This window comes from Nomascus leucogenys, chromosome 24 (assembly GCF_006542625.1).
Source record: "Nomascus leucogenys isolate Asia chromosome 24, Asia_NLE_v1, whole genome shotgun sequence".
NCBI lineage: Eukaryota > Metazoa > Chordata > Mammalia > Primates > Hylobatidae > Nomascus > Nomascus leucogenys.
The window spans coordinates 24,265,166-24,552,237 of NC_044404.1; the positions used below are offsets into that span (position 1 = coordinate 24,265,166).

A 287,072-nucleotide genomic window follows, 5' to 3' on the forward strand; every position below is an offset into this window, starting at 1 on the left:
TTAATGTATTTATTTATTTATTTATTTATTTATTTATTTATTTTGAGACAGGGTCTCGCTGTGTTGCCGAGGTTGGAGTGCAGTGGTGTGATCACAGCTCATTGCAGCCTCTACCTCCTAGGCCTAAGCAATCCTCCCACCTCAGCCTTCTGAGTAGCTGGAGCCACAGGCATGCACCACTATGTCCAGCTAATTTTTTTATTTTTGTAAAAACAGGGTCTCACTATATAGCCCAGGCCGGTTTCCAACTCCTGAGCTCAAGCGATCCTCTCACCTCGGCCTCCCAAAGTGTTGAAATTAACAGGCATGAGCCACTGCACACAGCCTTGGGAGCCATTTTAAACAGCAAAATCACCAACAAAAAGCACAAAAAGTGAAAAGTGCAGAATTAAACAGAGCATGATAGGACATTTGTTGATTGTATGACAGCTGAAACAAGAGGGCACGGCCTCGCTTTGTAGCATCGGGCAGCCCAAAGTTTTTGCTGCTCCACACATGTGTGTGAAAGACAGTGAACGCCCTGTGAATATTGACTTTGGAGTTGCAAATATATGTTAGCAAGCAAGCAAATTCACAAATATGGAAGGTGCAAAGGATGAGGATCGACTGGCGATACTTTTAAAGTTCAACTTTGCATTCTGCGAGCTCCCTGGTGCCACGCCAGGCCTCTGGCCAGCTGTATGACCTTGGGTGTCCATATCTGAACTAGATTTCATCTCCTTTGCAGAGTCGTTGTGAGAATTAAATGAAATGATGTCTGTAAAACACCTAGCACGGTGCCCGACACACAGTAGGTGCTAAAAACCGGCCACTATGAGATGGCTCATGCCTGTAATCCCAGTGCTTTGGGAGGCCAAGGTGGGAGGATCACTTGAGGCTGGAAATTCAAGAGCAACCTAAGCAACATAGCAATATCCCCTCTCTAGAAAAAAAAAGTTTTAAACATTAGCTGGGTGTGATGGTGTATGTCTGTAGTTCCAGCTACTTGGGAAGCTGAGGCAGGAGGATCACTTGAGCTTGGGAGCTGGAGGCTGCAGTGAGTCATGATCATACCGGTGACACAGTGAGACCTTGTCTCATAAAAACAGAAAACAAAAATGTGCATTGTTACTATTATCATCATTGGCCCAGGATCCTTTGTTCTATACACAGGGTGATTTTAACCAAGGTTTGGGGAAGGCCTGTCTGCACCAGAACTCCGGGCTGGCATCATTTTCATAAATTATTTGTCCCATTCAGCTCCTCTCTGGCTACTCAGAAAATAATCTGAATGTTGAAACTTGTAAGCAATAAAATGATTTCATGACACAGGCCAAATCAGGACTTTTCCGCTTTGCAATGACAGCCTTCCCCTCTCCTCTGCTGTGGCCCTGGCTCTCCACTCTCCCCTTGGGCTTCCCATGGGACTGCTTAGCATGGATCCCACTGGGTTATGATTAACAGTCAAGAGTCCCGGGAGCAAGGCCAGGATGGCAACTCACCCAGGGCAGGAAGCAGCTTACACATCAGTATTCCCCATACTCAGCACAGGGCCTGGCACAGATCAGTGCCCTGTGAAGGGCTATGAGTTGAAAAAATAGTGACCTAGAGTGTACTGAGTGTCTCACCCAAACTTCCCTGACACGGAATAGAAAGTGATGAACAGAGTTAGCACTCAATATGTATTTGTGGGCTGGGCACGGTGATTCATGCTTGTAATCCCAGCACTTTGGGAGGCTGAGGCGGGTGGATCGCTCGAGGTCAGGAGTTCAAGACCAGCCAGGCCAGCATGATGAAACTCTACTGAAAAAAACAAAAATTAGCCAAGCATGGTGGTAGGTGCCTGTAATCCCAGCTACTGGGGAGGCTGAGGCATGAGAATCTCTTGAACCCATGAGGTGGAGGTTGCAGTGAGCCAAGATTGTGCACTGCACTCCACCCTGGGTGACAGAGCAAGACTCCATCTCAAAAAAAAAAAAAAAAAAAAAAAGTATTTGTGGAAGCAGGGAGGAAGGGAGGAAAAGGAAGGAAAGAACAGTCATGCCTGACCTACCAACTGGATGACCAAACTATGAAAGAGCCAAGAAACGAATGAAATGGAATTCCTCTCGTAGCTCTCCTTCTCTGGAGAACTCTCCTTCTCATCATTGGAAAAGGAGATAAATTAAGTGAATTGGTCTTTTAAATAATAAGCACTAGCATAATAGGAGTATTTACCATGTGACCGGCTGTGTTCTGTTCATTTTGAGTGTATTAACTAATTTAATTCTCACACCAATTCTAGGAGATGTGTTACTGTGCCCATTTTACAGATGAGCAGACCGAGGTTCCAAGAAGCCAAGTAACAAGCTCAAGGTCGCATGGCTGCTTAGTGGAGCAGCTGGCTCCAGAGGCTGCCCTCTGGGCTGCGATTGCTTTGGTCCCTCTGAGGTGTTTCAGGAGGTGGACCCCCCCACGGGTAGTGATGACACGGGGCTGGTATTGCGCCCTGCTCGTCCTGTTGTTCAGATCCTCGGGTGTGGACTCCTTTGCTTGCCTCTTGCCCGTTTCTCCACAGTCTAGCTCTAACAGACATTTTCAGTTTGATCTCCTTTTACTTCCTTTCCCGTACCCGATGCTGCACCCAACCCAGCTACTCCCTGTTCCCTGCTCACACCCTATGCATTCCTGTGTCTAGGCTTTTCCTGCTGCTGTTCCTTCCTTGGCCTGGAATGTGTTCTCCCACCCCCGATTCTCACAATCATCCCCACCTCTCCAAGTCCAATTTTGGTGCCACTTTGCCTGTGAAGCCCTCCCTGGCCGTCCCTGTTTAAAATGCATTATGCATTGCCCTGCTCTGGGCTTCAATAACTAACTCTTGATCATCTCCAGCCCCCTACATCCCACTGGAAGAAACTCTCATTGACCAGCAGCTGGGCTGAATTTCTTCACCCCTCCCCACCCCAGATGTTGAGATTTGGGAGAGCAAGGAGCTCTGTCTAGCTCATATCCTTGTCCCCGCTGCACAGCATAGGACCCGGCATAAGTACACTAACAGTAAAAGCATGGTTAAAAGTGACCTACTCCGTGTTCAGCCACTAGCTGATGATGACGTGCTGGTGTCCCACACCTTCCATTCCAGGGTTCCTTCAGGTTCCCTCAATACACTTTCCACTACACCTCTGTGCCTTGGCCATGCTGTTCCTTCCACCTGGAATGCTCTCTCTACCTCGGCTGCTCAGAGAATCCAGAGTCTTTCCAAGTTCAGTTCAACGTCCCTTCCTCTAGAAAGCCTTCTCCCTCCTTTGCCCCAGAGCTAAATCACTTCTTCTTTTGCGTTGTCTCCACACTTCCCACCTGCCTGGGGGGTTGCTAAGCTGTACTGCAATGAGTTTTCCTGTCTGTCTGTCCCAGCTGCCTCTTTGAGGCTGAGGACATGACAGACCACCTCTACGTCCCCAGGACCAAATACAGCGATTTTAAAGCATTTTTAGTTGTGGAACTCTCTCTTCAAAAGCAAAGTCTATAGGTATCTCAAAATAAAACAGATACAAGAAAGCAGTTCTTGGCAGAATGGGGAAGGGGACTGGGGGCAGCCCCGCCTGTGTGAGCATCTCAGACCCACCAGGGACGCTGTCTCAGAGCTCCGGGGCCTCACAACACAGTGTGAAAACCCTGACTCAGCACGACACCTGGAATAAGGTCGCTGCTCAACAAATTCTTTTTAAATGATTTGAAGGCCAAACACTTTCAGGACCCAAAAAACAAATTTCTTAGAGTGGAATTTCAGACACCTTGCCTGGAAGAAGAGACGCACTGGGGCTTCGGCTCAGGAGTCAGGGGTTCAAGTCTCAGCCCCGTTGCTCCCTGGCGGGACAGGGACCTCACCTCTCTGGACTTAATTTTTTTCATACATAAAATGAGAAGAAAAGTAACACTTACAGGTGTAAGGGCTACTGATTGTGGTTATTTCTAGGCATTGGGGGTCTCTGCCCCTCTCTTTTCCTTTTTTTTTTTTTTGAGACAGAGTCTCGCTCTTTCGCCCAGCCTGGACTGCAATGGCACTATCTCGGCTCACTGCAAGCTCCACCTCCCGGGTTCACGCCATTCTCCTGCCTCAGCCTCCCGAGTAGCTGGGACTACAGGCGCCCGCCACTGCACCCAGCTAATTTTTTGTATTTTTAGTAGAGACAAGGTTTCACTGTGTTAGCCAGGATGGTCTCGATCTCCTGACCTCGTGATCCACCCGCCTTGCCCTCCCAAAGTGCTGGGATTACAGGCGTGAGCCACCGCACCTGGCCTCTTTTCCTTAAATCACATCACTCAAGTTCCACTGAAAAAAGACCCACTAGCTGGGCACAGTGGCTCATGCCTGTAATCCCAGCACTTTGGGAGGCTGAGGCGGGCAGATCATGAGATCAGGAGTTCGAGACCAGCCTGGCCAACATAATGAAACGCTGTCTCTACTGAAAATACAAAAAAATTAGTCCAGCATGGTGGTGCGCACCTGCAGTCCCAGCTACTCGGGAGGCTGAGGCAGGAGAATCGCTTGAACCCCAGAGGCAGAGATTGCAGTGAGCCAAGACTGCGCCACTGCACTCCAGCTAGAGCGACAGAGTGAGACTTCATCTCGAAAAAAAAAAAAAAAAAAAAAGACCCACTGCAGTCAGAGCATAGGCCAGTCTGGTATAACAATTTGAGCATGGGTCTTGGTGCCAGATACTGGCTCTGGTCTCTGAGCCTAAGTTTGCTCATCTGCCAAATGGGGACAATAACAGTAGCTCGTGGGGTAGAGAAGGCTTGTAATGTAGACGTTAAGTGTGTGCACAGGTCCAGTTGCCCTGCTTTGAGACCTGGCTCCCTCATTTTCTAGCCCTGTGACCTTGAGCAGATTACTTAACTCTATGTGCCTTGGTTTCTCCAGCTGTAAAAAGGGAGTAATAATAGTACTCCCCTCATAGGAATGGATAAAGTCATAGACATGAAATGCTTACAACAGTGCCTGGCACACAGTAACTGCTACATACATGTACCCAACTGATACCATCCCATGGGGCTTTTGTGAGGATTAAATTAGAATATAAATAAAACGTGTCCAGCCTAGGGCCTGGTATATGGTAAGAACTCAATTCAGAGGAGCTGTTATTTAATATGACTTTGGCTCAAATTCAGCATGTTACATATGAGCTCCTAGGGTGGGGGCAGGAAAAAATACCTGGGCAGAAATTCTAGGCCTTGCAATCTCACTCTGCAATCTCCTGTGAAAGGGGCCGCAGCAGCTTCTCCATTTGGGTGGGTGCGCCATGGTGCAGTTCTGGGCGTGTCCTGCTGCCTGACTCAGAGACAAGTGCCCTCTCCCACCTGTCCCCCACCCATCTCCCACAGCACCCTGTGCCTGCCCATCCATGTGGTGATTAGGCCTGACCCCGAAAGCAGCAAGATTCTATCACTGCCCCAGGGCCAGGGGTGGCAGGAGGGGTTATAATTATGGGTTTCATCGAAATTGTGGAAATGGCAAGTGCTGCTTTCTGCGGCTCCTCTAAGGGCCCTCCTGGGGCCCTCCCCAAACCCTCCCACCTGGGTACCCCCAGAAGCCGGCACTCCCAGTCCGTGGCAACCTATAGTTACTGACAACTTATTACAAGTGTGCTAAGCGTTTTATGTGAAGAATCTCATTTAATCCTCACAAACAGTATTATTTCCCCCATCTTACAGGTGAGGCTCAGGAAGGCAAAGTGACTCACCCTAAAGTATGTGGCCAAGACAGTCTCCAAGGACTTTCTGGCTCTTTGGCCCATGATCTTAACCTCTACCTGAGTTTGCATCAAATATGGCACCAAAATCTGGTTGTAGTCATACAGTTAGGGAACTGGGCCCCGAGTTTGGCCGTGGGTCTTATCCTGTGCGATCTGGGCAATCACGTCGCCTCTCTGAGCCTAGGTTTCCTCTTGAGTTTAGCGTGAGGGCCAGAAAAGGAAACGTGTGTAAGTGTCTATTAATGCCTGGGAGGGATAAGGCTCCATAAGGGTCAGCTACCATATTCTTTTGCTGTTGTTGGTACTGTTAGGCTTTATTGGTGGAGTGATGAAATCACCGTCTACACAGACACAAACATCAGGGCATTGGGAAACCTCTTCATACTAGATGTGCCACAGGTGAGATTTGATCATACATTCTCCAATTTCTTCCAGATCCTGAGTCATGAAAAGGTGGGCTGAGTCATGCCTGGGGCTTCCATTTTGCTTATACTGAGCCATCACATTGTGAAATCTTTAGTAAGTAGCAGGAGCTTTAATGGAAAGCAAATTAAACTCATCCCCCTGTTTGTTGGGGGTGTGGAAGCCCATCACTGAACCTCTCTGTTGCTTGGTTTCTCTAGCTGAATGTGTCAGTCTTTTGCCGGGAAGCTCATAGTGATCATAACATCAAGCCTGGAGCTCTTGGAAGGAAAGGGTTTGAGAAGTCCTAGGTCTTCCTCCTGCCTTTCCTTTTTCTTTTCAATAATGTGTTTTCTTCAGCCTGGGGTATGTGACCGGGAGTGGAAGATGCCCAGTAGGGGGAGGGAAAGGGAGGGATGTTGTTTACCTATCTGGGAGCACATCGCCAAGACAAAGCTTGGAGTTCTAATATTCTCCCGTGCGTGACCCACTTCCCTCTGTGGCCTAGAGCAAGTATCGCCCTGATTTGCAGGTGACTCTGCAATAATCACCTCCCTCAAACTTCCTCACCTCTCCCAGCAAGGCAGGAAGGAAACACCACGCCTGGCCTTGGGCAATCCCAGGGACCAGCCAGGATTCCATTAACCCCAGAAGTGAACCCTGGGTTCCATTGGTCAGGCCGCACCTCCCAACTGCATTGGGCTTCCTTGGGTAATTTATGAGCTTCTCCACTTTGGCTGTTATTATGTGCCTCTTGTTAATGAGCAGGCTTAGGGCATTCAGGATTTCCTTAATCAGTGTTTCCTCCTTCTCGAGTATTCTGTCTTTGGACTTTTATAGGTTGTTAACAGCCTTGCACAGTCTGACACTGTACCAGGCAATCGGGTTTCTTTACTGGAAAGGAGAAGGGGGAGGCTGAGGGACGGATGGAAGCTACTTCAGGTCAAGGGGGGGTTCTTGCTCACCACAGGACATAAGCTCACCATTTTCTGTCCCAAGGGGACAAACATGACACATGTGGCTACATGGGACAGAGGAGATTTTGTATCTGCATTCCTTTTAAAATGGAGAGACCTGGAAATTGGCCTCCAAAGACAGCAAAGTAATGTTTCATTCACTGCTCTTGGGGGCTTCCTATTTTCTGAGGTAAATGTGTGCAGTTGCTTTCCCGGAAGGCATTTTTTCCTCAGCCTCAAGGCCTCTCCAGCTGAGGTGGCTGAGGGAAGGCCTGGAGTGAGGGGGTGAAGTCATGGTTGACAACAACACCCTTCTTTTCATTCCTCAGCACTTGACACACTGGCACGCTGAATAAAACAGGTGGCAGGCATGGTGGGACCAAAGTGCTGATTCAGCCATGCCACTTGCCTTTCATCTTGGGCTTGGACTGTTGAACAGACGTGTGTAACAAGAAGAGGTGGAGGAGTTTATCTCCTTAATAAGCCACCCTGAAGTCACTGTGCGGAATCATGTTCATCTCTCAGGTCGCTGCGGGGGAATCATTTCTAGTTACAGAGTATTCATAATTTGCCCAGTGGGCTTAAGAACTATTCACACAGTCATTAATAACAACAAAATCTATTGATACATTTTTTGGAAAAAAGCAAGCTTAGGCCGGGCGTGGTGGCTCACGCCTGTAATCCCAGCACTTTGGAAGGCCGAGCCGGGTGAATCATGAGGTCAGGAGTTCGAGATCAGCCTAGCCAATGTGGTAAAACCCCGTCTCTACTAGAAATACAAAAAATTAGCTGGGCGTGGTGGCGGGTGCCTGTAATCCCAGCTACTCAGGAGGCTGAGGCAGGAGAATCGCTTGAACCCACAAGGCGGAGGTTGCAGTGAGCTGAGATTGCGCCACTGCACTCCAGCCTGGGCGACAGTGCGAGACTCCCATCTCAAAAAAAAGAAAAAAGCAAGCTTATAAAACATAGTATCTTGTCTGCGATTCTATTTTTGTGAAAAAAATCTACTATGGAAAGAATAGGTTGGAAGGTTTTAAAATATCAGCATTGAATGGTGGAGTAATGTTTTTAAATTTTTAGTTATTTATTGCCTTTGGTAATTCTGAAAATTTTCTCCCACAAACATATATTACATTTGAAATAAATAATAAAAGTAAACCCCCAGATAGTTCTGGTAAATCCAACCCCAGCTTAGCTTAAAATTGTCTCCCAGATTCAGACAAAAATATCTCAAGGTCAGTGGCTAATTTCTGCTTTTATGCCTTCTTCAATTCAGCCCTACCACCCCGAAAGCCCAGGGAATTGAAGCTAAAGAGAAATCATTAGGCTGGGTGCGGTGGCTCACGCCTGTAATCCCAGCACTTTAGGAGGCCAAGGTGGGTGGATCACCTGAGGTCAGGAGTTTGAGACCAGCATGGCAAACATGGTGAAACTCCGTCTCTACTAAATATATAAAAATTAGCCGGGGCGTGGTGGTGGGCGCCTGTAACCCCAGCTACTCTGGAGGCTGAGGCAGGAGAGTCACTTGAACCCCAGAGGCGGAGGTTGCAGTGAATGAGATCGTGCCACTGCACTCCAGCCTGGGCGACAGGGCGAGACTCCGTTTCAAAGCAAAAAAGAGAAATCATTGTTCATCATTTGTATTTGACTCTGTGGCCCTTTTTTCCCTCTAGACCTAGCTTCTCCTGTAATAAGAGCTGTCACAGAAGGGCACGGGGCCGGAGTGGCTGTCTTTCCACAGCCATAAAATGTTTGTTTTCCCCTTGCCTTGCGTTACCCTGAGAGGCTGGGATTAGCAACACTGTACAGTTCTCAGAGCAGGGCTGTTTATCAAAATGTGCTGTTTAAACCCAGGTTAAGGCAACCAGGATTTTGAATATGGAACCAGCCCTATGTCCCAGCCTTTCTGGTCTGTATCTGCTCCTCAGCAGGAGCCAGGAACAAGCAGGACCCTGGGGGAAGCCTCTCTTTATGAGGCTTCTGCTACTAAATCTCTTCAGCTTCCTCAGCTGGAAGCCTGAAGCTAAGCCTAGACAGTCTTGGCATCACCTCACCTTGAGCAAGGGGAGGAGTTTATTTAACAACAACAAAAAAAAGCTCTAGAAGATCAGGAGGATGACAACGGGTCATTTGGGAGTAAAACACTTTTTAGTGATGAAGTCTGAAAAGGGATTTTGAAACCCCAGACAGTAGTTGCTTATGTGACTGGAGAAACAGCCCTCAGGCCACCAGGGTCATTGCTCCTGGGGATGTCTTCTGAGCCTCCCTTCCGCTCCTGGTTGCAAAACACAGTGGTCTGTGCAAGGGCCCTCCAAGCTGCCGCCTGTGCGCCTGGTCCTGCAGCCCTGCTGCTGCTTCGGGGGAGATTATGTCCACCCTAAGGAAGGCTTGGGTGAGGAGGAGGGCTAGTCAAGTGGGGCATCTTCCTCTCCTTTGGAAAAGGATGACAGAGGAGACCTGCCCTTAGCTCACTGTTAACAGAAGAGGACCTTAGGAGAGGCTTCTCAGTTCTCCTGGTGAAAGCTGTCAGGCTTGGCACTTGGAGAAGGAAAGCAGGAGGAGGAGGAGGAGGAGGGGAGAGCAGCTGGAGGAAGAGAAGGAGGAGGAGGAGGGGGAGAGCAGCTGGAGGAAGAGAAGGAGGAGGAGGAGGAGAAAGAGGAAGAAGAAGAAGAGAGGGCAGCCATGTGCTTTTGTACCACTGAACTTGCCCCTGGTGAGGCAGGTGAGAGCCCAGCACCCCAGCAGTCTGGGACCAGGGCAGAAGCTGCATCGTCCAGAAGGGACCATGGCTTGTTTGTTCCTGGAATAGGGCAGCGCATAGCTGGTGCTCAATAAATATTTCAATGAACACCCAGCCTCTGGTGGGCAGTCAGCAAATGAACGAGTCTTGGATAGCAGCAGTTAAGAACTACTAAGTTAACTCCTAGTTAAGACTAGAGTTGGTGGATCTGAGTTCACATTTCAGCTCTGCCACTAAGAGCTGTGTGGCCTTGAGCAAAGGGGAACGGAATACCCACTACACAGAGTGGTTAAGGGGACTAAGAAAGTTTGCAGTTGGCCAGGTGCGGTGGCTCACGCCTGTAATCCCAGCACTTTGGGAGACCGAGGCGGGCGGATCACGAGGTCAAGAGATGGAGACCATCCTGGCCAACATGGTGAAACCCCATCTTACTAAAAATACAAAAATTAGCTGGGCATGGTGGCCTGTGCCTGTAGTCCCAGGCTGAGGTAGGAGAATCGCTTGAACCTGGGAGGCAGAGGTTGTGGTGAGCCGAGACCACTGCACTCCAGCCTGGTAACAGAGTGAGAGTCTGCCAAAAAAAAAAAAAAGGAAAGAAAGAAAGAAGAGAGAAAGAAAGAGAGAGAAAGAAAGAGAGGGAGAGAAAGAAGAAAGAAAAAGAAAAAGAAAGAAAGAGAAAAAGAAAAGAAAGAAAGAAGGAAAGAAGGAAAGAAGGAAAGAAGGAAAGAAAGAAAGAAAGAAAGAAAGAAAGAAAGAAAGAAAGAAAGAAAGAAAGAGAAAAAAAGAAAGATCACAGTGCAGAGTGGGAGCCTGGTAAACAGTGGATAGTCAAGAAATGAATGAAAGCTTCAAACAATAACTGGGCAGCGTGAGAGACCTCTGAGGGTGATGGAACGATTCTGTATGTTGATCGTGGTAGAGGGGACGCAAATCCATACCTCTGCCAAAATCCATAGAACTCTATGCCATAAAGAGTGAATTGTACTTTTAAACTTTTAAAAGACTGGTTGTCTCAAAGATTCCTTCTGGTTTTGACATTGTATGGATTTCTTCACCTATAAGATAGAGTTGCTGCTGGAAAGAAATGATGTAATTGATGTGATTCTGCATTATGGTGGAAAGAAAAAGGGTCTGTATGATATAGTTTCATTTGTTCACTCTAGCATCCTCTTATCAGCCTGCTTTTGGTTCCTTCAGGACTTACCCAGGGAGTGGTCGAGGAGGGCCACTCAGGACCACATTTGGTGTCCAGGGGCAGCGAGCTCTCAGAGGTACAACATCCTTTATGGTAGCCCCTGGTCCCACATGGCTATTATGACTTGAAATGTGGCTGCCTTAATGAGAGAAGTGAACTTTTAATTTTATAATCTTAATTAACTTACATTTAAATTTAGAAACCTAATCAGTGTAAAAGATTTTCCTATTAAATATAACTCTATTGTTTTGGTAGGACTACATCTTAATTTTATTTATTTTATTGTTAATTTTTTTTCCTGAGATGTAATTCACATACTATAAAATTCACCATTTGATTATTCATTTTTTAAATTGAGACAGGGTCTGGCTCTGTCACCCAGGCTACAGTGCAGCAGCACCTTCACAGCTGACTGCAGCTTCAAACTCCCCAGCTCAAGGGGTCCTCCCACCTCAGCCTCCTGAGGAGCTGGGACCACAGGTGTGAGCCACCATGCCTGGCTAATTTTTAAAAAAACTTTTAGTAAGACAAGATATCACTATGTTGCCCAGGCTGGTCTCGAACTCCTGGGCTCAAGCAATCCTCCTGCCTTAGCCTCCCAAAGTGTTGCAATAATAAGTGTGAACCACCAGGCCCGGCTTTTTTTTTTTTTTTTTTTTTTTTTAAATAATTCACCATTTTAAAGTGTTACAACTCAGTGGTTTTAGTATATTCACAAGGTTATGCAACTATCACCACTGTCTAATTCCAGAACATTTTATCACCCCTCCCCCACAAATAAAACCCATACCTGTCAACCGTCACTCTGAATTCCTCCCTAACCCCTAGCCTCAGGCAAACACTAGTCCACTGTCTGTCTCTATGGTTCTGCCTATTCTGGGCATTTTATATAGATGCAGTCACTTAATATGTGTCTTCTGTGTTGGTTCTTTTCAGTTAGTGTATGTTTTTGAGGTTCAACCATGATGTACTTTACTCCTTTTATGGCTGAATAATATTCCATTGTATGAATGTACCATGTTTTGTTTATTCATTCATCAGCTGATGGACATTTGGGTGTTTCCATTTTTTTTGGCTACTAGCCCTTGAAAATATAGCATTCAAATGAGATGTGTTGTAAAGGTAAATCAGACTTGCAGAAAAAAGAAAATACCTCATTCATAATTTATTTATATTCAATACATTTTGAAATTTTTTTTGTTGTTGTTGGTTTTTTTGTTTGTTTTTTTGAGATGGAGTTTCACTCTTGTTGCCCAGGCTGGAGTGCAACGGTGCAATCTCGGCTCACCACAACCTCCGCCTCCTGGGTTCAAGCAATTCTTCTGCCTCAGCCTCCCAAGTAGCTGGGATTACAGGCATGTGCCACCATGCCCGGCTAATTTTGTATTTTTAGTAGAGACGGGGTTTCTCTATGAGGTCTCGAACTCCCGACCTCAGGTGATCTGCCCACCTCGGCCTCCCAAAGTGCTGGGATTACAGGTGTGAGACACCATGCCCAGCCCAAAATAATTTTTCGATATAGGGTTCAGTAAAATATACCACTGAAAAAAACAAGCCTAGAAACAAAGCAGAGGAGGTACAACTGTGGGGGAGGGAGGGCAGGGACCTTCCTCCCCGGGTCTCTTTGTTCAACTCCCTGCACCCAATGGTGGGCTTGGAATGAGGGGCGAGGGAGGGCCTGGGAGGAGCAGCCACTTTTGGAGTCACTGTGCCTTGGCACTTAGGGGAGCTGCGGAAAGCACAAGTCCAGGCAGGAGATGGTAGATTTCCCCCTGGGAGGGCACTCAGGGCTGGATTAATTGGACAAAAGGAGTAACCGGAGTGGCCAATGACAACACTGCCTTCTCCTGGCACCTGGCCTGCGCCAGGAGTTGCTCAAGGCGCTTTTTGCTCAAGTACCTGCAAGCTCCTTGCTCCTCTCCTCTGCTGGGGAGCAAAGGCAGCAACGTGAGAGGCTACATTGTCTCTGGGAAGCAGGGGCTGGAGCCCAGGCCCTGCTCTGTCACTATTTTGTTGTGTCCTTGGGCAAGTTCTTTCTGCTCTCTGGGTCTTGATTTCCTCATGGGTCAGATGAGAGGACTGGATTAGATAATCTATAGGGTGTTTTCCAGCTTTAACATTTTAGAGTTTTGAAAATAGTCCTGAGTCAGACAGACGTGGGATCAAAGCCTGGCTTTATCCTTACCAGCTGTGTAACTTCTCTGTGCCTTGTTTCTCTATGTTTAAAATTGAGTAAATAATAAATAGTGACTTCACAGGGTTACTGTAAGGTTTAAATAAGGTAACTGTTGCCAACACTTGGTGCTTACTATTACCAAACACTGTCCTAAGTGCTTTGTACAGATGACCTTATTTAATCCTCCCAGCAAACCCAAGTTCCTATAGTGAGAATGTGACAGAGAGGATTTTGGACCCAAGTAGTCCAGCTCCAGAACCTGGTTCCTCCTCCACCATGCTAACCTGCTTTCAGTACAGGTAGGAGGCTGTGTCCTCAATAAATCCTGGAGGGAGAGGGAGGCAGAATTCTATGATTGTTAAAATACTTCTGATGGAAATCCTAGTATGTTCCCCATCAAACAGATGGGGAACCAAACTCAACAGGATGAAGTGATGAGCTCTGGATCGCTGCCAAAATGGTGACAGAGCAAAACCCAGATATTCTGGCTCAGAGTTCCCCCAAGTATTTGGAACCGGAGTGGATCTCAAGTTACACATGCAAATCTGTTTGCAGATAAGCAGCCCCAACCCAGGCTGATCTCAGAAGGTATCACTTAGCTGATTAATATCTGAATATCAGGGCTGCGTTTCTGGAAATGCCTTTGCCCTCCTCAGTGCATACTCTCTGAATTTCATCCAGGTACAATTCTTAGTTGTTAAGTGTTGCGCTTAATAAGAATTGGCTGTCTAGGATGCTTTTAAAACCACTCTTGGCTGCTTCTAAGATTCAGCTCAAATATTTCTTGTCTACTGTGGGCAGAGCATGTACTAGGTACTGGAAATACGCAGAGATGAAGGAACTACTTCCCACCCTGCCCTCTGGGAGTTCTCAGTTGAATCAGGCAGATAGAAGAAATTCCCTTGCTCAAGAATAATTGTTTAAAGATGGACAAAAATGATAAAACTCAGTGTTGGTGACTGTGCAGGGAAACAGTCACTCTTATTCCCTGCTGGTGGGAAAGGAACATGGTCAATCTTTCTAGAGGGCAGTTCGATAACAGTTATCCAAAGTCATAAAACTGTGCCTACCCTTATAACCCTGCAATTCTACTTCTTGAAATTGGCCCCGAGGAAATAATTATGGCTGGACACAAAGGTTTAGCCATAATGATGTTTGTGCTGCGTTGTTTATGATAATGAAATACTGGATACACCCTTGTACGTCAATGGGGGACTGGTAAATTAGGCATGGGTCTTCCACACCAAGGTCACCAGGGAATATTTAATGCTACAGAGGTTCACATTGTTATCCAGTGGGGAGAAAAGGCAGGATACGAAAATGCCATCAAATAGTGTGGCAGCATTTTTTCAGTAAGAACAAGTCTTTTCCAAAAATTAGCTGGGTGTGGTGGTGGGTGCCTGTAATCCCAGCTACTTGGGAGGCTGAGGCATGAGAATTGCTTGACCCCAGGAGGCAGAGGTTGCAGCGAGCCGAGATTGTGCCACTGCACTCCAGCCTGGCGACGGAGCGAGACTCCATCTGAAAAAGACAACAAAGAATATGTATTTTCTACAGTAAGAGCTAACATTTGTAGAGTCATTTTTAGGCATTATTTCAACCCTGTAACAGACACTCTTTTTAAAAAAATTGTTTAATAAACTCTTAACTATCATAGGTGCTCTTTAAAATAATTTTTTTTGGGGAGAGGCCAAGGCAGGCGGATCACCTGAGGTCAGGAGTTCAAGACCAGCCTGGCCAACATGGTGAAACCCCGTCTGTCTACAGATATAAAAATTAGCCGGTGTGGTGGTCGGTGCCTGTAATCCAGCTACTCAGGAGGCTTAGGCAGGATAATTGCTTGAACCTGGGAGGCGGAGGCTGCAGTGAGCCGAGATTGCACGACTGCACTCCAGCCTAAGTAACAGAGACTCCGTCTCCAAATAAATAAATAAATATCCAGGCGCGGTGGCTCACGCCTGTAATCCCAGCACTTTGGGAGGCTGAGGTAGGCCGATCACCTGAGGTCAGGAGTTCGAGACCAGCCTGACCAACATGGTGAAACCCCATCTCTACTAAAATACAAAAATTAGCCGGGCATAGTGGCGGGCGCTTGTAATCTCAGCTACTTTGGGAGGCTGAGGCGGGAGAATCGCTTGAAACCAGGAGGCGGAGGTTGCAGTGAGCTGAGATCACGCCACTGCACTCCTGCCTGGGCAACAAGAGTGAGACTCTCAAAAAAATAAAGACGTCTCAAAAAAAATAGAGACGTCTCAAAAAAATAAATAAAAATAAAAAAATAATTATTTTTTAGAGACAGGTCTCACTGTTGCCCAGGCTGGAGTGCAGTGGCTGTTTGGAGGTGTGACCACAGCGCGCTACACCCTTGAACTCCTAGGATCAAGTGTTTCTCCTGCCTCAGCCTCTCAAGTAGCTGAGACCACCGGTGTGGACCCAGCCTCATAGGTGCTCTTTTTATTCTCATTTTACAATTGAGAAAGTTGAGGCTCTGAGAGTGTAAGAGACTAGCCCATATGTTCTAGCTGGGATTGAAGTTTGGCTCTGAGAGCCTGTGCAGTTAACTCGGATATAATTGCTTTCCTGTAGGCAAAGAAAACCACATAGGAGAATAATGGTGGTTCTCTTGGGATGGTGAATTATGAATATTTAATTTTTTCTTCATTATAATTATCTGCATTTTCATTGCTTTTTTTCCTCTCAGTGAGCATTGGTTGCTTTTGTAATTAGAAGAAAAAAAGTTATTTTATTTCAAATAACATTGGCCTGTTGAACTCACAAATCACAAAAATGAAAAGCTTGAAATCTAAGAGGGTTTATCCTTGGCAAGTCCTCTACCTGCCCGAGGGTTGTTTCAGTTGGAGGACAGGAAACCCTGATGTCTGGTCTTCAGAACTCTAATGGAGGACCCTCATCCCCAGCCAGCCCTTCAGGCCAAATCCCAAAGGGCGAGTTTCCAACTGGCAGGTTCCCATCTTCCCATCAGCCCTGAATTCCACGGCCTGGTTTTTGCTAGCAATTCAAGGGTGAGCATCCCGATCTCAGTGGCCCCATTCATCATGTTGGAAGCCTTCCCACCACCTCATTTCAGAATGAGTAAGGCAAGGAGAAGCCCAAAGCAGGTGGCAAAGATTATTTAAAAACAAAGATTTTTTTTTTTTCCTCCAAATTAGCTAGGGATCCCTAGAGTCACTACCCACCAGGGAATTAACCCCATTTTGTATTCACAGGGCTGACTGGCTATTGTGATAGCTGTTCATTATGAAACTGTCCATCACAACTGCTCTTAGAGAACTACCTGCTGGGCTTCTACCACCTGAGGAAAGGAAGGGGTGGGTAGAAGGCCAAAATACTGTTGTGGGGGGTGTGGAGGTGTAGGGGAGGACACGGAGGAGGGATACAGGTAGTTGTAATCATAGTAAAAGCAGCAAAGTGTTAATAAACTACAACAAATGTTTCCTGAGTACTTACACATGCTGGGGGGTTTATATGCATTATTTCATTGAATCTTCCCTTAAAACCCCATGAGGTGGGCACTGTCATTACACCGATTTTGCAAGTGGGAGAGCAGTCAGGCTGAGTGAGGCTAAATAACTGTCCAAGGTTATACAGCTGCTAAATGGAGCAGTTAGGATTATAAACTCAAGTCCTCCTCTTGCTAACCACCCACCTGGGGCCCTGCAGAGCCCCCGGAGAGCCTCTTCTCAGGGCATGCTTCATATACACACTTCACACACATTTTCAATTTCAGGACTTGCTGTTTTCAAGTCTCTTGGCCAGAAAGATCTCACGAGGTTTCTTTTGTTTTGTTTCTCCTAGATTTAGGTGATGCCACTTTGGAGGTACTCAAGCTTGATGGCTTTGAGATCTGCCTGTCCTGGGTTTGTATCCTATTTCTAGCACTATATGTTGTTGTATCTCGGGCCTCAGTATTATCAATGTAAAATAGAGACTGACAATTAAACATATATGTTCTTAATCACACAGTAACCATAAAGTTTGGAAACACACTTATTTTGCCTGTATTTTAATGTAATTGAGCTATGCCATTCACATTTGTTATGCATATTTTCCTCTTTTCAGATACAGAGTAGCTCATGAGATAGATCTGAGTTCGTGGGAGATATATATATACATTATATATTTTATATTATAAAATTAAATATGTGTGTAAAGAACTTAGCATGCAGCCTGGCACATAATAGGTGCTTAATACATGATAGCTGCTGTTGTTTGTTGGTTTGGGGCCTTAACTCAACCTCATAAATGTTTGTTGAGTGTCTGTGTGAAGGCCCTAGAGGCAAGCTCTTACGTGGTGGGGAAGGCAAACAGACATATATGTAAATTATTCTCAAAGAAGGCAGTCTATGTTAAGTGAAGTGCTGCCAGTATAGACAAAGTGCATTGAGAGAATAATGGACAAAGCAGTGAATTCTTGCCAGGGAGATCTGGGTGGTAAGATTTTTAAAATTAAATTGACAATACAGAGAAATGCAGATCTTCAGCGTACAATTCAATGAATTTTGGCAAATGTATTCACCCATGAAACTACCACTGGAATGAAGATCAAGAACATTTTCATACCCCCGAAACCCCTTCTAATCAATCCTCACTCCCCAAAGGCAACCACAGTTCTGTTTTTTCCCCACAATAGTTTTGCCTGTTCTTAACCTTCATATAAATGGAATCATTCAGAATGTCCCCTTCTTGTGTCTGGCTTCTTTCATTTAACATGGGTGATAAAGTTTGAGCTGAGCCTGAGGGCACTGCTAGGATTGAATAAGCAACCATGGAGGCAGGGGAGAAAAGGTGAGGTATAGGGAATAGCTTGAGAAAGAAAAGGAGACGGATAAAGTGAATTGGGGACTGGTGTGACTAGAGTAAGGGGTACTCAATGGGGAAGAGAAAGAAGGATGGAAAGCTAGGTTGGAACTTTGTTTTGCAGAGTTTTCAATGCCAGGACAAAGGCATATAGACTTTATCCTGAAGGCCACAGGGAGCCAGCCAGGGAACGGAAGAGTGGACTGGTGAGATGGGGTTTTGAGAAGACATATATGTGGCCACAGCAGGTAGATACAGTGAAGTTCAGGAAGTCTGGAGGCCTGGAGACCAGTTATTTGATTGTTTATTAATTCATCCATTCATTCACAATGTCTGCCAACTTTGTGATCAATAGCCTGCTCATTCATTCAGTCACCCAAAAAGTATTTATCTGGTACTGAACTCTAGATTTTGGGTTTCTGGCCATTATATCTCTGGCTTTATCCGTTGACTAGGAAACAAGTTTGATAAATCCTTTTTTAAAAAATTGAAATGGAATCTTACTATGTTGCCCAGGCTGGGGATTCCTGGGTTCAAGCAATCCTCCCTCCTTGGCCTGCCAAAGTGCTAGACGTGGGTCACTGTGCCCAGCCTCTGCTGGTTGTATCAAATTGTCTCTTCACCCTGAAAGTCTGGGAAATCCTTGATTTTTTTTCTAGTAATGGGCTCATCAAATCCTGCTAAGAAAATCGTCATTCCCATCAGGTATGTCTTTCCTAAAAACCCAATTGGGCAGACATCACCTTAGATTATTTTGTATGTGAAATAGTAAATAAATAGCCCAGAGAAGCAGGAAGCGTTTAAATAAATGCAGGCAAGGTCAACTCTATGCCTTCTTGGAGGGCTGGGGACAGTGTTTCCCAAAGTGTGTTCCACAGTGGATCACTGGTTCTACAGGTTGTTATAGGAGTCAGTGGGGATGGAGGAGATGAAATCATGGCCATCTTAGTTTGGGAAATACTGGGTTAAAAAACAAACTAAGCAGGTTTCCTGACTGCAGGACTTTTCAGAGGCTTGATGACTATGCCTTGTTCATTTCTAAGAAGAGGTGTGAAGCTTTTCCCAAATGTTTTGATCCTGGAATCTTTTCTGCCTGGAACATCTCAGGCATTCTTGTATTTCTCAGAATGCATTTGTGAGATTCCCCGACATGACTTGAGAGGAATCAGAAGCAGTTCAGATCGAGGAGAGTTATGGAGCAAAATGCCCATAAGGTTGGGCGAGAGTAGGGAAGAGCCTGGACCTGTGAAGAAGAGGGAGCTTCCTTCCACAAGGAGGCACAGGAAAAGGAGAAGGAAGTGGGCTTGAGCCCTGCCTCGCAGTTGCATGGAAGTAGGAAGAGGAAAGAAATTTCCCAGTGGGAAAAGGAACTGGTGCAGGACTGAACTGGGACTGTGGAAGGACATCTGTATTGCAGAATTTCTATGGAGGAAACTTTATCTCCAAAGTGGCTGCAGCTGGAGCCTGTATTTGCTGAGCAAGAGAAAAAGGAGGAAAAAGTACATGGCTACTGGCCATGGGATGTGAAAAGGACAGGGAAGTAGGGTGCTCCTTCGTGATCCCCAGCCCTAGAACTGGCCTCTTTCCCACAGGCAGATGAGTGAAGAGCGCTGAGCTCTGTCCTCTCGTTGTATGGCACACTCATCTCCCTCACTGTGCTTCAGTTCCCCCCACCGCCAAAGGATGAGAAGGCAGGCCTTCCAGAAAAAGGGTCTGAGCCTTCCAAGGAAGGCAGGCAGATCTGTGCCTCTTCATAGCTGGGCAGAGCTTCACCAACAGGCTTCAGACAGGTTTGCACACAAAGTCACGGCGGTAGCTGAGGTTCTGAAGTAACAGGGGATCTGGGTTCAAATACCAACTCCACCATTTACCTTGAGCCAGTCACTTTACCTCTCTGGGCTTTTCATGTTTGTTTTTCTCACCTCAAACACTTGGGCACCAGGAGCTTAGTACAAGGTACTTATGTTTGTTAGTAACATCACTAAACTCCTCTAAAGGCCATTGTCTCTGTAAAGGGAAATTTGTTATATTAAGATGGTTAAGAGACTTCGTACTGTAAGGGGCAAAAACTGGAAGAGCGAGTTGAAACTGATTGTTTTTTATTTTCTGTAAATCCCGCCCATGTCATCCCCCTCAGGGTTCAAGCAGGGCTTAAGAATAACTCGGTAGAGACTCTTGTGGGTAAGGGGGATGCTGAATGCTTCCTCCGTTCCCAGCATTGGTCTCCCGCTGGGTGTGACTCAGACTGCATAGTGGGCCAGGAGAAGGGGGTGGGGGTGTCAGAGGTCACCAGGCCCCAAAAAAGAAAATGTTCTACTTCCCAGGTGGGGCCTGTTTAACAACAGATCAGGACATCCCCAGGCTCTAGGGACAACATCCCTCCCTTACCATAAACTAATCCATTCTGGTCAAGTGGAGGATGATTCTTGCCCAAGGCACCAAAAGGCAGAATCCCCCAGGTCTGATGTTTGGGGTTAGCTGGTTTTCTCAGTCCTGCTCCCTTTGTGATGCAGGCTTCGCTTTTTAGCCTTACACCTTCCCTGAGGCCTCCTTGTGGCTCCAGAAAGCTTTCTGAGGTCTTGCAAACAGTTCATTCACCCTATCTGGTCAAGAAGGTTCTGCCTAGAAGCTGCAGGATGGGGTGGCTTTTGAAGATGGTGTCAAGGCCTGGGGGTTTAGGAAATGTTATCTTGGCTGATAAAGGCATCTGCTACTAATTATTTTTTCCTTTGTTTTCTTTTTTTTGTCACCTTCAAAGTCACAGATCTTGGATGGTTGGAAAGAACCTAAGTGACCTTCAAACTCAAACCATTCATTTCACAGTTGGAGAAACTGGCTCAGGGAAGGAAGACAACTTGCCTGAGGTCACACAGCCAGCAAGCAGCAGAGCTGAAACTCAGACCTTGATCTCTTGCCCCTCGGTCCTGTGCTGTCTCTCCTGCTGCATAATATTGGTAACAGCTATAGAGCACTTACTGTGTGCCAGGCACTATATTAAGTGCTTTACATGTATTTAATCCTTACAACCATCCAATGAAATAAATACGACTATTAATCCCATTTATAGATAAGGAAACAGACTCAGAGAAACAAGTTATGAAGCTTAGGGTCACAGCTAACAAAAAGCTGAGCCAGGTTTCAAACCCAGATCAGTCTTAAAACCCGGAGCTTGTAATCACTAACGCTAATCTAAGGTATAAGTCTTCTCTTTGAGGGGCTTAACTTTCAACATCCCCAAACCACCTCACACGTTTCAGGGAATCCACAAGGACTGGAGAGAGAAAGAGGGTGAAACAAAATGCTCCCAAACTGGTCCCATTCAGATGGGGCTGTCCCAAGTTGTCACTTTAGTCTAAGAGCAGCCAAATGAAATACTGTGACCCTATGTTGGGTCATCAGTCAATTCAGAGGCTCCTGGTAGTTTTGAAATACGGCCAAACAGGCAAAGCCATGGACTAGAGAATCAAGTCACTGTCACCTGCCTATCAAGACTCATCTTCTTAGCGGTTTCTCCGGCGCCCATCAGTGGGTAATACTGAGGATGTCTGCACATGACCCAGGAGGTGCAAATGACTGAGCTCATTGTGAAAGGAGACAGGGCTGTGGGTGAAGTATGCATATTCATAGAGTACTCGCAAGGCATGAATCAGATTTCTTAGGAGCCTGGGCAGAGAGCAGCAGTCATGCTCTCATCCTCTGAGGCAGGGGAACCTGATGACTAACCCCCATCATCAGGCACATTTGCCTTGGGCTGAGTGCCCCGGGTGGCAGAAGCAAAGAAAGAGACAAGACAAGGAACTATTTCACTGGAGTGGCAAGAGATGCCCATCCCTAATGATAAAAGACAATGGCTGACACTTATCAGGTCTTAACCATACACCAGAGTGGTGCTGAATGTTTTGCAATGTGTTACCTTATTTGCAAAAACCTCACAACGGTGAAATTATGCCTATTTTACAGATGAAGAAACTGAGACTCAGAGAGCTCAAAGGACTTGCCCAAGGTCACACAAGTAGTGAATGGTTGAGCCAGGATACAGACTCACGCAGACTGGCTCTAAAATCCAAGCTAGGTATGCTCCACCTTCTGTGTATGTGTGTGTGAGGGCAGGCAGTCGGCAGTAGAGACTTCTGCATCACCTGAAGGGTGAAATTAGAGAAGTCTAATGGACTCCTCCAACACAAGAGATTTTGTGAAATTTGACAACAAAACAATGTTTCCAAACATCTAGTTGCAAGCAGAGGAAAGGTTTTCGAGAAGAAGGGTTTCATCAAGGTTCCCCCACTGGGCTTGTGTACAGGAATATACCTTATTCATTTCTCTCCCCAGACTGTGGCATAGCTGCTTGAACTGAGCACGTCCTCACCAAGTTACCTGAATGACTGTTTGCTGAAGCGACATAATGTAGCAGTTCAGCTTTGGAGCCGACCAGTCTGGGTTCAGATCCCAGCTTGGGTCCTCTGGCGCTGCATGACCTGATCAAGTTTCTTAGCTTCTTTAAGTCTCAGCTCCCGCATCTATAAAATAGAGGTGGGCACTTGTAAGGATCGCGTGAAACAGGACAGGTAAAGTGTACAGACCCAGACAGAGAGTTAAGTGCTCAAAAAATGAGAGCTGCTATTATAATTGGTGATGATTAAATAACTCTCCATACTCACTGAATGAATGGATAAATGAATAATGCATGTGCCTAGGCAATGTGGCAGCCTGTCCGGAGCACTGGCTGAAAGGGTGAGCAGGGGCAAGTGAGGGGTGGGGAGATTGACGGTGACTTCTGAGCGGTTACCTTCCTGAGAGAAGAGCCAGAGGGGCCTGATCTTGGTGTAAGATATGGTTCTTAGGCCCCTGTAGGCCACAGTTTCTAAGTCCTTCCTCTTCTCCACCGCTGGACCATAGGGCCCCAAACTGATGGCCTTGAAAAATTCCCCAGCAGGCCAGCAGTGGATTCAGAAAACCCCTCATCTGAATGTTCAAGGCCCAAGGTTGAGCATTTAACCTCTGACCACATGGCCTCTGCCTTCCTAGGGGGGATACAGGGCCCAGAAAGGCCTCAGCAAAACCCTCCCTCTCCCCACCCTCTCCAGTGAGATCAGATCTAAATAAACACCAATGGCAGCCTTTGAAGGAACACTCCTAAGAAACAGGACGGGTTAGGACCTTATGGGTTAGTTGTGCCTATCTGAATAAGCAGAGCAGGTCCCACCCTGCCCTGCCCCACCTCACCCCACCCCACCCTAACCTAGGAAGGCAGCACTGACCCTGGCCACCTACTCATTCCATTCAGCACTGGGGCACCAAGACCCTCTGTCCAAGCCAGACCTTGGCCAATTTTCCTCTGCAGCATTTCAAGGAAATCCTCATCTTAACCCTCCAGGCCCCAATTTGACCCCTGCAGAGAGGAGGAAATACGTGGGGGTAAATACGTTTTTTCTCTGTGATGCTGTCTTTTATTTGGAAGTGGGCAGTGTCTTGTTTAATGGCCTCTTTTAAGACAGACTCAGTAATAGTGGTTGGGCTGCTGGGGCCTGAGGCACAGGTGAGGGCTCACCTGGGGCCAAGGCAGCTGGGTTCTGTTCTTCCCAGCAGGCCCTCTCCTTCCAGGACTGAGGCTGCGTTCTCCCTGGCTCCCCTCTCCCTGGCTGCCTCCTGTTCTGGGTGGTTCCTGACAACAGAGGAAGAATCTCAAGACAGCACTCTGGCTGCTTCTTCCTTCTCTGCCTGAGCAGAGGATAAGCCTTCTCTGATTTGTTACTTTTAAATTAAGTTTCTTTTTCTTATTAACAGAAGAAATAATGTCCACAGAAACAAAAATAAAGCATAAATCACCACTGACTCCAATATCCGTAATACTCCCTGGGGTGAATTATTGTTTTCTCTATTCATATAAGTGGATTTTAAAAATAGGAATGGACTAATTTACTAAAAGTAAACGGAAGACTTAAAAGTAAGGAATCAGAGCCGGATTCAAGACTTAGCTCAGAAACTCCCTGAAAATAACCTTAGTAAGTTTCACTCCTGCGCCTCACTTTCCTCATTTGCAAAATAAAGATAATAGTACTTACATCATAAGGTGGTTGTGAGAATAATATGAGGTCAAACACTGAGCCTAACGCCTGGAACATCATAAAGACACATAATTGCTAACAACTGTACTGAAAGCACAGTAAGTAACTTCCATGGTACACAGGAAGCCTCCATAGCATCCTTTTAAACGGTAGCGGGGCATGCAGCTACATTCAGGTATCTTAATTTACTTCACTGAATCTCTTGTGAAGGGTATTTTTATTAATTCTAATTTTTCAGGATTATAAACAACGCTCTGATGCATATCCTTGTAGGTAACTCTGCACACAAAGATTATTTGCTTAGACAAAATTCCTATGAGTGAAATTGCTAGATCAAAGGATGAGCTAAACTCGAAAGCCAAAGCTTAGACTGGCTCACTCTCCTTCCAGCAAGGAACATGCTTGTTTTCCCTTGCCAATACTGTGATTAGCATTTTCTTTCATCTTTATCAACTGGATAAATGAAAAAAAAAAAAATAACTGCTTGCTTGCTTTCAGAGACTTTTATTTCTAAGGAGAGCTTCCAGGGTGACTTCAGACTCCATGATTCCTCATGTCCAAGGAAGCTCCAGGAAGGAATGTAGGTGGTCTTATTGGAAGAACTGTGATAACCAGCTAAAGTACAGAATGTAAAAGGGCCTGAGAGCTGCCCGTTCCATGTCCTGCTGCTCTGCAGGCACAACTTCCAGGTCCATCCATGCCTTCAAAGAAGGGCCATATTCTCATGGCCAGGCGCAGTGGCTCATGCCTGTAATCCCAGCACTTTGGGAGGCCAACGCGGGCGGATCACCTGAAGTCCGGAGTTCGAGACCAGCCTGATCAACATGGAGAAACCCCGTCTCTATTAAAAATACAAAATTAGTTGGATGTGGTAGCACATGCCTGTAATCCCAGCTACTAGGGAGGCTGAGGCAGGAGAATCGCTTGAACCCAGGAGGCGGAGGTTGTGGTGAGCCGAGATCGCACCATTGCACTCCAGCCTGGGCAACAAGAGCAAAATTCTGTCTCAAAAAACAAATAAAAAAGGGCCATATTATCTATGTAGGGTATGTGGCCTATCCCTCTGCTTAAGAACATTATAATGAAGCTTTTACTTTAAATGTTAAACGTTCAAATGAAATGCTGCGGAATATTTTAATGAGCTTTGAGTGAGTGCCCAGGACAGCACTTCTGTGACCCCTTAGGACCCATAATGGTATCTAGGGTGATGCTTTGTCCGAAAGTCAAGGGTCAATCCAAAGTTCTTCACTTAACCGGGGGCACTCTCTCTCAACCTCCGTCTAACAAATGGGGCCAACCATGCACTCTTGTCCCCTCCTCCTGGGATAGCTGTATGGATCAGAGGAGACAAAGCACATGAAAACACTTTGAAAAGAGCTCTGCATCTAGCAGAGACTGTATTTAAGGGAGGTTGAAGGCTGAATGCTGTGAACTTAGCTGTGCACTGGGGCTGGAAATGGGAAGTGGCTGAGGCCTTTTTTCTAAGCTGGGTGCTCCCTATAACACCAGCTACCTTTTATTGGGTACCTATTTGCCATAGGTTTTACGTCAATATCTCATTTAATTCCCAGGCTGACCCCACTGAAGCATAATGGGAAATTACTTACAGACCTGAAGTCATGGGTGCAAAGAGAAGGCACTGGTGCATGAAAATAACAGGGAGTAGAGGAATTCAAACTTTGGAGGTCTTCCCTTGGGTGGTGGTGGGTGGGGTGGGGGGTAGAAGGCAATACCTAATTTGCCCAGAATGTCAGTAATGTGTGAGATTATATTCACTCATCCGTTTTTCATTTATTCAACAAACATTTATTGAACACCTATTATGTTGAGACACAGGACAAGGGCTATGTGAGATTTATTTTTCCTTGTATGGTTTCTGCCCTCCAGAAGTTTACAAATCCTATCTGCCTTGCAGATACTATCAACCAACCTATCTACTTTCTTCCCTCCCTGCCTCCCTCCCTCCCATCTCCCTTCTATCTATCCCTCCTAGACCTTGTTCCAGACAGGGACTAGGAAGCTTGAAAGGACTATTTCCACAACTTTGGGATCAGGCCAACTTCAGTTTGATTTCATCTCTATCACTAAGGGGAGAGCCAGGTGACCTTAGATGTTATATCGCCTCTCTGGGGCTGTTACCATCTTCTGTAAAACAGGGATACTTATGGCGGCTACTTCACAGGCCTCTTGAATTACATGATATATATATCAAGCACTAGAACAGTGCCTGACACATACTATGGACACTGTTATCTAATCCTCATAGCAGTCACTTCACTGAGGACAAACTGAGGCTGAAGGAAGTGAAGTTGCTTGTCCAAGGCCTCAGGCAGTCACCCTCAGAGCTGACATTCTTTAGTAACTTGGCCAACCATGTGACCCCATTTTACAGGTAGGAATGGAATAGAGCATCTACAGCTAGCATTATGGCGTTAAGTGCTCAATAAATGATAGTAATTTTAATTGCAAAATCAAAATGAGATCAGATAGCTGAGCTCGCTGCTGAGAGCCTGCAAGCTGGACAGCCCCCTTGCAAGCCAGACAGCCCCCTGTCTCCATTCCTGTGCCTCCCAGGGTATCACTGGGCAAGGACTCAGTCTTCACTCTCTTCATCCCTGCCCTTGCCCCAGGAAAGATGGGGACACAATGGCCATTTGTCAATGGGAAATTATTTTGGTTTAATGACATTTAAACTGGGGCTTTGTACAGAATTTCTAATTTCAAAAGCAGTGCAAGTTCAATGTAGCCCATTTGGGGGAAGACAGGGAAAAGAGTGAAATCCTGGTATTTCAGTGCCCACAGAGAAGCACTGTTGACATGTGGGTATATGTTCTTTCAATATTCGAATATAGGTCAACAGATTTGCATTAAGAGTTCTGGATAATTAGAAAGCATTCAAGTGTTAGACAAGGACGGCGGTCAGCAGCGTCCTCATGTTCAGCAGCGCATGTCCCATCTGGTAAACGGTGCCGTTGTTCAGTACACAACTTTCACAGACACACAGAGGAGCCCTGGCTCTCAGTGATCACTTACAGTGGCCCTGACTTTTACTCCTCCCCAACATGCCAAGGAGAAGTGTCATACTCTTTAGCAACAGTGGCTTCTGGACAGGCATGATCGTCCAGGAGGGGAGGGATGAAGGACTGTGCAGTCCTCCAAGAGGGCAGATCATAACGTCTGGAAAAAGAACATCAGTAATCTAGAAAAGCAAATCAAGATGATTTTGGTAGGGAACTCCCCCCTTATAGTGATTCACTAATCTGTTCTTATAGAGAGGGAAATTGAGACTCTGAGAGGAGAGAATTTACTCAGTCACACAATAAGTGGGCAGAGGTCAGACAGAACTTGAGCCCAGGGCACTCCCTAACTTAGTCCAGTCCTGCAAGAATGGAATCAGGAAGATGTGGGTTCAAATCTCAGTTCTTTAACTTATTAGCTTTTGAGTTTTTTTTTTTTTTTTTTTTTTTGAAAGAAAAGAACAATCACCCAGGCTGAGTGCAGTGGCGTGATCCTGATTCACTGCAACCTCCGCCTCCCAGGTTCGAGCAACCCTCCTGCCTCAGCCTCCCAAGTAGCTGGGTTTACAGGTGTATGCCACCATGCCCAGCTAATTTTTGTTTTTTTTAGTAGAGACAGGGTTTCACCATGTTGGCCAGGCTGGTCTCGAACTCCTGATCTCAGGTGATCTGCCTGCCTTGGCCTCCCAAAGTGCTGGTATTATTGCCATGAGCCACCACACCCAGCTAACTTTTGACTTCCAACAAATCATTTAACCTCTGAGTCTCAGTTTCTTCACTTGTGAAATAAGGTTAATACCTTCCTCATTAGATTTAAATGAGAATTAAGGGAAAAAAAGGCTTTTCTAACAAGTATTGAGTGCTAGATGCCAGGTACAGATACTGCACTTCACATGCATTATCTCATTTAATCCTCACAATAACCCCATAAGGGAGGAATACAATTATTATATACACTTTACAGGTGAGAAAACTGAGGCTCAAAGAGCTGTAGCCACTTGCCCCACATCATGTAGCTAGTAAGTGGTTGGGCTGAGATTTGAAAGGAGGCCTATGAGTCTCAGAACAATACTATCTTATCACATAGGTAAGTCTTAGCACAGTGCTTGCAAAATACAAACGCTAACTAAACAGCAGCCCTCATTATTTACTGTCGTTATTGTGGATATAATTATTATGTTACATGTAATTGGCTGGTCTCTGTCTATGTTTTTTTAAACTTTGTTTTTTTTTTTTTGGAATAGCTGTTCTGTTTTAAATCTCCTCTGCAGAGGAACCAACAGCTCTGCTGATCCATGAAGGGGAAGTAGGTGCCAGCCTTGCTTAGCCCCACAGGAGCAGGAAGGGGGCAGCAGCAAAGCATGGGGAGTGTCTCTTTAAAGGCCTGGCATCTCTGGGTTGTTGGGATGAAGGCCTGGAACAGCACTTGTACCTCCTGCCTGGGAGGTATAACTCCTATTGAGGGGTCTGGTGGCCTTGCAAACTGGCTCATGGCATTCCTGCCTACCTAACCCAGACCACCAGTCCTCCTATCCCATCCAGGACACTTCTGTAGCCTTCCTGTGTGTGGAGACATAGAAACCCTCTGCCCTGTGATTTGGGTCTCTGCTGATCTCTGAAGATGGGTGCGGGTGATGAAAGAGGCAAAACCTAGAGGCAGAGGGAGAGGACCCATTTTTAAAAGCCCAGCGAGCACAGACACGCCACCTGGAATCCCAGCCTCCCCTGAGCCCAGTCAGCATGAGTCACCCTACAGCCCTTCACCTGTGGGTTGCAACACGGTTGACAGAAACTCCACAGCCTTCCATGAGGTGGGCAGACAGGTACATACAGAGGAGTGTGCCATCCTTTGGACTGCAATAAGCTTTGCAGTTACAGTTGGCACCAAATAGCGCTTCAGCCACCAATAACCTCTGTGAAGTGGTTGGGCACCCAGGCTCTGCTCAAGGATTAAATCCCAGCTCTAGCTCTACCACTGCCTAGCTCTGCAGCTTGAGTAGTTTACTTCAGTATTCTGTACCTCAGTTTCCTCATCTATAAAATGGGGGTATCAAAAATGTCTATCTCCCAGGGTTGCTGTAAGGATTAGGTGAGACAATGCATGCAAAGGCTTAGCACCATGCCCGGTGCCTGCGGTCTATGAAGCACCTACTGGGTGCCAGACACTGGAGATTCCACAGTGAGAGACACAAAGTCTTTGCTCTTACAGAGTTTACATTCCAGAGGAAGAGGAGAAAGACAATAAACAATTAGAAAAATATCATAGGTCATATTACATTATATCATAAGTCATAAGGGCTCTGCAGAGAACAAAAAGTAGTGTGATCCAGAGTGATTGAATGTCTACTTTATTAACAAGGGTGACTAAAGAGGGCTGCTCTGAGGAGGTGGCTTTATTAGCTATTATTTACTATTATTAGGGTCCCCTGGGCTTCCCCCAACACAGCCTCCAGGGAGAAACCAACCTCAGAGTTCTCAAACCCAGTACCCCATCTCCAGAGCCCTGACCCCACCCCAAGAGGGCTCCTTTGAATTCTGACTTTACCCTGAAAAACCTCCATAAATTGGCAGGGGTAGGTGAAACCTCACTTGCTGTTCCCAGAGAAGAGAGAGAGGAGTGGGCCAAGTTGAGGTTCCCAGGAAGATAGAGCAAAGAGATAATTTGCCAAAAGGGGAAGGGTGGGGGAGGGGAGAACAGAAAGAGAGAGAGGGAAAAAACGATGCCAAGATCTCTGGCTTAGATTTAATTTTAAACTAATCCTGGAAGAAGCTCTTTAAAAAGCTCTAACATTTTCCTGTTTGTGTTTGTGGATATTCTGGGGTTTACCAAGCTTGTTCTTTATAGAAGACAGCTCACAGCAATTACTTCACAATTACTTCATCTGACAGGCATTGAATTTCTCCCAAGTTCCCAATACAGAACGAAGCACTTGGAGCCCATGAAATGACCGGCTGGCTGAGGCTTCGAAGGCGACTTCAACTTTTCTATCCCTTCTGTGCTGACTAGAGGTATGTGGCTTGCCCACACCCCCTTCATACCCAATAAAAGCCTGTTCTCCTTTACTCCCCCACCCCCTGCCACCAACACACACACCCCAGATTGTAAACTCCTCTAGAACAGTAACCCCTGTTTTTTCTGGCCTCCGTTTCTCCAGAACCCAGAGTAGGGTCTGGCACACAACGGGTGCTCAAGGAATGTCTATTGAATTGAGGCCACTGACTTCAGCCAAGGGGCAGCCAGACTTGGAGTGAGATGACTGCAGATTGGATCTGGGCTGGGACCTCGCTAGTTGTGCCCTTGGGCAAGGCACTTTGCCTCTCTGGCCTCTATTTCCTCCCTCATCTGTGAAATGTGTGTTGAAGAGGAAGGGGGAAGTGATAATAAATCGACCACAGCCAGTTACTCTAAGAACCAAAAGAAGTCACTTGAGTAACTGTAAAAGATTATTCATAAATATTATCTTAAAGGGGAAACTGAAAAAAAAGGGAACTTATACAAAGATCTACCTGGGAAAAGTTGTTCTCTCCTTTGAGAATTTCCCAGTGGTACAGAAGGAGGGGGCAAAGAAATTTGGGGGTGGGGATGTTTCTGGGTATCTGGGACAATGACTAGAAACAGGAATCAAGTTTTCCTTTAAGCCAAGTTATCTGTTTGTCCCTGTACTTTTCCTCTAGTTATCTTGCTTCTTTCCAACATTTTTTTCTCCATCCCTCCACCCTCATCTCCGCCCCCCACCCCCTCACCAAGGAAGGAATTGGCCAGCTACACCCAGCCAGTCCCCCATAGCTCCGCCCTCCTCGGCAGGCTAAGAGTTAACAGCTGCACCTGTTGAGGTATACCTCCAGTCGCCGGCACCTGTACCTGTAGCCAATCAGCGCCAGCGCTGCTGGGAACCTACCTGTCAGCAAAATCTCGACACCCAAACCTCAACATAAATCAAACACTTTCCTGGGCAGAGAATGTCTGTGTCAGGCAAGAATTAGAGACAAGCGGTCAGCAGAGCCTCAGCGCTGATCGTTGGAGCCTGGGAGCAGGAAGATGTCGAATGAACTTGAGTGAGTAAACATCGGTGGATACCTGCCGCTCTCAGAGCGTGGAGGCTGGATGGGGTTTCCTGGAGGGGGAAGAGCGGGGAGGCCGGCACCGGGATTCACAGAGCAATTTGTAAGGGTAAATGAATGGGCTGACGATCTTACTTTGGCGTGTCAAGGCAAGCCCCAGTCTCAAGCTGGAGGTGAGTGTTTCCCTGGGAAAATAGTTTTTCTCATTCTCTTTGCTGAGCAGTTTCGAGCCAGGCAGGGAACCACAAGACTGAAACTGAAGGTTTCTGGCACCACTTTTTGATCCTCTGAAGGGGCCTTGGAAATCAGACAACCCCAATCCCATCGAGGCTTTCTATCTTCTTGCCAAAAGGAACTTATTCGAGGTAGTTCTAAGAGCTGTCTTAGGCAGAGAGTTGGGTTTCTCTAAAGGGACTTGTTTGCTGGGTTGGAACAGTCCCAAGTGGGAAGGTTACAGTGTGGTGGTTAAGCATGTGTACTCTTTGTAGTGGGCTTGACCTAAGTTCAAATCCAGGCTCTGTCCCTGGGTGATCTCAGACAAGATATTCAATTTTTCTGGGCTTCATTTTCCTCATCTGGAAAACGGGTACAGGAATGCTTTGTAGAATTCTTGAAAGAGTTAAGTGTGATAAATGCTGTAAAATGCTTAGCATAAAATGCTTAGCATATCACACTACGGTCTAAAGATGCGTTCAGTAAAATGTGGTTCATCTTATTCAGAGGCAGTTCTAAGGCTGGGGAAGATGAGAAGTGATTTTCGATAGGTCACCTCTGTTGGCTGGCAGGATGCATGTGCCTTCCTGCCCACATCTGAGATTTAAGATCCTGACTGACTGACGCTGATCTTCACCATGGTGTCCTTCTTGGGGTCCAGACCTTAGAGAAGGTAGGATGAGGCTGGGATCTGGGCTGCTTTAGATTGGGTTCAGGGAGCTGGCAGAAGCCAGAACCCTTCAAACACAGGCTCTCCTTTTCCTGCCACCCTCAGAGGTGAGCGGGCAGAGGCAAGGATTGTACCTTCTTTTTTCTAACTGCTCCTCAACAGACTTTTAAGAACTTGAAGATCTGTGGGCAGAGAGTGCTAGGTCGTGATTGCAGACAGGATTCTATGTTCTAGCTATAGCCCTTCAGTTCTTCATGTTCACAGCACAATCACTTGGGTTAACAGGCACGTTTCTTTTGAATTAATTTCCCGGGGTTGACAGTGTATTGACAATTGGACCACAATGAGAATAAGAGCAGGAGCACTGGTACTGACACCTGGGTTCAAGTCCCAGCTCCAGCACTTACAGCTGTGTGATGTTCAGCAAGTCACTTAATCCTCACCTGTAAATTGTGGCCAACAGTAGTATCCACCTCATGGGGTTGTTAGAGGATTTGACAATTTTAGAATAGTGATTGCTTTTAAGGCTGGTGGAGAACACGCTAGTAACGCCATTGTTATTTCATGCAGAACTAATCAATCAATGAGCATTCCCAAACCTCTTGCTATTTTTCCATACTTTGAACACACAAAAAAATCTTGAGATGTGTCTCCATCCCACTTAAGTTTGCTGGCTAAAACTGCGGAGGCTACAGACAGAATCTATTCACTGCTGCACGTTAGGGTGTATGTGTTCTGAAGCTGGGTTACCTGAACAGAAAGGTTTCTTGCTTTTCTCCTCCCTAATGGTTTGGATTTGAAGTCAGATCCGCTGACAGTTGAGGCTTCTCAGTTTGGGGTGGGGTGAGGGAAGCCAGTTGCCTGCTGAGTAATTGCAGGCTGACTCCAAGCCACCATTTGAGATTACAATGGCAGAGCCTGGGGGCTCAGCTGCCCCTAACTGATAAGGGTAGGACACCCAGCGCTTGGCTTGCAAGTTCTGAGCTGCTGTTGTTTCTGCGGCCTCGGCATTCTCCTAAAAAGTGCCAAGTTAAGAGGACTGGCCATAGCTTACAGCTTGGGCCCTCATGGAATGGCCAACTCTGGCCAGGCCTTGATATAGTGGAAAAAGTGGGACTTGCCCGTCACTCTAAATTCTGCCACTTACCAACAGCAGGATCCTGGTGAATTTGTTTGTCCTCCCTGACCCTCAGTCTGCTCATCTGTCTGTAACACCTACCTGGCAGGAACAACTGTGGGCTCCCAAATGTGGACCAGGAGCTCCATCTGCACCCGCCCGCCCGGTGGCCAGGCCCCGGGTGTAAGGCGGCACTTCGAAGGCTGGTCCCTGAGAAGCATGGAGGCCCCGGCGGTGTAGTTAGAAACTAGCTGGAGGTGGCTGGCGGGTGCTGAGCGCCAGGCCTTTCATGTGGTCGCAGCGCTCTGGGTGCCTGGAGCCCGCAGCCCTGGGCAGCCCCGGGCTACCGCAGGGCGCAAGGGATCCTGGGCTGCGGCCGAGGGCGCCGGAAGTCGCCGCCGACCGCCCGGGTATCGCGGGAAAACAGCCGGCGCCCGCCAGCTGCCCGGCGTCGGGTTTTCCTGAAGGTGCGTCGGGGCCCCAGGGGAGCTGGAGCCGCGGGCGACCTCGCCGGTGACCTCTTGTTCCCCGCTGGAGCACCGGCCATCCCCTGGCGCTCCAGGCAGGCCCCGTTGACAGCCCAGTAAAGGAGAGTTTCGCCGCAAAGGGGCTTGGCACACAGTAGGTCTAAGGCACCGAGGCAGGAGCGTCCCCCACGGCCTCGCTCCGTGCTCTTTGGGCCCCACCGCTGCCGCCTGGAGTCTCCCCCCAGCCTCGCAGAGACGCGACTCGGTTGGGGGAAGGGGACCAGAACCGTCGCAGTCCTGACCGCGGCCGCCGCCGCCGGTCTATCTGATCTCCAGGAGCGCCGGCTCCAGACTGCCTGGAGCGCTGAAAGAGTTAATCAGGAACCACTCCCCGCTGTGGTTTTGTGGTCGAAACCATGATTGCCAGGAGCAAATTTTTGTCGTGCACGAGGTGTGTTATTAAAAGTCGGAGCTACGCTGCTGCTGAATGAAAAGTTAAAAGCCCTCTTTGAGTTCGGGCTATAAAACTGGCGGACTGGGCCGAGAGGCTTGAGCCAACCCTAACGGCGGCGGCCCGGGCTGCGCGGGGGTCCTGCGGCTCAGCCGGCTGCTGGGAGCGGGCAGGCCGCGCAGTCCCAGCAGTGAGTGGCCGCAGCCAGGCGGCCGGCAGAGCTCCCACTGAACCACCGGAGGAGTGAAGAGGGGCAACGGGGCTGAAACCCAAATGGGATCATCCAGCTTTCTCATTTTAGAACCAAAACGACACCCAACATTTATGGAGCGCTGACTCCGCATCCGACATTGTGTCGAGTGCTTGGTAAATACACGCTCTTCTTTAAACCCTCCCAACAAACTAATGCGGGATGGGAGTGTAAATGCAGTTTTGCCTAAGAGGGGACCCAGACTTGGTTCAGACTTGCCCGAGGTCTCACGGAAGTACTGGGATCTTAACCGGGCCTTAGCCGAGCAGCCATAGGCCACCCCGCTTCCTCTGAAAAGAAGACGGAGGAGATATGCCAAACTGTTAAGAGTGGTTATTTCTGAGCAGAAGAATGTGGATGAATTCCATTCTTCCTATTTTTCTGTAGGTTCCATATTTTATATGTTTGTTGTATTTTACAAACCTGTGTTACCTTCGGAATCGTTAAGGGGACGAGAGGGAGTCATTATTTTGAAAGAGAACACCTAGAACAGTGTTCTCAAACTGTGGTCCGTGGACCATCATCATCATCATCACCTGGGAACTAGTTAAAAATGCAAATTCTCAGTCCCACCCTAGACCTACTGAATCAGAAACTGGGGGTACGGCTGAGCGTTATGTGTTTTCACAGGCCCTCCAGGTAATTCTGATGCGTGTCCAAGTTGTAAAACTGTTGACCTAGAAGACCAGGCAGAGGACTGGGAAGCAGGAGGTTCCCAAATCCACTACTGACCTGCAGTGTAGTTGCTGAGTCAGCAGGCTGAGAGCTTAGTTCCAAGATCACACCTGTGTTTTAAGCCCAGCTCTGCCACCTACAGATTGGGTGACTTGGATGAGCTCCTTAACCTAAGTGTCAGTTTTTGCCCATGTAAAATGATAAAAATACCCACCTCACAAGGCATGTGTGAGAATAAAAAGGCACAAGGCCTGACTCCTAAATAATGGAGTTCCTTCCTTTCCCTCTCTTGTCTTCCCTCCCCTCTCTGGAACTCAGCTTTCCTATCTAAAATGCAGCAAATAATCCTGGCTGGCTGCCTACCTCTCTCTATTCCTTTTGCCTCCTAAAAAGGTTAGAACAACTGACCTAGTGAAAGTCTTGAAGGGACATTATCTCACTGTTATTTGGTGTTATTTCGCTAGGCTTTTCCAGGAGGTCAGCAAGAACTGGGAACTTTCAGGGGCAGGGACTGAAAGGGGACAGAACAGTGTAGCCACATGAATGGCAGTGGCCTTCACCTTTTTTGTCCTCAGCACCCAGTACGTGGCCATTTACAGAGTAATCCTCAGTGAATGTTTGTTGAGTGAATCAGTGAGTGAATAAATGAAGGGATGTGGCACCCCCGGGTTTAGACGTGGATTTCAACTTCTTTCACACCTCAGTTGAGCAATAGATGGGGGGGAGAAAAGGAAAATTAGACAAGACACCAAGAGGAGAATATAGCATGAAAGAAAAATTCCCATACAGGGAAGAATTTTTAAAAGAGAAGAAAGTGAGTTTCTGCTATAATTAGGAAAGGGCATCTAGATAATTTACATGCAACTAAAGGTGTCTGCTGCAGCCTGACCACCGTCAGCTTGCCCACCTGGGTCCTGACGATGAAGCTGGTAGTGCGTGTTCCTCTTAAGTGGAAATCTCCAAGCATCAGGATGATTATGCCAGCTAGGAAGAGATATCCCGATTCATAGGCTGGAGAAAGGCTGTGAATTGTGCAGTTTGCTGGGGGCTACCCCACAAAGCATTAGTAATAATAATAAAAGTACATTATTCTGTGCTGGCACTATGCTGATCGCTTTACCTGCATTACCTCATTGCATCTTCCAACAGTAATACTTCACAAAGTTGTAAAAGACAAAGACAATGACTAGAAGTTGTCAGCCAGCACCTGGTACCTGGTAATCCCTCAATGAACGGTAGCTCTCATCATAATTCTGTGACTTTAGCATTCTCATTGCCTCACATTTTGCAGGTAAGAAAACAGGCACAGAGATGTCAGGTTGCTTGCTTAAAGTCACCCAGTAAGTAGCAGAGCTGGACCTGGAACCCAGGTCTGCAAAGCTCTGGGCCCACTCCCGTAACGATGAGTTCATACTGCCTCATTCAAACTGGAGTCATTACAGAGCCATGCCCTACACTCTGCCATTTCCCCACTGAGGCCCCCAAATGAGCCCCCAGCCCATGTGACAAGGCACATTTCACAATCTGTACACCCAGAAAACCAGATGGGCCACTGGCAGGCACGAGAACCCTGGGGCGCCCTTGTCGTGCCCAGGGAACATCATGTGTGGGGCTGACTGAAAAATGATTCCTCTGTGAGCAGTTGTGTCAGGGCCTCCCTGTGGGTGATTAGAGAGTGATTGATCACTGTTAATGAGGTTGGGTGTCTCATGGCAGGATTTAGCAAGTCATTGGGAGTATCTGGGTGTCAACACCCAGCTCAGGCGGCCCCTGGAACTCTTCCTCCTCTGGCTGAAGGGAAGTGGGGTCTAGCCTGCTGGATCTGTCCTGTGCCACACACCTTCTTTGGTGGAGCTTGAGACCACCTGCTTTGGTGTTGGGTTTTCTTCCCACTTCTGGAAAGTTGAGTGAGTACTTTCTTTTCTGTAGCTTAACTACTGAGTCCCATCCTGCCGTATGCTGCATGTCCTTAGGCAGGTGCCTCTCTGGAACTAGATCTCTGAGGTCTGTCTGCATCCTAAATTGCTAGGATTCTAACAGAAGGAAATGATACCAAAAGTTCTCAACTGATGGCTGAGACAGCATTTCCTTGGTCTTACTGGGGGTTTTAAGTAGCTCACCCAGAAAGCAGTGGGCATTTTGAGTCAGAAGAGACTTGTTGGGATGAAACCCCACTTTACCACTCTAGACTTTCACCATCCTGGTGCCCAGAATGAGGCATGTTGGAGCCATGAAGGCTGAGGCTGGCTGGGCATGGAGCAGCTGGCACCACACCCCTGTGGTGCTGAGTGCCAGTGAACTGGGGAAAGGTCCCATCCCCTCCTCCCAGAGCACTGGCCCCGGCAATTTGCACTTCCTCACAGACTGGACGGGAGGCCTCAGAAGTGAGGCCTATCAGGTAGAGCCCTGAGCTCGTCTCTCTTGATCTTGTTGCCAACTCTCTCCTAAGTGGAGGAGAAGCCAGACGGGGAGACTGAGGAGGCCGCTCTGTGAAGGTTCTGGATGCTAGGAGCCAGAGACCTCAGTTCTAGGCCTGATGCCTTGAGGTACAAGCTGGGTGGCCTTAGGCAAGCCGGTGGCCCTCTCTATGGCTCAGTTTTTCCTCAAATGAGGACAGTCATAACTTCCCTCCCTACCTGACAGGGGTGTTGCAGGATCAGAGATGATGACAGATGTATGAGAAGCACATTGAAAAATATAACACTATGCAAATGTGAGGGATTATCAAATCTTGGATTTCCTCCTTAGTGGGCTGGCTTTCCTTAAAACAAGGTGGCATATGCAAAGCACCTGGCTCACACCTGGCACACAGTAGGCGGACAAGCTCTGGGAGCTGTCCCGGGCTGATGCCTTTGATCTTGCCTTGCCTTTGATCTGGAAGGTCCAAGGTCCTCCCAACTCATCTCCATTCTCCCTCTTCCCCTCCACCCCTCTTCTTAACCAACATTCATCACTCCCTTGGGTTCAGGCAGGTCAGAAGTCCTCTTGTTTCTTTTTCTTCTTAGCTCTCTTCACCTATCTAATGTTAACTGTTTGTTTTTGTGGTCATGTATGTCTTGCTGCCACTAAAATGCAACCTCCGTGTCAGCAGGGATGACCTTGTTATCTTTTTCTCCCAGGATAGATTCTGGCACATAGCAGTTACTTGATAAATATTTGTTGAAAATGAGGGATGGATGGTTACATGGATGGATGCCACCCAGGTTTTATTGCTTTTTAAATCTCTCCTACATCCCTTCTTGGAAAGTAGTGGTTTTTTCCTTCTTGGAAAAGTGCTAGCCATGGAGTTCCCAGGCCAGACCCTAGGAGTCCTGGCTTCACTCATCCAGTACCCTGCAACAGGTCACCTAACATCTCTATGTATATTTCCTGGTCCGTAAAGTAGGGATAATAACACATTATGTATGTTGGGAGGCTCTATGAGATAATGGAAGTTGGGCAAGGTGTTATTACACTATCTCTTTTGTTTCTTTTGAACAGAACCCCATTCACAGACAGGAGGCTTGTGGGGGGATGATAATTTCAGAACCTCAGGCAGAGTAGCCCCTTTACTCCCATTTGGAGGTTCTGGGATGATGATGGTGATGATGGCTTTTATTAACTGAGCGATTATTCTCTGGCAGGCTCTAGGCTAAACACATTTCTTACCTTAATGTACTTAATTCTCCGAACAACCCATAAGACGAACCCTACTCTAAAGTAACCACCCCTAGTGACTCTCCATTATCTTACTATGTTAATTTCCTTCACAGCACTTATTACTAACTAAAAATAACTAATTTACCTGCTTGTTTATGGTATGTCTTCCCCAATTAGATTGTAAGTTCCATGGGGGCAGAACCTTATCTGTCTCATTTTAGTTGATTCCCAGTGCCCAGAAGAGTCCCTGACTGGCACACTGGCACTTAGAAGACACTCAATAGACCCATTTAACAGATGAGGAAATAGAAGGGCTAAGTGCCTTACCCAAGGACAGGTAGTTAACAAATCCATACACTGTGACCCTGGTGCTGCCTCCTTCTATGGTGCTGCAGGTTCTGGTGTGCTGTGTCTGGTAGAGATCTGATGGCATGCTGTCCATGGTGGGTCTTCCCTCCTCCCTCATTGCCTTTTCACTTTCTGATAGTTTAGTTCAGTCTTGGACAGGGACACCAACAGAGAGTTTGTGGAGGCCCCAGGGAAGCTGACCTCTTAGGTTGGGAGTCCCCTGGTTTCCCTTCTTTCTTCTGGCTCTATCACCCATGAGTAGGACTCACTCCTTCTTAGAACTCTTTTAACATTGATCCAATATCAGCTCCTGGGACAACTATTTTCTCCCCCCTCTCTCACCTACTGGCTCCTCAATCCTCATTTGTAATATTTAAGAGAGTAGAGAGCCAAAAGTTGTTGGATTTTAGGATTCAACACACAAGTCAATACTAACCTTATCCATTAAGACTTTCTAGAAGCCAAATGCTTAGTTCTAGAACATGAGGTTATTGGTGCTAGGAGCAGGCATGGGAACCAGGACACTGGGACTCCCAGCCCCTGACCAGAAACTCTTCCAGTCATCATCTTGCCACCTTCCTCCTGCCTTGTGTGGGTGGGAAATTCCTTTCTGCCTTGCAGCAGAGAATTAGTTCAATGTATTTTGAGAAGGGAAATTTCCAGAATAGGAAAGGCATCTAGAAAAGAGACTAGCACAGGGGTTGACTGCTGTACTGTGTAGTCTGACAGCTCCAAGTTCAAGCTGAGCCTCCATCACTTACTGGCTGAGTGACCTTGAGCAGGTGATGTCACCTATTTGAGTCTCAATTTCCCCTTCTATAAAAGGAGATGATAATTCCTGTCTCTCAGGGCTGTTGTGTGGAGTAGATGAGATGACACACAAAAACAGATGGCACTATGTTTGCCAGTGGTAAGTGTTTAAAGTACAGAAGCTGCTGTTTATCAAGGAATCAGAGTTTGGGATCCCAACAGGATAGACTGGAGACCTTATAGGCCAGGAGACCCACCCAGGTGAATAGCAGACATTGTCTGTTCTTTTGTTTCGGTGTCACTTTATTGTTGTCTTCTAAAATTTATCTTTTTTAACGGGTAAGATAACTCACAGCATCAAAGCTGATAATGGTCAACCCCTAGAGTCAGCAGATTGGGGCACCAGGCCCAGACCTGCCACTGACTTGCAGAGTAACCATGTCTTCTACCACTTCGCAACCCCTTGATGTCTTGCCGCAAGCTGACCTGGAACACAGTGATGGCTTGCATGAATTACATACTTGTTTTGTGCCAGGCACAGTTTTAAGCATTTTTCTTATGCTGATGCATTATCCTCATGATGTTATGTGGTGGGTGCTTTTATTAGACTTGTTTACAAATGAGGAACAGTGCTAAGCACTGGTGGTCCCTGTTGACCCAGGGGGTGGGATCAATCAGGCATTTCCCTGCTTTTCCCATGCCTTGTTGGGAGTTTCCATTAGCTCAGGGCTGGGCAGACAGTGAGGGTGGCCACCCTGGACTTGCTCAGTAAATTCCTCTAAACCCCAGGCCCAGGAGGCAATGAGGAGGGGCCTCTTCTCACCTCTCCTTGAGGCCCCTTGATTTATAGCAACAGAAACTCAGGGTGTGCCTCCCGCTCTCCGCACCCCTAGAACAGGAAAGTTTCTGTCATTTCTCTTTCCTGCGTGACAGCTCCCCCTCCCTTCCTCTCAGAGCCCAACTCCTCACACCTTGGGGTCCGGTGGGATGGGAGACACTGTCCTGGATGAAGCTGCTGGGAGAGCTGCTGCCTCCTGTGTGCCGAGGTATGGCCTGGCCTGCTGTTCCCACTGCAGTCTGAGGATATGGGCCGAGTGGCCTGGCAGCAGGAGGGTACTTCGTGCACCTGATTACAGGGGTCTCTGCCCACCCACTAGTCTGCCACTGTGCCACAGTTTTACCACAAACACATTTTTCTGCTGTGATAAAGATTGCACCCCTGCATCAACGGAAAAGCAGTGTGGCTGAGTGGCAAGTGTGTGCCTTTGTGCTCAGTAAGGCTGAGTTGATATCCTGGTTGTCTCATGGACCAGCTGGATGATCTTGGACATTTTCTCATTCTCTGCAAGACTCAGGTTCCTTCATCTTAACAGACGAAGCAAATGATCCTTACCTTGTAGTGTCCTTGTAAGAAGCACGGCCTAATGAACAGAACATTCATATGCATTATAGTAAATGGCAGCTGGCATTGTTCTTAGGTCCCTAACATGGGAGATTCTGCCTGGCTCATGTAGAAAGGGAGGCACTGGGAAACCAGGAGACCAGCCAGTGCCCACTTCATCTCTGGGGCTCTCTCTTCATAGCCTGGACCACCCCGTCTTCATACACTCTTTGCTCTAAATTGAACACAACCAGAACTTTTCTGCTTCTATGCCTTTGTTTGTGGTTAAGAGCATGTGCAGTAACCAGTGATTCTTCAAAATGTGGTCCCCAGACTACCAGAATCAGCAGCACCAGGGAAATCGCTAGAAATGCACATTCTCAGCCACCCAGAGCCAGTGAATCAGACACTCCAGGGGTGGGGCCCAACAATCTGTGTGTTTTTAAATTAATTTTAAAATAATGGATATATAATAATTGCACATATTTATAGAGTACAGTGTGAGATTTCAATGCACCTTTACATTGTATAATGACCAAATCAGGATAATTGCCATATTTATCACATTAAATATTAAATATCATTTCTTTGGGATGATAACATTAAAAATCTACTCTTCTAGATATCCTGAAGTATACACTACATTGTTCTTTGCTGTAGTCACCCTGCTGTGAAAGCGATCTGTGTTTTAACAAGCCTTCCAAGTCATTCTCATGCAGCTAAAGTTTGAGAACATTATTCTGTACCATTGCATCACCCTGAAGGAGCTTGAATCCCCTCTGGGCCACTCACTCACTGGGACCTTGGACAACTCTCAACTTATCTGAGCTTTAGTTTCCTCCACTGTATAATAGGAATAATAATAGTATCTGCCTTGCAGGGTTGTTTCAAGTAACATGGTAATTTATGAAATGTGCTTAGTTAGTGCCTAATGCATGGTCAGTGTTCAGTAAAGAGTAGCTATTATTTTTCCATTCTCATTATTTTTCTGTTAGGTCCCTGCTCCTTCCCCACATTGCTGAGTGAAATAATCCCCAGTGCTGAGTTTCCCCAACTAAAATGTCTGCCTGCTCCAGAAAGCCTTTCCTGATCTCTTTCCTTTGAGCCCTTGTGGCTTGTCTCTTGAGTGAGATAATACCTTGTATTTGTCCAAGCTTCTCAGCACCAGTACCCGGGTCCTGCGTGCCTCTGTGTGCCCTGCAGCCTTCAACTCCAGCTCCTGGCTTCTGAGCAACTGCTCAAAACTCTACAATAAAATTGGTCTGAAATGTCATTTCCCAGACCAGGTTCTGCCTAAGGGCTTCCTCACCCCGGCTCTCTCTGTCACAGACCACGCTTTCTCCCAGACTTGAAATGATCTACAGCCTTCTGTGCCTTTCACAGTCTTGAGGACAACTTCTTCAGTAGAACTCATGATGGGTTATCTGGAAATTTTATTCTTATCACATTGCAGCTTGTCATTGGCATTTCCCATTCATTCCACGAATTCTCTTTGAATAAGTACCCACTATGAAAGTATTTCATTGAATCCACTCTGTAGTCTTGAAGATAAGGATGACGGCCTTCATGCTGTGCAACAGGGAACTAAGGCCCAGGTCAACAGCTTCTACATGGCAACATTTGGAATTGATCCAGCTCCAGAGTTTGTGTCCATTCTGCTGCCCCACACTGCCTAATGGTGGCAGAAGAGGCAGTTTCATGTTTTCAAAGCTAATAACTCTGAATTCCTGGGCGTTGGCCTGTGGCTGCCCATTCATGGAGCTTCCTCTGGGATAGCCTAAATTTGACCCTCCTTACTTGCATTCAGTTTCAGGTCTGTGCGGCTGCTAAAGAACGACCCAGTCAACTTGCAGAAATTCTCTTACACTAGCGAGGATGAGGCCTGGAAGACATACCTAGAAAACCCGTTGACAGCTGCCACAAAGGCCATGATGAGAGTCAATGGAGATGATGACAGCGTTGCGGCCTTGAGCTTCCTCTATGATTACTACATGGTACGTCTGCCCCCTCTGGACATGCCCCCTTTTGACTGAATGGGTGTCTTCACTTCAGGCCTCATGGCTCAGCAGCCCACCATGACCACCCCAGCCCCTCATCTCTGGGCCTTTGCACAATGCTGTTCCCTCTGCCTGGCACCCTCCCTTTCCCATGGCTAACCCCTACTCTCAGCTTTGGGTCTCAGCTTAAATGTCACTTCACTCATTCACTGGAGGGGAGGCTTTCTTGTCTGGGTGCCCTCAGCAACCACCATCGTCATCTTTGCTGCCATCAAGAATGCCTAGAAGCTTGCTGTTTACACATTTATTTCTTCCATCTTCTGCACGAGACTGAGCTCCTAGAGGATCATTACTGAGTCTTCAGCACACCATACAGCCTGCCACACAGTCCGTGACACATGCTGACCAAGTGGACAGTGCCTGACCCACTCCTTGCCTGGTCCAAGCACATTCTATGATAGCAACACTCTCATACGCCACCATCTTCTTTCTGCCCCTGTCCCTTGGATCTTACGTTTCCCTGTCATCCCAACCCACCTGGTACAGCCCCACCACCTGGAGCATACCTCCTGCTTTTTAACCCATTCCCTTCCTTCGGGGCCCTTCCCAAGGCCCACTTCTCTTAGAAGCCATCTGCCACCTCATCTCCCTCTCCCGAGGGTCTTAGTGTCTTTCCTACTCCAGCTGCCATTATGTCTTTTACTGTTCTCTAACAACTTCCAGGGTCTTGGCCTTGTTTCTGGGAGGCTGTCAGCTCCTGAGAATAGGAATTAGGCCCTCCCATATCTGTTAAGTAGGGGTTGGACCAGTCAGGAATCACGAGGGTATAACACATGGCACAACCCCCCTCCCACCTCCAGTCCATGTGCCAGACATTGCTAATGGATTGTAGCCTGCGTTCTCATGAAAGGTACAGGAGGCTGCAGAATCTTTGTCAATGTAGTAATCCAGGTGGGCCCTACCCATCTGTCTGAATTGTCACAAGACAGCAAACTGACTTGCTGTCCCTGGGCTGGGTAACTGCTCCAGGAAACTTTCCTAGATTGGGGGATGGCGGCACACAGCTAGCCAATTATTGAGAAACTTGAAGATTTAAAGCTACCTTGTACATAAGACCTCAAACTTACTAGCCCAAGAAGTATTTTATCCACTCTACCTCAAGAATAAAGGCAAATTCTTTGTGTGAACTCAGAGGCCAAGTGGGTTCCAGATAGGAGAAGGCCCAAAACTATCCCCTGGCTTTGGTTCTCCTTCTGGAGTGGTCTGGTTACCCTACCTCCCTCTTCCCCAGCACACTGGTAGCATCCAGAGAGTGTTTGGCCCAGGTCGATGGAAGAGGAGTTTGAATGGCTGCCTCGGCTTGGGGCCATGGTGGGAGCCAGAATTCTAGATCTAGGTTCAAACGGCAGCCTGGGATTTATAGGTTGAGAATGGACCATAAAATACAATCCAACTCCTTGTCCCCTTGGCAAGAAGCCATTCCAGGGCCAGGATGGCAGAAGAGAGGCTCTGAAGGTGACACTGATAATACTGGTTTTAGCGAAGTACAGTGTCTCAGTGAGATACACCTGCCCTGGCCTCCCCATTCCAGAGCACCCTGGATTCGGAACAGCCCCCTGGACAGTGATGACATGGTCTGATGGTGTGGAAGGAGCACCAAGTCGGGAATTTGAGACCTAGTCCTGCCACAAATGTGGCTTTGGGTAATATAGCGCTAAAGGCAACTGCTTACCATTTCTTCTTGAATGTCCACCACTGTGTCAGGCACCTTCCTTCATACTCTCATGGGGTGTGATTAAGAGTACGGGCTTTGGCCGGGCGCGGTGGCTCAAGCCTATAATCCCAGCACTTTGGGAGGCCGAGGCGGGCGGATCACGAGGTCAGGAGATCGAGACCATCCTGGCTAACACGGTGAAACCCCGTCTCTACTAAAAATACAAAAAATTAGCTGGGCGTGGTGGTGGGCGCCTGTAGTCCCAGCTACTCGGGGGGCTGAGGCAGGAGAATGGCGTGAACCCGGGAGGTGGAGCTTGCAGTGAGCCGAGATCACGCCACTGCACTCCAGCCTGGGGGACAGAGAAAGACTCCGTCTCAAAAAAAAAAAAAAAAAAAAAAAAAGAGTATGGGCTTTGGAGGCTATGCTGGGTTGGGGTCCTGGTTCTAGCTATATCAGCCTTAGAGACAAATGAATTAGAATGTTCTAAGACATAACAATATTATAATTATACTCGTGAAAGGTCACGTTTATATAGTGCTCTCCATGTGATAGGTGCTATTCTGAGTGTTCAAAGTGACCTCTGAGGTTGGTATTATATTATAATCTCTGTACAGATGAGGATATGAGGAACGGAGAGGTTAAGGGACTTGTGTAAGGTCAAACAGCTAGTATGTGGTAGGTCTAGGAACTGAACCCAAGAAATCTGGATTCAGAGTCTATGCTCGTAAGTACTAAGACAATAGAATCTCTCTGGGCCCCCATTTCCTCATCCATATGATACTAGTAGACATCTCAGAGTGATTGTGAGGATTAAGAGATGAGAAGGCACTTAGTGCAAGGCCCATACGAAGTACTCTATTAAAAAAGCATTTTTTATTGACAAATATTCATAATCCCTTTTAAGTAGGTATTATAACCACTCACTTGACATATGAAGAAACTGAGTCTCAGAGAGGCGTAGTCATTTATCCAAAGTCACAGTGCACTTTCAGGTGGCATTTCTAGGACTTATGCCAGGCCTGCCTGACTCCAAATTTCATGCTCCTTAACTATCAAGCTTGAGGTTCTTCTTCCCACTCCCTGACTTGGGGCTCAGACTAATCATAGCTAGAGCTCCAGCCAGTGGGAAGGACTGGAGGGTTTTCTAGCGAGCAAGTGTATTAGTCTGTTCTCACGCTGCTAATAAAGACATACCTGGGACTGGGTAATTTTTAAAGGAAAGAGGTTTAATTGACTCACAGTTCAGCATGGCCAGGGAGGCCTCAGGAAACTTACAATCATGGAGGAAGGGGAAGCAAACACATCCTTCTTCATGTGGCGGCAGCGAGGAAAAGTCCCGAGCGAAAGGGAGAAAGCCTTCTTATAAAATCAGCAGATACGACGAGAACTCACTATCACGAGAACAGCAGCATGGGAGTAACTGCCCCCATCATTCAATTACCTCCCACTCCCATGGGATTATGGGAACGCCAATTCAAGATGAGAGTTGGGTGGGGACACAGCTGAACCATATCACCAATTACTCCCCTGCCTGGCCAAAGCTGCAGAAGGGGGTTGAGGCTCCTACCAGCAGAAGCTTAGCCATGCATAAATCCTTCCTGTCTCTCCTCTCAGGGTCCCAAGGAGAAGCGGATATTGTCCTCCAGCACTGGGGGCAGGAATGACCAAGGAAAGAGGTGAGGCTTGCCAACACCCTCTGCCTCTTTGCCCTTCCCCACCTCCACCGGGGGCCTCTTCCACACAGGTTTGACTTATCCATTAGGCACAGGAGGCACGGTGCTGAGGGCCCACAACACATTTTGGGATCCATGATACTGTTTTCATTTCTTTTAAAATTAAAAGAAAAAAAATCAATATAATCCAGCTTGGATTATATTTGTCTTTATACCAATGTACTTACTAAAGATATTTTTAAATATTTTGGAAGGCGCCAGTGAAGGCAGAGCCTAGGGCTCTTGAAAGTCCTAATGAAACTCAGCTTGAAAACACACACACACACACACACACACACACACACACACACACACACACACGCACCCCAGATGCCTATAGGCCATGTGGGCTGGAGTTTACTGAAAACAAACTTCAAAGCCTTAGTAGTAGAAAAGCCCTGGGGGCAGCTTTTCTTTCTCAGCTTCAAAACCCTCTCCCCTGCAGCCCCACAGCCTCTGGGGAAGGGAGACCTGTGTTGGGGGAGGGTGACCTGTGTTGGGGGAGGGACATCTGGGTTCCCATACTTCTTCCCCTGGCATTAGTGCCCCAGGGCATTGACGTTCCTTTCCTTTAGAAAGCTGCCCAGGCCATGCTTAAGACTAGATAGGCACTGGAAAGACCTTGCCCCTCTTTCTCCACTTTCTCCTTCCTGGCCAATCAGGTGACTTCTCACAAATGACCCTGTAGGGCCTCTGCTGGGAAGCCTTTTGAAAAACTCAAACAGGCATTGCAGCTCATCTCATAACCCAGCCTGGGCCTGCAGCTGGCTCAGGGCCAGTCCCCTCCACTGCCAGGAACAGTGGGTTTGGGTACATGGGGACCTTTCTCAAAACTAATTTTTTTTTTTTTTTTTTTTGAGACGGAATCTTGCTCTGTCACCCAGGCTGGAGTGCAGTGGCGCGGTCTTGGCTCTGCAAGCTCCGCCTCCCGGGTTCACGTCATTCTCCTGCCTCAGCCTCCCGAGCAGCTGGGACTACAGGCACCCGCCACCTCGCCCGCCTAATATTTTGTATTTTTAGTAGAGACGGGGTTTCACCATATTAGCCAGGATGGTCTTGATCTCCTGACCTCGTGATCTGCCCGCCTTGGCCTCCCTAAGAGCTGGGATTACAGGCGTGAGCCACCGTGCCCTGCCACTCAAAACTAATTTTTAAAAATATCACTAGGTCTTCTGATTACAAAAGCAACACCAGTCTCTTGTAAAAGATTCAAACTCTTCAGAAATGTATAAAGTAAAAAAAAATTCCTATAATCCTGTACCCCTCTCCCGCTTAACAGTTTGGGGTACATCCTTCCAGACCTTTTTCTAAACATTTGTTAACTGTACTCACAGATACATGTTTCTCCCACCCTCCCCACTTTGTACACACCCCACTAGGGTTGACGTAATACAGTTGTTTTGAAGTAGGGATGTTTTGACACTGAGACATTTGACTTTTGCTAAAAATAAATGATTAAACTTTCAGGGTTTTTTTTTTTTTTAATAAGTACTGTAGTGGATAAACCAGATGTTGCTCCCTTAACCCTGAGCCTGTACTTGGTTCCATTCTCAGCACCTCCCTGCTCATCCGTGTGGCCAGTTGGGCTGCTACAGTGTCTTATTTTGTGCATGTTGGATGGGCCTAAACTTTACACTGGATCAAAGGCCAGCATGTCAGTTGCCTTCCACTCTAGCCAAAGACCCCCTCTACCCCCAGAGAGAAGTACACTCAGCCCCTTTTCTTTCTCCCCAGGTACTACCATGGCATGGAATATGAGACGGACCTCACCCCCCTTGAAAGCCCCACACACCTCATGAAATTCCTGACAGAGAACGTGTCTGGAACCCCAGAGTACCCAGATTTGCTCAAGAAGAATAACCTGATGAGCTTGGAGGGGGCCTTGCCCACCCCTGGCAAGGCAGCTCCCCTCCCTGCAGGCCCCAGCAAGCTGGAGGCCAGCTCTGTGGACAGCTACCTGTTGCCCACCAGTGATATGTATGATAATGGCTCCCTCAATTCCTTGTTTGAGAGCATTCATGGGGTGCCGCCCACACAGCGCTGGCAGCCAGACAGCACCTTCAAAGAAGACCCACAGGAGGTGAGGGCCCATCCCCGCTCCCATATAGCATGGATATGTGTGTGCATGTACAGAAGGAGAGAAGATAGTGAACAGATCAGGGCTTTGGAATCCATGGGGGAAAGCATCCTAGAGCTTAGACGGGATTGCCATGTACTATTGTCCAAGTTGTACACTGTGTAATGCACAGCCCTGGGCTGAGGCTTCCCAGAGTGAATGTGATCATTTATTCTCTTGGGGCTGTGTTTCTCTGCAGTCGATGCTCTTCCCAGATATCCTGAAAACCTCCCCGGAACCCCCATGTCCAGAGGACTACCCCAGCCTCAAAAGGTAACTTGGTCTCCCTGGACCCTCAGACACCTGGGCAGTGGGCAGGAGGCTGCAGACAGAGCCCCACACTGTCCCCAGAGCATAGCAGGCACAATCAATTAATGAGAAGTGGGGGATGAAGGCAGATAGATAGAGGGAGACAGAATGATTCCCACATCCTGTCCCTGGGCTGTGATAGGGAGCTCAGAACTTGCACCTTATCAGAAAACTGAGGTTCTTTTATCCTTAGTTTTCCCTGGTTTCATCACCCCTCAGGGTTCTCTCTAATTTTCACTGGGCCCTCATTATTCAGCAGGACTGTGGCTCAACAAAGCCATTAAATAGAACCCCCAAATTGAGGAAACTGGATCCCAAGGAAGTAAAGTTATTTTCCAAGGTCAAACAGCAAGTCTGTAACATAGCCTCAGGCTTCCTGCCCCACTGCCCTCTAGGAGACTTCCTGCCTGGGAGCCCAGCCTCACTGTCCTCTCCCTCCTCCCTGCAGTGACTTTGAATACACCCTGGGCTCCCCCAAAGCCATCCACATCAAGTCAGGCGAGTCACCCATGGCCTACCTCAACAAAGGCCAGTTCTACCCCGTCACCCTGCGGACCCCAGCAGGTGGCAAAGGCCTTGCCTTGTCCTCCAACAAAGTCAAGGTGCGTTGGCCTGGAGCAGCTTCGGAAGGGGCGGAATGGGGCAAGACATACCTCCTCCTTGGGCTAGCCACGGACCCTGGGGAAAGGCTGTTTGATAATAGCCCATTGCCACAGGGTTGGGGAAACTGAGGCAAAAGGGCAGGCCACTGGACCCAGGCTCTAGGAAGAGGCCGGGAGTGACCGTGACCAACTGTGCTTGCAGAGTGTGGTGATGGTTGTCTTCGGCAATGAGAAGGTCCCAGTAGAGCAGCTGCGCTTCTGGAAGCACTGGCATTCCCGGCAACCCACTGCCAAGCAGCGGGTCATTGACGTGGGTGAGAGCCTTCTCAAGCCTCCATTCCAGCTCCTCTCTCTCTCCCCACCCCCGCACCAATCAAGCCTTTTTCTTGCTTACCCCTGTTTCCCTACCCGGCTCTGACCTCTGTCTCCAGGTCAAACACTGTGGGATTTGCAAGGATTTGCATCTGTTGACTAGAAGCTGTGGCGTCTTTTCTGTATTGCTTTGGGATAAACAGGGCCCTGGGGACCCTAGCAGTGTGAGATAAATAGGCCCCTGAGATGCTGGCCTGTTTGTCTCCATCAGGAGGCTGATGAAGACACAAATGCACAAGATAAGGTACAGGCGGCAGGTTCGGAAGGCCTGAGGCACAGCACAGGACTTTCAGCTTTTAGGAGCTGGGAGGAGGAAAGGCTCTCTGTGGGTGCCACCTGGTCCCCATCCTTAGCCCTGAAACAAGTGGGAGGCACAGCCCGCCCTCCTCAACTCTTCAGCTTCTGGCTCCCTTACTCCCTTCCTGGCTATGTGACCTATGTCACCTCACCTTCCTGAGCCTCAGTTTGTTCAACTCTCAAATGGGCTGAGGCCAGCTGCCTTGCCTGCTTGCAGTGCTGATTTCAGCTTTGGAGCTATGTGCCCTGGGGAACACGATACACATAGGGAACTGTTTAATGACTTGTCCGCGAGGCTGGATAGCAGAGTAGTGAGGAGCATGGGTTCAGGAGCCAGACGGATCTGAGCTCCAGCCCCTACTCTGCCTTTTATTAGCCGAGTGACCTTAGCCAAGTAACCAAACCTCTCTGAGCTTCGTTTTCCTGATATATAAACTGAATACTCAAAGCATAGTTGTGAGGATGAACTGAGGGCTTAGCATATTGTAAGTGTTGAAGAAATGGTACTTGCTAGTCCTACTACTTTTGCTATTGCTCTTACTCCCCCTATTACTGTTGTTATTACCGTACTGCTGCTGCTGCTTCATCTGGGAGAAGTCCCAAATCACAGCCCTGGTGAAAAGTATAACCTCCACCCCCAACATGACGAGCCTATTTGGCAAAGCTTGGGATTCCCTCTGGGGCTTTGGGCAGATCTGCTTCTCAGGCTGGACCTGTTTTCCCATCTGTAATCCAGGGCACAGGAATCCCTTTTCCTCCCTGGATTGAAGTGTGGTTCTTGGGGGAGAGAATGCATGCCCCTGCCAAGAGTGAGGCCCAGTTTTTTGTTTTTGTTTTTTTTTTTTTTTTTGAGACGGAGTCTCGCTCTGTAGCCCAGGCTAGAGTGCAGTGGCGCGATCTCGGCTCACTGCAACCTCCGCCTCCCAGGTTTACTTATGCCATTCTCCTGCCTCAGCCTCCCGAGTAGCTGAGACTACAGGCACCTGCCACCATGCCTGGCTAATTTTTTGTATTTTTAGTAGAAACAGGTTTCACCGTGTTAGCCAGGATGGTCTCCATCTCCTGACCTTGTGATCCGCCCGCCTCGGCATCCCAAAGTGCTGGGATTACAGGCGTGAGCCACCGCGCCCAGCCGAGTGAGGGCCGGTTTTTAATGCCTCCCTCCTCAAGTGGCCCCAGATCCCTTCCTTCCTGATTCTCCTTCTGGTCTCCTGTGGTTTCAGCTGACTGCAAAGAAAACTTCAACACTGTGGAGCACATTGAGGAGGTGGCCTATAATGCGCTGTCCTTTGTGTGGAACGTGAATGAAGAGGCCAAGGTCAGTGCTGAGGGCAGTGGCTGGGATGGGACTGGGCTGCCCGGAAGTCCCTATTCTGGGGTAGAGGCTTTCTTGCACCTAGGATAGTGGCATTTGCTCCGATGAGGACACCCATGGAGGAGGCAGGATGCAGTGTGGTGTGGAAGCTTGGGCTTTGGGGCCAGGCAGGCTGGCTCCGCATCCCACCCTTCCACCTATTGGTCCAAAGTGTGACTTTGGACCAGTGCCTTAGTCCCTCTGAGCCTCAGTTGTTTTGACTATAAAATAGGAGTGGCATCATAGCACCAACTGGTAGGTTGTAGTGAGGAGCAGGTGAGATAAGTAAAAGGTAGAGCACACACCTGGCCCAAAAGTGGCAACTGTTGATATTACTCCAGTCCGCCCATTTACTAGATGGGAAAACTGAGCCTTTTGCATGGTCACACAGCAAGCCACTGGGGGCACCCAGGTTTCCTGACTTCTTGGCCAGCACAGAATGTCACATGCAGGAGAAATGCGAAGGAGTCTGGTGAATGAGGGCTCAAATCCCAGTTATCTCACTTCTCTGAGCCTGTAAAAATGAGAACAGTAACCTGCCTGCTAGGATCGGAGTGCAGATCCCACAAGACGATGCATGTCTACAAACCAGAGAGGCCTGAGAGATGGAGCCTCTGGTGACGTTTTCATGCCAGTAGTTAAGCCGTTAAGATTCTTCCAGCCTTAGTGCTTGAGCCCAGCCGTGGGCTTGTCGTGTGCTCATGGGCCTCGCTGTGTCTTGGTTTGCTGTTTAGAGAACCGGCATGGTGGAGAGGCACTAGTGTGGGAGTCGGGAGCTGAGCACCTTCGGCCTGTCCCTTCCCCTCCCTGGACCAGGCTTACCTCACTCAGCAGGGTCAGGTCCAGCTCATCTCAGGGGCATTTCTGGCCTGGAGAGGCTGGGGAGCTAACCCCTGCCTCCCCACCTGCCTCCAGGGATGGCCAGGCTGCCTGGAGAAGATGGATGTGTAGGAGCTCATAAGACACAAAGGGAGCACAAAGGCAGGGATTATTATTATTCAGACAGGCACCGGGCTGGAGGAGGAGCTGGGGCCTCGGGTTCAGGGAGTGGGGAGTTTCGTGGGAAGGGAGAGATGGGTTTCGGTGGGGATTTTCTCACAGCCTCTTAAGCCCCCAGGCTTGGGTCTTTCTCAGGTGCGAGCTGGGCGGGGGCTGCATGAGGGCAGAGCTGGCTGAGGGGGAGGTATGTCTGGCATATGCCTGGGGGCCTGCTCCGAACAGCCAGGGAAAGAAGGGGGTCTGCTCAGACACACACCCCCACATCCTGTTTGGGTCAGGGTCATTTCCAAAGGAAATGTTCCAAAGACCAGGGGCCAGCCTGCTGTGGGGGGACCGGGGTTCCCACGGAGCCCCAGAGAAGGACAATCACCAGGTGACCTTGCCAGGGTTTGCCCAGCTGAGACTGACCCCAGGCGACCATTAGTTGGGCGTAGGCTTTGGGATGAGACTTCCAGCTGTCCCTCATGGCAACGGTTACAACATATCAAGCCTACACCCCCCACAGCCACACAAGATAGGTTTCATTATCCTCATTCTGCAGACAAGGAAACCGAGGCTCAGTGAGGGGAAAGGATTTGTCCGAAGCCATACATGGCTAGTGAGCGGCAAAGCCCAGCTTCCCGCGGCAGGTGTGGGCGGCCCCACCTCCAGGCTCACTTTGTTATGCCCCATGTCTGACTCCCTAGGGGAACGGCAACAATTATAGCCCTGCTCAAAGCGTCTATTTCCCTGGCTGTAAGATGGGGTGACTAGGACGCTCCCTTGCTGTATGTGGGGTGGGATCAAATCAGCTGAAAGAACCTCTCACTAGAGGGTCCTGCTACGGCTGGAGTGGGTGGTTGGGGTGGAGAGGGGCTGTGTCTCTGGGCCAGCAGGAAAGTGGTCTCCTTGTGCTGGGGACAGGGGAGTCAGCCCTTTTCCACCTCCTTGTCCTGAGTTGCAGAAAAATGAGGCTCTGGATCTTAAGCTCCTATAGGACTCTTGACATCCCCCCCAGTCTCCACCTCTTGGGCTGCCCTTGGCAGTCTAGCGGAAACTGTACCAACAGCGGCGAAGAGCCTGGGCTGTGAGTCTGGGTTCAAACCCCTGCTGCACCACACACTGCCCGTGTCACCTCGGGAAAGTTGCCTCACCTCCCTGAGCATCAGCTTCCCTATCTGTGAAAGAGGAGTGCTGATGTTTGCCTTCTAGGGGCCCAGTGAGGCTTGAGCATGAGCAGCGGGCACACAGAAGGCTAGAAATACAGGTTCACTGTGGGACGGTGGGGCTGGCCACCTGGGCAGGCCACTTACCCAGCGGCCCCCTCTGTCTCCAGGTGTTCATCGGCGTAAACTGTCTGAGCACAGACTTTTCCTCACAAAAGGGGGTGAAGGGTGTCCCCCTGAACCTGCAGATTGACACCTATGACTGTGGCTTGGGCACTGAGCGCCTGGTACACCGCGCTGTCTGCCAGATCAAGATCTTCTGTGACAAGGTGGCTGGACTGGGCAGACCCTATACTGGGTCCCGGGGAGGTAGAAGGGCCAAGCCCTGACCCGTGCACCCTCCTAGCCTCTCTGGGTTGTCTGTCTCTCTCTGTTTTTCTGTCCCTTCTCCTCCTTCCTCTCTCCTCCTCCACCCCCACTCCTCTATCTCTCTGTCTCTCTGAGTTTCTTCTTTTCTGTCTTCTGTCTGTCTGCCTCTCTCATGGCCTGTACTGACCTCAGGCAAACAGGGCCAGGCCCCACTGGCCAGGCTGGGCCAGGTAAGTGCTGGTACCTTCCCATTTCCTGGTCTTGTTCTGGAAAAAAGAAGGACCAGAAGCCTGGCCCATATTTAAGATGCAAAGCAGCAGTTGTGAAAGTAGCTAGCCCCTCCCAGGCCCTTGGTGACCCCCTCTCCTTCTCGCCTGCAGGGAGCTGAGAGGAAGATGCGTGATGACGAGCGGAAGCAGTTCCGGAGGAAGGTCAAGTGCCCTGACTCCAGCAACAGTGGTCAGTGGGGATCCAAGGCCTGGGTGGGCTGGGCTGGTGTGAAGGGAAGAAGGAGACTAGAGGTGGGAGGGACCTGAGTGGAGGGACCTCGGGGCACATGGGCTTCCTTCTCCCATCAGGCGTCAAGGGCTGCCTGCTGTCAGGCTTCAGGGGCAATGAGACGACCTACCTTCGGCCAGAGACCGACCTGGAGACGCCACCTGTGCTGTTCATCCCCAGTGTGCACTTCTCCAGCCTGCAGCGCTCTGGAGGGGTGAGGCCAGGGCTGGGGTCTCCGGGAGGAGCCAAGAGAGGGTCCTGGCTCCTGGGTGGGGCCTGCCTAAGCACAGACCAGTGGGGAGCAGCCTGCCACTCAGCCAGTTTCAAGACCTTTATTGAATCACAGGGGTTTAAACATGTATACATGGTCCTATAGCTTCAGTGACCTATTGTATTGAAGAGAAGAATGTTATGAAAAAACAGATTTCGTAACCATTAAAACGTTCATGCTTAGGGCACACAAAGAGGAGGCTTCTGATATCTGACTCCGAATTTGATTGTGGCCCCATGGAATTCTCACAGCAGCACTCGGTGCTCACTGTGTGCCAGGTGCGGCCCTGGGCACTTCCCAGGCATCACCGTCCTTACCCTTCTCTATAGCCCTGGGAAGTCAATAATAATGTCTCCCTGGATCTGTGGGGTAGAAATGGAGGCACAGAGAAGTTAAGAAACCTCCTGAGATTGCACAGCTAGTAAGTGGCAGAGCCAGGATCTGGACTGAGGCACCTGTTCAGAATCCACACCTTTCCCCACTAGCTGCTCCGCCTCTCAAGCAGCTGGGACTGAGCGCCTGGCAGCCAGGAGTGGGTTGGGCTCCCTGTTACAGCTGTCCTCCAAGAGACTGCACCTACCCCTTTATCGAGGCACGGTCCCACAACAATTCAATGGCAGGGTCAAGACCCCACAGCCTGTCTCCTAGTGCGCTTCCATACTGGAGAGTCTGAGCACTTCCTTCCTTTAAGGGTACAGCTGTGCACCGTTTCTTCAGGAATATTTACACAAATGGACCTCGGTGTACAAGGCATGTTTAGTGTATTGACTTAGGACAATGAGGTGTAGACAGTGGCGCTGAGAAGAGCGGCCAGTGCTGACAGAGCTTGGCACAGGCACAGAGCACTGTCTGTGTCCCTCTCTCTGCCACCTTGGGAGCAGCACTGTGGCCCCGCAGCACAGGCGGCTATGTGAACCTGTTCTCTCTTGGCTCTCTTCACTCTCACCAACTAGAGGCCCTCAGTAAGGAGATGACCACTCAGGGTGAAGGCCCCTGTGGCTAGGTTGACAGTCAACCTGTGGGGGTTGAGGGCGGGCCAGTCTCCGCACCTGAGCCTGGGAGAGGGGGAGCCCAGGGCAATAGCCAACAGAGAGCCTGAGTTTGAACCCCAACACTGCCTCCTGCCACGCATGCCATCTCGACAGGCTCTCTGCTCTCTCCAGGCCTCGGCTTCTTACCTCACAAGACTGGGTGATGCCTGCCCCAGACTGTACAGTGCCAGGCACACTGTAGGGTCCAAGAAGAGGGCCTCTGGCCAGGCTTAGTGGCACACGCCTGTAATCCCAGCTACTTGGGAGGCTGAGGCCGCAGGATTGCTTCAGCCCAGGAGGTCGAGGCTGCAGTGAGCTGTGATGGTGGGACTGCACTTCAGCCTGGGGGACTCTTCCCTGCCAGCCAAAAAAAAAAAAAAAAAAAAAAAGCCTCTTCCCCTTGCTCCCTTGGCCCTCAGCTCCAACTGCCTAGTTACTGGCCGCAGGACCATCTGCCATTCCCAGCCCTTCCGGGCATGCAGGGGCCCAGGTGGGGCTCAGTGCGACTCTGCTCTGACAACATGGCTTTAGCACCTCCTGTGTGTTCATTGAGTCCCTGACCCCATCCAGCTCAGGCTGGGTGATTCCTTTCCACTCAACATCTCAGGTCACTTAAGGGCACTTGTCTGAGCAGAATGGGCTAGAAAGACATTGTAACAGTATTCTCCCCACCTCCCACCAAAACTATTCCTCCCAGAGAGCCTCCAGCAGCCGGCGCCCCTCTCAATTTCCTGCGTGTGATGGAAAATGTCTTTTTTGCTTCATTGCAGGCCGCCCCCTCGGCAGGACCCAGCAGCTCCAACAGGTATAGAGAGCAGCAACCACACGCCTCCCTCCACACCTGTGCCCCCTCCACACCTGTGCCCCCTCCACACCTGTGCCCCCTCCACACCTGTGCCCCCGCCACACCTGTGCCCCCGCCACACCTGTGCCCCCTCCACACCTGTGCCCCTGCCACACCTGTGCCCCCTCCACACCTGTGCCCCCTCCACACCTGTGCCCCCTCCACACCTGTGCGCCCGCCACACCTGTGATCCCTCCACACCTGTGATCCCTCCACACCTGTGCCCCCTCCACACCTGTGCCCCCTCCACACCTGTGCCCCCTCCACACCTGTGCCCCCGCCACACCTGTGCCCCCACACCTGTGCCCCCGCCACACCTGTGCCCCCTCCACACCTGTGACCCCTCCACACCTGTGCCCCCTCACCTGTGCCCCCCCACCTGTGCCCCTCCACACCTGTGCCCCTCCACACCTGTGATCCCTCCACACCTGTGCCCCCTCCACACCTGTGCCCCCTCCACACCTGTGATCCCTCCACACCTGTGATCCCTCCACACCTGTGATCCCTCCACACCTGTGCCCCCTCCACACCTGTGATCCCTCCACACCTGTGCCCCCTCCACACCTGTGATCCCTCCACACCTGTGACCCCTCCACACCTGTGACCCCTCCACACCTGTGCCCCCTCCACACCTGTGATCCCTCCACACCTGTGCCCCCTCCACACCTGTGCCCTATGTACCATGCCCACTGTACCATGCCCATTGCCCCCAGCCTGCTTTTCTCCCTGTTCCTTGCAAGCTAGGGCATGGGGCCAGAGGAGGAAGCCACCAGCTTCTGTCCCCAGCCCCCAAGCTAGATCCACGCTCCTTTCTCACTGAAACTGCCTGGGTTTTTATGGGTTTGTTTTATGTGAAAAATTGGCGAATCTCTGGCGAGACACCTGCTTGTAAAAAGAGAAAGGAAAAGAGTCTGTGGTGGTGCAGATTCAGAGAGAAGAGGGAAGCTGTGCTAGAGGCTTAGGGGATGAAAACCCTCCATCTCCTTCCCCAACACACACCCACTGGGGGGCCTAGCTGGGGCCGGCACCCCTTGACACTTTGGCCTAGGAAGGGCCTTCGTGTCCTTCCCTCTGTCAGCCACAGCCTTAGTGCCCTGAGCAGTCCCTTCACCTCTCTGAGCCTCAGCCTACACATTTGTCAGATGAGGAAAACAGCCTCGAGAGGGTGAGGAGGGTGGTGTGGATATGGAATCTTCGTAAGTGGGAAAGCACTTTATGAAGATCATTTGCTGTTATGATCAGTTTCTTCCCTATGAACAAATGTACTTTTCACATGGTGCTTTCACCCCAAATTATGTCACTTGTCACCTCACAATAGCCTCAGAGTTAGGCAAGCAGGGTTACTGCCCCACTTTATGGATGAGGAAACTGAGGCTCAGAGAAGTGAAGTGCCTTATAGTCACACAGCTGTTAAAGTCACAGCAGCAGGACTGGAACCCAAGCCTGTCTTACTCCAAAGCCCACAGTCCTTCCACCCCCCACTGCCTCACATCTGACCTGACTTCTTTTAAAAACGAACGATGATGATGACGATGAGTCCACATTTATTGAGGCCCTCCTGTGAGTCACAGTGTACTAAGCGCAGTGAGCATGGTCTCCTGTGGCCTCACACCACTCTATGAAGTATTGCTGTCATTGCTTTCTCATCATCCCATTTTATACATGGGGTCACTGATGGGCTAAGGGGGTCACTGATGGGCTAAGGGACTCGCCCAGGTCACACAGCTAGTGCGTGGCAGGGCTGGGATTCCAACCCAGGCAGTCCAACTCCAGACCTGCTGCTTTACCCCCACTGTCCCTCTGCTTTGCGTCCACCCTTGTGTTTTCTTCCCCATTTCTAGGACCCCTGGAGGCCCAGCAGGGTCCTTCAGCCTCTAGGGGTCCCCGAGTTCCTCACGAGCTCCCCCACTGCCATCCCCACAGGCTGCCTCTGAAGCGCACCTGCTCACCCTTCGTTGAGGAGTTTGAGCCTCTGCCCTCCAAGCAGGCCAAGGAAGACGACCTTCAGAGAGGTGACCTCCCGCCCTCCTCATTTACTCACCGAGCCCACCCCAGCTCCCACCTCCCTCATGGGCTTTCCCAAAGCCTCCGTGGGGGGGCACGAGGCGCTGCCTTACCCCTTGGAGCTAGGTTTAGGTCAAGACTGGGGGGCGGGGGTAAGGAGGGCACCTCAGGCCACTTGGAGAGACCACCACAGGACTGGTGGCTTCTGTCTCCTGACCTGGTGTGGATGTGGGCATCTTGGGCAGCTGGCATAGTCAACAGGCTCGTTACTCTGGGCAAGTCCCCTTCTCCCACTTTTTCTAATGGGGAGTGGGAGAAGGGTGGGGTTTTGATGTCTGGCTTTCTTGCTTTGACCCTCTAAATCTGTGACTTCCTCGGGGTGGGGAACAAGCCCAAACCTCTGGGGGCTGTAGCTGACCATCAGGAAGAAACCAACTGGCAGCTAAGCTCAAAAGCTTCCAGCAGCCATGAATTGAGCTTTGCGTGGCACCTCGTGTTTCCAGACACCGCCATCAATTCCCACAATGACTCTACGCAACAGCGGACAGAGCCTCCATTTTACATACAAATAAAATGAGGCTCCGTGATGTTAAAATCACGTTTGCAAGGTCACCTGGCTGGCAGGTAGTAGAGCAGGGGTTCAGACACCCCCACATCAGCACAGCTTAAGAAGGTGCATGGGAATCTGCAGAGCCGGCCGAAGGGCCTCCCAGCTGGGCACAGACCCTCAGCAGAAGTCAATCGTTGAGTAACGTTTTCAGATTCCCCAGCCCCTGAGATGATCCTGTTCACATTATCTTCCTTGCACTCAAGCTGCCCCTTGCTTTTCAGTTCTGCTGTATGTGCGGAGGGAGACTGAGGAGGTGTTTGACGCGCTCATGTTGAAGACCCCAGACCTGAAGGGGCTCAGGAATGCGGTAAGCTGCCTGTGGACCCCGCCCACCATGGCAGACCCCCTCTAGGCTCCTGTCCCCACAGGAGTTCTGATTTCCCACAGGAGGGAACCTTGGCATGCCGGTGGCCTACCCGTCCCACCCTGTTCAGGGGGCCTGAGGGGCCCTGCCGGTGGGGGTGTGCCTCTGCGATGTTATCTCCCAGCCAGAACCCTGACTCCACCCTGGGAGTCACACACACCATAAATCCTCCTTAATCTGATGGCTGCTGTCTGACGGGCCAGGGTTTTTTGTTGGCTTTGCAAACCTGTTTCTGTTTTAATGGGAATGGAACCCAAAAAGGCCAGGCCCCAGAGACTCTCTCTTTTTCTTTCCCAGGGGGCCTCATTCCACCTGCCTGTGGTTGGCTGGGGGCCACTGGCTGGGGTAGCTGAAGGCAATGTCTGTGCAAGGAGACCTTCCCCAGACCCCCAAACCACCACAGAGTGGGCGAAACAGCCCAGTCCTGAATAAAACCCATAGCCAGCTTTGTGGCGCCACCAAAAACTCAGCAGACACAGCCTCCACCAGGGTCAGCTGTGGCTGAAGGTGGAACCACTTGGAAAAGCCAGATGGTGTCAAGATTTCAGGCTGGTGGAGTGAAAATGGCATCAAATAGTAACACTAGCTGACCTTTATTGAAGGCCCACTATGTGCCAGACAGTTGGTCAGACATGCCGCCTGTGCTGGCTTATCATGTGCCCTTAACACCCCTGAAAAGTGGGTACTATTCGTATCTCCTCATTTCCCGCAAGGACACAGCCTCCAAGAGGTCAGGTGACTTGCCAGGGTTACTCAGCTCCAGGTGACAGAGCCGGGATGCCAGCCCAGGCTCTCCTCACACTACTTGGCTGCTTGTTCTCTTTACGCATTGTCAGCCCTGCTTGGCATCAGCCCCAGGAAGTTGGGCTCACATAAGACCATTAATGTCACCTAAATATAGACTCAGAGGCTTTGGGTTGGATAATACCTTAAAGGGTCAGCTCCCCACCTAGTGCCTGCGCTCCCTCTCTCCAGCAGCACTTCCAAGCTGGTGCCCACTGTTGACCTGTGTACTTCCAGGAATGCACAGTTTACTACCTATGGGGCAGCCCATGGTGTCTTTGTCCAATTTGTCTAATTTATGGTGAGAGAGTTCCTGAGTTCTTCCTTGGATTGACTTGAGATCTTCTTCCTGGTAGCTTTCAGTCACATCATCTTAAAAGAAATAGTCGTCTAAGAACTCTTCTTGCCAGGAGGAATCTCTGTTGGGGTAGAGAATAACTGAGAAGCTGAACCTGATCCTTTTTCTATAATGCCCAGAGAGGATGACCTCCACCAGAAGCCCAGGACCTGAGGTTTCATACATATCATATCAGCTTCTAGGCAGCTAGTACTAATCAACACCGACGTCTTACAGAGCTGTTACCTGGGACAGGCACTGGGCTGAGCCCTTTACACAATTATCTCAGTTCGTGTGCAGAACCACACTGTGTGTACTTCCTATTACGATGCCCATTTTACAAGTGAGGAAACTGAGGCTCAGAGAAGTAAGAGTGACCTGTTCAAAGTTCTGCACGTCCAGGTGGTGCAGCTGGGACCAGACTGGATCTGCCTGCCCCAGAGGAAACTTCAGAAGCTCTGGGGAGACAGGCCAATGCTGGCTGTGTGATCTCAGGCTGGTCACTCAACAAGCCTCTGACCCACAGTCTCCTCATGTAGGGAAATAAGTTCCAACATTTTTGGATGTGATGGAGTCAGTTAACCTGGGGTCTAGGCCTTGGGCACGTGGCTTATCCTGTTTGAGCTCCGCATGCTCACCCATCAGATGGGCTTAATAATTCCGGCCTAAAAGGGGGAGATGTCTGGGGCTTCCCCTGTCACAGCAGGGCAAGAAGCATCCTCATTGCTCTGCTTCTAAAAACAACAACACTGACCGCTTATTCAGGTCTCAGTACACGCCAGGAGCTGTCTTCAGTGTTTAATGTGGATCAATCCACTTGATTCTTCCAGCAAGCCTCTGAGGTGGGCACAGTTCCTGTCTCCACAGGTAGCTTGCACAAGGCCAGCCAGCTGGTACATGGGTGCACCCTCAGCACTAGGACAGTTTCAATGTCTCATGGGCGAGTTCTGGGAAATGGTAGATGCTCTTCAGGATATTTTTCAGCCACTAAAAATGCTGCTTGACAAGTGTTTGTTGTGATATAGGAAGGCTTATACTAGGATGATAAGTAAAAAGATATAAAAAACCATGTGGAACCTAAAAACATTTATACACACAACCGTACACATGACCAAAAGATGGGAAGACACACACCCAGATGTTACTGGTGTCTATCTCTGAGAAACAGGATTATAGATGATTGTAATTTTCTTCTTCATATTTGTCCACAATATGCATATGTTTTACTTTTGTAATCAGGAAGTAAAAAAAGCGATGGCATAAAAAACTTGTATAAATCTAGCGTGGGAAGCAGGCAATGAATCACCTGTCTTTTCCTTCCAGATCTCTGAGAAGTATGGGTTCCCTGAAGAGAACATTTACAAAGTCTACAAGAAATGCAAGCGAGGGTGAGTGCTTAGTTCACCCTCCCCAGCTGGTTGCTCAGTGCTGAGCAATGTTTGTACTTGGCCTTTGTGGAGGGGCTGAGGGGATGTGGAGTTGGGGTGGAGAGCTCCCCAGCCAGGCCAAGGCCACTGGTCACCTCTCCATCTGCAGAGACCAGACATGGGTCACAACTGGGAAGGATGGGAGTGGGAGACAAGTGGAAGGGTCTTTACATATAACCTCTTGGGTGGGGTGGAGGGAGAAGTGGAGGGTCATGTGTCAGAAGACCCAGGTTCAAGGCCACTGGGAAACCAAGCCATTTGATTATAATGATGATAGTGGCCACCATCCACTTGAGCACTCACTATGTGTCAGATACTAGGCTAAGCACACCCTACATGACCCTCACAGCCATACTAAGAGGCAAATACCACAGTCCTCATTTGACAGATAAGGAAACTGAGGCTCAGAGGTAATAAGCAGTGTGCAGGGGCAGGAGAAGTGGATCAAAGGCATGAGGCAGGCAGGCCTAACAAAGTTGCTACTGACAGAGCCATAGGCAGGAAGGGAGTGTCTGGCGATGAGTCTGGAAAAGGAGTTGTGATTGGGAGTCATTTGGAGGGAATCCAGCCAGGGATGCTCCACAGGCCTCCTCCACCTTTGCTAGACAGACTAGGCCAGGAATAAAGCTGTACCCTCCAGGGGGCAGGCAGTGCCTGGCTGCCTACCATGGGCTCCTGGGGATCACAGTACCTTTGTTGTCTGCTCAGAAGATCCCTTGGGAAAGGGAGGTAGGGTCACATGGTAACTGTCCTCCAGACGTGGGTCCCCTGGTCAGAGCCAGTGAGCCTGGCCTCTGCAGCCCTTCCTGAGTAGGTGACTTCACCAGCCTGGCATAGGGCCCCCAGACAGTGAGGAATTGTCACTGCTGTTGCCAGCCCAGAGGCCCCAGAACCAGAGCCCTGGGAAATGCACTCCCAGCCCCTCCGCCTACAGCTCCAATCTGATCCTCTTGCTGTGGATAGTTTAACTCCAGCGACATTTGCTAGTAGCCCCTTGGAGGTGCTCAGCCGCTTGCCCCGTGGCTATTGCGAGTGGATCTTCCTTTTTAGAACTTTGCAAAGCGAGGCAGGTTTTGTACTCAAGCTGAGTCCCCATCTCATCAGGCCTAGGGGCCTGGCCGCCTTCCTCACAGGCCCAGCCCTGCCTGCCTTCCTCCTCCTTGGTTCCTTCCTAGCCTTCCATAGAAGGCTGAGGGTGGGGGAAGGTGTCCATCCCTGCAGCCCCTGGGAAGGGTTTTTTTGGCTTTAGTTGCATGCATGTCTAGAGTTTTTTGTGTGTCTTTTCTTCCAAGTTTTGGTTTCCAACTGAGTCTCACATGCTCTGTAGAGTGAAATCCACTTCACGGCAAAGGGCAGGCTCTGCTTTGCCCAGACAAGCCCAGCCCCACTCTCCCTTCAGCGCCAGTGCCCATGGCCCCTGGCTCCAGCCCCACCTGTGGCAGGCCTCTCTTACCAATCCCACTCCAGGCCAGGCTGTGTGATTGCATGGGGGGTGGGAGGGTGGGGTGTGCGTACAAGGATGTTCCCCAGCCCCACTGGCTGAGTTGCCAGAGGCTTCCCCTTAAGCCCCAGCCAGCTATTGAAATCATAATTCTAAAACCTTCCATTTATGGGGCACTTCCTACATGCCAGGCACTGGGCTGTATCACTCCCAAGCATCATCTCATCGACCCTTTGAGCTGGGTATGATTATCTCTGTTTGTACATATGGGGAAACTGAGGTCTGCAGTAGTTACAAGGTCATGAGTTAGGAACTGGCAGAAGCATCCCGGACTTCTAAAGCCTGTACAGACATCCACTCTGTTATCCTGCCTCCTGCTTGTTCCTCTAACCACTAAGCAATGTGAAAATAAAGGATGCAGCCAGGCTGGCCAGCTTATTTGCCCAGCACCATAGCCCAGGGCATCACTCAGCAGCCCTTCAGAGGCACCTCACACACCCCCATGGCCATGAAAACCTCAGCTCCAGGACTGTCTGAAATATCTGAATGACAGTGTTCCCCAAAATATATCTTAGGAGAGGAGAGGCCAGGCTCATCTTCTGCCTCCCTGCGAGTCCTCATGTGAGAAACAGGAAATTCTGATCAAAGGCCTGGTTTATTTTCATAAAACCCTCCCGGAAGTCCTCTAGACGAAGGTGGATAGAATCAGCTTTACAAGAACCACCAAGTGCTGGAAAGATGAGCAAATACTTTGTTTTTGCAGCTGGCCAGGGGTTTAATGTGACCCAGGACTGAAGACAACTAGAAGGTGGAAAGTAACAAGAGGCCCACATTTGGTGACAGTGGTTCTGCCTCTCAGGGGCCTGCTGTCATTGACTTTTGAGAAGAGGGGTCTGTGGGCCCATCTGGAAGCCCTCTTGTGCAGGTGTGAGCAGGTGTGAGCTTGGCAGGTGTGAGCAGGTGTGAGCTCAGGGCGCTGGGAGGCCCTGCTGGGGAGTGGGAGGGATCCAGCTTCCAGCTGGTGCACATCAGTTACTTCACAGTGCCTGGCACCTAGAAGCACCCAATCAATGGCAAACAAAACAACCCTGATTTTGACAAAGCACCCACCCCTCTGCCCAGTTCTCATCTCCGCTGGTCTGTTTCCGACTTCCAGTGCCCAAAGAGCCCTCTGTGAAATGAAGGAACTCCAGGCAGGACCCAAGAAAGGGGAGCCTATGATTACACATTGGCAGTCAGCACTCAAACCACTGAGAGCCCAAGCCTGGATCTTCTTCCTGAGAGCGGCAGGGAGAGATAACTGGATGTGGGCCATGCCTTCGGGTCCATGTTGTCTCCATTGCCCTCGGGGGGTCCTCGTGCCTGCCGCTCCTGCGCCACTTCAAAGAACTGTCCCATAGCCCTGGATTTTGCCTTCCTTCTATCCACTGCTTCCTAACTTGTATTTATAGGGCTTTGTTTCCTTCTAAAAATGATACAGTAGAAAGAGACAAAGGTTCAAATCCCAGCCCTGCCATCTATGAACTGTGTGACCTTAGACAAATAACTTTGTTTCTTTGAACCTCAGCTTCCCCATCTATGAACTGGGGTAATATAAGGATTCATCCTCCCAGTCCCTACTAGATTCAAAACTCCTGGGAGGCAGGAACTAGGTCTAATTCATCTCCATATGGTCCTTGTTTTTGAGCAAGGTCCTGCACATGGAAAGGCCTCAGTGAATATAGGGGATGAATGGGAAGATGAAGCCAGGTGGGCAGGTGGATGGAGGATGGTGGATGGGTGGGGGTGTGGGTAGACGGTGCATGAGTGGGGTAGATGGGTGAGCAGATGCCAGGTGGGTGTGTGTGTGGGTGCGTAGTAGAGGGTGGATGGGGATGTGAATGGGTGGGTGTATGGTAGATGGGGGTGTGTATGGCTGGGTAGATGGTGGATGGGGGTGTGGTTGGGTGGGTGGATGATGGAGGGGGAGTGTGTGTATGTGAATAGATGGTGGATAGTGAATGTGTGGGTGGATATACCCAACTCCATTACATGCTCAGAAGACAGCAGGGAAGGGGCAAAGAGAAGGTTGGTGTGAACAGCTCAAGTCACATCTTGGTGGGTCCTTCATCAAGAGCAGCTCCTAGAGGGCTGCTCTTTGGCATAAACAATGGCTCTGACTCCCTGCAGGGGCCCACAGCCATGAAGATTCTGTCTCTCTCAGGTCGACCCAGGTCCTTGCCTGGAGAATATGGGGAGAGGGTGCGCCTAGCCCCTCAAGTCTATCAGACAATCCTCCTGAGATTTCAGCTTCCTGGGAATGGAAATGGGAGGGGCTTGTGTGGCACCTGCCTCTGGCTCAGGCAGGCATGCCTGAGGGACACATCCTAGCCTCCTGTTGAACCCAAACCACTCCTGGACTTGAACTCACACTTCATGTCTGAGTCCTCAATATGGTGACTAAGGGAGCACTGCGTCTCCCCCAGATCTACACACTAGTTGCTTGAGTGTCCATCCTCGGGTGTACCAGGAGAGAGGCAATCTGGCACAGTAGCTGTGAGTGTGGGGGCCAGCAGGCCTGGGTTGAGTTGTGGCTCGGCCACTGGGCATTGTGCAGTAGAGACTGTGACTCCCCCACCTCGTGGGGTTGTGAGGATCAGAGGGAAAGTTTGTGAGGTGCCTAAAATGTGGCAGGTACCCACTGGGTATGACCCATCACTCATCCTGGTCACTCAGAAGGCCTGAAAACAGGGCGCCTGCTGTGTTCCAACCACATCCCCTCTTCCATTCCAGAATCTTAGTCAACATGGACAACAACATCATTCAACATTACAGCAACCATGTCGCCTTCCTGCTGGACATGGGAGAGCTGGACGGCAAAATTCAGATCATCCTTAAGGAGCTGTAAGGCCTCTCAAGCATCCAAACCCTCGCGACCTGCAAGGGGCCAGCAGGGACGTGGCCCCATGCCACACACAACCTCTCCACATGCCTCAGCGCTGTTACTTGAATGCCTTCCCTGAGGGAAGAGGCCCTTGAGTCACAGACCCACAGACGTCAGGGCCAGGGAGAGACCTGAGGGGTCCCCTGGCCTGAATCCCCATGGCATGCTTGAATCTGCTCCCTGAGCTTCCTGCCAGTGCCTCCCCGTACCCCAAAACAATGTCACCATGGTTACCACCTACCCAGAAGACTGTCTGCAGTGGCGCTCCTGCAGGCTGCCTGTTAAGATGGTGGCGGCACACGCTCCCTCCCGCAGCACCACGCCAGCTGGTGCAGCCCCCACTCTCTGTCTTCCTTCAACTTCAGACAAAGGATGTCTCAACCTTTGGTCAGTTCACTTGAAAACTCTTGATTTTCAGTGCAAATGACTTTTAAAAGACACTATAGTGGAGTCTCTTTCTCAGACTTCCTCAGCGCAAGATGTAAATAGCACCAACGACTGACTGGAACAAAGTGACTGCTGTGTAAAACTACTGCCTTGCCGCTGACTGTTGTATACATTTCTTATTTACGATTTTATGTTATATATATATATATAAATATATTGTATATATATGCAACATTTTATATTTTTCATGGATACGTTTTTATCATTTCAAAAAATGTGTATTTCACATTTCTTGGACTTTTTTTAGCTGTTATTCAGTGATGCATTTTGTATACTCACGTGGTATTTAGTAATAAAAATCTACCTATGTATTACGTCACACTACTTCACATGCTGCACTCGTTCCTTTTGGGAGAGTCTGCTGGGAAGAGAGGGCTACAGTGGTCGGGGCCTCGCTCCTCTTTCTCCTTCGCTCTGGCTCTGTGCTGAGGGCGGGTTGCCCTGGACTTGAAGGATGCCGGGACATGCAGGGCACCGGTGAAGCAGAGGTGCCCCCTCTGGAAGGCAGCAGATTCCTGATGCCCAGATGTTTGTGTTTGAATGTTATAGCCTCAGGATCATTGACTCTGCAGAGAAAGTCCTGGGAAGGGTGCAGAATGAGCTTGAAGAGGACCTCACAGCTGGGGCCATCAGGCAGCACCCAAGGCTGGGAGCCACATGACCTGAGTCTTGTGCCAGCTCTGCCCCTACTCTCTAGACCAAGCCACTTTCCCTGGAGCCAGCTCCTACAGCTCACAGAAGCAATTGCAGGCATCTCTTCCCAACTCTGAAGGAGTGTGGTTATGTTGGCACATTGAAATCAGCCACGGCGACAGTCAGAAATTGACTTTTCCTTAGAGAACAAATCACAGATTCAGGCTTGCTTTCTTTTCATTTATCTTTTTTTTTTTCTTGAGACAGAGCCTCGCTTTGTCACCCAGGCTGGAGTGCAGTGGCATGATCTTGGCTCACTGCAACCTCCGCCTCCCAGGTTCAAGTGATTCTCCTGCCTCAGCCTCCTGAGTAGCTGGGACTACAAGTGCCCGACACCACGCTTGGCTAATTTTTGTATTTTTAGTAGAGACGGGGTTTCACCATATTGGCCAGGCTAGTCTCGAACTCCTGACCTTGTGATCCGCCTGCCTTGGCCTCCCAAAGTGCTGGGATTACAGGCGTGAGCCACTGTGCCTGGCCAGTTTTTGTCTCTTTTAGTTCAGTTCCTCCATTGCCTCGTTTATCTTTTTTTTTTTTTTTTTTGAGACGGAGTCTCACTCTGTCGCCCAGGCTGGAGTGCAGTGGCACGATCTCAACTCGCTGCAAGCTCCACCTCCCGGGTTCACGCCATTCTCCTGCCTCAGCCTCCCGAGTAGCTGGGATTACAGGCGCCCACCACCACGCCCGGCTAATTTTTTGTATTTTTAGTAGAGACAGGGTTTCACCGTGTTAGCCAGGATGGTCTCGATCTCCAGACCTTGTGATCCACCCGCCTCGGCCTCCCAAAGTGCTGGGATTACAGGCGTGAACCACCATGCCCGGCCTCATTTATCTTTTTTAAGCTGCCAAGTTGAAGTGGGTCTTTGTTCCTTTGGGAGAGCAGACTTACCAGCCACTGTTACCTGTAGCCCTCAGTTTCTTTGGCTATAAAGTGCAGGACATGATCTCCCTTGGTTGTTTGTAATTATCTTCAGAGCCTCAGGACTCACTGGTGGGTCTCCAAGGCCACTACAATGCGAGGAAGGGGCTGCAGCAGGCCCTGCGTGTCACCCCTAACTCCACCACCGCAGCTCTGCTTCTCTCCACTTAAATATTTGGGTTTCTTGTAAACATCAGTCTGAGTAAAACTTTTTTTAAAAAAGTGTGAAAAGCATGATCCCTCTAAGAACTTCCCAGCGCTGACAGAGTCTGTGGTCCTAATTCCCAAGCCCCTACCTACAGTCAAGGCTATGGGCAGGTGAGTCTCTAGCCTAAGGCACAAAAATTAAGGGGTGCCCAAAAGCTCAATAAGCAAGATAAATAAATTTAATGCAATATTTTTAAAATTAAGGCCAAAAAAAAATCCATGGTGAACAAAACATCGCAGTTTTAAAGACAGGATTCGTATTGCTGATGTTTCCTTTTGCCTGGGGTTCCCATTAGGCTTGCCTGCCCCTGTGGGAGGGACCCAGTGGGGCACCCAGAGTTGCTCTGCCCAGGCCAGGCCTCACTGTGGCTGCGACGCACCCTTGATGTCAGAATAAGGTGATGCGTGAAGGTTAAATGACAGAGGAGCGTGGAACCACAGTCATGCTGTAGATGCTCCAGGTGCTCCGCGTGTATAAATTTCCCACCTCCTGAACTGCCTACCCAGCTCCCCTCCCAGAGCCAGTTAGGAAGCTGGAAGGTGGCACTTCTCAACCTTCACCTATCATTGGAATCACCTGGGTGGCTCCTGCCTCCCCACCTCCGACTGCCCAGACCCCACCCTGGAGGAGTTAAATCAGCATTTGTGGGTGGGCCCCAAGCCTCAGTATTTTTTAAAGTCCCCAGGTAATTACAGTGTGCAGTCAAGGCTGAGGACCACTTCTCTCGAGAGGCCACAGTTGTACAGGTCTTGGAGACTTTGTACCTCTCAGTAGCTGGGGGGGTTAATGTACTGAGAGACTTACAGCGTCAGTCAAAGCCCAGTCAGTCAAAGTCCGCTGGGAGATCAGGAAAGGAGCCTGGCAGCTCCCCACCCACCGCGCATCTGTGCAGCCTCCACCAAAACCACCAGGGCACATTTCTTTTTCCCTCCACATAGAAACAAAGGCTACCAGGCCTAGACAGGCCATGTGGACTCCACGGAAGGGCCTGTAAGCCTGGAGAAAATTCAGTCCTGCCGGCAGAGAAAGTCAGGGAAAAGCGCAGCCCCCGGGCCTGGACACTGCCATTCTAAGACGATCTCCCACTCCAAAGAGAAAAAGGTCTAAAAGGAGTAAAGAGAGGCCTTTCCAAACAGGTGGTCACTTTAGAAAGGAAGCTGTGGACTGGTGGAAAAAGCATCAGCTGCCTGCAGGTAGCTTTCACCCAGTAGACATACCGTGAGTGAGTGAGGCCAGAAAGGGACAGATGAGAAAGGCAGGAGTGAGGGAATGAATGAATGAAGGAATGAAACAGGGAAGGGTGGGGCTTCCAGGCTTGGCCACCTTCAGGGTGGACTGCTCCTCCTTAAAGTCTGCGCTTCAGGAGTCCCTTCAGTCTGCGGCAGGGAGTCGTGCCGGAAGCCAGCCTGGATGGGTGCGTGGGGAAGCAGCCAGGGGGCTCTGTCCACTCCTCCCTTCTGCTCAGGAAGCCACTGGAGTCGGTGGGGCTGGGGTGCAGTCTCCAAGGAGCAATGTCTCCAGCTCAAGACAAAGGCAATGGCAGCAGTCCGGCTAGCATGCCAGGCCAGAGTGGTAGGGTCACCCCCCAAGCTGTCAGCTGCCACACACATGATCGGTCTCCACCTGAGGAATGTCCTGGGGACGCTGGGCGGGGTGGGCTGGTGGCTGGAGTTCTCCTTGACCTTGTGTGACATGCCTACAGCACTGGGATCCATTTCTTGTCCTCGTTGTAGAGGAAAGACTGCTTTCCTGGGAGCTCTGGCTTGTACGTGGCTGTGAGGGGACAGAGAGGCGGAGGCATTAAGAGAGAAAAGGCCCATTGCTGCAGTCTCTGGCATTCTACCTCAGAGCTGGGAAGGCCTGGGGACCCCTGTGCCAGCCCCTGTATCTTACACGTGGGGAGACAGGAAGGAACTGGCCCGAGGTTATGTGGCTCTTAACTGGCCCAGGGGAAGTCAAACTCTGGCTTCCTGCCTTCTTTAATTCTTTTCAACTTTCTTTAACATAACAAAATTTACAAAACTATTTTCTATGAAATTCGAAAAGAAATTGAGTAAGGCAATATTCTTAAAGAAGCAAGGTGTTAGCTTCATGGGGTCTTGTTTTGATTTAGTTCAGGGGTTTCCACAAAAGCAGAAGCCATGACAATTGCGGACATGGTTCTCTAGGAGATGAGCAGGGCTTGGGAACTGTAGCCCCAGGTGACCAGAAACTCATGTTGATACTGACTTGGTTAATGAGGGTCCCGTGCGCAGCCTCTCTGTTCCTATACTTGGGAAGCCGCTCAGGGGAGCCCATGGTAGTCCAGGTATACCTGAGTTTACTGGAAGCTGAGCAGGCAGATGCCGGCACATGCACGTGCCCAGGAAACCCCTTGCAGAAGCCCACCTTGGCATGGGTGATCAGAGTGGCAGGAGCTGCCTGTCTCTGTGTGCCAGGTGCCTAGCACCACATACGGCATAGAAAAGTCATTCGGGCAATGCTTCCAGAAGATGTGGTAGAGCAGGGTCAAAGCAGGATCCCTGCCCGTGCCCTGCCCTCTCTGGAGCTCAACCCTTGTACGGAGCATTTGCATGTTTGCAATGCTGAGTTCTCTTCGACTGACCAGATGAGCCCCAGATCAAACCTCTACAGCCTTGCTGGTGTGATTATCACCACATTTGCAAGGCCAAAGCTAGGAGAATGACTTTCTCCCGGCCCAGTCTGCCTTACGTTAGTCTCACCTGTGAGTATGGAGCTGAAGGAGTCTCCCCACCTGACTGCAGCCTCTGGGGGCAAACCTGGGGCCCAGGTCATCTTGGCTCCCTAGCACGGGAGCATCGTCAACACTCACAGAAAGGCTGAGTGTAACCAAGCTGGCGGCCATCACAGCTCTGCCTTCATCCTCCCATGCCACCTGCCACACATGTCAGTCCCCAATGCCACCAGCTTTGGCCATGGTCAGGGTGTGGTAATAGCGAAAGTGCTCTATAGAAGCTACAAATAGGTCAGGAAGTACAGAGGCCACACACTGGATCCTGAGTCCCTCATGATATTAGCTCGCAGGTAGATTCCAGATGTAACAGGGGATCCCTACTTAGGCTTGCCTGTAAAAAGGGCGTGGCGCTAGAAGGCTCAAAAGAGCTGCTCCATTCAACAGTCCCTGGTTAATTTCATGAACAAACAAGGCATAAATGGGGAACACCTGGCACTGCCCGCCATGAACTCGCTGCAGACCTGTGGCCCACCCGCTCTCGAGGGTTTCCTCAGCTGTAAAATAACCTGGCCACACTAGACCAGTAGCTTAAATTTTTTTTTTTTTTTTTTTTTTTTGAGACGGAGTCTCGCTCTGTCATCCAGGCTGGAGTGCAGTGGCGCGATCTCGGCTCACTGCAAGCTCCGCCTCCCGGGTTCCCGCCATTCTCCTGCCTCAGCCTCTCCGAGTAGCTGGGACTACAGGTGCCCGCCACCACGCCCGGCTAATTTTTTTTGTATTTTTAGTAGAGACAGGGTTTCACTGTGGTCTCGATCTCCTGACCTCGTGATCCACCCGCCTCGGCCTCACAGGCGTGAGCCACCACACCCGGCCTAAATATTTTTAAGAAAAAGAACTTTTCTGGCTGGGCACAGTGGCTCACACCTGTAATCCCAGCACTCTGGGAGGCCAAGACGGGCAGACCAGTTGAGGTCAGGAGTTCGAGACCAGCCTAGCCAACATAGCGAACCCCTGTCTCTGCTAAAAATACAAAAAGTAGCTGGGTGTGGTGGCATGTGCCTGTAATTCCAGCTACTCGGGAGGCTGAGGCATGAGAATTGCTTGAACCTGGGAGGCGGAAGTTGTGAGCCAAGATTGCACTACTGCACTCCAGCCTGGGCAACAGAGCGAGACTCCGTCTCAAAAAAATAAAAGTAAAAAAAATTAATAATAATAAAGAAAAAGAACTTTTCTGACACTCTGACAAAAGCTATGGCCCCCTTTCCCAGAAAACAATGTCTATATGTGCCAAATCTTCAGCCAACTGCAGAGTCCCAGACCCCTTCAAGACTCTCTTTGAGTCTTTTAGATGTTCATGGTCCTCAGTATGAATCCCTGGCCTGGACAATCTCTAAGAGCCCTTTCACCTTAAAAAACAAAACATTTTTGTACTGTGAAAATGTGAACTGATAATGCTTCCAAATCTACCCTCGTCCCTGTAACCTATTTGGGAAACTACCTATAAATCAATGGCATTTGATGACCCAAGAATGACAAACAATTCCAGAAGATTTGGTTTTTACAATCATTTAAAACAATCCTCTGACCTGGGCCAGGCAGGCCTGGCTGAGGCGGCGCCGCTGTCCACCGGCTGGTATTGGACACGAATGATGCGCTAGAGATGAAATGCTTGCGGGGGCCTAAGTAGTCCACGATCTCATACTGACCAGGACCTGGGAGAGGCGGCTTCGGAGGCAGGGGTGAAGGCTGAGCAGAGAAGTTCAGGATGGGATTTTTCCTTTGGGAAAGATAAAACGGGAAGATGTCACTAAGGCAGTCTAGTGGGGAAGGCACAGTTTCTAGACACAGCCAAGGCCTGCACAGCACCAAGCTGTCTGGAAGAGGACTGGTCATGGCACCTGGACAGAGCCCTAGCTCCACTGGCAGTGAGCTGGGGACCCCTGGATCTGTTTCCTCCTCTGCACATGGCAATCATGATGGTACCTACTTTGAGGTCAGGGTTGTCAGGATAAATGAGATGATGCACCTAAAACATAGTACTCAGGACAGGCCTGGCACACAGTGAGAGCTCAGTGTGCGTTATTGGAGACGTGGAGCTAACCAGAAATGGCGGGCAGTGTATATCTCATGTACCAACTCTGATTGATTGGTAGTGCCTGGCTGGAGTTCTTTGAAAAAAAAACTGAGGCCCCATATGGACTCAATGGGAAGAGGCCTTGGTGATCCACTTGTGATGTCTGCCATGGTCAGGGAAGAGAAAGAAGCATCCCACATTCCACAGATTTGCCATCCCAACACCAGCAGGTCTTTAGAGGCCACTGTAACATTGACGTTCCAGAATCCTAATAAATATCATCCTGGGGAGGCAGGAGGCAGGAGTGGAAAAGCACCGGGCTGGACATCAAGAGACTCTGCATAACCCTTTACCACTCATACCACCATTGTTTTCAAGTCTGTCTTCCCCTCCTTCCAGAAAGGGAGTCTATCTTTTATCTCTGATATTGAGACATTAAATGAAAGAGAAATAGGACATGTACTTGAGTCCTAGCTTGGTCATTAATTCATTCTGGGCCTCAGTTTTCCCATCTGTAAAAGGAAGGGGTTGGACAAGATGAGCTCTGAGGTCCCTTCCTGCTGTGATCTCTCATCAGGTCTTGATTCAAAGTTCCACTGGGTTGTCAGAGACTTCTGCGCTTGTTACAGGAATCACACTACTCTCCCAACCACATAATAGAAGGGCCACCTCCTTCTGGCTCACACCCAAGGCTTCTTCTAAAAGGCTTCTCACCAAAAGGGGCGAGGAGGTTCTCCGCACTGAATGGCCAAGGGAGCCTCCCCCAGTCTCCCCCAGCACTCAACGACCAAGGGAGCCAGCCCATCCAAGCAAAGGAGGGGATTTGGGATTCCTGGCCACTGAGGCACTACTGCACTTTAGCCAACAACTTCTTAAACACAGAGAGCTTGAGGGGACCCAAGTGATGTCTTCTTCAACCTCCTTAGTTTTCTAAACATGTTGGTGTCCGCAGAGACAAAGTAACTGATCCAAAGTCACAGGCACATTCATAGGAATGCTGGCATAGAACTCAAGTCTTTGGTGCCTAGCAATACGGAGAAAGCATGATGGCGGAGGGGACTGAGTTTAAGGGTCACACAGACCTGAGGCTGAATTCTAGTCATGCCACTTACTGGCTGTAAGACAAAGCCCCTGATCTCTCTATAGCTTAGTGTCAGTATACACAGCACGGCAAGGAACAATGACACTAACTTTATAAAGGAGTTACGATGAACAGAGAAAAGGTATGTAAAGCACCTAGTAGAGCACCAGCACATAGTAGGTGCTCAATAAAGGTAGTTGTTATTCTTCTGATGATCCCTGTGTCAGCATCAGTGTGTGCTGCTTGGTGACAGAGAGGCAACTGAGCCTCGTAAAAGACTGACTTAGGGCCCTTCCACCCCAGAGTCATGCTGAGGCAGGGGACACCGCCTTGTCAGGGAGGACACTGAAAGCCATCATAAATGTGCTTAGGCTCACATCTTGTGGTGGAGGAGCAGCTGGCGTGGATGCTTATATTTAGAACAAAGGTACCCACAGGGAAAGGGGGGACATGATGCCTCCCTGTTTGCTGTGAATCTGCATGGAAGAACTGGTTATAGGGTATAATCAACAACCTCTCCCCTTATAAATAAAAGCTGGCTTCTCCTTGTTCTGGCTTGTGGCTCCCCCTTCAAAACACCTCCAGACATTTGATGAGTTTGTGGCTGGCATCATGGAGAGACAGGTTTGATTCCTGGAAATTACAGCTGGAACGAATCAACCATTATATGAGGTCACCCCATCACTGGTCTGGGTCACTCCAAGCCCAAGATTCCCACCCTGTTCTTTGAGAAAACCATGAGGTGTCTGCTTTCTTAGCCAAGGACAGCCTGCAGGAGGCTGGAGCACACTGAGTTAGTGACTCACCAGTGTTCTTGGCAAGATGGGTTAGAGAGGTTCCTTGTCTTCCACTCCTTCAATATGCCCAGGAGAGGCTCAGAACCTTCAGCCTAGCACTATGGATCTTTCATGAGCACCAGCCATATGTGCAATTCTGGGCCAGGCATGCTTGGGAATCCGGGCAGTTCTGTACTAAGACACGGACCTGAGTGTCCTTAAGGGCTTGACAATCCGCTGCCAGCAACAGCCATGACTGGTGACAACTTCAGGCAGTACAGGCTTTGCACTCAGACAGAGCTGGGTTTGAATCCCCACTTCCTCGTTCAACAGCTATGTGTTCTTAGAAAAGGCTCTTGGCTGGGCGCGGTGGCTCACGCTTATAATCCCAGCACCTTGGGAGGCCGAGGCGGGCGGATCATGAGGTCAGGAGATTGGGACCACGGTGAAACCCCGTCTCTACTAAAAATACAAAAAATATTAGCCGGGCGTGGTGGTGGGCGCCTGTAGTCCCAGCTACTCGGAGAGGCTGAGGCAGGAGAATGGCGTGAACCCATGAGGCGGAGCTTGCAGTGAGCCGAGATCGCGCCACTGCACTCCAGCCTGGGCGACAGAGCGAGACTCCGTCTCAAAAAAAAAAAGAAAAGATTCTTAACCTCCTTAAGCCTCAGTTTCCTCATCTGTAAAATGGTGGAAATAATACCTACCTCCCAGATTGTTAGGAAGATTGTGCTTTACTTGTAACGTTTGTTTAAAAACATGAAATCTGTTCGAATAGAGATTAAAAAAAAAACTGCATTGAGAGCAGAGAGAAAGAGACAGAGACAGAGGGACATTAATTCCAACAAGATGAATCCAGAAATCCAGAAAATCTTCAGGTGGGGAAGAGCATTTCCAGCAGAGGGAACAGCAGGAGCAAAAGCATGGAATGGGGAAAGCTGTAGCTGTTATGGTAGGAATTGGGACACAAGGAGACAGACACTGAGCACCTAGGCTGCCTTCAACCCTCCATTCACTGGTGATTTCCCGGGCTGTTCACTTGCTTCTGACACTCCCCACTTACAAACCCTGATGAAAACTTAAAGGCAAGATCTATTTATGGCCTCTCAATCCAGCCTAATCTCCCACGTCCTGCTGCTTCCGTTTTACCTTCCAGAAACACCCAACACAACACAGTTCAGCAACTCCATGCCTTTGTCCCTGCTGTTCCTTCTGTGAGAAACACCAACTTTCCCTGCAAACTTGAATTCTTGACGTTTTCACTTCCTTCAGGGAAACTTCTCTCCTCCACCCACGCCTGTCTCGCCAGCCCCCACCTGACTGTCTTGAATGTTCCCATCCTGTGAATCAAGTGAGGAACATGGGTTTTGGAGATGGATTTTGGAGGTAGAGGGACCTGGATTCAAATCCCAGCCCCACCACTGTAAACAGCCTGCACTTCACTGTAAACTCGGAATGACACACCCACCTGGAAGAGAGGTGGAAGGACGACGGCAGGTCGCATCTGAGCGCTCTCAGCTCAGAGTATGTGGCCCCTGAATACATTCTGGCTATTCCTTTGCACTTAAAATGTTGCAATTTCTATGGCTTTTACTTGCCTAGCTCTTTAGGGGAAGGGATTGTGTCTTCCTCAGTTTTGAGGCCCCCAGCCCTATCCTGGGAACATTTGCTGAAGTGCAGAGAAAAGCAGAGGGCTGGCAGCAAGTAAACGAGCCCAGGCATCTGAGGCCCACATGCCAGTTTCATCCTCATCCAGGGCTGGTCCCTCCATGTCGAGGTGGGGCTGACAAATCACAAAGGTCAGGCTGGATCAAACCCAGGGCAGCCCACAGTGCATTGTGACCAGGGCTTTTACGAGCCTCATTGCTCAGTTATAAAAGCCAACCTAGCCCTGCCCCGTGGAAAGAAAACATCTATCAAAGGCTCTGAGTTGGCCACAAGTGGATTAAGTGTGTTTGCAGCTTCCAATGTGAGCTGTTTGCAAATCACCTAAGAATAATGAATGTCTTAGAGGACTCAGCAGGCCACTTGGGGAAAGCATCCGAGACCCTCCAGACACTCCCAGGCACACATTCACTCTGCCTCAGGGATTCCCAGGGTTGGGAGGGATAAAGGGGCAATTTTTCTCATCATTAAAGGGCAGCCGATTGCCTCTGGGGTGGAATGCAGTATCTGTTTAACAGGGTAGCGGGTGACAGATTACAGCCGCTTAGGAAGAAGCATCCCATATCTAATTGAAAATCCCAGGGGAAGTTAAGGTGGGTCCAATCTAATTACCAAAATTGGAGTGGGGCCAACGGGGCTTATTTTTCAGCTCTAGCTGTGACAAGACAGCGTGTCTGTGCAAATCCAGTGGCTTAAAACTCCAGGAAGCAGATCAAGGGTTAGAAAGATGGCCCTGAGTGTTGCACCTCCTTGCTGGGGAGCATGAGTTGGAAGGCAGTGCCTAGGAGGAACTATTTTGATCTCCAAAACTCTCACCCTGACTCACCCTAAGTCATTGAGTCATCACTGTGACGGATATTGAAGACCTCAGAAGCGAAACCTTGGCTGATACTTCACTTCGCTTCTGAAGACACCCTGGAAGCCGAGAAGTCCTCTTAGCTTTTGAGTCAGCAAGGTGGCCATGGCCAAGGAACACTCGATGGCGTGACCTTTAGCTAAGGAGCTCAGAAATGCCAGTGCTAACAAACAGCCAGCCCCTAGCACAGCATCCGCCCTGCGGGGCCACACTAGAAACCCTAGGAAGACAGAGGACCCGTTCACCTGCTTTTATAAAACTACAAGTTACCATGTGGGTTTTGTGGGTTATCTCCTTTTATCCTCACAACCACATTATGAGGTGTTCTCATCCTGGTTCACCAAGGATGACTTTGAATTCACTGGGAGTTAAGTGACCTCCCTTCCCCCAGGCCCACAGGGCTGGTGAGCGGGGAAAGTGGAGGTTCCATGGTACTGACTTTGGGGCCTGCGCTAATCAATCCACTGCCCACGCTGCCTCCATGGCCTCTCCAGGAGACGTGATCAGCCATTCCCCGCCCTAATGGCGGCCTCCTGAGCTTTGGTCATATCCAGCCATCCTCTCACGGCTGGGCTTTACATTTTTTGGCCAGTAACATGAGACTAAAAACTCCAGGTATAATTCACATCTGCACTGATACTTCCTGCACCCTGAAGAAAGCAGATCCAGAAGAGCATTTCTGTAGCTGTAACTCTGCCCAAGAATGGGAAGCCCATCAACTCCAACCCAAGACAGATAAGGGCAGGTCTCCCCCTGCACAGAGAAAGAAACATGTTCCCGAGAAAGAAACATGGCGGCGAGTCACCGCCGCTCCACGTAGTGGTGGAGAGCTAAAGAGGATTAGTTCTGATGTGGACAAAGTCCTAAGGGAAGGTGCATGCAGATGGGGTCACCTCAGGGGTTTATTGACCTCAGGACCCCGTGTGGCTCCTGTCCCTCTCTTCCCTCCAGGGACACAGGAGAAAACAAAACTGGAAATTGAGAAACTGGATTTTGGATATTTCCTCAACACTCTGATACTCAGCTGTCTTTTCTTTTCATTACATCATTTTCTTCATCATTCATCGGGAACAGATGAATGCTTTTTTAGAATAGTCCAAAGCCTACCAGTCTCATCTTCTTGCTTTCCAAATAAAATTATAAATTTCTTAGCTTCATCTTTCCCACGTTAATTTTAAAATACATAATCTGGACCTCCTCTATGGGTCCAGGCTGGCTCCACGTTCAATGCCCACTGTGTGCTCCCCTGAGTCCATGGTGAGCAAACCTGGGATTCTGATGTGTCAGAAACGCAGACACCCTTCTTTCGCTCATAGAGAAATGAAGATCCAGAGAGGTGCCCAGAGCAGCCCCAGACCACAGAGCCAGCTACACAAATGTCCTGCTATAGAGTCTGGGGCACCATCCACTCATCAGGGTGAATCCAAGTTTAGGAGACAGCAGGTTAATAGGTTCCTTTACCGCAGGCCTTCTCAGAGCCTTTAAGATGCCTGTGCGGACTGCGATGTTCTCAGGGACAGAGGGTTACGATGCAGTGCTTCTCAGAGTTATTAACTGAAGACCTTTTATTTATGAAGCGTTGACAGAGAGCCAGCGAGCCCTAGAAGCCCCAGACACGCAGCCCCGCTGCACTGCTCAGTGGGAAGACGGCCCCATGGGATGTGCATGGCCACACACCCCTGGGGCCACCTAACCCAGCATTTTGCTGCAGGCTCCTCCATCTGGCTTCGAGGCTGTTCCCAGATGAGGTTGGCTGGAGGCGTGGTGTCCTGTTCACCTGAGCCTCCAGTACAGAACTAGAAATCTATACAGCCTGCTGACTGACAAATGCAAATGCCGTAAAATAAGAATGATCTCAAACCACCTGTTCAAACTTGAGCAAAAGCCAGAAGATATTTCTCCAGATAAAGCAGTTAAAAATCGAGCGTCCTTCACTCTTATGTTATTTCACTATTTTCCATGAAGAAGCTTCCAAATTTGGGCTGGGGGCTTGAGCTGCCATGCCAAATAACAGCTGTATTGTATAATATAGCCGAATATGTCTATAGGATATACAATAACCACAGCTATCATTATAAGGGTAATAGCTATTTTCTTTCTTTTTGAGACCAAGTCTCGCTCTGTCACCCAGGCTGGAGTGCAGTGGCATGATCTCGGCTCACTGCAACCTCCACCTCCCGGGTTCAAGCAATTCTCCTGCCTCAGCCTCCTGAGTAGCTGGGATTATAGGTGCCCTTCACCACGCCCAGCTTTATATTTTCAGTAGAGATGGGGTTTTGCCATGTTGGCCAGGCTGGTCTCGAACTCCTAGCCTCAAGTGATCCATCTGCCTTGGGCTCCCAAAGTGCTGGGATTACAGGTGTGAGTCACCATGCCCAGCCGATAATAGCTATTTTCCAACATCTTCTCATCGAATGTTCATGGAATCCCTACGAGATAAGATTCTTATGTCTACTTAATAACATGAAACTGAGGCTCAGAGAGGAGAAGTCTCTGGAAGGTACAGAGCTGGGATTCATACTCTGGTCGGCCAACCCCAACACCTGTCCTCTTGACCACTCTTTCTCTGGCAGAGTAAGGGAATAGTTGCTTGTAGAGACGCTGCATGCCAGCCTGGAGGCGGGAGGTCTCTGGAGAGAGACTTTCCAGAGACAGAGCTGTTCCTAGAGACTGGCCTGCCCCACCCCCTAGCCCTACAGCCTGTACAAGGCCAGCCTGCAGAGCCCTAGATCTGGAGGGCAGAAGGGGACTCCTCTGGTGGATTCCAGCTGAGGTCTCAATCACCTCTCCAGATCTTAAGTTCGACTTGGCAGATTCACAACTTGTACCTCTCTCTAACTGTGGTCCCCTTGCCCTAGGCTGATGATCAGAGTATGCCCAATGTTGTCAGCCTCCCTGGGTTGCCTGGACTTCTGACCCACTGTGGCTGTGGCTCCCACCACCTGCCTGATCTCTCTGGAGGGGCCCAAGTGGATATATGGTTGGTCCCACCTGGCCAGCCCTCCCAGTGGCCAGCTCTGTCTGGGGGGCTACGCATGGGTGAGAGCTGAGATGGTAACAGGAGGACTAACCCTAACTGCAGTTAGTTCCAGAAGTTCTAGAACCATTCGAGAAATAAATAAGCTCTGTGAGTATTTGAGCCTCTTAGCTGAGAGTAATATAAAATGTGTAGGATATTAAATAGGGTAACACAAGTCCCTGTATTTACTTTTAAAAATCTGTGTTAATATTGAGTTACCAGCTGCAATGCCAATGCCAAACATATATTTTATGTACTTTTTTTTTTTTTTTCTTTGAGACAGGGTCTCACTCTGTCACCCAGGCTGGAGTGCAGTGGCACAATCTCAGCTCACCACAATCTAGGCCTCACAGGTCCAAGTGATTCTCCTGCCTCAGCCTCCCGAGTAGCTGGGATTACAGGCGTGCACCATCATGCCTCGACAATTTTTGTATTTTTAGTAGAGACAGGGTTTCACCACGTTGGCCTGACTGGTCTCGAACACCTGATCTCAAGTGATTCGCCCACCTCGGCTTCCCAAAGTGCTGGGATTACAGGCGCAAGCCGCTGCGCCCAGCCAAACATGTATTTTTAATTCTGAAAGCAAAATCCTACGAGGCAGGAATTATTCCCACCTTACAGATGAGGGCATGGAGGCTCAGAGAGGTTAGAACTCTGCCCAAGGTCACAGAGCATAAAAACAGCAGAGCTGAAGTACAAATCCAGCAGGTATCACCAACTCCAAAGTCGGGGCTTAAACTTCCATCGGTATAAAACTATGAGAGCTTGACTGCTTCTCAGCTTGACTGGAATGTCCTGACACTCCAGCGAAGATTTTATATTACAAAAATAGAACAATGTCAGCACCAGGGGAATCCAGCATCACAGGGAATGAGGAAAGACTTACTCCTGAGACAATTCCCTGTGGCTCCTCAAGTTGGCTATGTGACTTGGGCAAATCTCTCGCCAAATCCGAAGCCTTGCTTCCTCCTCTGTGGGGTACGAGTAACAATTCTTACAACAGGATTATAATAATAATTGAATACAATTTTAAGTTCCTGGCACACAGTAGTTGCTCAATAAGTATCAGGCATTCAACAGGCATTTACTGAGCATCATTATGTGTGACTAAGGGCCCCTGAAGAGAGTGGCCCAGCATTGTGTTCTGCCAGGCAGTGACACCCCTTCCTTTTCTCTATGTTGGGCTTCTTCCCCACAACCACTTTTCAAAAGAAAGACCAGAATGATTGGGACTCACGGGAAAAGAGTCTTTTTTGGAACTTTTGTGCAATCACTGGGGTTGTAATAACCGGGTCCCGGGCCTGTTGATGTCAGTTTTAATCCACGGTTGGTTTTTGATTTAAAACAAGACATTAATGTATTTGGCGACCGCTTCACAAGGGATTCGTTGATATCATAATGCCCTAAGGAGAAAGAAATTTTAGGACAGAATAAAGAACTCTTCTCAAGTAAATAAAAAGCAGTACCTTACCCCTAAGAACACACTTGATGGCTGCAAGGCAACATCACTCTAGGATGGCCAAGTGGAAGGGCTGCCTGAGATAGCCAAAAACAGTCCTCACCACGCAGAGAACAGATGGCACGCGAAGCACACACTTAGCTGATTTAGTTCTCGCACTAGCCTGGCAAGATGAGTATTACTGCTTTCATTCTAAACATGAGGAAACTGAGACTCAGAGATATTAAGTAATTTGCCAAAGGACATTCATCTAACCCGGGACTTAGACAGGTCTCTCCACCTTGCTGAAGCCCAGTTTTCCTTCTCTATAAAGTAAGAATAATAATTCTTCTGACAACAGAGTTGTTATGATAGTTGAATAATATTTTAAGTTCCTAGCACATAGTGGTTGCTTTGTAAATATCATGCAATCAACAACTATCTTTTTTTTTTTTTTTTTTTGAGACAGGGTTTTGCTCTCTTGCCCAGGCTTGAATGCAGTGGCACAATCACAATCACAGCTCACTGTAGCCTTGACCTGCTGGGCTCAGTGATCCTCCCATCTCAGCCTCCCGAGTAGCTGAGACTACAGGTACGTACTACCACGCCCTGCAAATTAAAAAAAAATTTTTTTTTTTTTTGAGACAGAGTCTTGCTCTGTCGCCCAGGCTAGAGTGCAGTGGTGCGATCTCAGCTCACTGCAAGCTCTGCCTCCCTGGTTCACGCCATTCTCCTGCCTCAGCCTCCTGAGCAGCTGGGACTACAGATGCCCACCACCACGCCCAGCTAATTTTTGTATGTTTAGTAGAGATGGGGTTTCACCATGTTAGCCAGGATGGTCTCGATCTCCTGACCTCGTGATCCGCCTGCCTCGGCCTCCCAAAGTCCTGGGATTACAGGCGTGAGCCACTGTACCCAGCTTTTTTTTTTTTTTTTTATAGAAACGAGGTCTCATTATTTTACCCAGGCTGGTCTTGAACTTGTGAGCTCAAGCAATCCTCCCACCTCAGCCTTCCAAAGTGCTAGGAGTACAGGTGTGAGCCATCATGCCCAGCTAACATGTATGTGTTGAGCACCACTATGGAGAGACTGGTCTGCTTGTCCCCAAAGCCCATACTTCCCCACCATGTCACAATGCCCTCTCTTGAGAAACTGTGACAGAATAAAGTGAATTTGTGTACAAAGCTTTAAGGAAGAAGAGAATGACCAAAACTAGGGTGAAGAGGAAGCGATCTCACCCCTAAGTTGTCAGTAGCCCTGTGAATGGATGTTCTCCACCACTCTATTCATATTAGCAATCAATTCAAAACAATCACAATTTCCAATAAGACTATACTGGCTCTTTAATTTATGGTACTATCATAGAATAATATACTATATATTTATTTAAAATGATGTTCCGAAAGGATTTTTACTAACATGAAAAGATGTTCCCAGTATCAGCCGGGTACAGTGGCTCACACCTATAATCCTAGCACTTCGGGAAGGCAAGGTGGGTGGAACACTTGAGGTCAGGAGTTTGAGACCAGCCTGACCAATATGGTGAGACACCATCTCCACTAAAAATACAAAAAAAATTAGCCAGGTGTGGTGGCGCGCACCTGTAGTCTCAGCTATTCTGGAGGCTGAGGGAGGAGAATCACTTGAACCCAGGAGGCGAAGGTTGCAGTGAGCCAAGATTGCACCACTGCACTCCAGCCTGGGCAACAGAGCGAGACTCCCTCTCAAAAAAAAAAAAAAAAAAAAAAAAAAATGTTCCCAGTATGTGCTTAAATTTTTAAAGAAGCAGATGTCAGAAGCATTTACAATATTGGATAACTATCTCTCATATTATCTGTTTTGTATATATATTTCTACTAAAAAGGTTATAGCAACACTTGAATTACAAAATACGGAAAACAATGAAAAGCAAAAGCAAGGAATAGATGGCATTTATGCTGCCACTACCAGACAGAGCCAGCCCCCAGGAAGCTGGGGTGGGGGGTGAGCTGAAGGTACCAGATACTGAACTAGATGAGCCTGGATTGAAATCCAGCTGCGGGGCCGGGCATGGTTGCTCACACCTGTAATCCCAGCACTTTGGGAGGCTGAGGCAGATGGATCACTTGAGGTCAGGAGTTTGAGACCAGCCTGGCCAGCATGGTGAAATCCTGTTTTTACTAAAAATACAAAAATTAGCTGGGCGTGGCGGCGCATGCCTGTAATCCCAGCGACTTGGGAGGCTGAGGCAGAAGAATCACTTGAACCCGGGGGGCGGAGGTTGCAGTGAGCCGAGATCGTGCCACTGCACTCCGGCCTGGGTGACAGAGCAAGAATCCATCTCCAAAAAAACAAAACAAAACAAAAACAAAAAGAAATCCAGCTGTGGGACACTGGGCCTGTCACCTGCTTTTCTATCACCTCTGTCTGTGAAGTGGGGATAAAAGAAGAAGAGCTCACACTTTCTGAGCACATGATTATGTGGTGAGTACCTGCTCCCTGGGGCTTTGGAGCATTCAATGAGATAATGAATGTAAGGCCCCTGGCACCCACGGGGAGCTTAACAGATGCTAGTACCCACCCTTCCCTCCTGTTCTGTGTTATAAGAGGTTCAGGGCTTCTCAGGATCCGCCCCCCGGGAGGGAGCGGGAGCAGGAGCAGGTGGCGGACTGTAGAGGTTCCCGCATCCCAGGGCTCACTGGCAGGGACTCTGGCCAACCCCAGGGATGCTGGCTTTGTTCTTCTGTATAGACAGACAAGGTGGGGTTTTGCCCATAGATGATGCAAGGCAGAGGAGCGTGAACTGGGGCTGAGCCTCCTAATTAGCGCTGGTTTTGTTATTCAGCTTCAGATTGATCTTTTCAACTTTAATCTGGATTTGCTGAAATCTGACATGCACTACAATTTTATCCACACCCCTCTGCAAGAGGCATGATTGCAGAAGCAAACCTTCCCTGCTCCTCCTCCTGGTTCTGGGGCCCAAGGTTCCTGGGGCAGCTCTGGTGCTCAAGGCTCCTGGGGGTGGGGCGTGGTCTGTGGGACTGATTTGGGATAATCTAATATAATGAGTGCTCTGGGACTGGAGGTCAGAGAGCACAGGCGTGGTGCAACACCTTTCCCCAAGGCCAGCAGGGGAAACACTTGCAGGAAAGCTCTTGTGTATTCCTGAATCTTGGAGGTTCCAGAAGGGACAATGGAATGATGGAAGACGTGGGCTTCTTAGTGAGACCCCTCTGGGCTTGTGTCTGCCATTTACTGGCTGTGTGTCACTGGGCAAGTCATTTCAACTCTCTGAGCCTCCATTTCCTCACCTGAAAAGCAGGGCTAAGTGGATGAACCTATGATGGCAGACCTGCAAGAATGCGTGGAAACCACTCACCGTGGAGTGGGTGCTCCAGAAAGAGAGCTGCCTCCTCTGTTTTATACTGGATGATGAAGTCACCTCTAGCATAGGAGAAAAGGAATGTGGCAGCTCAGTGTTGAAGGAACAGGATGTATGGTCATGCCCTGTATCTCCCGCCCCTCCCCAGTGGCCTCTGATGGCACCTGGGGTATACGAATGTGCACACTTCTGCGGTGAGAAGCCACTTCTCCACTTGGCTGCCCAGAGCAGGTATGCTAGGTCATAAAAGGGGAGGCCAGGAAGCCGCTTTGGAGGCCCATTTCCAGAGCCAGCCATAGTCCTCCTGGTAGGGACAGTTGGCTGTCTTCTCACCTCTCCTCTTTGTTCAGTACCTGCCTGCTACTCCTCCCCACCCAAAGACTAAATCCTTCCAAAGACTCCCTGTGAAGAAGTAGGTGCCCTGCTAATCAAATCTGGGACACTTAACCCTTAGGTCAAGGCCAGTGCAAAGCAGCTGCTTACCTGGGGGAGGTCCTTTATCAGCAAAAGCGAAAGATCCTCTTTGGGTTTTTGACATAAACCCGGCTCGAGCACAGACGTTGTTTCTCTGCTTGCAGCAAGAGACAGAGGCCTAGGGGGAGAAAATACACCCAGCGTACTCAGTGCCTTTCCTTTCTTTTGTCTTCGTCATCGTGCCTGGACAAGTGGCAAATCTACGTAAAAAAAATCAAACCGAAACCTGTCCTTCTTAGCAAATGAACAGATGTGAGCTGTAAAGGTCACACTGGCTGTGGCTTCACTGTCATCCCAGCTCAAGAGGTCTATGAGTTTGTGATCCCCGGAAAATGCTGGTCACTCAATAAGGAACAGGACGCACAGCTAGCTGCAGGCTGGCTTCTAGGCTCACTTCTGCTAAGGACAGGCTGTGTGGCCCTGCATCAGTTCTGTAACCTCTCTGAAACCCAGTTTTCTCATCTGTAAAATGGATTGGACAGTCAGCTCCACTTGCTGTGGAGTTCCGTCAGGGAGTGGGGGTGGGCCAACAGAGATCACCTCTAGGAAAGTGTTTTTTTTTTTTCTTTTTTTGAGACAGAGTCTCGCTCTGTCTCCCAGGCTGGAGTGCAGTGGCACGATCTCCACTCACTGCAAGCTCTGCCTCCTGGGTTCACACCATTCTCCTGCCTCAGCCTCCAGAGTAGCTGGGACTACAGGCATGCACCACCTACGCCCGGCTAATTTTTTTGTATTTTTAGTAGAGACGGGTTTTCACCGTGTTAGCTAGGATGGCCTCGATCTCCTGACCTCGTGATCCGCCCGCCTCGGCCGCCCAAAGTGCTGGGATTACAGGTGTGAGCCACCGCACCTGGCCGGAAAGTGTCTTCTTTTTTTTAAGTGTGTAACGCTACACCCGCAAATTATCTTCATTATTGTTGCTACTTTTTTTTTTTTTTGGAGACAGAGTCTCGCTGTGTTGCCCAGGCTGGAGTGCAGTGATGCCATCTCAGCTCACTGCAACCTCTGCCTCCCAGGATCAAGCAATCCTCCCACCTCAGCCTCCAGAGTAGCAGGAACTACAGGCACATGCCACCACACCTGGCTAATTGTTTTGTGTTTTTTTGTAGAGATGGGGTTTCACCATGTTGCCTAGGCTGGTCTTGAACTCCTAGACTCAAATGATCTGCCTGCCTCGGCCTCCCAAAGTGTTGGGATTACAGGCGTGAGCCACTGCACCCGGTTTTCTACTATTTTTCCTGTTTTCGGGACACGTAGTCCTACCCATCCCCAACCTCATTCCTAGGTGCATTGCTCACTGTTCAAACAGCCCTTCTACAAATGCAGCATTTGGGGCACACAAGAAAGTCGCGTCATTTAAGATTGTGATCACATTTGCAAGCACTCCCTTGTCTCGACTTTCCTGAAGTGACCAGAAATGAAGAATTCTGGCCGACTCACGAAATACATTTGAGAGTATGTGATGTGTCCAGAACTCTAAAAATAATAGGAAAAAAACCCTGAGATCATTCTTCTGTTACATGTGAATCATAAATATTTTAAATGCCAATTTGCAGTCTCCTGTATTCATTGGAGAACAGAGGCAATACAAATCAAACCTGTGATTGCTGGGGATATTTGCTGAATGAGTGAAACTATTTGCTGGGGCCAGGATGGTTTGATTTGCTGTGATACTCCTTTGTCAAAAAAAATGTTTCTCGAGAAATGCAGATGGCATTTTGATTTTGTGTTTACAAAGGTGGAGGAATTTAGCTTTTCCCAGGGCCCTAATGGCTAGACGGCATGCAGAGAGGGCAAACAAAGAGACCAGATGGGACAGGTTAATTACTGGACATGGGGAGTGGGGGAGAGGAGCCAGGTTGCCGGAGAGAAGGTAATAACACAGTATCGAGGAAGAGGACTTGATATACAAGTGAGGGATGGTGGCAGCAAAGGCAGAGAAAGGCTTTGACAGACCTCAAAGCACAGTGTGGCTAACAGGATTACTGCATTTCTACTCCTCACCAGTTGACCCAACCATTGTTTTCCTGGCCTGAAAAAAAGCCACCTGTAGACAAAACAGCACTTCAGCTTTATTTTTCACCCAGACAGAAAAGCAACTGAAAAAGGGAGCATTTTTGTATATGCTGAGTGTGTGTCACTGGAAGATTTCCCCATGGGGCCAGGAAAATATTCAGCAGGTTAAAAAAGACTGAAGCAGATTTACTGTATTGCCATGGAAAGAAATCTAAGAAGAAAATGCAATGTGTGCTGTGTACAGCATAATGCTAACACTGGTGGAGGGACAGAGGTGGGAGAGAATATGAAAGAAATTGCACCTGGTTTTTGTTTTGTTTTGAGATGGAGTCTCACTCTGCCACCCAGGCTGGAGTGCAGTGGTGTGATCGGCTCACTGCAACCTCCAGTTTCCAGGTTCGAGCAATTCTCCTGCCTCAGCCTCCCGAGTAGCTGGGATTACAGGTGTGTCCCACCATGCCTGGCTAATTTTTCTATTTTCAGTAGAGGTGGGGTTTCACTATATTGGCCAGGCTGGTCTCCAACTCCTGACCTCAGGTGATCTGTTCGCCTTGGCCTCCCAAAGTGCTGGGATTACAGGCGTGAGCCACTGTGCCCGGCCTGCACCTGGTTTTTGATGCAGTGGTTTGCTTTGAGAAGTAGAATTATAAGGGACTTCCACTTCCTAATTCATGGGTTTCTACAGGGCTTGAATATATTTTATGATGAGCATGTATTATTTTCAGGGTCATATTAAGACAATAATGAACAAAAAACATGCGCCTAAATGTATCTATTGGCAGAAGGACACAATTCTGACTTGGGAAGAGGTCCTTTCTAGATTAACAGCTGTATACTACTGGAAAGTTATTCCTTTGATGCCATAAACATTGATTGGATGCTAACTGCATCCCAGGACCTGTGCTGGGCATTGGAGACAGGAAGCCGGGTGAAGGAGTAGACAGTGATTCGGGGAGAATGGTGCATGAAACACTGATGGCAGCGTCCTTCAGCTACAACCAGGAGGCTGCAGAGAGGGGCAAGTGCACAGTCAGTGCCTGTGTTTTTCTCCCAAGTAGCCTGGTTCCCACTTGGGATTGGCAAAGGGGCAATGGCTAAGCCCCTTTCTGATCACTTTCTTGGATCACACCTTGCCGTCTCTCCTGTTAGCATAATAATCTCCTCGCTGGTTTTCCAGAACCCACTCTACAACCCATACTGCAGTCCATTCACCACACAGCAGCTGGGAGGAACTTTTTAAAAAATATATCAGATTGGCCGGAAGCGGTGGCTCACACCTGTAATCCCAGCACTTTGGGAGGCTGAGGTGGGTGGATTACGAGGTCAGGAGTTTGAGACCAGCCTGGCCAACATGGTGAAACCCCATCTCTACTAAAAAAAAAATACAGGCCGGGCGCGGTGGCTCACGCTTGTAATCCCAGCACTTTGGGAGGCCGAGGCGGGCGGATCACAAGGTCAGGAGATCGAGACCACGGTGAAACCCCGTCTCTACTAAAAATACAAAAAAAATTAGCCGGGCGTGGTGGCGGGCGCCTGTAGTCCCAGCTACTCGGAGAGGCTGAGGCAGGAGAATGGCGTGAACCCAGGAGGTGGAGCTTGCAGTGAGCCGAGATCGCGCCACTGCACTCCAGCCTGGGCGACACAGCGAGACTCCGTCTCAAAAAAAAAAAATACAAAAATTAGTCGGGCATGGTGGCATGCACCTGTAATCCCAGCTGAGGCAGGAGAATTACTTGAACTGGGGAGGCGGAGGTTGCAGTGAGCCAAGATCATGCCACTGCACTCCAGCCTGGGCAACAGAGCAAGACTCCATCTAAAAAAAAAAAAAGCATCAGATCACACCACCCCACACCTCCAGCCCCCCTTGTGGGCTTCCTATGACCCAGAGAACAAAATGTGAACTTCCTCCTAGGATCTTCAGGGCCCTGCATGAACTGTCTGCGGCCTGTCTGGCGCTCCCTTCTCCCTTCTCCTCTTGCTCATGCTACACTAGCCACTCGACCTTCCTGTAGGTCCTCATGGGCTGGGCTCCTTGCTATACCAGGACCTTGGCACATGCTCTTTCTCCAACCCTGGCTCTTCCTCAATCCTTGGGTCTCAGCCTCGGAGCCTTCTCTGACCACCAAGTCTAAAGTATGTGGTACTGCCAACCTCCCTATCTCCCACGTATTCTCCCTCAGGCTCCAGCTGTCCCTCAAAGTTGACCACAGTTTGTAATTATTTTGTTTACCTGTTCTTTTCTGAATTCTCCACTGGAATCTAAGCTGTATCACCAGCCTGGCACAGAGGAGCAACAGGATCCACAGAGGGAAGCCTGTCAGGGCTGGAACGAGGTGACTTTGATCATTCCCCAGCTTTCCACCCCAGCCATCCACCGGTGCCCTTCAAGCTGGCCTTCAAGCTGGGTAACTTTGGGCAAGTCCCTTCACCTCTCTGAGCCTCAGCTTTCTCTTCTTTATACTGGGAACAAGATAATCCACTTTATGGATTCACTTGTGAGTATTAAATATGATTAATACATAACTCTTAGACCAGCACTTAGTACATGAGAAGTGCTTCATCCTCCTCCCCCTCCTCCTCCTCATTTTCGGGCTCTGATTATGCCGAGGGAAGACTGCCTGGAGTTGGACTGCCCAGTATAGTAGCCACAGGTTGCACGTGGCTATTGGCCCTGGAAACGTGGGTGGCCCAAAATAACATGTGCTGGAAGAATAAAACACATGCTGGATTTTAAAGACTCAGTACAAGGAAAACAATCTTCCTCAAATATAAACTTCATAACCTTTATATTGATTAGTGTTGAAATGATAATATTTTGGATCTGTTGGGTAAACTATATTACTCAAATTAACTTCATCTGTCCCTTTTTCTTTTTAGATGTGGCTACTAGAAAATCTTAAATGAGGCCGGGCGCGGTGGCTCCCGCCTGTAATCCCAGCACTTTGGGAGGCCGAGGCGGGTGGATCACGAGGTCAGGAGATCGAGACCATCCTCGCTAACATGGTGAAACCCCGTCTCTACTAAAAATACAAAAAATTAGCTGGGCGTGGTGGCGGGCGCCTGTAGTCCCAGATACTTGGGAGGCTGAGGCAGGAGAATGGTGTGAACCCGGGAGGCAGAGCTTGCAGTGAGCCGAGATCGCACCACTGCACTCCAGCCTGGGGGACAGAGAGAGACTCCGTCTCAAAAAAAAAAAAAAGAAAGGAAAATCTTTAATGATGTCTGTGGCTCCTATTCTACTTCTAGTGGACAGTGCTGGCCTAACAGGCACTTATATTACTTTGGACACATTATAATTGCTTGAAGCCATCACAGAAGGTGGGCAGGATTTTTGTAGTCAGAAAAATAATTATTAATTATAAATATTATGAAGGAGAAAAGGAAATGGTATAGTAAATGTATAAAACCAAAATAGTTTGGAAAATGGCACAATAACATTGATGTCTTAAGTACGATTCATATCTTGCACACTTCAGAGTGCTTTCACGTTCGTTGCCTTATGGTAACCCTGTAGGGCAAGTAGAATCGATTCCATTGTACAGTGGGGGCTGTGACTTACTTACTTGCCTTGTATTTAAAGGTAAGTAAATACCCTTCATGTACTAACAAAGACAGCCCTACCAATCTCCATGTATTGTGTGGTCCTTGTGTGACTGGTGCTGTCCTGGGCATGCAGCATACACTGTCTCATTTAATATTGCATTAACATGATAAGGTGAACATACATCATCATTTTACAGATCAATAAACTAAGCTCTGGAAAGGTTAAGGGATTTGCCCAAGGCCACAAAGTTAGAAAGTGGCAAGAGACAAGAGCTAAACCAAACCTTCCTGAATCCATCTCTTAACCATCCACCCCATTCTGCCTCAGTGAATACAAAGCGATCATAATTGGCACAGCAGGGCACGACTGTTAAAACACCTATTTTCTGATATGAAAGTTTATTTTCCTTAGAAGAACCTAAAAAGGAAATCACTAGTGGCTGCAGACAAAGTGGTAAATAATCCACCCATTGTTACACATGAGAAAACTATGTCCCAGAAAGGTTACAGGACAAGAGTAATTAGAATATGTGTTTCTCAGGGCAGTGGCCTCCCCACAGCTTGATACTGGTCTCCATGTTGCCCACCCTGATCTCTGGGGTCTGCGAATTCCCTGTAAGAGTCTTGTACAGCCTTAGGCACCCATTGGGTAGTCAACAAATGCTAACTGGCTTGACAATTGCATTAAAATACGATGTCCCCAAGATCCCCTCTTCCTTTTATTTTAGTAAACCGTTAATTTGATCTATATTTAGCAAGCATAGGCAGAGTTCTTACATTGTAATAGTTTGGTGCAGGAGTTTCAAATTTGGGAACTTTCATAAAGCTTGGCAACTGGAACATGCTGGAACATGAATTACTAAAGTCTCTCTTGGAAATAAAATCCGATAGGATAGTGTATGTGTTCGCCGCAGGGTATTTAGAAATGATGGTGTCCAATCGGGCGCACTGTAAGGAGACAACCAAAGGAATAAGCATTGTCACATAATATTGTGGCTCTGAAGGACAGATGCCAAAAAGATGGTGACCAGCACAAGGTCTACATGCATTTTATAAAAGGCAAAACTCTGGCAGGTAACAATGATAAACTGACCTCGGGCTTTGAGGATCTTCCCTTGGAAAACGCAAGTTCAGACCTGTACTCGCTTCTGTAAACTAACTCAAATTATTCATCTTCTGTTTGGGACTTGGCAAAAATGATTTTGCCATAAATGCATTTCCACCCAATCCTGTTCCAGGCCACTTACCCTTGACTCATCAGCTGTTGGGTAATTTATGTGATAGGAAGCTTTAGACGCTCTTCTCAGCCTAGGCTTTTCTTCTGAGTAAAATCTCACATCTTGTTTCGAAGGTTAAATGATCTGAACTGCCTAAGCAACAAGTTTGCTTCAAACAAAGCTCCAGGGGGCTTGTTGTCCATCCGTGCCTCCTACCCTCCACCAAATTACTGTTTTCATCAAATCCTACAGTATTTTCACTGTTTAACAGAACCAATCCCACTCCTTTCAGGAAGCCACGATAAATTATCTTCAGTTAAAAAACAAACAGAATCAATGTTTGTCAAAAGAACAGGGACAAAAGTCACAGAAACTCAGTGATAACATCACTTTCCCCTAAGATAGCATGGCAAGTATTGGAGTCTGATAAAACAAAAAATTTCCCACTATTTAATGGTCAAAAGCTTGAGAACATTGCCCTGGGTTTTCTCACTTGATAGGAATCAATAACTACACAAACACAGAAAGTGGGTGAGCCAAAAGGAAGGCATTAGGGGACCCCTACTTCACTCTGTGCTTGGTGGTGACGGTCCCCAGTGTCTGGTTTATGGACCCCCACTAGCATTTGGGTGGGTGTAGCACCAGAAGTGGGAGTGTTCTTGTCCAGAGCCTAAGTTGTTCAGAGCCTAACCTGGGTTCAAGCCCCAGCTCAACCTCAGCCTCTTCAGTAATGGGGAGTTAACTTCAAAGCTGATCTGTTCCTTGAGTATCCAACTCTGCCAAACTCGAATTCTAATAAGAAGTGGCTACATGCAGTGTGTAAGGATTTGCTGATGCTCCTAGAAGTAAGGTCACCCCAGCTTTGAATGTGCTTCATCTTTTTCATTCTGGCCAAGAGTTAACCAATACCTTTGGTGGGTTTTTGTGTTGAATCCTCACGACAACCCTGAGCAGTGGATCTTAAGATTATCTCTACTTTACAGATGAGGAAGCTGAACTTCCTCAGCTAATTCAGGCGGAGGACCAGCATTCCTACCCAAGCAGTCGGCCTCCACTACATGACATGGATCAGAGAGCCCATTCTAAAGAGGAAAGGGTTGAGTGGCATGGCCCTGGGATAACAGCAAGCCCATTCAATCATAGACTCTTTTTTGGTTTAGAACACCTATGACTTACATTCTGAAAATGAAAAGACTTCTTCCCAAAAAAGTCCCAGTAGAGGCAATGTTTTATAAAGTATCGTAATAGAATTAGTCTCAGAGTGTGGCTAGAGTAACACTCACTCACCAACACTACACACCTCTTGGTTTACTTGCCAGGCCTGTGGCCTCCAATCTGGCCAAACGCCGGCATTTATGAACTTCTCTCCAGCACCTGCTAACTTTTCTAGAGCCACTCCTGCCAGCATGCAAATACAGAGAGGCCATCAAACTCTCCACCCACCTGCCTCATACACTTCTCCTAGTCAGTCCTGTGGAAGATTCTGGAGCAAAGATTTGGAATATACTAATAAAGCTCTTTATATCATTCGGACTTAGAGAGATGACAGGTCTCTCAAAAGGTTGGGTGTAGTTGTTTCAACAGTCATGAGGAAGTTTCTAAAATTTATAGACCCACAGAGTTTTTTGGTCAGCCTCACCCATAATCACATTCCTACTGGTCATTCTGATCTTTCTCTGATGAGAGCTACTTTTAATTCCCTCCAAGTCTTGGGATGCAGAAGTGGAGGAGGTGCTAAAGGTGAAAGTTACTGAAAGAGGCGGTGGGGTGGGGGGCTATGAAATTCTCATCCAGCTTACACAGGAATGAGGTAAAATGCAGAGATCTCCCAATAGATCGCCATTGACCACTTCAGGCACTCATCCCCAGGTATAGGACCTTAAGGTGCTTATACCTGAGTGTAACATAACTATAAATACAAATTCCCATATTTGTGAAAGGGAGGAGAGGGGGAAGCCTGAACAGCTCAAAGTCTGCCTTCTTTAGGGTTTGGTTCTGAATTTTTTAAAGGCCTGAAAGGCGTGGCTAGGTTCTGCAACACTCAGCTCTTGCCTTGGGCCCCTTCTCCTCCAGAGAGTCCGGCTTTTCGTTTGGAAAGTTACCGCACGCAAAGCCTGTAGACAACCAGTCGTGTCCTCTGATTCAGTCTCTTTGTTGGCACCAAGAAGGAATGGGCAGTGCCATTATTTAGCAAAGAAGTTCTCGGAGAGAAAACCTAGGTGTTGCAGGAAGTATTGTTTGTGACTCAGGTGGTAACAATCATAATATTTAGCATGTTTATAATGCTTTGCTGTTTCAAAGAGTATTTCACTCATTGCAACGTTAATTTGCCCAGTGCCTCCAGGGAGTCTCCACTTTCGTGAGGCAACTGGGACACAGAAGGGTGACGTGCTTGAGGTCACGTCAAGAATCCACAGCTGAGGCAGGATCAGGTCTGAAGTCTTGTCTTCTACACCAGGACTTCATGAGACGGCACTTCTTTTGAGTTTCTTTCCTAGCAGAGCTGGTGGCAGAAAAATAGGTAGAGGCATGGCTGTTCTGTGGACCTACTGAGGCCATGTACAAACTCAGCTTCTTCGGTAATGGGGAGTTAACTCCAAAGCTGGTCTGTTCCTTGAGTATCCAATTCTGCCAAATTCAAATTCCAATAAGACGTGGCTACATTTAGTGTGTCTTAAATGGTCCCTTTGTGTGGTTAAAAAAAAAATCAATTCCAATGTCAGGCATCATAATACATCTGTGCAAGAAATTATTATAACTTTTAAAGGGACAAGATGGCATATGTTTGTTAATTTAATGTTAGAGTCTGGGCTTGCTTTCTTTTCACTTTTTTTTTTTTTTTTGGGACAGAGTCTGCCTCTGTCACCCAGGCTGGAGTGTGATGGTGAAATCATAGTTCACTGCAGCCTCAACCTCCTGGACTCAAGTGATCCTCCCACCTCAGCCTCCCGAGTAGCTGGAACAATGGGCACACATCACCACTCCTGGCTAATTTTTAAATTATTTTGTAGAGATAGGGTCTCACTATGTTGCCCAGGCTGGTCTTGAACTCCTGGGCTTAAGTGATCTTCCCGCATTGGCCTTCTGAAATGCTGGCATTATAGGCATTGAGCCACCGTGCCTGTCCACTTTTCACTTTTCTTCCTCAAGTAGTCTTACCCTAGTTTGTATCTTTCCCCTTGCTGTATCTATTTTTCTTGACCATTTATCTATTTTGCTGTATCTATTTTTCTTGACAATGTATAAATATTTTTAAGAAGCCTATCTTTGCCCAACTCTGGTCAGGGTCACTGGCAATCCATATAGCTACTTGATTGTTACAGCCCTCAACAAAAATTAAGTCCCATATCTTACGAAGAGAAGGAATGGGGTGGGGCCAGTACATTTCAGCCCACTGCCGGCTCTCTTTTTAGTCCTATCAGATTTCTCAATAGTTTGACAACCAATTAGATTAAGCATTGTAAAAATCATATTACACCAAGATGTGTAAGAGTAACAATTTCCTGGCATGCCTAAACATCTCAGGAAAATACTTGCTTAGTGCACTCAGTGATGACAAAATTGGTTTGGAAGGATCAAGTTCTGAAGATTCCTCTGGCTTCTCTTCCCACCCTGGCAATGGGTAGAGATGGGAAAAAGTTACTTAGAGACACAGGGTCCAATTTACCTGCATGAAATTTGAGGAGGCAGTTATTCTCCTAATTAGAACCATGGGCCTTTGGAGAGAAAGGACCAGATGTCCAATATATAATTATGCAATGAATGAAGGAAATTACTGACCAGTTAATGCTTTACTCAAGAGAAGTGGTTCTCACCATCGAGGGAAACATGCAAGTTCCTTTCTTGGACAATGAGACACTGTTGGACACCGGTGACTGGTGAATGACATTGTAGAACCCAGGACCTGGGATATCATTCTGAAAGGGAAAAGAAGGTGGTGTCATCGAGATACTTCAATTCCCTTGTGCTTTTCTACAGGCTTCACATCCATTAACACTAAGCCTTACCGTAATCCCACAGCACAGGCGCTACCACCACTTGGCAGGTGACAGCCTGGCTCCACCATTTCCTGACTTGCCCGATCTTCGTCTCAGTTACCAAGTGGTGGGGCTGGAATTCCAAGCCAGGCTAGACTCCCAAAGCCCTTGCTCTTTCCACTGTGCCCTGCCGCATTCCGTAAGAACACAGTTGTTTTTTCAAGTCATTAGAGAAATGGGCCTAAAGTGGGACACTGAATGCGGCTGATGTGCAAGTCAGTGTGCAGTGATTGGGTAAGCCAGACCCACGGCAAGGGAAGGGTGAGCGATTTCACGTTCACCCCACCCCACCCCACCTGACTCAGCTTCCTCCTCAGCCTTTCAGAAGAGAAACCAGGGAGTGTTTCTGTTTATAAAGCAAAATGAAACAAAAACAACCTTCATCCCAAACCAGGCCATTTCTAACTCTCAGACAGAAAGAGGCAAGCTCTTAAGGCTCAAGTGCTGAATGATGCAGGCATGTGAGAGAGGAATAAGTGAGAGGTCACTTCCAAGTTCATTTCTGCTGTGGCAGCTCATCGGGCTTTCATTGCATTTCCCGTGCTAGTTACCAGGGGGAAGTAAATGTTGACAGAAGCTGGCTGACTGGTGTGAAATGCTAAGGATGCTCCACTGTCACAAGAGGTTCCTGGGTACCTGCTTGGTGTCAGAAGCTTTTCAAAGTTGGTCTCATTTTCACCATCAGCCAGTGAGGAAGGGATTACTGTCCCCCTTTGATAGATGGAGACACCGAGGCACGTGGAGATGAATTTGCCCAAGGTCCCACTGCTGTAAGTGGCAGTACCTGACTTCAGTGCCAAGCCCATGGTGTGTGCTGTCTTGTTTACTCCTCACAACAAGCCTTTTACAGTGAGGTATGGTCAGGGCTACTTTAAGAAAAGTGAGGCCCAGAGACACAGCTAGTAAGTGGCAAACCCCGGAGCTGAACCGAGATGGCCCGACTCCAGAGCTTGCTATCTCCAATCTCTGCCACTCAGGCCTGTCCTGTCTCCACCATCCCTACTGCCTTCCTTAGGGTAGAAAGCCCAAGGTACCATCAGTGCCTTCCAGGACTTTCCAGTCTGGCTGGGCAGTGTGTAATTATGGTTTCATATAAGGAATAGGGTCAAAGTGCTGTTAACAGGTTCTTCTGTGCTGACTTTTAAATGCAGTGAGTCCTTTCACCCTTGCCCCATGGGCGGTGGCGACAGGGCTGCTGATTCCTGCTTTAGGTGAGAATGATCCCCGGTGGACGGAAGAGGAACTCACTGCCATGGAGAGTGAGGCAGGCAGCAGGAGGCGCTGTGGAGCCAGGCACCCCAGCACCCCAGGCCGAGAGCTCAGGAGAACCCTGGCGTTGTGGATGCAGATGCGAAGGGCTACCGGGAGACAAGGAAGAGATTTTTCTAGGCAGCTGTTTTCAGGGTAAGCATCAATTTATTGAGTGCTCATTGTGTGCCAGGCACCGTTCTGAGGACTTTACATGTACTATTAGCTCACTTAATCTCCATTTTAAAGAAGTTGGGGCCAAAAGAGATAAGGCCCATATAACTAATAAATGTCAGAGCCAGAACCGAGGCACTCTGACCACAGAGTCTGCTCTTAACCACGAAACCAAACTAACTCTCAAATGAGATCGTATAGGATTAAAAAAATCCCCACTGGGTTATGAATCAGAAATTGTAGTCTCAGTGCTGCCACACGCTAAGCGATCTTGAGCGAGTCACCTCTCTGCACTTCCTTATTTGTAAGTCCAAGGTGTTGGGCCTTGGGGTGCTTTTGAGCTTCCAGAGTCCCTGAATCTAGGAAAGCTGACACAGGAAGTGGCACTGTGACTCTTCTAGGTTTAAATAGTAGATAGTGAAGACACACACCTCTAGCTCCTGGTTATCACCACACTCTGAACCTGACCATCAGTTTGCAAGAATTTTCTGAGCACTCATATGTGTCTGAGGAGCTAGGGTTTCCAGACAAAATGCAAGACCTAAATGCCTGCTCCATCCTACCTGCCCAGTTAAATTAGAATTTCAGATAAACTGCAGATGATGATTTTAGTATATCCCATGCAATATTTGGGACATACTTGTACTAACAGAGTTGCCATTTATCTGAAATTCTAATTTAACTGGACATCTTGTATTTTCATTTGCTGAAGCTCACAACCTTCCTGGGCTTTAATCACACTTTAATTCTGCCACTTTGCAAACTGGCTTGAGTCCAGGGCAAATGGGAAGAAGGCTGTTACCACTTAGCCTGGAGGAATGGAGTGCTGCCTGTTTGTTCTTAGTGAGCAAAAGGGAGTCCTCCAGGCAGCGGCAGCTTGTGAGGACAACTGTTAAAAATTCCAAAATGTTGCTGGTGGTGGCTTGAAATTGGCCACGGTGGGAGTATTTATACCACAAAAATGGGCAGATGCTACATCTCAGCACTTTTCTTCGAGGAGGGTAAATGATGGGTGACCAGCACACCACCACCCTCGTGCAACGCTCAAGTAGGTCTCTGGGAGGGAAATGTCAAGCATTCTCCTGCAACTTCTAGAGGTGGGCGGATGGCACCCTCGGAGAGACCTTTCGCCTGTGCAAAACCAGTTCCTGCGACTGACATTCTGTGACTCGGATGAATTTAGGCCTCTCAGAGCAAATCCCAGAGAACGAGAATCCAAGTTGTGACTGGTGTGAACTTAGCCACTCCTTGGTTTCTTGGCAAAAACCAAATAAACAAACAAAACAAAAACATGTATGGGGAGGGAGAAGGGAAGAGAACTCTCATTTACTAGCGCTCTATGGAAGCCCTACCCGCTGTCTCCTTCGCTGCCTCTAAGTGTGAGGATTAAAGGGGTCAATACACACAAAGTGGGTGGAAAAGCGCCGATGCGGGCCGCCATCATCATCATCATCACCATCACCACGCACGATGTTGCCCGCTACCGCCTCCATGGAGCCACGACCCTCCCTTGGGAGTCACAAACCTTCAGAGTGGGACTGAGCAGCTTATAAGCAGCCTCTTAAAGTCCCCTGCGTGGGATGGGGCAAAAATGCCATTTAGCAGACACTGATTGAAACCTACTGTGCATCAGGACCTGTGCCAAGGATGGAAGATACAGGCGCAACCTGTTAGCGGCTCACAAGGTCTAGGAATGGGAGGAAGGAGATGCATCACAGCAGTGCTCATGGATGAATGTGTGGTCGTGACTCGATGGGAAATGCGCAGACTTGAGTTGGGGTCATTTGATCCATTTTTGAGGGATTTGTGGGGTCTGGAAAGGACAGCAATGGCCACTGCCCAAGGAGCCCCTAGGCAGGTGGTAGAGGTAAGACAGCACACACATTAACCTCGTATCAAGGGCATAAGACAGGCTGTGGGAGGTACTTCTACCTGGGGAAGATGCTGGGGAAAGAGGGTCTGAGGACCAGGAGCTGCTACCTGGGTTCATCCTCACTCTGCCCAGCCTCGACTGCACAAGCTACTTCACCCTCTTTTCATCTCGGGATCATTATCTGAAAAGTATGGATAATGATGGGATTTAGCTCACGGGGTTATTATGGGGATTAAATGAGGTAATAAATGCAAAGGTCTTTGAGGGGTACCTGGCATGTCATGAGTGCCAGCCCAGTGTTTGCAGACCCCTTAGGAAGGGGTACTGGTGACTGATGCAGAGAAGTCAGGCTTCACAGAGCAGGGAGGCAGGGCAGACCCTACTGAGGGTCAGATATGCAGCTGAGGGCACACTTGGGGCAGCTGTCCCCTTGAACATGGTGACTTCTGCAAACTAAACCTCCTTTCATCTAAATATCCCTGGTCTAGTGTCATATCAAGTTAATAAGTGAACAATATTAGCTTTGTACGATTTCATCACAAATTAACCACTGGCTGGCTTCCCATGTGGGAAGGTAGATTTACTATGGAATGGTATTAACACATATTTTTAAATTGTTCCCATCTAGAGCACATAGTACCTATGTCCTACCGGTATTTATTTATTCAAGCCTGGAAGGGATGAGGTTTAGAGCCATGAAATACTCATTCCTGGCAAGGGCTTACCTACCTATTACAACATCTTTATTTTTAGGATGAGGAAACAGAGAAGCAAAGACATTAAGTGGTGTCCTTAGGGGTACACAGTTTGGGAAACAGTGACCACAATCCAGGGTGAAGTGGAGACAGAAACAGGGAGGCGGGGGTAGAAAATGTCCGACAGGCCGCTGGGCCATGCTCTGTCACATAGATCAGGCATGTCTCTTCACCTACGCACAGTTACCAGCACATCTGTAAATAACTCAAAAATGTTCAGGAAAAGACTTCATTTCCAGCAGCCAAAACTGCCAGTCCAGACACTGAGCTCTATGAAGGATTCCTTGTACTCTGCAGTAAGATTCTCATGGGGAATGTGAGCTGGGCAACGAGGCCCTGATGGTTCACTGCAAAGTTAGCCTGATAAGGTAATTGCACATTTCAAACAGCACTGATTCTCTGTGTCAAAGTTGTGCTAAGATGGGCCACAGCACTACTGTGAGGAGGCAGCCATGTTCAATCTGGAGCAAGGGTGTGCGTGACTAATGCTTTAAGAAGGGTGGTGAAGCCCTGGAGTTTTAAAATCTGTTTTTAATTTGTATTGCCTCACTAAATTATCAGGTGATGTTAAACAAGATCTTTAACTTCTCAATGCCCATTTCCCTCAGGAAAAATGAGAACGAACATAGAATAGGAATTTGTTTTTCTGTTTTTATAACTTGAGGAGACCGCGAAAATTATATAATCCAAATTTTATGTTTCAGTTGAGGAAACTGAAGCCCAGAACAGTCAAGTGACTGGTTTAAAGGCACATAGCCAGTGACAGAGTAGGACACGGAAAGCCTGATTGATGGATCCCCTGCCCTTTCCATAAAATTCCATCCTTATTTCTAAAATGCTTACAAATGCTGAGATGAGTTTTCATGTTGCAAGTAACATGACCACATTTAAAAAGTTGGAACCCAATCTCTGAGCAATTCCCGTCTTATTCGATGCTGCCTGTAGGTTTGGCTACCTGCCTCCTTGGTTCCTTTAGTCGAAAACATTCTGAGAAGCAATCACCTTTTAAAACACTAACTTGAGAAGTAAGCCCACTTGCTTTCTGAATTTGAGTGTTCAGAACTAGATCACGGGGCATGGGGCCCATCCACGGTAGCTGACATCCTCCCCTGTCTTCAGCTTAGTCTGCGTTGCTAAGGCCTTTTCCGAAACTTGCTGACTTTCACAGGCCAAATTTACAGCTTTGCGGGCCACAAAGGCAGGCGTGGTGCAGTGTGGAAAGAGCAAGAGGCTTTGGAGTGAACTACACCTGGGTTGAGGTCTAATTCTTTCAACATTGATTCAGCAAACATTTATTTTGAGCCTCTTATGTGCCAAACCCTGTGTTGTGTGACCTTGGGTGGGCCATTTAACTTCCCTAAGCCTCGGTTTCCGCGTGTTAAATTAAAATAATAAACCCTTCCTTTCGGCATTGTTCTGAGGATTAGAGATAAAAGGCAGTCTAAAAGTACACATGGTAAGGATAAGTAAATGGTGGCTGCTATTGTTTTTATCGGAGGCTGGGCTGCAAATATCCTAGAGAGGGACAATATATTATCATTAAATTGACAAATGGGAAAGCAGACAGAAAATGGGAAAGAGCCAAACAGTTAAAACAGAGAAACTAGGGAGAGAAGAAAACTCCTGAGCAAATATGTATTATCTTTGGAGAAAACCTACAAGTGATTTAAAACTGTGTGTGTGTGTTTGTGTGTGTACACTCTATTCTTTATTATTTGCTTTCTTAGAATCCTAAAATATCAGAAGTGGAAGAAACTTAAAACATTCTCTAGTTCAGCGTTCTCATCTACCAAGGAGGAATCAGGCTGAGGGCACCAGGGCTGGCCAAGGCCCCTCACTCCATGCCTGGGCTCCGTTCAGAACCTAGATCTCCTCATTCCCTCTCTGCCATCTGGGCAAGGTGATGGGATGAAAACCATTTTTAGAGTGCAGCAAAAGATACGTGAAATGAGGACTCCTCCAAAAGAACGTTATTCTAAAGGTCTTGCTTAAATGAATGAAGGAATGAAAATCTTTTTAGACTCCAGGGACGCCTGTGAGTTGCTTCTGTCCCCTGCTGGTGAGAGAGGAGAAAGTCAGGTCCCAGAAATCCCAAAGATTAAATAAGGACCGGTCAGAAACCACGCAGAACTTTCCAGGTTAGAGAGGAAAAGAGATGCAGCAAGATTTAGGGAAGGGGGGGTGGTGGGTAACACAGGAATATGATAACACGTTGTGGTGGTGGTGATGATTTTGAGATGGAGTCTTATTCTGTTGCCCAGGCTGAAGTCCAGTGGCGCGATCTCAGCTCACTGCACTCTCTGCCTCCTAGGTTCATGCGATTCTCCTGCCTCAGGAGAGGCAGTAGTTGGGTCTACAAGTGTGCGCCACCACTCCCAGCTAATTTTTGTATTTTTAGTAGAGACGGGGTTTCACCACGTCGGCCAGGCTGGTCTCGAACTCGTGACCTCAGGTGATCTGTCTACCTTGGCCTCCCAAACTGCTGGGATTACAGGTGTGAACCACTGCACCTGGCTAATAACACAGTGTTTAAGGAAGTTTTTTTGTTTTTAAAGTAGGGCAGGGCTCATTACAAAGGTAATTTTTTTTTTTTCCCCAGACAGGGTCTCGCTCTGTCACCCAGGCTAGGGTACAGTTGCGCTATCTTGGTTCAATGCAGCCTTGACCTCCTCAGGTTCAGGTGATCCTCCTTCCTCAGCCTCTTGAGTAGCTGGGTCTACAGGCACACACCGCTATGCCCAGCTAATTTTTGTACTTTTTTCTTTCTTTCTTTTTTTCTTGTAGAGATGGAGTTTTGCTATGTTGCCTGGGCTGGTCTGAAACTCCTGGCTCAAGCAATTAATTCTCCCACCTCAGCTTCCCAAAGTGCTGGGATTACAGGCATAAGCCACCTCGCCTGGCCCTCCAAAGGTAATTCAAGATGTATTCGACTCTTCTTTTCCTCTTGTGTTATTTGAAGTCGTGTGATTTCCTCTCACAAGGATGGGGAAGATTTTTTTTTAACCTTTTACTTAATTGATAACATGGGAATTTTTGCAATTTTTTAGTTTTATAATGATTTTTAAAATATATCGTTTTCTTAAAATAGTTTTGGCCCAGTTCAATATTTTTGGCCCAGTTCAATATTTTTGGCGCCATAAATCCGGACATAGTTGTTTTTCCTTGGATGTCCCATTTTTCAGGCTCGTTACAGTTAGTCCAGTCAGTGCCCCTCAGTGCAGCTGGTGCCAGGGCTCCTGGGAGCACACTGCCCTCCACTGTCCACAGAAAGACACAGCAGCCAGACAGAACGTGCCTGTCCCGCAAGGCTAAAATTCAGACTAAAATGAAAGAACCCCTAAGACAACGTCATTACCTTCTTATGAGAAAATCTCTTGGCTTGACTATTGAATCCTTTTTTTTCTGATTCTGGGATTACCGAAGCTTGAGATTTAAAAGGAATGGATGACTCTGTTGGATATGCAGCAGTAAAACCTAAACAACAAAAATGAAATAAAATCAAAATGAATACAAAACAATGATTGACAGATGTGGAAAACACCAAGGTGTATATTAAAGTTTTATTTTAAATGGTAGAGAAGAGAAACTTGCCTTTTGACAGGAAACAGACATGAAACCGGATTTAAAAAAAATTTCTAACTTTCTTTCCCTCTCGGCAATTTATCGGACTTCCCCCCTCCAGTTCTTAAACTAGTGAGATGTGGTCACATAAAGTACCTTAAAGCAGGCGTCCCAGGGAAAAGGAAGGAGATGATAGTAAAGACATTCTTGCCAGGCAGGAAGGAGACAGCAAAACTATTCTGGGAGCAGCCTGGACAGGGCGCGGTCAGAGGACAGAGGAAGCGTCCTCACTGCTCCTTGGCCTAGATTCAGACACCAGCATTAGGCCGTTAAAATCCAAAGAGGTTAGGGAAATCCCATTCTGGGGCTGGCTCTCACTTTTCAGCGCACTGTGCAAGACAGGCGTTAAGTTTTCGTTTCTGTTTTGAGCAGACGTGGGGTTAAAAAGCAGAAAGGGATCATCTATAAGAACTGAAGTTAAAAGTTCGTTTGTCTAGGTTGTGATGTATACATGCATGTCTGATGTATAAACTCCCCTCCTGCCGAGACTTCCACAACTGCTAGAACTTGGCAGCATCTGTCTGCATAGCAGGTTGATTATAGACTCTAACCTGTAAGTGTAATGGACTCTGACTCCAGTTTTTTGATGTTTGATGGCTGATAGCTCTTCAGCTTCACCACTCCCTCATTCCCTTCTGCCCCACCACTGGGCAAGCGGATGAGAAAGCCCAGAGCTCCCTCCCGTGGCACCAGCTGGAAGTTCAAACCACGCAAACCCCTGCCCTCAGTCCAGCCCCGCTTTCCAAACATAAGAAAACCCCCAAGCCAGGCTCCTTTCCCTGCTCTCTCAAGCCATTATTGGATCAGGTTAGGAAGGCTGTACTGCTGTCCTCAGAAGGCCTCACTATGTGGGTGATAAGCCTTTTCCTACACTCTTGATGAGCGTGTGTGTGGCACCATAAGTCTTCACATCCAAACCAAATTTTGGGTGGGGGGTGCATCCTGACCCTGTAGGCTGTTCACAACAGTAAGCCAAATTATTTTAACATCAGAATCCTAACCCTCAGAGAGAAAATACGTGCAGAAATGGGGGAAAAACAGTCAAGAGAAGGAAAGAAGAAAGTATGTGTTAGCTATGGCAGAGGGTGGTTTATATGGAAACTATCAGTAAGGCTCATTTCTTCATCTCTGAATTTTTTTAGAAAAACAATACTCCTTTTCAGAGTGGGAAGCATGAAGACAATAGGGATCCCTCAAGGGGTACAATCATGAACCAGCTTCACAGATGAGGAAACTGAGGCTTACGGGGATTAAGTTACTCATCCAAAACACCCAGCACTTAAGCGGAACAGGTGGGGTGTGAACATGATTTGCCTAATGAGCCTGGGCTCTTGAGTTCTGAGCTGTGCTTCCTCTTCCTGAGCTGGCCTCTAGTAAGTGCTCAATAAACACAATGGGGAGAGGACACTCGAGCCTCATCTGCCTGGGTGGAGGATGATGCAAGTAAAAGGAGCTGAATATGTGTTTAAGTAGAAAATATTTGGGGATACCAATATACAGTAAATGTATTCTTCTCCTCCCCTCCCCATTTAAGTAGATGAATGGCTATGTTCTTGGTTTGTTTGCTTTAAGAGAGCTATACAGCAAATCCAAAGGCAGAAGCAGCTGCGAGACTTCCTGGCTTTTGTCTCTAAAAGCCTAAGCCTATAGAACAGCTAAGAGAATGTGCAGAGGAGGCAGTAAAGACAGTTATTTAAAAAAGGTTAAAGGAAGGACATTCTCCTGGGGAAAGGAGAGGTTTCTGCCTGACTGGAAAGGAGATCCAAGGCTTCTGGCTATAACAGAACGGCATGTGTCAGAGCAGCCCTCTTGATGAAACAATTTAAAAAGTAGAATTTTTGAAAAACACTCTGGATGACTGAACTCCTATTTCTAACCAAAACAGGACTAGATTTGCCCTCCCAGCTGGAAAAAAAAAAAGTTAAAAATGGGCAAGATATATAAAGCAATCAAGACACTGGACATCAGGCGACAAAGGACAGGGATCCCTGAGAGAAGCAAAATAAATGAGGTTGGCAATAAGATGGCCTCCAGCTTTCTGCCAGGAGAAAATCTCCAGACCACAGCACAGGAAGAAGGGATCCAGATGGAGCCCCATGGTCTTCCTGAGTTGAGGAAATAGATCTGGGAGTCCAGAAAGGCCAAGACAGCTAAGTTCACAGAGCAGAGTACCAGAGAAGAGAGAGCTACCCAGATGGAGAGCTATGGAGCTTTGCAATAGGGTCCCCTGAGTAAGTTCCTGGGTATTGACCAACACATACGCATGAGAAAACTACCCAGGGCTGGAGAAGGAACCGCCTGGCAGAATTGAAGTGAGCAATCCCTGAGGCTTCCACAGGGCCAGGAATAGCTCCTGTTTTCATGAGACACAGCGGGAAAACCTCATAATTCATGGAACATAGGGTATGCAGGAGGGTTTCGCCTCAGAAATAGGGCAAAATTACCCCTAGACTAAATACTGCTCTGGTTCCAGCTAACAAAGCTTTAAAGCAAGACCTGAAAAGATCAAATTGTTTCCAAATAATTTAACTGCATCTCAGAACAAAGCACAAGAACATGTATGGGACTACAAAAATAGCACATAAGAAGTAAAATTCAAAATACCTGGCACTGATAAAAAATTAATAAGAGGAAGAAGGAAAAAAATACTTCAAAGTGGGGAGAAAATAAATAATCAAAACCAACTCAGAAATGATGCAGATGATAGAATTAGTGGAGAAGAACATTATAACTGCTGCACTAACTGTATTTCATATGTTCCAGAAGCCAGAGAAAAGACTGAACATATTAAGTAGATATGGAAAATATAATGAAAAGATCCAAATCAAACTTCCAGATGTGAAAACTAAATGTCTGAGATTAAAAATACACTAGATGAGATGAATAGCAAATTAGACATTAGAGGAAAAAAAGATTAGTAAACTTGAAGACCTAGAAATAAAACTATACAAAATAAAACACAGAAAAAGGACAAGAAAAAGGATTAGTGAGTTGTGTGGAAACTTCGAGGAGCCTAATATATATGTAATCAGGCTCTCAAAAAAAGAAATATGAGGAGAGAAGAAATAGAAAAAAATAGCTCAAGAAAAAATGGTTGAAATATTTCCAAATTTGATTAAAAAAAAACTGACTCACAGATTCAAGAAAGTCACTTAACATCAAATACAAGAAACATGAAGAAAACGACACCGTAGGCCAACCATAATCAAATTGCTTAAAAAGTGATAAGAAGAAAATGTTAAAATTGGGCAGAGAAAAAGGACATGTCACATATGAAGAAACAAATATGAGAATGACGGCAGATTGGTATTGAAAACAACACCTTTAAGGCACTAAAAGGAAAAAAAAAAAAACCTGTCACCCTAGAATCCTGTACCCGTAAAAACATCTTCAAAAGCAAAAGCAGAATAAAAACTTTTAAAACTAGCAAACGGGAGCTACAAGAAATGTTAAGGGAAGCCCTTCAGGCCAAAGAAAATGATACCAGTAGGAAATCTGAATCACATAAAGGAATGAAGCTCTGGAAACAGTAAATATGTGGGTAAGTAGAAAATATAAAATTATGAGTATACATTGAATTTTTTTTTTTTTTTTTTTTTTTTTTTTTTTTTTTTTTTAGATGGAGTCTCGCTCTTGCGCCCAGGCTGGAGTGCAATGGCGCGATCTCGGCTCACTGCAAGCTCCGCCTTCCAGGTTCACGCCTTTCTCCTGCCTCAGCCTCCCGAGTAGCTGGGACTACAGGCGCCCGCCACTGCGCCCAGCTAATTTTTTGTATTTTTAGTAGAGACGGGGTTTCACCGTGTTAGCCAGCATGGTCTCAATCTCCTGACCTTGTGATCTGCCCGCCTCGGCTTCTCAAAGTGCTGGGATTACAGGCGTGAGCCACCAAACCCAGCCTTGAATATTTAAATATAACATTTTAAACATTTAAAAAGTAATGATTATGGGCCAGGAGTGGTAGCTTGTAATCCAGCACTTTGGGAGCCCTCCTCGCCAAATTAGCCAGGCATGGTGGCAGGTGCCTGTAATCCCAGCTATTCAGGAGGCTGAATCAGGAGAATTGCTTGAACCCGGGAGGTGCAGGTTGCAGTGAGCCAAGATTGCACCACTGCACCCCAGCCTGAGCAACAGAGCAAGGCTCCATCTCAAAAAAAAAAAAAAAATTACATAAAGCAAAAATAACAACTGTTTTGTAGGGTTTATAGCATATGTACAAGTAAAATGTTTAACAACAATAACATAAAGGCCAGGAAGGGAAAAATAAAAATATACTGTTTTAAGGTTCTTCTACTATATGTGAAGTGTTACAATATCACTTGATGGTAGACTATAAGTTAAAGATATATATTATAAACTCTAAAGTATGTAGGGATCAACAAACTTTTTCTAAGGGCCAGATTGTACATATCTGTCTATCTATCCATCTATAGCTATCTATCTATCTTATTGATCTATATTTTGAGACAGGGTCTTGCTCTGTTGCCCAGGTTGGAGTGCAGTGGTGCAGTCATAGTTCATTGCAGCCTTGACCTCCTGGGCTTAAGCAATCCTCCTGCCTCAGCCTCCCAAAGTTCTGGGATTGCAAGTGTGAGCCACCATGCCCGGCCAGATAGTAAATATTTTAGTCTTTGCAGTCTATTTATTCTCTGTGGCAACTATTCAGTGCTGCCATTATGGAGTAAAAGCAGCCACAGACAATACATAAATAAACTGGGGTGGCCGTGTTCCAATAAAGCTTTATTAATAGAAATAGGCAGTGGGTCAGATTTGGTCCAAGGAGCAAAGTTTGCCAACTGTTGCTTTAAGGTAACCACTAGGAAAATACTACAAAGAGTTATTCCTAATAGGCTAACAAAGGAGATAAAATTGAAGCATTAAAATACAAGAGACAGAGAAAAGGTAAATAAAGAACAGATGGGACAAATAGAAAGCAAGTCACAAGATGATAGACTTAAACTTATATACCAATAATCACATTAAATGTAAATAATCTAAATATCCCAATTAAAAAACAGAGATTCTCAGATTGGATAAGAAAGACCCAACTGTATGTTACTTCGGAGAAACATACTTTAAATATAAACTCAGAAATAAGTTAAAAGTAAAATAGTGGAAAAAGATTTACTATGCTAACACTAATCAAAAGATAGTTGGATATTATCAGATAAAGTAGATTTCAGAGCAAAAAATATTACCTGCAATAAAGAGGGTCATTTAATAATGGGGTCATTATGAGGAATCAGCTCCTCAAGAGAACATAACAGTCCTAAATGCTGATGTACCCAATAAAAAGAGATTGAAAATATAAGAAGCAGAAACTGATAAAACTGCAAGAAAAAAATAGAAAATTTCACAATTATAGTCAGAGATTTCAAAACATATCCCTCGATAATTCAAACAAGTAGATAGATCAGTAAAGATATATGAAACTTGAACAAAACTATTACCTAACCTGACCTAACTGGCATTTATAGAACACTCCACCTAGCAATTCCATATAAGCTGTCCTAGAAAACTGAAGAAAAAAAGACACTTCCAAACTCATTCAATGAGGCAACCACTATCTGATACCAAAACTATATGTCATCATTACAAGAGGGAAAAAAGATCACTAGAGATCAACAGCCCTCATAAACATTAATACGTAAATTCTTAGAAAAATTTTAGCAAATCAAACCAGACAATATATAAAAAGATAATACATCATGACCAACCCCAGTAATGCAAAAATAGTTCAACATTTAAAAATCAATATAATTCATCATATTAACGAACTAAAAAAGAAAAATCACACGAGTATCTCAACAGATAAAAAAAAATCATATCCCTATAACATATACTCTTTTTGTCTGGCTTCTTTCACTCAGCATAATTACTATGAGATTCATCTCTGTTGCTGATATATTAATACTCCATTGTTTTTTATTGTTGAGTAATATTCCATTGTATAAAAACATGATGTCTATTCATTGATGATGTAAATTTGAGTTGTCGCCAGTTTGGGGGCATTACAAATAAAACTGCTATGAGCATTTTATCTACAAGTCTTTAAATGGATATAAGCTTTCATTTTGTGGGGTAAATGCCTAGGAGTGGAATGACTAGATCATATGTTTAACTTTTTAAAAAACTGCCAAACTATTTTTCATAGTCGTTGTACTTTTGCATATCCCCACTATTAGTGTATGAGGGTTTCTATGACTTCACATTCTTATCAGCAATGGGAAGTCTTTTTAATCACAGGCATCCCATTAGGTATGTAATGGTATCTCATTATGGTTTTAATTTGCATTTCCCTAATGACTAATGATGCTAAGCATTCCTTCATATGCTGTTTTCCCTCTGTATATCTTTTTTTTGGTGAAGTAACTGTTTAGTAGATTCAGAAAAAGCTTTTCATAAGATCTAATATCCTTTGACGATTAAAAGAAAAACTCTAGCAAACTAGGAATAGGAGCAAACTTTGTTAATCTGATAAAAGGTGTCTATAACAAAAGCCTATAGCAAACAGGATACCAAATTGTGAAATATTAAAAGCTTTCCTTCGAGACAGGGAGTGAAACTAGTACAACTGCTATTATCCTTCTATTCAACGTTGTACTGAAGGTCTCTAGCCAATACAAACGCCTACATAAAATATATTAAAAATACATAAAATATATGGATGAGAAAGGAAGAAATAAATTTGTCATTTTCACAGATGACAAGATTGTATACAGGGAAATTGCAAAAGAATCTATGGATACCCTATAAGAGGTAATAGTTGGATTTAGTGAGGTCACCAGAATCAAGGTCAATATACAAAAATCAATTAATTTTTTGTACAGCAGCAACAAACAATTTAAAATAAAATTTAAAATTACCATTTATAACAGCATAAAAATCAAATGCCTAGAATAGATATAATGAAGATATGCAAGACTTCTACATAGAAAACTAAAACATTGAGAACAATTTAAGGTAACTTAAATAAAAGGATCTATACATGGATTAGAGAAGTTAATATTTATTGTAAAGATGTAAATGATCCTTAAATTGATTTCTAGAATCAATGCAATCCAAATTAAAATGAGAGTAGCTTTTTTAAGACATTAATAAGCTGATTATAAAATTTTTATAGCTACCCAGATTTCATCATTACACATTGTATGCTTGTATCAAAATATCACATGTACACCATAAATATGTACAACTACTATATATCCATAAAAATTAAAAATAAAAAAGTAAAATAAATTTATATGGAAATGCACTGGGGTCAAGAATAGCCAGCATAAACAAAGAAGTACAAAGTTGAAGGGCTTATGCTATTAAAGAGTTATTATAAAGTTACAGTAATTAGGACAGTATGATATTTGAACAGAACAAATAATCAAGAAGCAGAGCTGCATACGCCTGGACACTTGATTCATGACAAAGATAGCAAGAGCAATACAGAGTAGTAGAGAATGAGCAGCCTTTCAAAAAGTGGTGCTGGGTCAACATGGAAAACAACAGACTTGGGCATCTTCCTCAATCAAAAACAATTTCAAGTGAATTGTAGATCTAGATGTAAAAGGTAAAATAATAGAGTTTCTAGAAGAAACTTCTTGGGATGGGCAAAGATTTCTTAAGTATTAATAGAATAGACATCTACACTAAACATAAAGAGATTGATAAACTGGGCTATATTAAAATCAAGAGTTTCCATTTCTTAGCACATTGTTAAGACAGTGAAAACGAAAGTCCCAGGATAGGGGAAGACATATACCTATAGCTAACAAATGACTTGTTTCTAGAATAAAGAATCCCTATAAATAAGAAAAGGACAGAATGGTTTAAAGAACTCCTATAAATAAAAAAAAAGACAAGACAAGACCCAGCAGAAGAAAATGGGCAAAAAAGTTGAACAGTCACTTCTCCAAAGAGAATATCCAAAAGGCCAGTCAACATGAAAAAGTGCTCAATCTCATTGATCTAAGGCAATACAAATTAAAACTATTATGAGCTTAAAATGTTGGTGAGGATTTGGAGCAGGTGGAATTCACATACATTGCTTGTAAGGAGCTAAAATTGGCACAGCTACTTTGGAAAACTGTTCGGCAATATCAACTAAGCTTACCCTAAACGTACCCTATGACCCAGCAGTTCCACTCCTCAGGTATAGACCCATGAAATACATAAATATGTGTCCCACAAGACAAGTACAAGAATAGTTACAGAAGTTTTTATTCATAATAGCCCCAAACTGGAAACAACCTAAATGTCCTTCAGTAGTAGAATAGATAAATAAATTGTGGTATATTCAAACAAGAGTAATACAATGAACAAATTACTGATAGGTAAGATAAAACAACATGAAGTTAAATCTCTGAAACATAAGTGAAAAAAGCCTGAGAGAAAAGAGTTCATATTGTATGATTCACATTTACATAACATTCAAAAACAAACTAAAGTTATTAATGAGATGAGAAGTCAGGATAACCGTAGTGTTTGCTTTTGCAGGGAAGGGAGATCCATATCTGAGAAGGAACAAGGGCTTTTGAGATGCTGCTGACATTCTGTCTTGGTCTGAGAAGTTATTCCATAGGCGGTGTTTGTGAATATTCATTAAGCTATACAATCAGGATTTGTGCACTTTTTCTGAATATATATTTATGCTTCAATTTAAAGAAATGTTAAAGAAAAAGAGAATGCAAAATCAGAGGATAGGAGGAAGAAAGAGAGATCTCTCTGGATTTGAGAGCAGCAGTGACTCTGGAAGCCCACCAGGGAGGTGATAACAGCCTCGAAAGAAAAAGCGCTGGAGCCTAGGAGGATCTCAAAATGAGGTTTCCCATCTCAGTAATAATTCCTAAACCACACTAACGAACCAGAACACTAGTTGCCGAACACTAGCAAAACCAAAGGGAGCACATGAGCTGGGACACTGGGGATCTCACCAATGTGGATGGTTGACCAATGACCTGAGTATTCCTCCCCACCCCAACCCAGCCTCCCAGGATCACACTAACTATTGGGAAAGTTCTGAACTTGAAACAATCATGAGGGAGATAGGATTTATACTGATAATGGCTGGAGTTATCCTTTCCAACAACCCAGCAGAATGGGGACTTGCAGTCATAACTCAAGTTGACTTCTAGGAAATTAAAAAAAGATCTCTTACATATCTAAATTTGAGGATAGAGATTCTTACCAGATACATGGAAATAACAAGTCTGGGTTTTGTTTATTAGTTTTTTATTTTTAAACAGACTTCCTCTTTCTTCTCTCATCCTTTCTTCTCAACAGTTTCTTCCCAAACATCACACTTGAAACAGTAGGGCCTAAAGCCATCTATCTGGTATGCCTGTATGGATGGCCCTGTGGATATAACCCAGGATTTACTATTCCCCCCAAATTTGCTCTTATGTACTAAAATAAGCATATGTCAAGAGCTATCTCCTCCCTGCAAAGACACATGTACCTTTCTGTACTTCACTGGCACGTCTGGGATGTTTGCCAGTGCGTTCATTTTTCTGTGCAGAGTTGTCCATGTTAGCAAAATTCTGTGATGTGTTCCATTTGTTTGATGAAAAGCTCTACTGCATCTTCTCCTAAGCACCTGAAAAAGCAAAACACAGCATTTGTAGAGATCATTTCGCATTGGTTAATTATTGCAAATGGGTTCTGTTCTATCTACAGGGTAAACTGAGAAATGGTGTGGGTGCCAGCTGAGATCTACCAAGTCCAGTGATCCAAAGTCCCAAGCACATTGTGCTGCCTGCAGTAGGAACTGCAGAAGAAGTCACTGTTGATGTTGCTTACAGAACTACTGAAGGCTTGGATTTCATTTTCATTTTTTATTTTTTGATACAGAGTTTTGCTCTTGTCACCCAGGCTGGAGTGTAATGGCGTGATCTTGGCTCACTGCAACCACCGTCCCCTGGGGTTCAAGTGATTCTCCTGCCTTAGCCTCCTGAGTAGCTAGGATTACAGGCGCCCACCACCTGTAATTTGTATTTTTAGTGGAGACGGGGTTTCACTATGTTGGCCAGGCTGGTCTCAAACTCCTGACCTCAGGTGATCTGCCTGCCTCTGCCTCCCAAAGTGCTAGGATTACAGGCGTGAGCCACCATGCCTGGCCTATTTTTATTTAAATTTAGCTTTACTGAGACATAATGTATACACAAATAAAATTCGTCATGCTAGTTGTACAATTCCAAGTTTCAGCAAATGTTTACAGTCGAGTTAAATACCACCACAATTAAGATATTAATTTATCTATGATGCTGAGAAGCTCCCTGTGTCCCTTTGCAGTCAGTACCCTCCCAACCACTGCTCTGGCAACCACTGCTCTGCTGTCACAATTGTTGCCTTTCTAGAATGTCACATAAGTGCAATCATAAACACTCTTTTGTGTCTTTTTTCACTTAGTGTAATGCTTTTGAAATTCTTCCATATTGTTGCATAGACCAGTACTTTGTTCCAATTGTTCTACATCCTCACCAACATGTGTTTGCTCAATCTTGTTAATTTTAGGCATTCTAGTGATTTTATAGGGTATCTCATTGTCATTTTAATTTGGATATTTTCAGGTGCTTATTTATCTTCTTTATTGAAGTGTGTTCAAATCTTCTGCCTTTAAAACAAAAAAACTGGGACAGGCATGGTGGCTCACACCTATAATCCCAACACTTTGGGAGGCTGAAGCGGGAGGATTGCTTGAAGCGAAGAGTTTGAGACTAGCCTAAGCAACACAGTAAGACCCCATGTCTACAAAAAATAAAAAATTAGCCAGCCTGTAGTCCCAGCTACTCTGGAGGCTGAGGTGGGAGAACTGCTTAAGCCCAGGAGATCAAGGCTGCACTGAGCCATGATAGTGCCACTGCACTCCAGAATGGATAACAGAGCAAGAGCCTATCTCAAAAAAAAAAAAAAAAAAACAAAAAAAACCAAACCAAAACAAAACAAAAAAACCCCACAAAACCCAAAAACAATTGGATTTAATTGGGTTATTTATTGAGTTGTAAAAGTTAATACATTCTGGATACAAGCCTTTTATCATATATGTTTTGAAAATATTTGCTCCCTGGCTGAGGTTTGCCTTTTTATTTTCTTAACATTATCTTTTGAATGCAAATTTTTAAATTTTGATCAAATTTGTCAAAATTTTCTTTTAAGGTTTTAAGATTTCTTTTGTTAGATCTAAGCAATTTTTGCCTAACTCAAGGTCACAAATATTTTCTCCTACATTTTCTTTTAGAAGTTTTATAGTTTTAGCTCTTACATTGAGGCCTAGGATCCATCTTGAACTACATTTTGTATACGGTATTAAGGTAAGGGTCAGGTTCATTTTATTGCATTTGAAGATTCAATTAATCCAGCACCATCTGCTAAAAAGAATATCCTTTTTTCACTGAATTATCTTGGCACATTCATCAAAAATCTACTCTGTGTGTATGTGTTTATTTAGATATATATAGTGCTATTTCTAGATTCTCTATTCTGTTCTTTTGAACTCTGTGTATATCCTTATACCAACAGCACACTATCTTGCTTTAGAATAAGTTTTAAAATCAGGTAGTTCCAACTTTGTCTTATTTTTCAAAATTATTTCGACTATATTAGCTTTTGTACTAGCCCTTTTGAATTACCATGTAACTTACAGGTCAATTTCTACCAAAAAAAAACCTCCCTGGATTTTGATTGAGATTGCATTGAATCTATAGAACAATTTAGGGAGAACTTAAATCTTAACTTTGTTGAGTATTATGTTCCATTAATATGGTATATTCTCCATTTATTTAGATATTATTTAATTTCTCAGCAATATTTTACAGTTATCAGTGTACAAAAATTGCACATATTTTCTTAAACTAAGTATTTCATATTTTATGTCATAAAAATGGTCTTAAAATTTTTTAAATTTCTAATTGTTTATTGCTGGTATACAGAAATATAAGTAATTTGTATATATTGATGTTGTATCCTGCAACTTTGCTAAACATTTTTTTTAGTTCTAGTAGCTTTTTTGTCGATTAGGAATTTCTACATACATAATCATGTCATATGTGAATAAAACATTTTATTTCTTCCTTTCCAATTTGTATGCCTGTTATTTCTTTTTATTGTAATACTGCAATGACTAGGGCATCCAGTACAATATTGAACAGAAATGACAATAGTGGACATCTTTGTCTTGTTACTGGCTTGAGTGGGAAAGCATTCAGTCTTTCGGCATTAAGTACAATGTTAGTTGTAGGTTTTTTTAAATAAAAGCTTGTTATCACTTCTAATCTTAGCTTCCTAAGAGTTTTTAACAGGAATAGGTGATCAATTTTATCAAATACTTTTTCCGCATCTATGGAGATGATCATATAATTGTTCTTTGTGAATACATTAATTGAATTACATTGATTGATTTTCAAATGTTAAAACAACCTAGTGTTGCTGGAATAAATGCTACCTGGTCATAAGATATTATCACTTTTATATATTGAAGGATTCAGTTTGCTAAAATTCTGTTAAGGATTTCTGCATCTGTGTTCATGAGGGCTATTAATCTGTAGCTTTCCTTTTCATTTTAAAAACGTCTTTGATTTGGGCATCAGGGTAATGCTTGCTTCATGAAATGAGTTGGAAGGTGTTTTTTTTCTCTTAATTTCTGGCACAGTTTGTGTAAAATTGGTATTAGTTGTTCCTCAAATTTACAAGTTAAGCCATCTGGGCCTGGAGTTTTCTTTGTGGGAAGATTTTTAATGACAAAGTCCATTAACTTAATAGATACAGGGCTCTTCAGATTATCTATTTCTTCTTAACCGAGCTTTGGTAATTTGTGTATTTCAAGAAATTTTTTCCATTTCATCTATCATGAAACTTACTGGCATAAAGTCATTTATCACCCTTTCAATATCTGCAGGTTCTGTAGTAATGTCCCTACTTCATTCCTGATATTGGTAATTTGTGTTTTACTTATTTTTGTTAAGTCTGGCTAGAGGTTTACCAATGTATTGATTTTTTCAAAAGAAAACAGCGTGTGGTTTTATTGATATGTCTCTACTGTTTTCCTAAATTTTCTATTTCATTGACTTCTATGATTATTTTTTCTTTCTTCCTGCTTATTTTGGGTTTCATTTGTTCTTCTCTTTCTAGCTTTTTAGGTGGAAGCTTCAATAATTGAATTTAGACCCTGGAGTGCAATGGCACAATCTCGGCTCACTGCAACCTCCAACTCCCCATCCCCAGTAGCTGGGATTACAGGCACTCCCACCACATCTGGCTAATTTGTTGTATTTTTAGTAGAGACAGGGTTTCACCACGTTGGTCAGACTGGTCTCAAACTCCTGACCTCAAGTGATCTGCCCACCTTGGCCTCCCAAATTGCTGGGATTACAGGAGTGAGCCACCGCACCCAGCGCCTTCTTCTTTCTTAATACATGTATTTAATATCTTAAATGTTCCTGTAAGCAACATTTTAGTGGCATCTCATATATTTTAACATGTTGTGTTTTCATTTTTCTTTCAGTTTAAAATACCTTTTATTTTTCATTGTAATTTCTTTTTTACACATGGCTTATTTGGAAGTCTAATGTTTAATTTCCAAGTAGTCAGGGGGATTCTCTAGTTATCTTTTTGAATTTTCCTTTTGTTGTTGAATGGGGTTTTTTATAAATGTCAATTAGGTAGAATTGGTTGATAGTTTGTTCAAGTCTCTTACATCCTTACTGATTTGCAATTTATTCATTCTATCAATACTAAGAGAAGTGTTGAAATTACCATATTATATTATTGTGAATTTGTTTATTTCTCTTTTAAGCTTTGTCGATTGTTGTTGTGTATTTTGAAGCACTATTACCAGGTGCATGAACATTTATAATTTTTATGTCTTTTTGGTGAATTGACCCCTTTATCATTATGAAATACCCGGCTTTATCCCTGGTAATATTCCTTGTTCTAAAGTCTATTATTTTTTCTGATATTAACGTGGCCATTTCGGCATTCTTTTGATTACTATTAGCACACTATATTTTTTCTATCCTTTTACTTTTAACCTGCTTGTGTCTTTATATTTAATTATTGAGTTTTCTTCATACTTCTGCTGGCAGGAATGTGTCTTTATATTTAAAGATGTTTTGTTAAAAACAACATATATTAGGTCCTGGTTTTTAGTCTAATCAAACTCTGCCTTTTGATTGGAGTGTTTAGAACTTTTACATTTAATGTAGCACTTGATATGGTTGGGCTTAAACCTATCAATTTCCTACTTGTTATATTGGCCCTTGTCTCTTTTTTCTTGGATCTTTTGAGAGTAAGTGCATATTTCTTATGGTCTCATTTTATCTTCATTTCTGACTTATTAGCTATACTTACGTACAGTGATTGATTTAAGGTTTACAGTATACATCTTTAATTTATCACAGTCAAATAATAGTATGCTACTTCACATATAATATAAGAATTTTACAACAATACACTTCCATTTCCTATCTTCCATCCTTTTTGTTACTTTTGTATACATTTTACTTCTATATATATTATTAATCTAATATTGTTTTTTAAACACTCAATTATCTTCTAAAGAAATTAAAATAAGAAAAAATGTATTTTATCTTTATCATTTTCAGTGCTTTTCAATTCTTTGTGTAAATTCAAGATTCTTTCTAGTGTCATAGTCCTTCTATCTACAGAAATTCTTTTAAATTTTCAGGTAGTGCAGGTCTTCTGATAATGCATTCTCCAGGTTTTTGTCTGTCTGAAATGGTCTTTATTTTTCTTTTATTTTTGAAACTTATTCTCACTGAGTATAGAATTATGGGTTCATAGGTTTTTTCTCTTCCTACCTCTCCCAAGAACTTTTATATTATTCCTTTGTCTTCTGACATGCATAGTTTCTGATGAGAAGTCCACTGTAATTCTTATTTTGATTCCTCTGTCAGTAATAATTCTTTTTTTATCCATCAACTTTTAAGCTTTTCTGTGTATCACTTTCATTCAGCAATTTGATTTTTCCCAATTTTTTATTATGGTAAAACACACATAACATAAAAATTTGCCATCTCAACCATTTCTAAGTGTACAGCTGAGTGGAATTCAAATACATAATGTTGTGCAACCATTACCACTATCCGTCTCCGTAAATCTTTTCATTTTGAAAAACTGAAACGCTATACCCATTAACCAATATGGTACTTCCCCGGTATTTCCTACAACACGGTACTTCCTCCGTATTTCCCCATTCCTTTTTCCCTGCAACCCCTGGCAACCACCATTGTACTTTCTATTTCTATTACTTTGACTATTCTATGTGCCTCTCAGCATTTGATTTTCATGGTATCTTGGCATAATTTTCTTTATGTCTTTAATGTTTGGGTTTTAATGAACTTCTTTAATCTGTAGGCTATAGTTTTCACCAAATTTGGAAAATATTCAGCCATTATTTTTTCAAATAGTTTTTCTGCGTCTGCCTCCTTCTTTCCTGGGGCTACAGTTATATTAGTTCACTTCATATTTTCCCAAAGGTTATTGATATTCTGTTCATTATTTTTAAGTCTCTTTTCTCTCTGTCCTTCATTTGGGTAGTCTATATTGTCATGTCTTCAAGTTCACTGATTTTTTTTTTTTTTTTTTTGGACGGAGTCTCGCTCTGTCACCCAGGCTGGATTGCAGTGGCGTGATCTCGGCTCACTGCAACCTCTGCCCCTAGCTTCAAGCAATTCTCTGTGTCAGCTGGGTACAGGTGTCTGTCACCATGCCTGGCTAATTTTTGTATTTTTAGTAGAGATGGGGTTTCACCATCTTAGCCAGGCTGGTCTTGAACTCCTGACCTTGTGATCTACCTGCCTTGGCTCCCCAAAGTGGTGGGATTACAGGCATGAGCCACCATGCCCAGCCAAGTTCACTGATCTTCTGAAGTCTCTCATCAGCTGCAAATCCCATCCATTGTATTCTTATTTCAAATATTGCATTTTTTCTTTCTAGAGGTTACATTTGGGCTCTTTTTCTATGTCTTCTATTTCTAGCCTCATCATTTTCAGTGTCCTTTACATCCTTGGGAATATTTGTAAGATTCACAATAGCTGCTTTAAGGTTTCTTTGTACTAATTCTATAATCTGTCATTTTTAAGTCTGTTCCTATTGGTTAATTTTCCTCTCAGATACATGTCATATTTTCCTGTATATTTTCATGTCTGGTAATTTTGTATTAGATATTGGACATTTTGAATTTTACATTGCTGAGTGCTGGGTTTTGATATATTCCTGTAAAGGATGTGGCACACTTTTCAGTAACTTGTAGATCCATCTGACCCTTTCAAGCTTTCAAACTTTGTTATGGCAAGTCCAGAGCAGCTTTTACTCTGGGAATAATTTATCCCCACTACTAAGGCATGACATTTCTGTGAACTCTACCCAATTCCTATCTAATACCATGTGTCTCCATTCTGGTTTATGGTAACGTGAAACATTCCCAGTTCTGTTTAAGCCCCAGAAATTGTTCAGCCTATGGCCTTTTGGTTGGTATTTCCCCAGTCTTAGTTTCTCATGCATGTGCAGATTACTGCTCAGCCAAAAACTCAAGGAGACCTCTCTTCAGGTTTCTGAACATTTTTGGTGCAGTTCCTTCCTTTAGGGTTCTCCCTATAAATTCTAGCCTCTTTGGCCTCTCTGAATTCTTATTTTTATCTTCTCAACTCAGAAATCTGGAATTCATTTGGATTTCCTACAATATGGCCTAAAAACTGACCCCAGTACTAAATGGGGACAATTGTAGGACTCATCTTGCTTTTCTTCCTTCAGGGATTATTGTACTGTGCCTGTTGTCCAATGTGAGTTGTTTAACACATTTAACTACTTTTTAGTTGTTAATAGCAAGGGCACAATTTAATTTCCACAGCAATTATTTTTCATTAGCAGACTTGGGTTTCATTTTGCCCATTTTTTTCCCTAAGGAACTTATACCATTTATATATACTAATGAGTAAAGGACTGAATAAATGATTTTACGCTCTACTGGTCCTTTTCCCTGCAGTATTTTTCCTTACTTTATTCTGTAATCCTCACAGCAGCAATTCTCAACTTTTTTTTGGTGGACAATCTACACTAAAAATTTGATATTTAATAGAATTATTGACAACATTCTTCAAGAAATTAAGAGATACAAAATAACAGAAACAAATCAATAATGATCAAAGCACAATCACCAATCCAGCTTAACAAGGTTTTTTAGTATCTATACTAGGTACTATACTGGGCTGGGTGCGGTGGGTCACTCCTGCAATCCCAGCACTTTGGGAGGCGGAGGTTGGGGGATAGCTTGAGCTCATGACCAGCCTGGGAAACATGGTGAAACTCCATCTCTACAAAAAATATAAAAATTAACCAGACATGGTGGCATGTACCTGTAGTCCCAGCTACCTTAGGGGCTGCGGCAGGAGGATCACTTGAGCCCAAGAGGTCAAGGCTGCAGTAAGCTATGTTCGTGTCACTGTTCTTCAGCCTGGGTGACAAAGTGAGACGCTGTCTCAAAAAATAACCAAAGCAGCCACTATTCATTTACCACCCCTCAATGTTATACCATTTTAGTAAAAGCCATCTACTGCCCTAGCTTTAATAAAGCTGTTATTAAAAAATGCATTAGTGTTCTGGAATTATGAGTGATTAGAAAAATATTAAGCTTCCTGTTACACAGTAGTCCACCCTTGTCTGTAGCTTCGTTTTCCAGTTTCAGTTACCCATGGTCAATTGTGGTTTGAAAATATTAAATGGAAAATTCCAGAAATAAATAATTCATCAGCTTTAAATTATGCACCATTCTGAGGCATGTGATGAAATCTCCTATCGTCTGACTCCACCCCACCTGGGATGTGAACCATCCTTGTCCAGCACATTCAAGCTGTATTTGCTACCCCACCATTAGTCACTTAGTAGCCATCTCGATTGTCAGATCCACTGTCACGTTGTCTCAGTGCTTGTGTTCAAGTAACTTTTGCTTTACTTAATAATGGCCCCAAAGCACAAGAGTAGTCATGCCAGCACTTTGGACATGCCAAAGACAAGCTGAAAAGTGCCTCGTTTAAGTGAAAAGGTGAAAGTTCTTGACTTAATAAGGCAAGAAAAAAACTGTATTCTGAGGTTGCTAAGATCTACAGTAAGAATAAAACTTTCATCCATCAAATTTCAAAGGGGAAAAAAATTGGTGCTAGTTTTGGTGCTTCACCTCAGACTATAAAAATTGTAGCCACAGAGCATGATAAGTGCTTAGTTAAGATGGAAAAAGCATTAAATTTGTGAGTGGAAGATATGAACAGAAACAGTCTGATTGACAGTAATCAGTTTGGGTATTATCCACTGTTTCACTGGCATCTAACGGTGGTCTTGGAACATATCCCCCTTGAATAAGGGAGGACTACTGTAATAATAATGTATGTGCACTGTCAACATTTAAGAAAATATGATAAATTACAAAAAATTTTTAAACAATCTGCAATCCATGGCCGGGCGCTGTGGCTCACACCTGTAATCCCAGCACTTTGCGAGGCCGAGGCGGGCGGATCATGAGGTCAGGAGATCCAGACCCTCCTGGCTAACACAGTGAAACCCCATGTCTACTAAAAATACAAAAATTAGCTGGACATGGTGGCGTGCACCTGTAGTCCCAGCTACTCAGGAGGCTGAGGCAGGAGAATCGCTTGAACCCAGGAGGTGAAGGTTGCAGTGAGCCAAGATCGCACCATCGCACTCCAGCCTGGGCGACAGAGCGAGACTCCATCTCAAAACAAACAAACAAACAAATAAAAAACAATCCTCAATCCTACCACCAAAAGACCACACTGTTAATAATGCTTTCCAGTCTTCTCACTGCATACCTGTGAAGGCAGGATGAGAGCAGGTGCAGGCCAGATGTGAACAGAGCACTGCCCAGGTGTGCTTCACTGGTCCACCTGTGTAACTGTTCATGACAGAATGGCATGGACCTAGAATCTAAGAAAGAGCAGTGAAGATATACCACCTTCCGAATCAACAACATATGTTTAAGCAATTCCTACGTGGGAGCCAGTGCAGCAGTCCAGAGTATCCAGTCCTGGGTTCAAGGTTATGGTCTGCCACTTAATAGCTCTGATTCTAGATGAGTCACTCAACCTTCTGAGCCCATTTCCTCCTCCATAAACTGGGATTGATAACAGTACCTTCCTCTTAGACTGACCCATGTGAAGTGGTTAATACTGCCTATCCTGCAGTAGGCTTGTATTAACGTAGGGTTTTAATATACGCACAGGGATATCGTATTAACAACTTAAAATAATAGCCATCATTTATTGAGCCTGTACAGTCCTAAATGTCTTCTATGGAATACCTTATGCATTTTTTTACAATAATCCAGTGAGATATAATCCCCACTTTTTACAGATGAGAAAACTGAAGTTTGGTGGGGGGTTAAGTGACTTTCCCAAAGTCACATTAGAAGAAAAGTGGAATCAGGCTTTGAACTCAGGAAGTCTGACTTCTACTCACTCCTTAACCTCTATAATAACCTCTCAGGCAGCACACACTAAATATTAACTTGCTAAATTTTGACATTTAGCACCCAAGTGGCTATGATTGGTTTGTTATTATTATTTTTAGAAATAGGATCTAGCTGTGTCGTCCACTTGCTAGAGTGCAGTGGTGCAATCATAGCTTACTGCAACCTCAAACTCTTAAGCTCAAGTGATCCTCCCACCTCAGCCTCCAGAGCAGCAAGGACTACAGACACCTGCCACCACACCTGGCTAGTTTTAAAATTTTTTGTAAAGACAGTGTCTCACTATGCTGCTCAGGATGGTCTCGAAATCCCAGCCTCAAGCGATCTTCTCACCTCAGCTTCCCAAAGCACTGGGATTACAGCCACCGTGCCTGACCTGGTTGGGTTTCTGAAGTTAGAATATTGCATATAGTTTTCAAAATATAAAGCAAATAAGGGATGGCTGGGTGGGGGGCAAATATTTGACTCTCTTGAATATTCACAGAATGCTAGGTTTCATCAGAACACAGTTTAAAAACTGGTGGAAGTTCACTGTTGGGCAGTTCTTTTTTTTTTTTTTTTTGAGACAGAGTCTTGCTCTGTCGCCCAGGCTGGAGTGCAGTGGCGCGATCTCGGCTCACTGCAAGCTCCACCTCCCGGGTTCACGCCATTCTCCTGCCTCAGCCTCCCGAGTAGCTGGGATTACAGGCGCCCACCACCTCGCCCGGCTAATTTTTTGTATTTTTAGTAGAGACGGGGTTTCACCATGTTAGCCAAGATGGTCTCGATCTCCTGACCTTGTGATCCGCCCGCCTCGGCCTCCCAAAGTGCTGGGATTACAGGCGTGAGCCATCGCGCTCAGCCTGTTGGGCAGTTCTAATTGCTAGAAAGTTCCTTCCTGTATCAAAGCTGATTCTCTCTCTCTCTCTTTTTTTCTTTTTCTATCCGTCCTAATTCCCACCCTTGGAACCAACTCAAAATAAGTCTCATTTCTCTTCCACATTGGTGATTTTCAAAATGCAAGTCATAGTCTGTAGTCTTTTGTGAAGTTTTAGTTTGTCATACGCGTGTGTGCGTGCTGGGTCACAATATAAAATGCATTTACCATGAGTCACAGTCAAAATGTTTGAAAGCCACTGTTCTATATGACTATTCTGCACGAATTTCAAGGCAGCTGTCATGCCCCACCACCTAAAGACTAATCTTCTTCTCCACATGGGACCTTCTTGGCTTTTGCCATATATCTCCTCCCTGCACGGGCAGTTCCTTTTCCTCACTGGACCCGGGCATCGTCCTGCAGTCCTGTCACCAAATTCACGAGACTCTCTGCTCAAACCTTCTCAGGGATAACTTCCCTGACCACCCTCTCTTAAGAAGCACCAACCCATCTCTCTCTCGTCCCTTATTCTGCTTTATCTTTTGCAAAGCACTTTTCACTACCCAACATTATATTGTATGTTCATTACTTTATTTGTTTATGATCTTCCCCAATAGAAAGTTCAACTCTGAATCTTCAATCTATTTTCTGGCATATGGTATTTGCTCAGTTGGCCAGGCATGGTGGCTCACACCTGTAATCCCAGCACTTTGAGAGGCTGAGGGGGAAGGATGGCTTGAGACAGGAGTTCAAGACTAGCCTGGGCAACATAGCGAGGCCCTGTCTCTACAAAAATAATAATAGTAACGAGAATTTTTAAAAATAGTATTTTCTTCATAAATATTGGTGGAATGAATGAATGAATACTAGAGGTAGACACTTTTTAGCAATTGTGTGTACAGATGTGTTCATATTTCCTGCAGGAGTTAGATTCTATAAGGACAGCTCACATAGTCACAACTATAGGCACAGTTTCATTTTATCATCTCTTATGTTTTTAAAAAACGTTATATATGCTAAGTATTATAGTTTACATTATACATGTTACTGTACAGGGTATATAAATATGTACTAAACTATGTATACTGTTACTTTAGATGGAATTTTTTTGGATGTCCTGAGTAGTTTCGTCTGTAGGTGATTTTTATCTACTCAGTTATAAGGATCCTGGAAGAAGCTTACATTTTTTCAAAGCACTCAGGTAAATAACCCATTCGATAGTCTTCATAGGCTGAGAAAGTGTGTCAGGGAGCTGGAAGGAAATTTGGCGGCGGGCTAGTGACCACCAGGTTCCAATCTCACCCTTTTATTTTACAGATGGGTAAATCGAGGCCCAGAGCAGGGAAGTCGTTTGCTGGGGGACACCCCCTGAGCTGGGGTGGACCTATGAGTAGAGATCAGATCTTTGGCGTCCACCCACTGCCAGGCACTGAAGCCTCGTAACTTTTGGGCACTCGCGGAGGCTGAGCCAGAAGGGTCGGACGCCCACGCCTCTCGCAGGAGCTCGGTGGAGCAGGCAAGCCCCAGTTGTCACCACTTTTCGGGTGGAAACACCGAGGACACGCCCCGACGCAGGGGCAACTCCCATGATGGCTTCTTCCCGCCCTCGGGGCTCCACCTAGCTCAGCCCTGGAATTCCGCAAGCACCCGGAGGCCGGGGGGTCTCCGCGGGCGTCCCATGCGGAGGACATGGTGCACCGTGTCCTCTTCCCCACGACCTCAGGGACCGGTCCCCCCGCCGGAACTGCCTCCTACCTGGTCCAGTCCCAGCGGCTGAATCTGGCCAGCCCAACCTCCCGGTCGCTGTGGCAACCACAGGCCTCACATTCGCGAGTCCACCTTCCGCCGTCCGCGAGGTAACTCCAGCCAATGGCATCCTTTGTTTCTTTAACGTGAAAAGTTGTTGACCAATCATTAGAGGCGTTTCAAAGTCCGCAGTGAAGCCGGACGAATTTTAGGGCTTAGGTTAATTACATCAGGGCCTGTGGCTAGGTGGGGAACTAATGAGAGATTTATCTAGGCCATGCCTCAAAAATCTTGTGATAAACCAAAAGCCTTAGAATTTTACTCACTCAAAAATCCTGCTTCAAGGAATATACCTAAGAGAATTAACATTCATCCAAGCCCTGTTTCTTTTTTTTTTTTGAGACAGAGTCTCGCTTTGTTGCCCAGGCCGGAGTGCAGTGGCGCAATCTTGGCTCACTGCAACCTCCGCCCTCCAGGTTCAAGCGATGCTCCTGCCTCAGCCTCCTGAGTAGCTGGGATTACCGGCGCTCGCCACCACGCCAGGCTAATTTTTTTGTATTTTTAGTAGAGACAGGGTTTCGCCATGTTGGCCAGGCTGGTCTCGAACTCCTGACCTCAGGTGATCCACCCGCCACGGCCTCCCAAAGTGTTGGGATTACAGGCGTGAGCCACGATGCCCCGCCCCAAGCCCCGTTTCTAACAGGAAAAAAAAAAAAAAAGATTGACGTGGGCGACTATACAAGGGCAGCCACTTAGTGTTCCAGGAGCCCCTCTTCACACGCTTCAGGGCAGGGCGATCACAGCGACCTTGTTACTCCCCTGCTTAAAGTCCTCCAATAGCTCGCCTTTAAATTTAGGGTGAAATCTGAGCTTTTTTTTTTTTTTGACAGGGTCTTGCTCTGACGCCCAGGCTGGAGTGCAGTGGCGCGATCTCGACTCGCTGCAACCTCCGCCTCCCGGGTTCAAGCGACCCTCCCGCCTCAGCCTCCTGAGTAGCTGGGACCACAGGCGCTCGCCACCACGCCCGACTAATTTTTAAATTTTTTTGTAGAGATAGGGTCCCATTATATTGTCCAGGCTGGTCTCAAACTCCTGGGCTTAAGTGATCCTCCCGGCCTCCCAAAGTCCTGAGATTACAGGCGTGAGCCGCCGCCCCGGTCCCCAAATATACTATTTATAAACTGTCCCTGGCCCGTCCCTCAGATCGCAGGCCCAACCACGCCCCCAGAAAAATCTCTCACCAGCCCTGCTGGCCTTCGGACAATTTCTACAATGCACCAACTCGTTCCTCTCTCGTGTTTCCAAGGAGCTTTCTCTGCCCCACGATCTGAGACCAGAACTGCCTCTTTCTCATTGTTGATGTCTAGGCCCAAATGATATGTCTTCATGTGTAAAACGGGCTTCATGTCTCATTCATGGCTGTGACGATCTGAAAGCAAATGCGTGTATATGACAACGTGTGAGCGATGAGAAGCTTGTCATCTGTAAAACTCCATGAGCATGTTAATTATCATAGCCGTGATAATTATGTACATTATAGAAACATTAACCAAGCGCTAGGCTCGTTTCAGGACCTTCAGTATTGCTGGGAGGCTTGGTATCCGATAGGTGTTCCAGGAGGGCAGGAAAGGAGAGATATGTTTGGCCCCAAGTCTCGCGAGGGCTCTGGGGAGAGCTGGGTCTTCAAGGACGTTTTGGATTTAAATACTTGGTGAGAGCGTCGGGTAGGGGAACAGCAGGAGCAAAGCGCGGAAGGTGGCTATGAGGATAAGAAGGGAGGACACCTGGCAGGCTGCTAAAACCAGGCCCACCTGCCGGGCAGGTGGAGGCGAGCAACCACCTGAGCTCTCTAGGACAGCGGGAGAGGGGGCAGGGGAGTCGCCGCAACATTCTTCCTGTGGCCGCTAGGGGGTCCCCGCTCCAGGTGAACGCCAAGCTCTAGCCCCAGGTCGCTCCCCTATCCTTCAAGCAAGCTTTGCAGCGCAGCCAATTGCCAGGGGCTGTCCCGCCCACTCCCCTTCCTCGCAGCCACTCGCCTGCGCGAAATGCCTGCCAACTTCTGACTGGCAGGCAGTCTGGCAAATCAAATCGCGACCTTTGAAAGCAAAACACTGCAGAATCTTGGCAGCTCTGAATTGGGAAGGGATGAAGGAGGCTGTGCCTCCGGGTTGCACGAAGAGTCCGAGTCATTTCTCAGAAGGTTTTGATAGGTGGGCCTTAGAGGAGACGCCGCCGGTGAGTAGTGATTAACACTGGGAGGAAGGGGAATTGAATTTAACCTTCGTTTTTTTTTTCTGGAAAAAGCGAAGTCACCTAACGTCCCCTAGTGTACATACCCTTCCTTCTTACTGCCACCAGCCTCGCCAACCTGGGTCCCGTTGCCTCAGAATGTTCTTTCCAGTTTTGCATCGAGGCCAAGAGGAGCGGGGGCATGGGCTACCTTACTAAAGGTGATGCCAGGCTCTACCCAACCAGGAAGTGACATGGAGTAACTTTGCCAGAATTTCTCCTGTTCGTGCCGAGCGGCTCGGGCTTCCTGGCGGCAGCAGATGGTGGAGTTAGCAGGTGGGATGAGGGGAGGCGTTCTTGGTCTAAGCCCGCTTCTTGAACAGAGGTGCAGTCTCCTCGAGTTGTAGAGTTTCCAGCTCAATGGGACGGGACGGAAGAACGTAACCTTCTCGTGAGCCAAAGCCCAGGAACGGGAAGCCTGGCAGGGAACTGGCGCTCACCTCCAGAAGCCAGATCGTCAGGTGGTGGAAAAGAGCGTGTTTTATTGATTTGTTCAGAAAGAGGCAAATTCGAATACAGACGCTATGAGCCATGGCTCTCTCATTTGTAAAACGTGCTCTGTGGGATTGGTGAAATCCGTCATCGAGATAAACGGGGTGGGAATGGAAGCAGAGCACCCAGTGAATTCTCATTACTTTCTTGGGTCAGTGACCACGTGCTCTAATTGTGGGGTGGCTGACAACGCATGGGTGACTGCTTGCCTCTCGGGCATATGTAGGTCCTGGAGAAATGCTTCGAAATCAGGAAAAGAGAGTCACCAGGTGAAAAGTATGTGTCTTATAAGGGAGTACAGCTTGCAAAGGGTTCCTCCAGGCTTTCAGTCCGGACTCCCACCCAGCTGAGGGAGAGCTTTCAATCTTTGCAGGCGATGCCTCAGAGGCCTGCGAGTTCCTGAGGCAGAGAGGGAAGCTGCTTTTTAAAAGAAAAACCACAGCAATGCCAACCACCACAAACAAAAGCAAAACCAGAAAAGCACTTGGGCAAACTAGTCTAAAGGATATTAGGAGGTCTGAGTTCCCACCACTCCCTTGATTGACATGTCGCTAAGGTCTGTTGGCTTTCTCTGACCTCCTGTGGGTGGGGCTGAGTATATCTGCTTGTTGAAGCTCTGGAGTTGTGGTTGATTAGGCCTTAGAAAGGCATTCTTGACTGCGAAGGGGCCACAGTGCACCCAGTGCTTAACCGGCCTGCATTCAGTCAGTCGGTTGGTATGTATACAAGTCACTGTCAGGCTCCGGGCTAGATCTCAGCTGGGAGCAACTGAACAGGGTATTCTGCAAACACCACTGGAGTTTGTGCTCCTCAACTCCATGACTGCTTCATGGTTGAATGCTTCCCGGGGCCTCTCAGAGGTAGAAAGAGCCCTGAGCCACTCTTAAGGCTCTTATGATTATTACAAATGCTAAAACATTTTTACAGAAATGTAACACAATAATGCTTTCACATGTATGTGAAAGTATAGTGAATAATTATGCTTTCCACAAGATTGCAAACACATATTCATAGGGTTTTACAGGCAGGGAAGTGTAGCTATGGGATGTGAATTACCTGATAAAGTTACCCGGTGAATGCTTACATCTCATGTCTGTATACTGGATATATAACCTCGTCTGCAGGTAGTAGCAATAATTTCATCCTGAGGTGAAACCAAGCCAAAAGGCTTCTGTAGCTGTCCCTGTGCTAAACCTGCATCTATTGTTTCCCAGGACTGGACATGGTGTTCGCCTTATCACATATGTATGTGCTGTCCACACCATGAACCAGAATTCCTGGGCCTAGGGCTGGATAGCGGAAGGAATTGGAAGCTACAGGATACACAGGAGGCAGCTCTCTGAAGCCTCAGGGAGTGCCAGAAATTGTTTAGCTCACAGTGAGCCCTCAGTAAATATTTGTTGGATGAATGCATGACAGAGAAAGGAATGGGCAAAATAAATAATTAAACAGGGGAGAATAAAATTAATCCTAACAGCAGTTCACATTCATGGACCATTTGCTATGCCTGCATTTTACATGTATGATTGCATCAAATTCTCATGACTGCCATGTGGGGTGAGAACATTATTATCTATATTTCACAGCTGGAGAACCTGGCCGAAAAGTTAAATGACCTGGCAAGGGTAAAACAGGTAGCACATGGCACATCAAAAGCAATTTAAAACATTTTTCTATTAAAATAAACATAGACTATGCAGTAGAATACATTTTTAAAAAATGTATGAAAAGTCCTCAAAGAAACCCCTAACACTTTTAAGTAGGGTTTTGGCCCTGCCTCCTAGGACACTAGAAGTATACTTTCTCTTCTCTGTTTGGTAGAAAATTTTGAGAAGTGGCACACACCTGTAACCCCAGCACTTCGGGAGAGGCAAGTGGACTGCTTGAGCCCAAGAGTTCAAGACCAGCCTGATAACATGCCGAAACCCTGTCTCTACCAAAAAATTAGCCAGGCCTTGTGGCGTGCATCTGAGGTCCCAGCTACTTGGGAGGCTGAGGGAGGATTGCTTGAGCCCAGCTTGAGGCCATGTTTGTGCCACTGCACTCCAGCCTGGATGACAGAGTGAGATTCTGTCTCCAAAAAAAAGGAAAAGTTCGGGAAGCACTGAAAATATAAGTCCGATGAAATTAGTAGGGATTCTCATCATTGCTGGGTTTATTTGAGGCCACATTATTACCCCCACTTTACAGAGGAGGCAACTGAATCTCTGAGAGGCAGAGTTATCTGGTCACACACGTTTTCCACCTCCGAGACCAGTGTCACCTCACCTGTGTCAGGCCAACCCTCGGTAGCAGGCCAGTTCTTCTGTTTTCCATGGACGTAGCTTTTCTTCTGATTCTTTTCTTCCTAAGTTGAAACTTAAATGTTCCCTTTTTGTGGTAGTGGAATTTTTTTTTTTTTTTTTTTTTTGAGACCTGGAGAAGTTAGTATTCTACTACTTGTGCTCAAGAGCTGTGGAAAAAGGGAGGATTTAAGTTAGGGTGCGATGGGAGGAAGAAAGCAGAGTGGAGGAGGAAAGGGAACATTTAAGGGCCAGGGAGAAAGCTTTTGAGATAGATGAGTCAGGTTTGTGTTAAGGGGAGGACAAAGGCGTGATAGAACTTGTTTTTTAACTGCTAGAATGGAATTTTGAAGAATTTTTTTAATGGACTCGTCATGGCCGGTTATGTTTTATCTGAATGGTATTCTCTTCTCAGATAACAAAGCTGGGCTCAGTGTTTCCTTGTCCATGCATTTTTAATGTTCCTCTCCACCACCCTAGAGCACCGCAAGAACTGGAAAACACACCCCTCTCTGTCTGCCTGGGAGAGCCACGGAAATTGGCACTTCTCTGAGTGAAGCTGAGGAGAAGGCTGTAAATCTGCCAAAACAGCCTTGAAGTATTCTTTTGTCATGAGGAAGTGATGGCTGCTGGAGGGAGGTGAACACCAGGAGGAGAGATGGCATCTGGCCTGGGCCCCGCCTAGCAGCAGCTCCACCTCCTGGGCCAGGCCCTGCGGGATGCGTCACTAGACCACCATGGACGGAGCCCACAGCGCAGCCCTGCAGCTGCAGCAGCTGCCTCCCACAAGCAGCTCCAGTGCTGTGAGCGAGGCCTCCTTCTCCTACAAGGCAAGGGCTTTTCTGGGGTTTGGGAATTTGTATTTTCCTAACAAGAAAGTTACACAGTGCTCTGCATTGGCTAACAGATATGTATGGGATCTGCATGCCTGGCACTGGCAGAAACAGGCAGGCTCTTCACACAGACAAGGGAATGTGTAAGCAAAAGACAAGAGATGGGCCGGGAGCGGTGGCTCACGCCTGTAATCCCAGCACTTTGGGAGTTGGGCAGGTCACGAGGTCAAGAGATTGAAACCATTCTGGCCAGCATGGTGAAACCCCATCTCTACTAAAAACACAAAGATTGGCTAGGTGTGGTGGTGCCCGTCTGTAGTCCCAGCTACTCGGGAGGCTGAGGCAGGAGAATCACTTGAACCCAGGAGGCGGAGGTTGCAGTGAGCTGAGATGGTGCCGCTATTATCCAGCCTGGCGACAGAGTGAGACTCTGTCTCAAAAGGAAAAAAAAAGAGATGCTCATTAAAATACATAAAAATAGGGAGGCAGAGAAACACCATAAAAGGTATAGAATAAAAGGAATGCATTCCCACTTAGAAGATTTGATTTTTAAAAAATCACCTACTCTGGGCCAGTTGTGGTGGCTCATGCCTGTAATTCCAGCACGTTGGGAGGCCAAGGTGGGAGGATCTCTTGAGGCCAGAAGTTTGAAACCAGCCTGGGCAACATAGTGATACCTTGCCTGTACAAAAAAATTGAAAATTAGCCAGGTGTGGTGGCATGTGCCTGTAGTCCTAACCACTCAGGATTCTGAGACGGGAGGATTGCTTGAGCCTAAGAGTAGTTTGAGGGTGCTGTGAGCTATGATTGCACCACTGCACTCTAGCCTGGGTGACAGAGCAAGACCCTGTTGCCAAAAAAAAAAAAAAAAAATTATATATATATAGGTATGTATGTATATTACCTACTCCGTTACTTGGAGATAATTTTCATTCGTATTTCAATATATCTCCTTGTTTTTTTCTAGTATTATAAATTTGGGGTCACATTGCACATAAAGTTTTGTATCTTGGTTTTGTAAAGTTTTGTATCTTGTTTAACTTGACCTTACTTGTGGACTATTTCCCCATGTCATCGAGTAGTGACTGAAAGCATACTTTTTGAATGACTGCCCTATAATCTGTTGAGCTGCTGTGTCCAAATTTGCTCAACAGATCCTCACTGCTGGATATTCAGGCTGTCTCGAATCTGGAGTGGCTGTAAACCATGAACATCCTGGACTGTAAATCTCTGTGCTGATCTCTGATCCTTTCCTTAGATATAGTCATATAGGTACAATGGATAGGTCAAAGGGAATGCACCTTTTTGAAAAAGGAGGTTTTAATGTCAAATTTAAGTGTTTCCAAACACCTATCAATGCAGCATCTGATGACTTGGATTTATTGAAAATTGTTTTTTTAAAGGTCAGAGAGGCCGGGTGTGGTGGCTCATGCCTGTAACTTCAACAGTTTGGGAAGCTGAGACGGGTGGATGGCTTGACCTCGGGAGTTCAAGACCAGCCTAGGCAAACATGATGAAATCCTGTCTCTACCAAAAATACAAAAAATTAGCCAGGTGTGGCAGTGCACACCTGTGGTCCCAGCTACTTGGGAGGCTGAGTTGGGAGGATCACTTGAGCCAGGGAGCAAGAGATTGCAGTGAGCCAAGATTGCACCACTGCACTCCAGCCTGGGTGAGAGAGTGAGACCCCACCTCAAAAAAAAAAAAAAAAAAAAAAGATCAGTGACTGCTAATACCCTAGAGCTAAAGGAGACTTTAGAGATCATCTCATCAAACCTCTCATTTGATGGATTGGAACAGTGAGGCTGGGAGGTGAGAAGTGACATTCTTAAGATCCTATAGCAAGTTGAGAGGAAGAGCTAGAACTATTGTTAATTTTAGATAATAATGATGATCATAATAACAATGACTAATATTTATTGAGCATTTGAGCATTTATTCTATCCCAGATACTGTGCTGAGTTCGTCACATGCCTTTCCTTGGGTAATCTTCACACTAGCACTACACAGTAGGTCCAGGTTTCCTCCTCTGTAGAATAGTAACTGCTTCCTGGTGGTGGTGAGGATGAAATGAATTTATTCATGTGAAGCCCTTAGGCAGTGACCCACACATAATGGCCAATGTTTGTCAAGTGCTAGCTGTTACCATCTTTATCCCCACTTTAGAGACAAGGAGACTGAGACCCAGAGAAGTTCAGTAATGGCCCTGACTGGCACAACTAGTAAGTTGTGCAACCAGAATTTAAACCCGGGTCAGACCAGCTGCAGAACCCATGCTCCTAACTGCGGCGCTGCTCTGACTCCCCAGTGTCCTGACTCCTACTGCTGCCACCACATCCCAGTGTGCCCAAGGAGGGGACTCTGCAGGTCATTAAAGGGGTTTTGTCATTATAATTCCATCTGACCAGCCAGGTGGAATATGTATGGAAATTATGAACATTTGTCTGGAATTAGACTCATTCTAGAACAAAGACTGACTCTGACATTCTCAGTGGACTCTGCCTCACCGAGCAGACCAGTTTCAGAGCCAAGATGGCATGACTGTTTCAGCATTGGCATCTCGCTCCTTGATCTTCTTTCCATGAAAGCCTGTTGTTTCCCCTTCCTGTGCAGCTACTGTATTCATCTAGGGCTCTGTTGGGAAGAGTATCAGGCTGAGAGCTGGGAGACCTGATTTCTTGGCCCAGCTCTGTCATCTCTGGGTATGTGTTCTTGGGCAAGTGTCATCCTTTCTCTACGCCTCAGTTTCTGTCTCTGTAAAATGAAGAGGCAGAGTTCATAGATGGTCCCCAATCCTGCCTAACCACCTGAAATACCTGGGGAGCTCAAAAATATGCAGATTTCTAGGCCTCAGACTCATCTCTCCCTGCCTTCACCCTTTTACCCCCTTGTCTCTACTCCCCTGCAAATTGTGGTTTTGCATAGCTAGGCTAGAAACCCAGAACATGCATTTTGTAAAACCTCTTCAAGTAAATCATATAATCAGCCAGGTGTGGGAATTTCTGGACCACATGATCTACTAAGCTCCTTCCCGCACCAACTCCATCATCCTGAGAAATCATGATCTCAGGCCATCACATCTTAGTCAGCACTGATATTCAAAGTGAGCAAAACACTCTTCTCAAGTAGGCAGCGTTACTGTTCCCGTCTTTGGAGGTGTCCACGTGCTGCACAGAGCATTATTCAAAATGGAGCAGGGTTCCAAGTCAGAAAACACTTTTCTTAACCAGCCTTTTTATTGACGTATGGTATGCATACTGAAAAATATATAAATCATGAGCTCTAGATGTTTTTTTTTTTTTTGAGACAGAGTCTCGCTCTGTGGCCCAGGCTGGAGTGCAGTGGCGCGATCTCGGCTCACTGCAAGCTCCGCCTCCCGGGTTCACGCCATTCTCCTGCCTCAGCCTCTCCGAGTGGCTGGGACTACAGGCGCCCGCCACCACGCCCGGCTAATTTTTTTGTATTTTTAGTAGAGACGGGGTTTCACCATGGTCTCGATCTCCTGACCTCGTGATCCGCCCGCCTCGGCCTCCCAAAGTGCTGGGATTACAAGCGTGAGCCACCGCGCCCGGCCTAGATGTTAAATTTTAACGAAGAGGGTGCATACCTGCAACTGATGCCCAAATCAAGAAACAGAACGTTACTAGTACCCAAAAGTCTCCTTGTGCCCCTGCTAGTCACTCCCCTCCCCCCAGGAGTAATCACCCTCTCTTCAAGTCAGAAAACACATTGATGGTGGCACAGTCTTGACTTCAGAGGAAATTCGGGAGCTACTGGTCAGCTTGAGTGAATACTGCCTTACATATTGAAGGTGCTGAGTGCTTTCATTCTGTGAAGGAACCAGAACGTTCCATTCTGCTTTTGATATTCAGAGTCTACACCATTTCTAATGTAATGATAGAAGCTGTTCTCTTGAGTTTTCCCCAGGCCTTAATTTATGGAGATGACAGAGTGACTCCATGGATGGCTAATGCCATTGAAGAAGATTTTTGTTGCTTACATTTCCTAAAGGAAGGAGGCACTCACGCCTGTAATCCCAGCACTTTGGGAGGCCGAGGTGGGCGGATCACGAGGTCAGGAGATCGAGACCACGGTGAAACCCCGTCTGCACTCAAAAATACAAAAATATTAGCCGGGCGCGGTGGCAGATGCCTGTAGTCCCAGCTGCTTGGCAGGCTGAGGCAGGAGAATGGCATGAACCCGGGAGGCAGAGCTTGCAGTGAGCCGAGATCACGCCACTGCACTCCAGCCTGGGGGACAGATCGAGACTCCGTCTCACAAAAAAAAAAAATGGCACATCGTGCTGCAGAGGGCCACACGGGACACACCAAGGTCAGTTGGTTAGAAGCAGAGGGCATGTGGGGAAAGCTTAGATCAGAGCCTTTATTGTGTTTTTCTGTGGGAAAGGCACGGCAGGACAGGGTGAACAGTTTAGGACTGGCTGATTTGAAGAACTCTGGGTTGTCTGGTACGTAGCCCTGGGTTGATGTAGAGCAGGGGAAATATTGACCTGGGGTGTGAGAGTTTAATAAAGGAGATGTTTGCAGCTCTGGATTGGTTAGTTAGCATATGAAAGGCATGCTCCTTAGAATATAAAAAATCAGTTAATACAATTGGCCCTGTGATGAATGGATGCCAAATGGACAAATATAAGAATCTAAGAAAACTCAGAGCACTCTCCCTGATGAGATTTCTAGTAAGTTTCCATTTTAATCACAAATTCAATTCAGTTGCCTAGTATGGAATATCTTCATGCCAGAGCAAAGATGAATAATTCATGGTGACTCTACCACGGATGTATGAATTGAGGTGAGGGACAGGCATGGTTGTGATGATGATTGAGCTGACTGAAGTACTGGGTGGGGTAAAGAGAAGAGGACCTGGGTCCAAGTCCCCACTGTTCCTTCTTAGCTAAGTGACCTTGGGTGTATGGTGCAACCCTGCAGAGCTCCTGTTATCTTATCTGTAGAATGTTGGTTTTCATCCTTCCCTCCCAGCGGCTGTGTGGATCAATGAAAAAGCACCTAACGCAGTGTCTGACCATGTACTAGGCATGCAGGAAGCATGTGACTCAGATATGCCCCGGGGTTTCCAAGAGGAACAGACGAAGGTACACAGAGTAGAGGGGAAGGTGTGGTTAATTCTGCATGGGGATGGGGAGAGGGGTTTTGAGGGAAAGCTGTCTCTTTTCTCAATTTTGTTAAGGCTATTTTGATTGCAAGGAGTAAAAACCCATTTCAGAGAAGCTGAAGCAAAAAGGGAAATTATTATAAGGCTACAGGGTAGCTCATGAAATCCAGTGGCAGGAAAGGCAATGGGGCTTGGAAGGTGCTGGAACTCATACCTCGCCTTCAAAAGAGGGAAGACCTGAGTGGCCATCCTGGGTAAGTTGTCTACCTGGTTAAGTCGGTGATGGCCAGGGAGTGCCGCCCAGCTGATACCACCTGGCAAACATGGTTTCTTAGGCTCTACCATTATGGGCAGGCCTCAGAAAAGTGGTCATGTGGGCTGGGCAGGCTGCTCACAACTCATCTCTTACCTTTGGGAGGAGGAAAATATTGAGAGACTCTTAAGTCCAGCTTGATGGGTGGGATGAAGTTAGGAGCAAGCTGTCTGCCTTTGAGTTGCAGCCCTGCCCTCTGCCCTGCCCATCAGCATATAAATTTTGGTTGTTAGGGAGGGCACTCTGCTACAGGAAGCCCCCCAGGCTGAGCTGCCCAGGAAGCAGCTCCCAGCAGGACATTGACACTGTGGAAGCTTTACCTCAGCCGGGAAAAGTCAGGTCTCAATTCTTCTATTGAGTGAGTAGACATTTCATCTGAGCACCTACTCTCTCCAGCTTGTGCTGGGTGGGGCGGGAGCTATATAGATCAAGCTTGTCCAGCCCACAGCCCAGGACAGCTTTGAATGCAGCCCAATACAAATTTACAAACTTTCTTAAAACATTATGAGATTTTTTTTGCGATTTTTTTTTTTTTAGCTCATCAGTGGCTATCATTAGTGTTAGCATATTTTATGTGTTACCCAAGACAATTCTTCTTCCAGTGTGGCCCAGGGAAGCCAAAAGATTGAACACCCCGATATAGATCATCAAGACAGATCTTCCCTGGTTACAGTCTAGGAGGGAGGTGGGGAAGATACATTTTCACAAGTGTTTACCCCTCAAGACAGAATTCGACACAAAAATAGAGATACAACAGAGTGTTAAGGGCATGGCCTTTGGAATCAGAGACTTGGCTCCAATCCCTGGCCCTATTACCTTTCTTCTTAGTTTTTTTGGGAGACAGAGTCTCCTGTGTGGCCCAGGCTGAGTGCACAGTGATTATAGCTCTCTGCACCAGCTCTGTTATTTTCTAGCATTATAACTTGGGGAAAATCATGTAACCCCTCTGTGGGTAAGTCTTATACCCATCCTATAGGGTAGTTATGAGAATGACCGGAATTTACAGATGAGCAAACCGAAGCTGCCTGCACCACCCCCTGCTTCTGCCTTTGGAAATCCTACCCAGCCTTCCAGCACAAGTATCACCTTTTCATCCATGAAGCCTTTGTCAGTCTTCCTGGCAATACAATATAGGTCCTTTAGCCACCCTTTCATAGCCAATTAACAATGACTATTGTAATCATCATAATAAAAGCAATTAACATTATTTACTTATAGAACAGGAACTGTGCTAATCCTCACAAAAGCTCTCATGAGATAGGTACTGTTACAACCCCATTTTACCTGTGAAGAAACTGGCACAGAGAGGTTAATTAACTTGCCCATGGCCACACAGTCAATGGGTAGCGTAGTTGGGGTGAGTAGTTTTGCCTTCACCTCACTTCTTTCGCCAGTAACACTCCCCATTGAGAGACTGCAGCATGGGTAGAGTGACCGTGGTCCCGGTTTGTGCCTTATGCCTGTGTATGTTAATAGAGCCCCCTTTCATTCTCAGAGTCTTCCTTTTTTTTTTCTTTAAGATACAGTTTCAGTCTGTCACCCAGGCTGGAATGCAGTGGCATGATCTTGGCTCACTGCAACCTCCACCTTCTGGGATCGAGTGATTCTCATGCCTCAGCCTCCCGGGTCGCTGGGATTACAGGTGTGTGCCACCACACCCAGCTAATTTTTATATTGTTAGTAGAGACAGGGTTTCACCATGTTGACCAGGCTGGTCTTGAACTGCTGACTTCAGGTGATCTGAGGAGTCTTCCTATTTGGAAGGTACACGGTTACCCTAAATATAAGGCTCCTGGTAGTTGGGAGGCCTCATACTTCCTCACCCGTAAAATACTGGAACCAGAGCGGTGTGGGGAGACCCTGACAGTCGCTTATTCCGTGACTTTGGCTGAGTCTTGGGCTTTCTTGGGTAACAGATCTCCACTGGGAGCAGCTCCTGAGATATTTGCCGGCCTTCTCCCCTCTCTTCCACTTCAATTGACACTGTCGATTCTACTCTGCCTTGTCAACTCGAGAAAAGTTGGGAACCTGACTGGGTGTTGCCTCAGAAGAATCAACCTGATCTGGCAGTGCCCAAGCCTGGGGCCACCCAAGACAGTTCTCACCCCTGCCTGTCAGCTGGGAACCATATGTTCCACTTTGCACTGTGTCTTTGCTTAAGGGACAAAGTCAACTGATTCAAGGTGGAATATCCCTGTTCTGGGTTAACCATGCACGTGTACTTGTGAACGCTCCACCCCTGAAATAACCCCAGTGAAGACATACAAGGTGGTTCCTCAGCAAAAAGAGGAGCAGACTAGGTAGAGAAGGCTGCCAGCGGGGTCCAGAGGTGGGAGCTGGCCGGGCACTACCCATTCCCTCCCTGCAGCAGAACTGGGCACCCGCATTTATGGTTTCCAACCTGAGGGTTGGAGGAAGAGCTTGCTGGCAGGAGTCATCCTTGCCTCCCCATTGCCCTATGCCAGGCACTGCAGGGTGCCTCATTGGTGTGTGTACAAGCAGTGGAACCCAGGGCTGGTGGCAACTTCTTGGCCTGTCTTTGAATGCTCATAAAATTGGACCCGTCATCACTTCACAAGGGTTTGGGGGCATAATTAATGTTGATGAAGCCCTTTGAAACGCTTAGGTGGAGTTATATTACGCTATTGCTAATCGTGTCTGTCTGTAACTGGTTATTACATGTGGACATTCATATGTTATGGAAATGGCTTTTAAAAGAAACCTCAGCCATCTGTGTCCTTAGTGGAAATGTGGCACTGATAAGGTTATTTTTTTTTCCTAATTGACTGTGCTACCTTTGAAGGACACTTCATAGAACACAATGGAGACAGTCTGGAGGAGTAATTATCATCAAGAGGCTGGAAGTCAGGCTTAGATACTAAAAACAGGACTCATAGTAACACCCATCTCAGCGTTGTTTGTGGCCCTGAGAGGAGGGTGCACAGAAAGGGCTTAGCACACCATCAGTGTGCTCCATTGATAAGTGCTCCATTGATGGAGCACACCATTGATGTGCTCCATCAATACCAGCCTTTATTATCTTAGTAACTATCGGGGATCAGAAAACCATACCTGAAAAAGAAAGCCTCAGAAGCAAAAGTTCCTCTCTGACCTTTTCTTGCTCTCCTTTCTCTGGCCCCCCTTCTCCACCAGGCTAGCCATAGAAACGACAATCCCTCTTCCCCAAGGCAGGTCATAGAAACCAGAACCCCTGCAGGCACTGAGGTGGCTCATGCTTGTAATCCCAGAACTTTGGAAGGCCAGGCAGCCTTTGAGCCCGGGAGTTCAAGACCAGCCTGGGCAACATGGTGAAACACCGTCTCTACTAAAAATACAAAAATTAGCTGGGTGTAATGGCATGCACCTATAGTCCCAGCTACTCAGGAGGCTGAGGTAGGAGTATGGCTTGATCCCCAGAGATGGAGGTTGCAGTGAGCTAAGATCACGTCACTGCATTCCAGCCTCATTCCAGCCTGGGTGACTGAGCGAGACCCTGTCTCAAAAAGAAAGAAATAGAGAGAGAGAGAGAGAGAGAGAGAGACCAGAACCTCCTTTCCCCAAAGCCAGCTATAAGACCTAAAATATTACTCTAATTTTCTTCCACTTTTCTTTGTAAAAATTGGCCATAAGGAAATTATCAGACCTACTTTGTTTGATCGTAGGTCAGAAGACCCCCTATTCCAGAGAGGGTCCTGACTCATATAAGGAAGGAATGCTGCCCAGAGAGGCCAAGAAGAATCTCAACATCAGACCTGGCTGGGTTCCCCACTCAGTCTATCAGCATTAGATCAGGCCCGTTTGTGCAATCATATTTCTACACAGTCGTCCATACTTTGTTGAACCTAAGCCTAAAAATGACAGTTTCTCCTGTGTCTTTGGGTCTTCTCTCTGAAGGCTCCCATGTCACATAAAATGGTGATCAAATAAATTTGTATGCCTTTTCTCCTATTAATCTGCCTTTCATCAGTTGATTCTCAGCGAACCTTCCGAGGGCAATGGGGAAGTCTTCCCTTGGCCCATACATAACCTTTTAGCCTCCAATGTTTTTGCTGCCTAGATGGGTTCATCCTTGTGAGGTTTATAGTTTTCACTTCTGGGTCCCACCCTTCCCTGCCCCACTCCCTGACTTGTCTCTGTGGCCACAGTGGCCTCCCTCTGCCCTTCTGCAGCTCTGCACTTTCGTGGTAGTGAGTTAACACATTCTCAGGCTAGTCTGTGAAGACAGACTAAATCCTCGTGGATTTAGTCAACCACTCCTCTAAGGCCATCTCATCTTGGTCTCTTGCGGTAAAAATAAAATAGCAGCTACCAGTTATAGGTGGAACCATATGAAACTACCACCTTTATGCATCAAAAATGGTTGAATATTGGCCGGGCGTGATGGCTCATGCCAGTAATCCCAGCACTTTGGGAGGCCGAGGCGGGCAGATCACCTGAGGTCAGGAGTTTGAGACCAGCCTGGCCAACATAGAGAAACCCCGTCTCTACTAAAAATGCAAAAAAATTAGCTGGGCATGGTGGCACATGCCTGTAGTCCCAGCCACTCAGGAGGCTGAGGCAGGAGAATGGATTGAACCATTTCTGGTAAATTTAAACATTGGTATTTTTTATTGTATTGAGTGCTGTTAGATACTCTTAACTGAAGCCCTTGGTCTAAAGACCATTCAGTACCCACTATCAGCCTTCTGAAAAATATATAAGCTATTCTTTAAGTGTTGAAAATTTTACATCATTCCTTTTTCTCCTTGAATTTGTATTTCCATTCTATTTCCCTCACAGAATTTTATTCCAAAATTGTGTATTTTAATACTTGAAAGTTTGGTGGACTCCTCTCATACTTCCATTAAAAGGAAAACTTTGGACAAAGGAAATTTAACAGAGCTATTTGAGCAAAGAATGACTCATGAAATGGGCAGGCACTCAGAACCAGAAGAGGTTCAGAGAGCTCCGCTTTAGTGGCCTGAGCAGCACACTTTTATAGGTTGAATGCAGAAGCAAAGCAAAGAAATGGCTTGATTGGCTACAGACAGGTGCTTGCTTTATTTGGGTCTGATTGGAGGAAAGTCCCTAGTTAGAGGTTAGTTGATGCTTTGATTGGTTATGCTTAAGTTTCATTTTACTGGTTACATTGCAAATCAATTTGCTTACATAGGAACCTAAGGCCCTACAGCTGTCTCAGCCTGATGGCCTCCCAGTGAAAATTTTTTCATACTTCTCTATAAGAAAAGATGCAGAATAGGTAATCAAATTTCATTATTAAAATTTCCTTGGATATGAGGTTCAGAAGAGTATTTTTATTGGTATGATTGACTGAAAGCTGTTAATGCAGTATAAAGTTTTACAATGATTATTAAGCAAAAAAGCAATGTATTAGAAATGAATAGCTGAATGAGAAGAATGAAGCTTTCTTTAAAAATTAATTTCTATATTCAAGATAAATATTACTGATTGCTAGAATGAGGTAGAGTTTAGCATCAATTCTATTGCAAGTTTTGTTTCCCAAAGCTAAAGTGCTAAGAACTTTATTCACATTAGTATAAGTACCTAGAATGGAAGGAGTGTTGGTATAGCAGTATCATTAAATTCTTTTTTTTTTTTTTTTTTTTTTTTTCTGTTTTTTGAGACAGAGTCTCACTCTTGTTGCCCAGGCTGGAGTGCAGGAGTGCAATGGCGCAATCTCTGCTTATTGCAGCCTCCACCTCCCAGGTTCAAGTGATTCTCCTGCCTCAGCCTCCAAGTAGCTAGGATTACAGGTGCCAGCCACCACACCTGGCTAATTTTTGTATTTTTGGTAGAGATGGGGTTTCACCATGTTGGCCAGGCTGGTCCTGAACTCCTGACCTCAAGTGATCCACCCGCCTCGGCCTCCCAAAGTGCTGGGATTACAGGCATGAGCCACCGTGCTAGGCTCCAGTATCACTAAATTCTTTAAACTCCTTCCAAGTTACATGCTAAAAGTCACATCATGATAAACTATTTTCATGAGCTAATGATATGATTAGAGCCACCTTCATTTTTGTTCAAAGCAAAGTACTGGACACTCTTAATTTACAACAACAAGATTTGTTTTGCTTTCACAATTTCTGTGAAGTTTACCGAAAGGGCATTGTTGATTATGCCTGTAACTTCGTTCACCTAAAGACACCTTGTGTTAACCTGATTTATCTAGAAAGGGTCAGGGATATTGAAATATTATTTTCACTATTCCTTTGCTTATGCTGTATTTTAATGCACATATATTTTTACATTTATTATGTAGTATAATGTATAAGTATTTGCACATATATTTCAAGTGTAAATGATTTTATTTTATAACAAGTTTTGAATATATTTTTGTCAAAGCTTAGAGCAGGAAATTTAGCTCATTCAATCTGTGTAACAGATCTGGAATATAACCTAATTAACAAAGCTAGTCCTTGTTGTCCAAACATCAGTCAAACCAGACTCTGGCTTAGGAATATTCCAACAAGGGCCAGACTGTCCCATTCCAGTGTCATGCCCTAACAGGAATATGGATGACAGAGGGAAGAAAAGTCATTCTTGGGATGAGTGTTACAGCATCTTGATTATCACTAAAAAAACGTGGGAAACAAAATTTCAGAATTCCCCTTGATTTCCTGGTGGTTTTACAACTTGGCAATGTACCAGAGTAAGATTCTAAGGTAAATGAAGGACAAGCCTTTCTTTGATCAAAAGGGAAAAAACTGCTGTAAAAGGTGAAATGAGAAAGCGGAACATACGAAAAGCTGGCAAAGAACATGGAAGGACATGAAGATAGGTGATCAAGTCCCTTAAGACTGTCAGTATCACCTTGTGGAAGAAAATCTCTGGCCCCAGTCCAAAGAAGATGGCCTTCTAGTCCTTGCAACCCTGATTTCTATTTTATTTATTTTTTATTTTATGACCTCTAAGTGTTCAAGTGAAATGATTTCTCTTTTAGAAACATAGTCCTAATAACGTCACTCAGAGCCTCCCTGTCATCTCCAAGGCCAGGTCCAATGTCTTGGAGCAGGGCTTCTCTGGTTTCTTTCCATCTTCCCTGGACCCCTTTTAAAACTGAATTAAAGGGGGTTCCCTTTAATCAGTTCCCCGATCCCATTTTTCCCTGAGTCTTTTCCTCTTACACCAGCCATCTTTTTCTTCCTCAAAAGTACTTGCTCGTTCCCACCGCAGGAGCTTCCTACGCGTTATGGAACAGCTTTCTCCACCCCACCCCCACCACTCCAGGTCTTCAGGCCTCCCTTCAGAAATCATTCTTCAGAGGTGTCTTCCTTGACCACCCCACAACACACACACTAGATCGGGTCCCTGTCATGTAGAGTACCCTGTGCCTCTCCTGTGTAGCCCTAACCACAATGTGATTACATAGTCAGTTCAATGTATGTTATGTGAGGACAAGGACAGGGCATGGCACAAGCTAGGCACTGAAGGAACAAATGACTGGAGGGCCATTCCTCCCTTCTCTGTATGTCTTGTGCCCATGTCTAATAGATTGTATTTTTTTTTTTTTTTTTTTTGAGATGGAGTTTTGCTCTTGTTGCCCAGGCTGGAGTGCAAAGTCATGATCTTGGCTCACTGCAATCTCCGCCTCCTGGATTCAAGCGATTCTCCTGCCTCAGCCTCCCGAGTAGCTGGGATTACAGGCATGCGCCACCATGCCCAGCTAATTTTGTATTTTTAGGAGAAACAGGGTTTCTCCATGTTGGTTAGACTGGTCTCGAACTCCCAGCCTCAGGTGATCTGCCTGCCTCAATCTCCCAAAGTGCTGGGATTACAGACGTGAGCCACCGCACCCGGCCAGATTGTAATATTTTAAGTGTCTGTATTCTGCACTAGCCTGGGAGTCACTGGGTGAAGAACCAATTCCCCAGCTCCTAATAATAGCTACTACTTATTCAATACCTACCCTGTTCCAGGCCTGTTATAGAGCTTTATATATTGTATAGTTTGACGTAATAATTACGAGCATGGGCTCTGGTGTCAGACTACCTGGGTTCCCATCCTTCTTCAGCCACTTACTAGCTATCTCTTATCCTCTGTGCCTCAGCTTCCTCACTGTAAAATTAGATGATAATAGTACCTGCCTTAAAAGGTTGTTATGAGGATTAAATGAGTTAATATGTTTGAAGTACTTAGAGTAATACTTGGCACATAGTAAGTGCTTGATAAATGTTAGTTTATGATTATCATTGTTGTCATCATTTCTAATCTTTACAACAAGGCTAGTCTGTCAGTTTCCAAAGGCTGAGCTCTCTAGTAAACCTGATCACCTCCCACTGGCATGTGCCTAACACGTAGGAGGTTCTCATGATGCCCTATTGTTGAATGATGGATGACTCTAACTATGATAGCTAATATTTATTGAAGGCTCTGAGAAGCCCCATAGTAAAGAAATCTGTATCCGTAAACCCTCTGACTTGTGCTAGGAATCGTGCTTTGTTACTTCCGTGGGTTTATCTTGTTTCATTCTTGCAACTGCCATGAGGAGTAAGTACCCTTAATAACTCCATTTTACAGTTGAGGAAACAAATGCCCAAAGATATGTCCAAGTCACAGTGTCATGAAGGACAGAGGCTGGATTCAAGGTGAGGTCTGCCTGACTCTAGAACCTACCTCTGAATAACCACACTCCACACACTTATTGTGCTGGAGCAGTTAGGATTACGACATCCTCTTAGTTTCCACAAAACACTGTACATTGTAGGTTGCCTTCTGCAGTCCTCTTCAGGCCACAAATGTTGGTTGAGGGGGTTGGGTATGCTCTGCCTCAGGCCGGGTGCCATATGAAGGTTAGAGGAGGAGGCCGGGCATGTAAAAAAAAAAACTCAGGCTGGAAGTCTGAGAGCCTAAATTTTAGCTATAGTCCTTCCATACTTCCTTTGCCACATAATATTAAGCCAAGTAGTTCAGGTCTTGTGCCCAGAGTAAATTCCTCCTTTGACATTCTACCTTTTTCTCAGCACTCTTTCAATTATTGCCATTTATTTGTGCTTAGATTAAGTCATTTATTCAGGAAACATAAACTGAGTTATTTCTATTGATTGGGAAGGAAAAGAGAGACATGGAGGCTCCAATTAGATATAATTTCTAAATGAAAGGAAGGTAGAATTCTGTCTACCCATATCAGACGATTAACTTTTAAAAGGAATTAAGAAATCTGTGACAATAATAGCATAATGGGTGGGGGAGAAAGATGGAACTATATAGGAGCAAAGTTTTGTATAACACTAAAATTAAGTTGCTATTAATCTAAACTAGATTGTTATAAATTAAGGTGTTAATTACAATCCTCAGCACACCCATTAAGAAAATAACTCTAAATATACAGTAAAATAAATGACAAGGGAATTAAAATGGTACACTAGAAAACATATCTATTTACCACAAAAGAGGGCAGTAATGGAGGAATTGAGGAACAAAAAGAGACTATAGAAAACAAATGGCAAAATGACAGAAGTCCTTTCTTATTACTAATTATTATTAAATGTAAGTGGATTAAACTCTCCAAATAAAAGGCAGAGATTGGCAGAATATATATTTTAAAACATTCAAGTATGTGCTATCTACAAAAGATTCCCTTTAAATTCAAAGACACAAACAGATTGAAGGTAAAAAAGAAAAAGATATTTCATGTAAACAATAACCAAAGGAGAGCTGGAGTAGCTATACTAATATTAAACAAAATAGACTTGAAGATAAAATTGTTACAAGGTACCAAGAAGGACATTATATTATGATGAAGGAGTAAATTCATCAAGAAGATGTAACAATTGTAAAATAAATGCACCTACACAGTCCCAAAATACATGAAGCAAAAACTGACAGAATCAAAGGAAGAAATAGACGATAATAGCCAAAGACTAGAATAGCGAATACCCCACTTTTACTAATGGATAGAACAATTAGAAGATCAGCAAGGAAATAGAAGACTTGAACAACACTGTAAAGCAACTAGACCTGACAGAAATCTATAGAATATTCCACTCAACAAAAGCAAAATACAAATTCTTCTTAAGTGCACATGAACATTTTCTGGGATAGAGCACATATTAGGACAGAAAACAAGTCTCATTATTTAAAAGATTGAAATTATACAAAGTATGTTTTCTGATCACAATGGAATGAAATTAAAAATCAATCACAAAAGGAAATTCACAAAAACAAAGTGGGAAATTCACAAATATGTATAAATTTAACAACACACTCCTAAATAACCAACAAGTCTATGAAAAGAATCACAAGGGAAATTATAGGAACTACCTTGAGACAAGCTGATCCTAAAATCCATATGGAAGTCCAGGGGACCCAAAATAGCCAAAACAATCTTGGAGGAAGAAGAACAGTGTTGAAGAACTCACACTTCTGATTTCAAAACTTACTACAAAACTGCAGTAGTCAAGACAATATGGTACTGGCATAAAGACAGACAAATAAATGGGATAGAATTCAGAGTCCAGAAATTAACCCATACATCTATGGTCAATTGATTTCGACAAAGATGCTAAGACCATTCAATGGAGAAAGAATAGTCTTTTCAACAAATAGTGCAGGGATAACTGGATAGCCATATGTAAAAGAGTGAATGAAATTGGATTCCCACCTCACACCATCCATAAAAATTAACTCAAAGTGGATCAGAGAGCTAAATGTAAGAGCTAAAACTGTAAAATTCTTAGAAGAAAATAAAGGTGTTACTTTAGATCAGGCAACAGTTTTTGTCTCTTTTATTCAGTTCCTTCATTAGTGTCTTCTTTTGTGTTAAATAGATATATTTTGTAGTGTACCCTTTTAATTCTCTTGTCATTTCTTCCACTATATATTTTAAGTTATCTTAGTGATTGTGCTGAGGATGACAACACCTTAACTTATAACAGTCTAGTTCAGATTAACACCAACTTAATTTTAGTAGTACATGAAAGGTCGTATCTATATAGCTCCATCCCTCTCCCTCACCCACGATGCTATTATGGTCACAAAATATGACACCAAAAGCATAAACAAAAAATATGACACCAAAAGCATAAACAACAAAAGCATAAACAACAAAAGAAAAACATAAAATCTATCTAATAGATACATTAGACTTCATCAAAATTTAAAACTTTTCTGCATCAAAGGTAGAAGGCTAGCCTCTCCGTGTGGTCTCTGTTGACACCATGGGGAGGAGGACAACTTGCCGCTGGCTCCCTGCTTAGCCTTCCCTGATAGTCCCAACAGGGGAGTTGAGGGGCTGACTTAGTTCATTTGGGCTGCTGTAACAAAATACCATAAACTGAGTAGCTTATAACAACAGAAATGTATTTCTCACAGTTCTGAAAGCTGGGAAGTCCAAGATCAAGGCCCCAGCAGATTGGGTGTCTGGTGAGGACCCGCCACCTCAGACGGCACTTCCTCTCTCTGTCCTCACATGATGGAAGGGGCAAGCGGCCTCTCTTGGGCCTCTTTTATAAGATCCCATTCATGAGGGCTCCACCCGCATGACCTAGTCACTTCCCAAAGGCACCACCTCCTAATACCATCCCCTTAGGGGTTAGGACTTCAACATATAAACTTAGGGGGTAGCGGGCACAAACATTCAGACGTACAGGTGCCTTGTTCTCTGTGATGTTTGGAATAGTGAGGTTATTGTCTAAAAGTGTTTTTCTTGCCAAGCTTCCCATCAGCTTGTCCTTTGGTAGTGAGAGGAGGCTTTTCTTGGGGCTTTTTTTTTTACCCTGCTCCACCTCTGTTGGTATTTCCAGAGTGCTGGCTTCTTCACCTACAAGTTTGGGATGTATGAGGCAAAAAGAATACAGAATACCCAAGAAGCTCACCAATATGCCATTCCTGGGGTCCTGACTTTTCTAGCTTCTCTGCCTTCTTCTGTCTGCATTCAGAATTGTTTTATGTTTGTCTTTTTTTTTTTTTTTTTTGAGACGGAGTTTCACTCATGTCACCCAGGCTGGAGTACAATGGCGCAATCTCGGCTCTCTGCAACCTCCGCCTCCTGGGTTCAAGTGATTCTCCTGCCTCAGCCTCCTGAGTAGCTGGGATTATAGGCACCCACCACCATGCCCAGATAATTTTTGGGTTGTTTATTTTTTTTAGTAGAGATGGAGTTTCGCAGTGTTGGCCAGACTGGTCTCGAACTCCTGACCTCAGGTGATTCACCCGCCTTGGCCTCCCAAAGTGCTGAGATTACAGGCATGAGCCACTGTGCCCGGCCTTTTGTTTGCCTTATATGTGATGACCAGGGTTTTAGTTGTACGTAGCAGGAAGAATAGGGAAAAGTACATCTACTCCATCTTCCCAGAAGCAGATGTTCTATAATTGACTTTTTAAATGGAAAGTTATAAAATAATTTTTTGTATGCAAGGAGCATTAAAATATTGAAACTGGCTGGGCACGGTGGCTCACGCCTGTAATCCCAGCACTTTGGGAGGCCAAAGCGGTCGGATCACGAGGTCAGGAGATCGAGACCATCCTGGATAACACGGTGAAACCCACGTCTCTACTAAAAATACAAAAAAATAGCCAGGCGTGGTGGCGGGCGCCTGTACTCCCAGCTACTCGGGAGGCTGAGGCAGGAGAATGGCGTGAACCCAGGAGGTGGAGTTTACAGTGAGCCGAGATCGCGCCACTGCACTCCAGCCTGGGCGACAGAGTGAGACTCCATCTCAAATTGGTGTGCTGCACCCATTAACTCGTCATTTAGCATTAGGTATATCTCCTAATGCTGTCCCTCCCCCCTCCCCCACCCCAGCAGATTGCCTTTTTTGTCCACCAAAGCAATGCCTCTAAGAAGGGGGAAGAAAAAACCTCACTCATGTTTATGAGAAGTTGGGCTAATAATAATGTCCCAAAATGCTTTCCACAAAGTGTTGATTCTGTTGAGCTTTTTAGTTGCAAGTAACATAAACAAGTTCTTAAGCAAAATTGGGCTGTTCCTGGCTTCAGGAAGGTCTGGAACCGGGAGGTCTGGGACCAGGATGGCTCCAGGGTCCTGAGGAGCAGCAACTAATTATTTGCTCAGGCCTCACCTTGGGCTGAAGGGAGCCAACCTTTCTTCAGCCTTTGTGTTTCTCAGTCCAAGATCTGGATCCCAGAGAAAGAGATTCTGGCCTGCCTGGCCTGGGTCACACTTGGGCCATGATGTCTAGGGAGGATGGAGCACTGGGAATGACAGTTCCAATAAGACTGTGTCCAATGGGGAGGGGGCGGAGTAAAGTTCTCCCCAGCAGAATCAGGGTGCCGTTTATCAGAAGAAAAGGAAAGGATTAAAATGTTAGTCAAGTGAGAGTCATTGATGTTTAGTCCAGATGCTGATGGCTGGATTCCAAGTTAAGAGTTCTAGAGCCAAATAAGTTTGAGAACCTGAGTTAGACAAGGAGAAACTCTTCTGAGAGCCTCTAACATGCTGTGGGGGCCTCCCAGCAGTGGGTAGAGGATGCATTGCCTTTAACTACGTGGTGCTTTTCTTGCCTTAGCACCCTGTTAGCATCTCTGGGAACTCAGCTGGGGAAACCCTGGCTGGGCAGGTCTCCAGTGAGTCTTTTAGCTCTGAGATCCTGTGATCCTACAGGAAGGACGTGTTCTGCCCACAGGTTGTTTTATTCCATCTTGCTGCTCATCAGGTGAGTCAGAATCAGTTCCCAGCTCTGACCTTTTCCAGGTGGGGGACACATCTCAGGTGTGGTGAGGTCGTGGCAGAGCTGGGACTAGACTGGGGTCCCCTGGCTCCACATCTTTCCCTTCTGTGGCAGCGCTGAGCCTTGTTGGGAGAGAAGTTAAGGACAGCTGTCCATGGTGATTTCAGTTGGTGGGACTCCCTCTCAGTCCTCCTGCCCTCTCCCGTCCCTGGCCAACTGCCCCTTCTCAGGGAAGACCTGCCCTCAGCTCTCTAAGCCCCGCGAACTAGGAGAGGGAAGGAGGGAGGGTTGACTTCACTATTACTGCTGACTCTGTCCTGAGGGGGGAAGCCTCGGCCAGCTCTGGCCACTCGGGGCAGCTTGCTAATTATCTGTCTTTCCAGATGGACTGAACATATGACAGTGAGGACTGTTTGTCTTGTAAACTGCCAATTCCCTAGGGCCTGTCCCACGCCTTAAAGAATGGGCAGGATTTCACCAGGGAGGGGAACCAGGTGGGGTTGGGAGAACATGCTGGGAAGGAGGATGCAGCATTGGCCAGCATAGAGCATTCCTTGGTGTTCAATGGTGGAATACGGATGGAGGGTGTGTTGGGGACTCGCTATAGCGTGGTTTAAATGCTAGTACACTTTGACCCAGCAATTCCACTTATAGGAATTTGTCCCAAGGGACTAATCCAGACAAACGCACAAAAATGTGTGCACTAGGCTATTCAATCACAGCATTGTTTTTTAAAAAGGAAACATAATAGACATGGGGGACTCCAAAACGGGGAGGGGTTGGGGTGGGGGTGAGAGTTGAAAAATTACTGATTGGGTACTGTGTTCACTTATTTGGGTGACGGGTTCACTAGAAACCCAAACCTCAGCATTACACAATTTACCCGTGTAACACACCTGCCCATTTACCCCGACTCTAAAATAAAGTTAAATGAAAAATTAATAATAAAGGAAACAGCCTAAATATCCAGTAATAGCAAAGTAATGATATAAAATATGGCACATCCAAAAATAATGAGTTATTTGACATTTAATAAAAATGACAAATTAGGTATGCCTGACAGGGAAATGTGTTCGCAATATGTTAAGTAAAAAAACAGATTATAAAACAGATGGTAATCTTATTTTTATAAAGTAAATTAACATTTCCATTGATATGTAAATTTATGGACAGAAAAATGTTTGCAGGAATAAGAACCAAAATGTTTATAGTCATTATCTCTGGGTTATAGAATTAAAAGTGACTTTTCTATTATGGTGGTGTTACTGTTATTTTTATTTTTCATTTTTTTCTCATGCTACCTTGTCTAAGATATTATTATTTTTGTTTATATATATATTTCCTATTTAGTCTACAGTGAATATATGTTTGGTAATCATTTTATAAAGTAAAAAATTCCATGCCAGGTAGTCTGAACCTAACTCATAGGTGATGTAAATTAACTTTTTATAAATTGAGTAATTGAAAATGCCCTAAGCAAGTGAGCCAGTTAAAAGAGTTTCATTGAAACCCTCTGGGAAATTGAAGACACTATGACAAGACAGCAAAAAGTATTCTCTGGCCTGTATTTCTCTTGTAAATTCTGATTTTGGAATGTTGCTTTTCCGCACAAGATGGTGGCAAGTTAATACTTTAAAGGGAATAGCATAGCAGGTTTAGACCTTGTCAGGTTAGTGTGATCGGGCCACCAAAGTATCCAGGGCAGCGTTTTGTAAACCAGCAAAGCAGCCAGATTAACCTTGAGTAGTAAAATTCCAGTTGTGGGTCTGGAGTGTGGCTTTGTCACAGATATTATTTTTCTGGTTTTGTTTTGGGGCAGCAAATGGTTGAGTGTCAGAAGTGTCCTGGGGTCCCCTGGCTTGTGCCCAAATCATGTCCGCTCCTGTGAACTTTCCTTACAGGAAAACCTGATCGGCGCCCTCTTGGCGATCTTCGGGCACCTCGTGGTCAGCATTGCACTTAACCTCCAGGTAGGTTTCAGTTACCAGCACTGTCTCGGGGCAGAGACACAGCAGACAAGTCAGGGTGTCTTATCCAGGTCCAGCTGCCTCCTCTCTGCAGGGCCTTGCCTACTGCATCCCTGGGCTGCACCTGGGACAATACCTTGTGGGCCGTTCCAGGATTTCTCTTGATTCAGTGGCCCCACTCCATCCCGTCCTCACCCTCCTAGCCAGGTCCTCACTGTCTCTCTTTGGGCTTTGCAGTGACCTCCTGCTAGCTTCCCTGGCTCTGGTCTCATCCTCTCCTCTTTGCCTTGCCACAAAGCCACTGGAATTACCATAGTTTTGTCAAATTCAACTCTAATTACAGCACTGTTCATTACTTAAAAGCCTCAGGGATGCCCTATACAGCTGCTGTGGACCCTCCTACTGACCTCCAAGTCCCCTCAGCCTGTCTGAGTTCACAAGCAGCTGTGGTGTGGAGCAAGTTGATAGCTAAGGAGCTTCTTATGGGGGCACCAGGGAGCTGGTGCTACTGGCATGCAGGCACAACTGGGGTGTGCACTGGGGAAGCAGGACGGTTAATGCCCCTGGAGGCTGCCTTCTGCCAGCAGGGGTGGGAGGCAGGGAATAAATGCCCCAGGCTCTTATCCTCTGCTAGGATGATTCTAAGGTGAGATTCACAGGGTTTTTCAGAGGGTCCCCTGTGAGACTGAGCCCCAGTTGCCCACTGGACTAATTCGCTCATGAATGCACCTTTCATCTCTGTTCCCTGCCTCACTTTCCCCCTCCCTTACTTGTGCTCCCTGGAATCATCTCATACAGACTACCTGCTCCCACATTCTTGTCTCAGGGACTGCTTCTGGGAAACCCAAATAAGACTTGATACCTGCTAACAGGGTGAATCTCACAGCACACTGGCCGGCTTCATTCTGCCAGCACTGCCCAGCTTCTGCCTGCAGTGAACTGCTCTCCGTCCCTGGAGCAGGCAGGAGACTGTGATCCCTGTGGGCACACGCTTGTGCCTTGTTCACCTGTACTCTATGCATCTCAGCTCTGGGATGTGTATGTTTCTGTGTGTCACTGAGACCACGTGGTCTCTTAGCTACTTGTCTGGTTCATTCTCTTCTTTCTCCAGGGCAGCATCTCTAGTTATTCATCCGCTTCTGGGCAGCCCACATCATGATCCTCCCCAAATGGCAGACTTGGCCCTCTAAGTCAACATGACTTTCTAGCCTGCTTTAGTTACTGCCTCAGTTTCTGTGTCCCAGGTTCACATTTCCCCCAAAAAGAATATTGACCATGCTTGAGCCATGTATCCACCCCAGGGAGAGCAAGGCCCACTGATACCCACACAACTGCCCAGCGAGAGCTGCTGGCATGTAGACAGGAAGGAGTGTGCCGAACACTCGGGCATCCAAACATGGGGAATCCTGGAAACTGCAGAGAGGGAGGAGGTCGACCCAAGGGCCAGGCCAAGTGGGATCCTTAGACTGTGGCTCCCACCCTGAGACTGCATTGCCTGTGACGTGCATTAGAAATGCCTGTTTTCAGGCTCACCCATACCTCTCTGAGACTGACTCAGGATAAGGCCCAGGTGGATATTTTGACAGAGCTTCCCAGGGGATTATAAGGATTCCCAGCCTGTTAGAGAGCTACTGTCCTAGAATTTAGATCTAGTATTTAGATCCCTACTGTCTTACTCTTCTCTGAGTCAGGACTCCACAAGAACCTGACAAGTCTTCCCAATTTATTTGCAAGTCGGGGGTAGATTTAGGGTACCTACCTCATAGCATTGTTTTCCCCAAACATCTGAGCAAATTGCATTATTTCTCTGGTTTCTAGAAGTACTGCCACATCCGCCTGGCAGGCTCCAAGGATCCCCGGGCCTATTTCAAGACCAAGACATGGTGGCTCGGCCTGTTCCTGATGCTTCTGGGAGAGCTGGGTGTGTTCGCCTCCTACGCCTTCGCGCCGCTGTCACTCATCGTGCCCCTCAGCGCAGTCTCTGTGATAGGTAAGACCAGGGCTGCTCCACCCTCCCCTGGGGTGCTCCCAGCTGCGTGACCAGAGTGCCACCACCAGGATCAAAGGTGCCCATTGAACAAACCAGCTTTGGCTTGGATAATAATAGCCTAATACAAAGGGCTTCAGACACACGAGGCTCTGTAAGTGCTTACAGATATTAATTCTGCTAATCCTCTAGCAACATGTTGAGGGAGATGTTGTTGTTATCCCCATTTAACAGATGAGGAAACTGAGGCATGGAGTAATGAAATTACTTTCCCCAAATGACACAGCTAGTGAGTAACAGGGCTGGGATATGAACTGGGCTGTCTGGCTCCAGGATCTGTTTAAGATTCAGAAAGCTTATTAGAATTGCTTTTTATTTCTAAAAGAAGAAGGAAGATAAACCTTAACCCATGCATCTTTTCCCCCTCAAGATACATTAAGCTTGTCACTGAGTGCAGTGGCTTGTACCTGTAATCCCAGCTACTTGGGAGGCTGAAGTGGGAGGATCACTTGAGGCCAGGAGTTTGAGACCAGCCTGGGCAACATGGAGAGACCCCATCTCTACAAAATGAAACAAACAAACAAAAAAGAAAAACAATTAGCTGGGCATGGTGGTATGCACCTGTGGTCCTAGCCTCTTGGGAAACAGAAGCAGGAGGATCCCTTAAGTCCAGTGTTTGAGTGCTGCAGTGAGTTTTGATTACACAATTGCACTCCAGCCTGGGTGACAGAGCAAGACCCCATCTATTAAAAAAAACAAATTAAGCTTTTGCAGGGTTTGGGGCCAGGCCAGGCTGGTCTCAAATTCTTGATCTCAAACTATCTGCCTGCCTTTCCTCCCGAAGTGCTGGGACTACAATTGTAAGCCACCACACCCGGCCATTAAGTTTCTCATCTGCCAGCTTTCTGTGATTTCCATAATCACTGAACCAGTGTTTCAGAACATTTGAACCAACTAAAAGACAAGGGAGCTTTAATGTTCATGAGAACACAAGCAAAACAGAATTAGAAAAAAAAATTTCTTCTTAAAGAAAAGATGTTAGTAGATTAGTGAACAATAGCTTTTTTGTGTGCATAGCAGCCAGGACAATGAACTTGCTTTGAAATATTTCTTTCCATTTTGCTGGCAAGCACTACTCTGCCCAGATGCTCTTCTCTGCTCTTAAAGGAGAAAGCCATATTTTGGGTCTTATTCCTCCTTCAGTTAAGAGGTTCTCTTCTATGCACGGGATGGCAGATGCATGGTAACTATGTGCCCCTCCCTTCCTGTGCTCAAGGCAGCCATCATTAATCAATCATGGCACTCCTTCCTAGAGAGCTTAGATGAGGCCTCAGAATTCTCAGTGCTTCCAACAGTCACTACCAATCACCAGGAGTTGGCAAAGGAGCAGAAGCCTATTTACTTTCCCTGATCCTGTTATAAGGCCCTGTTTTTCCTAACCAGGGTTGGTGAACTGGCAGCTTCCAAAGTGAATGAGGTCCTCAGACATGGTGTGTGTTTTTTCCTACACAGTATTTTTTTAATGTATTTTGAATGTCTTTAGCTGAGGCAAGTAGTTTGCCAGAGTCTCAGCCTTTCCCTGTTGTCTTACTTCCAGACCATTTTCTATGTTGGTGTTGTGTTACTCCCCAGCCCCTGTATGTGATCATACCTGTAGCCTTATCACTCTGCTCTGCCCACTGCAGATATCTCCAAAGGGCTCCCAAACCTTTTTCACAATGAGAAATAAGTGTCTAAGTGACTGGTGCTTTAAATATTAGTCTTCAAATTTTAGTAAGGTTCAAATAACCAAATTCTTTTTTTTTTTTTTTTAAAGAGGCCAAGTTATAATGATAAAACTTCAGATATCAGTCACTGGAAATTAAGGGGCCCTAGAGCTTCTGAAGTCATCCAGTGAGGAGTAATATTAAAAATAATAATGATTATCACTTATTGGATATCTATGACTTAACCATCACTGCTCCAGGTACTTTTAGTAATAATACTAGCTTAGTTATTGAGATTGACTGTGTGCCAAATGACTTACATATATCATTGAATTACCCCTATCATTCAGAAAAGCAATTTTCAGTGGTGTGCTGGTAAACCACCTCTCAGAGAGACAAAGGAGAAGAAAAAGAAGAGGAGATGGAGGGATGGAGAAAAGGGATGGAAAAGTGGAAAGGAGAAAAGGAAGACCTGATCTGTAGCGCTTGCCAGTTTATATGGTGTAGACATTATTACTCCCACTATGGCTGATTTCAAGCTACGGATGGTTTTCTGAATACTTAACAAAATACTTAACATTCTATGAGCTGGTGCCAGCTGGATCTAACACCGTATTTCATAGACTAGAGAACTGAGACTCAGGTGAAGTGACATATCCGAGGACACACAGCCAGAAGAGGCAGCACTAGGGTAGTGAGTGATCCAGGTCTGTTCACAGTGACTGCCAGCCCTATCGTTTTGGGCAGTCCCAAGGGCGTTTGAGTACATCTGTGAATGTGGAAGAGCCAGGGAGAGGAAAGAGCCGGGGGACATGTCAGAGTTGGGTGTTACAGTGGAAGAAGTAAGAGCCCTGGCTTCCTGCAATCCTGGGTTCAAGTCTTGCCTTCCCCTACCACCTTCATGATCTCAAGTGGGCCCTTTACCTCTCTCAGCTTCAGTGTCCCCATTTGTCAAATAGGAATAACGAGAGTACCCACCTCCAAGGGTGAACATGCCAGAAATAACTTGTGTAAATTGCCTGTCACACAGCAGGTACTCAATGCTTCTGGCCTTGTAGGAAATCCTCAGGAAGGAGGCCTCCTCTCTGAACTTCCCTTTCCTAGATGGAATCACACAGGAACCAAGCTCTTGGCAGCATGAGTGACAGGTTAGGAAGTGCCAAGCTCCAATGCAAAGGAGCCACCCAGAGGGCATGGGTGAAGGGATGCCCTTTAACAGCAGCCTCAATTCCCTTTTCTTTGTGCTTCATTTTTCAGCTAGTGCCATCATAGGAATCATATTCATCAAGGAAAAGTGGAAACCGAAAGACTTTCTGAGTAAGTTCAGTGATTTGAACTATGTCCTTAATTTTATATGAAGGCTTTTTATTAATTGTAAAACTAGTTCACTCTCATTCAGAGGTTATCTGCCTCCTGCTCTCCTCTGTGGTTCTATGTTCTGCCCTCAACAGGCTCCTGAGAGCTGGATTTTTTAATCAGGGGTTCTCAAACCTGGCCACACATCAGAATCATCGGTGAGGCTTTTAAAAATGGACTTTTATCCACCCCGTTGGATCAATTTTGAGCATCTATTATTGGGATTTTAGGAGGCCTAAGAAAAGAAACCTTCTCTCCCTGACCGAGTTCTAAAGCAATGGGAGTCAAACACAGATGATCAGAAGTCATGCTTTACTCCTAAAAAAAGCTAGATTAGAGCATTTTAGGTGAGCTAGATTAAAGCATCAAGCTGCTTAGGTGAGCAGCCAAGGGAATGTCCTTGCACTCTCCCCACAGGACCCTCCAGCTCCCAGTCAGACCTTGGGCAGGTCCCCCGAAGAAACACTTGGGTTTACAGAGTAGAGACACTTAGCCAGAATTATTGCCTCACATAGTTTGGGCCAGAGAAGGAAGAGAAAAGATCAAAGCCCCAGTATTTAATTTTTTTTATTTTTTTAAGTAGATTAGCTCCACCCAAGTTGAGAAATGTGGACCAATAGGGCAAGAGGCAGAAGAGTCGCTTTAATGGAGGTCCCTCCACATGGAAACCCAAGGAGTAGGGAAGAAGCGTTCCCCACAAAACACCTACTAAGTGCCATGTTGTGTTATAGGTGCTGGGGATACAGCAGTAGGATAGATGGGGCTTCTGCTCACAGAGATTATAGTCGTGTGTGTGTGTGTGTGTGTGTGGTGTGTGTGTGTGTGTGTGTGTGTGTGGTGTGTGTGTGTTGGGGGAGGGGAGAGATACAATAAACAAGCAACTAAATGAAATAATTTTAGGTTGTAGTGAGTTTTTCAGAGAAAATTGAATGCTTTTGGCGACTGGGGAGATGGGAACACTTTCCTAGACTGATCAGGGTCAGACTGTCTGAGGAGGTGATTTTTCCCCCCAACTTTTAATTTAATTTCAGGGGTACATGTGCAGGATGTGCAGGTTTGTTACATAGGGCAACGTGTGCCATGGTGGTTTGCTGCACAGATCATCCCATCACCTAGGTATTAAGCCCAGCATCCATTAGCTTTTCTTCCCAATGGTCTCCCTCCCCCAAACCCCCACCCTCCAACAAGCCCTGGTGTGTGGTGTTCCCCCACCATGTGTCCATGTGTTCTCATCATTCAGCTCCCACTTACAAGTGAGGACATGCAGTATTTGGTTTTCTGTTCCTGCATTAGTTTGCTGAGAATAATGGCTTCCACCTCCATCCATGTCCCTGCAAAGGACATGATATCATTCTTTTTTTGGCTGCATAGTATTCCATGGTGTATATGTACCACATTTTCTTTATCTCATCTGTCATTGATAGGCATTTACGTTGATTCTATGTCTTTGCTATCGTGAATGTGCTGCAGTGAACATATGTACACATGTATCTTTATAATACAACAATTTATATTCCTTTGGGTATATACCCAGTAATGGGATTGCTGGGTCAAATGGTATTTCTACCTCTAGGACTTTGAGGAATCACCACACTGTCTTCCACAATCATTGAACTAATTTACACAAGGAGGTGATTTTTAAGCCCAGATCCAGGTGATACTGAGGAGATTTCCATCCCCAGGTCTGCGGGCAGGGTTTTCCACATACCAGGAGCCACAGGTGCAAAGGATCCGAGGCAGGAACAAGCTTGGTTTGTCCAGTCTCAGTAAGGCTGTCTAGCCAGAGGGTAATGAATAAAGTTGAGAGGGAGATCAGGGAGACGTGGAGGACTGGCTGATGTGTAGGCCTTATGTGCCATACTGAGGAGTTGAGGAGTGATGTGATGGTGGCCCAAGCTCTGTCCTCAGAGATTCTGAGCTCTGGGCTGGGGCCAGGGCCTTGGCATTCTTATAGAGCTCCCCAGGGTGAAGTGTATACTGATGCCTGCAAATCACTTTGAAATGCATAAAAAATAAGATGGATTAATACATGGATAGATATGTGAGAAAACAAGTATAATGAAAGGTCAGTTTAGAATCTAGCTGTTGGGACTATGGGTACTCACTATACAACTTTTTTTTTTTTTTTTTTTTTTGAGACGGAGTCTCGCTGTTGCCCAGGCTGGAGTGCAGTGGCGCGATCTCAGCTCACTGCAGGCTCTGTCCCCCGCGGTTCACACCATTCTTCTGCCTCAGCCTCCTGAGTAGCTGGGACTACAGGCGCCCGCCACCTCGCCCGGCTAATTTTTTGTATTTTTAGTAGAGACGGGGTTTCACCGTGTTAGCCAGGATGGTCTCGATCTCCTGACCTCGTGATCTGCCCGCCTCAGCCTCCCAAAGTGCTGGGATTACAGGTGTGAGCCACTGCGCCCGGCCCACTATACAACTTTTTGAACTTTAATATATGTCTGAAAATTTTTAAAACAGAACTTCGGGGAGAGAAAATTTCCAAGATGTTGTGGATATACAGCCAAGTTTGGGGACCACTCTGAATCATTGATATAGAATAAGATCAGGGTGGGACCAAGGGGCCAAAAAAGAAAAGAATTTTACTCTAAAAAAAAAAAAAAGCAGAACTTTGCCAAAAGAAAAAAGTAGAGACTTTGGAGCTACTGCCAAGAAGACCAAACGACAGGCTGCATTTCAGTAGTCTTAATGATGGGGCAGGGGGGTTAGGGCTGGTTCTAAGACCAGTAGAGAAGTTTGCATCCCTTTGGGAATACTCTGGGTAGTCCTAGGATGAGAGCCATGCTAGTCCAAGCAGTGCCCTATGTGACTTGGGTAAAGAAGGCCCCTCTGGGCATCTGTAGTTTTGTAGGCACAAGCCTTGATGAGCAGAGCATGGGCTGGATTTTAGCCCATCTCACCTATTCAGCCAGGTGCCCTTGTGCAGTGAGCAACCTGCACAGCTGAACATGGCTGTCTTACCTGGAGTTCCATTACATTCAGCAAACATTCACTCAGTGCTAGACCTGGGTTGGACACTGCAGGTGTGGAGATGAGTAAGACCCATCCCTGCCTGAAGAAAACTTTAGATAACAGACTTACTTTGTTGAGTTTAACCGTGGCTCATTCATTCATTGAACAATTGAACAACCGTTTTTTGAGCACCTCCTACATTTACGAGGCCGAGTACTGAGAATAAAGATAAAAGACATTTAACATAGTATCACATTTTCCCTACTGTGGGATGAAATAGGCAAAGTTAGTTCTATCCCAGAAAAGTCCAGAGGCCTGTGGTCACCATAAGTGTGGCTTAGAACTCTCAGCCATTTTTTGGCTGCCTGGGGCTGGGCTGGACCTTGGAGGCTTTTCACCAACCTTACAGAGTTCAATAGGAGTGTGACAAGACTCCAGGGGAGAGACAAGAGCCATGCCACCTGGACCACTAACAGTCTCTGACAGGTCTGTGGAGTAGAATATTGACAGTAATTATGTGGTTATTATATAGTTCTCTTGGCATCAGGTTAAATAGCCAGTTGGGAAAGGGTGAGGTAATTTTTAAAAGGTACATGTTGAACTCTGAAGGTTTGCCTTTGTGTTTTATTTTATTTGGTTTTTTAGTTTGCCCATAAAGTGATTTTAGCTTTAAAACGTTACCTGTAAAATGCACATTAAAATCACAGTGCAATACCATCGTGGCTAAAATGAAAAAGACATAATGTAAGTGTTGACAAGAGTGTAACTAGAACTGTCTTACTCTACTGGTGGGAGTGTAAATTGGTACAGCCACTTGGAAAACCTTTTGACACTAACTACCAAATTGAACATCCACATATCCTATGGAGGAATTCCATCCCTCATTTTATACTCAACAGAAATGCATACATGTGTTTCTCAAATGACATGTACGAGAATGTTCACAGCAACATTATTTTTTATAACTCCAGGCTGGAGACTCCTCAGATGCCTCCCAGCAGTAGAATGGATCAATTGTGTTGTATTCACACAGTGGATCACCATACACAATGACAACGAATGAACTGCCACTGTGCCCCACAACGCAGATGAATCTCAGAAACATCATGTTGAGTGAATACAAACAAAAGAGATCACACTCTATGGGTCCATTCATATAAAGCAAAGCCAGGCAAAGCTATCAGTGCTGTTACAGGTCAAGATAGTGTAACCCTGAGGGTGGGGTCTAGCGATCGAAAGGGTGGGGTCTAGTGATCAGTTTCACAAATGAGAAATTTCAGTATCCGGCTAATGTTCTCTTTCTCCATCTGGGAGTTGGTTTCATGAGTGTGTTCACTTTGGGAGAATTCCTCAAGCGCTTTTTGTATGCATGTTATACTTCATTAAATTTTTTTTTTTACGTTGTGTTTTTTTAAACAAAATTAAGGAAAATCATTTATTTTTTAAAGTAAAAACCAAAAATACAAACAATACCAGGTCATGGTATGTTGCAGGAGAAGCCTGTTTTTTCGTGGCTGAGAACGTGTACTGTATCTCGGGCCTGTTATTGCAATGAGTCCGTGACAGCCTCTCTTCCCCACAGGGCGCTACGTCTTGTCCTTTGTTGGCTGCGGTTTGGCTGTCGTGGGCACCTACCTGCTGGTGACATTCGCACCCAACAGTCACGAGAAGATGACAGGCGAGAATGTCACCAGGCACCTCGTGAGCTGGCCTTTCCTTTTGTACATGGTAAGAGAAGCCTCCAGTCCTTCCCCCGAGGTGGCAGGAGGGAGATCAAGTCCTAGAAACCAGAAACGTGAATACCCAGCAATAGGGGATTCCATGAATTGTGGCACATTTTACCAGCATGAAAGACCGTGCTTCTGGAGAGTACACAGTTCATAGCGAAATGCTTGTTTCATTTATGTAATATCGAAACTCTACTGGTGGGAGTGTAAATTGGTACAGCCACTTGGGAAAAACATTTGACACTAACTACCAAATTGAACATCCACATATCCTATGGAGGAATTCCACCCCTCATTTTATACTCAGCAGAAGTGCATACATGTGTTTCTCAAATGACATGTACGAGAATGTTCACAGCAACATTATTTTTTATAACTCCGGGCTGGAGACTCCTCAAATACCCCCCAGCAGTAGAATGGATCCATTGTGTTGTATTCACACAGTGGATCACCGTACACAGAACGAATGAACTGCCGCTGTGCCCCACATAGTAATATCAAAACCATTATATAGTATGATGTCAGTTTTATTTTTTAGAGGTGTGCAAAGGTATATGGTCATGTAATATATCTATGAAGGCCTGGATGGGAAAGCAAATTCCATCAGTAGTTGGCTCTGGGAGATAGTGTTGTGACTCAGTTCTTATTTCCTCTTCATCTTTATGAATTGTCCAAAATTTCTACAGTAACCATTTCAAACTTTTATGGTAAGGGGAAGAAAAAGTTAAAACTGTAAACCATTTAAGAATGTTATTTTATTTTTTTTCCCCGTATCACACTGCTGATAGAAGCCCAGGAGACACGGGAAACTTTGTCTCCTAACCACTCCGCCAGAGCTCCGTCCTCTGCCCCAGTTCTATCCCATTTTAAGTCTATAAATCAACTGATTACGGAAAACATCTAAAGTATGTGATAAAGCTACTGGTACGTTCTTGTTCCATGCCCTGAGCTATGCTAAACACGTTTTTATATATCATCTCAGATTCTCTTAACCCTATAAAGTAAATGTTCTTCCCATTTTATGGATGAGAAAACCATGGCTCTGAGAGCTTAGCTGACCTGCTCAGAGTCCATAAAATCAGAGTTGGATTTGAAGGCCGGACCCACCTGGCCTCAGGTGCCCTCTTCCTTCCCCGTGGCCTGCCGACAGAGGTGTTCACTGTTTTCCTCTGACATAAACAGCCTGGTCTCTGGTTGAGTCTAGAGGCCCTGGAACATCCTTTTCCCTCAGATCATCCACAAGGCAGAGGATCACTTCCCCTGAAATGGGGGCTGTGTCATTTCCCAACTGGCAGGCAGCCCCGGCATGTAGTTGGTGACAGAGCAAAGGACCGCCTCCTTGGGCAAAGCTTTACCCCAGAACAGACCTTTCACTCAGAGGATTGAAGCCCAAGACTTCCTAAGTGCTGTGTGGCCTTAGCCAAGTCGCTTTCCTTCTCTGTTTCCCTCTCTGTAAAGTGGCAAGAATCTCTGGACTTACAGTTGCTATTGGGAGATCTAGGAAGTAGCATTTAAGTCACGCAGAAGGTGGTAGATGCTCAGTGAATGATTCTGTTGTCTTACTTCATCGTGACTGGGAGGCAGTGCCGCCAGCTGGAGAGATTTGGCCAAACCAAATTCAGTCAATATTTATTGAGCGTCTGCTGTGTGCTAGACACTATGGTTATGAAAAATAAATGAGACATGCCCACAGAACTCACGGACTGTTGGGAGGCACCACATGTGCGCAGCCATCTCATGATATAATATCCAGTGCTATTCCAGCGTTCATTTTAGAATCATGGAGAATGGGCCACGTGTGGTGGCTCACACCTGTAATCTCAGCACTTTGGGAGGCTGAGGTAGGAGGACTGCTTGAGCCCAGGAACTTGAGACCAGTATGGGCAATGTGGCAAAACCCTGTCTCTATTTGGAAAAAAAAAAAGTAAAAATTAGCCAGGTGTGGTGGCACATGCCTATAGTATCAGCTACTAAGGAGGCTAAGGTGGGAGGATAGCTTTGAGCCCTGGAGGTCAAAGCTGCAGTGAGCCATGATCACAGTACTTCACTCCAGCCTGAGTGACACAGTGAGACCCTATCTCAAAAAAAGAAAAAGAAAAAAAAAAATCATGGAGAATGGCCGAAAAATTGGGACCCCTCAAATGCAGGCACAGTGGTTGGGAATGTTGATGATTGACGGCACATCCACTTGATGAAGTGTTCTGCAGCAATTAAAGATAATTATGACAACTTCACAAAACATGAAGATTGTTTATGGTAACTAAAAACAGCCCAGTACAAAATTGTGCATTGACTATAATGACAACTCGATAAAATATGGATTCACTGGAACAAAGACAAAGAAGAAACGGGGAAATGAAAGCAGCTGTGTTTTATGGTCTCTAATTAGAAGGAATGTTTTAAATGTTTCAAAATGCCCATTAATGTTTCTGTGTTGTTTTTTATACTAAATCAGCTTTGATAAGGGGTTTGGGATAGGCAAATGGGACGAAGCTGTTGTCAAAGTTTTCTGCTTTAGTTGCACTGGGCGCTAGGGTTGGCTTAACTTCTTGGGAAAGTGTTAGCAAATATCTGGGCTTTTAAGGGGTAGAAAAGAAAAGTTGTTGATGCAAGGAGGGGGAGCTTCTCAAACTCGGACTTGCCATCGTCTAATGGTAAGTTTCTACTGATAGAGCACCAGACAGTGTGGCTTAGCAGGAAAGTGCATGGGCCTGGGAGCAAGACTGTCCAGGTTTAAGTTCCTCTGTGCCATGCCATCATGGTAGTACCTGCTTCGTAGAGTTATTGTGCTGATTTAGTGAGTTTAATGTAGATAAAATGCTTAGAACACTGCCTGGCGTACAAGGAGACGTCATTTAGTGTAAGCTATGATTATGCGCCCATAAAAAGAATTCTTAACCCTACTTCACAGAGGGTTAACTAAGGTTTAGAGAAGTTAAGTGACTTACCCAAGGCCACTCAACTAGTTTAGAGGCAGATCCAAGTTCAAACCCAGGTCTCCCTGACTCCAAATGCCTTCCTCATTCTACTCTGTTAAGCTTCACACTGGAAGCTTGCCTGGGAGCACAGGGAGTGTATACTCATATTCTTTCTTTATGTATTTATTTGTTTTTTTGAGATAGACCCTCACTTTGTCTCCCAGGATGGAGTGCAGTGGCACGATCTCAGCAATTCTCCTGCCTCAGCTTCCTGAGTAGCTGGGATTACAGGCAGATGCCACCATGCCCAGCTAATTTTTATTTTTTTTTTATTTTTTTATTTTTAGTAGAGATCGGGTTTCACCATGTCGGCCAGGCTGGTCTCGAACTCCTGACTTCAAGTGATCCACCCACTTCGGCCTCCCAAAGTGCTAGGATTACAGGCGTGAGCCACCGTGCCTGGCCTCGCATTCTTGACCAAAGAGCTTGGTGAACAAGTGTCTCCCTCTTGGACCGACCCATTGTTTTCATGGGGATACCCATGGAGCAGTGGAGTGGGAAGAAACCATCTCAGCCTGATGAATCTTGGCCCTCCAAGAAAGAGTGGATATGAGGGCAGCACATCACCTTCAAAGCTTCAGCCTCAGGACAACAGGGAATTCCTTTTCAGTACTAGCCAGGGATTAGAGAGATTCACTCTGTTTCCCTTTTTCCCCTGAATGTCTAACAGTAGTTTGGGAAATGCTGAATCATAGCTCAGTCATTCCCTTTCAACCCTGTGACTCTGATGATGGCCCAGCCCACCAGGGTCTCCCGGTCTCTCCTACCTCTGCGGTCCCCACTGACCCCCCTGCTCGCTGCCTTCCACAGCTGGTGGAGATCATTCTGTTCTGCTTGCTGCTCTACTTCTACAAGGAGAGGAACGCCAACAACATTGTCGTGATTCTTCTCTTGGTGGCGTTACTTGGTAAGTTGGCATCTGGATGATTGAGGTTTGCCACCACCAAGAAGCACCAAATGGAGATGTGGGTTTTGTTTGCAGAGCTGTAGCCGCTGGACACAGAAGTTGCTTGAGACTGGCCCAGGTTGTTCTGTCTCCATCAGTGGCTCTGGGGAGCTGGGTCCCTGCTGACTGGAGGCAAACTCCTGTGCTCCAGGAGCCTCCAATCTAAAGGGAGAAAATAGCAGTAAACAACTAGCCAAATTCATAGGTTATGTAAGTTTGGGCAATAACAATTCCAATAAGGAAGAATAAAGCAGAGTGAGGATGAGGTGAGTTACGTTGTTTCAGAGACAGTAGTAGTAGGGCGTGCCCCAGCGATTGAGCCCTGAAAAGATCCATGCTTAGGAATTCATTCTGATTCAAAGGTAAAACTAGATTTTGTCGTCTGTTTTTTCTTTTCCTTTTAGAGGGATGGGTGCTGTGGAAGACATAGCTCCTGAATCAGCTTGAGGCTAGAACTGCATATTAATTTTTCCTTTTTTTTTTTTTTGAGACAATCTTGCTCTGTCACCCAGGCTGGAGTGCAGTGGTACAATCTTAGCTCTCTGCAGCCTTGACCTCCTGGCCTCAAGTGATCCCCCTGCCTTGGCCTCCCAAAGTGCGAGCATTACAGGCATCAGCCACTGTGCCTGGCTAGAACTGCGTATAATTTGATAGCTAAATAGAGCTGTGGGGAATCCATCCTTCCTGAGAAAGAGAAGCAGACAGAGGCGGAGGAGCAGGCTGGTGTCAGGGCTGGTGAAGCCTGCTACCTCGCTGCTCTTGTGTGGCCTCAGGCTAGTGACCCTCCCTCCTTAAGCCACACTGTCCACTTCTCTAAAGGGGGGGGCCTATGAGAACATCCAAGTCACGGAAGGGAGTGGGGGTTAAATGAGATGTGCACAGGTGCCTAATATGTGCATTTTTCTTCCAACCTTCCTACTGTGTGCCCTACCACCGTCACAAGCCATCAACCAAATAGATACCTGTCACCGAAGACAGGGTTTCATTAATTTTTTAACAGCTCTGTTGAGATATAATTTACATACCATAAAGTTCACCTGTTTAAAGTATACAATTCAGTGGTTTTTAGTATTTCATAGAGTTGTGAAACCATCATCCTAATCTAATTTTAGAACATCTTGTCACCCCTAAAAGAAACCCTGTGCCCATTAGCAGTCACTCCCTGTTCCCTCTTCCCAGCTCCAGGCAACCACTAAGCTACCTTCTGTCCCTGTAGATTTGCCTTTTTGAACACCTTCATAAATAAAGTCATATGCTTTGTGGCCTGATGTGACTGGCTTCTTTCACTGAGCATGATGATTCTGAGGTTCACCCACGTCGTAGCATGAATCAGTCTTTCATTCCTTGGTGACTTTGTTTTCAAAGTGGATGGGAAGGATCACGGCTCTGAAACATCCTCTCCTCTTACGTAGGAAGGCCAGAAAGTTCTGGGGCCATTGGCCGATCCCCTTCTGACTAAGGAGGACTCCCTGATGACAAGTGCTTAAGTGGCTGCTGACGTTTGGAAACTGTAGCCTAATGGGTGAGGAGCCCGAGAGACACTGCGTGTTGGGGGTGTTGGCAGGAGAAAGTGAAATAAACCAAAGCTGAAGAATAGGAAAGCAAAGCACAGCAGCTGGGACCGGGGCTTCACCTGGACCAGTCTTGGGGGCTGTGTCTAACTCCTGTTTGGCAGGGCAGCCTGCAGTTAGAAGACATTTCTGAACAGTAGGGTAGAGCGAGGGTCTCCACAGGGAGGTGAGCAGGATGCTCCACTGGGTACACAGAGAGAATATTAGAACTTCAATCATTTTTTCTCTGGACACAGGGGTGTGCATTCCCAAACACTGGAGAAATGTTTTTAAAAATACAAGTGACCAGCTGGGTGTGGTGGCTCACACCTGTAATCCCAGATCTTAGGGAGGCAGAGGTGGGAGGGTAGCTTGAGCCCAAGAGTTTGAGACCTGCCTGGGCAATATAGCGAGACCCTGTTCTCCATGAAAAGGAAAAAAAAAAATACAACAACAAGAAAAAATGCAAGTGGCTGAGCACTAAAAAACCTAACAACTCCTAAGCTGTTTACACACCACATGTTTTTCCTGTGGTTGCCATGAGACTGGTAAGTTCATTGATCCACTCGGAACCTTTTGGCCACAGTGCTGGGCACTCCGGGCCTCAGAGAGCTGAACTTATTGCCCATGCTTAGCAGTTTAGAAGTGACATCTAGGATTATCTGCAGGGATTTGGCTTTCCTCCCTCCTTTAGGGTGTAGTCAGCACAGAGCATGGGAGTCCACGGGAGAGGTGCACACGAGACCCAGTGCAAATGGCGTCTGTCACCGTGCAAACTGCCGGCTTGACTCTGTTCCTGTTCCCTCCCCTCTGTCTCCCCAAGTCCTTTGGGGTTACAGACTGGCTTTCCGGACCTAACTCTCTGCATTTCCCCACTCGCCCTTGTCTCCTGTCTGCAGGCTCCATGACAGTGGTGACAGTCAAGGCCGTGGCTGGGATGCTTGTCTTGTCCATTCAAGGGAACCTGCAGCTTGACTACCCCATCTTCTACGTGATGTTCGTGTGCATGGTGGCAACTGCCGTCTATCAGGCTGCGTGAGTTACAAATCCTTTTCCTGCTGGGCCCCGTCATTCGGGCCGCTTCTCTTTTGGGGGCCTGATGACGTATGCTGTGAAGCCACAAGGAGGCCAGAACATGCCCCAGGGCCTGGCATCCAGCGTGGAGAGGAGCTGCCAATTTGCTGAGTTGTCACCTGGAGGGACACCTGCTGCTTAAAAGACGAAGCCAGGCCAGGCGCCATGACCCACGCCTGTAATCCCAGCTCTTTGGGAGGCCGAGGTGGGTGGGTCACTTTAGGCCAGGAGTTTGAGACTAGCCTGGCCAACATGGTGAAACCCCGTCTTTACTAAAAATACAATTACAAAAAAAAAATTAGCTGGGTGTGGTGGCACATGCCTGTAGTCCCAGCTACTCAGGAAGCTGAGACACAAGAATTAAAAAAGAAAAAAGAAAGACGAAGCCAGCAGTGGATGGGTTTTTCCCCACTCCCTCAGAATGTGGTAATTTTTTTGTTTTGTTTTGTTTTGTTTTTTGAGATGGAGTCTCACTCTGTTGCCCAGGCTAGAGTGCAGTGGAGCCATCTCGGCTCACTGTAACCTCTGCCTCTGGGGTTCAAGCAATTCTCCTGCCTCAGCCTCCCAAGTAGCTGGGACTACAGGTGTGTGCCACCACACCCGGCTAATTTTTGTATTTTTAGTAGAGACAGGATTTCACTTTGTGGGCCAGGCTGGTCTGAAACTCCTAACCTCAAGTGATCCGCCCACCTTGGCCTCCCAAAGTACTGGGATTACAGGCATGAGCCACAACACCTGGCCAGAATGTGAGAAATTTGCGGTTGGAGGCAGCCTTACTTCCCATCTTCTCTGGGGCAGGTGATTGTCTCAGGGGCCTCGGAAGCATGGCCATCCCTAGGAGGCACCTGCTTGTCTGCTGGGTTGGAAAGAAAAGTTGTCATTTCTTGCCTTCAATGTATCACCTCCAAATCTTCCTGAGTGGATGGCAAAGTGCCCCCTCCTCTTTCTAAGCATGAAGTTAAATAAAAGGCAGCAGCCTGAGGGCAGGGCCTGTGTCCTGTTTGCATCTGAGTCCTAGAGCCCAACAGAGGGCCTGGGAGGAGAGGCTCTAGGAATATTGCAGGTGACAAAACCTGTGTAGGTGCGCAGGACTCAGCAGCACACAAGGCTGACCCAGCCTGGGAAGCTCAGGCTCAGCCACATGGCCTCCAGGGACCACAGGAGCAGCTGCTGCTGGCCCGGTGTGAGCCCAGTTCTTTTCTCAGTGCTTTATGGAACCAGCTCATTTGGTCCTTACAACACGCCTTTGATGTAGAGGATATTATCCCCATTTTGCATATGAGGAACTGAGGCAGAGAGGGTGAGAGGTTAGGAAGTGGCGGAGCTGAGATCTGAACCTAGGTATCTGGCTCCCCAGCCCATGCCCTCACCGCTCTGCTCTGCTGTCGCCTACTCAGCTTCTCCAAGACTCAGATTCTTCACCTGCTAATGAGAACAACAGTCCCTACCTAAGAGAATTACATGAAGTTCTTAGGAGAACGTCTCTAGGGAAATGCCCGGTAAACATGAGCTGCTTCTATGATTATTGGCCTTGCTATTGTTATTTTGGTTGTTATTATTTTTGGTCCCACTGCAACAATTCTAGCCATCACCAGGGAGCTCCTGCCAGTCCAAGGCCTTGTGCCGAGCACTCCAGGTGTCACAAACATGGCTCAGATGCCACCGCCCACCTCCTAAGGAGCTACTCATCCCTGAGCCAGTGCAGCCCACTGAGGGTGCTCAGCACACAGAGATGATGAGGGTAGTCACTCACTGCCCTCAGGCATTCACAGCCCTGGCTGGGGGACAGCCGGTGAACAAACTAGTACAGCCAAGCTGCATGCAGTGGCTCACACCTGTAATCCCAGCTACTCAGGAGGCTGAGGCAGGAGGAGCATTTGAGCCCAGTAGTTAGAGGCTGTGGTGAGCTATCATTGTGCCACTGCACTCCAGCCTAGGCCACAAAGCGAAGTAAAAAAATAAAAGCAGTTGAGTGATGAGCATGGTGTAAGCAACTATGCAGAGAAAGGGCAAAGAATATCTTCCAAAACGAGGGTATTGTTTATCATAGATGGAGTGATTAGGAAGAACTCTGATTTTCTCTTTTTCCTATATTTATTTCAGTGATCACATTATTTTCAAATTAAAAAGAAATTTTGTTTAAAAGAATAATTATGACACTAGGCAGAACGTGATTAGTGCTATAAGAGTTTCTGGGGGCAGGGGTGTAAGAGATGCAGGAATGGCTCTTTTTAGTGGGGTGGGGATACGGGGGGTGAGGAGAAGGGCATTTCAGGTGACAGGAACCATGCGGCCAAAGGTGTGAGACCATGATGGCATGGCTCAGTTGGGAAATGGGGATGGGCCTTAGCTATGTGTCTAGGGGAAGAGTGGGAATCAAGCATGAACCCCAGACCAGGGATACACGGTGCCCTGTAACATGAGGGTGGCATTTTTAGAAACCTGAGGAACATTCCTAAATGTATCATCTTCATATTTCAAACCAAACTCTACTGTTGTCAGCTCTTAGCTTTTCCAACATCTCCACAGCCCACTGACTGGTGTGCTTTTGTGTTGAAGGTTTTTGAGTCAAGCCTCACAGATGTATGATTCCTCTTTGATTGCCAGTGTGGGCTACATTCTATCCACAACCATTGCTATCACAGCAGGTAAGGGTGACCCATTGCTAGATTTCTGTCTTCTACTTTAGCAGCAGGGTATTATCCCAGGGCGGAGGGAGGCTGATTCTGCTGACTTGTTCTCCCCGTAGAGTGATGTATGGGTTTATGGAGAGTGTGCAGGATTTCCAGACAGAGAGACCCGGGTTTGTATCCCTGCACAGACGCACATCAGCTCTGCATACATCACTTAACCTCTCTGAGCCTCAGCTCCACATTCATAAAATGGGAGTGATAATAACACTTACCTCCTAGAATTGTAATGGGTATGATCCAAATGTGCCCTATGCCGTACCGTGTGTACTTTAACAAGTTTTGCTATCTTCTAGCTCCACAACCCCCACTGGCTAAGTGACCACAAATCTCTTCTATATAACTTTAGAGATTATGAATATGCATAGCATTGCAACATCATCGATGCTCAATAAGTGATCATTAGCATCACAGCCCCCTTTTCCTCTATTTCACCTCTCGTTTTTTTTTCATTTTCTTTCTGTAGTGGCCTCAGAGGCTGCAATTATATAAAGCTGTTTGTTTGTTTAAATGGTATAATAGGTGACTAAAATCTTTAGAGTAAAAAATCCAATAAGAACTAAGTGCTTTCCTTTGATGAAAACCTGGCTGTAAAGCCCTATGCTTTGCACAACACTTAAGACAAGTGGTGCTGCAGTTCCTGTCTACACAGGAGGAACACACAGGCGCACAGCTTCCAGGGCCCATGCTGTGAGCAGCACCAGGGGCCATGAGGCATTGACCCAGAGCAGCCAGAAGCCATAAGCTAAGTCAGGGTCAAGAAGCTTAGTCAAGAAGCGTGAAGTCCAGTCAAGGTTGAAAGGAATTGCAAACACCATGGTTGAGTGAGAACAGAAGTCAACGCAGGGAATCAGGAGCTCAGTAATGCAGCTGGAGGCCTGTGTGGGTGAGATGATTCCAGACAAAGGCTGGCTCAGGGCAGGGGCAGTAGGCCCACCCCACTCCCATACCATAGGAGTAGACTCACAGACTTGGGATCTACTGGCCACGTGAGGTTAGAAAGCTCTAACAACATAAGCACAAAGCCTTGTTTATCTATCTTAAGAAAGATGGAGGGGAGATGACTGTAGGCACAAACTGGTAAACGGGGTCTGTGGTTTGGTTAGTAAGTGTTCATTGTCGTTTTCCTGCTTTGATTATGCACTGTGGTTATGGAAGATATGACTGGGGAAAGCTGGAGGAAGGGTGCATGGGGACTCTACACCATTTTTGTGAGTCTAATATTATCCCCCAATAAAAGTTAAAAAACAACATAGAGATCAGAGGGGCCTAAGGTGGAAAAAAGTTGACAACCTGATCCCCTAAATGGCTTTTATTCCTTTCTTCTTGTAAGGCACAGTCATAATAAGTTTTGATCATTTTACTTTCCTAAAAGGAAGAGAGCTTAGCCAGATTCTAGACAGACTGGCAGATGGGTGATTTGAAAACAGCTCAACGGTATTTTCTATGATTTGCTGCTGCAGGTGCAATATTTTACCTGGACTTCATCGGGGAGGACGTGCTGCACATCTGCATGTTTGCACTGGGGTGAGTTCTGTCCTGCTTGCCGGCCCCAAAACGTTGTGTGTAGAATTCCAGGCAGGTTGCCCCTCTCCCTCCCTTATTGCTACAGCTGCTCCGTCCTTTAGAGTCAGAGGAGCTGTGGGGTTTTGGAGCTTTGTCCCCAGAGGTGAGCGTTTTATTCCTCTAAGGGCTTTATCTTCCCCTTCTCTTTTGGACTGTAATCTCTTTGGCATTTCTCAAATATCACATTTTGACACATGAAAAGTCTCTCAACCTCACCTCGGATCTAAGAAATGCATATTGAAGCTACATGAGATACCATCATTTTGCAAAAACTAACAGGATTAATAGTATTCCACACTGGCAAGAGGATGAGGAGGCCAGCCTACTACCACAGTTAGCATACTTGAATGTGGGAGGAAAATGTAACAACAGCAACACAAAATCCACACAAGCATACTTTTTGATACAGTATTCCATTCTAATCATTTATCTTGGAAAAATGCTTCAACAGGGATGCAAAGACACATGTATGAGGCTATTTATTAATTTTTAAATTAGTTGTATAAGCAAACAATTGAAAACGATAGAAATGCTCAGCAGTAGAATACAAGTGTTAAAAAATTATGCCATATCCAGATAATAGCATGCCATGCTGCCATTTTGAAAACTTGAGGCCAGTCTGTAGGTGCTGACACAGAATCATGTCTAGAACACATTCATCACAAAAAAAAATCACAGGCTGGGCGAGGTGGCTCACACCTGTAATCCCAGCACTTTGGGAGGCCGAGGCAGGAGGATTACCTGAGGTCAGAAGTTCGACACCAGCCTGACCAACATGGAGAAACCCCGTCTCTACTAAAAATACAAAAATTAGCCTGGCATGGTGGCGCATGCCTGTAATCCCAGGCACTAGGGGGGCTGAGGCAGGAGGATCGCTTGAACCCGGGAGGTGGATGTTGCAGTGAGCCGAGATCCTGCCACTGGACTCCAGCCTGGGCAACAGAGCGAGACTCCATCTCAAAAAAAAATCAAAATAAAAAAATAAAAAAGGAAAATGAATCTTAACATTTTATCAGATGAAAGAAACCAGACATAAAAGAGTACATACTGTACGATTTAACTTACGTGAATTAAAGAGCAGACTAATTTCATCCATGGTGAGAGAAGTCAAGATAGTAGTACCTCTGGGGAAGGGCTGGCATGAAATGGAAAGGGGCCCAGGAAAACTTTCTGAGGGGGATGGACGTATTTTCTGTCTTGACCTGGTTGATGATTGCACAAGTAAAATTCATTCAGCTAGACATCTAGGGTTTGTGCATTTTTCTGCTTATAAATTATACTTTAATGTTTAGAAAGTGTGCTTGTTTATGTAAGCTATAGGAAAAAGGGAAAAAACAAAACAAAACAGAAAATAGCCTGGAAGGCTATACACCTGCCTGGCCAAGTGAGACCAGGAGTACAGGGACTCTCCAATTTTTATTGATTTTTACTATCTATACTTCAGTAGTGATTGAAATGAATGACTTCAATTTAAAAAAATATTTTAAAAGGCAAGCTCCCGAGAATCCCGATTGAATGGAAGTGAAGAGCTATGAGAAGCTCGCCTAGGAGAGTCTAATTTATTCTGATTACAGCTCATGGAGAGTGTAGGGCATGTGAGGCCACTCCAGCTATTGTTATTCAACTTGCATCTGCCCCTGCTGATCCCAGGCTGGCAGCCTCTCAGGGCTCCTTGGGCGGTGAGCCCTCCTCCGCAGCCTGCAAGCCTTTTTACCTCTTTCCATCACCTGAGCCTGAAAGTGTCCCTCCCCGACCTTGCTCCTGGCCTTATTTCTCTTCCTATCTTATCTCCATTCCTCAGGTGCCTCATCGCGTTCTTGGGCGTCTTCTTAATCACGCGTAACAGGAAGAAGGCCATTCCATTTGAGCCCTATATTTCCATGGATGCCATGCCAGGTAAGGTTAAAGCCCTGTGGGTCTAGCTGACCATCCATATAGAATGACTGCTACTTCCTATTTAAAAAGAGACAACCAACTGCTGTGCTGTGCCTTTATCGTGTGACTGTTCTCTCACTGTCTTTTTTCTTTTCTTTTTTTTTTTTTTTAATTTTGTGCAAAAGGATAGACAATGGCTGAGGCACCTCGGTTGGTTTTGAGCACATCTTGCCAGTTCCGTGTCTATTTGGGGATCTTTTAAATAAAATTCTGATTCATACTCAATATAATTAGGATCTGCAGCCCCAGGCTTCATGCCTGCAAATGGAAAAATCCATTCATCTAGTTGGAATGAAATGATCAGAGAGGGGAAGGAAAATGAGTGGAATGAAATTAAAATATTATAATCTCACTCCCTGGATGCCACAAGGGAGTGGATCATTCTGGAAAGCCTGATTTCCTAGCGAGCTAAGGATTCATACCGAGAAACACAAATTTAAATGTCTGTAAGCCCTGACAGTAACATAAACATGTGAATCAGCCAAATGCTGCCCAGCAGGGAGTGGTGGGACCTGTGGAGGACTGGAGAGTGCCTGTCTAGCCTAAAGGAATTTGGATTAGAAAAGTTAAGACATTGGACCAACCTCAGATTTGCTGACCTAAACTCTGTAGGTTGCTGGTGACCATTAGCTTTCACACTTAACTCAACATTTTAATTTTATTTATACAAGATGGAACTCTCTCTAAAACATAATCTCCTGTCCTTCATTAACACAATCTCATGAACAAAATATAAACACATTGACGGTCTAGAGGACTGCTTACTCGAGAGGTTTTCATGCTGTAACACTGTGATGCAGGTGTGTTCTCAGGGTTGACTGGTGTGCCCCTACATTAAATGGCCCCAGGGTTTATGTGTCTACTTTTTATATTAGTTCCTCCTCTCTCGTTATTAAGGTGTTGTCTGTCCTTCTTGCTGTAGCCAGCCTGCCTGAGTATAGTAACTCAGTGTCAATGTGCTCCTTCAACCCAGCTTGTTCAAATTACAAATGAAATCAAAATGAAGGAGCTCTGAGTTGGGGGCCTAAGATTTCTCCTACGAGTTAAGTGCATGAGCTTTGGTGCATGAACTTTTTAAACGTCTAATCTGGCTGCTCAGATTCCTTTTTTGCTAACTTCCTTGTTTCTCGGCTGTGTTCCGGATAGATGAGGGCGCTGGATAGCTGAATTCCAGATAGGTGAGGTGTCAACTCTGTGTGTGCAAGTATGTGTATGTATACGTGTGTTCGTGTATTTATAAACTGTGTATATATCAATATCAGTATTTGTGTGTGTGTGTGTGTATATATATATATATAGATGTATTTTCTGGTGGAAAATAGAAGGTAACCTAAGGTAATCTTAGATATCAACATTCTGTGGTCTGTTTGTGGGTGTGGCTCTCAGCTTTTTCTTTGTACCTTGTGACCAGTGGGAAGTCAGCTGTTGAATCAGGGAGACCCTGCCCTTGCAGTGGCTTGTCAGGACACTTCCGATTGTAGGTGTTCTGTACTGTGAAGAGCGTGGGCTTGGATTTCAGATGACCTGGATTCAAATCCCAACTCTACCACCTTCCTGCTGTGTGACCTCCCAAGGCCTCTCATCCTCACTTGTAACTGGGATTCCTTCTTTCAGGCTAGTGGTCATATGTGTAAAGGCCTCTTGCATGGTGTCTGGGACATGGTAGATGCCTGGTTATATTTGGTTTCACTTCCCTTTTGCTTTAAAAACCTTTGGAAGTTTCACACACTTCTTTGACCTGGTGGCAGGTAGAACATGCAGAATAAAACTGCTGAACAGTCTCAGTCTAAATAGAGGTGCTTTTCCAGCCACTTGGTTTCCCTGGTCAGCATTAGGATCTTGCCTTTTGTCTACCTAGATTCATATCTTCACAACAGACAACTGCTGTTCAAGAGGTATTCAAATTCCAGAAATTTACCACACCACAGTTTGGAGAACCTTTGAGTAATTCAGGCACCTGAAAGACTTCTTAAAAATGAGAACGAGAAACAGCCCCTGACCTCCAGGAGCTAGCCTGGCACTCTCAGCCGGGCCTTGGCCCTCTCCTGTTGAACAGAAAGAATTTCACAGAACATCAACAGCAGACAAGGCCACTCTGCAGCTGTGATGGATCAGGACACAAGCAGGTGGAATGGGAAGAAAAGGGTTTTTTCCTAAAATTAAAAATAAATAAATAAATAAACACAAACAGGACTACTCTGCTAGCCTGTCTAAACATAGACAAAAAATGGACATTGTCCAAATCATGAAAAACACCAAACATCCCTCTGACCTTGCTAATGTGAAAGACTGCCGCTTCTTTACCAGGCACAGCTTTAGCTTAGTCTAGGCATCTTCTAGGTAAAAACTAAGATCTCCAATTATGGAATTAGCCCTGTTTCCTGACAGCATCCAACCCAAAGCAAAGCCTCACTTCCTTGAACCCTCCCCAAAATCACCTAGTCCAAGCCAACCCCACAATAACTCCTTTGTAGCCCTCTCTTAGATGGTTCACGGTTCCCCGCCGTGTACATCTCTCTCATTGCAATGTGTCAATAAACCCATGTTTGTTAGACTATAGGTGTATTCCTGTTGGTCTTTGGCTGGAGGGCATTGACAAAATCCAAAAGGTAAACCAGGCCTGTTAAGCCAGCTCTCTTCCCTGAGGACAGGCACCTCCTCAGCTCTTCCACTTCCCTCTTCTGCCTTCCCCCAAAATCCAAACCACAGACTCTTAAACTGTGCCCTTCAAAGAACCATCAGTTAAGTCTTATGCAATAGGGAGCCAAAGGGCCTTTCACGGACTGGGTCTTCCCAGGCCATTTGCAGAGTGGATAAGAGCACAGGCTCTGGTGGCAGATCCCACCTCAGTCTCTCATTAGCTGTGTGACCTTGGGCAAGTTACTTCACCTCTCTGAATCTCTTCTTATCCAGAAAATGAGGACAGTAGTTCATCTCTGTCATAGGATTGTTTGGGGATTAAGTGCAGGTATACAGGGAAGCCACACAGCTTTCAGTTAAGAGTATGGACTTCCGGCCAGGCATGGTGGCTCACGCCTGTAATCCCAGCACTCTGGGAGGCCGAGGCGGGCGGATCACAAGGTCAGGAGATTGCGACCATCCTGGCTAACATGGTGAAACCCTGTCTCTACTAAAAATACAAAAAAAAAAAAAATTAGCCGGGCGTGGTGGTGGGCGCCGAGGCAGGAGAATGGCGTGAACCCAGGAGGCAGAGCTTGCAGTGAGCCAAGATCGCGCCACTGCACTCCAGCCTGGGTGACGGAGCGAAACTCCGTCTCAAAAAAAAAAAAAAAAGAGGATGGACTTTCGAGTTGAAACTCCCAGGTTTGGACCCTGGCACTGCCTCTTACTAGCTGTGTGATCCCAGGCAAATTACATGCTTCATTTCTCCTGCTTCATTTGCCTTATTAGTCATCCTGAGGATCAAATGAGATAGAACTTTATAACTATTTGGAACAGTATCTGCCACCAATTAAATACTCAATACACATAAGCCATTGTCATTGCTATTGTTGTTACTATTACTATTTAAAGTGCTTAGCCCAGTCAGGTGTTTTAGCTCACACCTGTAATCCCAGCTACTTGGGTGACTGAGGCAGGAGGATCATTTGAGCCCCAGGTATTCAAGACTAGCCTGGAAAACACAGACCTCAAAAAAGAAAGTGCTTTAGCCCAGTGCCCAGGGCATATTAAACAGTTAGATGTCAGCTGTTATTATCATCATAGTTTCATTGCATTCAATTTCTTATGACTTGGCCTGAAGGCAGAATTTGAAGTCTTGATTCCCTGGCAGGGAAAGTTGGCCTCAAAAGTAACCGGCCTGGCGAAATGGCTCACACCTGTAATCCCAACACGTTGGGAGGTGGGGCAGGTGGATCACTTCAGCCCAGAAGTTTGAGACCAGCCTGGGCAACATGGTGAAACCCCATCTCTACCAAAAAAAAAAAAAAAAACACACAAAAATTAGCCGGGCATGGTGGCATGCACCTGTAGTACCAGCCACTCAGGAGGCTGATGTGGGAGGATCGCTTGAGCCCCAGAGGCTGAAGCTGCAGTGAGCCGAGATCACTCCACTGCACTCCAGCCTGGGCGACAGAGCAAGACCCTGTCTCAGTAAATAAATAAATAAACAAACAAACCACGTTCCTCCTGACCTGACTAGCAGAATTGCAGGACAAAGGTAAAGGAATTAAAGATTAAAGGCTTTGCCCTCAAATGTAAGTAGGAATCCCTTGTCAAAGTACCCAGAAGTAATAATAAGCAAATCTCACCTTCCCCTTTATGTGGACCAGGGACTTTAAAGTTAAAGGCCAAGATGCTCCCTCTGGGCATCAGAATGAATCTGTCACCTTCAGGTGCCCATGACACGAAAATTACCCTCTTTCCTCGACGGTGTAACAAAGTTTCCTGGATCCTGATTTAATTCAGAAGTGAAGCATTGGCATCTACCACGTTCAAAGCACAGTGCTAGTTCCATTCCACCTGGGGCCCACACCGACATTCCCACCTCACTTTAGGCCAACTGAGGGTTCCTCCTGACAGCAGCTGGTCTGTGTGCATATTTCCTGAAGATTCATCCCTTGTTGCTTAGCAACCGTAATAGTTCCAGTGTATATTTGTGGGTGTTCTCTTTTAAATCTAAAGCATTCAGGAAATTGACAATGCACATGATTAGCTGCTGAGCACTATAATTAGTCTGGGGCGGGATAGAGGGAGATGCGGCCTCCTTGGCCCCCTTTACCACGTAATGATTTGGGGAAAATGGATTTCATTTCAGGTATGCAGAACATGCACGATAAAGGGATGACTGTCCAGCCTGACCTCAAAGCTTCTTTTTCCTATGGGGCTCTGGAAAACAATGACAACATTTCTGAGATCTACGCTCCTGCCACACTGCCAGTCATGCAAGAAGAGCACGGCTCCAGAAGTGCCTCTGGGGTCCCCTACCGAGTCCTAGAGCACACCAAGAAGGAATGAGACTCGCCTCCCTCTATTTATAACTGTCCCCGCCAGGCTGACAGTGGTTCAACCCTGAATCCTAAAACTTGCCTTTCAAGTCTCATTTTGTTTTTAACTGAGAACTCTATGGATGATGATCTCAAAAAGCCTTTGTCTCTGGGAAAGGATCCGTTATCTTGGTCTTGGAAATTTCAAATGATGAGGGTAGGGGGATGGAAGCATTATTCCAGGTGGGCGGGATAGAATCCAACCTCTGCCTGGATTAGCCCAGCGGGATTTGGAAAGCCTTTCTACCATCCTTGAGGATGGTAACTGAGCTTCCTCCGACAGTGACCAAAGGATGCTGTATCCTTCAGAGCTAAGACAAGACAGAGAGTCTGCTGTTAATTCTCAAATCCAGCAAAAGCCTGGACACCTCTAAATCTCGTCTTCCTCCACCTCACGTGCATGCTGATCTCACCCCGACACTCCTGATGCCGTATCTGTGATAGCACTCGCGTTGCCTTCACATGGCAGGCTGGGCCAACCCTGGGTGGAAGGTTCTGACATTTGTGTTTCAGAAATGTACATCTGCCTTCCAGTCATCTGTGCCCTTCTAGGGAAGATGTGCTTGATATGTTCAAATTGGATCTACTCTGAAAACGCATTTGGTTTTGGTCCTGTGAGGACTACTTGTTTGTCTGCCTCCTGCCCCCAAAGGAATTAGGAAGTTAAGGGAAGGGGAAGAATACGGAGGATAGGAGAGGGTGATGATGCTTCAGCCCATTAAGGAAGAAAAGTCCCCCTTACTCTTACAAAAGGTGATTGCACCACTTAAAAAAGGATAGGTAGAATATCTGGCCATTTTATGTGTTTTTTTTCCCCCTGCATACCAGTGCCCCCCTGGAAAGATGGGGATGCTCATTTCAGAGACAGCCTCTTCACCTGTCCTCCGTCTCTCCGTTACAGAGCCACAAGCCAAGCTCGAGTTACTGGTTAATTTCCTTGAAGTCAATAGAGACTCTCTGGGTCCTCATCCCCACGCATATATGTCTGGGAGGAGCAAGCATTCTCAAAAACAGGGCTGTTGCTTTCTTCCTGGCTGCATATGTGACTGTCTCCCCCTAGACTGATGGTATACTTTTGAGAGGGGCAGATAAAGGTTTGCAAACTTTAATGGGCATTAGGATCCCCTAGAAGTGTGTGTAACATGCAGATTCCTGCACCCCAGCTGCAGACACTGTTGAATGGGACTGGAGTGGGGCCCACGGGTCTGCATTCTTAACTGGTACCACCAGTGATTCTGATGCGATGCTGCAATCCCGAGATTTCACATCTGGAAAGCTTAAGAATTTACAAAGATGTTCTGCTCAAACCCCCAGGGCCCCATGCAGTCTTGCTAGAAAGTTTCCTCACTAGGGTTCCTTTGCAAGGTTAAATAATCCCCATAGGATCTGTGGCATTTCTCCATCCAATGAATACTACTTAGAGCTACACTCACCACTTCCCTAGACAGCCTTTAATAGGCATGATAACAGTGTTAATAGACCAGTGTGATAGATCACTTATCTTTATGGATTGTGCTTAATACTGATTTAGTATCTTGACTTCAAAAACTGACATCTGTTGTCTGTGATAACCACTTCTGTATTGTGTGGTCTTAACTGCCTAAGGCGGCAACGGGCAGTGGGCTCCTTTCCCTTAGGATGGGTATCAACTCAATTCAACAATATTTATAAGGCATTTACTATGTGCTAAGCATTTGGAAGACCCAAGCTACAAAGATAAGACATAGTTCCTGTCCTCCAGGCCAGCAGAGGGAGGCACAAATACCCAGGAATCTCTGAGGGGTGTGAAGTGCAGTGGTGGCCACAGAAAATGACCATCATGGAGACCCCGCTAAAGGTCGGACCGTGAGCCCAAAGGGGTATTCAGAAGTGGAGATGATTTTGGCCCCACTCATAGATGGGCAGCAAATCTAAGATTTGTATAAAGCATATGAAAGTAGGGTGATCACCCCCAAGGCAGAGGGGCCAGCATTTGCAAAGGCACAGAGGTAAAGGAGCTGGGCAAAGAAAGGAGAGCCAGGGAAGGTGGTGGGAGATGAGTCTCAAAGCTAAGTAGTGGAAGCTGGGCACAGTGGCTCATGCCTGTAATCCTAGCACTTTGGGAGGCAAAGGCTGGAGGATCACTTGAGCCCAGGAGTTTATATCAGCCTGGGCAACGTAGCAAGACCTCATCTCTGCTAAAAATTTAAAAAATTAGCTGGGTGTGGTGGTGCATGCCTGTGATCCCAGCTACTCAGGAGGCTGAGGTGGGAGGATCGCTAGAGCCCAGAAAGCCAAGGCTACAGTGAGCCATGATCACGCTATTGCACTCCAACCTGGGTGACAATGAGACCATGTCTCAAAAAAAAAAAGATAAGCAGTGGAGGCCGAATCATGGAGGGTCTTGAATACCTGGCCTAAGGAGTTTAAAGTGTATCTGAGAGGACATGGGAGCCACTGATGGTTCATGAGGAAGAGAAGGGCAGGATCAGCACTGATTGAAAAGGAGGGCTTGTTCAGTGTGGAGGAAGAATCAGAAGGGGGAATAAGTTACCTTCTCCGAGCCCGCAAGAACAAAAAACAAAAAGCGGAAATTAAAATCAGGTTTCACTGCTATTTATATATTCCTCCTTTCCCAAATGATTTTTCTAAAGCTGGGAGTGGAGGCAGGAGGGAGAAAGAAAAGGTGAGCAGGGAGGCTATTTAGATGGGTCAAACCCAGGTGATCAGTAATAATTTGGGCATATATATGCTCCCAAACTTACTCTGCCCCCCTCCTTCCCCTTTTTCTTTTGGGGGGGGGGGTATGGGCCTTTTAGCCTTGGGCCAGCCAGCTTTCTTGAGATGAGTGAATAAAAGTGCATTGTAATTTCAGGTCTGCTTCAGATCATGGGGACAGTGCCACCCAGGAACTGCTGCTGAGGCCTGGGAAGCTCCCTTGCCTTCGGGTTTGGAGCAGTGGCGTCATCGCACCAATCTGAGCCATGAAAGGGCTGAGCAGAAAGTTAAATGGTGGTTTCCTGAGTGGAAGCCACACGTAGGTCACTTGAGTAGTCAGGAAGCACAGTGGGTGTGGAGCCATCATCTGTCTTGGGCTAGTTCCTCCCAATCTTTGTCCCGTGGTATAAATGGACTGTCTGCTGATGGCCATACGCAGCACTGGCTGTTAGGATGGGGAAGGGGTACACCAGGCTTCCACTCATAGCCCTGGTTCATTATTGTTACTCATGGCTCTGACGTCCCCAAGCCCTCTTGAATGTTGCAAGCAATGTTAAATATCACACCTCGGACCCTTCCGAGCAGCCCAGGTACCTAAAGCAAGGTCACCAAACTTGGGTTTAAACTTCAGTTGCCATCACATCGGGGTTTAGGTTATGCAGTTTTTGCTGTGTGGAGTTGAACGCTGGGTAAAGATGGGAGAGCTGACTCTCCATTGCTTTTCTAGTGGAAACCAGCCAGTTTGATGGCGCGGTGCGGATACAGGACTCCATCAGGCTAGTGTTGGGGAACCAGCCCGGCAGCCTTCCATGTGAATTCCAAAGCTGTTCCAACACTGGCTGATAGGCAGACAAAAGGTTACTTGTGTGTCTGAGAAGCGATGTAAGTGAAGTCACCTTAGAATATATTCTGTGCGGATGCTTATATTTTGTTAACTTCACGACTTATGGCATGTCTTATTTTTCAAAAAAAAAAAAAAGTACTAGGTGCGAATAACATTATGAAGTGGTATTTAATTAAAAATCCATGCAGTGACAGCTGAGTTCGTGTCTTATGTTTGGCTAATACTACCTAGAATTATCTAGAACAGTACTGTCTAGTAGAACTTTCTGTGATGATGGAAGTGTTCTATGTCTGTGCTGCCCAGCATGATAGCCACTCTCCACATGTGGCTGTTGAACACTTTAAATGTGGCTAGTGCAACCAGGGAACTGAATGTTTAATTTCATCTAATTACATTTCCATGTAGCTCGTATATTAACAGTACAGATCTAGAGATGCCCATAATTGCAGCTGAGGCTCACTTGAGCTTCCCCTGCAACCCTCACCTTGGTTGAAAGCACAGACTGTTGGCCAGGCATGGTGGCTCAGGCCTGTAATCCCAGCACTTTGGGAGGCTGAGGCGGGTAGACCACCTGAGGTCAGGAGTTTGAGACCAGCCTGACCAACATGGAGAAACCCCGTCTCTACTAAAAATATAAAATTGGCTGGGCATGGTGGCGCATGCCTGTAATCCCGGCTACTCGGGAGGCTGAGGCAAGGAGAGTCCCTTGAACCTGGGAGGTGGAGGTTGTGGTGAGCCAAGATTGCACCATTGCACTCCAGCCTGGGCAACAAGAGTGAACAAGAGTGAAACTCCATCCCTCCCCCCCAAAAAAAAGCACAGACTCTTTGTCTACACTGCTTGGATTTGATTCCTCTCTCATTTGTTAGCTGTGTAGCATTGGGCAGGTTACTTAACCTCTCTGTGCCTCATCTGTGAAACAGGAATAACAGCATTATTAAGGATTGTTTTAGGATTGGATGTGTTAATAGATGTAAAGTCTTGGAACTATATGAGCATCCCATCAAGGCACTGTATTATATTGAAACAATGGGTTTTTTTTTCTCTTTATTCTTTTTTAAATTATATAATGAACACTTTCGATCTTAAGTATTTCTAAGGACGTATGTCTCTTATTCCGAGTTTCCAATTTACAAAGGCAGGTGTAGTATGTTACCTATATATTTATTTGTACAGTCACAAAAATACAGTCATATAGACATACTCATATATTAAGCACTTACTGTATGCCACATGATATATTAAGACCTCATTTTTACATCTCATTTCTCCTTTATCACAGTTCCACGAGGTAAATTTTAATCGTATCCTTTTACAGATGAAGAAACTGAGACTGGCTGGGCATGGGGGCTCATGTCTGTAATGCCAACACTTTGGGAGGCCAAGGTAGGAGGATCACTTGAGCTCAGCAGGTTGAGACCAGCCTGTACAATATAGCAAGACCCCATCTCTACTAAAAAAAAAAATTAAAAGTTAAAATAAAAATTAGCAGGCATGGTGGTGTGCGCCTATAGTCCCAGCTACTCAGAAGGCTGAGGTGAGAGGATTGCTTGAGCCCAGGAGACTGAGGCTGCAGCGAGCCATGATTGCACCTCTGCACTCCAGTCTGGGCAACAGAGCAAGACCCTATCTCAAAAAGAAAAGAAATTGAGACTCAGGTCTCATAGGTGGTGAACAGCAGAGCCAGTATTTGAGCCCAGGACTGCCTGACTCCAAAACCTGAGCTCTTCCCTCTACTGTGCTGCCTTTCCTGGTGTGGGCAAGCGGGATTTTAGTGGGAGTAAGGTCTGCCATGGGTTAGGACATCACCTTTGGCCCAGTTTCAAAGGAAGGTGCAGACTTGAAGGACAGAAGCTCATTAGCTGAGTCTCTGGGGACCACGTTTGCAGTGGTCCCACCTGCTAACCAGACAAGGGAATAAAATTCAGTCTACCGGCCAGGTGCAGTGGCTCACGCCTGTAATCCCAGCACTTTGGGAGGCCGAGGCAGGCAGATCACAAGATCAAGAGATCAAGACCATCCTGGCCAACACGGTGAAACCCCGTCTCTACTAAATATACAAAAATTAGCTGGGCGTGCTGGTGCATGCCTGTAGTCCCAGCTACTTGGGAGGCTGAGGCAGGAGAATCGTTTGAACCCAGGGAGGCAGAGGTTGCAGTGAGCCAAGACTGTGCCACTGCACTCCAGCCTGGCCACAGAGTGAGACTCCATCTCAAAAAAAAAAAATTCAGCCTGTCACAGACCTGGAGGGAATTTTAGAATCATCCACAACTCTCAGACTTTATTTCATGAAACAGTACAATTTTAAAATAGAGATTGACAAAGAGTTACTTTTTATAGTTAATCTTCTTATTAATTTGTTGCTGCTTATTCAGTTGTTATTTTTATTAGTTTTTACTTTCTGGTTTCATGAAATAATAAAATATTTAGATTGAGATTGGCAAAAGGTTACGTCGTTAATCTTGTTCTCATTAATTTTTTTTGTTTATTCAGTTGGTTTTTATTTTACTTTTTGGTTTCATGAAACAAAAATTTTATAGAGTTTGGCAAAAGGCTACTATTTCTGTAGCTAATCTTGTTCTCTTTAATATGTTTCTTATTAGTTTCACTACGAAATCAGCTTTCTTTGTTCAAACAAACAATAAAAAAGGAAAACAAAGTACAAGGCTTGCTTAAGAAAAAGATGATGTTTGGTGCAGCAGCACCATGTTCTGTCATGACCTTATTAAATGTCAAAATGCACCAAGCAGAATATTAAAATTATAAATATAAAGCAAATGCAAGCCAAGAAACAAACATTTTCCCATTGTGATGCCATAAGGTATTCAGGTAGGAGCATAGTTCTGTGAAAGCTGCCCAGGTGTAAGGAGAGAAGATAGAGCATTGCTTTCTGCCTTCTCCAGCTTGTACTGAAATGTGAGGAACTCTAGAAACTTTGAGGCACTTAATTCTCAGGATTACTTTTTAAGAAGTTAAAAGACAAAAAAACTAGAAAGCCCTATCTTTAACTCTCCTGTTTGTCTTTTAAACAACAGCATCAGAAATACAGTTATGCGGTTGTCCCTGCAGTCTGATCTTACAAAGCTCAGCTGTGTAGGTCTCCTGGGATGATTCAGGAAACTAGATAGCAATCTCTTCTATTGTCTGATAATTATGAAAATATCTTCTATTAAAATTGTCAAGTCACAAATGTCTCTTCATATGAATGAGACCAAGCATCTTTGCATATGTTCATGTACTTTTTTTTTTTTTTTCCGAGACGGAGTTTTGCTCTTGTTGCCCAGGCTGGAGTACAATTGTGTGATCTCGATTCACTGCAACCTCCACCTCCTGGGTTCAGGCGATTCTCCTGCCTCAGCCTCCCAAGTAGCTGGGATTACAGGTGTGTGCCACTATACCTGGCTAATTTTTGTATTTTTAGTAGAGACAGGGTTTCACTATGTTGGTCAGGCTGGTCTCAAACTCCTGACCTCAAATGATCCACCCGCCCCGGCCTCCCAAAGTGCTGGGATTACCGGCATAAGCCACCACGCCCAGCCACTATTTGTTCTTTTTTTGTAAATTGTCCATATGCTTTGCTCAGCATTCTATGGTTCTTTTGGTTTCTTATTTATTTGAAAGTGCTCTTTGGTATCAATTAACCTTTTCTTTGTGATAACACCTACAATTATTTCCCTCCCGTTTGTTACTTGCCTTTTGATTTGCTTGTAGTATTTATTTTTACTATGAAAGAGACTTTTTCTTCTGTGTTTATTGTTTTACATATAGTTATTTCTATATAAATATGTTATTTACTTATATAAATATTTGTATTACATAATCGAATGTCTTGTCTTTTATAGCTTCTGGATTTTGAATCATAGTTTGAAAGGTCTTACTCCAAGATTATAAAAGAATTCCCCATGTCATCTTTGAGTCTTTTTAGTTTTTTTTTTTTTTATGTTGGACTTACTAGACAATAGTCTGGTTGTGTGTTTACATCTGAAAGCCATTGGAGTTTATTCTGGTGCACAGTTCAAGGTATGTATCCAACTTTTTTCTGCTGAGATAGCTACCAAGCTATGCCAATACCATTTATGGAATAGTCCAGCTTTGCCCTAAAGACTTGGATGCCACTTCTACAATACACTAAATAGCTATAGTTTTGGGACTTGCCATTCTGTTCCAGTGGTCTGCCTATACATTCACCAGTAACACTGTTCCAATTATCGAGGCTTTCCAATATGTTTTCCAATCTGTTTGGGCAAGTCTCAGCTCCTTGCTCTTCTTCAAACTTACTTTGTCAAACCAGAACATAGAAAGGAAAAAAAAAAATACCCTACTATCCTGTCATTTCATTTAAAAAAGACATTAACACCAAAACAGTAAGAAGAACAAAATCTCAGATAGTAATCCTTTAAACTGAATAATTTTTTTTTTTTTTTTTTTTTTTTTTTTTTTTGAGACAGAGTCTGGCTCTGTCCCCCAGGCTGGAGTGCAGTGGCGCGATCTCGGCTCACTGCAAGCTCCGCCTCCCGGGTTCATGCCATTCTCCTGGCTCAGCCTCCCGAGTAGCTGAGACTACAGGCGCCCGCCACCACGCCCGGCTAATTTTTTTGTATTTTTAGTAGAGACAGGGTTTCACTATGTTGGCCAGGATGGTCTCGAACTCCTGACCTCGTGATCCGCCCACCTCGGCCTCCCAAAGTGCTAGGATTACAGGCTTGAGCCACCGCGCCCAGCCTAAACTGAATAATTTAGCTTTATGAAAAATGTCAGACATTGTCATTATTTGCCTATTTTGCTGCAGGCTGGTAAGATGAGAACAGCATTGTAGAGCCACACCTGGTCTTGGTACAGGTGTAAGGAGAGGGAGGGCCACAGAGAGGATGTCACTGGCTAGTCAGTTGCAGGCTCAGAGCTTTAACTCAGGTCTCATGATCTCTGGTCTCGTCCTCTTAACACCTCCTACATCCTAGGTCCACTACTCTTTGTTGAGCTTTCACTCTGGGCAGGCACTTTACATACTTTATGCATTTTCTTCTCACAACGGCCCCACAAGGAAGCTGTTCAACCCCTGTTATATGATACACATGTGGAAACGGAGGTTCAGGGAAGTTCAGTAATTTGTCCAAGGCCACCTGGTGGGTAAGTGGCAGAGCCTGGATTCAAACCTACATATGACTGATTTCAAAGTCTGTATTTTAAAAAAAATTTCAGTCCTCTGTATATCAATAGACAATTATTTTAAATTCTTTATTTATTTTTTGTGTAGAATGAAACTTCCTTGGGTTCTGAGTATCGTGACAGCTATTAGCTTGTCAGTCTTCATAAACTCCCTGGGCCAGGCCATCTGTCCTTTCATTGATATACCTAGTGTATCATTTCTTTTTCTTTTCTTCTTTTCTTTTTTTTTTGAGATGGAGTTTCACTCTTATTGCCCAGGCTGGAGCACAATGGTGCAATCTCAACTCACTGCAACCTCTGCTTCCTGGGTTCAAGCGATTCTCCTGCCTCAGCCTCCCAAGTAGCTGAGATTACAGGCGCCCACCACCACGCATGGCTAATTTTTGTATTTTAGTAGAGATGGGGTTTCACCATGTCGGTCAGGCTGGTCTCGAACCCCTGACCTCAGGTGATCCACCTGCCTCTGCCTCCCAAAGTGCTGGGATTATAGGCATGAACCACTGTGCCCAGCATGTATCATTTCTTTATTTTATTTATTTATTTTGAGACAGGGTCTCACTCTGTCACCCACACTAGACAGCAATAGTGTGATCACGGCTCACTGCAGCCTCAACTTCCCAGGCTCAAGTGGTCCTCCCACCTCAGCCTCCTGTGTAGCTGGGATTACAGGAGGCACCACCATGCCCAGCTAATTCAAAAAATTTTTTGTAGAGACGGGATTTGCCATGTTGCCCAGGTGGGACTTGAATTCCTGAACTCCAGCTATCTGCCTGCCTTGGCCTCCCAAAGTGTGGGATTACAGGCGTCAGCCACTCTGCCTAGCCCAGGTATGTATCGTTTCTTTGGCAGTCATGTCTATCAGGGTCAAGTGAGGAGACAGAAGCCACAGCAGTTATTGGAACAGAAAATTTAACATAAATAATTGTTAACTAGGGTTGGATGCAGTGGCTCACGCCTGTAATCCTAGCACTTTGGGAAGCTGAGGTGGGACGATTGCTTGAGCTCAGGAGTTCAAGACCAGCCTGGGCAATATAGTGAGACCCTGTCTCTACAATAAATACATACATAATTGTTAACTAGGTATACATTTTTTTTTCACAAGGTAACTGAAAGGGTAAAAGAGGGCTAAGGTATTATGGAAAGAACGCTGTCAAAAGCCACCACCCCTAGGGCTGGGGGAAGACAGATAACAGATTGGAATCATTAAAATGCAGGTGCTTGGAGGAGGGGCCCTGTGGACCTGAAACTCAAGCACTGAGGAGGCAGCCTCACTAGCTGATGCTCTGTCTCAGCTTAGCGGAGAGGCCCTATGAAAAGGAGACCCAGGCTGGGCACGGTGACTCACGCCTGTAATCCCAGCACTTTGGGAGGCCGAGGTGGGCAGATCACCCGAGGTCAGGAGTTCGAGAGCAGCCTGGCCAAGATGGTGAAACCTCATCTCTACTAAAAATACAAAATCAGCCAGGCGTGGTGGTGTATGCCTGTAATCCCAGCTACTTGGGAGGCTGAGGCAGGAGAATTGCTTGAATCCGGGAGGCGGAGGTTGCAGTGAGCCAAGATTGCGCCACTGCACTCCAGCCTAGGTGACAGAGCAAGACTCCGTCTCAGGGAAAAAAATTTAAAAAAGGAGACTCAGACCCATGAGCCTCCGGATGAGCCCTGGAGACCACAGATTGAAAAAGAGATACTCCTTGACTTTAAGTGGGAGAGAAAACAATTGTTTAACCATGCCAAGAATATCTGTTAGTGGTTCCTGTTCAACATGGCAACCTAGGCACACACATTCACCTCCTCTCTGCTCCAGAGTGGCTCTGAGCTTAGACAGTGAGAAGAACAAGTGTGCTATAGGCAGCAGTCTGGATTAACGCGAAGACTATTTATAGGTCCCATGGACACAGAACAACATCGGCCCCAGAAGGAACCCTAAGAATTACTCTGAACAGCAGAAGATGGCTGGACACGGTGACTTACACCTGTAATCCCAGCACTTTGGAAGGCCAAGGTGGGTGGATCACCTGAGATCGGGAGTTTGGAACCAGCCTCGCCAACATGGTGAAAGCCCATCTCTACTAAAAATACAAAAATGTTTAGTAAGTCAGGAGTTTGAGACCAGCCTGGCCTGAACATGGTGAAACCCCATCTCTACTAAAAATACAAAAATTAGCAGGGCATGGTGGCACGTACCTATAATCCCAGCTACTCAGGAGGCTGAGGCAGGAGAATCGCTTGAACCTGGGAGGCGGAGGTTGCGGTGAGCCAAGATCACGCCATTGCACTCCAGCCTGGGTGACAGAGAGAGACTCGGTCTGAAAAAAAAAAAAAAAGAGTGGCAGATTTGGCTGTGGACTGCCCATGGTAGGGATATTGGAGCAGGAGGCGAGGAAACGAATGGACCTCCAGCTCTGTTCTGTCGGGAGGCAGACCTGTGGAGAAGGAGAGAGAGTGCCCCTCCCCCATGCAGAGCAGTCAGAAATTAAAGCAAACCACATAAAGTGTGGTGAATGTTATAACTGAGGGAGCAATGGCACTTCACAGTGTCAGGACGAAGCAGGAAGCGAGAGAACCAAGAAAGGGAAATGGAAGCTGTGGGGGTGGCCCTAGCAGTGACAGAGCAGGCAGTGTATCTCGTACCTGGAGCCTTTCCTGACCCGGTCCCCAGGACCCAGTGCAAAATGAAAATGGAGGGGCCCTTAGTTCAAAAACCAAGAAAAAGTGCCACCAAGGGACTTCTAAAAGCTTTTTTCTCTCTTTAACAACAGTCTCTCTCTTGACTTTTTAAATGTGTTACTTAATGTCATTTTCAGTAAAGGCAAATTAAAATTTTAAATGATTAGCATGAATTTTTTACCCATTCATCTTTGTTTTCTGCAATACTCATTTTAAATGCAAATATAAGAGCACTTAACTCGTATCTGTAATCACTGAAGTATAGAATTTGTGTTTCATAGCTCATACATACGTATTTTGTTCTTACCAGAACAGTGAGAACCCTGCATGAAACACACTCAACTGTGTTTATTTCATTGATTGATTGCACACGTTCTACCACCTCTCTCTGCCTTCAGCTTGTTGATGAGTCAAGAAGGAGTAAAAGGAAACGCCAGAAGTCCCAGCTACTCAGGAGACCGAGGCAGGAGGATCGCTTGAGCCCAGGAATTTGACTCTGCAGAAACTAAAAATTACTAGCCAGGAGTGGTGGCACACGCCTGTGGTCCTATCTGCTCAGAAAGCTGAGGTGAGAGGATGGCTTGAGCCCAGGAGTTCAAGCCTGCAGTGAGCTATGATCATACCACTGCACTCCAGCCTAGGTGACAGCAAGACCCTGATTCTTTAAAAAAAAAAAAAAAAAAGAGACTGAAAGGAAAAGACACTGTGGGTTGCCCCACCTTTTCCTGTCTCTCTATGTCATCATTTTCAGTGTATGCTGTTGGCTGACACAGGAGGTAGCATTAGTAAGGAGGGCTTACTAATAATAGGGCTCCTTGTCCACAGCCTTCTTTCTGTGTTTAAAGAAAGTTTGTGTTGAAGAGAAAGCATGGCCTCCCATTAGGCCATCCCTTCCCCACTCCCATTCCCGCCCCCCACAGAATCATAAACATAACACACCTTGTTTTAAGACAGAGTCAGCCTGGCACAGTGGCTCACGCCTGTAATCCTAACACTTTGTGAGGCTGAGGCAGGCAGGTCACCTGAGGTCAAGAGTTTGAGACCACCCTGGCCAATATGGTGAAACCTTGTCTCTACTAAAAATACAAAAAAATTAGCCAGGCGTGGCGCTCGCCTGTAATCCCAGCTACTTGGTAGTCTGAGGCTGCAGAATCGCTCGAACCCCGGAGGCGGAGGTGGCTATGAGCCGAGATCGTGCTACTGCACTCCAGCCTGGGCAACAAAGCAAGACTCTGTCTCCAAAAAAAAAAAAAAAAAAAAAGGTCTCGCTCTCTGTCTCCCAGGCTGGAGTGCAGTGGGCCAATCTCGGCTCACTGCAACCTCCGCCTCCCCTAGTTCAAGCAATTCTCATGCCTCAGCCTCCCGAGTAGCTGGGATTACAGGCCTGCACTACCATGCCTGGCTAATTTTTTGTATTTTTTTAGTAGAGATGGGATTTTGCCATATTGGTCAGGCTGGTCTCAAACCCCTGGCCTTAAATGATCTATCTGCCTTGGCCTCCCAAAGTGCTGGGATTATAGGTGTGAGCCACTGTGCCCGGCCATCACACACTTAACCTTGGACTTGCTTTGCACACACGTGATGGATCCAACAGAACTCGGTGCTCAGGGGCGTGGTGAATGCTGTATGTGAATGGGCAGCAAAAAACAGGAGACACATATACTGTGCCAATCTGCCCACGGCTGCATTGTCCCATCTGACTTTGCTTACAGATGGAAAAATATTCAGAGATGAGATTGTTAAGGATTTCAAGATGATAAACGCAGAGCATTTAAACCAAGTGTAAGGCCCTTTAGAGTGTGGGGCGCTGTGCCCCTGCACAGCCCACAGCGCCCAGGAAGCAGGCCCTGGATATCTGTCCAGCGGGGGCCTTTCCAGGACAATTAGGCGATGCCCACTTCTTTGGACTAAAAGTAACAAACTGGTAGGTTCTTAGTGTGAAAGCTGCTCTGAATCCAGCTCAAGACATGCCTCATCTAAGAGAAACAGCACGTTCCTAAAAGTTGTAGGCATCAGTTTCCATCAAAATAAGTTACGGTGATTCAAAGAAAGAAGGAAAATAGACTCTGCTCCTCTGTGGGCACCTGCAGTACACTGATGCCTTTTGAAAAATCAAAGACTTGTAAATCAAGAAAAAGCTCAGCACTGCATGGGAAAGCTTTGAAGTAAAGGAGAGATACAGATGGCAGGGCTCTGAGTCAATTCACTTCAAGCCAAATCACCTGACACCAACACCCTGATTGGTCGAATGTCCCACTTGGATAAGTGTCTAATTTGGCCGGGCACGGTGGCTCACACCTGTAATAGCAGCACTTTGGGAGGCCGAGGCAGGCGGATCACCTGAGATTAGGAGTTCGAGATCAGTGTGGCCAACATGGCAAAACCCAGTCTCTACTAAAAATACAAACACTAGCCAGGTGTGGTGGCGTGCGCCTGTAATCCCAGCTACTAGGGAGGCTGAGGCAGGAGAATCGCTTAAACCAGGGAGGCGGAGGTTCAGTGAGCTAAGATCGCACCACTGTACTCCCGCCTGGGCAACAGAGAAAAAGTTTGTCTAATTTACATTTCAGTTGGACCCTTATGTCTCAGGCCTCACCAGACCATGACTGGCTAATAATGCTTTTCCTTTTTATATCAAATGATTCCATCACAAGCTTTTAGTAGCTGGAAATTAGCTCACCTCAATGTGACATTTTCTCTCCCCCATCCCCATCTTCTGTTTTTTGGAGACAGTCTCAGGGAATGCTTTGAGCATACCGTGTACTCTGCAACATCTCTTGGGTTTTCTCATCTTGCTCAGCTATTGTTGCCCCTCAAGACCAGCACACAGCAGCCCCCTGCTGCTCACCTCCCACTGCCAGGGGTTCCCAACCTGCTCTGCCTTCCACCATGGGTTTTCCCTACGAGGCAGGGCACAGGCCCTGGAAATGGCTCCGTGTGAGCCTACAGGCCATGCCTAACCTCAGAAGGTTTAATGAGCAGGGTTCCCCCCACCAATCCCCCATCCATGTAAGCCTTCACGGCTCAGGGGCAGCCCTCTTTCCCTCCACCAGGAATCTCCAAGTACCAGAGAAGCTGGACCTGTTGGATTCCACTGGGCCCAAGTCTTTCCTCAAGAACTTAACTTACATCTCCTTTCTCAAAGAGCCCGACACAGCTGGCCCTCCCAGAACTGAGGCAACTCAAGTCTTCTCCCTTAAAGTCAAAAACTATTTCAGGCCAGGCAAGGTGGCTCATGCCAGTAATCCCAGCACTTTGGGAGGCTGAGGCAGGAGGATCACTTGAGGCCAGGAATTTGAGATCAGCCTGGCAACATAGCGAGACCCTGTTTCTATAAAAAATAAAAAGCTAGCCAGGTGTGGTGGCTCACACCTATAGTCCCAGCTACCTGAGAGGCTGAGGTGGGAGGACAGCTAGAGCCCAGGAGTTGGAGGTTAAAGTGAGCTATGATTGCGCCACTACACTCCAGCCTGGGCAACAGAGTGAGACTCGGTGTCAAAGAAAAAGAAAGAAAAGAAAAACATTTCAAATGGTAGATTTTTTTCAGCTTCAGATTTTTTTTTTTTTTTGGTGGCGGGGGGACAAGGTCTTGCTCCATTGCCCAGGTTGGAGTGCAGTGGTGCAATCATAGCTCACTGCAACTTCTAACTCCTGGGCTCAAGCGATCCTCTAGAATAGATAGGTGCTTAGCACCACACCAGCTAATTGTTTAATTTTAAACATTTTTTTTTATAGGTGAGGTCTCCCTATGTTGCCCAGGCTGGTATCAAACTCCTGGCCTCAAGCGATCTTCCCATCTTGGCATCCCAAGGTACTGGGATTGCAGGTGTGAGCCATCATGCCCACTCCAGAATTTTGATTCAGGTCTTCACCAAGTACCCCATTGCATTCTGAGAGGAGGATGTCAATCCAGCCCGTCAGGCCACAGCGACATCAAGGCAAATGCTGGCAGCATTTGAAACCATTCAAGGGGCTGTGTGTATTGCAGCAGGACCATTCACCATGATCTCTGGTTTGATGGCATAGGTGGGTTTCCTTTTTTTTTTTTTAATATATTATACTTTAAGTTCTAGGGTACATGTGCACAACGTGCAGGTTTGTTACATAAGTATACATGTGCCATGTTGGTTTGCTGCACCCATCAACTTGTCATTTACATTAGGTATTTCTCCTAATGGTACCCCTCCCCCAGCCCCCACCCCCGACAGGCCCCGGTGTGTGATGTTCCTGCCCTGTGTCCAAGTGTTCTCATTGTTCAATTCCAGGCATAGGTGGGTTTTAAATGTCATCTAGATCTTTGGGGATGCTGCCTGCAGCATAGGTAGAAGGAAGACCACTACTTCTAGGAAGGCCTGTCAAGTCATAACAAGCATGAGGCAGGACTCTGGGAGGCAGCATGGCATCGTGGCAAAGGGTGCCAGGCTCTGGCATTCACCCTCTGAGACGACTTTGAGAAATTACATAACCCCTCCAGACCTCTGTTTCCTCATCTGTAAAACTGGGATGGTAAGACTCCCTTCCTTGTAGGTGTTTATAAGGACTGAATATAGAACAATTCCTCGCACATGGTAAGACCTCAATAATATTAGCTGTTTTTTTGTCGTTGTTGTTTTGTTTTGTATTTTTTGAGACGGAGTCTTGCACTCTTGCAGGACTCCAGGCTGGAGTGCAGTGGCACGATCATGGCACATGCAACCGCCGCCTCACAGGTTCAAGCTATTTTTCTTGCCTCACTCAGCCTCCCAAGTAGCTGGGATTACAGGCGCCTGCCACCATGCCCAGCTAATTTTTTTTTTTTTTTTTTTTGTATTTTTAGTAGAGGCGGGGTTTCACTATGTTAGCCAGGCTGGTCTCAAACTCCTGACCTTGTGATCTGCCCACCTCAGCCTCCCAAAGTGTTGGGATTAAAGGCATGAGCCACCGCACCTGGCCAATAATGTTAGCTGTTGTTACTATTTTTCTTTAAGCCATGGAGCAGTGTAAGTAGAGATGCAGCCACCAGGCAGAAGGCAAAGAGCTTTGTGCCTCCTTTGTAGCTTCCTGCCTTTCATGTGGGTCTTGAGGCTACATTTTGGACAAAACAGGGAGGGAGGGGAATTGCTATTCCAAAGATATCGATCCACTTCTCAACGGACATTTACCAGTTTAACTGCACCTCCCAATTTGTGGGTATCTTTTTGAAGACCCACTTGGGGCCTCTGAGATGACAAAAACAGTCTGATTCCTGCTGACGCCTTCTTAGTTGCCAAGATCAAGTGCAAGTTCTTAAGCTATTTTCTCTCAGCTCCAAACCTATTGTTGGCTTTGGAACAAACCTATTGCTGGAGCTATTTTCTCTCAGCTCCAAACCTATTGCTGGAGCTGGAACTCTCCAAACCATCTCTCTGCTTTACCAGCTGCTCCCTGTGAGGGGCCTGTGAGGGAAACTGAGGCTGGAGGAGGAAGAAAGGACTTGCTCTTTCTTATCTACTTCCTGTTCCTACACACATCACCCCAGGAACACCACTTTGCTCTAGCGTAGCAGCAGCGGCATCTAGTTTTGCGATTCTTTCCAATTCTTGCACGACCAGCTTCACAGAACCTCCCCCAACCCGAGACGACAGCTCTCCTTCCTCAGAGGTCTATGTCCCAGGTCCACAGGGCCCCCTCCTCTTACTTTTCTTTAAAAAAACTGTTTTCTATATATAATTCACATACTATACAATTTATTCATTGTGTGCAATCCAATTCGCTGTGTGCAATCCAATGGTTTTAGTATATCACAAATATACACATCACCACAGCTAATTTTAGAATATTTTCATCAATTCAAAAGAATACAGGAAAAGAAAATAATGAGCGTTGGAGACAATGTGCAGAAGCTGGGAACTCTTCTGCACCACTGGTGGGAATGAAAATGATGCCGAGGCGGGCAGATCACGAGGTCAGGAGTTCGATACCAGCCTGACCGACATGGTGAAACCCCGTCTCTACTAAAAATACAAAAATTAGCCGGGCGTGGTGGCACGCACCTGTAATCCCAGCTACTCAGGAGGCTGAGGCAGGAGAATCGCTTGAACTTGGGAGGCAGAGGTTGCAGCGCCACTGTACTCCAGCCTGCGTGACAGAGCAGGACTCCATCTCAAAAAAAAAAAAAAAGAAAAGAAAGAAAAATGATGCAACCACTGTGGAATACAGTATGGTGGTTTCTTTAAAAATTAAAAATAGGCCAGGCGCAGTGGCTCACACTTTTAATCCCATCACTTTGGGAGGCCGAGGTGGGCAGATCACTTGAGGTCAGGAGTTCAGGACCAGCCTGGCCAACATGTGAAACCCCGGCTCTACTAAAAAATAAAAAAATTAGCTGGGTGTGGTGGCACATGCCTGTAGTCCCAGCTACCCGGGAGGCTGAGGCACAAGAACTGCTTGAACCTGGGAGGTGGAGGCTGCAGTGAGCCGAGATGTGCCACTGTATTCCCACCTGGGCAACACAGCAAGACTCCATCTCAAAAATAATAAATAATTGCAAGTCCAAAAAACAATTAAAAATAGAATTATCACACGATCCAGCAATTCTTCTTCTGAGTTATATATACACCACAAAAAGTGAAAGCAGGCGTATTAGTCTGTTCTCACACTGCTATAAAGACATACCTGAGACTGGGTAATTTATAAAGGAAAGAGGTTTAATTGACTCACAGTTCCACATGGCTGGGGAGGCCTCACAGTCATGGCAGAAAGCAAATGAGGAGCAAAGTCACATTTTACATGGTGGCAGGCAAGAAAGCGCTTGTGCAGGCGAATTCCCATTTATAAAACCATCAGATCTCATGAGACTTATTCATTACCAAGAGAACAGCATGGGAAAGACCTGCACCCGTAATTCAGTTACCTCCCACTGCATCCCTCCCACGACACGTGGGAATTATGGGAGCTACAGTTCAAGATGAGATCTGGGTGGGGGTCACAGCCAAACCATATCAGCAGAGTCTCAAACAGGTATTTGTACACCCACATTCGCAGCAGCATTATTCATGATTGCCAAAATACGGAAGCAAGCTAAGTGCCCATCAGCTGATAAACAAAATGTGGTCTCTTCACAGAATGGAATATCATTCAGCCTTAAAAATGAAGGAAATTGGCTGGGAGCAGTGGCTCACGCCTATAATCCCAGCACTTTGGGAGGCCGAAGCGGGCAGATCATGAGGTCAGGAGATCGAGACCAGCCTGGCTAACATGGTGAAACCCCGTCTCTACTACAAATACAAAAAAAAATTAGCCAGGCGTGGTGGCAGGCGCCTGTAGTCCCAGCTACTCAGGAGGCTGAGGCAGGAGAATGGCGTGAACCCGGGAGGCGGAGCTTGCAGTGAGCCGAGATCATGCCACTGCACTCCAGCCTGGGCGACAGAGCGAGACTCCATCTCAAAAAAAAAAAAAAGGAAATTCTGACCCACGCTACAGCATAGATGAACCTTGAAGATGTTAGGCCAACTCCAATCAGCCAGTCTCAAGAGGACAAATATTATGTGACTCCTCTTATATGAGGTACCTAGAGGATCAAATTTATAGACAGAAAATAGAATGGTAGCTACCAGGGGCTGGGGGAGAGAGAACTGGGAAGTCAATGGGTCCAGGGTTTCATGGGTACAGAGTTAAAGGGTACAGTTTCATGGGTACACAGTTTCAGTTTTGCAAGATGAAAAGCATTCTGGAGATGGATGGAGTTTGAGGTTGCAGTGAGTTGTGATGGCACCACTGCACTGCAGCCTGGGCAACAGAGTGAGACCTCCTCTCAAAAAAGCAAAAAAAATTGTTACCTAGACATAAAGTATACCTAGGTAACTGAAGGGGTAAATGCTCTAAAGAATCATGGAGGTAGCAACTATAGAGAGCTATGTCCATTCCTAGAACCAAGGGAACCAAGGAAGAGGCTCTAATTATTAGATCAGTGAAAATCTACTTAATACCGCTGAATCGTATGCTTAAAAATAGTGAAAAGAGTAAATTTGATGTTAGGTGTATTTTACCACAGTTAAAAAAGAAACCCTATACTCTGTCACTTCCTGGTACCCCCTAACTCCTAGCCCCTGGCAAGCACCAATCTACCTTCTGTCTCTATAGAGTTCCCTATTCTGGATTTTCCTAGGAATGAAATACTATATGGGCTTTGGTGACTGACTTTTTTGACTTAGCATAATACTTTCAAGGTTCATCCAAGTTGTAGCCTGTACTTCCTTTTCGTGTCTGAATCACCTTCTAAAGTTTAATCATTACCACCTCTTCCTTTGGTACCCTTGGTTGTAGTGAGAAGTGACAATGTGTTAGCAGCCCTTGCTCGCTCTCAGCACCTCCCCTGCCTCTGCGTCTGCTCTGGCCACGCTTGAGGAGCCCTTCAGCCTGCCGCTGCACTGTGGGAGCCCCTCTCTGGGCTGGCCCAGGCAGGAGCCGGCTCCCTCTGCTTGTGGGCAGGTGTGGAGGGAGAAGCACGGGCAGGAGCCCGGGCTGCGTGCGACGGACTCTCGCGGGCCAGCTCGAGTTCTTGGTGGGCGCAAGCTCGGTGGGCCCCGCACTCGGAGCGGCTAGCCTGGGGCAATGAGGGGTTTAACACCCGGGCCAGCAGCTGCAGAGGGTGCGCCGGGTTCCCCAGCACTGCCAGCCTGCCTGCGCCACGCTCGAGTTCTCGCGGGGCCTCAGCCGCCTCCCCGCAGGGCAGGACTCCAGACCTGCAGCCCGCCATGCCCAAACCCCACCTCCGCCCTGCTCCCCGTGGGCTCCCGCGCAGCCGGAACCTCCCCGATGGGCGCCACTCTCTGCTCCTGCTCCACGGTGCCCGGTCCCATCGACCGCCCAAGGGCTGAGGAGTGCAGGCGAGCAGCGGTGGGACTGGCGGGCAGCTCCTCCCAAAGCCCTGGCGTGGAATCCACTGAGGCCAAGCTAGCTGGGCTCCTGAGTTGGGTGGGGGCTTGGAGAACTTTTATGTCTAGCCGGAGGATTGTATGTGCACCAATCTGCACTGTGTGTCTAGCTTGGGGTTCGTGGATGCACCAATCAGCACTCTCTATCTAGCTAATCTGGTGGGGACTTGGAGAACTCTTATGTCTAGCTAGAGGATTGTAAATGCACCAATCAGCACTCTGTGTTTAGCTCAGTAATTGTAAATGCACCAATCAGCAGTCTGTCAAAATGGACCAATCAGCTCTCTGTAAAATGGACCAATCAGCTCTCTGTAAAATGGACCAATCAGCAGGATGTGGGTGGGGTCAGATAAGGGAATAAAAGCAGGCTGCCCAAGCCAGAAGTAGCAACCTTCTAGGGTTTGTTTTGGCTGTGTGGTTGTGTAGTTCTTTGTCTGTTATTGCTGTTGCTCACTGAGTTGGGGCTGACTTCATGAGCTGTAACACTCACCACAAAGGTCTGCAGCTTCACTCCTGTAAGCTGGTGAGACCATAAATCCACCGGGAGGAATGAAAAACTCCGGACAAAACCTTGTATGTGCTGTCTTTATGAGCTGTAACACTCACTGTGGAGGTTGGCAGCTTCACTCGAAGTCAGTGAGACCATGAACCCACGAGGAGGAGAAAACTCTGGACACATGAATATCCGAAGGAACAAACTCTGGATGTACCATCTTAAAGAACTGTAACACTCAACATGAGGGTCCACAGTTTCATTCTGAAAGTCAGCTAGATGAAGAACCCACCAATTCTGGACACACTAGGAATGGATGTAGCTGTAGTTGCTACCACCATGATTTTTTTTTAGAGTTTTATCTGTTAAGTTACTTAGATAACAGCTTCATGTCTAGGTAAGAATTTTTTTTCTTTTCTGAGAGGTGGTCTCACTGTTGCCCAGGCTGCAGTGCAATGGTATGATCACAGTTCACTGCAATCTCGAACTCCTGGGCATGGGGAATTCTCATACCTCAGCCTTCCAAATGGCCAGGACTACCAACAGATGCCACCACACCTGGCTAATTAAAGTTTTTTTTTTTTGTAGAGACGGGGTGTCTGTGTTGCCAAGGCTGGCCTCGAGCTTCTGGCCTTGAGGAATCCTCTTGCCGAGGCCTCCCAAAATTCCAGGATTACAGGCACAGGCCATTGCTCATGGTCAACAATTGTTTATATTAAGTTATTTCTGTTTAACTGATGTGATTTCTGTTTCTTGATCAAACCTTGATGGATCCTTAAGAAAGATCAAGACTCTTGAATTCCTGGGCTGCTCAAGCAGCTGCCCATTTTTAATGTTCCATTTTCTCCTTTGCTCTCTGCCTGGTCGCCTTCCTTCTGATTATGGCCGTCTAGCTCTTATTCTTCACCATCTGCAGCTCAAGTTAATCAGGAAGTAAGATCTCCTTCCCCCAAATTGCAGGATTGCAACATTTAAAGAGCAGCTCCTTCCAGTGTGGAGTCGCAGGTACTGATGCCCTCGAAGATAACAGATATGTAGTTAATTCAGCAGCTTCCGAATCTTCGGGCAAATGGAATTGGTTCTTTCTAATTTAGAGCAACACTGCAAGATGAAACCTCACCCAGCATCCAGGCTTCCAAACATGCTGAAGACGTATTTCCATGCCCGATTGTCAAAATTATGCAGGAGGGTTTTTTTTTTAAAGACATGTTTCTTTTTAATGAAAATGCAATAGTTATTGATTGCCAACCTTGTTACTGAATGTTTATATTTTTCTAGGTGCTGTCACAAATGGTTCGTTTTATATTTTTATATTTTTCTAGGTGCTGTCACAAATGGTTCATTTTATATTTTTATATTTTTCTAGGTGCTGTCACAAATGGTTCATTTGAGCCTCCAAACCATCTTAGAAGGGCAGTACCACTGTTATTTCCACTGAGCCGAAGAGCCAGGCTTAAAGAATGTGAGGTTTGCTTAATGTTAAACAGCCGCTTGTAGTTAGTAGGGCCAGCAGGATGGGAGCCCGAGTGTTCTGAAGATGTGAAGACTTTTAAGGAAAATGCCTGCAGCTTTGGTGAGATTGTGGAAAGGGGGCAGAGTCGGGGCGGGGGCAGGGGCTGGGAGGAGGCAGGTAGAAATTGGTACAACGTTTCTGAAAAGTATTTGGAAATATGTGTACCGATATTCCCTTCCAGATAATAAAACTACAATGATAAAACCATTTCTATTAACAGCTAGATCAATGCAACAGAAGAAATCATTTGGAAATACATATGTAGTATGTTCTTACGTATTCAGTCAGTCTTCAATTTTCTTATTTTTTTAATTTTTTTATTGAGACGGTCTCACTCTCACCCAGGCTGGAGCGCAGTGGCTCGCTACAACCTCCACCTCCCCAGTGATCCTCCCACGTCAGCCTCCTAAGTAGCTGGGACCACAGGCACGTGCTGCCATGCCCGACTAGTTTTTCTGTGTGTGTGTGTGTGTGTGTGTGTGTGTGTGTGTGTGTATTTTTAGTAGAGATGGGGTTTCACCAAGTTACCTAAGCTAGTCTCAAACTCCTGGACTCAAGCAATCCGCCTGCCTCAGCCTCCCAAAGTGCTGGGATCACAGGTGGGAGCCACCACGCCCTGCCCAGGTCCCTAATTTTTGATAGTTCAACTTAACGATTTTTCCACTTTGCAATGGTGCAAAAACATGACGCTTTCAGTAGAAACTGTACTTTGAGTACCCACACAACTATTCTGCCTTCACTTTCAGTACCAGCACCAATAAATTACATGAGCTATCCAACACTTCATAAAATAGGCTTTGTGTTACATGATTTTGCCGAACTGTAGGCTAACGTAAGTGCTCTGAGCATGCTTCGGGTAGGCTCTGATGTTCCATAGGTTACGTATACGGTATTAAATACACTTACAGGCCGGGCAAGGTGGCTCACACCTGCAATCCCAGCACTTTAGGAGGCCAGTGTGGGTGGATCACTTGAGGTCAGGAGTTCAAGGCCAGCCTGGCCAACATGGTGAAGCCTCGTCTCTACTAAAAATACAAAAATTAGCCTGGTGTGTTGGTATGCGCCTGTAGTCCCAGCTACTCGGGAGGCTGAGATAGGAGAGTCACCTGAACCCAGGAGGCGGAGGTTGCAGTAAGCAGAGGTTGCACCCTTGCACTCCAGCCTGGGTAAAAGAGCGAGACTCCATCTCTAAATAAATAAATACACTTATGACTTAACGATATTTTCAACTTACAATGGATTTTTCAGGACATAACCCATCATAAGTCAAGGAGCATCTGTACTAAATTGTATATATATGAAGCAGTGGGTTATTTAATTATTAATGTTAGAACCACTGGAAACAGTATTTAAGTTTGAGGCTTACCTTCACTTATATTGGTGTTACATTTTTGATAAACCCTGACTCCAAAAAAAGAAAGTAAAGGTCATGATTAATCACACCTCAGCAAGCTAAGGGATCATAAAGTACAAGATCAATACACTGTATACAAGTAATTGTTTTCTGAGACAGGATCTCACCCTGTCACCCAGGCTGGAGTGCAGCAGTGTGATCACAGCTCACTGCAGCTTCAACCTCCCTGGGCTCAAGTGATCCGCCTACCTCAGCCACTCGAGTAGCTGGGACCACAGGTGCCTGCCCCTATGCCCAGGCTAATTTTTTTTTTTTACAGATTGGGGGGTTGCCATGTTGCCCAGGCTGGTCTTGAACCCCTGGGCTCAAGTGATTCTCCCTCCTGGACCTCCTAAAGTGCTAGGATTACATGGGTTTTTTGTTTATTTTGAGACAAGGTCTCAAAACACTGTCACCCAGGCTGGAGTACAGTGGTGCAATCATGGCTCACTGCAGCCTTGACCTCCTGGGCTCAAGTGATGCTCCCACCTCAGCCTCCTGAGTAGCTGGGAGCAAAGGTGGGTGCCATCACACCCAGCCAATTTTTTTTATTTTTTGTAGAGACAAGATTTCACTGTGTTTACCCAGGCTGATCTCGAACTCCTGGACCCAAGCAGTCCTCTTGCCTCGGCCTCCCAAATTGTTGGGATTACAGGCATGAGATACCACACCTGGCCAAATAAAATTTTTAAAACATCTTTATATCAAAGAAAAATTTCAAAAGGGAAATGATGAAGAGAAAATTTCCAACCAGCGTAATCACAGGGTTACTATCCACAGTGTGTAAGATGTTCTTCTAAACAATGCTAATAGCTCAGTGGAAGAATGCACAGAGAACTCAGGCAGAGCTCAGATGAAGCACATGTGAAAAATCAAGATGTCATGTTTGGGGAGGTTTTTGTTTGTTTGTTTGTTGCCTATCAATCAGGAAAGGCATTTATAATTAAATACAGTAACCTTTTTGAAATGCATTTTGTCATTTTCCAATAAGAGCTTTTTTAAATGTTCATGCCCCTTGCCTAGTAACTGCTTCTGGGAATCTATGCTGAGGAAATACTCATAAATGCAACAGCGTATTTTACATATAAAGGTATTCATTGTATGGTTAATTATGTAAGAGAAAATTGGAATGAAACTTTGATTACAACAATAAGGAAATAATTAGATAAATAACAACACACAATGCAATATTATGTAGTCATTAAAAAAATTTAAATAGTACTTTAAAGCAAAAGATAATGTTTGCAATATGTTAAGTGAAATAAGAGATCCAAATTGGCTGATTCTAATGGTATACTAATCTTACCCCAAAAATTGGAGAGAAATGCTGTATACTAAAATATTGAATAGTGACTCTGAACTCCAAAAAATCTAAGACAGTTCTCAGTTAATTTAGAAAGTTTATTTTGCCAAGGTTGGGCCGGGCGCGGTGGCTCATGCCTGTAATCCCAGCACTTTGGGAGGCCGAGGCAGGCAGATCACGAGGTCAGGAGATCGAGACCACCCTGGCTAACACGGTGAAACCCCCTCTCTACTAAAAATACAAAAAAATTAGCCGGGCGTGGTGGCGGGCGCCTGTAGTCCCAGCTACTCGGGAGGCTGAGGCACGAGAATGGCGTGAACCCAGGAGGCGGAGCTTGCAGTGAGCTGAGATTGCGCCACTGCACTCCGGCCTGGGGGACAGGGTGAGACTCCATCTCAAAAAAAAAAAGTCTATTTTGCCAAGGTTGAAGACACATGCCTGTGACACAGCCTCAGGAGGTCCTGACAACATGTGCCCAAGGTAGTCAGAGTGCACTTTGGTTTTATACATTTTAGGGAGTCACGAGACATCAACCAACATATGTAAGATGAACACTGATTGGTCTGGAAAGGCGGGACAACTTGAAGCAGGGAAGGGGCTTCCAGGTCATAGGTAGATAAGAGACACATGGCTGCATTCCTTTGAGTTTCTGATTAGCCTCTCCAAAGGAGGCAATCAGATATGCATCTATCTGTGAGCAGAAGGGTGACTTTGAATAGAATGGGAAGCAGGTTTGCCCTGAGCAGTTCCCAGCTTGACTTTTCCCTTTAGCTTAGTGATTTGGGGGACCCAAGTTATTTTCCTTGCACATGACTATCTCTGGATCCTGGGATTGAACGTGATTTGAATTTTTTAATTTATCTTTTTGTTTTCAAATGTTCTATAAAGGCCAAGTCCAATTTTTATGAGAAAATTTTAAATATCAAAAATCGACATGACTCATCTCCCAACCAGTGTTGGATGTGGGGCTGATAAGAAGTTTCACTCCTCCAGCAAACAATTGGATCGTGTTGCAACTCTCTTCTCGGGGGAATGGCTGAGTTGCCAGGAATGGGAGACAAATGAGGGTGTTACCAGGGAGGCAGGTTAATTTAAGGCTCTTCAGGAAAAGGTACCATCTGTGATGCAAATCCCATAGGAGATCTAGAGTGTGGCAGAACATGAATTAAAATATCCAGCACACCCAGATGCATATTAATGAGTGTGAGATAGAGATCGATCGATATGCAGTGATTTCTCTCCTCATCAGGAGCAGCTCCGTTTCCTCTCTCCCTTTCACTCTGCTACATTTATTGTGCACTTACTACCTACCAGAACCAGATGTTGTTATAGGAGCTGGGAATACATCCGTGAACAGACTAATCCCTGCCCCCATGGAACTGATATTCTACTTGAGACTTAGGCATTAAACCAGTAATTGCATAATTATTTTATTAATTACAATTGTGATAGATGCTTTGTAAAAGTACTTAGGGAGCCATGGAATCATTTACAGTGAATATCAGTTGGGATTGTTTGGCTGCAACAGACACCTAACAAGATACAAGAATATTTCTTTACCATATGAAGGCAGTATAGATGGAGGAACCCAGGTCTGGTATGGCAGCTCTGGTGTCACAAGGGATATAGGCTCCCCATCTTTTGGATTCACCATCCCAACATGTGGCTTCCATCTTCAAGGCTACCTCCTGGTCCAGAATGGCTGCCGGAGCTCCAGCCATCGTGTTCACATTGCAGGCTAGAAGAAAGAACAGCAAAAGGTTGGGCTGGGCATGGTGGCTCACGCCTGTAATCCCAACACTTTGGGAGCCTGAGATGGGCAGATCACAAGGTCAGGAGTTCGAGGCCAGCCTGGCCAACATGGTGAAACCCCATCTCTACTAAAAATACAAAAATTAGCCAGACATGGTGGCACATGCCTATAATCCTAGCTACTCAAGAGGCTGAGACAGGAAAATTGCTTGAACCCAGGAGGCAGAGGTTGCAGTGAGCCTAGATTGTGCCACTGCACTCCAGCCTGGGTGACAGAGTGAGACTCCATCTCAAAAAAAAAAAAAAAAAAAGCAAAAGGGTACCTCTGCCAGCCAAGTCAGCCTCCCTCTGCTCATATCTCACTGGGCAAAAGTAAAATTTTCCTTGTAAACTGATTATAAACCAGCTCATGTTTCCTGAGCATCTGCAATGTGTCTGGCACTTTACAAAACAACTTTGCAAGGCGGTATCATCAATTCTATTTAACTTTGGGAGGCTGCGGTCGGAGGGTCGCTTGAGCCCAGGAGTTTGAGACCATCCTGGGCAACAAAAGCGAGACCTTGCTTGTAAATTATAAAAATAATTTTAAAAATCCATTTAACAGATGAGAAAAGTAAGGCCTCACAGGTTTAAAGAACTTGCCCAAAAATCACACAGCCAGTCAGTGGTAGAGCTGACTTCCTGGAGCCCATGCTCTTTCCATTGTACTTTTCTGCCTTCCCGTCAGCAACTAAAGACGAAGCAAGAGAGTTCCTCAGATTTGTCATAGACTGTATTTAAAGAAAGGCCACTTTTTTCTTATTTAAAATGCATTAAACAATGCAACCAATTAAAAGAACTGAGATGGATTTGTATAAAGGCAGGGACTGGGTCTGTTTTGTTCACTGCTATATTCCCAATGCCTAGAACCACGTCTGGCAAACATACTGGCATGGGAAGAACATTTCCATAACCCCTGAATGGTCTGTGCCCCTTTCCAATTAATCCCTACCCTCAGAAGCAACCGCCATTCTCATGCTTATTACCATACATTAGTTTTGCCTCTTCTTGACTTTCATATAAATGAAATCCAACATCTCTGCGTTTTGACTTCTTTTGCTCAACAATTGCTTTTGAGATTTATCCATTGTTATGTGTATCAGCATTTCATGTTTTTTTTTTATTGCTGTGTAGTATTACATTGTTTGAATATGCCATGGTTTTCTTATCCATTCCTCTTACGGACATTTGGGATATTTACAGTTGGAGAATAGTATGAGTAAATATTTTGTGTTGTTGATTTTTTTTTTTTTTTTTGAGACGGAGTCTCGCTGTGTCACCCAGGCTGGAGTGCAGTGGCGCGATCTCGGCTCACCGCAAGCTCCGCCTCCCGGGTTCACGCCATTCTCCTGCCTCAAGCCTCTCCGAGTAGCTGGGACTACAGGCGCCCGCCACCACGCCCGGCTAATTTTTTGTATTTTTAGTAGAGACGAGGTTTCACCGTGGTCTCGATCTCCTGACCTCGTGATCCGCCCACCTCGGCCTCCCAAAGTGCTGGGATTACAAGCATGAGCCACCGAGCCCGGCCTGTTGATTTGTTTTTGTTTTTTTGAGATGGAGTCTCACTCTGTTGCTCAGGCTTGAATGCAGTGGCACAATCTCGGCTCACTGCAACCTTTGCCTCTCGGGTTCAAGCCATTCTCCCACCTCAGCCTCCCAAGCCACTGGGATTACAGGCGCCCATCACCACACCCAGCTAATTTGTGTATTTTTAGTAGAGACAGGGTTTCATTATGTTGCCCGGGATGGTCTCAAACCCCTGACCCCAACTGATCCACCCACCTTGGCCTCCCAAATTGCTGGGATTACAGGTGTGAGCCACCGCACCCGGCCAAGATGTTAAGAGCATTCTTGTACCAGCCTCTTTTTTGGTAGACATTTGCCTACGTTTCTTTTGAGTCGACATCTAGGAGTGGAATTTCTGGGTCATGGGGTAGGTGTATGTTTAGCTTGATAAGCTGGCAGTTTCCAAAAAACAGCTGCATCCTTTTACATCCCACCAGCAATGTATGCATGTGAGATGGAGATCTTTTGCCACTTGTATTATTTTCATAGCACAGACCCAAAACAAACCTAACAAGGATTTGTTCTATTGACTGTTAAATCTACTCAAATAAGAATAAGAAAATCTGGAATAAGAAAATCTGAAATGGAATCGCTGGTCTGGAAATTCTGCTAAAAGGCAAGAGGTGTGCTACTCGGGATCTGTGGCATCGTCTGAGAGGTTCTACTGAAGTTTTCCAGGGCAGTGAAATGCTTAGCAACCTGGGCATAGGTTTCAACGGATTGAGCCACAGGGATCAATTTCTCTTTTTCTCGGCCTGTAACTCAGCTCACATGAGAAGGAGAGGGAGGGAGTGTTAGAAATGTGAAACTGTCAAGTTCATTCATAACAAGCATTGATTACCCACCGTGTGGTCATCACTTCGCCAGACACAACAGTAAAGAGGAAGGATGTGGAAGATTCTGTTCTTGTGCTCAAGTTATTGAGTTGCTCACGATATAGATGATAGATATAAGATGGCAACTCTTCCTCTGTTCACCATGGAAAGGCTGGTGTTTGTTCTTCTAGATTCTGCCTTTTGCCCTTTCTGTGTTCTGTTCTACATGGGCTCCCTGGGTCATTTCATCTGAGCCCATGGTTTCAACTCCGCACCTCCCTCCCAAATCACTACTCATTGAGCTCACTCTTAGGCTCCAGATGCATGTTTTCCAACTGCTTCCATCCTCACTCCTCCCTACTGCTCATAATTTACCTACAATTCCTCAGTAAACTGTGTTAACATTGCCTCTGAGATATAGCCAGAATCCTACCATTTCTCATTGCTTCCCCCATCACGACCCTGTCCAAGCCACAGTTATCTCTAGTCTGCACTATGGTGATACTTCTTCCAAACCAATATCACTACTATAGTGCTGTTGCCTGCCCTTGATTCATTGCCCTTTCTTTTGGTAATAGAGACTTGAATCTCCTTTGGTGAATGTAACCATCAGCATCCCAGCAGATGATTAATCTAAAGGGGGTTTAGTAAAGGTTACATACAGATGTGTGGGCAGGGTTGAGGAAAAAGCAGGGCTGATGGTGTGATACACTGTGGCAGGCAACAGAGGGGAGCTATTATCACCTCCAGGGTGGATAATTCTGAAGGTGGAGAAAGGATAATTTACTAGAACTAGGAGAGAGTAGCTGTGTGAAGAAGGCCAGTTGACAGAAGCTTCAATAAATGCATGTAGCCAACCTGCAGCAACCCAGAAGGGCAGGGGCCAGAGGAATAATACCCTTACCTTCCTCCTCCTCCAACCCTCAGGTCTCATTTCCAATGTCTTCTATTTGGTGAATTCAACTGTAAGTCAGAGGACAAGGGACCTGTGGAGGCAGTCGATGCAGGTTGGCCTCTTGAGGCTCAAATCAGGAAGGAAAAGGGTGGAGAGTAGTTCTGGAAGGGCCAACAGAAATGATCTAGCACATGAAGCCACCTCTCCCCAAATCTCAGTCCATGCGATTTGAGAGGAGCTGTCAGAATGTTCCATGCCCCTTCTCAGGAGAGTGATTTAGTGATGCACGGGTAACACAAGTTAGACAATGAGATGTAGTCCTGGGACTTTTGTTGACAGCATCAGGGAAAAGAAACTCCTTTCCTGGTGGAAAGGGTGTGATCTGAAGTTGTAAGCAGCCCTTCTGCCATCTCATGGGGAAAAGGAAGCCTAAGAATGTAAAGTCAACAGGAAATAGAGTCAAGAAATGGAGAGGGAAAAGACTTAATCCTGATGTCATAGTTTAAGCCCCTGAATCCAGCCATGCCTGAAGCCCCAAACCTTTCTGTTATGTGAGTCAATGCATTCCATTTGCTGCTTAGCCCAGTCTGATTGATGTATACCATGAAAAAAAAAGAGAGAATCTTGAATAATACTTGGTAATGTGAACCCCATTCCCTGACCCATCATGTAGGATTGCTCATTTCTTCCTCTGCTTTGTTAGCACTTCGCAAATGTCTCAAATAGTGCACATCTACCATTGTATCACAATCACTGTCTCCCCTATCTGTGAGCTCCTCAGGTGGCAGATCTCTACGGGCCTTACCCTTGCAAGCCCAACACCCACACAGGGCCTAATACCTCAGGGAAACTAAGTTAAACAAGCTAACCTGGTTGTTTGACTTAGGATCTCTCAGGGCCATTTTTTTGTGTGAACATGCATCAGACATCTCCAGGCAGGGCTATGGAATGCAGCTGTTTCCAGTATCATTTGATGTGAAAACTCAATTTTTTGGCCAGGTGCGATGGCTCACGCCTGTAATCCCAGTACTCTGGGAGGCTGAGGCAGGAGGATTGCTTGAGTTCAGGAGTTCGAGACCAGCCTGGGCAACATTATGAGACTTTGTCTCTACAAAAAATAGAAAAATTAGCCAGGCATGGTGGCATGTGCCTGTAGTCCCAGCTACTCAGGAAGCTGAGATGGGAGGATCGCTTGAGCCTGGATGGTTGAGGCTATGATTGTGCCACTGCACTCCAGCCTGGGCAACAGAGCAGACGCCATCTCAAAACAAACAAAAAAACACCAAAAAAAAAAAACAAAACTCAATTTTTGCAAAAGTTGCTGTGTTAGAGGAATTTAGAGAAAAAAGAATTACTACAGTCTTTAGGGTGACCTTGACAAAACATGCAGCTTGCAGTCAATATTAGTTAAGTGAATGAAAGTGAAGAACTTAGTTAAGACAAGCTGGGGAGCAGGAGCAGCAGGGTTGGAGGCAGCAGGAACCACAGAAGCAGCAAGCAGGAAGCAGGAGGGGTGATCTGCTGGGCATACCTCGGTGACTATGCTGGGCTCAACTGCTGGAGAGCCCTTGGGGTCATAATCCAACCCTGATTTCTTAGTTTACATCTAACAGGGATTAGATGTGCTGTACACATTTTAGTCCATCTTCCTGCCCCATGATGCAGGCACTGAGTGCCTTTGATGTTAACCTTCACTGTGCTTCACTTTGCCTCTGAAAGGCCTTAAGTGGGTAATCAGAGCTGATTTTCTTCTAACTGCACATTCCTTTTTTTTTTTTTTTGAAACGGAGTCTTGCTATGCTGTCCAAGCTGGTCTCAGACTCCTGGCCTCAACCGATCCTCCCGCCTCTGCCTCCTGAGTTAGCTGGGACTACGGGTGCGCACCACCTCGCGACTGCGCGTCCTTGTAGGTGGGAGATGAGCCCAGTTATTTTTTTTTTATTTTTATTTTTTGAGACGGAGTCTCGCTCTGTCGCCCAGGCCCAGGCTGGAGTGCAGTGGCGCGATCTCGGCTCACTGCAAGCTCCGCCTCCCGGGTTCACGCCATTCTCCTGCCTCAGCCTCTCCGAGTAGCTGGGACTACAGGCGCCCAGTTATTTTCCCTGCTCTGTGACCCTGCTTCCTTCTCTGCCGGCTGCGGGAAGAGACACCGGCTGCCTTCCAAGTTGGGCTCAGGAGCTTTGTCATCATAGTTGTTATTGGTAATAATAATACCTGCCAATGTAAGCCTCGGTCCTACCACTGAAAATCGCTGAGCAGCTTAGACCCGGGCTCTTCCCTTTGCGTTAATAGTTGTAATCATGTCCCATGGTCTCCTAGGGCGTCGGAGACAAGCAAGCAAGACTGCGTGGAAGGGTTTTTACACGAAAAAGAAAGCATTAAACATGTGGATTGTATGACAACGGTAGATAGGGCATAGGGTGAAGAGGAGTAAGAGGAGGAGGGAGAGCGGGAGGAGGGTGAAGAGCACGAGTGGGGAGGAGGGGAGGGGAGGGGAGGGGATGGGAAGGGAGGGGAAGGAGTGGGTAAGGGGAAGAGGGTTGTACCCGCCAGGGCGGGACCCAGCCTGTGCCGTCCCACACCTGGTGCTAGCTTCAGCTCAGCAACCTGCGGCCGCCTCTCCTCCGGCAATGAGGCGCCGGGAAGCCCCCAGCATCTGATAATATCCGGGCCGCCGGTTGCCGGGAGGTGAATCGAGGTAAACTCGCCGCGCGCGGGGCGCAGTGTACATAGTAACCAGCCCTGAGTAAACGTTCGTCATATTCCTATGAGCTGCTCCGGGGACTGTCCTACGGAACTAGCAGGAAAAGGAGATCGGCTCTCTCCGCTCCCAGTGGAAAACGAGAAGGTCGCCAGAGGTCCTGTTTTCGGGGGGATCTAAAGCCCCCGCCCCAGCGCTATAGCCGAAGCCCCCCACAGGCTGGGGACCAGGGACCCGGAGGAGCGGGAGGAGGGCGCGCGCGGCGAGACATCCCCACCCCGGCCCCCGCGCGCCCCCGCCCCGCTCGCCGCCCGGGTCCCCACCCTCGTCCTGGGCTCTGGCGCCTGCGCCGCCGTGCGCGCGCCCTGCCAGAACAGGAGGGGACGAGGCGGGCGCGCGCAGGGGCCCGGGAGCGCGCGCGGCGCCGGCAGCCTCGCTCAGCCGGGACACCGCCCTAGTCCCAGCCGAGGCGGCCGCTCTCGCCGGCGTCGAGGGCGTGGCGGCCAGGCTGCTGCTGCCTGCGGCTCCCGGCTCTGTCTTCGGCCCCGCCCGCCGCCCACCAGGTTCCCGGAGGCCCCGCAGCTCGCGCCGCCCGGCTCCCCGCAGCCCCGTCGGGCAGCCCGGGCCCGTCCGCTTTCCTCCCGGCTCCCGTCCTGCGGCGGCGGGGCGTGCAGGTGAGGCCCCACCGTCCCCGGCCTCCCCAGCAGGTTTGCACCCAGCGCGGGGCGGGGGTGGGGCGCGGGGCGGGGCGGGGGGTGGGGGCGTGAAAAGTTAAAAAAAAAGCCGCCCCGAGAAGTCCGGGAGGGGTGGGCACCCCGAGCCGCGGGACCGGGAGATGCTGTCGCGCGCGACGTCGCCTCCCGCGACCTCGCCTCCCGCCGCACCCTTCTCGCGCGCGGGGTCTAGTCTGGCAGCCTCGAGGGTGGTGTCCCGGAAAACAAAACAAAAATGTTTTGTCTTCTCCACCAACGATTTTCTCCCATCAAGTGTTTGACTTTTTGAAAAGCCGACAGGCCCAGCCTGCCTCTGAAGGCAGGAGCGGTGCAGGGGCGCGTGGAAGGTGGAAGCCCCCTGTCTTTCTCCCTTGCCCCGCTTCCCCCACGGTGCGTGGATCACCATCGCATTAGTGACTCCCTAACTTCTTGAAACTTGTCTGTCTGCTTCTGTCCGCCGCCTGGACAGGTAGGGCAGGAGTGATCTGTTCCAGGTTGATTCTTCTAGCTTCCGTGCAAAATCTGATCATCTCCTTTAGAGATTAGGATTCTAGTGTAGGAAGCAATCCAGATCCGTGTTTCAGATACAAACAAGGATTATTTAAAGTGATGTTTTCCTGTAGTGCTGAAAGCCAAAAATATTCGCTTCCACTTGTTGGAAGCCGCCAAGTACACCACATTTATCTGAGCTTTTCATAGAAGTCTCTGATGTACTATTTGGCAAAAGAAGCAATTGATTTATCTGTAGCTGTGATTACATACGACGTAAATTAATTTGTTTTAAGACTATTTCTTTGGCTTTGGTTCAATATCTTAAACTCTGTAAACACATAATTCAGGAGCTAGATATACATCACACAAATGTGTTCTTTTTGGTGGGGATTTAAATTGATCTAGAAATGGGCTTTCCATGCAGGAAGACTGTGAAAAGCTTGAAAACTGAGTCTCTTCTTTAGCCAGGTCATCAGCTTTACATTTTACTGCATTGGCAAGCCTTGCCTTTGCTTTGCTTTTCTCTTCTCTTTTCTTCTTTTTGAGACAAGGCCTCGCTCTGTCACCCAGGCTGGAGTGCAGTGGTGCAAACACAGCTCACTGCATCCTCAACTTCCCAGGATCAAGCGATCCTCCCACCTCTCAGCGTCCTGAGTAGCTGGGACTACAGGTGCCGGCTAATTTTTTGTAGAGATTGGGTCTCACTATGTTGCCCAGGCTGTTCTTGAACTCCTGGGCTCAAGCCACCCGCCCACCTCTGCCTCCGAAAGTGCTGAGATTACAGGCATGAGCCACCGCACCAGCCCAAACCTTTTCTTTCTTAGCCTGAAAACAGATTTCAGTGCGTTTCTAGGAAACAAGATTTTTCCTGCTATTGAAATACAACGTTTGTAAAGGTTTCAAACATGTGAACATTAGGTAACAGACAAGAGCAGATTTTGTATGGTGTTAGAGTTGTTGGTTGAAGGACTTAAAGCATGAAAAATAGTGTGACCCGGAAATCCATTAGCCTGAAGCCTGTGAAATAATGGAAGCTCTAAAGTTCAACACCATTTGTTACTTAGAAAAAAAACACAGAAGGTGGAGGTCGGACCGCAATCTCCACTTTTTCCCTAGAATGTAGAGGTTCTATCCAGGGGAAAGAAATTATACACAGCACAACAAATAGCATCAGTCTTATGTATCTCAGCTTCAGTTACTCTTTAAAGCCTGTTGTTTTCATATGTTTTGTAGGCTGGTTTTTGTTATTTCTATCTGTCTCTTGCTAACGAATTCCTGGTGGAGTGGAACCTCAATTATAACAGGACCAATTCTAGGTTATCTGTGAAAACAAGACATGGGTCATTGAAACATACAAAATACAAAAATCAAATTTTCACCCGTTTTACTTTACTGTCGCACCAAATTTTTCTTACAGCTACTAAAAATAGTACAGTTCTACCTGTGAGTGGTAAATGACTAGAGAATAGAAGGTAGGGCTTCGTGATAGCTGTTCAGAACTTCGCATTGACGATCCTAAGCGGCTTTTTGTTGCTTTGTTTTCTTTTTCTCTTTTTCTTTTCTTTTTTTTTTTTTTTTTTTTTTTTTGAGATAAGTTCTCCTTCAGTTGCCCAGGCTGGAGTACAGTGGTGCAAACACAGCTCACTGCAGCCTTGGCCTCCCAGGCTCAAGTATTCCTCCCACCACAGCCTCCTGAGTAGCTGGGACTACAGGCGTGCACCATGTATTTTTTTGTGGAGATGGGGTTTTGCCATGTTGCCCGAGCTGGTCTCGAACTCTGGAGCTCTGGCAGCCCGCCTGCCTCTGCCTCCCAAAGTGCTGGGATTACAGGCATGAGCTACCACACCAGTCCAAGTGTTTTGTTTTGTTTTTTTAACTTAGTTGAAATTTATAATTTAGAAGTTTAAAAAAGGAACTTAGCCCAAAGCACCTGTGTTTATTTTATATATTTTATACATTTTATGTATTTTATTTTGTTCATTTTATAAATACAGAAAAGCCAAGTGATTTTTCCCAAGGTTATTCAGCAGGACACTTGTAGAGCTGATAATGGAGCACTTGTTTGCTTCCAGTATTGTTTGGTAGCATTTTTAACATACAAAAAAAGTAAAAAGTACATCTAACTAAGATATTGAAATGTTCACCAAGTTGGGAAGCTTGTTAATTTTAATCCTGGAGGAGAAAGAATTTGCCTTTTCCTGATCAGAACAGAAAATGCAAGATCCATGCCATGTGCTTGACATTTTGCCTTGATAGATGACTTTTGTCACAGGCTTGTTGTGGCAGAGCAGATGGTCGTGTTACTTGGAGTTTTTCCACTCATTTGATATTTCCATGAAGAAACAATTTGCCAGAAGCCAGCCGTAGTTACAGTTGTGCTGGAGATGATGGGAAACCTGGATTAGCACAGACCTTTGCTTACAGGAGCTGGAGGATATTGGTTCAGCCCTTTCTGCTGGGCCAGTCTAGAGTTCCCTGGATTGGGAAACTGAGAAACAGTTTAGTCTTGTGATAGTTGGAGCAGAGCTATAATTACACCACTGCACTCTAGCCCGCGTGACAGAGACCCTGTCTTTAAAAAAGGAAAAAGAAAGCAACATAGATATCTTGGGACAAACGACAAATAATTTGACAATAATCTAAAAAAAAAAATCGAAGGAAAATAGCTAAGACGTTATTAGGATAACTGACAAAATTTGAATCCAGATTATGCATTTGACAAATTATGTATTAGATAATAGTATTATATCAATGTTGAATTTCCTGTTTTTGATAATTATCCTATGGGTTATGTAAGAAAATAATCTTGTTCTTATACACTGAAGTATTTGGAAGTAAAAGGGGTATGCTCCATCTTTCAATGGCTCAGGAAAATGCATGTCTATAAAAATGGAGAAAGATAAAGCAGATGCACAAAACAGAAGGAATTGGTGACTCTGGGTAAAGGATACAGCGTACCCGAGTTCTTGTGCTATTCTTATAACTTCTGTTTGAAGTTATATCAAAAAAAAAAAAAAAAGTACTCAAAATTGAAGGTAGAAAACAGGAAATGAAGGTGTGACATTCTAAGAATTTTTTTTTTTTTAAGTCAGGTGAAGGATTATTTCCTGTGTTCTGTTTTTTAAAATCTTTTTACGGGTTAGACAAGGGAACTTGAAACAAAAAAATCTTATCAAGAATAGGTTGACTTTCTCAAATTTCAAAACCTAGTCAGCCAGAGCTCCTCAACTTGCCAGTCTCCAAAAATCCGGGCACAGTATTTTCTTTACCTCTTTTTAATGGGTTGGGAATAGGATAGAAACATTAGTGCCTCTAAGAGATAAGATACAAAGACAGCCCACCTTTAGAGATACTGAAAGTTAAATTGCACTTGGTTTTATCATTTCCCTGCCTAAAAACCCACAATGGCATGCTGGTTTTTATGTCAAAGCTCTGTAACCCTACTTTCTTGGCAACCTGGCCCATACCTGCCTTTCCGACTGTCTCATGCCACCCCCACCAAACACCTTGCACCCTAGCCATGCCAGATCACATGACCTTTGTGCATGCTGGTCCTACTGTCTTCCTGCCTTTGTTCATGTCCTGCTGGCTTTGCGTGGAATGCTCCCCATTCTTTTCCTTCCGAAATTCTGTTCATCCTTGAAGTCTCACCATTGCCTCCTTTGGGAAGCTATCTCTAATCCCATGCAGAATTCAATTTACCTTTGTGCTGACATATCAGTGGGGTAACCACAATACTACCTGCTTTTATTCAGCCTCCCTTATTAAGCATACACTGTGAGCGGGAAACTGTGCCAGGGCCTGGAGCTTCGCAGATACGGTCTTGTAGCTAGGAGTGATTTGTAAACAAATAATCACAATATAACCTTTATTGCTCAAGGTTCTGCTCTGGCTTCCCTCCCAACTTTGGTGACATTCATCCTGTCTTAAGGTCGTTGCATGAAATGAGAGCCAGTATTGACACAGGTGTGTGTGAACCACGGGGAGGCAGGAACTTAGTTGAGAACCTCTGGTGATTAGGCAGCTAAATACTCCAGTGTGGATAAAATCAGCCAGGAGAGGAAGATGAGGAAAAAAGGATGAGGATGTGGAGAAAGAGGCCGTAAAAAAGATAGAGTTGGTGAGGAAGAAGGGCCGGGAAGAGGCAAGACCCAGAAGGCAGGGACACAGGGAGGTCCAAGAATGAATGGAATAGGCAGCCAGGTCATGTGCTACAGAGATAGGCTGACACCTGACACAGGGTTTCAACTACAGGCTTGCTCGGCGATATCGTGGGTTTTGTTACAGATCATTGTAATAAAGCCGGTCACATGAATTTTGGTTTCCCAGTGCATATAAAAGTCTTGTTTACACTATACTATAAAGTGTGCAATAGCATGTGTCTTAAAAAAAATTATAGACCTTCATTTAAAAAATACTTTGTCGCTAAAAAATGCTAATGATCGGTTGGTGTGGTGGCTCACACCTAATAGTCCCAGTACTTTAGGAGGCTGAGGCGAGTGGATCACTTGAGCCCACGAGTTCGAGACCAGCCTGGGCAACATGGCAAAACCCCATCTCCACAAAGAATACAAAAATTAACCGGGCATGGTGGTGTGTGCTTGTAGTTCCAGCTACTTGGGAGGCTGAGGTGGGAGGCTCACCTGAGCCTGGGAATGTCAAGGCTACAGTGAACCATGATCACGCCACTGCACTAGAGTCTGGGCAACAGAGTGAGAATGAGACCCCCCCATCTCAAAAAATAATGCTAAGGATTAAGTCGTAATCTTTTTGTTGGTGGAAGGTCTTGCCTTGAGGTTGATGGCTGCTGACTGATAAGGGTGGTGATGCTGTAGTTTGGGGTGGCTGTGGCAGTTATTAAAACAAGACAACAGCATTTCACGAAAGATTTCTCTGTAGTATGTGATGCTGTTTGATAGCATTTTACCTACAGTAGAAGTTCTTTCAAAATTGCAGCCAGTCCTGTAAACCCTGCCATTGCTTTATCAACTAAGTTTATGGAATATTGTAAATCTTTTGTTGTCATTTCAACAATGTTTACAATGTCTTCCCCAGGAGTAGATTTTATCTCAAGAGACCGCCCTCTTTGCTCATTCACAGGGAGCCAACTCCCTTCCATTCAAGTTTTGTTTGAAATTGCAGGAATTCAGTCACATCTTTAGGCTCCACTTCTAATTCTGGTTCTCTTGGTATTTCCACCACATCTGCAGTTATTCTCTCCACTGATGTCTTGAACACCTCAGAGTCATCCATGAGGGTTGAAGTCAACTTCTTCCCAACTTGTTGATGTTGCAATTTTGACCTCCTCCCATAAATCACGAATGTTCTGGATGGCATCTAGAATGGTGACTTCTTTCCAGAAAGTTTTCCATTTACTTTGCCCAGATCCATCTGAGGAATTGCTACCTCTGGCAGCTGTATACTTATGAAATGTATTTCTTAAAATAGTAAGACTTGAAAGTCAAAGTTACTCCTTGATCCATGGGCTGCAGAATGGATATTGTGTTAGCAGGCATGAAAAGAACATTCATCTCCCTGTATATTTCTGTCAGAGCTCCTGGGTGACCGAGCGAATTGTCAACGAGAGCAATGTTTTGAAAGGAATCTCTCTTTTTTTCTTAGCAGTAGGTCTCAAGAATGGGCTTAAAACATACAGTAAACCATGCTGTAAACAGATGTGTGGCCATCCAGGCTGAATTGTTCCGTTCATAGAGCACAAGCAGAGTAGATTTAGCACAATTCTTAAGGGCCATGGGATTTTTAGAATGGTGAATGAGCATTGGCTTTAACGTAAAGTCACCAGCTATGTTAGCCCCTAACAAAAGAGTCAGCTTGTCCTTCGAAGCTTTGAAGCCAGGCATTGACTTCTAGCTATGAAAGTCCTAGATGCATCTTCTTCCAATAGAAGGCTATTTTGTCTATATTGAAAATCTGTTGAGCGTAGCCACCTTCATCAATGACCTTAGCTAGATCTTCTGGAGAACTTGCTGCAGCTTCCACATCAGCACTTGCTGCTTCGCCTTGCGCCTCTATGTTGTAGAGACAGTTCCTGTCCTTCAGCCTCATAAACCAACCTCTGCTAGCCTCAGACTTTTCTTCTTCAGCTTCCTCCATTCTCGCAGCCTTCATAGAAGTGAAGAGAGTTAGGGCCTTGCTCTGGATTAGACGTTGGTTTAAGGGAATGTTGTGGCTGGTTTGATCATCTATCTAGACCACTCAGACTTTTCGTATCAGCGATAAGGCTCTTTTTGCCTTTTTAGCATTTGTGTGTTCAGTGGAGTACCACTTTTAATTTCCTTTGGGAACTTTTCCTTTGCATTCACAACTTGACTGATTGGTGCAAGAGACTTAGCTTTCGGCCTCTGGGGACGTATCTTCCTCAGTAGGCTTAATCAGTGCTGGCTTTTGATTTAAAGTGAGAGACTCAGGATGCTTCCTTTCACTTGAACACTTAGAGGCCATTGAAGGTTTATTAATTGGCCTAATTTCAATATTGTCGTGTCTCAGAGGGTAGGGAGCCCGAGGAGGGGGAGAGAGTCGGGGAAATGGCCCCACTCAGTGAAGCAGTTAGAACACCTACAACACATACCAAGAACACCCATGGCCGGGCACGGTGGCTCACGCTTGTAATCCCAGCACTTTGGGAGGCCGAGATGGGCAGATCACAAGGTCAAGAGATCGAAGCCATCCTGGCCAACATGGTGAAACCCTGTCTCTATTAAAAACACAAAAAATTAGCTGGGCGTGGTGGCGTGCACCTGTAGTCCCAGCTACTTGGGAGGCTGAGGCAGGAGAATCGCTTGAACCTGGGAGACGGGGGCTGCAGTGAGCCAAGATCGCACCACTGCACTCCAGCCTGGGCTACAAAGCAAGACTCTGTCTCAAAAACAAAACAAAACAAAAAAACAAAACATCCACAACATGTATTGGTTAAGGACACCCACAACATGTATTCATTAAGAACACCCATGTGTATTGGTGAAGAACACCCACAACACATGTCGATTGAGAACACGCACAACATGTATTGATGAAGTCTGCCATCTTATATGGGTGCAGTTCATGGTGCCCCAAAACAATTACAATGGTAACATCAAAGATCACTAATCACAGATCACCGTAACAGATAAAATAATAATGAAAAAGTTTGAAATATTGTGAGAATTACCAGAACATGGCAGACACGAAGTGAGCACATCCTGTTTGAAAGTGGCACTGATAGACTTGCTCAATGCAGGGTTGTGACAGGCCTTCATTTTGGAAAAAATGCAGTGCAGTGTGATAAAGTGACGCATGATAAAATGTGGGATGCCTGTTGGGAAGCCGTTGCCGTCCATGAGGAGGACAGCTGCAGCCAAAAGGTAGCGCGGAGGCCAAACTGCACCTAATTCAGGAGTGACTAGAGCAGAGGGAGCGCGGCAAGAAGAGATCACGTTTCCTAGGAGCTGGTAGGAAGGTGAAGGAGAATTAGGGGGAGCGTGAGGGGAGAGTAGAATCCAGATGGTAGGGCTCGCAGGAACACGTTTGCTGAGGAAGAGGAACAAGTGGAGAAGGAGAAATGGAAAGTATAGCTGACACTTTGGGAGGCGGAGGCGAGCGGATAACTTAAGGTCAGGAGTTCGAGACCAGCCTGGCCAACATGTGAAACCCCGTCTCTACTAAAAATACAAAAGTTACCCGGGCATGGTGGCACATGCCTGTAGTCCCGGCTGCTTGGGGGGCTGAGGCAGGAGAATGGCATGAACCTGGGAGGCGGAGGTTGCAGTGAGCCAAGATCGCACTACTGCACTCCAGCCTGGGCAACAGGATAAAATTCTGTCTCAAAAAAAAAAAAAAAATTAAGTACAGCTGACAGCTGATGGAACGGGGTTCTTTAGGAGAATGGGTGCTTAGCATTGTTGAAGAGGAGAAATGCTGGCTTTGCTGGGAGTGCCTTGAGGGTAGGAACCATGTTTTCTTCACTCCCCAACACCGAGCAGTAGGCACTCAGAAAATGTGTATACAAATGAGTAAAGATTTTACTTCTTAGAAGTAGTCTTGATTGATATTGTAGAATACCAAAAAACCTCACTATTTTTATTCCATAATTACCATTCTGTATTGTACTGTGTGTAAGCAATGTATTTGTGACCTTCTGTTCTTTGAAATAAAAGGGAAAAATCACAAATCAGGTGGTATTGAGGTAGTAATCATAATCACTTAGTTTGTCTGTGCCTGCTACGTATTTATTAAATTCTGCCTCCGCATCTTGAAATGTGTCATGTCCAAGGCTCTCTGCTCGGTAAATGTGATGTGCAGTTCATTGGAAGAGGCAGACATGCACAGAAACAGCCTATGAGAGACAGATTCTGTCCTGTTATTCCACCCAGGGACACTGTCAGCTCCAGACATTTGCCTTAAAATTGGTTATTTTTTAAAGTTCAGAAAAAGGGACCAGGCGCGGTGGCTCACTCCTGTAATCCCAGCACTTTGGGAGGCCGAGTCGGGTGGATCACCAGGTCAGGAGATCAAGACCATCCTGGCTAACACAGTGAAACCCCATCTCTACTAAAAATACAAAAAATTAGCTGAGCCTGGTGTTGGACGCCTGTAGTCCCAGCTACTTGGGAGACTGAGGCAGGAGAATGGTGTGAACCCGGGAGGTGGAGCTTGCAGTGAGCCAAGATCATACCACTGCACTCCAGCCTGGGCGACAGAGCGAGACTCCGTCTCAAAAAAAGTTCAGAAAAAGGACATCTTTTTTATTTTCTTTAATTTTTTGTAGAGGCAAGGTCTCACTATGTTGCCAGGCTGGTCTTGAACGCCTGAGCTCAAGTGATCCTTTGATCACTGCCTCAGCCTCCCAAAGTGCTGGGGTTGGCCAGATGTGGTGGCTCACACCCGTAATCCCAGCACTTTGGGAGGCTGAGGTGTGAGGATCACCTGAGGTCAGGAGTTGGAGACCAGCCTGGCCAACATGGTGAAATCCCGTCTCTACCAAAAAAATGTAAAAAGTTAGCCGGGCATGGTGGTACGCACCTGTAGTGGAGGCTGAGGCATGAAAATCGCTTGAACCCGGGAGGCGGAGTTTGCAGTGAGCCGAGATCGCGCCACTGCACTCCAGCCTGGGCAGCACAACACGACTCCATCTCAAAAAAAAAAGTGCTGGGATTATAGGCATGAGCCACCGTACCTGGCCTTCTTTTTGATTTTCTGTATTAAATTTTGCCTACTGCAAATATTTCTAATATTAACAAAGACTGAATTTATAGACAGCTTTTGATTCTGTGTAACTTAATTCTTTCGAGTGTATTCAAAAAGAACAAATTGGTTAGGAGAGGTAGAGTCAGCTCATCACAGACCATATTTCAGGGTGCAGATGGTGAGAGAATTAGTGTGGGTTGTATTTGGCTGTGCCAGTTACAGTGTTGTACATGGAAAACCCCAAACAAATATGTGGAGGCTCTTCTGGTTCACATTTTTCTTTCTACTGCTTCTAAACTAGAACACATATTGATACGATCTCATTTTATGTTACCCTTTTTCCCTAGGTTCACTAGAAAATGTTTTGCCTTTTTTTCTTAATAAATCATTGCCAGTGAAATATGTTACATAAAATATGCTAAGCAAATCAAATTAGCGTATCTAGAATTCACTTGCGAGGACTGTAATGCATTGATTTAAATATTGATTTATCTTTCTAAATAAAATTGCTTCATTTGATGAATTGCAGCCTGGAGACATTGATTGATTGGAACATTATTTGGTCTTCAGAGTTTTACCTCTGCATTTTCTTTTTTTTTTTTAATAGTGGGTGCCTGATAGACATCCTGGGACTATACAGACGGAAAAGGCCCACTTTGGGGGATAATGCTGAGGGACACTATGAAATCTTGGAATGATAGCCAGTCAGATCTGTGTAGCACTGACCAAGAAGAGGAAGAAGAGATGATTTTTGGTGAAAACGAAGATGATTTGGATGAGATGATGGATTTAAGTGATCTGCCTACCTCACTTTTTGCTTGCAGCGTCCATGAAGCAGTGTTTGAGGCACGAGAGCAGAAGGTAGGCATCTCTCCTCCCTTTCCCTACATTCGTAGCATGTTAAATGTGTGTGGATTTGGGGAAACAGAGCTTGACTGGTCTCTGACAAATTAAGTATAGAAAGTGTATGTCCACTTTTAGATGTTGCCGCAGAATTTTTATTGTATTTTTAGAAGAGTATCAGTCTGCAGCAGATAGGAAATGTTCCAAAACCAGTTCTTCTCCATAGACACTTTAAGAAGCACTGGCATTTAGTGAATTCTGAGTCAAGTCTTATTCAATCCATTCACTTATTTCTTCACTTATTCATTTTCGGAGACTATAATTAAAGAAAACCTGGGGATCTTTAGCCGGGCTTCCTATTACTTGGGAGTGCATTCACAAAAGAAGGAATTCAGCTTTTTCCTGGGACTGATTTACGTAAAACCTATTAGGACTATTTATGATTTTGTCGTAACAAAATTGTTCACGTTTCTTGTGTTAGTTTCTATAACCGGGGAAAATGATTGAGCTTATTATTTTAAAGATTCCTTTAGTTCATTTATTATTTACCTAGAAAGAGGTGTGTGTGTGTGTGTGTGTGTGTGTGTGTGTGTGTGTGCTTTGTTTTGTTTTTCCCCGTCATGACCTCACAAATGGCTATAGGTCTTAGTCCCACAAAAGTAAAATAGCTCTGCCACTGGGATGTGTTTTCCACGTTCTGAGCTTTTTCTCAAAACACTATCACTGGCCCTTTAGTTTTCAGCCGATGCACCCAAAATATTTCCCTTCCAATGACTTCCTTGGAGCAGAACTTCGATACCATTTAACTCAGGATGTACTTGAGTGCCTACGGTGTGCCAGGCACTGGTGCCAGTTGCTTCAGGGGATAGAGCATGAGACATGCAGCTTCTGCCTCATGGTGTCCAGCCCTGCAGCAGAATCAAGGCCAGGCAGCAGGGATGACAAGTAATAATGATATCACATGGAATCTTAGTGCCTTTAGAAACACTTGAAAGTAGCCGGGCGTGGTGGCTCACGCCTGTAGTCCCAGTACTTTGGGAGGCCAAGTCAGGCAGATCACGAGGTCAGGAGTTCCAGACCAGCCTGACCAACATGGTGAAACCCTGTTTCTACTAAAAATACAAAAATTAGCTAGGCGTGGTGGCAGGTGCCTGTAATCCCAGCTACTCAGGAGGCTGAGACAGGAGAATCGCTTGAACCTGGGAGGCAGAGGTTGCAGTGAGCCGAGATTGCACCAGTGCACTCCACCCTGGGCAGCAGAGCGAGACTCCGTCTCAAGAAAAAAGAAAGAAACACTTGAAAGAACAGGGCCAGGTGCAGTGGCTCGTGCCTGTAATGCCAGCATTTTAGGAGACTGTGGCGGGCAGATCACTTGAGCCCAGGCGTTCATGACCAGCCTGGGCAATATAGTGAGACCCCATCTCCATAAAATAAAATAATAATAATAATTTAAAAAATGAGGAATAATAATTATTTAAATAATAATAATTTTAAAAGTGCATTGAGGAAAGATCACAGCCAGTTGGAATAAAAGATCTCACAGGGAGGTGGCATTGGAGAAGGGCTATGAGAGTTGGGTAGGATTTTAGCAGGGAAGGGAAAGGAAATTTTGGCCAGAGGGAACAGAATGAGAAAAGAGCTGAATCAAGAGAGTGTGGGCCATTTCAGGAGTAGCGAGCCATTCTGTGTGCTTAGCACATAGCTGATATTTGGCCAGAGTCAGGAGAAATTGGGCTAGAAGAGTGAGTATGGGGCCACCCAGCAAAATCCCATGAACATCTAGCTCAGGAGCTTGCCCTTTTGTGGGAAACGGTCGGAGGGTTTCTGAGCACAGAGCGGCCATCAGAGCTCCACGTCAGGAAGCTCAGCCCGCAGCACGTGGATGGCAGAGCGATGGGAGAAGAGGGCAGAGCAGGGAGCCAGGGAGCTCTGGGAGTGCACCCGCCTGGAGATGACCCAGCCCAAGCGGAGCAGGGAAGGGGGCTGCACTCGCCAGCTGTGTGTCTTTCAGGGTTGTTTCATTTACAAATGCTATTTGCTTTCCCAAGTTCAGTCATAATTTAGACATTTTGAAATCGTCCTTTTGAGTTTCATGCTAAGAGCTCTAAGTTTTTATGTTATAAATAAGTTAACCTTGTTTATTGTTGTAAAAAACCAGATGAATTGCCAATTTATGTTAAAATTATATATGTCGGAATTCTTTCAAGAAACCTCACAATCTTTTCTATTTCTTTCTCTTTTTTGTTGTTTTTTTTTCTTGTTTGTTTGTTTTTGTTTTTGTTTATTTGGTGAGATGGAGTCTTTCTCTGTTGCCCAGGCTGGAAGGCTGGAGTGCAGTGGCGCGGTCCCGGCTCACTGCAACCTCCGCCTCCCAGGTTCAAGCAATTCTCCTGCCTCAGCCTCCTGAGTAGCTGGGATTACAGGCGCACGCCACAATGCCCGGCTAATTTTTTTGTATTTTTAGTAGAGATGGGGTTTCACCACATTGGCCAGGCTGGTCTTGAACTTCTGACCTCAAGTGATCTGCCCACCTCGGCCTCCCAAAGTGCTAGGATTACAGGCGTGAGCCACCGCGTCTGGCCAATCTTTTCTATTTCAACCTTTTCTTTTTAACTGTAGCCTGGGAAATTTTTAACCTGCCAAAAGGGTGGGTCCTTGTTGGGTTTCATTTTTTAAACCATTTGGGGATTATATCTAACATAAATTTATACTGGAAATCATCCCAGCAGAAATTCTAATAACAGCAGTTCAGCGGACTTCCTAGTAAATTGTATTTAACACCCTTAACAGTAATATCTGAAATGACAAAATATAAAATGTTTATATTATGGTTATCTATAGATCATCAATTGGATATAAAATATGGACAGAATCAAGGCCAGACATGATGGCTCATGCTTGTAATCCCAGCACTTTGGGAGGCGAAGGCGAGAGGATCGCTTGAGACCAGGAGTTTGAGACCAGCCTGGGCAACATAGTGAGACCTCGTTTCTGTTAAAGAAATATTTTTTAAAATATGGGCAGAATCAAATGTTTCCTTTACATTTTTCTTCTGTCAGTGTCTTATTTTGTTGTAGTTTCTCCTGAAATCAGCTGTTTATTCAGGTTATCTATGAATGTGCAAAAAATAAAACAGTTGCTTTTGTTGGATTATAAGCAGAATAATCCTGATTGCAATTGAACACTTTAATGTCAAAAAATAATTTCTGGCTGGGCACATTGGCTCACACCCATAGTCCCAGCACTTTGAGAGGCCGAGGCAGGTGGATTGCTTGAACCCAGGAGTTCGAGACCAGCCTGGCCAACATAGCAAGACCCCATCTCTATAAAAAAAAATTTTTTTCCTAACTTGAAAAAGTTTTTGTCTTTATAAGCTTCTAACTATTGGAGTAAGCTTTTACATTCTTCCGAATAGTAGAATAAATAACACAGGTGCCATTATCATGTAAATGTAAATCTTTGCTCCAGATCATTAGATTTTTGGCTCCATGTTTTTGTCAATATTTCTTAAGAATAGTGTTGGAGGGATAATAAATCATAGGAAAATAAACTGTAAGAAAAATAGGTGGAGAAAAGGACTTATCTTTCAATGTATATTTCTCAGCTATAGGGTTGTTAATTTTATGTATGTGCTCTGCTAATCAGTAGCTCCATCAGGAGTGCCACAGGCTTAGTGCTTCATTTTTCTTTGACAGATTTGGATTTGTCCCAGTGTGATTGTATTTGCTTGTTTGCTGTTTTTAACCCCAGTTGTTTTTTTTTTCTCTGTCTTTTAAAAAAGCGACACAGGGTCTTGCTCTGTCACCCAGGCTGGAATGTGGTAGTGTGATCATAGGTCACTGCAGCCTTGACCTCCTGGGCTCAAGCAATCCTCCTACCTCAGCCTCTCAAGTAGCTGGGACTATAGGCATGCACCAGTACATCCAGCTAATTTTTTTAATTAATTTATTTATTTATTTATTTATTTTGAGATGGAGTCTCACCCTGTCACCCAGGCTGGAGTGCAGTGGTGCAGTCTCAGCTCAGTGCAACCTCTGCCTCCCGGGTTCAAGCAATCCTCCCACCTCAGCCTCCGAAGTAGCTAGGATTACAGGCATCCACCACCATGCTCGGCTAATTTTTTGTATTTTTAGTAAAGACAGGGTTTCACCCCGTTGGCCAGGCTGGTCTCAAACTCCTGATGATCTGCCTGCCTTGGCCTCCCAAAATGCTGGGACTACAGGTGCATGCCACTACAACCAGCTAATTTTTGTATTTTTAGTAGAGACAGAGTTTCGCCATGTTGGCCAAGCTGGTCTCAAACTCCCAACTTCAGGTGATCTGCCTGTCTCAGCCTCCCAACGTGCTGATATTACAGGCATGAGCCAATGTGCCTGGCCTGATTTTTTTTTTTTTTTTTAAGAGACAAGGTCTTGCTATGTTGCCCAGACTGGTCTCAAACTCCTGGGCTCAAGCGGTCTTCCTACCTCCGCCTCTCAAAGTGCTGGGATTATAGGTGTGATCCACCATGCCTGGCCCCTCCAGAAGCAAATTAATCTTACTTCTGGTTTGAACATGAGGAGTTTTCAAAATATAATTTAGGTTTTTATAACATGAGAAATGGGACTGCCTTTTGCCTTAGGTCTTGGTGTCTTAGGGGACTTGGTAAATGTTAGTGTTAGCAGTCTTCTCAACAGGACTTACCATAGAAAGAAATGCAGTAGAATCTAGTCCCCTTGCAAAGTACTGCCCTTTGTATATAAAACTGTTTATCTGACCTCCTCACCATAGGACATTTGATTTGTGTTTCTGATGATGGTGGTTGAGGGATATTAATACCTCACTACTTGCTCTGCTGTCCTCCTCTGTGATGGGTGACGCAGAGCATCTCATTGAGTTCCCAGTGCAGAGCAACACCTGTTAAATGTTTGCTGAATGAATGGATTCTGTAAGATGGTTGTTGAGGATTAGTGATGCAATACTATGATCAAGAAACAGAATTGTGAGCTGAGTGAGACAAAATGGTACATAGGAGATTTAATCTGAAATTATGCTCCCAGATACACTGGCCCAAATTCTTCAGTGGCTTGTATAATCATATGCACAATTCAAATCTTCCTTTCAAGCTTCGATTCTGTACCTTCCATTTAAAGAAGAATCAAAAATATTATTTAAGAAAAGTAAATGATATTTGGAAGCTGAGTAAAGTGATCTTATGATTTTTAGACTAAATCAATTGTTTGTATATTCTAGCAAAGCCTTCAGCCCAGAAAAAGTAGAATCCTTTGAGGAAAGTGATATTTTAAATTTGGGAATTAAAAAAGAGGATTCAAAGGAAGAATATCTCTGTTATAGTGAACTGTGTTTTTAACAGAGCATGAAACATCTTAAGGTTTCAGTAAATGTTTAATTGGTTTTATAGTGCTGTTCTGGCCATGAATTAGTAATTTAGTTAGCTTTGAGGCTCAGTTAAATACTAGAGAATCATAGAAGTTTAGAATTAAGAAATCCTAGTCCAGTCTGTATTTTATACAGTGGGTTTAAGTTATAGACATTGCTGCAAAACATTGTTGAAAGAAATTTAAAGAAGGCACAAATAAAGGGGAAGACATCCGTATCTATGGACTGGAAAACGTAATAACGTTAAGATGTCAGTACTACCCAAAGTGCTCTACAGATTCAACTCAATCCCTATCAAAATCCCAATGATGTTTTTTTGCAGAGATAGAAAACCTACCCTGAAATTCATATAGAACCTCAAGGAATCCCAAATTGCCAAAACAATCTTGAAAACAAAGAACAAAGTTGGATGCACATTTCCTGATTTCAAAACTTAGTATAAAGCCATGGTAATCAAAACAGTGTGGTACTGGCATAAAGGCAAACATAGAGATCGATGGAATTGAATAGAGAGCCCAGAAACGAACCTTTGTGTATATGGTCAAATGATTTTCAACAAAGGTACCAAGACCATTCTGTGGGTGAAAGGACAGTTTCTTTTCAACAAAAGGTGCTGGGAAAACTGAAATCCACATGCAGAAGAATGAAGCTGCATCCTTATTTTATATCAAATAAAAAATTAACTCAAAATGGATCAAGCTACTCAGGAGGCTGAGGTGGGAAAATTGCTTGAGCGCAGGAGTTTGAGGCCAGCCTGGAAACGTATTGAGACCCCATCTCCTAAAACAAAACAAAACAAAAAACCAAAGACTTAAATGTTAGAATTAAAACTATGAAACTCTTAGAAGATGCAGTAGCATCTTCAGAGAGAAGGCTCCTCTACGTGCTGGAACTGTGCTACCCTCTATGGCACAGCTCATAGTAGCATGCTTTTAAAAGTATCATTTAGGCCGGGCAGAGTGGCTCATGCCTGTAATCCCAGCACTTTGGGAATACAAGGCAGGTGGATCACCTGAGGTCAGGAGTTCGAGACCAGCCTGTCCAACATGATGAAACCCCATCTCTGCTAAAAATACAAAAATTAGCTGGGCATGGTGGTATACGCCTGTAGTCCCAGCTACTCGGGAGGCCGAGGCAGGAGAATCCCTTGAACCTAGGAGGTGGAGGTTGCAGTGAGCTGAGATCGTGCCATTGCCCTCCAGCCTGGCTGACAAAGTGAGATTCTGTCTCAAAAATGAACAAACGAAAAAAAAAAATTAAAAAGAAAATAGAATATTGGTTGCTGGAGGGTGGGGAAAAAGATTTACAGTTTAATGTATTGAGAGCTTGTATGGGATGATGGAAAAGTTCAGGAGACAGATAGTGGTGATGGTCACACAGTAAGACTGTACTTAATAACCACTGACTTGTACATTTAAAAATGGTTAAATGATAAATTTTGTGTTTTGTATATCTGACCACAATAAAAATAATGCAAAAAAAAGCCTATTTTTCTTAAGTTTAGTGTTCTTGGTAATATGTATGTTTTTAACTATACACATACATATATTTATACACACACATATGTGTGTGCGGTATGTATGTATTGGACACCTGTTTGGCTCCACCTTAACCCTCTTTTCACCTAGTCATTGCTGGAGCAGCCAGCTGTGTGCAGGTGTGACCTTAACACCTGGCCTGAGCTGCCCTGTCTTTCCATCCCAGCATTTCTGTGCTGCCTGAACAAGGATGCTCAGCCATACTGATGCATGCACAGACTTAGAAGCATGAGGGAGTTAAAGTCCCATAGGGTAGTGGAGTGCAGTGGCACAATCACGGCTCTCTGCAACCTCCGCCTCCTAGGTTCAAGCAATTCTTGTGCCTCAGCCTCCCATCCTCCCACTCTTTAATGTTTAATAGAGGTGGTGGGCTCCTCATTTTTTTTTCAGTCCAAAGCAAAGGGGTGTGGCAAAATCATGTTCCCAGTTTGTTCTTAGTTGAAACAGCTAAACCTTGCCTTCTCCGAGTTGGGATAGGGCAACAGAGTGGAGCCATGGTGGTTCCAGAAAGGTCAGGAAATACACACTTGGCCACCATCCTCATCTGTTACTCCTTGAAACTGACCTTCCCGTATGGCCTTTTCCACTTTTCTCCTTTACTGAGGCCTATTATCCAGCTGTCAAGCACTCTCTCAAGTTCCCAAGGTTGTTGGTTACATATTATTATTAGCTATTTTAGGTACAAGGTATGTGCTGTCATTTTGATGACTAACTGCACAGGTGATCTTAGCATATGAAGGCAGCTTCTGGTCTGTATTTTGTGGAAAACCTACTTACATCATAGGAAAAAGCCTCAGGCTTTGGTTTTTAGGCTGCATTATTTGTGTTATGCCTGTAGACGTTTGTGCTGCCAGAGGGGGATACTAAGTGACTACAGAAAAAGTTAAGTGGTTAATGATGATTTTTATTTTAATGGAATCCCCATTATCTTTTCTCAAATAAATATGCAGCCATCACCCAACAGGATGATGTTAATTTTATATCATTAGAGAATTCAGAAATTTATGAAAGTGAGCTATTTCTGAAATAATTCTAAGGAGAAAAATAGTCATTTGGTTTTGGAATGAACAGCTGCAGATCCTTCCCGTTTATCACAAGTCATTTTCAGTCCATTTTTACAGATTATGTCCTTCCTCTGCCGTCCGCAATTTTCTAAATCCTTTTCGTGCTAATGCCGGGTTATCAGGGGCAGCCTCAGGAATCGACATGGAGATGTCTGTGGACTCACAGAAGGGCAAAGCTACCAGCTGAGGGCTCGTAACCATTTTTCTCAAATAGGAAACTGATGGTTTTGCCTCCAAGTTAATTCTTCATGCTTCTAAAGCACCTCACAGCTAGAATTCACATATTTCATAACCATATTTATGCTACTTCAAGGGGAAAATGGGTGTGGAGGAGAGAGAAAAAACACAAAACTCAGCAAAAGCTTGCTAATCAGTTCTTGCATGGCTTCATTTTTGTATAAGTCTTTTTTTTAAGAGAGAGAGACAGGATCTCACTCTGTTGCCCAGGCTGGAGTACAGTGGTGCAATTGTGGCTCACCGCAGCCTCGAACTCCTGGGTTCAAGCAATCTTCCCACTTTAGCCAACCAAGTAGATAAGACTACAAGCGTATGCCACCATCCCTGGCTGATTATTTAATTTGTTAGTAGAGATGGGGTCTTGCAGTGTTGTCCAGGCTGGTCTCAAGTTCCTGGCACCCCAAAGTGCTGGGATGAATGAGCCACTGTGCCTGGCCATTTTGTTATAATTCTTAATCCTATCACAGGTATTGGATTTGGAAGAGAGAGAGAGAGCCGGATGACCTATTGCTGTCATCTGCATGTTACATTCAGTTACAGTGTATTTCTGGAATTAAAAAAAATTATCTTGAAGGGAAATAGGAAGAAGGATATGATTATCACGTAGCTGTTTGCAGGATAGCTTCTCTCATACGATGTATTGGTACTAGGAAAAATTCATTGTTGTGAGGGGCTCGGGATAATACATGGGCCTTTTCCCTTGGGAAAGGAAAATGTTTAATGTACAGGATTACAAAGTGCTAATATTTTAGAAGCTATTCTTAATTAGTTCCTCCTCAGTTTCCATTGTGTTCAGTGTTAATGGTTAATTTCTTAACCATCTCACATAGGAATTTTAATATTTTCTTAATGTTTAAAATACATTTAAAATAAGCTAATACCAAGAACCAAATGGGATGTGATTTTGCAAAATCTCAATTCTAATTCTCTTTAAAAGCGACAAAGCTAGCCACTTTTGAAATGGATGCTAAAGAAACTTTGAAATGTATCCAGAAGCAATAATAATATATTATATGTAATATATATTTAATATATATATAATATATGTAAGTATATTTAATATACTTACATATTCACCTTCCCTTTTAAGAACTGATATGCTACTTTAAAATCCTTACTATATCTGTATAATATTTTGTTATTTATATTTTATATATATTACTTTTTTCTTGAGACAGTCTTGCTCTGTTACTCAGGATGGAGTGCAGTGGCATAATATTGGCTCACTTCAACCTCTGCCTCCCAGGCTCAAGCAATCCTCATATCTCAGCCTCCAGAGTAACTAGGACTACAGGTGTGTAATTTTGTATTTTTAGTAGAGATGGGGTTTCACCGCATTGGCCAGGCTTGTCTCAAACTCCTGGCCTCAAGTTGATCCACCTGCCTCAGCCTCCCAAAGTGTTGGGAATACAGGCGTGAGCCACCGCGCGTGGCTTTCTGTATTACTTTAATATATGGAAACGCCATAGTAAGTAAGAATAGAATTGATCTTAAAACTGCCCCCCTGCTGGAAGCAGCTTGCAGTCCACTGAAAAGCCAGACAGAGTAGAAGGTCTGGCGTGATGTATTTTTTTAAATGTATTGACAAAAAATACACAGTTTTTAGGATAAATTATGTTTCCTCAATAATGAAGGATATTTGAACATGGAAGAATAAATATTGGAGCACAAATTATTTTATATTTTATCCAACTGGAGAAATGTTGCAAAGTGGGAGGTAAATGTTCAAATTGAGAGAAGTTAATAAATGAGGGAGTGTACAATTTGCACTTCAGGATCAACAGATCATTGAAAGAGCTTTACATAGGCCAAGCAAGAACAAAGCTAATTTATAGCTTCCTTTTATTGTGTTACCATTGCCAAGCCTAAGGAATATTTCTAAAGGTATTGAGAAGTTTCTTAGATCCGTTTTATTGCATTTCATTTATTAAACCATTGCCTAAATATGTTTTCTGTAAAGAAAATTTAATGTTGCTTTTCTTCTAGTGATTGAAATTAGGCTTTTCATTATCCCAATTCATTAATAAATGGGAAAATAACAATTTTTTTCTCAGCCTCATGAACGACTCAAATATTGCTCTCTTTCTTTTTCTCTAGTCCATCTCAAAATACTCAGGAGATATACATGTATTGCAAATTATATAAAATAATTTGTGCTCAGATATTCTTCCAATGCTTTTCACCCCAAAATGCAATTTTTGTGCAATTACATAGTTTCAGTGTGAATGTGGAGAAAAAGGTTTGATTGTTTTGCCTTTGTGAAAGAGAAACTGTGCCTATAGGGAGTTAGGCATCTTTAAAGAAGTTGCCAAAGGTACATTAGCATCTTTCATGTGAATTTCATTCAGGGGAGGAAAATAGAGAAAGAGAAAAAATAGTTGGAAAAAGCAAAAAAAAAAAAAAAAATGAACACAGAAAATCTGAGACTAACAGATAAAATAAGATAGTAGACATCCCAAAATATCAGTAATCAACAATGGACTAGTTCCTCCAGTGAAAAGACAGTGAGTGTCAAACTGTGTTTATTTACATACAGGCACACACATGCATTATACACACACGTATTCTTTTTATGAGGCATATCTAAAACATAAGGATACAGAAAGGTTAGAAGTAAAGGCTGAAAATTGATTTCTATGCAATACATAATCAAAAGAAAGCTACACCAGCTATATTAATGCCAGACAAAATAGACTTTAAGACAAAGGGCATTCCTTTATCTGGGAGACGAAGAGGGTCACTACCTAGTGATTAAAAGTTCCATTCACCAGGAAGAGAAAAAAAATCATAAGCTTGTATGCACATGATAACTTAGCCTTAAAATGTAGGAAGCGAAAGTGACCAAATTATACAGAAAAATAACACATCCACCTAATAGTGGGAAAATCTAATAGATCTTTCCTGATATTAGTTAAAACAGACCCCCAAAAAATCAGGATATAGAACTTGTAAAGCACAGGAGCTGGATATACTGAACATGTTTATAATACTGTACCAAACAGCTGCACAAACACACTCTTTTCAAGCACATGTAGATTTATGAAATTTGATGACACTGAACCAAAAGCAAATCTCAAACTGTCAAAGGATTACTATCACTATGGATAGCCTACTCCAATCAGAGTGAAAATGAGTTAGACATTAAAAAGATAAAAAACTCCCATCTATTGCAATTTGAGAAACGTACATCTAAATAATTCATGAGACAGGGAGAGATCATAAGGGAAATTAGAGAGTATTTAGAATCAACTGGTGCAGTTGTTCACGTCTTTAATCCCAGCACTTTGGGAGGCTCAGACAGAAGGATTGCTTGAGCCCAGGAGTTCCAGACCAGCCTGGGCAAGGCATTGAGACTCTGTGTGTACAAAAATAAAATAAAATTAGCCAGGTGTGGCCAGGCATGGTGGCTCATGCCTGTAATCCCAGCACTTTGGGAGGGCAAGGTAGGAAGATTGCTTGAGCTCAGGAGTTTGAGACCAGCCTGGGCAACATAGCAAGACCTCATCTCATTTAAAAAAAGAAAAAGAAAAAAAGCCAGTCATGGTGGTGCCTGCTACTCAGGAGGCTGAAGTAGGGGTGGGTGGCTTGAGCCCAGGAGTTCGAGGCTGCAGTGAGCTCTGATCACACCACTACACTCCAGCCTGGGTGACAGAGAGACTCTGTCTCTTTTTTTTTTTTTTTTTTTAAGGAGTCTCATTCTGTCACCCAGGCTAGAGTACAGTGGCACGATCTTGGCTCACTGCAACCTCCGCTTCCCAGGTTCAAGCGATTCTCCCGCCTCAGCCTCTCAAGTAGCTGGGATTACAGGCGCCCACCACCATGCCCGGCTAATTTTTATATTTTTAGTAGAGACAGGGTTTCACCATGTTGGCCATGCTGGTCTTGAACTCCTGACCTCAAGTGATCCGCCCACCTCAGCCTCCCAAAGTGCTGGGATTACAGGCATGAGCCACTGTGCCCTGCCTTCTATTTTAAAAAATAAATAATAAAACATATCAGAACTGTTCAGGTGCTGGGTGTGGTAGGACGTGCCTGTACTCCCAGCTACTTGGGAGGCTGAGGCAGGAGGATCACTTGAGCCCAACTTAGGCAATATAACAAGACCCCATCTCAAAAAAAACAAAATCAAACGAACTGGTGGAGAACAGCTGAAACATTACTTAGAAATGGATGTCTTGCTGGGTGTAGTGGCTCATGCCTATAATCCCAGCACTTTGGGAGGTCAAGGGGGGTAGATCACTTGAGCCCAAGGAGTTTGAGACCAGCTTGGGCAATGTGGCAAAACCCCGTCTCTACTAAAAATACAAGAAATTAGCTGGATGTGGTGGCAGGTGCCTATAGTCCCAGCTACCCAAGAGGCCAAGGCAGGAGGATTGCCTGAACCCTAGAGGTCGAGGCTGCAGTGAGCCAGGATTGTACTACTGCACCTCATTCTGGGCAACAGAGTGAGACTCTTATCTCCAAAAAAAAAAAAAAAAAAAAAAGACAGTCACACACAACAGCAAGGGGGAACGTCAGGAGCAAGATCTAAGCAAAAAAAGCAAGTTGTGGAAGAATACATATAACATGATAACATTTTTAGAGATACAAATAGATGTGGTAAACTATAAAGAAAAACAAGGGAATGATAAAATTCCAGAAATGACAACTTTGAAGGAGGAAAGGAATCTGACAGAGGGAAAAACCAACCTTCTCGCACCGAGGACATCAGAACAATAGCAGTGTTCTAGAATTGGGCATGTTTGTATCATTCTCTTATATCTTGCATCATTTTATAACCTTTGAATGTGGACAATATTTAGTAAAGTTAATTACACTTAAAATAAGTGCACAGCCCAGCGTGGTGCTCACGCCTGTAATCCCAGCACTTTGGGAGGCCCAGGTGGACAGATCACTTGAGGTCAGGAGTTCAAGATCAGCCTGGCCAACATGGTGAAACCCATCCCTACTAAAAATGTAAAAATTAGCTGGGCATGGTGACCGGCCCCTATAATCCCAGCTACTTTGGAGGCTGAGACAGGAAAATCACTTGAATCTGAGAGGTGGAGGTTGCAGTGAGCTGAGATCACGCCACTGCACTCCAGCCTGGATGACAGAATGAGACTCCATCTCAAAAAAATACATAAAGTAAGTGTAATTGCTAAATTACAGGATACCTGTTCTTGTATACGTGCAAGAAAAGTATACTTTTTTTTGGAGAAAAAGTTAACTTATAATGAGTTCTTAATTAGGTTTCATGATGTAAATTTCCCCTTCTGTTAAAAGTTTCTTTTTTTTTCCTCCCATTCCCTTTGCCTTGCTGCTCCTTAATTGTAGGAAAGATTTGAAGCACTCTTCACCATCTATGATGACCAAGTTACTTTTCAGCTGTTTAAAAGCTTTAGAAGAGTCAGAATAAATTTCAGCAAACCTGAAGCGGCAGCAAGAGCACGAATAGAACTCCACGAAACAGACTTCAATGGGCAGAAGCTAAAGCTGTATTTTGCACAGGTATTTCACAGTGCAAAGAACACTGTTCTCTAAACTTGTTTTTCTCCATCCAAAAATATTTTTAGTTCACCATTTTCTATATTATTATAGCAGAGGTGTGTAGAATGAACCATCTCAATCAGCAAATAATACAAAAATATTTTCCCTTTATTTTATAGATACATAATTTCATGTATTTATTAAGCACATTTACCTCCTAACTTTGTTTTGCTGAGACTAGTAGTTGAAGGAGTTGATTTTTCTGGCAGCTTTGCTCAACTGAGATTCTGCGTGGGTTACGCCCTGACACCCTAGTGTTAGGGAACTAACTTCTCTCCTGTGCATCTAGAATGGCATACATGAAATAAGACATGAAATCCTTGGCAAAACTGAGAAAATGGTCTCTTAAATCATTTCCATAATTCATATGAGGAACCAGGGAGGTCATGGAATTGTACAAAAAGGCTGTCTTCGACTTCGAAATTGCAGAGGACCCTGTAGGGTACCAAGAATTGGCTATGCTTAGTATATTCGAATCCTGCATTGGTGTGGCTCTCTGAGAAACCAATTTCTTCTGAGAAGAATGGGCAAAATCAGGAGATTACTTGTGTATTAAGTGCACTGTTTTGTTTTCAAAAAAGCATTTTTTTTCAGTCTACCTTTCAAATTAAAAAGATTTGTTGTCTTGCCTTCCAAGTAAAAACCTAAATGAAAGAGATGTCTTGATGCTTCTTGGTAGAGTGTCTTGAGATGGAGTACAAATAAGTCGATATAACCTAATGTCTTCTAAGATTGGAATTTAGTAGTTACTGTCGTTCATTTCTGTGTTCATCCATTTATTTTTATTTTTATTTTTTGATTTTTTGAGATGGGGTCTCACTCTGTCACCCAGGCTGGAGTGCAGTGATGCAATCTCAGCTCACCACAACCTCCGCCTCCCAGGTTCAAGTGATTCTCCTGCCTCAGCCTCCCGAGTAGCTGGGACTACAGACATGTGCCACCACACCTGGCTAATTTTTGTATTTTCAGTAGAGATAGAGTTTTACCATGTTGGCCAGGCTGATCTTGAACTCCTGACCTCAGGTGATCCACCTGCCTCAGCTCCCAAAGTGCTGGGATTACAGGTGTGAGCCACCGCACCTGGCCCATCCATTTATTTTTTATTCAGTTAAATAATATGTGTGGCCTACTATGTGTGGCCATGTGCTGTACACTGAGTGGCCAGTGGTGAGCCAGACAGACCCAGTCCCACCCTCTTGGAGATTATAGACTGTTTACAAGAAATAGGCCAAGTGTGGTGGCTCACACCTATAATCCCAGCACTTTGGGAGGCCGAGGCGGGTGGATCATGAAGTCAGGAGATCGAGACCATCCTGGCTAACACAGTGCAACCCCGTCTCTCCTAAAAATATAAAAACAAAATTAGCCGGGTGTGGCGACATGCACCTGTAGTCCCAGCTACTCGGGAGGCTGAGGCAGGAGAATGGTGTGAACCCAGGAGGCAGAGTTTGCAGTGAGCTGAGATTGCACCACTGTGCTCCAGCCTGGGTGACAAAGTGAGACTCCGTCTCAAAAAAAAAAAAAGAAAGAAATGTTTAATTTCCTACAAAAACATGGAACAGTCAACATAAAGGTGAAAATGAAGAAAACACAGCCCGGTTTGCAAACTGGCTTTGAGCGTCTCACTCCCTGCAGGTGCAGATGTCCAGTGAAGTGCGGGACAAGTCCTATCTCCTGCCGCCCCAGCCTGTCAAGCAGTTCCTCATCTCCCCTCCAGCCTCTCCCCCGGTTGGGTGGAAGCAGAGCGAAGATGCAATGCCTGTTATAAATTACGATTTACTCTGTGCTGTTTCCAAATTGGGACCAGGTAATAAACTTCTATTTTTCGCCTTTTCTTCCCCAAGAAACTTTTGTATTGAAGATCATATTCAGCAACGTGCATTGTGGCAGTATGGTTAGAGCAGAGGATAAAGTCAAACACACCTGGGTTCACATTCCACCTGTGGCATCTGCTTGCTCTGATCTTGAGCAAGTTATTTATCCTCCATTTTCTGAGCTTCTGCTTTTCCATCTATAAAGTAAGGAGAATCATAGGCACCATTCAGTGTGGTTATATGTACTAAATGAGGGCCAGGTGTGGTGGCCCACGCCTGTAATCCTAGCACTTTGGGAGGCTAGGGTGGGCGGATTGCTTGAGGTCAGGAGTTCGAGACCAACCTGGCCAACATGGTGAAACCCTGTCTCTACTAAAATACAAAAAATTAGCTAGGCATGGTGGCACACGCCTATAGTCCCAGCTACTTGGGAGGCTGAGGCAGGAGAATTGCTTGAACCCGAGAGGCGGAGGATGCAGTGAGCCAAGATTGTACCACTGTACTCCAGCCTGGGCAATGAAGCAAGACTCTGTCTCCAAAAAAGTAAAAATAAATAATTAAGTATTAAATGATGTATAGATAATACTCAATAAATGTAACTGTAATTTTTACTACTGCAAAGTTTGCTAGTACTTGAATATTAGGTGCCTTCTCTCCCCAGCCTCACCAAGTATCAGACAAACAACAACTACTTTGAATATATTATAAGGAATTGGTGGTGATACCATCTCACTCCTTCAATATTTTTGTCATTTCTTTTTCATTTCCTTTTTCCCTCTCTTTACTTTCTCTACCTCTCTTCCTTTTAAAATCATGTAAGAAACCAGTGTGATGCAGGTTCAGACAGTTGTCCACCCAAGACACACTTATGTCTCTTGTAGGGGAATAAAAGAGGCATTTGGAGGAAGAAGTGACTCAGTGCTGTTTTTAGACGTTAGAGCTGTACCTTAGATATCCAAGGTCCTATAATCAAGGGATTGCCTGTGCTGCCTGGATCCTTACAAGTATCTCCCAAACTGAAACCATTATGAAGGTAAACAGAGTCACTTGGCTGGGTGCGGTGGCTCACACCTGTAATCCCAGCACTTTGGGAGGCCAAAACAGGCAGATCACCTGGTGTCGGGAAGTTTGAGACCAGCCTGGCCAACATGAAAACCCCGTCTCTACTAAAAATATACGAAAAAAATTAGCCAGGCATGGTAGCAGGCACCTGTAGTCCCAGCTACTCAGGAGGCTGAGGCAGGAGAATGGCATGAACCCGGGAGGCAGAGCTTGCAGTGAGCCAAGATTGCGCCACTGCACTCCAGCCTGGGTGACAGAGCAAGACTCCGTCTCAAAAAAAAAAAAAAAGACCCCATTTCGACTAAAAATACAAAAATTAGCTGGGCATGGTGGCACACGCCTGTAGTCCCAACTACTTGGGAGGCTGAGGCAGGAGAATCGCTTGAACCCGGGAGGCAGAGGTTGCAGTGGGCTGAGATCGTACCACTGTACTCCAGCCTGGCCGACAGAGCGAGACTCCATCTCAAATAAATAATTAATTAAACAGATTCACTCATGTTATTCATAAAACAATAATTAGCATTTGCATTTTAACTCCCAAGACCTCGGTATTGAAACAACATTTTATACGAGCCTTAAAGTATCAAATCTTTAACACCAAAACAAGATAAAATACTCCGACATAGGATTTAAAGATTTAAAAAACAAGAATCACCCATTAAAATAGGAGTAGAACAAAAAGTTGCAAGAGGCAAAAGAGTTCTTTTTTCTGGAAGTGATGCTTTTGTCATGGTTATTTTGTTTGCCTCTGCAGGAGAGAAATACGAACTTCACGCGGGAACGGAGTCAACACCCAGCGTGGTGGTTCATGTCTGTGAAAGTGAAACTGAAGAGGAAGAAGAAACAAAAAACCCCAAACAGAAAATTGCCCAGACGAGGCGCCCCGACCCTCCGACCGCAGCACTGAATGAGCCCCAGACCTTCGATTGCGCGCTGTGAGGCCCTTGGTTGTGGTGTGAGGCGCCTGCCCTGGTGGGCTCCGGCCATGGTGATCTGTGCCCGCGGCCGATGCGTTGCTGCGAACAGCATAGGTGAGACTCTGCAGAGTGAGGTATAGGTCTTCTCACCACGCCTGTACTGCAGACACGGTCGTGTAGAGTAACAGCTGATTTGACCTGTCCCAGATTTTAAGTAATATTCCAAAAGGGACTTTACACTAAAGGAGAAGCCCCCAAGTTTTAAATAGTAACAAATTAGGAAAACAGCTTCCCTCCCGTCCAGCCACGTAAGTCCTCCTGATTCTGTATCACGTGAGACACCAAAAACTGGAACTGTAGTCACACCCAGTACAGTACCATTTTTATGAATTTAAAAATAGTCTTATAATTTTAATTGTTTGTGGATATTTTTCTACTGGTATAAACAGCTTCTAATTAATAAATCGATCAAAGGTTGTTACTCAGTATACATGAAATTTTTTGCAGGAAAAGAAACCTGAAATACAGAATAATTCGTAGAAATCATGGTTCTCAAGTATTTGTTCGATTAGCTTTGGGGAAGAAATGCCAAATCCACTTTGAGGATCAGTCTTACGACACAGATCCACCCACATGTTGCTCTTATCTGGAATTTGGGACAAAGCAATGCACAGGCCCTCATTCCTGACGTGGCGCCCTCCAGACATGGCTGCCTAGGAAGGATGGCCACTTTAGAAGTGGGACGTATCACTAGTAAGCTTGAACGATTAGGATCGCAGGTGGCTACTGCATTCTGCCGTTCGTGACCGTGTTCTAGCCTGTAGACCACCCAACTACCTTCATTCACCAGTTTTTATCCTTCACCTTTTCCAGTATTGTGTTAACCACTAGTTCTTGAGTTTTTTGGCTATGATCTGTACATTTATTTATGTCATTCGTAGACTTTCAACTAGAAAAGGTAATGATAAGGTTTTCTGAAGACCATTTATAAGTTGTCCATTTAACCATTTTTCAGCTTGCTTTGAAACAAAAGTCACACCTACTATTTTTCTATGAATTAGGGAATGAGGGGGAGATCATTCAGTTTTACTTTTCTTTTTGTTGAAATTTTGTACCCAGATTGCAGTTGGCACTTTTCCTAAAACAGAATTGTTTCTCACTTAGGTGTCAGAATGTACATTTGAACTTTCCTAAGAAGAAGCAGGATCTTTTTAACTCTTTCTGGTCTGTTTAGATTTTGAAGTCCCTTCTGTAGAAAAGTCTCATAACTGAGAAGGCTTTGCTTTGGGCCGGGTGGGTCTGCTGGCCTCCACTCACTGTGCTGTTTCCTTTGTGTGGCACACTTGGGAAGCTCCGAGAACCAAGGCGGCTGCCACCATGAAGCAACAAAACGCAGGCATTCAACCATGACATCTGCATAGTGTTAGTACCATGTCATGTGGTTTCATTCTCACTATGGTAAAATGTATTTCTGAGCACTTAAAAACCGTGTTGCATACCCCTAATTTTTTGTTTCTGTATCTTCCTTGCCCTCAAATACTCTGAGGTGATAAACCGTTCCATTTGTAGCCAACTACCACTGCTAGGCCTCAATGTAAATTCAGTTGAAATTTGCAATTCTATCAGCAATTTAATGTATTGAATTCAGATCATCATTTGTCATTTTAGCCAGCAACCACCTAATAAATTTACTCTGCAGTTCTGAACTCAGCATTGTACCCATTTTTTTATTGCAAGATGGACCCTGTATGTCAGGAGACATGTATTATCAACAATTGGGAATTTTTTGAATTTCCTTTTAGGTAATATTGATTCACTGTAATTTTCTAAGTGATCAAAACCCATGAGATGTTGTTATTTGGCTTGGCTTTCATTCTCTGCCTGCCAATTAAAGAATATTCTATTCCTAACACATAAAACATTTTACAATCGAGCAGTGCAAATTACAGTGCTTTTCTATTTTTTTTGAGAGCCTTGAATAAATTGAAGAAAACTTTAAACCAAAATTAGAGAGGAGTCACTTAAACTTTTCTGAATGGAAAATATTAATATTTTCATTTTTCTAGTATAATATAATAAAATGAATTTTTTTTAAAAAGCTACTAAGTACCCATCAACTTTTTCCATATTGTGAAATGAACCAGGATCTTAACAGGTACTATCACCTCTGTCCTTTTTTGGCTGTTTGATATCTAGTTCATGTAACAAATTTACAAGACGTAAGTCTCATGGTTTTTTTTTCTTTTAATAGGCTTTTCTGCAATTTTTTTGAAATTGAGTTATTACTTGGATTTAACCCTGATAGGCCAGCTATGGTGGCTCACACCATATTCCCAGCACTTCAAGAGGCCGAGGTGGGTGGATCCACCTGAGGTCAGGAGTTCAAGACCAGCCTGACCAACACGGTGAAATCCCGTCTCTACTTAAGAAATACAAAATTAGCCTGGCATGGTGGCACATGCCTGTAATCCCAGCTTCTTGGGAGGCTGAGGCAGGAGAATTGCCTGAACCCGGGAGACGGAGGTTGCGGTGAGCCGAGATCACGCCCTTGCACTCCAGCCTGGGCAACCAGAACGGAACTCCGTCTCAAAAAAAAAGATTTAACCCTGATAGTATAGTAGTCATGTTTTCTTTAGAAATCATAACCTCTTCATGGGAATCAAACTATGTAGAAAATTGTGAGGCAAGATAATGGTGCTTTGTGTTGGGAAAAAAACATTTGTGAAGGATTAGAAAACTGTCACACTTAACAAGGATAGTCACAGAACCTACACTGCATTGGCTCTTAGGTTCTAGATTTTTGTAGCACATCCATCTGATGAAACCAAAGATAAATCCATGTAAAAAGGGTACTAGTTAGCATCTCTGAGGTTTAAGGTACTAAGAGGCAGAAATGGATAGGAACAGTTCCATTGCCTTCCAGAACTAAAACTCAGCTGGAAAGCAAATTAGTCTGTTCACATTCTGCTTCTTCAAAATGTTATACTCAAAAACATACCAGTAATTAAGAGCCAAAAAAAGCTTCAAGGAACTTTTAAGTTCAACATAAAGGTTTAAATAAAATATTTTTTATTTTTATTTATTTATTTATTTATTTATTTTAAGACAGAGTCTCACTCTGTTGCCCAGGCTGGAGTGCGGCCGCGTGATCTCGGCTCCCTGCAAGCTCCGCCTCCCGGGTTCACCCCATTCTCCTGCCTCAGCCTCCCAAGTAGCTGGGACTACAGGCGCCCGCTCCCACACCTGGCTAATTTTTTGTATTTTTTTTTTTTTTTTTTTTTTTTTTTTTTTTTTTTTTTTTTTTTTTTTTTAGTAGAGACGGGGTTTCACCATGTTAGCCAGGATGGTCTCGATCTCTTGACCTAGTGATCTGCCTTCCTCGGCCTCCCAAAGTGCTAGGATTACAGGTGTGAGCTACCGCACCTGGCCTTAAATAAAATATTGTAGTTATTTATGGTGTGTTTGAATTGAAGAGATACCAGGAGATAGAGGGTGAAGTGCAGTACTTTCATTCTTTAAGAATATAGTCTTTAGCCAGGTGCAGTGGTGCGTGCCTGTAGTCTCAGCTATTTGAGAGGCTGAGATGAGAGGATCACTTGAGTTCAGGAGTTCAAGACCAGCCTGGGCAAAACAGCAAGTCCCTGGCTCAAAAAAAAAAAAAAAAAAAAAGTTTCCCATTCATATTAACTCCATCTTTTAAAAATGTCATGATTACGAAGTGAAAAGATTTGGCATTCTTAGAGGCTCAATCACAGAGGTGAAAGTGACCTTGGAAATCATATACTCTATCCCCATGTTACATAGATTAGAAAAACAGATTATGACACTGACTTAGGCACCCCCAGCAAGGCAACCCAGGGACTAGAACTGGCAATCCCAACTCCTGGGCTAGGGCTTTCTGTACCTTTTTTTGCATTGGCCTCTTAAAGAGGCAATGAATGCTAATTCCTGGCATCAGAAAAAAAAAAAAAAAAAAAAAAAAAAAAAAAAACAAGGCATGACGTGGGAGGATTCTATTTTCCCTGATGGGAAACAGTGAATAAGAAAAATCTCATCATCAGATGGAAGAGGTGACTTAATAATTTTAGTTAATGAATTTGATGTCCCATGTTTTGTGGTTTTGTTATCATTGAACCACTGGGGTTGGAATCTGCCTAAATAATTTTATCTTGGTAGCCAGCAATTATGTTGGTATTTTATGTGAGCTTTCCCAGATTTTCATATTAATGAAATGATTAATAGTCGTACTTAAGAGGTAACTCTACTGAAGCAGAATGAGATCTAATATGTTGTGGAAATAAAAGAGTTTGCAGTGGAATGATACTCTCACTCCATGCTTGTAAAATTGAGTTCTATTAAAGATGGAACTACTATGACTGACCTATTCAAGGCTTCATATTTTTATACAGACTATTTCACAGACCATGGATTTATTTTAAAAGGGAAAGTCTCACACATAATTAAGCAATGGAAGATGTATTCAGTCCTGTGGTGCATCAGGCCCTCTGTCTACTGGGTTTCTCCCCTTTCTGCAGAGCTGTGGACCTCGTACGTACCAAACAGGTGAACTTGGTCCATCTTTCCTTCTTCCTTTTTTTGCACATTTGCATTTGTATCTTCCTGTACTAAAAGAAACAAATTATTTATAATTGGGGTGACAATGTAAAGGAACAAAAGATGGGGCAATAGTTGCTTCCTAGCTGGAGCTGTAAGTCCATGTTACAGAAACTCACTATTTAAAAAGTTTTAAAAGATTTATGAACCTTATCCTACAATTCGCTAAATACTTATTTGTCTTTTAAACTCCCCTCGGTATATGGATCATCTTCATCAGAATGCCATTGTTTCATTGTGAATCAGGGGAAAATGTTAATCATTTGGAGACTGTTTTCTTGTTACCAAATGTACAATCCATAAGACAACTGAAAGCAACAACTGCTGGGTTCACTGACAAAGATTATAAAAATCATCACGTTCAAAGTAGAGTTTTTAGCCAAGGTCAAGAATTAACCTGGGGCTGAGTCAGCGTCTCTACCCACTTAAATAACAGTGTAAAGATCTTTCACTAAATTTGTTATGTGGTCTGTCTGGATGTAAACCTATATATTTCCTTTTGAAACAGAATCATATCCTGCAGACTCTTGGCACTCCTGCATAGCTTTGACCGAATGTTCACTCTCATCGTAATGGAAGATTTCTATCTATGCAGATAATACATGTTTTTAAATATTGTTTTCTGTTTAGTCCCCAGTCTTTCTAACTCAAATTGGGGACTGAGGAGAGAGAAAGGTGGTTACCCTTGTTATCGTGCCATATTCTTCCTGCTGCTTTTCAACCCCACGTGAGTGTTGATTGACGGTTCTGCTATAATGTGCGTGCCCTTCAAGTTTCAGAAAACTTTCCCAATCATTTCACTTCAATCTTAATTGAACCCAAGAGTCAAAGTTATTATTTTCTCCGAACGTGTTTGTGATCTTCTGTTATATTTTGGGGCATGTTACTTTTATGGTACTATAAGCTGTAGTGCATACTCTTTGTATTGCAAAAAACTGGTCAGTAATTTATGTACATGTATTCCACATTTTAGTGTGCTTGAAGTGACAATCCATAGTTTGTAGTAGTTTGTTATTTGTCAACTTTAACTACCCTGTGTTTTAAGGACATTTAAACATTCCTTGTCCTATCAAGGTGACAAAAGCAGAATGTAATTTTTTTTGGAAGCTTTGTGATTACCTGTAACAAGTTCTGTTTTTAAAATGAATACAAATAAAGTTAGTAACTATTTTTAAATCAGTCCATTGAATTGAGTTTTTTTGTGTGTAGTATTTTCAGTACGCATCACTTACATTTAGCTAATAGACAGAGAAGTGCAATATCATGTTCGTTCTTTCACAAGAGTCCTGTTGAACATTAATGCCGTGCAGTGCTAGAGTTCAAGGTGATGAGTCACTGTTCACTCTGTAAATAACCACTGCACTTTCAGCACTTCCCCAAGAAGCCTTTTACCCTGGTTTCCCCTTTTGTTAAAAATGATTTATTCCTGGTAAAGACTTACTTTTTGTCTTGGTTAAAAAAAAAAAAAAAAAAAATCTCCAAAATGTGGAACTATAAATGACAGTAGAGGTTATCTAGTGCAGTGGGATTTTGAATACTTATTTTTAAGCCATAGGACTCTGCTCTTTGTTCAAATGAAATCTTACACAAAGCCAATATAAAACTATTACAAAAAAGAAAGGTAAACAAAGCTGCTCCTTTTCAAGGGGCTGGGGGAGGAATGGGGACCTGAGTTCCAACCCCTGTGGGAGCTCGGCAGAACAGACCCAGACACACCCCTCTATTGCCCCTGCCTCCCTCCACTTCCTCCTCCATCCCCACCCCACGCCCAACACACCTTTACAAGAAAGTGGCCCCAGAGGCATTGCCAAATGCACACATCTGGATGGTCATGGACCTGGGACTAGAACCCGTTTCTTGACATTCTTTCTACCACACTCCACTACTTTGTTACACCAAAATCTAATTTTTCTGGATAAATGTATTTGGATTCAAAGGTTCTTGATATTGTTTTGTTTTTGAGACAAGGTCTTGCTCTGTCGCCTAGGCTGGAGTGCGGTGGCATGAACACAGTTCACTGCAGCCCCAACCTCCCACCTGAGTCTCCAAAGTAGCTAGGACCACAAGTGTGCACCACCACACCTGGCTAATTTTTGTATTTTCTGTGGAGACAGGGTTAACCTATGTTGCCCAGGCTGGTCTCTAACTCCTGATCTCAGGCGGTCCACCTGCCTTGGCCTCCCAAAGTGCTGAGATTACAGGCATGAGCCACCGCACCTGGCCTTCTTTGTTTTTAAAAAACTGAAGTTGAGTCACTGGGGACGTTTCCACTTTGATGTTTTCCCAAGCTGTGTTCTGTGGGGCTGCCTCCAGGGGGCGCCATGCTTCCAGGTTCCTGGGGCCTTGCACACCTAAAGGTCCTAGCATGTTTTCACTTGAGCTGAGGATTCCTTGGCTAAAACAGAAAATTGGAAAACCACTGCAAATAACCTAGGGCAAAACACACACACACACAAATTTGTTTTTTGAGATCAAGTTTCAATCTTGCCTAGGCTGGGGTGCAGTGGCGCAGTCTCACCTCGCTGCAACCTCTGCCTCCCGGGTTCAAGCAATTCTCCTGCCTCAGCCTCTCGAGTAGCTAGGACTGCAGGCACATGCCATCATGCCTGGCTAATTTTTATATTTTTAGTAGAAACAAGTTTCACCATGTTGGCCAGGCTGGTCTTGAACTCCTGACCTCAGGTGATCCATCCACCTCGGCCTCCCAAAGTGCTGGCATTACAGGCATGAGCCACCGCACCCGGCCGAAACCAAAATTTTTAATGCAGAATAGGAAATACAAGAATCAAGGTTTAAGTAATTTACCTAATAGACTGGCTTCAAGTTAAATGCATACACTGTATGTATCAGATGTATCAGAGTCCTATTATCACTGAGAAGTATGTTTAAAGGGCAGGAGTGAGCAACAACTATGTTCCTGCCCTCAATGAACACATTAAAATGTGGTTCTAATCTAGAAGAAGAAAAGATTAAAATTCTTGGACACATAGGAAAGATCTCATCTTGCCAAGCTTCCCCAGGTCTTATGAGATATAGCAAGTACAAATACAAGCGATCTGTAGATTAGATATTTCAGTAAGGTATTTCAAAGTATGTTACTTGGGAAAAGTTTGTGGTCCGAAATGTTTGGAAAAGTTAAATGCTGAAAGTTAAAAGTTAAAGACCTAAATCTAGAATGTAAAATTACTAATAGAACAAATTGTGGGAGAATATCATTGTGACCTAGAAGCAGGGAGAGACTTCATAAAACTTTAAAAGCATAAGCTATAAGGTCAGAAATCTAATTGGTTACATCAAAATCAATGATTCATGCTCAATGAAGAATGCCATGAAAATGTTCACATAGGGAGAAGTATTTGCAGTCCTGATGTGACCGGAAAGGGCCCTGATCCAGACCTCTACAGGGCGTTTTTAGATCTCATGCAAGAAAGAATTCGGAATGAGCCCACAGAGTAGAGTGAAAGCAAGTTTATTTTATTGATTTTTATTTATTTTATTTTTTTGAGACCGAGTTTCGCTCTTGTTGCCGAGGCTGAAGTGCAATGGTGTCATCTCGGCTCACTGCAACCTCCACCTCCCGGGTTCAAGCGATTCTCCTGCCTCAGCCCCTCCGAGTAGCTAGGATTACAGGCATGCGCCACCACGCCCGGCTCATTTTGTATTTTTAGTAGAGACGGGGTTTCTCCATGTTGGTCAGGCTGGTCTTGAACTCTGGACCTCAGGTGATCCGCCGGCCTCAGCCTCCAAAGTGCTGGGATTACAGGCGTGAGCCACCGCGCCCAGCTGAGTAAAAGCAAGTTTATTAAGAAAGTAAAGGAATGGGCTGGGCATGGTGGGTCACACCTGTAATCCCAGAACTTTGGGAAGCTGAGGCAGGTGGATCATTTGAGGTCAGGAGTTCGAGACCAGCCTGGCTAACATGATGAAACTCCGTCTCTACTAAAAATACAAAAATTAGCCAGGCGTGGTGGTGCGCACCTGTAGTCCCAGCTACTTGGGAGGCTGAGACAGGAGAATCGCTTGAACCCAGGAGGCGGTTGTTGCAGTGAGCCGAGATTGTGCCACTGCACTCCAGCCTGGATGACAGAGTGAAACTGTGTCTCAAGAAAAAAAAAAAAAAGAAAAGAAAGTAAAGGAGTGAAAGAATAGATACTCCATAAACAGAGTAGGGCGTTCCCAAAAGCACAAGGGGGAACGTGCCTGCCTAAGATACAATGCTTGCTTATATATAAGATAAAGCAAAAATCATGGCAGAGATGTGCTCTACTACAAAGGTTTGTGACAAAGGACTGTTAATCTTTGTGTAATTGCTGTCTTCCACAAGCATCTATGTTATTATCTTTAAAGTGAAACATATTCTTAAACTAAAAATGCTTTTGTTCTTAAGATATTGGGACATCAGGACATTTCCTGGGTCTATTATTTCCCATTAACATTAACATTATTAACTTGTTCCCTTAACTGTAAATATCCTGTGACTAAGTACTCCTAACCTCCTAGGAATGCAGCCCAGTAGGTCTCAGCCTCATTTTACTGAGCCCCTATTAAAGATGGAGTCACCCTGGTTTGAACACCTCTGACACTAACACAGGGGAAATAACTATAAAATGCAAAGAGATTTTGCAAATTGACGAGGAAAAGCAGCCCAATAGAAAAACAGGCTAAAGGATATGAAAAGTAATTGACACAAAAGGAAAACAATGAGCCTATGAAGAAATACTAAAACCCAGTAATCAGATAAAGTACAAATTAAAATGACAAGATGCCATTTATACCTATTGGATTCTCAAAAATGTAAAAGCAATTAATGCCAAGTATAGCCAGAGGGAGGGGATATAGGAAATCTGACATATAACTGGTGGAAGTATAGACTAGTTTAGTCATTCTGAAGAACAAACTGGCAGTCCTTGGTCATCTAAATAAGAACAAAATTTCTGTCTCTGCAGTTCTGCTCCTGGAGATAGATGAGACACAGAGAGAGATGTCCCAAGAATATCCCAAAGGGATTCTCACACAGGGCCATAAAGAGGTATGTTGAGGATGTTCATTGCACCATTACTTATGGAGACAAACTAGTGTTTGCAACTGGAACATGAACGCTATGGAGAACCATGCAGCAAGAGTAGCCATATACACAGCCACATGGATATATCCTGAAAACAGCTGAGTGCCAAAAGGAGTAAGATGTATCTAACATTTGCATTATGTGAAGGACCACACAAAGACAGTAATGCACTTTGCAAGAATACATACAAATAAAAAGATACACATTAAACATATACCTCCAAACATAAGAGGCATCTTGCACAGATCAAGGATAATGTGCAAGATAATTGCACATTGATCAAGGATAATTGCAAGATAACTGATTAAGGATAATTGAGAAGTCTGATTTACTATGAGACTTTGTATCACCTTTTGATAGACTTTAAAGGGTTAATAGATTCTTTTTTACTTTACTACATTATGTAGATGAAGATTCTTTATTAAATGTACTCCCACATGGATGGAAAAAAATACACTGTATCATTCATTCTTCTCTGAGCTACAAATGAAGAGCATTGTAGTTGGTTTAACTCTAGATTCACCATTTCTTTTTTGGTTCAAGGAAGTAATCAGGTTAATTTGTGGCCGGGTGCTATCTTTCTTCAATATCTTTTGAATAATTGAGATCTTTGATGGGAAATTATACAGTGTTCTGTCCTGAGAGATTTGACCAGGCTGCTTCCCCCAAAGGAGGAAATTAAACCAAAAATGATTTCTCAGAAATTGACTGAGTGAGCCCTGTGAGTGAAAGAAAGATCTTTTTACGGACCAAATGGACTAGCCTCCTCTGACTTATTTCCTTGATAACTTCAGTTACTTGGCAGGCTATTTATTCTATCCCATTGGATATTTCTAACAACTGTTGGAAAGTCTAGGATGGAGATTTGTCTCCTTTGCAAATGAGAAGCAGCCCTTGGGCATCCTGCTAATCCTAGATACTGTGTGCTAATGACTTCTATTGTGAAAGGGCACAGAGCTGCCCTCCTGCTCCGTTCCTGTCTCCAGATGTCTCCAGTTACATGAATTGAACACTTTAAGGTGTGTTTTCCTGGAGAGAAGTTAACTAGTTGTTCATGCTAGAGAAAAAGGAGACAGTTAAACTGCAGGTTTAATAAAAATCCATTAAGGAGTGTATTAGTTATCTATTGCTGCACAACACATTATCCCAAAATTTAGCAGCCTAAAACAAGAAAACATTATCTCACAGTTTCTGAGGATCAGGAATCTGGGAGTGGCTAAGCTGGACAGTGGTGGCTCAGGGTCTCTCAGAGGTTGCCATCAAGTCATCAGCAAGGCTGTGATAAGGACAGGAGGCAGAGAAATTCTAGGCTGAAAAGGACAGGGACCCTGGCAAAGCTCCACCCTCAAGCCTGGAACCATGGCCCAAAGTGAGAACATCCCTGTTTTCCCATTCAAACGTGGCCCTTTCCAAAACCACCCCTGGCCCACCCAATCCCCATTCTGTACCCATAAAAAACCCAGGCTTCACTGGCAGAGAGCAGAGAAGGGGAGAAGAGAAGAAGCAGCCGGATGTCAGAAAGAAGCAGCTTGACTTCAGAGGGACAGCTCGACAGTGGGACTTTGGAGAAAAGTCCGACTGGAGATGGCCAGACTTCAGGGGAAGACCACCTCCCGGCTCCATCCCCTTTCCAGCTTCCCTTCCCTCTGAGAGCCACTTCTGTCAGCAATAAAATCCCCCGCATTTACTATCCTTCAATTAGTTCATGTGACCTGGTTTTTTTCTGGATGCCAGACAAGAGCTTGGGATACAGAAGGCTGTCACACTGACCCTTTGCCCTCGCTGGTGGAAAGCAACCACCTCACGCGAAAAGGCAGAGAGAGGGCCCACTGAGCTATTTAACACTTAAGCCATCTGTGAACGGCAAAAGCTAAAAGAGTGTTCACTGTAGGCCGGGGGCGGTGGCTCACGCCTGTAATCCCAGCACTTTGGGAGGCTGAGGCAGGCAGATCACGAGGTCAAGAGATCGAGACCATCCTGGCCAACATGGTGAAACCCCATCTCCACCAAAAATACAAAAATTAGCCGGGCGTGGTGGCGTGGGCTTGTAATCTCAGCTACTCAGGAGGCTGAGGTAGGAGAATCGCTTGAACCCAGGAGGCAGAGGTTGCAGCGAGCAGAGATCGCACCACTGCACTCCAGCCTGGCGACAGAGCAAGACTTTGTCTCTAAATAAATAAATAAATAAATAACTTTTAAAAAGAGTGTTCACTATGACACTCCTCCAGTCTCTTGGCGGGGGGGGGTCACAGGTACTCCCCTCTAGATGCTGCCATGGGAGTTTTGCTCCTACCAGTCCCCAAAAGCACTCGCCCCGGCTCCTGCACCTGTTCACCTGTGCTTCCCGTCCCACGAGGGGTTGAGAGCTGCGGGATGAGTGAGGCACCCCTGTTGCAAAGGCTCACAAAGGGGTCAAGGGAAATTTCCTGTTTCAGCTGGATAGTCTGCTTCCCTGCTGACTCCCATGACAGTTGGCAGGAGGCTTCAGTTCCTCGCCACAGGGGCCTCTCCAGAACCTGCTCACAGCACACGGATGCTGGCTTCCCCCGAGCCAGTGATCAGAGAGAGAGAAAGAGAGAGAGCCCAAGATGAAGAAGTCTTTTTATAACCTAATCTCAGAAATGACAGACCATCACTTCTGCCATATGGTATTGGTCATAGACCAACCTGGTACAATGTAGTAGGAGAAAAAGGGGGCTAAAGTAGAGAGGAAAATGTATAGCTCTAAATGCTTCTGTTAAGAGCTTAGAAGGGCATAGGGTAAGGACTGTTTCTTCATCTCTCAGCTGTCTTTGTCTCTACCTCTCTTTGCGTGTGCACCAAATTCCTTCTTACTGCAAAAAGGACGTCCCCTCGCAGCAGAGAACATGGTAGCCAACAACTCAGCTGGAAAGAGAGCTTCTTTCTATGATTCCATACTGCAGTGGGATTCTCATTGGTCAGACTGGGTTGCCTGCCCATCCCTGAGGCCAGATGGGCGAGGCCTTTACCCAAGAAAGGGAAATGAAAGCAGGGCAGACAAAAATAAAATAGCTATCACAGTGAACTTCAATCACAGTCAACTTCAATATCCCAACGAATTTTATAAAGACCAAAAGGGGAGAGTATTTTATTCATTGGTGAATTAGTCTGAGTTTACAGGCCTAATAAGTAAGCATTGATTTTTATCTGGTCTTCATTTTTTTCACCACTCAATTCTGATTCCAGGCAAGATACGAGAAGTAAATTTTAAGCATGTTTGATAAATGTACCCAAAGTAAGTTCTGGTACAGAGAGTTTCAGACAGAGAGCTTTCATGATATTTACCACAAAGCTTCCTTATGATCTTGATGTTGAATGTGAAACATCATTATCCCAGTCTTCCACGTCATAATAAGAGACATATCATACATGCCAGTATACATAAAGAACAGTATTTTATCATTACTCTAAATTTTTAATAGGGTTAGCCACTTCTATTTTGGTTTTGTGCCATTTCCCTACTTAAGCACCTAAAGATCCAAGAAAGAAAATCATTTCATAACATGTTTTTATTTAGATTTTCTGACTTTATAAATAAAAGATGCCGGGCGCAGTGGCTCACACCTGTAATCCCCGCACTGGGATTACAGGTCTGAGCCACGACGCCCAGCCTGGCTTCTTCATTTTTCTTGTTTTTCTCCCATCAGAATGCGTGCTTCATCAGAGCAGGAATTGTCATCTCTTTTATTCACCCCTGGCACATAGCAGGCTGCTGGTAAATATTCACTGAACGAATGAATTATAGAAGAGGAAACTCATGTCCAGAGAGGTTAGGAGACCTGCCTGAAGTCACACAGCAAGTAAACGGAGTAGCCATTAGATTGCGTCTTCCCTCAGTGTGTGTTTTCTCTGCTTTCACTCTGGGATTCCTAGGGTGACTGTGATAGTAGAATAGACCAACGAGGTACCAGGGGAGGAGAACTCAGCAGCCGAGATAGCTGCGAATGGGCTGACTGCCCCCAGGAGAGCACAGGTTCCTTGCCAAGGTGAGGAGGAGTGGCTTCCGCTGATGGCAGAAGGACTTAAATTAATTTACAGCTTCCTATTTTCATTCTGAGAATAGAAGTTTTTCCCTTGCGATTACCAACAAATGGTTTGTGCTAACGTACATTCCTAAAAATGTAGCATAAAAAATGAGGAAGCTGTCAGGTAATGACCTGGGCTGGCTGTTTAAAGGCACACTCATGATTATCAGACTTACCGTGGAACCGGATGAGGCCTCAGAGACAAGGCCGTCCAACCCGTCATTTCACAGATGAGAAAACAGAAGCCCGGGGAGATCAGGTGGCTCGCAGAGAGATTAGACCCCTGACTCCACACCCATCACTCTCTTGTCTTCTCATCCTCCATCGCCAGATGCTCCTAGAGGTAAGATGGGAATTAGACCACATGCAGGACAGCAGCGCGTGGGAAAGGGCACTGGTCCTCCTCTGCACTTCACGTCCACCCAGCGCATGTCCATCTGGAAACAGCCACGTGACACACTGCACTATGAGCCCTATAGGTCATTTAGAACCTTGGCCTGTGTCTTGTGGCCTTTGCTGCTCCCTCTACTCTCTGCCTACTTAGTTGAGAGACAGGGAATTGTTTCAGAATCAATTGGCCTAGGTATGTTTGCCTCCTCTCTCTCTCTCTCTCTCGCTCTCTCCCTCTCTCTCTCTGTCTCTCTCTCCCTCTCTGTCTCTCTCTCTCTCCCTCTCTCTCTCTCTCTCTCCCTCTCTCTCTGTCTCTCTCTCCCTCTCTCTCTGTCTCTCTCTCTCTCTCTCTGTCTCTCTCTCTCCCTCTCTCTCTCTGTCTCTCTCTCTCTCTCTCTCTCTCTCTCTGTACTAGATTAAACAATGTGGACTTGGGTTTCTCTGGACTCATGATTCTCTGTGCTTCGTCTCCTCCCCTGAAATTGCATTCTAATCCCACATGACATTTGGCTGGTTTCCCCAGCAACCATCTCAAAAGCCATAAACAGCAGATTAAGGCTTTGAGGAGAGACATGAAAGACTGGACATGCCTGGCCAGGAGATGAAAACACAGCCGCTCAAAGGCTAGTTTGTAGTTACATCTTCTGCTAATAAGAAAAGGAAGGATAACTGGTTGTCTGTGAGTATTTTCCATGTGGAAGCAGTCGTTTTTTGTTATTTTAAAATCCCCCAGCACCTGAGACTCCATATGGTAACATCCGAAACTGGAGTGGTTTGTTGGGTAATTTTTTTTTCTTTTTGACATGGAGTCTCGCTCTGTCACCCAGGCTGGAGTGCAGCAGTGCGATCTCAGCTCACTGCAACCTCTGCCTCCTGGGTTCAAGTGATTCTCCTGCCTCAGCCTCCCGAGTAGCTGGGATCACAGGTGCGTGCCACCACGCCCAGCTATTTTTTTTTTTTTTTTTTTTTGTATTTTTAGTAGAGACAGGGTTTTGCCATGTTGGTCAGGCTGGTCTCGAACTCCTGACCTCAGGTGATCCTCCCACCTTGGCCTCCCAAAGTGCTGGGATGTTGGGTAATTGTATAAGCAATTTTCATTGACTAATAAAACTGATTTATATACAAACATCCTCTATATTTTAAAAATGAAAAATCACCAAATCACCACACTTTTTTTTTATATTCCATTAAATTCCTTTCAAAATCTTTTTTTTTTTTCCCTTTCTCCTTTTTTTTTTTTTTCTTTTTTTGGAGAAAGGGTCTAGCTCTGTCACTCAGGCTGGAGTGCAGTGATGCGATCTCAGCTCACTGCAGTCTCTACCTCCCAGGCCCAAGTGACCTTCCTACCTCAGCCTCCCAAGCAGCTGGGACTATAGCCATGCACCACCATGGCCGGCTAATTTTTAAAATTTGTTTTGTAGAGATGGGACCTTGCCATGTTGTCCGGGTTAGTCTTGAACTCCTGGACTCAAGTGATCCTCCTGCCTCAGCCACCCAAAGTTCTGGGATTACAGGTGTGTGCCACCACCCCCAGTCTGTTGCTTTCCTTAATTGCAAGGGGAAACCCTCCATGGCTTTCCCCAGTCCTTGGAATAAAATCCTTACTCTCACCTGTAAGACCTCGCATCTGATCTCTGCCAGCCTCTGACCTCATTCTGTCCACTCCCTGAAACCACCTCTGGCTTCGGTTGTTATACTGACCTTAGGATCTTTGCAGAAACCAACCTTCTGCTTCCCCCACCCTATCCCACCCTGCTCCCTTCTAGAGTGCTCCCCGGCCCCAGCTCCAGCCCCTCCTCACCTGCCTGCTTGTCCTTTGGGTCTCAGTTCCCTTGTCCTCCCCTGGCAGATGGGTTTCTGTGGGAGCCCCTGCCCTCCCACCCATAATTATCAATGACACCATATTATTATTTCCTTTAGAACTTTTCAGATGGTCTCACTATTTTGTTACCATCTTTTGTGCTTGGGTCATCTGTCCCTCCAACCCCAGCCCCACTGGAAGGTGAGGTCTACAGGGCAGGGAGGGGCCACCACTGATCATTTTCTGAGAAAAGGACCCCACCCCGCAAAGTGCCTGGCCTGTAGTGAACACCCTGTGGCACTCACTGAGTGAATATGCTGAGCGATGAAGAGCCTTTTCGTGCTTCTGCCTCCTGGGCTTGGCTGGTGTGTCTGACCCTGGTTATGGGAGGGCTGATGCAAGGAAGAGCTCCCTTCCCAAACTCCCGACTGTCAGTGTGCACAAACTCATTCTGACAGGGCAGGTGTCCTGTGGCTTAGCCAGCCTGGATTAAGGGACAAAGCAGAAGGTGGGCTTGAGCCATAGATAACAGAAGGCTGAAGACTACCAAACCCCACAGAGAAGGACCTATCTAAGACATCAAAGTCCCCCTTCCCAGCTCCTGCCACTTGGCATAATCATTCTCCCACTTACCTGGCACTTCACAAGTGTGATCTCATTTCTAATCCTCACCACAACTATACTGAAGTACCTTCTCTTCATTTTACAGAAAGAAACAGATTCAGAAACTACTCCCATCTTGCGAGTAATAAGCAGTGGAGCCAGGATTTGAACCTGAGACCATGCACTGAGGGCTCTTGCCCCCACAAACAAACCTGGAAAAGCTTCCAGAAGCATCCTGAAGTGGCCCCCCCAGTGCCATTTACTGTAGAACTCAGGCCTCAGGGCCAGAGCAGGCTCCCACTGGACTCCTCTCCCCACATCGTGGCCTCTCCCTGTTACCAGGTCTGCCTCCCCCACCACAGGGAAGCTCTTGAAGCCATGGATTAGCACCATGCTCCTTAAAGACCATACTCAAGTGTCTCAAGTCTTTGATGAGAAAGTAGAATTACAGGATTATACTCTCAATCAATATTTGTTAATACCACCTTGCAGCTGGGCATGGTGGCTCATGCCTGTAATTCCAGCACTTTGGGAGGCCAAGGTGGGAGGATCGCTAGAGCCCAGGAGTTACAGGCTGCAGTGAGCCAAAGTCCTGCCACTGCACTCCAGCTGGGGCGGTAGAGCAAGACCCAGTCTCCATAAAATAAAATGGGTTGGGAGCGGTGGCTCATCCAGCACTTTGAGAGGCCAAGGCTGGTGGATCACTTGAAGTCAAGAGTTCAAGACCATCCTGGCCAACATGGTGAAACCCTGTCTCTACCAAAATAAATAAATAAATATATATATATATATATATATATATATATACACATACACACACACAAAAATGAGCCAGGTGTGGTGGCATGTGCCTGTAATCCCAGCTACTCGGGAGGCTAAGGCAAGAGAATCGCTTGAACCAAGAGGCAGAGGTTGCAGTAAGCCGAGATTGTGCCACCGCACTCCAGCCTGGGCTACAGAGTGAGATCCTGTCTCAAAGATAAATAAATAAATACATACTACCTTGGAGTTTCCTATAAAAATACATGTTTTTTTCCTATAAAAATCTTAGTTCTTAGCTGAGGAGAGTTTGAAAGCATCTCACAGGCACTGAGCGGCAAGGCAGTCGGCCCAGATGCAATCACTTTCTGGAAATCAATTGAAAACAGAACCGGGAAACCAGCCTCCACTCCTGATTCTGTTACTAAGCTGCTATAAGACTTTGTGCTCACCTCTGCTTCCTGGGCCTCAGCTTCTCTGTTTCTGAAAGAGGAGACCCCCTCTCCGAGGTCTCTTCCCGCTTTCTACAGATATTGATTGAGTGCCTGCTGCCTGCCAGGGATATCGCCCCGGGCTCCTGGGATACAGCTGGAAGCCCGACAGCCTGGGGAGGAAGGAGCCTTTGATCCTACAGCGGCCGAGTTCTTGACGCTTGCCAGCTGCCAAGCCTGTTTCCTCCCGGTCTAACGTTCTGTGGTTGTCTGAATCCCCACCTGCCCCCCAAAACCTTCAATCAGATTAGCGCCGTGCTCCTTTAAAGACCCTACTCAAAGTGCCTGGAGCTCACCTGGGTGTGTTTGTGAGGCCCCTTCCCTCTCTTTCCCCTCGGAGGAGTCCGACCTGGAAGCCTCCTGCTGGACTTCTCTACTGGACTGATGCCCGGGAGTGCCAGAGCCAGTCCCAAAAAGGACCCAGGCGCGGGGACACCACGGGGAGGCGCCGCCACTCCAGTGTGCGGGACCCTGGCACCCCCGGCGCGGCCCCCGGCCTCCCCGGGATTACCTGCACGGGGCGGGGCCGGGGGCGGGACGCCCCGGGCGGGGGCGGGATCCCAGGGTGGCAGCGCCGGGCGGCGGCGGGGACCCTGGCTGGGAGCGCGGCGGTGCCGGCGGGAGGCCTAGCGGGGCTCGACAGAGCAGGTAGGAGGCGCCTGGTCGCCGCGGTGCCCGGGGCTGCGGGGAGCGAGGAGCGGCCCGGCCCAGGTGCGGTGGCTTCCTGTCCACCTGCCGGCCGCGCTGGGCGAAGGAGGGCCCGGGGGCGGGGACGAGGGGTCCCCAGTCTCGCCCCCACATCTGTTGGAGGAAGTGCCTGGGGTCAGCGCGGGAGGGCGTTGGTCCGGGGTGGTGGGAGGGAGGCTGATCATCTCCAGTGGGTTTTGGAGACAAGGTCCTTTCCTTGTCCCCTCCCCACCCAAGCCTCTGGCGGAGGGGCCGAGGCTCGCTGGAAGAAAAGGGAGTCGACCTTGACCGGGCCTGGAGATAGAAGGATCTTTTACCCACTTGAGGCCTTGTCCGCCTCATCTGTTAAATGGGCGCCTTGATGGGTCGGCCCTATGCAGAGGCCCCTGCGGAAGATCTGCGATTCAGCGAGATGAAAACCCAGGGCAGAGAAGGAGCCCAGGGCCCTAGTTCCCATCCGCCGCACGTTTGGAGGGGCTCGGGGGTCGCTCATCCAACAGTGCTCCTGAGGAAGGATGCAGAGACGGCTCCAGTTCTCTGGGTATCCTTGTGGGAGGAGATGGCTGTGTCAAATATGAAGGCTGGATTAGAGAGACCAAGGCAGCCCTTGAGTCTGGGAGAAGATTCCGGAAGCCTTCTTGGAGGAGGTGGCATCTGAGTGGGGCAGGGAAAGGAAAGGTGGTGGTTAGGGCAACGCTTTGGAGTCCCTGCTTTACCCCTCGGCCAAGGCCGTCCGACAGTCTGGGGCAAGTCCACACTTTTCTCTATGGTTCAGTTTGATGTGCTCCTTAAATGAAACAATTTCTCTGACAGATTAAATCAGGTAATTCATAAAGTGTTTAATACAGGGTCGGTATATAGTAGGCACTCAATAAACATGAGCTATTAACGTCTGCTAGCAGCTGCTTGGGGGCAGGGATGATGCCTATTTGGTTCACCCTTGTATGCCCAGCACCAGCACGGTGCCCAGCATGCAGCAGGTCTCAATACATATTTGTCCAATGAATGAATGAATGCGTATGAAGTACAACGCTTGGCACAAATAGTGAATTTACAGATGGCTGGTTCTAAGAGGTGGGTATGGATACCAGAGCCAGTGGTCTAGGTGGGTGGAACAGTTATAAGCAGAAGCCCAGAGCAACAGATTATAGGCACCCCCACTTATGGTGCATGTGTGTATGTGTGCATGTGTGTGTGCGTGTGTGTGCTTTGTGTGTGCACGTGTGTGCATGTGTGTGTTGGTGGTGGTAGTAGAAAGTGACAGGCACAGCCAGAACACCATGATAGAGGAGGGCACATGACACCCTGGAATCCTGAGTCCCATCAGCCCATGGGACTGGACGATGGGGCAGGAACTCTAGGTAGGCCAGTACCTTTACTCATGTCCTCTAAGTGGGGAGAGGGGACAGAAGGGCAGCCAGACACCAAAGGACCATGAATGCCTGGTGGGAGGGGAGGAGGAAAAGGGAAGGGGGTTCCCATGACCCCTTCATGGCATGGGGCATTCTTCACCTCGTCCCTGCCGGGCTCTGTGCTGGCTGAGGCCGAGGTGAGCTGTGGGGAGGCAGCATGGTGCCAAGCCAGCCAGCCACGGTGTGTGCGGTGAGCTGGGCATATAGTGAGCTGGGCTTGACGAACTGGCTGGGCTCTGTGGGAATCTGGTGTAGTGATTTTCTATCAACAGCTTATCCCCTGGGCCAGTTCCTGGGCTCCATAGCACCATGTGGACTGTCGCCATTCCTGCCTGAGGTCAGGAAGCAGCTGTGTCCTTGAGGTAGAGCCACTCTAAGCAAAGCTAGTTTTAGTTTTGTGACATCCTGGCAGGCAGCTGCAGTGGGTTTCCATCTCCCTGGGTTGACCACGAATATGTGAGAAGCCAAGTTCTAAAGTGGAGGTGGAGACTGGAGGAGTACATCAACAGTTGGGAGGCGCTGGACCCCCTAAGGGGGTCAAGTTCAAAGCCTCTCCTTGTAGCACTTTCCATAATTGCCAACAACCCTTGTTTAATATCTGTGTTTTACCCTAAGCTCTAGAAAAGCAGGGAGCAAGTGTGCCTTGCTTCTCACTTTGTCCCCACCTAGCATGGCATCTGGCTCACAGGAAGGGCTCAAGGAATCTATGTGGAATGCATCCACCCAGACTGAGGACGGGGCTTTTGGCTTTGAGAGAGGAGATTCTGATAAAACTGACCATGAGCTTCTTGTTTCATTGTGTGGTGCCCCCACTGTCCCCATCCCCTCTCTCACATTTGGTACCTCCACCCTCTCTCCCACCATCATCAATGCCTTTTCTCAGAAAAGGATCTAGTGCTACACATTGACACATGAGGGGAGGCCTCACGCTATGTCGCTGTTCCCGGGTCTCCCAGAGGAGAAAGTGACGCGCAAGCTGACCCCCCTCATCCTGTTGCTCCTGGGACACAGGGTCATAGTGTGTTAGAGGTGACAGGATCTCTACAGGGAGCGGAGCGCACTGTCACTCTCAGGGTTTGCAAACCGGGATCTGGATATGATGTTCAGGGTCATGTAGAGTTGGGGAAGACCATTTCTCCTAACTCCAACAGCTTTCCACACTCAGTAAGCGGTGGCGTTCTCCAGGAATTGTAAATGCAGAAACACTTCCCTTTATTTTTCAGTCTTCCAATAACTTGGGATGAAAGGTTAAAAAGAAAAGAAAAGAAAAGAAAGGTAAAGTGGATTTTAAGTTGCCCAATAAACTCTTCTAATTTCTTAAAAAAACAAACAAACCCTCATGTATGATGAAAAGACCCAAAATTACATCTATTCACCTGACTTTTAAAAAGAGATATATTTGATATTGGAGAGAAATATCCAAAACAGAACTTCTGTAATTTGAGCTAAAGCTGTTGCTGGCCAGAAGTGCCTGTGGTAAGATGTCCACTTGGCATATGCTGCTGTCCAAGGGCCTCTGAAGCCAGCCTGGAAGCAGCAATCGGTTTGTTTCTCCCGGACAACCTCCAAGCCTTGTTCTAGCTCCCCTATGGGTTTCCCCATCTCCATCCATCCAGTCTCCTGAGGCAGTCGTTAGCATCTCGGCCACTGGAGTCCCACTCTTTGCTTTGGGACCTAGCAGGATGGATTTCTTGCTGTTTACACTGAAATGAATTCCTAATCAGAAGTATAGATCCTAGGTGGGCAGGAGGAGGCAGGAAGAAGGAAAAGGACTCAGCCAAGAAAAGAGCCAGCAGTGAGTCTCAGTGGATCCTGGGCAGGGCTGGGGTGGAGGTGAAGCTGAGGGGGTGGAGCCAGAGCTGGAGCTGGCTAGTGGGGCTGGACCTTCTCATGTGGTTTGAAATTCCCCGAGGTAGTGGCTGCAGTTTAGTCTAAGGAAGGAACAGAGGGTGTGCCAACCCCTAAGACAGAGAGGCCTGTTCTCTAGCTGGGTTCAGGCCTTCTCTGAGGGGCCTCCTGCCTGGGCTGGACACACCTGAACTATGGGGGCCCTTGTGGGGCTGGTACCTGCTTGGGGCCTCTGGGCTTGGAGGGCTTTCCTCCAAGTAACAGCCCCGAGGAGGCGGAGATGAGCAGCGCGTTAAGCCCTGTACTCTGCCTCAAGCCACATCATCTCTCTGAGCCTCAGTTTCCTAATTTAACCAGAGACGATAGTACCCTCTGCAATAATCTATTAAGAATTTGTTGCCAGGCGCGGTGGCTCACGCTTGTAATCCCAGCACTTTGGGAGGCCGAGGCGGGCGGGTCACGAGGTCAGCAGATCGAGTCCATGGTGAAACCCCGTCTCTACTAAAAATACAAAAAATTAGCCAGGCATGGTGGCGGGCGCCTGTAGTCCCAGCTACTTGGGAGGCTGAGGCAGGAGAATGGCGCGAACCCGGGAGGCGGAGCTTACAGTGAGCCGAGATCGCGCCACTGCACTCCAGCCTGGGTGACAGAGTGAGACTCCGTCTCAAAAAAAAAAAAGAAAACAAAATCTGAACACCTTCAATGATATTAATAGTTTTTGCTGGAAAATGAAACTTGGTTTGTTTCTTTGCCTTGCTGCTTTTGACCTCAACTTTTTAAGAGCCACGCTTACTCAATCCTCTTTCTTTGAAATTCTGAATGTTCTGCCTCCTGAGGGTAACTGGTTTGCCCAGAGGATGAAAAGCAATTCATTTATCTTTTTTCTAAGCAGCTCCAAGTTCCTACCTAATTCCCAGTAACAGCGTCATTCGTCACAATAATAACAACAGTAATTAACATTTTTGAGAGTCTTCAATGTGCCAGGCATTCTACGAATCACCTTGCAGCCTTGTCTCCTGATAAGCCTCAGGAACCCTATAAATGAGTGCTATTTTCATCTCCATCTTGCAGATGAAGAAACTGAGGATTGGAAAGAGTGAGTTGCCCAGCTGGCAGTGCCAACATGGATCCACATCTGTTAGTTTGTTGTCAGACGGTAACTTCCCTAAGGGTGAGGACTGTGCCCAGTTCCCCACTGTCTCCCTATCACCCAACACAATGCCCGCCACGTACCAGCTTTCGATGTGGAATGAACGAATGCTCGACAGACCCCAGAGCCTGAACTCTTACCCTTTCCGCTATTCTGCCCTTCAGGGAAGCTCACCTACTTCAGGTCCCCTGCTCTTTGTCTTGAAACAATCACTGCCTGTCACTTTGGTGCAGATACTGGCAGCTACAGCCCTGCTGGTGTGAGGAATTATAAAAACAGGCAAGGGATCAGGCATTGACTTCTCCACTAATGCCCCTACAGTCCCACTCCCACCCCCACCCCCAGCTGGGGGAGTCTCCCAAGCAGAGTCTACCTCCTGCTGAGCCTACTTCTCTCTGGGAACTTAAAGGTGAAGCTGGCAGAATGCCAGGCAGAAAAGCCAAGGAAGCTTCCTGCCCTGGGGCTCATGCCTTCCCCCTCCTTATGCCCTTTCTCCAGGGCACATTACCAGGCAGAGAGCTGGCATCACCGGGGGCACATGAACTCACCTGCCGAAATAATTAGACACTTGAGAAGTGCAGCTACTACAAAAGAAAGATAAATCAAACCACATATGCCATTCAGAGCAGAATTACTGAAGCAGATGGACCAAGATTTTAAAGTAAAGCATGATTATACTTAAGGAGATAAAGGAAGAAATTCATGAAATAACACAAGAACAAGAAGTCACAGGCACTTCCCTTTCTCAGCTATCACTGAAGCAACAGTGGCCAAAATGAAATTCAGTGACTTGGCCGGGCATGGTGGCTCACGCCTGTAATCCCAGCAATTTGGGAGGCTGAGGCAGGCAGATCACCTGAGGTCGGGAGTTCAAGACCAACCTGACCAACATGGAGAAACCCTGTCTCTACTAAAAATACAAAATTAGCTAGGTGTGGTGGTGCATGCCTATAATCCCAGCTACTTCGGGAGGCTGAGGCAGGAGAATCACTTGAACCCGGGAGGCAGAGGTTGCGGTGAGCCGAGATCATGCCATTGCACTCCAGCCTGGGCAACAATAAACTTCTCAAAAACAACAACAAAAAAAAAAAAAAAAAAGAAAAAGAAATTCAGTGACATCTGAAAGTCAAGAAATCTTTGTGATTCTCACAAGAGCCATAAGCGGTATTTTAATGCAGCTTCCCATATCTACAGGAAGATTTAATATAGTGTTTGGTCCATGCCCATCTGAAAGGATGAAGAAGCTCAGTTTGCCCAAGGACACTATAGAGGTCAGCAAATGAGCAAAGTGGTCCAAGTTTATGGGAAGAAATATGTTATCTGCACTGGACATATGCAGGGGGAGGAGGCTGGCCATTTGCCCCAGCAGGGTGCTTAACCCTGAACAAAGACTGAGATCCTTGAGCCGAAAGCTAAGTGTCACCAAGTAGGAACAGAAAAGGCCAAATACAAGGAAAATGCAATTGGGAAGATGTAGGAATAAAGTAATCTTACATACAGCTTTCATTTAAAAATTGCTGCAATGAACAGGAAAAAAAGAAGTCATAAGAGAGAATCAAGCCAAAACATTAGCTATGAAAAATTTAAGATTTAAAAAATAAAAGACATGATAGATGGCCTGAATATCAGGATGGATACAACTGAAGAATTTGCGAGTAGATAGGATGATCAGAATGAGAATTATCCCCAAAAGCAACAGGGAAAGAAACAGAGACAACACATGGAAAAGAAAAGCTGAGAGAGGCCAGACGCAGTGGCTCACGCCTGTAATCCCAGCACCTGGGGAGGCTGAGGCAGGCAGATCATTTGAGGTCAGGAGTTTGAGACCAGCCTGGCTAATATGGTGAAACCCCATCACTACTAAAAATACAAAAATTAGCTCGGTGTGCTGGTGGGCGCCTGTAATCCCAGCTACTTGGAAGGCTGAGGCAAGAGGAGAATCACTTGAACCCAGGAGATTGGAGGCTGCAGTGACCTGAAATCATGCTGCTGCACTCCAGCCTAGGCAACAGAGTGAGATTCTGTCTCAAAAAAAAAAAAAAATGCTGAGAGAGATGGAGAGTAGACGTACGATTCCCAGAAAGAAAGAAAAATAAAAGTGGAGATGAGGAAATAAATAATTGAAGAAATAATGAAGATTTAAGTGTTCCAAAAATTTTTTTTAAATGAGTGCAGATTGAAAGGGCTCATAGAGTAACCAACAGTAGAAAAGAATAAGGAAACATTCACACATAGGTATCATGGGGAAATTAAGAATATGAAAGACCAGAAGAAGAGCAGGGAGAAATAACAGATGGCATACAAAGGAACAAGAACTGGGTTGGCATTATACTTCTCAACAGCAATACCTGATAAAGTCAAAGAAGTGATGTCACCAGTAATTTTAAAAAAGGAACTCTTTCAATCCAGAATTTTAAAGCCAGCCAATTTGTCATTCAAACATGAGGTCATAATAAAAATATTCTTAGGCAAATAAAGCCTCAGAAGGTGGAATACACAAAGACCCACATTGAAATACTCTCGCAGGAAATAAATAATTAAAGAAACGTTCAGGAGATCCTGCAAGAACTGTGGGAAGTCAGGCTTCAGTGCAAGAAACAGAAGCAGTACTTGGCATTTTAGGCAGGAGGGGATTTTATACACCTCGTTTTTTGTTTTGTTTTGTTTTTTTGTTTTAATATAGGAAAGGCTAGAGGCTCCCCAAATACTGCAAAACTGGCCAGACTGGGGAGCTGCAGCATCTGCCATAACCAGGAAAGTGGAGGAATCGCAAGGCTGTCCTGGAGGTTGAAACTGAACTTGACAGGGAACTGTTGAATTCAAGGACACACACATCCTGGATCCAGGGACCTGGAAGCTGATACACTGTAACTGCCCAGATATTGAACCCAGAGTCTGGGTACCAATGTCACTGCAACAGTTCATCTTTTCAACAAGGAGAGAATGAGCCCTGGGCTTGGAGAGTTTGGGAGGTGACATTGTCTAGCTAGAATTTAATGACATTGATCTATTTAATCTAATTTATGTCATTGTTACTTTCTATTAATGGCAAGTGACACTGGCCATTTTTAGAAGTGATAGAAGATTGTGCGTGTGTATGTGTGTGTTTTGAGACAGAGTCTCACTCTGTCACCCAGGCTGGAGTGCAGTGGCGTGATCATGGCTCACTGCAGCCTCCGCCTCCTGGCTCAATTAATCCACCCACCTTAGTCTCTTGAGTAGCTGAGACTACAGGTGCACACCATCATGCCTGGCTAATTTTTGTATTTTTTTGTAGAGATGGGGTCTCACTCTGTTGCCCAGTGATATGGTTAGGCTTTGTGTGCCCACACAAATTTCATCTTGAATTGTAGTCCCCTTAATCCCCACTTGTCAAGGGAGAGACCAGATGCAGGTAACTGAATCATTGTGGTGGTTTCCTCCATGCTGTTCTCGTGATAGAGTGAGTTCTCATGAGATCTGATGGTTCTATAAGGGGCTCTTCCCCTTTGGCTCGGCACTTCTCCAACCTGCCGCCTTGTGAAGAAGTTACCTTGTTTCCCCTTCTCCTTCCTCCATGATTGTAAGTTTCCTGAGGCCTCCACAGCCATGCTGGCCTTCGAGTCAGTTAAACCTCTTTCCTTTATAAATTACCCAGTCTTGGGCAGTTCTGTATAGCAGTAAGAAAACAGACTAATGCTCCCAGGCTGGTCTCTAACTCCTGGGCTCAAGTGATCCTCCCACTTCAGCCTCCCAAAATGCTGGGATGACAGGTATGAGCCATGCACCTGGCCATTTCTGACATATTCTAGTGGTCTAAGCAGTCACAGGGCCCACCCAGATTCAAGGGAGTGGAGAAATGGACTCTGCCTCTTGATGTGGGCAGTGGCCGGGTCACACTGCAGGAGAGAATATGGGATGGGAGATATTATGAGGCTGTCTTTGGAAACTGCAATTTGCATAGCTGGGAAGCACTGGTGGGTTTTGGAGACAGGAAATTGCTCATTCTGCCTGGCAGGGGAAGGGAAGAGGAGACAGGGGCTGGTGGAATAAGACTGAGGCAAGTTCATGGAAGACCTTGATTCCCACAACAGATCATCAGAACTTTATTCTGTAGCAAGTTGGAAATGATCATTGCTATTGGAACAATGGAGAAACTGTGCAGAAAGCAAAGGTCTGTAATTCTAATTCCTTCAACAAGTGGCTCCCCAGGGAAGAGGCTGGAGGCTTCTATTCCTTCACAGTGACATATCCCAGCCCCACAATGGCATAAAAAGCACACTGCCTCAAATCCACTAAGCATTTATTAGACAATTATTGTATGCTGGGTACAAGGCCAGGCCAGGCACTGTGGAGGTAAGTCTATGATTCATAAACCTGAATTCTGGAAAGTCCAGTCCATAGCTTCTAGATCCCCTCTTGGATGCCTCATAGCCCAAAAACCCTTTGCCAGGACAAATATCCTGGTTTTTTACTAGAAAAATATCCAAGTCCAAGCAGTGTAAAAGTACAAAGGAGGCTGTGACTTGCCCCTTGAGTCTGCACGGAGCTGAGAGGGGCTGTGATGGTGCAGGCCCTGAGCTCAGGGAGCTGGACCCCAGAGAGTTAAGCGTATGTTCGGAGCCAACCCATCTTCAGGTACCTGCTTAACCCCATCTCTTCCATGCAGCCTATATGCACACATGCATTCATGCGTTTATTCATTCAAGTGCCTTCTAAATGGCAGGCCTTGTGCTGGGTGCTGGCAGGATGGCTATAACTAAGGCAGGTCTGTCCCCCAGGGAGCACCTAGAATAGAAAGGAAGCTGGACCTCCCTACTGATAACAACACTTTCAGGTGGTAAGTGCTATAACTAAGGTACCTATGAGATGCTGTGAAGAGTCTCAGAGGAGCCTGACCTCCTTCAGATAGGAGGAGAGGCTTTGAGCAGGTCTTGGAGAAAAAGGAAACTGACATTATCAGCACCCACTAGGGCCCAGGCATTCTGCTAGGGGGGTAACGTGCACTGCTGAGCGACTTATGCACATAAAACCCTTACACAGGCCTGGTCTCTACAGTAAGGCTAAGTGACACTTAATATTAACAATGATCATCTCCTTTGAGTGTAACAAGAAGGAACTAGAGAGGAGTAGCAAAGCCTCCTTTACAGTTGAGGAAACAGGCATGGAGGCTAAGTTGTGAGCCCGAGGGGACACAACTAAGCTGGAGTTCAACGCCCAATTTAATTCTAAAGTCCTGATCTCTGTCTACTCCATCCCCTTTCTAGTTCATGGAGGAGGGAAGAAGTGGATGACATTCCCAAAGAGGGGACAAATCTTGAGAAAACTCAATAGTCTCAAAGAGCCAGGGCGTGGAGTATGTGGGTGCCCAGATGGGATGGGAGAGGAGGCAGGAGAGAGGTGGTGGGGGCTGAATTGTAAAGGGCATTGAACACCAGGTGGGGTAGGAGAGTGGGCTTGATTCTACCCATAGGGAGAATCGACCGAGGGTTCCGCGATGCCCTGGCCGTATTGGAATCTCTCCTTCCAGGTCACACTCCCGTGACCGCTCGTCACCTAATTAGGCACCCGCCTGTGACCCGTTCACATCCTTCCAGGCAGGGCTGGGCCTGGAACACGGGGCAACTCACAGCCCAGAGCTTCCTCCTTGTCACAGCCTCCCTCTCAGGCTGTGGTATTTGCTCAGAACCTGAGCCCGGGGGCAGAGAGCACAGAAATATTTATTTATGTCACTGCCAACCCTGCCTCCTGGAGGCCCCCACGGGGCACCTCACAGAGAAGCTCAGTTATATAACTTGGAGTTGACACAGCAGGAAGGAGAGGGAAACAAGTTCTACTTATTCCTTTTTCTCAGTCTTAGACACATTTGGAAACTGGATGGCTTGACATTGCCCTTTCTTCTTCCTCTCTTGTCTTACTGACCTGGGGTCCCCAGGGACGTCGATGGTGCTAGATCCATTGCTGATTTTAACGTCGATTCTTGTGTGGCTGGGGGTTTGGGGAGATATTCCTAGAGGTGGAGGAGGGGAGAGAAAGGAAATATATTAACGGGCTGCTTTGTGCCAAACACTGCCAGAGACTTTATATTTATTATTAGTAGTAGTAGTATTAAACAGCAATCCCGCCGGGTGCGGTGGCTCACGCTTGTAATCCCAGCACTTTGGGAGGCCGAGGTGGGCGGATCACAAGGTCAGGAGATCGAGACCACGGTGAAACCCTGTCTCTACTACAAATACAAAAAAATTAGCCGGGCGTGATGGCGGGCGCCTGTAGTCCCAGCTACTAGGAGAGGCTGAGGCAGGAGAATGGCGTGAACCCGAGAGGCGGAGCTTGCAGTGAGCCAAGATCGTGCCACTGCACTCCAGCCTGGGTGACACAGCGAGACTCCGTCTCAAAAAAATAAAATAAAATAAAATAAAAAGAAATAAACAGCAATCCCATGAAGAGGGTTCTGTTATTACCTCCACTTTACAGAAAAGGAGATGTAGGCACAGAGAGGTTAAGTAACTTTCTAAAGGCCACCCAGCTGACCCAGGTCAGTCTGGCTCTGACCACTACTGGTTCATTTTCAAGCATCTCCAACTGAATCCATAACAAACTGAGTCCCATAATAGGGATCCTTTTTGTTGCTGTTAGAGACGGGCGTCTCAATATATTGCCCAGGCTGGACTCAAACTCCTGGGCTCAAGAGATCCTCCCGCCTCAGCCTTCCAAGTAGCTAGGACTACAGGCGTGTGTCACCATACCCAGCTCATAATGTAGGGGTTCTTGATAGCCCAGAGCATGCTAGTTTCTTACGGTGGAGGAAGTTCTTCCACAGCTTAATTCCCAATATATTTCTTTTTGTTTTGTTTTGTTTCTTTGGAGACTTGCTCTGTTGCCCAATGGTGCGATCTCAGCTCACTGCAACCTCTGGGTTCAAGCGATTCTCCCATTTCAGCCTCCTGAGTAGCTGAGATTACAGGCGCCTGCCACCATGCCCGGCTGATTTTTGTATTTTTAGTAGAGATGGGGTTTCACCATGTTGGCCAGGCTGGTCTCGAACTTCTGACCTCAGGTGACCCACCTGCCTCAGCCTCCCAAAGTGCTGGGATTACAGGCATGAGCCACCATGCCCAGTCCCAACATATTTCTTGAATCTAGGCTCCACTCTGGCCCTCCCTGGGCACTAGACTTCACTGTGCTGGGACCTTCACTCTCCCACCCACTCACCAAATCCTACACTTTCCTTCCCTAATGTGCCCATTCCCACCCCCTCCTCCCCAGACTTCACTCCCACTGTTCTTCCCAGCTAGACTGGCATTCTTCCCTTCCCACCTCATAAAGTCCCAGTCAAATGATAATAGTAACAATGTTCACTGATTGAGCGGCAGCAGTAAAGTGGAGTGGTCAAAAGCATGAACTCTGGTGTACTTGGCCTAAGTTCCACCTAGTTCTGCTGCTTTCACTGGCTGTGTGACCTCAGGATAGTTAGTCTCTCTGGGCCTCAGTTTCTCTACCTGTAAAATGGAAATAACGATACCCACCTCCTAGGGCTGGCATGGAATGAAATGAGTTATACAAATAAAAATGTAAACTATACAAATAAAAGCTTACTTATACAGTTTTTAGAAAAGTGCTTGGCACATAATAAGTGCTCATTAAATGCTCCTCTTATCTTCAAGCCCTCAAAACATGGTGCAGACTCTGAAGTCAGATTCTTTGGGGTCACATCCTTCCTCAGTTGGTGATCTTGGACAAGTTACTTAACCTCCTCGGGCCTCAGTTTCCTCACTTAAAAAAAATTTTTTTGAGACAATTTTTCTTGCTCTGTGACCCAGGCTGGAGTACAGTGGCACAATCACTGCTCACTGCAGCCTTGAACTCCTGGGCTCAAGTGATCCTCCCACCTCAACCTCTAGATGGGACCACAGATGTGAGCCACCACGCTTGGCAATTTTTTTTTTTTTTTTTTGTAGAGACGGTGTTTCCCTGTGTTGCCCAGGCTGCTCTTGAACTCCTGAGCTCAAGCAGTCTGCCCACCTTGGCCTCCCAAACTGCTGGGATTATAGGCGTGAGTCACCATGCCCAGCCTAGAAATTTTAACAAACAATATGCTTTTTGCTTAGGGTGGAGAGACGCTCAAATAAACATAAAGTAAGTTAGGCCCCATCTCTATCAAAAAAAAAAAAAATTTTTTTTAATTAGTCGAGTGCAGTGGCGTGCACCTATAGTCCCAGCTGCTTGGGCGGTGCAGATGGGAGGATCCCTTGAACTGGGGAAGTCAAGACTGGAGTGAGCCGTGATTGTGCCACTGCACTCCAGCCTGGGCAACAGAGCAAGATCTCACTCAAAAACTAAATACATAAACAAACAAAGTACTTAACAGGGGGCTTAGCACTTAGAACTAAGTACATACAAGCTATTATTATATTCCTGGGATTCAGATCCAGGTCAGTCTGACCCCACAGCCGAAGAGTTTAATGACCTCATGGTGCCACTCAAATTCCACTGCTCCAGGTGGCCTGCCCTCCCCCAGGCCCCTGCTCAGAACCCTCAGCCTCTGAGCTCACAGCACCTCTGTGTTAGTGTCGCATCTGCCTCCTGGTGATGCAGACCACACATGGGGGGAAGGTACATGCCAGGTGCCCTGTGCCCGATCCTTGCTCAGTGCCACAGTCTCTAGCTCATAATATATGATTAATGAATATTTCCTGAATGAATGAATGTATGAACAAATGAATGAGTTGGTGTTGGTAGGAGAGGGGTGTGGGTGGTGAACACTTACCACCCAGTCATAATTACTCCTTCTGGGTGCCTCTGCTCTGCCCACCACTGGGCATGGTCTTCATGTTCACAGTCTCATTGGATCTTCATCAAACCCCATTCTGCTTCCCAACCGGGGACATTGAGACTTCTCTTGGAGTTCCCAGCGTCCTTGGGTATAAAGCAAAGAGAGAAGGACAGAGTATGATTTGGTGTTGTCCAATATAAGGTGAGCCACATATGTAATTGTAAATGTCCCGGTAGCCACATTAAAAAAGTAAAAAGAGGGCCCGGTACAGTGGCTTACACCTGTAATCCCAGTACTTTGGGAGGCCGAGGCAGGCGGATCATGGGGTCAGGAGTTCAAGACCAGCCTGGCCAACATGGTGAAACATCATCTCTACTAAAAATACAAAAATTAGCCAGGCGTGGTAGTGGACGGCTGTAATCCCAGCTACTCAGGAGGTTGAGGCAAGAGAATCACTTGAACTCAGGAGGCAGAGGTTGCCGTGAGCAGAGATCACGCCACTGCACTCCAGCCTGGGTGACAGAGCAAGACTCTGTCTCAAAAAGAAAGAAAGAAAGAAAAAAGAAACAGGCTAAATTTTGATATTTTATGTAACCCAGCGTATTCCAAATATGAACATTTCCACATGTAGTCAATAGAAAAAGCCGGGCGCGGTGGCTCACGCTTGTAATCCCAGCACTTTGGGAGGCGAGGGGACGGATCACGAGGTCAGGAGATGGAGACCACGGTGAACCCCGTCTCTACTAAAATACAAAAATTAGCGGTGTGTGTGGCGCTGTAGTCCAGCTACTCGAGAGGCTGAGGCAGGAGAATGGCGTGAACCCGGGAGGCGGAGCTTGCAGTGAGCCGAGATTGTGCCACTGCACTCCAGCCTGGGCGACAGAGAGACTCCGTCTCAAAAAAAAAAAAAAAAAAAAAAAAAAAAAACTTTATGTATATACTTTTTTTTTTCTTTGAGACAGAGTCTTGCTCTGTCGCCCAGGCTGAAGTGACATGGCACGATCTCAGCTCACTGCAACCTCTGCCTCCCGGCTTCAAGAGATTCTCCTGCCTCAGCCTCCTGAGTAGCTGGGATTACAGGTGTGCACCACCAAGCCTGGCTAATTTTGGTATTTTTAGTAGAGAAGGGACTTCACCATATTGCCCAGGCTGGTCACAAACTCCTGACCTCAAGTGATCCGCCTGCCTCGGCCTCCCAAAGTGCTGGGATTACAGGTGTGAGCCACCGCGCCCGGCAGAAAAAAATTATGAATGAGATGTTTTACATTCTTTTATTTTGTCCTAAGTCTTTGTGATTCCATGGGCATTTTGCACTTAAAATACATTGTAACTCACAGCAGCCACATTTCAGAGGCTCAAATAGCCATGCGTGGCCAGGGGCACCACGCTGGACAGCACAGATCTAGATGCTGCCGGGTGGTGAAAGCCTGGCTGAGGATTGGGACTTCGTTCACCTTAGCTGATGAGTAGCCATCCAAAGTTGGGGCAGCAGCGAGCATGCTCAGATGTATTTCTAGAAAGTTCTCTGGGGTGGCTGTACAGCTGATGCATTTTAAGGGGAGAGGGCTTTTCTATCCTCTCCAGGCTAGGGTGGATGGATCACATTGAGGGCGTTCCCCCACTGGGATATGACTTGGAGGTGCAGATGGGCTCCGTATCCCCAAGAAGGACTGTCCCGTCCAAGGTAAATGTCAGATCTGAGGCTCCAACCCCATCAGACCCTTCCTTCCTGTGCCTCTGACCTGCTCTTGCCCGAGGAAGTCAGTGGTCACTGAACAGTGCAGGCTGAGCTCAGCAACTGCTATGGTTTGTGGGTAACAAGTATGGTTCTGGGCAGCTCGGCAAGGAAGTGAAGAACCTGCTAGCCCCGCCTGGCCAAGCTCCCCCTGCCAGGGCCGGCTCTGGACACACCAGCCCACAGAGGCACACTCGCTTGCACACTTGCTCACACACTCGCCGCCTCTCCCCACTGCTCAGCCCCCTCCTCCTAGGAGTACACAGGACCCCTGGAGAGCTCAGCACCCCAGCACACCCACCACATCCTTCCCCAAACCTCGTTCCTGCTCGTGTTTGCATTTCCCAGACCCCCGGCTCACACTTGCCTCACACGTTCCACATGCCCTAAAAGTCTCTTCCACTTTTCCTCTGACACGTCAAGGAGCGGGCAGGATGGGTGCTGCCAGGCCCTGGTTTGGGAAGCAGAAAACTGGGTCCCAATCCTGCCCCAGTAGCTCTGTGATTCTGGACGATTTACTCAGCCTCTCCGAGCCTCAGTGACCCTGGGTGTGAAGCAGAACGGAGTTGGATAAGGATCCAATGGGACTGTGAACATGAAGCCCATGCCCAGTGGTGGGCATGGAAAAGGCACCCAGAAGAAGCAGCCATGACTGGGTGGTGAGTGTCACCCTCTACACCCCAGGTCTAGGAAAGCCAGGCCCTACTCACACACCTCTATGCCTGTCTACAGGGCAGACTGGGTCCTCCCAGCCTTCACACCTGAGGTTCTCCCGGGCCCCATCAGCCTTCAGGGACAGGACTCATATCACATTGAAACCAGATGGTTCGGCTCAAATACGGACCCCTGAGCTCAGCTCTGTAGTGGGCAAGGCATCAGTGTCTATGATGGCTAATTTTAGGTGTCAATTTGATTGGGGCTGGGGCACAGTGGCTCACGCCTGTAATCCCAGCCCTTTGAGAGGCCAAGGTGGTGGATCACGAGGTCAGGGGTTCGAGACCAACCTGGCCAACATGGTGAAACCCCGTCTCTACTAAAAATACAGAAATTAGCCAGGCATGGCAGTGTGTGCCTGTAATCGCAGTTACTCAGGAGGCTGAGGCAGGAGACTCACTTGAACCTGGGAGGCAGAGGTTGCAGTGAGCTAAGATCGCACCATTGCACTCCAGCATGAGCGACATAGCAAGACTCTGTTCCCCCCGCAAAAAAGAAACAAAAACCAAAACTCGACTGGACTGAGAAACCTAGAAACTGGCCAGGTGCAGCGGCTCACACCTATAATCCCAGAACTTTGGGAGGCCGAAGCAGGAGGCTCTCTTGAGCCCAGGAGTTCGAGACCAGCCTGGGCAACATAGTAAAACCCCATCTCCACAAAAAATATAATTAAAATTAGAAAAGAAACCTAGAAACCTAGTAAAGCATTATTTTGGGGCGTGTCTGTGATGGTGTTTCCAGAGGAGATTAGCAAGCAAGTCTGAGTGGACTAGATGAGGAAGATCTGCTCTCAGTGTGGGCGGCACCATGCACTCTGCTGGGGACCCAGAGAGGACAAAAAAAAAAAAAAAAAAAAAAAAAAAGGGGAGAATATGTCGGTCTAGCTCCTGGAGCTGGGATACGCTCATCTCCTGTGTTGGACAGCAGAACTCCAGGCCCCCCGGCCCTTGGACTCCAGGACTCACACAGTGGCCCCCAGGTGCTCAAGCCTTCAGTCTGGGCCTGAGAGGGTTTTATTTTTTTTTTTTTTAGACGGAGTCTCGCTCTGTTGCCCAGGCTGGAGTGCAGTGGAATCTTGGCTCACTGCAACCTCTGCTTCCCAGGTTGAAGTGATTCTCCTGCCTCAGCCTGCTGAGTAGCTGGAATTACAGGTGCATGCCACCATGCCCAGCTAATTTTTGTACTGTTAGTAGAGACGGGGTTTCACCATGTTGGCCAGGCTGGTCTCGAACTCCTGACCTCAAGTGATCCGCCCACCTCGGCCTCCCAAAGTGCTGGGATTATAGGCGTGAGCCACCATCCCCGGCCAACGGGACTGGGAGTTATATCATCAGTGTCCCTGGTGCTGAGGCCTTCGGGCTTGGACTGAGCCACACTCCTGACGTCCCAAGGTCTTCAGCTTGCAGATGGCCTGTCACCGAACTTCTCAGCCTCCACAATTGCATGAGCCCATTCCCCTAGTAAGTCCCCTCTTCTGTACCTGTATAACCCATTGATCCTGTCTCTCCGGAGAACCCTGACATATACCATGTCCCAGGACTCTGAGCTCCACAGCAGATTCTTCAGAGACAACATCAGGGGCCTGGTAGACACTGGAGACGGTGTCCAGGACAGGTCAGCTCTGAGAGAACCCTGAATCAGCAGTACCAGGACCACTAGGCACAGTAGACCAGGCCCACTATATATATATATATATATATATATTTTTTATTTTATTTTTTTTTTTGAGACGGAGTCTCACTCTGTCACCCAGGCTGGAGTGCAATGGGATGATCTCGGTTCACTGCAACCACTGCCTCCCAGGTTCAAGCAATTCTCCCGCCTCAGCCTCCCAAGTAGCTGGGATTACAGGCACCCACCATCATGCCCAGCTAATTTTTGTTTGTAGAGACGTGGTTTCAACATGTTGGCCAGGCTGGTCTTGAACTCCTGACCTCAGGTGCTCCTCCCGCCTTGGCTTCCCAAAGTGCTGGGATTACAGGCATAAGCCACCACGCCTGGTCAAGGCCTATAATACTTTTAAGGGCCCATTAAGAAGTTTTAATTTCTGGGAGGCAGAGGTTGCAGTGACCCGAGATTGTGCCACTGCACTCCAGCGTGGGCGACAGAGTGAGACTTCGTCTCAGATAAAAAAAAGATGTTTTAATTTCTTTAAAATCAAGCAGGGGAAAGAACTTTTAGAGCAGAAAAAAAGTTTCAGTTTTTTCCCTCAGGTTGGAAAAAAAATAAAATTTTTAGAGCCCACGAAAATGTATTATGCTGGGAGGGCCCCGCAGAAGTCATAATGCACCCGACTGAGTCTTCATTCGTTCAGACAGGTTTATTGGGCAGGATGCCTTCTGTCAGCTCTTATTTGATCCTTATAAGGATCCAGATGAGGAAATGAGCCTCCTGGAGGGTGAATAATTTGTCAACAACAGTGAGTTTAAAGGTGACAGAGGCAGAATCTGAACCTAGGTCCATCTGAGTCCAAACCCTTGTCTTCACCAAGCCACACCTGGCGTTTGCAAGCTCATCACTGTATTTAACCCAGTCCTCAGAGATTAGGAGCAATTGCCCCATTTTAAAACTGAGAAAACTGCCCGGGCGCGGTGGCTCATGCCTGTAATCCCAGTACTTTGAGAGGCTGAGGCGGGCGGGTCACCTGAGGTCAAGAGTTTGAGACCAGCCTGACCAACATGGTGAAACCCCGTCTCTGCTAAAAATACAAAATTAGCCGGGCATGGTGGCATGTGCCTGAAATTCCAGCTACTTGGGAGGCTAAGGCAGGAGAATTGCTTGAACCCAGGAGGCGGAGGTTGCAATGAGCCGAGATCGCACCATTGCACTCTCAAAAAAAACAAAAAAAATGAGGAAACTGAGGCCTGGAGGAGAAGAAAATGCCTTGCCCACAGTAACTTGGCTAGTTAGTGAAGGAGTCGGAACTAGCTCCCTCATCCTGATCCTCTCTGCACAGCCACATTGCCCCATCCAGAGCTTCTCCTGCCCTCCCTCGCTGTCCCCACCCTCCACCCTCGTCACTGCCACCCTACACAGATGGCTCCCCTGCCTGTCCCCCCACCTGCCTTTCTTGGTTCAGTTTCCCAGCCACAGAAAGGCCACTTAGGTCCGTGCGGCATCCACATCCCACCTCCTGACAAAGCTGGGGGCTGGCGCTGCTGCTTGAGAGGGTGGGAAGAAAAGACAGGCAGTGGGCCAAGGAGAGAGCATAGGTTTAAATGATACTGCAGGTCCCCCAGACAAACGCCCCTCTGTATCTTTGGGCCTATTGTGACTGGCCACTGGCCAGCTCACACCGTGGGCAGCTTGAACGGCTGGGATTGTTTCCCCAACTCCTGTGCTCTCTGGAGTCCAGCGGCTGCCAGGCCCAGGCTTGGCAGGAAAGGGGAGGGGTGTTCCTTCTGGAATGGAGGGTGTGGAGGCAAACAAGCCTCGGGGAGAGTGTCCTGAACCAAGTGAGAGGCTGGAAGAGTCACAAGGAGGAAGGGGCCGGAGAGGGAGGTCCCTGGTCCCCAGCTGTTCACTTTGCAGGAGGGCAAACTGCAGTCCAGACAGAACAAGTGGTCTGCTCCAGGTCACACAGCAAGTAAGTAACAGGGGTGAGACTAGAACCCAGGATTCCTAACTCCAGCCCGGGGTTCTTGCCCCCCATCTCGGGCCTCTCTGTTGGAGTTTTCAAGGTGGCTGTGTTAAGTAGGTGAGGTAGCAAGCCCCATAGACCAAGACCTTGGGGCTCAAAGAAAGGATGTCACGCAGGGCACAGTGACTCATGCCTGTAATCCCACCACTTTGGGAGGCCGAGGCAGGTGGATCACCGGACGTTAGGAGCTCAAGACCAGCCTGGCTAATACGACGAAACCCTGTCTCTACTAGAACTACAAAAAAAAAAAAAATTAGCTGGGCGTGGTGGTGCATGCCTGTAATCCCAGCTCCTCGTGAGGCTGAGGCAGGAGCATCACATGAATCCAGGAGGTAGAGGTTCCAGTGAGCCAAGATCACACCACTGCACTCCAGGCCTGGGTGACCGAGCGAGACTCCATCTCAAAAAAAAAAAAAAAAGGATGTCACATGCTAAAATTATAGAGCACCAGATTTCCTAGAATTTCATATTAAAATGCAGGTACTCCCAGAGAATTGTCATCCTTAACTCATTAATAACAAATACTTTGAGGTTAGCCAAGCCCTCGGATAAGGCAAAGGAACACACAGAGAAACAAAAGCAAGACCACTGAAAGATCCATTAGGGATAAACTTAGATTTTTGGAGTTTCTAAGAAGGCACTGGCCTTGTTTTTTTGTTTTTTTTGTTTGTTTGTTTGTTTGTTTTTCGTTTGTAGAGATGGGTTCTCACTATGTTGCCCAGGCTGGCCTCCAGCTCCTGGCCTCAAGTGATCCTCCCACCTCGGCCTCCCAAAGTGCTGGGATTACAGGCTTGAACCACCACACCTGGCCTGGCCTTGGTTCTGAAAGTCAACACACCTGGTTCCAAAGAGATTGCTGGCACTCATTTGGAGTTGAATTTTTTTCCTGCACTCCCATCCCCAATTTTTTTTCTCAGAAGTTTTCAGTTGCCCTGTTCATGGCATAGATAGCAACTACATCTACATAGTCTTGCTTTTTGTAGGTGGCAATTAGAAGTGACTCAGAAACCTCAGTTCGAGTTTTGGGAGACTTAGTGCCTTACAACAGCAAGGGTGCTTACGAGGAAAGCTTAAAGGACAGACGCATGGGCGGGGGGTTGGGGGGTCTCACAAGTCGCCTCCCGGCCATGGCTCCTTTAGGGGTGGTTTGGTTCTTGCTACTGCTGTTGCCCATTTTGTTTTGAATGAATTAGAAAGGAGGTCTAAAAAATGTACCAAATAGGCCGGGCACAATGGCTCACGCCTGTAATCCCAGCACTTTGGGAGGCCGCGGCGGGTGGATCACTTGAGGCCAGGAGCTGGAGACCAGCGTGGGCAACATAGTGAGACCCTGTTTGTACTAAAAATACAAAAGTATTAGCCAGGCATGGTGGCATGTGCCTGTAATCTCAGCTACTCAGGAGGCTGAGGCACGAGAACCTGGGAGGCAGAGGTTGCAGTGAGCCAAGATCATGCCATTGCACTCCAGCCTGTGGGACACTGTCTCAAAAAAAAAAATTGTACCAAATAAACTACCAATGAACCTTCCTCTGACTATGTGCTTCTGGGGGCTTTGCTGGCCCTCAGTCTCCCCACTGGCAGAAGAGAGGGCAATGGACTCAGGAGTTTTTCAACTGGGGTCTCCAGGATCCTGGGACACGGAGTTGCTTCCTAGAGCCTCCACAGAGGGTGTGTGGTGTGGTGAAGAGAAATCGGGAGTGGGGTGGGAGGGCGCGTAGCTGGAATAGAAAGGTGGAGTTTTAATCCCTAAGCCTGTTGGGGGAGGGAGCTTAGTTTTCTTTTTTTCTCTCTTTTTTTTTTTTTGTGACAGTTTCTTGCTCTGTCTCCCAGGCTGGAGTGCAGTGGTACCATCACAGCTCACTGCAGCCTCAACTTCCTGGGCTCAAGTGATCCTCCCACATCAGCCTCCTGAATAGCTGGGACTACAGGCACATGCTACCATGCCCAGCTAATTTTTATTTTTATTTTTGTAGAGATTGGGTCCCACTATACTGTTCAAGCTGGCCTCAAACTCCTGGCCTCAAGCAATCCTTCTGCCCCAGCCTCCCAAAGTGCTGGGATTACAGACGAGAGCCACCACACCTGACTGAGAGCTTAGTTTTCTATCATAAACTCATCCCGCAAACTCTCCAACAGAAGAGAAGAGTAGATCTCCTTTCCACCTAGACAAACACATCAGAAAATCTACAGGTTTCATTTTTTCTTTGGCTGACAGAATCTCCCCCATCCCAGTCAGGCTGGTTACCTGCAGACTGTGCCTGGCAGCTCGGACCTCGGCATTTTCTTGCTCCTTCCTGCTGGAGGCTGGAGCCCCTGGTCCCTGGAATCCCTGCCCTTCTCTTGCTTCACCCCTCTCCCACTTTAGTGGGTACATCCTCCAGGGGCTCCCTGGGAAAAGGTGCATGGGATAGGGTGGGTTTTTTTTTTTTTAAAGACTTCATGCCCAAAAGTGTCCTTTCTCATAGCATCCTGTTCTTGTTTTATAGATGCAATATCTTAGCTGTCTGAATATATCGATGTTTTCTTCTGCTCTGTGCATTGTCTCTACTTGCCTTAAATGCCTCCATCTGTTCATCTGTTTTGTTTGCTGTTTATCATGCTTGGGGCTTTTCTCCTCTCAAAGGTCTGTTGATGGTCCTTGGCTATCTGTTCCTATTTAAGAGTAAGACACAGGCTGTGGGTGGTGGCTCATGTCTGTGATCCTAGCAATTTGGGAGGCTGAGGCCAGAGGATCCCTTGAGTCTAGGAGTTCAAGAGTAGCCTGTGCAACATAGCAAGACCCATCTCTACAAAACTAAAAATTAAAAAAGTTAGCCAGACATGGTGGTGCGCACCTGTAGTCCCAGTTGCTCAGGAGGCTGCACTTGTGCCCAGGAGTTCAAGGTTGCAGTGAGCTATGATTTGCACCACTGCACTCCAGCCTGAGCAACAGGGTGAGACCTTGTTTCAAAAATAAATAAACAAATAAGGAAACAAAAATCCATTCAAAACTCTAGGTGAGATGGGTAGAGCTTGTCAACTAGCAGCCTCTCCATAGGCCGACTGGACAGAACCTAGCCATTGTATTAGAGGATTCTCTAGTCAATCAGTATCTGTAGGTCTATTCCCTTTGGCTGGTCAGTTTCCCAGAGCCTAGGCTGTGACATTCCCATTTTCAGCCAGAGATTAGCCTTTGGCAGAGCTGAGCTTCCCAGACAAATGTGCCTATGAATCTCCTGGGGTCTGGCCGAGGGGTAGGTTCTGGCCAGCAGGCCTGAGTGGAGCCAAGAGTCTACATTCCCAGCAAAGCGCCACAGCTGCCCGTGCTGCTGATCCGTGGACCACACTGTGAGGGCCACAGCCTGCAGCAGCACTCCTCAAAATGACTTGACATAATCCTGTGCTGTCCAGTGTGGGAGCCACCAGCCACAGCGGATGCTGGGCAGCTGAAATGTGGCTAATGCAACAGAGGCACTACATTTTTAATTGTATTTACGTGTAATTAATTTTTCTTTAACTTGCCATGGCTACATGTGGCTATCATGTCAGGCAGTGCAGGTCTACCTCATCCTGGCTGTCTCTGCAGACGGGGGCAGAACTCACTCTATTCTGCAGGGTGGAGGAGGCCCACAGTGGTGAGGATGGAGGGAAGGGGTGGAGGGGGGCAGAGTGGAGCTGCGCCTTAACTTTTGTCTTCCTCTTTTTCTGGGGGGAGGATGGAGTCTCGCTCTGTCACCAAGCCAGAGTGCAGTGGTGCGATCTCAGCTCACTGCAGCCTCCACCTCCCAGGTTCAAGCGATTCTCCTGCCTCAGCCTCCTGAGTAGCTGGGACTACAGGCATGCACCACCACACCTGGCTAATTTTTGTATTTTTAGTAGAGACAGGGTTTCACCATGTTTTGTCAAGTTCCAGCCTGGTCTCGAACCCCTGACCTCAGGTGATCTGCCCATCTCAGCCTCCCAAAGTGCTGGAATGACAGGCGTGAGCCACCGCGCCCAGCCCGTCTTCCTCTTTTTAGCCCCACCTGGCACCCTGACGTTTGGTGATCTCTGTCACCACTCACTCCTGAGTCTGGGGGTTTCTTCAGTACAGTCAGCTTTACTGGGTTTCTCCAGTCTGTAGGTTTGGGCCTGGGCCTTTTCCAGGCCGTAAGTCATCCTCAGCCATCGGCTTTTCCGGCTTTTCAAACCTGGATTGGCGTGTCTCCAGGGTGGTTGTTTTCCCTTCTGTTCCCTTTGGCCTTGAGACTTGACGCCCCTTGATTCTTGATTCCTTCACTGTCATGTGTCAGGGGGTTCAGGATGAAGCAGAGATGAATACTCGTGCTCCATATGGTTTGTTGAACCAGCCATGAGTCCTTTCTGCTTTTTTTTTTTTTTTTTTTTTTTTGAGACGAGGTCTTGCTGCGAGGCCCAGGTTGGAGAGCAGTGGTGCTATTTCGGCTCACTGCTGAAAGGGGCCGGGCAGAGACCAAACTACACCGGTCGCGGTCAAGAGATCTTTATTGGAGGTATCGAGCGGAGAAGGAAGAGAAGAGAGAGAGGGCTGCTGGTGTGCTGGGTTTTATATCCCTTGGGCCTACGTGGATTGGGCTAGGGGCGGGCCCAAGGGAAGACGGGAGATGCTTCTTTCTGATTGGCCCTCCTTTGGCGGGTTCAGACAGTGCCCGGTCAAGGAGGGGAGAAGAACCCGGAACTGGCCCCATCTTAAGGTATGGCGCCATTTTAAGGTACCCCATGTTACCTAACAACTGCAACCTCCACTTCCCAGGTTCAAGCGATTCTCCCACCTCAGCCTCCCGAGTAGCTGAAATTACAGGCGCCCGCCACCATACCTGGCTAATTTTTGTATTTTTAGTAGAGATAGGGTTTCACCATATTGACCAGGCTGGTCTCGAACTCCTGGCCTCAAGTAATCCACCTGCCTTGGCCTCCTAAAGTGCTGGGATTACAGGCATGAGCCACTGTGACCAGCCCCTGCTTTCTTTTGTTTAAAAGATGTATCCCAAACTTTGTTTATGTCAAGATAAGGCCAACCAGAATTTATCCTTCTTACTGTAAGTTTCCTGCAGGCAGGAAATTCATTGTGTTCAGTAGCCTAGAGAAACCACCCTAAGTTACTGCACGGCCTGAGAGTCGCTGGGAGAAGCCCAAGGCTCTGCCTGTCTGGGAAAGAGAACCCAGCTAACCAACCAGAGCACTTCCTCTAGTCTGTAAAGGGATTGATGAGGCTCATGGAGGGGCCAGACCGCTGAAGGACATCCTTGCAAATCAGAACTGGCCAGGGAGGGGCCTAAAGCAGACAGTCTACTTTAGTGGACATTTACAAGACTAAAGTCCTTACAAGACAAAAGACCTTCTAAGCCCTCGGCAAGGAGGAGCTTTGGAAAGGAAGATTTGAGATTGGTTATGAGTTAGCTAGGCAAATAAATCCCACAGACGGGATAGAATTCTGGCTGGCAGGGGCTGGGCTGGACTGGTCCTTCAGGACAGGATGAACTACGGATACGTTTGAAGTTAAGTTAGAGGGAGGTTGGTGCTAAGACTTACATCAAATCGGCTTGCTCAGCAGGGAAGGAATCAGGCCTGCCCGGTTGCCTCTTGAGCCCACTCCCTGTTCCCCTACCCCAGCTGGTCCAGCGGCTCCAGGACTGTTTCTCTGTCGGTCTCTCACAGCCCTTCTCATGCACACCCTCCTGATGTGTTGCTGGTGCCGACCACTCCCTGCACACATCGGATCCACCTCAGTGCCTCCCACGGTGCTTGGCCTGTGTGTCTGCGTGTAAAGGCAGTGTAGATGAAGCAGGAGTGGATTCAGAGTGCGAACCTTGGGATCAGATAGATAAGAGTCCAAATCCTATGTAGGAAGCTCCCAAAAATGTCCTCATCCTAATCCCCCAAACCTCAGAATATGTTAGTTTGCACAGCAAAAGGAACTTTGCAGATGTAATTAAGTTAACAACTTTGAGGTGGGGAGATTATCCTGGATTAGCCGAGTGGGCCCAATGTCATCATAAGGTTCTTTATAAGGGAGAGGCAGGAGGGTCAGAGAGAGAGGAAGAGATGTGATGATAGAAGCAGAGATCAGAGACAGCGAGGTAAGACGATGCTACGCTGCTGGTCTGAAGATGGAGGAAGAAGCCACGAGCCAAGGAATGCAGGCAGCTTGCAAGAAAAGGCCCAGAAATGAATTCTCCCCTAGAGCCTCCAGAAGGAACACAGCTCTGCTAGCACTTTGATTTTAGCCCACTAAGACCAACTTTGGAATTCTGACCCCTTAAACTGAAAGAAGATTAATGTGTGTTGTTTTAAGCCACTGAATTTGCAATAATTTGTTCGAGCAGCAATGGGAAACGAATAGATCCTAGCTTTGCCATGTAACAGCATAGATGCTTCAGGCAAGTTTCCTAACCTCTCTGAGCCTCAGCTCCTTTGTCTGTAAAATAGGAATAATATATGGAGAAAACATATACAAAGTACTTGGCATGGTAACTGGCACGTAAAAGACACTTGATCAATGGTAGTAATTGTGCTTTTGGTCATCGCCATCGTCATCATCATCAT

General features: G+C 46.1%; 4 protein-coding genes and 1 long non-coding RNA gene across 11 annotated transcripts; 3 read left to right on the plus strand and 2 right to left on the minus strand.

Moving 5' to 3' along the window:
• Positions 1 to 30,927: 30,927 nt before the first annotated feature.
• Positions 30,928 to 67,399, plus strand: GRHL3 (grainyhead like transcription factor 3). Of its 3 annotated transcripts, none has more exons than XM_030805137.1 (16): positions 30,928 to 31,139; positions 42,914 to 43,100; positions 46,435 to 46,496; positions 48,267 to 48,612; positions 48,848 to 48,921; positions 49,406 to 49,559; positions 49,762 to 49,873; positions 51,452 to 51,546; positions 53,897 to 54,055; positions 54,476 to 54,554; positions 54,674 to 54,807; positions 56,666 to 56,700; positions 58,663 to 58,751; positions 59,575 to 59,660; positions 62,161 to 62,225; positions 66,478 to 67,399. In XM_030805137.1, exons 1-16 carry the CDS (start codon positions 31,123 to 31,125, stop codon positions 66,590 to 66,592), a joined length of 1,809 nt encoding a protein of 602 aa, XP_030660997.1. In that variant the 5' UTR covers positions 30,928 to 31,122; the 3' UTR covers positions 66,593 to 67,399. The 3 variants fall into 3 exon arrangements, with proteins under 3 accessions (XP_030660997.1, XP_030660998.1, XP_030660996.1); XM_030805138.1 differs by having other exon boundaries at positions 30,928 to 31,318; positions 66,478 to 67,396; XM_030805136.1 differs by lacking the exon at positions 30,928 to 31,139 and adding an exon at positions 34,619 to 34,696 and having other exon boundaries at positions 66,478 to 67,396.
• A 1,652-nt stretch (positions 67,400 to 69,051) lies between these two features.
• On the minus strand, positions 69,052 to 127,039 carry STPG1 (sperm tail PG-rich repeat containing 1). 2 transcript variants are annotated; one of them, XM_030805142.1, is made up of 9 exons: positions 126,910 to 127,039; positions 114,264 to 114,401; positions 104,553 to 104,671; positions 96,926 to 97,027; positions 92,671 to 92,841; positions 86,344 to 86,452; positions 82,299 to 82,464; positions 73,177 to 73,367; positions 69,052 to 70,668 (listed from the first exon to the last, which is right to left on the minus strand). In XM_030805142.1, exons 2-9 carry the CDS (start codon positions 114,331 to 114,333, stop codon positions 70,592 to 70,594), a joined length of 1,005 nt encoding a protein of 334 aa, XP_030661002.1. In that variant the 5' UTR covers positions 114,334 to 114,401; positions 126,910 to 127,039; the 3' UTR covers positions 69,052 to 70,591. The 2 variants fall into 2 exon arrangements, with proteins under 2 accessions (XP_030661002.1, XP_030661003.1); XM_030805143.1 differs by lacking the exon at positions 114,264 to 114,401 and having other exon boundaries at positions 126,910 to 126,980.
• Positions 127,040 to 128,980: 1,941 nt separating this feature from the next.
• Positions 128,981 to 185,045, plus strand: NIPAL3 (NIPA like domain containing 3). Of its 3 annotated transcripts, XM_030805140.1 has the most exons (13): positions 128,981 to 129,135; positions 132,444 to 132,793; positions 153,769 to 153,837; positions 155,653 to 155,824; positions 158,785 to 158,844; positions 163,424 to 163,569; positions 167,357 to 167,453; positions 169,942 to 170,077; positions 172,676 to 172,764; positions 174,270 to 174,333; positions 176,174 to 176,268; positions 177,454 to 177,485; positions 181,085 to 181,161. In XM_030805140.1, exons 2-12 carry the CDS (start codon positions 132,701 to 132,703, stop codon positions 177,468 to 177,470), a joined length of 1,038 nt encoding a protein of 345 aa, XP_030661000.1. In that variant the 5' UTR covers positions 128,981 to 129,135; positions 132,444 to 132,700; the 3' UTR covers positions 177,471 to 177,485; positions 181,085 to 181,161. The 3 variants fall into 3 exon arrangements, with proteins under 3 accessions (XP_030661000.1, XP_003271662.1, XP_030661001.1); XM_003271614.4 differs by lacking the exon at positions 177,454 to 177,485 and having other exon boundaries at positions 181,085 to 185,045; XM_030805141.1 differs by lacking the exons at positions 132,444 to 132,793; positions 177,454 to 177,485 and having other exon boundaries at positions 129,037 to 129,135; positions 181,085 to 185,045.
• Positions 185,046 to 214,497: 29,452 nt separating this feature from the next.
• Positions 214,498 to 243,237, plus strand: RCAN3 (RCAN family member 3). Of its 2 annotated transcripts, none has more exons than XM_003271615.4 (5): positions 214,498 to 214,758; positions 225,047 to 225,300; positions 238,817 to 238,990; positions 240,665 to 240,836; positions 242,660 to 243,237. In XM_003271615.4, exons 2-5 carry the CDS (start codon positions 225,106 to 225,108, stop codon positions 242,842 to 242,844), a joined length of 726 nt encoding a protein of 241 aa, XP_003271663.1. In that variant the 5' UTR covers positions 214,498 to 214,758; positions 225,047 to 225,105; the 3' UTR covers positions 242,845 to 243,237. The 2 variants fall into 2 exon arrangements, with proteins under 2 accessions (XP_003271663.1, XP_030661539.1); XM_030805679.1 differs by having other exon boundaries at positions 214,498 to 214,725.
• A 2,958-nt stretch (positions 243,238 to 246,195) lies between these two features.
• On the minus strand, positions 246,196 to 261,094 carry LOC101176099. Its single transcript, XR_001113806.2, has 3 exons — positions 260,888 to 261,094; positions 256,724 to 256,884; positions 246,196 to 247,447 (listed from the first exon to the last, which is right to left on the minus strand). It is a non-coding gene; the product is annotated as an uncharacterized LOC101176099 (long non-coding RNA).
• Positions 261,095 to 287,072: the final 25,978 nt, after the last annotated feature.

Coding starts and splice junctions, on each gene's coding strand:
- STPG1 (XM_030805142.1), bottom strand. CDS start 114,333: ATGGACAACTCTGCACAGAAAAATGAACGCACTGGCAAACATCCCAGA. Junction 104,672..114,263: donor TGCCAGTGAAGTACAGAAAG/GTACATGTGTCT, acceptor TTTGTTGTTTAG/GTTTTACTGCTGCATATCCA. Junction 86,453..92,670: donor CTGCACCAAACTATTACAAT/GTAAGAACTCTG, acceptor TTCTCCCCCTAG/GCCTCTGTCTCTTGCTGCAA.
- RCAN3 (XM_003271615.4), top strand. CDS start 225,106: ATGCTGAGGGACACTATGAAATCTTGGAATGATAGCCAGTCAGATCTG. Junction 225,301..238,816: donor TTGAGGCACGAGAGCAGAAG/GTAGGCATCTCT, acceptor CCTTAATTGTAG/GAAAGATTTGAAGCACTCTT. Junction 240,837..242,659: donor TGTTTCCAAATTGGGACCAG/GTAATAAACTTC, acceptor TTGCCTCTGCAG/GAGAGAAATACGAACTTCAC.
- NIPAL3 (XM_003271614.4), top strand. CDS start 132,701: ATGGACGGAGCCCACAGCGCAGCCCTGCAGCTGCAGCAGCTGCCTCCC. Junction 153,838..155,652: donor GCATTGCACTTAACCTCCAG/GTAGGTTTCAGT, acceptor TCTGGTTTCTAG/AAGTACTGCCACATCCGCCT. Junction 167,454..169,941: donor TCTCTTGGTGGCGTTACTTG/GTAAGTTGGCAT, acceptor TCCTGTCTGCAG/GCTCCATGACAGTGGTGACA.
- GRHL3 (XM_030805136.1), top strand. CDS start 34,665: ATGTGGATGAATTCCATTCTTCCTATTTTTCT. Junction 43,101..46,434: donor TCCTCTATGATTACTACATG/GTACGTCTGCCC, acceptor CTCTCCTCTCAG/GGTCCCAAGGAGAAGCGGAT. Junction 59,661..62,160: donor TGAAGGGGCTCAGGAATGCG/GTAAGCTGCCTG, acceptor TTTTCCTTCCAG/ATCTCTGAGAAGTATGGGTT.